Source organism: Panthera pardus, unplaced genomic scaffold (assembly GCF_024362965.1).
Source record: "Panthera pardus isolate Hobbes unplaced genomic scaffold, ASM2436296v1 HiC_scaffold_3, whole genome shotgun sequence".
In the NCBI taxonomy this organism is placed as follows: Eukaryota; Metazoa; Chordata; class Mammalia; order Carnivora; family Felidae; genus Panthera; species Panthera pardus.
Window position 1 is genome coordinate 58,934,891 of NW_026526876.1, and position 280,564 is coordinate 59,215,454.

Sequence of the window (280,564 nt, forward strand, 5' to 3'; positions counted from 1 at the left end):
TAGAATAAGGAAGGAACTTGGGTGTCCTGGGGGACCCAGCCACTTGGCTCTTGGTTTTGGCTCAGGGGATGATCTCACAGCTTTGTGGGTTCAAGCCCCACATCGGGCTCTGCGCTGGCAGCACGGAGCCTGCTTGAAGTTCTCTCTCTCTCTCTCTCTCTGCCCCTCTCGACTTGCTCTCAAAAAATAAACTTAAAAAATAAGGAAGGAACTTAGCCAGGGGCCGAGGGGTGTGGGAAAATCCAGCTCCCAGCTTGGATTTGGCCTTTGCTTCATTGGTTCCTGGGCTCACTTCTCCCCTCCCCCTACTCAGATGGGGTGAGAATGGGACAAAAGGGCACCCCAGCCCCCAGTGTCCCAGCAACGCACCTGAGCAACGTGGTCGAGAATGTGGTCACCTAGACCAGTGCCTGTCCCCTCGGAGATGCACGCAAACCACCGGTGTCTTGTCACAACACAGACTGATTCTGGAAGTCTGCGGCGGGCCTGGGTTCTGCCTTCCTAATAAGCTCCCGGCTGCCGCCGGTGCTGCTGGTCTGAGGCCGATGCTCTGAGCCCCAGCCCGGTTCCAGAAGCACTGGATTCTTGATGGAGTCAGCAGGCTAAGTTGGCATCATGTGGGCACAGAACCGGCCTTCCTGCGCCGGCCCAGTGGCTGGTAGGGAGCCCCCCCCCCACACTGAGCCACTCTCCCCACTGTACCCTAACCCCTAACGCTGGGACCCACAGTGGAACGACACAGACAGGTGTCCACTTGAGTCAGCTTCTCCTGAGACCACACCCGCCACCTCCTCCCACTGGGACACAGGGGGCTGATAAGCCATCTGGCCTTCTGGCCCAGCCCTTGCAGTGTGAGTTTGTTTGCGGGGTTGGCCTGTTACCAAGCTTCCTGCATCACAGATTCCTGCCCAGGAGGCCTGAGCCCAACCTGTTTCGTCCCACCCACGTGGGGTGTGTGCGGGACCCACTGGGAGCAGGTGTGGATGTCAGGACCCACCCCATCAGTGAACCCATGCTGTCTCCTCCCGTTGCCCTTGCCCAGAACTTCCCCAACTCCAGAGACCCCAGAATGTCTCAGACACGTTCAATAACCACAGTGAGCCCATGCACAGGTGCCCATAAGCATTTGTCTTTCTTTGAAGGAGGCTGGGAAAGGACCTGCTGGCTGGTGGAGATCAGGGGAGCGTCCTCAGGGTATCTTTCCAGGAGCAGGGAGGGTGGGAGCTGGGTGCAAGGCAAGGTCAAAGGTAGGAGAAAGGGGAGGGGCCCAGGACACAGCTTCCCACTAGAATGAACGGCTTGGGGCTGAGGCGGAGTTGACCGGGGGGGGGGGGGGGGGGGGGGGGGGGGGGGGGGGGGGGTAGGGAGTGTGACGGAGGGGCAGATGGGGTGCAGGCCTGGTTTGGGATCTTGGGCTCTCCCTTTCTGCCAAGGGGACTGAACATAGGGCTTAACCTGTGGGGACCACCCCCCTCTCCTCAGACGGCAGGACTGGGGCGGCTGCTGGAGCCCCAGGTACTGCTCTGAGGAAGGCGCCCCCTCCCCCCTGACCCGCGGCCAGCTGCCCTCCTCCCCTCCAGGCTGGCTGCAGCCGGAAGCAGAGCCAGACAAGGACACAGTCTCTCCAGAAAAGTCCCAGATCGTCAGGTAGCTGGAAAGGCCCGGGCAGGGACAGGGAAGGTGGAGGTGAGGAGCAGATCCGAACAGCAGCACGCCCCTTCCCTTACCCCCAGGGCCAGGGAGCCCGCCTATGTCTGCACATGGGTCAGCTGGATGTCACCCGCCACCTCCAGGCTGTTGATGGCAGGCAGGTTCTTTAGGCGGTGGCAGTATTCAAGCAGGTGCTGACCGTCCACGGACACCTTGAGGCAGTGGCCTTCACACATGATCCACACCTGCATGGAAGCCATGTTATTTGCACTCCCCTTGGAAAGTCCTCAACCCTAAATGCAGGCTCGTGTCTCCCACCACCTACCTGCCTTCCTCAAACATGAAGCAAGTGTCACGCCTGCCTTCAGCCCACCTGGGGGAGCCCACCGTTCCCTCCACACACCTCCTGTTCTTCCCCTTGTGCCTTTACATACCCTGCTCCCCCTTCCTCTGTGCTCGCCGCGCTGCCCCCCTGCCCCCCTGCACCCATACAGGTGGCTTGTCCCCAACCAGCAAGCCTCCCCTGCCTTCCCCCACCTGGTCAGATGACCCTCAGGCCGTGTCGCCCACCCTACCCCCACTCTCCCACTGACCCCGAGTCTCTAGGAGTAGGAACACTGGCCTGTGCCATCCATGTCCCTAGTGGCCGGCACCCAGCCAGCCTCCATGCCTGCACCCCCGCAGTGCAGCCTCCTGACTTGTGCTTCCCACCCCACATGTGCTCCCGGAGGCAGCGAGACCACGTCTGTGAAAATGCCACCAGGACAGCTGACACTTCCGGCACACTTACTGTGCCCTGGGCACTGTCCTAAGCCTGTCACAGACATTATTTCATTTCATTCTAACATCTCTATGAGACTGATATTATTAGCCCCGTTAAAAACATTTTTCTGGTAATGTTTTTGAGAGAGTGCACACGCGCAAGCAGGGGAGGGGCAGAGAGAGAAGAAGACGCGGAATCTGAAGCAGGCTCCAGGCTCTGAGCTGTCAACACAACTGGGGCTTGAACTCACAAGCCACGAGATCATGACCTGAGCCAAAGTTGGACGCTGAACCCACACGCTGAACCCACTGAGCCACCCAGGCGCTCCATATTAGCCCCATTTTTTAGATGAGAAAACTGAGGCCCGGAGCAGTGAAGTCACTTGCTCAAAGTCACACAGCTATCTAGGAATCCATGCATACTGCTCTCTGGCTTGAAACATAACAGCACGCTGCACTGAAATCCAAACTTCTTCCCACGGCTCTCAAGGCCCTATGTCAGTCACCTCCAAGCCTGAGTGAGGAGTATTATGGCATATTTTAAGACACAGATGTCTAGGCTGGGATGGGGCCAGGTGAACCGAATGCGTAGGTGGGGCCGAGAACACCTGCCCTGTGTGATCGGGCCTCCAGCCTCACCACCCACACCTTTCTGTTGTCACTTTAGCCAGAAGACCCTGGCCTCCCTGTCCCTAGACAGACCATGCCCCTGACTCTACCTTTGTGGGAATAGCTGCCCCCTCTGCCGCCCACCAGGAATGCCCCCTCAGATCTTTGTGAGGCGGGCTTCTTCTGAGGTCTCAGCTGCACTAGGGCCCCCTCTGACAGCTGTCCCCATCAGGGGCAGCGTGGCCCCTGCCCCAGGGCTCACTCGATCCCATTAGTCTGTTTTGCTTTCTGCACAGACCAGTTGTTATTTCCAATGACCTGTCCAGGATTGTTGAATGAGTGAGAGGTAAATGAATGACCCATGCTTGGGCCCCACCTGGCACTTACTGGCTGTGTGACCTCAGGCGAGTAACCTGCCCCTGTGAGCCTGTCCCTTCACTGGCGAGCAGAGGCACCACCACCCACCCTATGTGGGACAGTACGAGGAAAACAATAATAGCAGCCACCTGTGGGGCACGTTCTGTTCTTCTAGGCCCAGGTTTCACCCCAGAGGCCTCAGCTCCCACATCTTTCAAGGTGCCCCCAGACGCCCTCCACGCCCTGCTTTGTTTGCCCGTTGACCCCCTCTGTGCTCCGGCCGCGGCATCTTACCGAGAAGCTCTGGCCTCGGACAAAAGGCATTTTTCGGGGCAGGCTTCGCTCCTCAGACCCCCAAGAGCCGTTGACCTGTGTGTTGCGGACCACGGTGTTCTCGTTGAAACGGGGGTTCAGGTGGAAGGCGATGTCATTCCCACAGCGCAGGTTGATGTGGAACCTGGGCATGGGCAGCTCCCATGAACCTCTTCTGCCCACTGAGCTCTGAGTCCCTACCCCTCCCAGCCTGCCCAGAGCCAGCGGGGGGATGACCAGAGGACCTTGAGAGCCTTCTTGAGGGCCCTGGCTTACCTCTGGGCACTGGGCAGGACGGTGCCAGACACAATGATGCTCTTGGAGGGGTACAGCCCACCCGGGATGGAGGTGAAGAAAGGCATCGACTATCAGGAGGAGAGGGGGCAGGTCAGTCGCAGGGGGGGCTTTGTGCCAATTTCCATGAATATGGACTGTCAGCTGAGTTTGATGGCCGCTTCTGAGAGTAATATATTTTCGAGAAAGAACTCCGTAACATCCTTACTTGGTTCAGTAAATGCCAACGGAAAACTTTCCAGCATTGCTTAAAGTAACGGGCTCAAGTTGTCATGAAAAGAGCTTTGGCCGGATGCCATAGGATGCTTGGGCTGAGGGGAAGGCCCTAGCCTATGCTCATGTCGAAGGGACAGTTCTAAAAGTGACATCTCCTTTCAACAGCCTTTTAATTCACTTGGATGTTTTCAAACGTTAGCTTACTAAAGGGTTGCCTTAATTTTGTAAGCCGCCCCTCACCCTGCCCTACTTGAACAAGGCGTCCGCCCCTCCCAGAGAAACCACTTACGTAGGTTGAGTTGGGGTACGCCATAGGTGGGATGACGGGGTTCTGTTGAAAGAGAGCAGGAAGTTTGGTTTGGGAGTGCACACCCACATGGGACCCCCACATTCCAGAGGCCCCTGGCCTCTTGGCTTCGCCTTCCTTCTCAAGTCAGCCTTGGTGAAACTTCTTGCCATGTTCCCTGACATCATGGCCGCCTGCCTGCAGGTAGCCGCACTAACTCCAGGCCTCCCATCTGATTTGTGCCCGTGGCGGGAGAAGCAGCAGCAGCTTAAGCCTGTGGCCCGCGGTGACATGCCAGGGGCTCGTCCTCAGGACGCAGAGTCTCATACCCACATGCTGGGACCGCTGCACTCCCCTCTCAGTGACAGCAGGATCAGTTTTTTTGCTGGTCCCTGAGAAACCCGCTCCAGAATCTTTGTCGTCCCCAGGGGCATTTTACTCATGTGCCTCCTGAGCAGAAGGCCCAACCCCCCAAAACTCTATCCTCTTTGCTGCACTTCCTTCCTGCCTCTGGGACTAGAGAATTCAGTCCTTGGTGAAGGGGCACACGGTGGGGCTGTGATCTGACCCGAGCTTTCAAACTTACAGGGAACATCTGTCCGGGGGCGCTCTGCATGGTGTGGATGACAGTTTGAGTCTGGAAGAAAGAAATCCAGATTTGAACCGGCTCTCTGCGGCGTCAAGACCACCACCAGCTGCCACCAGAGGGCATCACTTAACCCCCTATGAGGTGACTCCATCTTGAGCGTGTAAGCAGCCCAACGGCCCCCGCCAGATCCCCCGAAACTGGCGGATGGAGGGGTATCTTCTCTCAAGGTGGTGAGGTAGGGGCAAAGGTTTCTTCTACTTGGAGAAGAAATACGGCTGCGCTTGTGGCCTGTGGCTCGTCTTTCTCCTCAGGGGACTTTATGTGGCACAGCCTCGCTTTACGAGAGGAACGAGTGGATGTGTGGCCTCGGTCTCCTGTGGCCGCTCACAGAAAAGGGCAGGGGCTTGAGCAGACAGGGGGCAATTCAAGGTGTTTCCCAATTCACGAGGGCCAGCCAACCCCCTTGCCCTGCTTCCACCCTCCCCCCCCACCCCCCACGACAGCCAGGCAGACGGCCCGGGGTGGCCTCCCCGTGGGAGAGGCCCGGTGCCCAGCCTGCCTCCTCCTTTGAACCCACCGGAAGAAGCAAAATTAAGAGGATGGGAGAAACCAGAGACTTACAATGGGAGCCGTGTTGGCCTGCCAAATGCCTGGAGACTGAAGGAGAGGAGAAAAATCAAACAGTAGTTGACGTTGGTGTTTCACGAGGGTGAGACACTGGCGGAAAGTGGAGTGAGAAATACCTCCCCAGACTCACGCTCACCTCCTTCCTGCTCCCTAGCAAGCCTTCCAGAGCGAGCCTCCCCCACCATCCCAGGCCCATCGGGGTTTGGGGGTACAGTCAGGGTTGGGGGTACGGTCAGGTTGGGGAACATCTGCATTGGCTCCTCCAGAGGGAGAAGAGGATGGGTCGCAGAGAGACCGTACAGCTTCCCTTCCCTCCCAGAGGCAAAACCACTACTTCCGGTGCCCTATTTGATCCGTAAGGTCAACCATTTAGTGAAGGCCATCTGTGTGCCAGGCTCTGACTTTGGCACTTTTACAAGGGAGGCACCCTCGGCTCCTGTTTCGCTAGCGAGGCAGCTGAGTCAGAAAGGTTAAGCAACTTGCCCAAGCTCCTCCCAGTAGTAAGTGATAAAATCCAAACTGCTACTCGGTTTTGGCTGACTGTATCTACCACACTCCGTCGTCCCCAGGCCAGAGCCAAAGTCGGGCTGCCCTGCAAGACTCCCTGAAGCTTGCCCGGTCCTGAAGCCAGCAGGGTGCGAGGCGCATGCCCTGTCTGTACCGCGATGGACCACAGAAAGCCTGAGGCACCCCTTCCTCAACCCCCGCTGCTCCAGTGCTCGAAGGAGGGGCCAGGCCATGCTTCCCTTCCTGTCCTAGACCCTGTCCCCACCCAGCAGACCGTTCTTGCCCTGGCTGGTCTCCCCTTCTTCTGGCTGTGCAAACCACACTCCACATGCACCGAGCCCCTACTGCTTGCCCAGATGCTAGGCTAAGTGCTGGGGATACACAAATGAATGACCCACAGTCCCAGCCCACAAGGGGCTTGTGGGTGTAGGGAAGGAGGGGGTGGAGGGACAGGGACAGATACGTAGGCACAGTTACAACAGGACATGGTAATTGGCATAGCACAGATATATACATAGTCCATGGGGACACTGGGGTGGGGGGGGACATCCAACGATGTTCCAAACAGCAAAGATGCCCTTGAAGAGTGACATTTAAGCAGAGCAGTGAAGGGCTGTTAGAGGTCGGCTGGGGCTGAGGTGGCCCAGGGTGTTTTCAGCACCAGGATTGCAGGTGCAAAAAGCATGCGGCCCCAGAGAGCCTCAAGTGAGCAGTGGAGGCTGCCTAAGCTTCATGGGGGAAGGGGCGTGGCCGGGAGGTGGGCTGGGGCAGGACTGGGGTGGGAGCAGGGTGGTTTCTGCACATCCTGCCGGGAATTTAAGGCTTTATTTAGAAGGGTTTGCAGCCTTTAGGATTTTTAAGCAGGGAGAGGACGCAGTCGCATTTGGGTGTAGGGAGGTCACTGCCGCAGTGGGCGGGGTGAGTGGGGAACTAGAGCCCAGTCCTTGTAGTCAAGGGTCAGACGGCCTGGCCCAAGAAAGAGAGTGGCTTCGGGAGGGAGAGGTGTGGGTGCAATGCAGGCATACTAAGGAGGGGAAGGAAGGCCGACTCCCAGGTCCCCAGCTCTGGGTCAGGTGGTGTGGTGGAGACAGGGAAGCTTTGGGTAGGCATCATGGGGCCCGCCTGCTGGAACCAGCCTCTCAGAGCCTCTGTCCTTCCTGATGAGCGCTCGCTCGGCCTCCAAGGCCTCCACATTGAACTCACTTTTGGCTTTCGCCCTTTGGGCCTGGGTGGGAAACAGGCAGTCTGGGAGAACTGCACCGTGGAGAAGGCAGGCTGCATAGGGGTTGCTCGCATGTTCTGTTAAAACAAAAGGCACCAAGGCATGAAGAGAAGCATTCATGGAGCCAAGGAAGCTCAGACAGGCAGGGGCCTGGGCCAGAGGGAGGAAGCCAGGCAGGCCGGGGAGGGTGTTCAGGATCATGCAGAGAGGCAGAGGGAGGATTCGGCTCCAGTGAGGGGCAGCAGGCCACTGAGCTCCTGCCCCACCCTCCCCCACCCTCCTCCATCTTTCTCCTTCACCCTCCCTTCCCTTCCCCTGCTCTCTTCCCCAGGCCCGTGGGGAAAGAGTTGGGTAGGGAGGGAATGTGAGAGATTAGGACAAGAGAGAGAGGAGCTTGGACCCATGGAGGGCCTGCTGTGTGCTCTTCTCATCTCAGGGAGCACCAGGACCAAAAATGGTGACAGCAGTCCCCCTCAGCCTCCTGGGGCCCTGAGGGAACGTGCGCCCAGCATACCCCCTCCTCCCAGTTTTCAAAAAAGCCAGAAATCCTGGCTTTTTTTTCCTCACCTTTTTTTCCCGCCTTTAATTGTGGTGACACACGTGTGAATTTACCATCTCAACCAATTTTAAGTGTATGGTTCCAGCGGCATTAAGTACATTGGCACTGCCATACATCCGTCACCACCACCCACTTCCAGAATGCAAAACTTCTTCTCCTGGCCTTTTAGATGCTGGCAACACGTTCGAAAATGTTGACACACGGAGAGGGGCCAATAGACCCTGGCGTGGGCCCAGGCAGGCCGTCTTGTGAGCTCACTGAATTCACCCAATAACTCATGGGGCAGCAGTGGCTACGCCCCTTCCACAGATGGGGAAACTGAGGCTGGGAGAGGCAAAGTTGCTTGTCTAAGATCTCACAGCTGGTGATAATGGCAGAGCTAGGCATCTGAGCTAGATTCAGTTGGATTCCCAAGCCTGGGTTCTTTCTAGAGCCACGTGGCCTCCTAAGCATGGTGGAAATAGAGAGTGACAGAGAGCGGTGGCCAGAGTGTCTGGGAGACTGAGACAAGGGTTCTGGACAAAGACAGTAAGTAACACAGAAGGACAGGACAGGGGAGCTGGAGGTGTGTTCCCAGAGTCACCTGGGTAGGACATTGGCTGCTACCATTGGGCCCTCCCAGCAGGGCCTACGTGCAGCTAGACTGGGCCCTGCACTCAGCCCTGAGACAGGTGCCAAAGGGACATTCTGACCTGGAAGCCAATGTAGGACAGGTGCACAGCACCGCTGATGGAGAGGGTGTCCACGTGGTGGAAGGGCACGCGGTGTGGGTACTGCACAAAATGGCTCCCGTTCACTGTCACCTGTGAAGACAAGTGCATATTCCAGAACAGTGGTCTCAGGCCAGGGCGGGGGACCTGAACCCCTGCTCCCAGGAATTAAGACCTGTGTTTGGTTTTCACATCTGTCCCCCAGGGGTCAGGGACACCAGCCTTCAGAGCTGTGCCAGTTGTAAGAACATGGCCTATGATCCAAAGTGCATCAGAACCCAGTCCCTACTGGGCTCTACTGGGCTTTTTAGTTCTTAGTCATTTGTTTATTGCAATCAGTTTACCTTTCTTTTTTTTTTTTTTTTTTAATTTCTTTTAATGTTTATTTTTGAGAGAGAGAGCATGCACGGGTGGGGGAGGGGCAGAGAGAGAAAGAGAGAGAGAGAGAGGGAGACACAGAATCTGAAGCAGGTTCCAGGCTCCGAGCTATCAGCACAGAGCCCAACGTGGGGCTCGAACTCACGAACCATGAGATCATGACCTGGGCTGAAGTCGGATGCTTAACCAACCGAGCCACCCAGGTGCCTCAATCAGTTTATCTTTCTAATGTTAGCTCATGGAGGTGTTGTTTAAATATGCATAAGCATGTTCATGGGGAGCAGGGGAGAGGCAGGTTGTACACTGAGGGGACGGGAACATCCATGCTCGCACAGAGAAGGACAGACACGGGGACACTCACCCCCCACCTGTCTCCCAAGCCCAGAGACGCTACTCTGCTTACGTAATTTGCAACACCATGTAAAACTAAGCCATTGGCGGAACCCGGACAAAGGCTGCAACAATATTAGCAAAAACCAAACGTTAGCAGGGACCTGCAGGGGAGGAAAGCCTACAGCAAAGGGATGGAATGAACTAGAACTTTAAAGACCCGCAAGGCCCAAAAGCGCTACGGTGATTTACCTAGTTCCTATTTCCTGAGTAAAAGCAGCAACAGGTGTCCCTGTAGATGTGCAGGTGAAGGTGTGTGAGCAGACTGTGGCCATCACTAACGTTCTTACAAGGCAAACGTCCTGCCATCTGTATAATGGCATTGCTCACGTGACCATTTAAAAGCTCACGTGACTTCTGATGGCTGCTTACCGCACCTGATAGGGCCGGGAGGGAGGGGAAGGAGGCGGTGGGAAGGCGGGCGAGGGGGGCTGCTTCTCACCTTGAAATTGTAGCTGTCCACCAGGAAGCAGAGCTCAAATGGGTTCCCCATCTGGAAAGGCATATGCATCTTCCTGTCCTCTGGCCCCCAGCATCCGTTCTGCTTTGTGTTGCAGACCACATACCCGCCCTCTTCGAACCGTGGGTTGAAGTGGAAGGCAATGTCATTGTCGCTGGGGCCAGAATGAAAGTTCACAGCAAACCTAGGCAGAAAGAGATTCCGCAGCCTGGTTTATTGCCAGGTGGGGGGAGGGGGGCTCACGCCCTTGACTTGGTCTGTCTGCGAACTTGCATACAACCTGCATGGCAGGTTTGGACCCATCCTTAGTTTGTTGCCATCCTTTCTGTTCACCTAGCTTGGACTTCGTGTGTGTTTGTGCAATTGTTGCATGCTGCCCTTACGGTATGCTTTTCTAAAAATACATAGAACATGGGTAAACAAAAATAGTGGATGCTTTCACGCCAAGTGGATACTCCGAGGCCAGCCCCCATCAGCTCAGTTGGGAAAGAAGAAAACCAATTCAAAGGCGATGCAGAATTGAGGGAATAGGCCTCCAGAGCTGGTTTCTAAGGTACAGAGTAAGTAGTAGCTGTCTCTCACTGGAGGTTGGCGTGCGTCCCACACATGACGTGCGGAGTGGTGGCCCCGAAGTCAGCAGGTCTGGACCCAGACCCCAGCTCTACACTGCTCATCATTTGTGACGGTTCTGAACCACACTACCCTCAAGTCACCATCACCAGGGAGGTGAGGTACTTCCTTTGGGGATGCTTAATGAGGCGGTGTTCTAGAAAGCCCCACCCAAATCCATTTCCATTCCTGCCTCTCTCCTCGGAAGCAGCCTCTCACTGTCAAAACTGCCTTTGGGTACAGCCTATGGCTCCGAACGAAGAACCTTCCGAGGAGCCTGGCTCCCAGAAGGGGCACGGTAAACATTTGTTCTGTCTCTTCGCAGACAGAGCTCCCTCAGGTCCTACAACCAAGTTCCAGCCTGAGGCTCCTCCTCCGAGGCGTCTCTGTCCGCAGCCTTCCCTGAGCTCAGCGCACCAGCGTGGTCCGCCACCTGCTTCTCGGGGTCACTCCAGTCTCCCCAGCTAACGCACAGTGCTCTTCTGTCACCCACATCCCCCACAGTGCCGGGCTCTGCACCAAGCCCAGAAGCGGCCCTTGAGAGTCATTCTATTAAATTCCTGCAGAGTCTGCTTGATTTCTTGCTGGAGGAGCTCTTAGAAAATTTCTGCCTCGGGGCCCCTGGCTGGCTCAGTCAGGTAAGCGTCTGACTTCGGCTCAGGTCACCACGTTACAGTTCATGGGTACGAGCCCCATGTCGGGCTCTGTGCTGACAGCCCAGAGCCTGGAGCCTGCTTCAGATTCTATGCCTCCCTCTCTCTCTGCCCCTTCCCACTCATGCTCTGTCTCTCAAAAATAAATAAATGTAAAAAAAAGAAAAGAAAACGAAAGCGAAAACTCCTGCGTGCAGAAGCTTTGCAGGAAGAAGTCGGGACAGTCTCTGTTAGACAGGATGGGAGTAGAAAGCCATCATGGTGCCAGGGGAGGGGTAGGCAGAGGGAGAGGGAGAGAGAAAGAAGGGAAGTTCAGAGGTGAGGTCCCGAAGTTCCCTGCTGGCAGGGTTTAGGGGGATCCTGGTGCCTCCCTTCCCTCAGGGTCTCCTGGGGGCGCTCAGGGCTCTGGGACAAGTCCCATGGTCAGCGCGACCATGTCCACCTGGCAGGGAAACGGTGGTGGAGGAAGTCATCTAGAGTCTAGATGCCGAGCTGAGGTAGGGCCCGGCCTGGGAGCGACGTGAAGGTGGGTCCAGGAGGTCCCAGAACCCATGCCAGGTGGTGAGAGAGAGGACCACAGTGAGCAAGAGACATTGGGGATTGAGGCAGAAAGTCTTCCGAGAGAGGCCGCGGGTCCAGACGGGCTCCCGTGGGCACTGTGGACCTCAGGAAACAGCCCCCATGTACACAGGCCCCGTGCAAAGTGGGCGAGAAGCTGGACCGCGGCAGAGGCCAGGCAGGGCCGCCTGAGCTTCCGAAGGGCCTTCAGCCTCTGAGGAGTCCTCGAGTGCCTCCCCGCCTCCCTGTTCCCAGAAATCCCTCCTTGGGGAGGAGGGGGGTGGTGGGAAACAGCACTTAAATGGTGTTTGTGTTTTGGATTGACTTAGTATTTTCCAGAAAAGACCTTGAAACTGAAAGCGACTTGCATTTGATGGCAATTTTCAATATTTCTGCATCAGCCAGATGAGGGCTCCAAAGTACTGAAGGGCAAGTTCAGGAAATAAAGGAAGTGATATTTTTGCCACTCTGAGTTATGGTGTAGAAAGTTCGATCCCAGAACAAAATCATCTGCTTCTGGGCTGGCCTGCCTCCCTCCTTAGACTATGAGCTCCTGTCACCCCGATGTCTATGGGGAATCTCTGTTAATGGTGCCCGGACGCTACGGGCAGATGACAGTGGTGTCACGCAGGTCACCCGGGATCCCCCGAGCCAGGCGCAAGCGGCTCCGAGGGTGTAGGGCGAACCCACCTGAGCTGACAGGGGCCACGGTTTGCCAAGGGGTGAGGCTAGAGAGAAAAAAAACCAGTTCCAGGTACCTGGTTCCATTGTAGTAAAGAACGGTCCCAGTGAGAGTGATTTTAAGTCCATCCTGGAGACCCCCCTGGATTTTCCCAGAGAAGGGGATGATCTGTAGGAAGAAGAGGCAGGTCAGTCAGTGGGCCCACCTCCGTCTGGTCCCCCCAGCACTTGCTAGAGGCGCCTGGGTGTGTCAGCCTCATGGATCCTCCGGGCCCGTGAGGGAGCAGATCTGAGTCCAGATAGTTCCACACACATTCTAAGATTGTGACAGGGAGGCTCTGGGGCTCTGAGACGACGTGATGGGGTGCTGGCCTCCCTTGAGAGTCTGAAAGTGACAACTTCTAAGAGGAAGTAACATGTACATGGCCCTGAGATGGGAAGGAGCCAGTGATGGGAGGAAGGAGTGATGGGAGCGCTGGACCCCAGGTCAAGCTCCTAGCAAAGGCCCCAGAGCCCTGGCTGGGGACTCAGGAGGCCCAAAGGACCAAAAGAGACCACCCATTCTAGAGGATAAGCCTTCCAGTTGCCTGACAGGGCCAGGAAGAACGCATCCTCCCCTGCTCCTGCCCTCCCCACCCATAGAACCATGGTGACCATGACCTTTGCCCTTCCAGCCACCTCAGGTAGCGCCTCTCCTCAGATGCTCTCTGCAGCCATGGGGCAGCCCCCTCTTCTACTTCTGCTTTTTGGCTCCCCGTTCCTTTCCTCAGGCCCTTGGCAGCCTCCGAAGCCCTCCTCCTAGGGCCCCTCAGCACCAGCTTTGTCAAATTCTCATTCCTGGGCCACTTTAAAGGACCAACGGTTATGGTGAGGCACGCCTCCTTTCAGAGCCAGACATACTCCAGGTCTGAATGCTAATTCTTTGGCTCATTACCTGAGTGGCCTTGGGAAGCTTATTGAACCTCTCTTTGCCTCAGTTTCCTCATCTGTAAACAGAGGGATAAATCCCCCTCTTCTGTGTCAGTTTGATGATTAAGAAAAAGTCTGCAGAAGAAGCTGGCACCTAGCAGGTGTCTCTCTACCGCCCCCCTTCTTTGATGTTGGGCTCTCTGAGCGAAACCCCAAACTGGTTATTTCTCAACTGTCAAAGCCTAACTCCAGAATCCCTCTTAACTAATGTGGTTGTATAACCTGCATTAGACTGGGAGAGACATCTAGCTCCCCGTCAGTTTTCACACTTGTTAAGTTGTTCACACCTTCTCTAACTTCTCCCCTAGGTCAGTTCCTTGCAAAAATGAAATGCTTACAGGAGCCAGGCCGGTGATATGTGTGAGTGAGATGTCCAGGTAAGGCGATAGGTGAGAGGGACTGGAGGGGAGTATTACAAACTAGATGTCGCCTCCCTCATCTAACAGGGCAGCGTGCATTCAGCTCTAACCAGTGATCACCACCCATGCCCTGTGCCAGCAGAGCTCCCAAATTTTTAGAAGACAGAAATCTGGATTTTCTTTTCTGTAAAACTTTCTAATTTCTGGGGGGAGAATTCTTTAAAAAGGATTTTGGGGGCACCTGGGTGGCTCAGTTGGTTAAGCGTCTGGGGCTCTTGGTTTCGGCTCAGGTCAGGGTCGTGCAGTTCATGAGATCGAGCCCCAGTCGGGCTCTGTGCTGGCCTCGTGAAGCCTGCTTGGGATTCTCTCTTTCACCCTCTCTCTCTGCCTTTCCCCGCTTGTGCTCTCTCCCTCTCTCAAAAATAAATAAGCATTAAAAAAAAAAAAGAGAGAGAGAGGGGGGTGCCTGGGTGGCTCAATCAGTTAAGCATCTGACTTCTGCTCAGGTTATGATCTTGCGGTTTGTGAGTCTGAGCCCCATGTCAGGCTCTGTGCTGACAGCTCAGAGCCTGGAGCCTGCTTCGGATTCTGTGTCTCCCTCTCTTTCTGTCCCTCCCCTGCTCGTGCTCTTTCTCTCTCTCTCAAAAACAAATACACATTAAAAAAAGAGATAGAAAAGAAAAAAATACTCCTGGCAAGCATGCGTCCTTCACTTAAGCACATCCACGCTAAAGTGTGAAGAACTAAAAGCAGAGTGTGGTTAGGTGGGTTTATCAGCGCACAGAAGGGAGGGTGAGATCGTGGGGACGGGGCAGCACAGGTTAATCCTAAGCAACGATTTCCCCAGAAAGGTTTTGAGCTTTCAATGTGTCTTAAATGGTGTCCCCAAATTCTGAAAACCAAGATTATTTTAAATTGAGTACAACTTTGCAGACAAGGCTATTCACCGCAGCATTGTAACAGCAGAGGATTGGAAAGAAAAGTTCAGCAAGAGGATGATGGTGAAGTAAATGGGTTCGATGTAGCCTCCACAAAAAAAGGAAGAGGAAGAAGGGAATTCTTTGAGAACTGATACGAAATGACCCCATTTGTAGAAAAAACATGGGTGGGAGGCCATATACATGCATTTACTTATTGATGAGGGAGCAGAAGGCAAGCTGGCAGGTCTCAAACACTGCCCTCCCCCCCACCCGCCCCCACCCCGTGGGATATGTGGGATATTCCTCAGGGACTCCTGGCTGCCTAAGAACAAAGGAAAAGGAAAAAACTAATGATTAACTGATAGAGATCATAGTCACCCTCCATCACCCTCCACAGTGATGTAGGGAACACAGGCAGAAGGAAATGGCAGATAAAACTAAATTTCCTTATAACCTGCAGCCCATTGACGAATACTTGAGGCTGGCGGAGTGAAATGTTTCTCCAGAGACTCCCTACTGTCTTGCTAGAGGGAAGAACAACCTTAGCTGGACAATACGTAGGCCTCCGGTATCCCATGAGTCTCTAGCATTTGAAAATCTCAGTGGAAACTTCCCCTGGACTCTACCTCCCCCAACCCCATAGTATATAACAGGTGTCTCTTCATAGTCCTGGGGCAACAACTCCTGCCCGCAGATCCTGTCCCCGTGCTGCAATAAAATCACCTTTCTGCACCAAAGACGTCTTTGGGAATTCTTTCTTGGCCGTCGGCTCCGGACCCCACGAACCCCACTGTCTCCCCCAAAACCTCATCTCCTATTATGCATAGAATATCTGTGGATGGATTCAAAGAAACTGACAATACTGGCTGACTCCGACGAGGTCCGGTGGGTTGAATAATTACTACGCCTTCCCCGCTGCCCCAAACGTCTACGTTCCAATCCCTGGACTTTGTGGCTCCCGTATGTCACCTTATGAAGCAAATGGGGATTTGAAAGATGTGATTCAGTTACAGATCTTGAGATGGGGAGTTTATCCTAGATTATCTGGGTGGACCCAATGTCATCACAGGGACCTCAAAGAGAGAGGCAGGAGAACAGAGTTAGTGGTAGGAGGTGTGACAACAGAAGCAAGAAGCTGCTGGCCGTGAAGATGGAGGGAACCCCAGCCGCGGTAGGCGGGCAGCTTCCAGAAGCTGGAGAAGGCGAGGAGAGCTTCTCCCCTGAAGCCTATATGTTTGGATTTCTGCCCTCCAGAACTGTAAGAGAACAAATCTGTATCGTTTTAGGCCTGGTGGGCCAAGTCTGTTGTGGAATTCGGACCTGTGCACGTGCATGAGAGAGAGAGAGAGAGAGAGAGAGAGAGAGAGAGAGAGAGAACTCTTGGATTTATGGTCCCAAAGACGTGCCTCCTTGTGGTAACAGCTCTCCTACTGGGCAAGTCACTTGATCTGTCTGTGCCCCAGGTCCCTCCTCAGGACAGTGGGACAACAGCACCAACCTGACCGTGCTCGTGAGAGGATTCGATGAGATGCCACACACTGCCACACACGAAAGCCCCTTGGTTCACAGGCCTTTGACAATGGCAGCTGTTTGCATCAGAATGTGACTCTGCTGGGTCAGAACTTGCTCTCGGCTCCTGGCTGTGCCTGGAGGCTGAGGACTTTCTCCTCCTCTTCTGATCTGGAAGAACCAGGCTCTACCCGCCGGCCTCAGCAGCCCCTTCTGGAGGAGGCCCAGGGTCACCAGAGGGCTCACTGGCAGGAGGCGGCGGGAGACTTTCGGCCAAAGGGAGCCATTGCCCTACAGGTTCTGAGGCCCCTCTGGTGGCTGACCTTCCTTCCCTGTTACCTCATTATCCACTCTGAGTGCCACTTTTACAGAGGAAAGTGAGGCACAAAAGATTTGGCAGTTTGCCCAAGGCCACTCAGCTGGTGATAGCATGGGGTCTGAATCCCAGCACAAGGCTGGTCAGGTGAGGCGTGTGGGGAGTGGGCAGGAGACGGGGGGCCAGGTTCCCAAGGCGGCCCTCATGGCGTTTGGCTCCTCAGAACAGCTGGGCCGCGGGACCTTCCTGCCACCCTTGGGAGGAAGCAACGTTTCTACGGCTGGACATCAGCGGGCCACTTGGGAGAGGGCACCCTTGTGGGACGGGCAGGTTTTCCTGGTGCTTGTGGGGACTGCACCCATCCTCTTTCTCGTTCGGACTCCAAGGCCCTGTTTTAACTCACTGTTGCCCACAGGAAGATTCTCCTTCTCATCTGAAACCCTCGAATGCAAGGATTGGCAAGTAAAAACTAGCCACCAGAATCATGAAATGTCGGGGCCTATGAGGATCTCTGGGATCTCTCATCTGATGGAGAATGAGCCTGAAGTGACACATTTTGACGCTGAGAGCCCCATGGAGGGCCAGCTAACTGGAGCCAGGCCCAGCTTCCTCCAGCGACACCTCCCCTCCCCCCACCCCTGCCCTGCAGCCTCTGTCAGGCTATCAGCCCAGCCCCTCCGGAAGCTCTTGGCCAAGGCCCAGAGGGGCTCCTACGAAGCCTCCTGGGCCCTGCTGATTGCCTGCCTTCCCCTGTTAACTGCTCTCTCTCTGTGGGCACCTCTCTCTTCTGGGGGTAAGTCAAACCTCCCTTAGTTGCCACTTATCATCTGGGGACATTGGCAAGTGGCCTCAGCTCCTCTGTTTCCCGCGTCTGATGTGGGGGTCGTAAGACTCACAGGGTTTAAACAAGGCCACGGGCAGACGGAGTCTACTCACATGTGGCCAAAGGTTGGAGGCAGCCCCCTGGGCCCCGCTCTGCAGGGACAGCCCCACTCCCCTCTCGTTCCCAAGATGGCCCCTCTGCACACACCCTTGGCCTGCCTCTGCCTTGCTAACTCACCCCTCAGGGAGCAGACACCTCCCCCGGAAAGCCTCCCCTGCTGCCTCCAGACTCCTAATAATACAAAACACTTCCAAAGCCCCCTCCCTACAGTGTGCCAGGCACTGTGGCCACACTTTGGATATGCTACCTCCCTAATCCTTACCCAACCCTGGGAGGTGAGCCCGAAGATGATCCCCTTTTACAGATGTGGAAATTGAGGCCTAGAGAGGTAAAAGTAACTTGCCTGAGGCCCCCCAGCTAGTAAACTGGCTGGACCCAGGGAGGCCATCTCCAAAGTAAGCGCCCTTAACCACCGCGCTGGGCTGTTTTCCTCCCTGGAAGCCCTGGTCGCTGCCCCGTGAACATACAAACCATCACTCTTCTCGTTATTATGCCTGCCTCCCCCCTCTTCCCCCTACCTGCACTTCCCGCACCTAGGACATTTGTCGAAGAGGCATGAATCCCTAGGACGGGCTCCCAGGGGAGCTCCGTGAACCTTTGTCAGAGGCATGAATCCTGGTGGTTATCAGCCCGCCAGTCCAGTCCGGAGATGCAAGGGAGACCGGCATGGGGTGTGCTGGGACTGCCCCTCCTGGCTTTCTGCTCTTTGCCTTGTGTCCTCTTCGGGACACCTGCCCTCCGCCTGCTGCAACCCACGGGTCATTTCCCCACAGACCCAGCGCTGTTTCCTCCTGGCGGAGGCAGCCGGCTCAGCGGGGGCCATCCCATGCCAGCACCAGCCATGCCCTCAGCCCCAGAACTCACCGGGTTCAGGTAGGGAGGCTGGGAGCTGCTTAAGGCCATCTCTCCACTGCCCGTGTGGCCTTTGCTGCTCTCTGCGGCCAGCCAGGCAGTCAGTTCTCTGCACTGGGAGGAGATAACCAGGAAATAGAAACTGAAGCAAACCTACAGTTACTCAGTAGGGAGGAGCCAGAGGCAAGAGGAAGTGGTCTGGAGAAAAAGAGAAAGGGAGGGTGTTGAGGGAGGGCTGGGGGTACACTGAGGGAGGAGGGAGCAGACACTCCTCACTTCAGTGACCTTTGCCCTTCCTCTCTCCTGTGCTCCACTCCAACAAAGCACTTGTGTTTGGTTCAGACAGATTCAAAGAGCCTGACCTCACCGACATAGCAAGTTTCTAGAGGACACTGTCCACGAGCGTGGGGCCGTGTCTCCTGCGTATGCCTGCCCACAGGGCCCAGAAAACAGTGGGGCTGTGCCGGGCATCGCCTGTGCACGGGGCGGTGGGGGAAGGCCTGCTTCTACCCACTTGCACACAGAGAAACTGACGCTCAGAGTCTAAAGGACACGCCCACAATCACACAGCTCACCAGCGGCCACCTGAGCTATAGGACACCTGGGTTCTCAAAAAAGTATTTCTCCCTTTCAAAATTCTATTCCTGGAACGCCTGGGTGCTCGACTGGTTAAGCGCTGGACTCTTGGCCTCAGCTCGGGTCATGATCTCTCAGTCGTGAGATCGAGCCCGTGTTGGCTCTGTGATGAGCGTGGAGCCTGCTTGGGATTCTCTCTCTCTCTCTCTCTCTCTCTCTCTCCCTCTCTCTCTCTCTGCCCCTCCCCCACTTGTACTCTCTCTCTCTCTCTCTCTCAAAATAAAATAAAATAAATATATAAATAAATACAAATTCCACTCCTCATATTAAAACACAATCACATAGAAAGAAATGTTTTTCTGAGCCTGAGTGGCTCAGTCGGTTATGCATCCGACTTAGGTTCAGGTCATGATCTTACGGTTTGGGAGTTCGAGCCCCGCACCGGGCTCTGTGCTGACCCCTCGGAGTCTGGAGCCTGCTTTGGACCTTGTGTCTCCTTCTCTCTCTGCCCCAACCCCCCAGTCAAAAACAAATAAAACATTTTTAAAAATTAGAAAGAAATGTTCTTCAAATAGAGGACATGATAATGGAAATTGTTACCCTAGACTGTACTGGTGCCCCGGGAGCTTCAGATCTCCTCTCTTTATTTCTTTCATCTCTTCTCCCCTCCCCTTTTCCCCCTGGGCTTTACAATGGAAAGAGGACAAGTCTTCGACATAATAGAACATTCCAAGTGACAAGACGGTTGGAGACATATGAAATAAACTGCATTCGAGTGGCTTTAGTACCTAGTGAAGGGAAATGACTGACTGAAGCAGAGACCAGCAGGATAGGCTGTCAGAGGATGGGGTGGGGGGAGGTGACAATAAACTTACCTGGAGCCATGTGGGTCCCTGCACTGTGCTAGGGAGAGGGGCCACGGTCAAGCCTGGAAGAGTGGTTAAGGGTCATCCGGGCACCGGCTGGGTAGAGGTTGCCCTGGGGCCGTGTGCAGCTCTGGGCCTGTCTTCCTCTTGCACCTTGCCTAGATGCTCCAGAATTTGCAAAGGCTGACTTCTCTGAGATGCTCCCAGAGACTGAGCCCACATGTCCCCCCTGCCTACCCTCCGTCCCCATTATATTCCCGGATCAATCAGAATATGACCAAATATAAGGGGCAGACAATAGTTGGAGCAGAAAGGAGGGGCAGGAAAGGAAGGGAAGGTCTTTGGGATCCTTTCGGGGACACCAGGGACACCAGGAGAATTTCCTCATTGATTGGCTATGGAACAACTGGATGTTAGATTGGAATATTCACTGCAGATTGGAATATGAAAGAATACAACTTTGGAAAACTCCTTGATGGACTGTAATAAAGTCAAATATCTGCCTCTCCTGTGTCCCGGTTAGTCTACTCCTAGATATTTACCTGAAAGAAATGAAAGCACATGCATGTGTTCATGAAGGCTTTGCTCCTCCCAGCCCCAAACTGGAAACCACACAATGGTTCACCAACAGCAAAAAGGAAAAATGCATTCATACAATGGACTAGCCTACTGCCAAAAAAAAAAGGGGAACTACGTCAGCGAACCTCGTGGTTGAATGCAAGAAATCAGATATGCTGTGGGGCGCCTGGGTGGCTCGGTCGGTTGAGGGTCCGACTTGGGCTCAGGTCACGATCTCGCGGTCCGTGACTTCGAGCCCCGCGTCGGGCTCTGTGCTGACAGCTTGGAGCCTGGAGCTGCTTCGGATTTTGTGTCTCCCTCATCTCTCTGTCCCTCCCCCACTTGTTCTCTGTCTCTCTCTCTCAAAACTAAATAAACATTAAAAAAAAAAATTAAGACCGTGCCAGGGCCCAGTCGACCTTGGCAGCTCCACGTCGCCGCGCGGTGCCTGCCACCCATTCCCAGGTGGCGAGAGGTAGCCCTTGGGAACGTTCCTTCAGAGCTCTGTTGTTCAAGGTCCTGGATGCTCGTCCGAGGCTCTCCGTTCCCTGCGCTGTAGACCAAAGGATCTGTTCAAAATAGGCGTCCGCCATCTCCCACCCATGAGGATGGCCACTATCAAAGCACCAGGAGGTGACAGGTGCTGAGGCAGATGAGGAGGAAGGAGCCTGGGGCCCGGCTGGCAAGCATGTGAAATGGTGAGGCCGCTAAGGAAAAGTGCCTGACCTTAAGCGTCTGACTGCCGAGGCGTCCATTTCAAAGACGTCCGCCTCGAGTAAAGGCATCGACAGCTATGGGACAGCTTCTAGCTTCTAGCACCCAGGTGGCCCGCATTCATGAAGTTCCCCTTTTAGAAAGCCTTGGGGAAACCTCGACAACCCCTGAGCGAGCCTGCTTTTCCATACTGCACCCCCATTCCCTTCCAACAACCCCCCATTAGATCCCAATAAAGGCAGGACTCCACATCTGTGCTCATGCTCGCTCGCTTTCTCTCCCTACAGCCTCCCCGAGTGGCCCTCGTGTGCCGTGGACCCTCCAGGACTTGTGAGTCAGAGACCTTGGGTTTTCTAAGTTCCCTGAGGGTTGGTGCTGAGGTGCATCTTGCAGTCATTTAAGAAGCAGAAAGGCTGGTTCAGCCACCACAACCACTCTAATGGGGAAACATCTGGGGGATGCTCACCCAAGCGGTATGGGGTCAGGTGAGCGGCCAGCCATTTCTAGCCCACAGCATCACTCTATCAATAGGTTGAGACCCACGTGACACAACAGTTTGGTGGTTCCTTAAAAGCTAACCACAGGGGCGTCTGAGTGGCTCAGTCGGTTAAGAGTCTGACTTCGGCTCAGGTCACGATCTCGTGGTTTGTGGGGTTCAAGCTCCGTGTTGGGCTCTGTGCTGACAGCTTGGAGCCTGAAGCCCGCTTCGGATTCTGTGTCTCCCCCTCTCTCTGTCTCTCAAAAATAAATAAACAAACAAACAAAAAAACGAACCATAGAATTACCCCATGACCCAACATTAGCTTATAGCAGCATTATTTATCACAGCCAAGAAATGGGAGCAACCCAAGTGTCTATCGGTGGATAAAGGGATTAAAAATGTGTGTAAATAGGGATACCGGGTGGCTCAGTAGGTTAAGGCATCCGACTGGCTCAAGTCATGATTTCATGCTTTGTGGGTTCCAGCCCCGCGTTGGGCTCTGTGCCGACAGCTCAGAGTCTGGAGCCTGCTTCCGATTCTGTGTCTCCCTCTCTCTGCCCCTCCCCCACTCAGGCTCCATGTCTCTCCCTCTCTCTCTCTCTCTCAAAAATAAACAAACATTTAAAAAAAAAAAAAAAAAAGCAAGACCTAGGGTCACCTGGGTGGTTCAGCCGGTTAAATGTTTGACCCTTGATTTTGGCTCCGGTCGTGATCACAAGGCACGGGGAATAGAGCCCCGCACTGGGCTCTGTGCTGACAGCCCCTCCCCCACTCATGCACGGGCTTGTGCACACTTTCTCTCAAAACAAATAAATTAAAAAAAAAAAAAAGCAAGACCTGGAGTAGTGTATTTTTTTTTTAATTCCAGTATAATTAACATACAGTGTTCTATTAGTTTCAGGCGTACAATATAGTGATTCAACAACCCTATACATTTCTGGGTGCTCGTTACGGTAAATGCACTCTTAAGAAAAATTTTTTAAGTGTATTTATTTTGAGAAAGACAAAGAGAGTGAGCAGGGGAGGGGCCGAGAGGGGGACAGAGGATCCGAAGAGGGCTCTGTGCCGACAGCTGACAGTGGAGAGCCCGACACGGGGCTCGAACTCCCGAGCTGTGGGATCATGACCTGAGCCGAAGACAGATGCTCAACTGACTGAGCCACCCGGACACCCCACAGTAAATGTACTCTTAATTCCCTTCATGGAGTGGAATATTTTTATTGGGACCTCTTAGTTAAGCTGGGACTATGTTTCCCTGAATTCCCCCACCCACCCACCCCCCCCCCCTTTTTTTTTTTTTTTTTGCAAGTTCTGGATGTGAAGGGGCCACAAAAGGAGTTTTACACGCAGTTTGGAAGGAAGAACTGAAATCTCACCCATACCCCTTTCCACGCCCGGAAGGCTCACGCGTGTTGTTACTCACCTGCTCGCTGTCCTGCTGGTGTGGGGCTGGCGGCTGGGCCTGTGTTCAGCACCGCTGTATCTCCTCCTTCAGCTGCTCCTAATTCTGTTCCCGGGGCACGTTTAGATGTGTGACTGGAGGGCTCATGTGTCTCTTGCCGGACGCGCTCATCAACAACGATAGAGGCGTGGACGCAGTGAGAGAATGGTGCGGGCTGTATCCTCATGGGTTCCACCCATTCTCTCGTGTGACAGTTCGTTCTGGCTCCACACGCACCCCTTCACGTCCCCGTCCCCATCCTGACTGCCCGCTTTGGTGACTTCAGACTGTGCCAGCAGACAGAGAAGACCGCTTTGCAAGCTCCCCCAATTATGGGTTCCTAGTAAAAACACACCCTAGTCAAATTCCTGTAAGCCACATTGGAAATTGTTCTGGCAGTTTCTCACAAAGTGAAACATACCTCTTTTGCGGCCTCGAAATTCCACTCCTCGGGATTTACTCACAGTAAATAAAATCGTACGTCTGCACCGTGACCCGTGTACGGATCTTATAGCCCAAGCAGCCCTCAAAAGGCAAACAGATGAACACGTTGTCGTCACACAACAGAATACAGTAATAAAATGGAACTACTGATAAACACATTTTAGGTAAGTCTCCAATATATGATGCCGAGGAAAAGAAGCCGGACACAAAACGTACACACCGAATGCTTCCGTTTCCAGGAAGTTCTGGACGAGACCCAACTAACCTACGAGGAAAGAGATCAAACAGTGGCTGCCACTGGGAAGGGGCAGGAGGGATCTTTCTGGGGTGATAGAAATGCTCTCTGTCTCAAGAGGATACGGACTCCTCGGGTGTGTGTGCCTGTCAAAACTCACCAAGCTACGCGCTTCACCTTCTACACTCTCTGCTTGTGTGCAAAGTATACCTCGATTTCTAAAACACAGCTTGAGAGAGGCCCGGGGAACTCAACTCCCTGTGCAGTTCAAAATTTTAAAAAAAATTTTAAAAAGCAAACAACAGGTTTGTTGTCTGTCAGCCAGAAAGATATATATCACACTGTATGTTAACTGGCTTGGATCTAAATAAATAAAACAAGTAATTTTTTTTAAAAGGAAAGATATCCTATACAGTATGCCCCCCTTTTCGCCATGGGATATGTCCCAGGACCCCAAAGATATGGTTGAGGTCTTAGGCATATCAACGCCTGTATATATAGTACTTTTTTTCCTGTACGTATGTACGCATAAAGCTGAATCGATACATTCGGCACAGTGAAAGATTACAGTAATAATAAAATAGAATTACAATATACTATAATAAAAGGTGAATGTGGGTCCTCTCTCTCTCTCAAAATATTTTACTGTACTCGCCCTTCTCCTTGTGACTCCAGAGGATGAAATGCCTGCGAGGGAGCTGAAGGGAGGCAAGGGACATGGCCTTAGGCTATGCCTGACCTCCTGACAACATGCCAGAATGAGGATCCTACGCTTCTGGCCCACAGTTGCCCGCGGGTAACCGAAACTGCGGATAAGGGGGCGCTACTGCATCCCCGAGAAGAGACCATGCAATACGAAGTCCCCCTCCGATGATCTTACAGCCTGGTTGAGATCACCTCCAGGGCTGGCTGCCTCTCCCACTGCCTGGGCATTTCATGCTGTGTGGACCACACCCTCCATCCACAGGTCCCCCCATTGCCTTGGGGGAGTCCCTCCCTCCTCCAGCTCCCCTTTTTTCCTTAGTCTCTTCTCGGTGAAGGCTCAGAGGCGCCAATGGGCTCTCGTGTCGGGGTTACTACAGGGCAAATGAAAGGGTGCCAGCCTTCCTTGGAGCGTCTGTAGGGCACCCAGTGTGAGTTCCACCTTCACCCCAGGCCTGACCTTCCTCCACAGGGGCTGCTGACCGAGTCACTCCTTCCCAGGGCAGGAATCAAAGTCGAACACTTATTTAGAAGGAATGGTGGGGAGGCGAGCGTGTAGGCTTAGCTTGGAAGGGGAAGGAGAGAGGACCCCTTCATGAGGCAGGGGAGGGACGGTGTCAGGACAGGGTTGCAGGCTTCCCCCCCACCCCACTGCCGGCTTGGCCTCCTTCACCTCTGCCCCAGCTGAACTCTCACTGGCAGAGCCAAGGTCTTTGTCCTGATAAGAAGGAATCGAAACTATTGCACTTCCACTTACTGGAATTCACAGCTTTCTAAAAAACACAGGAGGGTATGGCCACTCCAGAACAATGACTCTCCTGGGAGCCCTAAAGTAAATACAGCCAGCAAGGAAGTTGGGGGCGGGGGGGGGGGGGGGGGGGGGGGGTCAGGAAACATCTAGCATAGTGATACTCGGACTTTGGTGAGCCTGGAATCTCTCCCAGGGCCTGGGCTTGGGGAGTTTGGAGGTAAGTCTGGAAATCTGCATTTTCAACAGGCACCTCATGCAGATCTTGTGGGATCCGAATTACAAATCTGGGGGGCATCTTTAAGAAAATGGATACCTACAGGGCGCCTGGGTGGCTCGGTCAGTTAAGCGGCGGACACAATCTTGCGGTCCGGTCTGTGAGTCCGGTCTGTGAGTTCGAGCAGCCCCCCCATCGAGCAGCCCCCCATCGGGCTCTGTGCTGACAGCTCAGAGCCTGGAGCCTGCTTCCGATTCTGTCCCCCTCGCTCTCTGCCCCTCCCCCACCCATGCTCTGCCTCTGTCTCTGAAAAATGAATAAACCTAGGGGAAGGGGATGGAGGGGAAGGAGGGGAAGGAAGGGAAGGAGGGGAAGGAGGGGAAGGAGGGGAGGGAGGGGAAGGAGGGGAGGGAGGAGGAGGGGAGGGAGGGAGGGGAGGGAGGAGAAGGAGGGGAAGGAGGGGGGGGAGGGGAGGGAGGAGAAGGAGGGGAAGGAGGGAAGAAGGGGAAGGAGAAGGAGGGGGAGGGAGGGGAAGGGAGGGGAGGGAGGGAGGGGAGGAAGGGGGAAGGGGAAGGAAAGGAAAACCTACTTAACCAAAACAGATGACCAAACACACACATGGCTAGGGCCCTGCCCCCGGTCCACGCACGTGAGGGGCCCTGCTGGTGAGTCTACCTCTGGGCCCAGAGAGGAAAGTGAAACCCCCTTGAAGAAGTGTAGATGAGCACTTCATTTACGAGCATTTACTGAGCACTTGCTGCATGCCCAGCCCTGAACTTGGCTCTGGGGACCACAGACCGAGAGGACCTCGTCCTTTCCTTCCAGTGCTTCATAGATCCTTAGGGTTGGTGGGGGGTACCAGTTATTAAGCGCACTGCTGTGCTGTGAAAGAAGCGTGTATGGCTTTCAGTGGGGGCACAGCAGCTGAGTGAGGCCAGGCAGGTCACCTGAGCTCTGTGAGCCTCAGTTTCCTCACCTGTAAGGTGGGGCGAATCACGGGCCTTCTTTCATTAGGCCGTCGGGAGGGGCCGAATGAGCTAATGCTTGGAAGGCACTTAGGCCAGCGCCTGGCACAGAGCAAGCGCTCCCTACGTCATATCTATTTGTTCACATTATCTTACTTGTGGGTGGTGAGGCCAGAGAGGAAGTGGCCGCGGGGCTGAGCTTGCAGAGTGCTGACATCCTTTCCACGGGCGGCAGGGCTGAGGAGTGGAACCAAGCACACTCAGAGTCCCTTGCTCACACTTCCTCAGTGGGGAACCCAGGTGAGCCACCAGACTGACGTCCCATCAGTTCATTATCAGATTCACCGCCGCCTCTGCCTTTAGTCCTTGCGTGATTAGCCTGGGACTAGTCTTAGCTCCCGATTTCCTTTAAATAAACTTAGGCTTTTCTTCTCTCTCCTTTTTAAAGTTTACTTATTTATTTCGAGAGAGAGAGAGAGAGAGAGAACAAGAGTGTGAGTGGGGGAGAGAGAGAATCCCAAGCCAGCTCCACCATGACGTGGGGCTTGAACTCATGAACCGTGAGATCGTGACCCGAGCCGAAATCAAGAGTCGAATGCTCAACCGACTGAGCCACCCGGGCGCCCCTGGATGCTTTTATTTTAAAAGCAAATTTCAGGGGTGCCTGGGTGGCTCAGTGGGTTGAACGGCCGACTTCGGCTCAGGTCACGATCTCGCGGTCCGTGAGTTCGAGCCCCGCGTCAGGCTCTGTGCTGACAGCTCAGAGCCTGGAGCCTGTTTCGGATTCTGTGTCTCTCTCTCTCTGACCCTCCCCCGTTCATGCTCTGTCTCTCTCTGTCTCAAAAATAAACGTTAATAAAAAAAATTAAAAAATAAATAAATAAAAGCAAATTTCACATCATCACCATAAATGGCAACTACCACCACTTCCATAAATAAAAAGTCTCGGTGGGCAAAGCACCGAGGTCATGCAAGACCGAGACCATGAAGGTGGTCATGCAAATTTTGGGGGGACACAAACATTTGAATCATTGCAATGAATATCCCAAACATCATAAAATCCAGAAAAATAATATTTTTATTACTTTCCTGGCACTATAACGCCTTCTACTTTTTTGGCCGCATATTCTTTGCTTCTTTGTGTGAAGATTTGACATATTTTCCATAAAGGAAGTAGAAAGATCATTCTGTCTTTCCAACGGCCTGTTTTTTCTCCACTGCCTGTGTCCTCTGGGTACCAGGTAACATGGGACACGTTCCTTTGGCCCTCTGGCCCTGCATCTTTGTACCTGGACCCAGGGGAGTTGGCACAACAGACAGGAGGAGGGTTCCAGAAGCCATTCCTAAACTGGGACAGTCGGGAATAACTGAATCATTAATGGAAGTGGCTGTGACCCACATAAATATATCCCACTAAACCTAGAGTGAACATATGCCCAACTCAACGACTCTCTCTTAGCCAGACCCCCGAATTGGCTTCTCCAATACCACCTGACTCAAGAGGCAGTATGACAGAGGGGACGCCGGAGGGGAAGGAGACAGTAGTGTTAATCAGTTCGCTTCATACATCTTAGCTCTCATGGGGCGACTGGATGGCTCAGGAGGTTAAGTGACCTACTCTGGGTTTCGGCGCAGGTCATGATCTCGCAGTTCGTGGGATCAAGTCTCACGCTTTGCTGTCAGCACAGAGCCTGCTTGGGACTCTCTCTCTGCCCCTCCCCTGCTCATGCTCTGTCACGCTCAAGAAGAAGTCAACGTTTTTTTTTAAAAAATACATCTTAGGTCTCTCAAATGTTGCAAATACCTGTAGTCACGGAAACCCATTGCCTAGGCAGAGAAGAGCCTTCAAGTTCAAGATTCTCGGGGACCCCACCTCCGGATTTGGTTCCTAAACCAGCTGGGAAGACAGATAACGGCTGGGGTGCCAGCCAGGGACGCTTGCCAAAGGAAGATGAAGCCTGGTTATACCCTTCCTCTGGAAGGCTTCCCTCTGCCTCCTTCCTTCTCTCCTCTCCTTTCAGGAGCAGAGTCCCTCTTCCTCGACCGTGAACGCTCCCCAGGAAAGGAACCAGTGTTTACCGACGCCGAATTGCCATCTGCCTGGCACGGGGCCAGGGATTTTACGTCTGTCATCTCTGGCCAAGCTCCCGGCAGCCCTTGCTGTGCTGAATAATCGATGAAGAATCAGAGAAGCGCCCAACACCACACATGACACGAACAGCCAAAGACAGGGCAGCCGGGTTCCTTGGTCTACGAACTACCCACCCCCCCCCCCACCCCCCAGCGGCCCCTCCCTCCACTCTGGTGTCTGTTGAAGGGATGACCTGGGTAGCTGGCCACCAGCTCCGGGCCTGCTGAGCGGATGCCGCCAGGTTCATCTAGCCCGTGTTCCGCTTACCTACGGCTGCATAAAATTACCCGAAAACTTAGCAGCTTAAAAGAATGACAGCATTGCCCCGGCTCACAAAGCTGAACTCGAGCAGGGCCAGGTGGGGGCAGCTCATCTCTGCCCCAGAGCGGGGACAGGTGGAAGCTGTGTCCTTTTATAACCTAGCCTCAGAGGTCAGGCTGCACCATTTCTTCCACATTCTGTTGTTGAGGCAGGTTCAAGGAGAGGGACGAGTCCTCACCTCCTGATGGGGAGCAGCGATTCTGGAAGAGCTTGGGGACCAGAAATGCTTGGAAGATACAATGACTGCCATAGTCAAGAAACAAGTGCTGGGTCCCTCCTGGGACCTGGGGTGCAGGGAGCACTTGATGGGCACAGAGGAGGGAGTACTCAGAGATTTTTTTTTAAGTTTATTTATTTATTTATTTAGATAGATAGAGAGAGAGAGAGAGAGAGAGAGAGAGAGAGAGAGAGAACGCCTGTGCACATAAAGGGGCAAAGGGAGAGGGAGAAAGAGAATCCCAAGTCGGCTCTGTGCTGTCAGCGCCGAGCCCAGCGCCGGGGCTTGTCAACCATGAGATCATGACCTGAGCCGAAACCAAGAGTCAGATGCTTAACCCACTGAGACACCCAGGCGCCCCAAGATTCTTTTTCAGTTAACACTTGTTATAGCGTTGATTACATGCTAAGCAACCATTCTGGGTGCCTTACATTTACTTCTCCATCAGCTTTACAAAGTAGGTGCAATTGACTATGTCTAGTCTATGTGGGAAGAAACGAAGGCACAGAGAGGCGTAGCCACTTGCTCAAGGTCACACAGCCAGAAAGTATCACAGCGGGGATTCAGCCCAGGCAGTGCTGCACCGAAGCCTGTGCCGCTAACCACCGCACCACCCGCCTCACTTCTCACATGCCTCTTCCTAGGGCTTCCGTTCATGGGACCCAACCCCTGCTGCAGGGAACATCGGCCCATGTGACTGCGTTTTGTGCCCCCAGGGGCAAGGAGAGCTCTGCCACAACCTGTCTCCTGGTTTCATTTCTGATCAGTATTTTTCTGTGCCTGGGGAGTCAGAAGCCCAGAGCCTCAGGTGCTGCTATGCGTCCTGTCAACACCTTCTCACCCAGGGCTCATTCCAGAGGGGTGGCAGGGACCCGGGGCTGGAGGCTGCTCTGCTGAACAGAGAGGAACAATGAATCTGTTCTCTTTTGTAGCCGGACACCTCTGGGGAAGAATGCAATGTGGAATGAAATGGTACTTTCCATGGAGTGGAACATCATCTTATAGGGGACCCCAGGTGTCGAAGCAAGAGCCAGAGACTTTAAGAATCAGCCAGATGTGGGGGCACCTGGGTGGCTCAGTTGGCTAAGCACCTGACTTCGGCTGAGGTCATGATCTCATAGTTTGTGAGTTTGAGTCCCACGTCGGGCTCTGTGCTGACAGCTCAGAGCCTGGCGCCTGCTTCGGATTCTGTGTCTCCCTCTCTCTCTGCCCCTCCCCTGCTCACGTGCTGTTTCTTTCTCTCAAAAATAAATAAACATTAAAAAAAAAATTTCAGTGAAGTAACTTGTTTTTTGAACATTGTTTTACTCATCACAAAACGCTGATTTACATGAAAACACGTAAAGTCTTCATGATCCTGTGGTATGAACCTGTAGGCTTATATCAAATAAAGGTATATTCACTGAGGACTTGGCAGACAAAGTTAATAACATCAATTCAAGTTAATAAAAATCTCCCAATGTGACTTGGAGGAAAAAAAGGACAAATGTGGCTTGTGGAGAAAGATTTAAAAAACCCAGCAGCTAAGGAAAACATGCCGGATAGGGCAGTTAGAAACAAGCCCCCCAACCAAGTCTCCAGAACTGGGGACCCTCAGCTTTACCACCGGATCTTCCAGAACAAAGTCACATTTTTAATTTTCCTTGTTCCCACCCTTACCCATTCATTTCTACAGCAAATTCTTCTTGAAGGCATGCTGCCAGGCAAGGTCTCCCTGCCCATGCGGTGCTCACCTGGATGCCCCCAAGCATGACCCTCTCCCCCCTCCTCATCTACAGGCTCACCTTCTCAGCGAACAACCCCATCAGTAGGAGGGCAGACGTTTGGGGAGTTACCCTGGACGCTCACCTCTCCGCCACATCCAATCAAAGCTCAGGTCATGATCCCCTGGCCTCTAGTTTTAGGCCCGCTCCAGTCCGTGCTATGTATCTAAGACATAAATCTAATTATAGCCCTCCCTTGCTCAAGAATCTTCAATGGCTCCCCAGGGCTGCCATGTTAAAGTCTAAACTCTTTGGCTTGGCACCTACAGGATCCCTCCAGCTCCAAACTACTCCCCTGGTTCCACTTTACAACAGCTGGAACACTTGTGATTTCCCAAGCCCACCCTGTGTTCCCAGACCTCTGAGCCTTTGCAGATGCTGTTCCTACAGGGCAGAATGACCTGTTCTTGTTTGTATGCACCAGGCACATTACTCACCCTACGAGTCGGCTCCAAGGCCACTTCCTCCATGAAGCCTGCCGGGCAGACTGAGGGACCTCTTAACGCAAGGGCACTACCCCCTTTTTATCTGTGTTCCAGCACTCGGCACCATCTTCCGGGCACAGGTGCTCAGCAAATGTCTGACTTGGGACGTTCCTCGGCTTTTGCGGAGAGGAAACTCTGGAGTCAAAGCCGCTGGCTGAGTCCTGGACGAGCCACCTTCCAGCTGTGTCATCTTGGGTGAGTAGTTTAACCTCTCAGGGCCTCAGTTTCCTCGGCTGAACCACCACAATTCCCGCCTCGTGGTGGTGTTGTGAGGGCTAGATTAAGGGAAGAGGATATATGAAGAGTACCTCCCTGGCTCAGAGAGGCCTCACGAATGCTGGCTCCTCTTAAAAAAAATTTTTTTTTAAATGTTTATTCACTTTTGAGAGAGAGAGAGAGAGAGAGAGAGAACGAGCAAGGGAGGGGCAGAGAGGGAGTCACAGAATCCAAAGCAGGCTCCAGGCACTGAGCTGGCAGCACAGAGACTGACGCGGGGCTCAAACTCACAGACCGCGAGACCATGACCGGAGCTGAAGCCGGACGCTCAACCCACTGAGTCGCCCAGGCGCCTCACGCTGGCTCCTTTTTTCCTCCGCCTGTTCTTACTCCAACCTCCAAACACCTCTCTCCATGACCGGCCAAGAGAGGCTCCTAGAAATAAGATTCAGGTAAGAGATCACTCCGCCCCCCACCCCCCATGGCTTCCAGGAGGCACAGGCACCCTCAGCCCAGGAGACACTGAGCGGCTCTGGGTCTGCTCACGAGCTGTGACTATTGCCGGCTGGATGACTGTCCTCTGGGCATCGTGGGCTCTGACGCCATTTCGTCTCCACTCCGTCTGTCTTCAAAGTCCGTGGGTAACTTCTTTCTTCGGAAGGGGCTCCCAGAGGGGGTCCAACCATCCCGAACCCCCCCTCCATTCCTATTCCCCCTCGCCCTCATCTGGAGCTGACCCAAGTAGACACGAGCCCCAGACACCTTGGTACAATTTTATTCACAAACTCCAGACACCCAGGCCTGGCCTGGCACAAAGGATGTGTTCTTGCCAGCGGCAAAAAACTGATAACAGCACGTTCATGAATACTAACCGTTTTAATTTAAATTAATAGCATTTCTGGAAGACAAATGCGGTTGATAGAAAATATAAAAACTTTTACTGTACAAATTTTACATCACATTCAAAAAAAAGCAGGCGTGTGCCTGTGGCCACGGAAGACGCTGGCTTTACACACACTGATGAAATCCTGGCTAACACTGCAGCATCGTACGAGCTCCCTAAATGGCTTCACATTTGTGTTTCCACCCCGCCCCCCACCCCAAATCAACACAGAACCACGGCAATACAGGCTTACAGGGCGCACAGCTGCCCCCTGTGATCACAAGAAGAAAGGCCACGACGGGGCAGGATTCCAGCGCCCTGCGCGGATTTGGTGACGCGACAGAGGTCAACATCGCTACACTGCCCTCGACTAACGGGGAGCTTGCTAGGATTCGGGATCTCGAGTTGGATGGAGACCCGGGGACTGCGGCTTGGGGGAATAAAGGCAGCGGGGACATGGGCCCTAGGGTTTGGGAGGGGACGTTGGGGACTGGGGGCCTGCTGTAAAGAAGGACCAAAGCTTGGGCTCCACTCTCAGACCCTGCTGGGGACTCCGCAGCCCCCAGAGCTCGCGCCAAGGAGGCCCTCCCAGCTTCTCCGTCCCCTTCGCGGCTGGCCGTGAGGGCTGAATTCACAGTATCTGCAGTCCTTCGTGTGTTTCCATGGCAGACGGGGAGAGCACACAGAAGGGCAAGCACGTGTTCCCAACCTCAATTCACAGTCACTTAAAGAGACGGAAGGAGAAGGGGACCACGTTTTTTTTTTTGTTTTTTTTTTTTTTAAATGACAGGCAGCACAGAGGCTAGGCCAAGAGCTGGGGGGGCGTCCAGGGCCGTGAAGACGAAGGGGGTGTCCCCCAGGCCTTCGGCTCTCCTTCAGGGTTCCTGGCAAAGTGTCAATTCCTTAAGGGCAGGGACTGTGACGGTTCCCATCGCGGGTCCCTGAACTTGCATAAGACACCGTAGGTGTTCGACAAAAGCTTCTTGAACTGACCTACGGGCGTGACGCCCACGGGGGGGAGGCCAAGGGATGACAGGATGAGACCAGCAGTCTCACGGAGGAGGGAAGAGCCATCCGGGGCTGACTCTAGCTGGGTGTCAGCTCCTGTCTTCCCCGACCAGGAAGGGAAAGGAGCTCGGGTCTGGGGCGCTCATGGGGGGCGGGAGCCTGGATACCTTGCCCGGCTGCACAGCTGCGCTCTCCAAGCGAGTGTGGGTTGGGCCGGGGGGGTGGGGGGGGGGGGGGCATCTGACCCAGAGACAGGAAGGTGGCCCTACGACTTCGAGGCCGCAGCCCACTTTCCCAGGACATTGTGGCCAGACTCCAGGGAAGGCTCTGAAGATTGGGAGCTTTGCTCGGGGAGTCTAAACGAAAGGGATGGGTGGCCCACACACCTCCCCATCTTGGCTCAGAGCATGGACACAGGTTCTGGGTCTGAATCCAACCACGTCTCCACCCTCGTCACCCTTGTTCAGTTCTGGTTTGGGGCCTAACATGGCGTAACGTCCACTGAAGGCTTCTCTCCCGTTTGGAACTTTTCTCTTTAGGTGACGGCTTCTGACGCAGACAGACAGGATGCTCTCACGTCACCGACTTTCCCCAGTCAAGCCCCTCCTTCTGGCGCAAATGTACGCAAGTAGCCCGGACTCGGTTCACAGAAGGCTCTGAAGACGGGGGGCCGGGTGGGTCCAGATGAAAGGCGTGGGGGGCACGGGCCTCCCGTCCCAGCTGAGAACTCAGACGCGGGCGGTGGAAGAGTCAGGGGTGGCAAGGACTTCGAAAAGGGCTGGGGGAGAAGAGGTGGGCAGTTCCGGAACCTTGGCATGACTGCTGACGGGCTCCCAAAGAGCCAGGTCACCCTGTGGCTGGGAGGGCGGGCTCAGGGACCCTACTGCCTGCCACTTCTCTCTCCCCCTACCTTCTTTCTTCTCACCAATCAAGCCTTCATGGTGTCCACAGCTGTGGCGCTGGGCCTTCGCTCTTAGCCTCTTAGCTCAGATGTGAGCCAGGGACACGGATGAGTCCCAGCTCCTTAGCGTCTGCCTTCCTGGAAGCCGTGAGAAGAAAAGCTCTCTACAGGCCGTACAGACCCTGGCTACCAACCACTGGGTCAGTCCAGATGTTATTTGGGTCTCAGCTGTCTCTACTTTTCTGGCAGGTAGGGGCTGGATCCCTGGGGCCGAATGAGAACCCCAGCTCGCTGGGAACCCCTGACCCTCATAATCCAGCTTGGTTCCTAGCCAGGGTTTCCTCTGCCAGAGGAAAAAGGGACAGTGTCCTTCTGGTAGGACGGGGGAGAACCCTACAGAGGGAGATTCCCCACGGATGGGGTTTAGGGCCAAAGCAGAGTCCAGGTCGAACCTTGTGGTCCCCATCCTACCCCGAGAACAGCCACAGTCACCGTGCTTTTCTTCCTTCTCACTGCCGACAGGGGCCTCCGGGGGGGGGTGGGTCGCTTCCACCAGCCTGGCAGGTGGTGCCAGCCCACTTCTGCAGAGCACTTTTTCTTAGTACCTGTTGTAAAACAGCGAGTTCACTCCACAGAGACGTATATGTAAACGTTTGCTGCCTGTCAGGGCGGGTCTGGTTGTTGGTGATGTCACTTTAAGACAAACAGCAGGTGCAGCTCCATTGCCAGCCCGGGTGTTTCCGTGGACGAAAGGTCTGAATCGATGAGTCGCGTTCCTGGTTTGCGGCACTTGGGAGGGTGGACCGATGTCTCGGAGAGGGTTTTCGTTTTTGTCGTGGCGGTTGTTGGGATGTTTCAGGACCGCGTTTGAGAGAGAAAGAAATCGGCAGAAAAAGTGCACAAGTTGGCTACATCTTTGGATTACTGGGCTCCAGGACGCCCAAGCCAAACCTTTCGAACCGGGGTACAACTTTGCTGTTAATGCTGCAAAGAGGAACAAAAAGAAGGGTTACGGCCACGCCGGTCTCCATTAGAAGTAGGGCGGGTGTTAGCTAGGTCAGTCTCAGAAGCTCCGCGGAGGACCCGGCCCCAGCAAGAAGCGAGAGTGACTGCATGCCAACAGCCTCCGCTGAGCTGCTCCTGGCCACACGTGGCCGGGGGTGCTAAGACTTGGCCACACACCCTCCCCGGGTGGGGGTGGGGGTGGGGCAGTGGGCTCGTTAGTCTCCGAGTCCTCAGCACCAGTCACTGCCATGGCCTTGTCCGAACTACTTTCTCACCTGCAGCCCAGCAGAGCTCTGCTCCGAGCACAAGCGGGAGGAGAGAGAAACCTGTCCCCAAGTACCGAGAGGGACATCCCACACTCCTTTCGGACAAGGTCCCCAGGCATCAGAGACCACGTGGGAAGCAAGCTGAAATGCAGATTCTCAGGGCCCACCTCCAGAGACCTGGGCTCAGTTGTGGGAGGGACCCCAGGAATGTGAATTTGGTAAGCGGCACAGCGAGTGTGTGTGGCCTCTCAGCCACACTCTTGATGAACGCTGACCTGGGGTCTGGTACTTTCTGTCCGCACTGGGCGGATGTAAAGGGAGTTAGCATCGTGGGGACCGGGGGCAAAAGCTTTGTTCTCACCGGCGAAATCGTCTGGCGACAGCCCTCCCCCACCCCCCCGCTTTGTTTTAGGACAACTTTCCTAAGCGCGCCGCTGAGGACGAAGCCCTCGCAGGCTAGTGTTTTTCACGGCAACAGGACTTTTGGGGTCCACCACCCCCCCGGCCCTCCAGGGGGGCCTGGCCTTCGGCAGCTCTGAAATCCTCCCGCTCCTTGCCGGACAAGATCTCTGCGGCTCGGCAGCCAAGCCAAACCTCTCCGCCGCGCTGTGGGAGCAGTACAGCCGGCGGGAGGCCGAGGTGCTCAGGGGGGCACGAATCTCGCCGGGGTGTTAGTAGGGAGACAGCACCACCCGAACACAAACAGTGCGGCCCCACAGAAGAAGAGTTAGACAATGAAGTCCCATCCGGGAGGCAATGCTGTTAGGGGATCCTCGTGGGCAGCGGTTACTCAGGCACACATAGGCCATGGAGGGGGGTGGGGGTCAGTTTCAAAAACAAAGCGAGAGAAGAAGTCTCGGGAGAGACGCTCGGAGCAGCAGAGATCGCGTCCCCTGGGTTAGTGCCCGCATCTCAGCTTGCGCTTGAGCAGAAGTCACGGTGCCACGGGTCGATTAGGAGGAAGAAAGCCCCGAGTGCATGCAAGGCAGCCAGGCCTACAACCTACGGGAAGAAAGAGAAGAGGGGAGAGCCGAGTCAGAGGCCGAGCCCACGGAGGGGCAGGGGGAGCGGCAGAGGCCTGGCCAGGGCGGGGGGGCAGGGGACCCTCTTTCCCCGCAGAGGGGGAAAAAGGCATCCCCACTCCCTTCCCAGCTGGGCAGCCCAGAGAGCTGGGAAGGGACCTGGCACGAAGCACCTGTCCAGAGCTCCGCCGGGACAGTCACAGAATGTTTAGACAGAGGTTGGCCAATGGGCCCACTGCCCCTCAGCCCCGGACTATCCAAAGTGACTTCCTAAAAGTTCACTGTTTTTGCTTACTGCTTTCCCTTCTTTGAAGCTCTGGCCAAAGGGCACCCTGGACTTGGGCCACTGATCTGAGATCGCTCCCACCCAGGGACGGGCCATCATCCGCCACAGCGGGTAGACGGAGGCCCTGCCACATGCTGTGGGTCTTCTCGGCCCAGCGAGAGACACACAGGCCTGCGGGACCCTTGCCAGTGGCCGTTTTAGCGACAGGAGTATCACTTCGGTTTATGCGAACAAAACACACAAAAACGGGGAAGCCGGACGCAGAGACAGAGCAGGAAGCAGGGTGCAAACAGGCAGAAAGACACACTGTTCCTCCAGAACTGGAAAGGAGTTCTTAAAGTCCAGGTGGCCGTAACGTCCTTTCCCGTAGTAGCGGCTCCGCCAGCGCCTGGGGGGGGCCCCGCGGCCATTTTGCCAAGTGTGGGAACAGCGCAGTCCAGTGGGTGACGGGAGTCGGGCACCCGGTGCAGACGGGTGGAGGAGGAGCCCCAGGAATCAGGACGGCAGGGAGGGGAGGGACGACAGGAGGGGCCAGCGCATCCGCCACCCCCCGAAAATAAACAAAGCAGCAAGACGGATGGAAAAGAAAAGAGAAGATGAGAATTAGACACTGAATGTGTTGAAGAACAGATCCTGGGCGGGAAGCTCAGACTGAGACTCAGGCGGGGCTGCTGGCATTCTTTCCTCCCAGGGGCTAAAACGGATGGCTTTGGGCACGGAACGACGCCCATGTGGGACTCCCGTTTCCCACCTGTGAAATGAGAAGTGGGGCTATGTGGTCTTTAGGGAATCTGGAAGTATCTCCGGAATGCCAGACCCACCTGCTGCGACCTTCTCTTCTGTGGCTGAGAAAACCAGCGTCCAAGATATTAAACAAGTCGCCCAAGGTCTGACAAACCAGATCCTTGAACGTTTTGCAAGTCCAGGGGAACCCCAGTCTCTTGGCCTCTGCCAGGAGAGCTCCTGCTCAAAACCCAGTTCCAGTGACCCCCCCCCCACCCCCCCGCTTCTGGAGACCCTTTCTCAAGCCCCCTGGGTGGGCAGAGAGGCCCCCGCGTGTGTTCCCACAAAGGCTGTTCTCTGTCACAGCCCTTAGCATGTTATAACCATTCCCTTCTTTATCCAATTACACTATAAACTCCTTGCTGGCCGAAACCTGGCCTTGGCCTTCAGTCTCCCCAGGTGTGTTGCAGGTACCCAGCAAAGGCTGGCTACAACCCACACCTTTAATGGCCACATTAGGTTATGGAGTCTGACTCATCTTAAGAGCAAAATATCGAAACTACTGTGTCATTCTAACAGACGGTATTCCCAGCCCTAAACTGTCATTCCTCTAGACTGTCCCTACCAACGACCTAAATCAGCAGTTCACCGCATTTCTTCATGGACTTCTGCCTGCAACCTCTGGTAGGTCGGGCGACCCTGCCAGGCCTCCCCTCCCCTGCAGCTTGAGACCCCGGTTGGCTTGTTTTCAGATGGGAGAGGCTGGCAAACTATATTGATGCCAAATCCAGCCACTAAAAGATGTGGACCACTTTGAAGCTTTGTCCAAAACAAAAACAGAAAAACCAAGAACGTATGACAGAGATCACATGACCCACAAGCCTAAAATATTTACCAGCCGCCCTTTCTAGAACCATGGACAGTACAGCTGCCACCAAACACCTGGGCAGCAGACATGGGATCAGGTGCAGCTTCTCCAGGGGCTCAGCGACGTGGCCGCAGGTGCCCCACGAGCCCCTTGGGGGTGCGGACAGGCTTCTGCCCCACAACTAGCAAGGGCAGCTCTACTTTATCTGTTATCATCAATGGGGACTTGGTGGGAGATCGCACTTTTAGGAAGTGCCCTTGGCCTTCAAAAAGTTTAAAACCGTTCCTGTCACTCAGGGGTCTAGTCACATAGGGCCTGCCCAACCCGTTTCTGTATAATCCATAAACTAAGAATGGTTTTTACCTTTCTAAATGGGTTGGGGGGGGGGGGAATCAAAAGAAGATTTCATGATATGGGAAAGCTGCATGAAGTTCAAGGGTGAGCGTCCCTAAATAAAGCTGTCTTAGAGCACAGCCATCCCCTGATGTAGCTGCTTGGGCTGCTCTTGCATCAGAAGGCAGAGCTGAGTCCTCGCGGTGGGGACTGTATATGGTGCTGTCACGGCCTCACACTGCTGCTGGGTGCGCTACAAATCCTGGGGGCCTGCAAAGCCTAACACAGCTCCCTAACAAAGCCTAACACAGCTAGAAGCCCGTCCCCCTTCACAAGTCGGCCAGCCTCGCTCTGGCCCAACCCCTGCTTGCTAAATCCGTGGAAACCGAGGCCCGGAACAAGGAAGGACTTTCCTGGATTCTCACAAAGGGCTCGCAGCAGGGCAGAGGTCTGTTTCTGAGTGTTCTGGCAGAGAGGGCCAGAGGGGCAGAGCACGAAGGGAACGAGACAGAATGGAGGAGTAAAGACCACCCTGTACCAAGGGGGTACAAAGGACGGTGTGATTAAACAGAAGGGAGCTGGACTTCTCGTGTCAGAGGAGCACACAAACTCAGGCCATGCCGTCCCCCTAACAGGTGGCTGATCTGGGGGCTAGAAACCGGTCTCGAGTCTGCACCCTTTTAAGTAACAGTCACTTTGCCGATTTTGGTGGTGCTGTAACACCCACGCTGCTCTGGCTTCCTGTCTGGCCCCTTCTATGGTAGAATCTTCCCCAGGCCTAGCCTGGGCCCAGTGTCAGCCCTGTTCTGATAACAGCGATGCTGGGTTTTCACAACAGAGTACCAGAGACGCTCATCTCGCAAAAGGAGTCTCTGAAACAAACAAGACCCTAGTATCACTTGGACAAGGGGACTAGTCGCCTCTGGTGAATCTGCTGTGTATATTCCCCAGATCGAAGTCGTAGGCAGACAGAGCCGACAGGGCCCTTTAAGACACCAGGTCAGGCTGCAAAAGGCCTGCTTGGCGGGTGTGGCCCACGGAGGGGGGGACTTACTCAGCGGACTTCCAGAAGTGGCCGGGGTGGGAGAGCCGCCGGTTCAGCTTGGGCAGTTTCTCCAGCATGTCCATCAGCAAGGTGAAGCTGGGCCTCTCCTGCAGGTCAAAAGCCCAGCAAGCAGACAGGATCTCCTACAAGCAGAGCCGACGTTAGCGGCATGAGAGCTGGCAGGGAGCGAGGAAGGCACAGCTGGGCTACGCGGCATAGGACCCCTTTGATGCTCTCAAGCACCACCCCCCCTTCTGTCCGTGTCCCCTGAACATCCTGCCGATAGGAAGAAGACTGGCCATTTCTGGAGTAGTTATTTCAGAGAAATAATTGAATCTCAGAAGAGCTCGTGCTTCTAGTTGAAAACAAAGGGCACGAGCTTGTCTCCCCTCTTTTCTTCTTAGACCATCCTGGAATAACAGGAATAAAGCTGAATAAACAGGTAATAGGAAAGAGATCAGAAATGGGATTGTAGGGGCGCCTGGGTGGCTCAGTCGGTTAAGCGTCCGACTCTTGGTTTTGGCTCAGGTCATGCTCTCACGGTTTCGTGAGTTTGAGACCTGCATCAGGCTCTGTGCTGATCGTGCAGGGCCTGCTTGGGATTCTCTCTCTCCCCACTGCCCCTCCCCTACTTATGCTGTCTCGGTCTCTCTCAACATAAACAAACTTAAAAAAAAAAAAAGAAAAGAAAGAAAGAAACGGGGTTGTAGATTTTTCGAATGGAAAACAGAAGAAACACAAGATGCTCAGAATAATTGTGGGGTGGGACCGCAATGGAGGCAGGAGCGACCGCAGCGTTCCAGGAATGGAGGCTGGGAGCGACCAGGATAAAACAGAGGGCAGAACCTGAGAGTTAGCAGAGCACCCTTCCCAAATGCCCCCTAAGAGTGAAGGCCCTCTGACATGGGTAGTTTGCTGCCTACTCTCAGGATCTGCACATTTACAGAACACCCTGCAGCCTTTCAGTTCAGCAGAGCTCCTGTGAGAAAACAGGCCTGCACACACGACCAGGCAGGAAACGCTCGCTGACTTAGGCAGCTTGGGCTTCTGTTCTCAAGTACAATTGAGTGTGTGTGTGTGTGTGTGTGTGTGTGTGTGTGTAGAAGCTACTCTATCCATAAAACAAGACCAAGGTGCAATAAAAAAAAAAAACACACCAAAAATAAGGGAGTGCTTGAAATTAATAATACAACTTTTGAAATGAAACATTAGGAGTACTGGAAGATAAAATCCAGGAAATTCCCCAGATTGTGTACTCAATTTTAGGTACGGAGTAGAAAACATTCAAGAAGGTCAAAGAGGATCGCCTGGGTGGCTCAGTCAGGTGAGTGTCCGACTCTTGATTTTGGCTCAGGTCATGATCCCAGGGTCATGGGATCGAGACTCACGTCAGGCTCTGTGCTGAACGTGCAGCCTGCTTAAGAGTCTCCCTCTCTCTCTCTCTCCCTCCCTCTCTAAAATAAAAGAAAGAAGGTAAAAGACACAGAAGCTCACCAAGGATCAAATTCTGTCTAATGGGAGTTTCCACAAGAGAAAACAAAGAAACGATAGGGCAGGAAACTATATAAAAAAGAAAAAAAAAAACATAATAAAAGTAAATTTCCCAGCAACTTTCAAGGGAAATTGGAATCTTACTCTGAAAAGGCTCAGTGAAGAGACCCAACTGAAAAAAGAAAATCAAACCAAGAAATAAACTTATTCTAAGGTATATTTTAATAAAATTTCAATGTAACAAGGATAAAGAGAAGATCCCAAGAGGTTCCCAGAAAGAATAAAACAGGGCATCTATAAAAGATTGAGAATTAAGATTAATATCAGATTGCTCAGCAATGCACTGGACACTTAGTAGATAGCAGAGCAAAAATGTCACATTCTTAGGCAAGGTTATGTGAACCTCTGGTGTGAAAGTGAAGCAAGGACTTGTTTAGGCAAGTACGGGTTCAAAGACTCTTATGCATCTACTGGGAAGGAGATCCTTTAGGTTTCACTCTCATTTTGCTGGGGTGCAAATAAAGAAATGGGAAGACATGAGATACAAGAAATTCTAGTATTCACCCAGGAATGAATGAAAAGAAATGAAAAAATGACAACACTACAGTAAGCCTAAAATTCCATCATGCAAATTATAAGAAATCAGTGGGCCCTGAAAAGAATGAAACAAATTCCATTCCAAAAGCAGTGTGTAGGAGATGCAAGACCTTAGGAATACGGTAAAGGTGTTTATCACCTCTCTCAATGAGGAAGAAAAGAAAGGCCATTAGAAACTACAGGAAAAACATAAAACCACACAAGAAAACCATGGTCCACACGTGAAGCCAACAAAATCATGGTGAGCCTTTGAGTAACTGATAGAATGGAAGAAAAGAGATGGACCCACAAAGAAGAAAATGTAATCCCCGTGAACAACTTAACCGGTATCTAATAGCAATTACAATCTATTATAATAGTGCACACATTGTTTATTGTCTTGTCACTTTTAGCCTCTATCTATAGATACAGGATGGAAGATTTAATCATGGCAACACAAAATTAGTCCTGATAAAAGCATAAGGAGAAAGCGATGCAAGTTGAGCAGAGAAGGGGCAGAGGGTCCTGGAATGAAGACCTGATGGAACAAGAAGTCAGTCTTTTGGAGAGTGACCAGAGGAAAGGGACTGCTGGTTTTCATTAAGAATCCTCTGGCCTTTTGATGTCATCCTGTGCACACTAACTCACCATGGCTGCCTTAACACAGAAAGTAGTGCCTGGTGATACACTTACAGTAGTGTGGCTGGAGGGACAGAGATAAGGTGCCCCTCCGAGGGTACTTACTACTTTTGACTATGAGTCAAAAATCACTTTTTATTGCCATTGACCAACACCCCCTCTACCCTCCAATGGCAACGTATTTAAAAAAAAGAAAAGAAAAGATCAAACAGGAAAGTCAACTTTCATGAGCCAGAAGCTGACTGCTGGAACGTTTGCTCTCTGCCCCCATTTCCCGCCCCCCCCCCCCCCCCCCGTGCCTAATCTATTCTTAAGAAGCTTCAAAGGTCACATAACCCCACGCTGCTAGAAATCCTTCCAAAACACAACTCTGGCTGTGCACTAGGAGGAGCTTTATTTAAAAATAAAAACAACTAATTGTGATCTTAGCCCCAACCCAGGCCAATTAAATCTTTCTGTCTGGTGGAGGCCCTAGACCTGATATTTTTAAGAGCTCGCCGGCTCAGTTGGTTAAGCACCCAACTCTTGATTTCAGCTCAGGTCATGATCTCACAGTCGTGAGATCAAGCCCTGTGGCAGGCTCAGCGCTGGGCATGGAGCCTAACTGAGGCTGATTCTCTCTCTCCCTCTCTCTGCCCTTACCCTGCACATGTGTGCACATCTGTGCATGTACTCTCTCTCTCTCCCTCAAAATAAACAAACATTAAAGTAAATAAATAAAAGCTCCCAGATGCTTTGACTTGTAGCCAGCATTGAATCCTGACTCCCTTGTAGTCCTCTGATGGGCTCTATACTCTGTTCCAGGCCCTCACCCACCACTCTGCTCTAAGACTCTAAGTGTGTAGAAATATAATTGTGATTGTTGCTAAGAAAGCAACTAAGGCTATTTTTTCTTTCCGATAAAACATACATGCATGCATACTCTGGCTTATACAAAGTGTCCTTAATAACTTTATTGTAAAGTTATTAGAAATTGGAAATAACCTAAATGTCCAACAACAGAGAAGTAGGTACATTATGGCGTAAGCCGTGGGACAGGAGGGTAGACAGACTTAAAAGGATTTGTCAATGACTTAAAAATAATAAGCACAATAAAAGGTCGTGTGGAAAAAAGATCATGATTAAGAAAAAATTAGCTATGTGTTAGGAGCTTGATCTTGCTAAAGGTATGTATTTAAAAAAAATTGGGGGGAGATGGGCACCGGGGTGGTTCAGTAGGTTGTGCATCCGGCTTGGGCTCAGGTCATGATCTCGTGGTTTATGAGTTCAAGCCCCACATCCGGATCGCTGCTGTCAGCCTGTCAGCGCAGAGCCCATTTCGGATTCTCTGTCCCTCTCTCTCTGCCCCTCCCCTGCTTGCACTCTCCTCCAAATAACTAAATATCTTTAAAAAAAGAACTTAAAAGAATTTTTTTAAGACTGTAGGGTAGTAGCTGCTTTAGCTGCTCTCTGAACTACCCAACAGCCAGGAGCCTGGACCCCTCCTACCACCACCCTGCGAAGGTGTCCAAGGCCATGTCATGGGAAAGGTGGTTCTACCTGAGGAGGTGGCCAAGAGCATCGGGGAGGCACTCGTCACCCACTCGCCTTGCCTGACACCCCAGCGAGGTGGTATCAGTTGGCCAAAGAGGAGCCTGGTGTCCGTGCTATAGATTAGCATTTTGGTGTCATTCCTTTTTTTTTTTTTTTTTTTTTTAATGTGTATTTATTTTTGAGAGAGAAAGAAACAGAGGGCGAGTGGGGGAGGGGCAGAGAGACAGAGACAGAAAAGGTGGGGGGGGGGGGAGAGAGGGAGGGAGGGAGGGAGACACAGAATCCTCCAGGATCCGAGCTGTCAGCACACAGCCTGACGCGGGGTTTGAACCCACGAACTGTGAGATCATGACCTGAGCCGAAGTCGGACGCTTAACCAACTGCGCCCCCATTTTGGTGTCATTCTTGGAGGGGCGTCCCTGTACAAACAGTTTGCACTTCAACCAGATGGCATGTACTCCTGAGGAAATAAAGTACACCAAGCACAATGTCAAGCGAGTATTCTAAAGATGCCCTACCAACTTGCTACCAGTCCAAGGAGGAAAATACTAAGATCTGTTAAGATCTTGAAAGAAGGGGCACCTGGGTGGCTCCGTCAGTTAAGCATCCGACTTCGGCTCAGGTCACGATCCCACGGTTCGTGGGTTTGAGCCCCGCGTCGGGCTCTGTGCTGACAGCTCGGAGCCTGGATGGAGCCTGCTTCAGATTCTGTGTCTCCCTCTCTCTCTGCCCCTCCCCTGCTCACACTCTGTCTCTGCCTCTCTCTCAAAAACAAACATTAAACAAAAATTTTTTTTAAAGATCTTCAGGGAAGATTAGGTTGCATTTCTCACTCTGCCTGTCCCAGTTTGCAGATGGGGATTCTGCCAACACTGTCCAGGACTTCAACAAGAAGGTCACAGCCTAGTTAGATCTCAACCCAGACCAGCATGAGGTGGTCCTCCAATGTTATGCCACCCAGATACCTACTGGAGCTTATTAACATACAGGCTGGCACCTATCTGCTCAAAACGTTGAGCCCTGGGTTCCTTTATGTGTCATTATGCCAGGGCGAGGAAACTTACAAAATGCAACGCAGAAAAACCTTTAGAGGTATTCAGAAACACGAGATCAGCACCTGATTTGGCACTGTGGCAACCCAAATACGCTGTGGAAACTTCGATTTGTTCTTTAACAGGTGAGAAGAACACTTTAGAGAAAGATCCGATACCATGGTAACCCCCCATCCATTTGTGCTCTGTGCATCGATCACCTTCTTTCATGTAAGTAACAGACGGGGTTTTACTATCTTTTCAACTCACAATTCAGTTAAAAGCATTACCTTTATTTTTATTTCTTTCCAGTCTTTTTTTTTTTTTAACGTTTATTTTTGAGTGACAGAGGGAGACAGAGTGCAAGCCAGGGAGGGGCAGAGAGAGAGGGAGACACAGAATCCGAAGCAGGCTCCAGGCTCCGAGCTGTCAGTCCAGAGCCCGACACGGGGCTCGAATCCACGAACCGTGAGATCCTGACCTGAGCTGAAGTCTGATGCTTAACTGACTGAGCCACCCAGATGCCTCCCACCACCCCCTCCCCCCCCGCCGCCACCCACTATTTTTTTTTAAAGACCATGGTTTTGTATAAAGAAAAACAGTTGGATAATAAAGGACACAGACCTTTTAGCCAGCAGCAAAGAGGCCTGCCCAGCATACTTCTGCCTCCTGGTGGGTCCCCTTTCTCAGGTGAGTAAATGAAGAAGGGTACACCTGCTGTGTGCCCAGCCTCCCTCCCTCTAGCCCTCCGTCCCTCTCTAAGAACAGGGGGCTACTCACAGTGACTTCCTTCCCCAGGCTGACAGAGGCCAGGACGCGCTTCATTCCCTCTCCGCTTCCAATCTGCCAGATCAAGGCCTCTGCAGCTTGGTTCTTAAAGGGCCAGTCTCTTGCTTGAAGTTCATACCAAACAGTCCTGTGGGGACCACCCATGCAGCGTGAGCTCCTGAACTGCTCGGCCCAGCTCATGCCCGGGGCGGGGGGGCTCCTGCTGCCACAGTGCGAGGAACCCAGCCAGAGCATCCGGGATCCTCCCCCAGCTTTCCCCACCCACCAGGCTCCCAGAGATACCATGATGGCATCCCAGCAGCTCCTTCCAGTCACAAGGGGACCCGTGGCCCTACACATCTGTTGTGATGGAAAGTCTGAGGCTGCACAGGCTCCGAACAGATATCCTGCTACAAATGTCTAGCCTCTGTTGGGCTGATGCCTACGTCCAAGGTTGTCTGAGGAGTAACAAAGGCCAAGCCCAGCGCCTGGCACGCACACAGATGCTCAGGAAGTAAGAGTTCAAGGTAAGGAGAGGAAGAAACTACCCTCAGGGGAAAGGACACCCAGAGATGACAGGGTGAGGCCCTCACTCAGCCTCTCCAAGCTCCCTCACCTTTCCTGACTCATCTTGACCTTCTCCGTTAGACCCCCACTGTTCAGTGCAGGGGCCACTAGCCACGGGGGGCTATCGAGCAACTGAAATGTGGAGAGTGGACCTGAGATGTGCTGCGGGTGCAAAGTACTCTCCAAAGTTTGGAAACTTCGTTGGGTAAAATAGCTCCTTAATTTTTAAATTTTGATTACATGTTGAAATGATAATATTTTGGATATATTGAGCTAAACACATTATCAAAACAGGTTTTATCTATTTTTCTTTTTTTTTTTAGTATGGCTAAGAGAAAACTTTAAATTCTGTATCTGGCTCACGTTATGTGTCTATATTTTTATTTTTCTCTTGGTTAGCTTCATGGGGGCACTAGAGGCCGGCTGGCAGGACCCCCTGGTTCTCCCAGAGGGACAATTCTTAGCTCTGGTCAGCATCTCCACGGGGCACTGGGTGAGACAGACACCCAGAAATTACCTTAGTCCTCATGAAACCTTAGAGGAGGTACCATTATTCTTCCCATTTTATAGCTGGGGAAAGAGAAGGTCAAGGATGTGGTTCCTTAGCCAACAAGCGGCAGAATCAGGACTTGAAGCACGACATCACCCCCGCCCTGCCCCCAAGGTCAGCCATGCCCTTTCTTTCGGTCACTCTTGGCCTCAGAGCCCCAAAAGAGGGGGACGCGTGGGTCCTCCTCACCCAAATGCATAGACATCAGCAGCTTTGGAGAACGGCAGCTGGTCCTCGTCCTTCCCGGGGGTCATCTCGCGGACAATCTCCGGGGCCAAGTAGCACAGCCAGTCATGTGACAGCTTCAGCTGGTTCTCACGCCTGGAGGCCAAGAAGCCAGAACAAGGACATGGGGGCCTTTCAGCCAGCAGCAAAGAGGCAGCCCGGCACACGGGTGCCCCAGGGCCAGCACCCCACCCATGCGTGGCCCCGAAAACAGCACACTGATCCTGCACTTGGCCAAGGCACCGGTGCTTTGGGGGGACGTTACAGAAGAGGGATAACCCGGTTTTTCTAGGAAAGCAGGTATTAGCAGGGGGCTGATTGATTCTCCAGCCTGGGAGAGTGGAGTGTCTACAAGAAAGGAAATCAGTCTGCCTGTGTATCTTACAACCTGGCCTGGGGCTCGATCTCCAGCCTGACTGCCACTCTCCCTCCTGGAGGTCCCCCAGATTCTTGGAGAAGAGCCTTTCTCCCCACCCCCACCTTTCAAGATTTGGGGAAATAAAACCTGATGCTCTTCCTCATACTGGGGACATGAACCCTCATCCCCTGTCCAAGTCAGTGAGCAAATAGGTCACATGTGAGCAAGGGGACCCAGCCTCCACGGGGTCAGCCTGAGAATGAAGCGCCACGTATGAGGGACCCAAACATGACCCATGCCTGACTCGGGACCAGAACCCTAAGGACAGGACCTAAGCAAACCTGGCCTTTCCTGTAGGGAGGGCAGCTCCTCAGCAACAGATAGCAGGTGCCCAGACCTCAGCTGCACCTCAGAGCCTGGCCGGCACCACCCAGTTCCTCCCCGTTCCGTCCAGACGCCCAAGGCCAACTCACCGTCCCTCTCGGACCACACCCGAGATCCCAAACAGCCCGAAGTCTGTGATGACCACTTTGCCGTTGTCATAGAAGACGTTCTTGGATTTGAGATCTTTGTGCACAATGCCCTTGGCATGTAGATATCCCATGCCCTGGAAAACAGCGAGCCTCACGTCGGCGGGGCGGGAAGACGAGTGACAAGGATTCACCTTGGGCTGCCCACCTGGGCTGGGCAGTGAGCTGGACACCCTCCCCACGTCCCCTCATGGGATCTTCAAAATCCTATGCGGTCGAATTATCTCCATTTTACAGATGAGGAAACCGAGCCTCAGAGAGGGGAAGTCACTTGCCCCAGGCCACACAGCAGTTAAACAGCATTGCTGAGGCCTGGTTCAGGCTAGTCCGTGGCACTGTGCTGTCCAAAGGGCACTGTATGCTTAGCTAAGGTGTGGAGAGGGTGACGGGTGGGGAGCTGGGGGGTCAGGAAGTGTATAAAGAGCCGTGATACTCCCCACGTTAAGTCATACAGCAATCGGGTGATCTACAGGGTCTCTATCAGGCTTCACACCAACTGGCCTCTACCTGTAAGCTGGCAAGGGCTCAGGCTGGGGAACAGAGATGAATTCCCAGAGAGGGGGCCCCCAAATTCAGGTGGTCCCAGTGTCTGTATGGGACACAGGCCACCTGACGCAGGCACGCTCTCACCCAAGGTCCAACTGTCTTCTGACACGAAACTCAGGACTCCCACGTACTCCCCAGATGCCCTCCAGAACGGGGGCAGCTGCCACCGCTGAAGTGGCCATCCCGCCAGCTCAGAAAGAGGCGCACGTAAGGCCACCTCTCAACCGCCCACGTGGAGGACGCCTCCCACATTACGAGAGTCCTTCTGGCTTTAAAGCTACTTGGGGTGAGAAGTGGACAAGTAAACAGACCACGTTTAGGGAACAGAAAGAACGAGCCGCGACACAGAAGCCAGCTGAGGCCAGAGCTCGGTCCGAGGGGGTCTGGAGAGCATCAGAGAAGAATTTACACGAGGCCGGAGATGGGAAGGGCGTGGGGTCTGTGGTAGCACCCCCCCACCACCTCCCAAGGCTTTCAGGAGAGCTCTCACCCACGCTGTGCAGAGAGCCCCGGGAAAGACTGACTTGCTCCTTCCCCAAAGTCCATCCTGAATGCAAGAGGGTCATTCCTAGACTATCTGCCCCTTTCCCAAACCCAACCAAGGCACAAGCCTTCCTCAGGGACAAAAGACACCACCCGGGGCCAAACAGGGACCAGCTACATGACCGAGGACGAGTGGCTGTGCCACTCTGAGCCTTGTGTACAGAAGAGGTACCACGGGCTTGAAAGGCCAGCTTCAAGAGATGCGATTTAAGTGCCCAGGTCTACAGGGCCCCCCGGGTGGCTCAGTCAGTTAAGCGTCCAACTTTGGCTCAGGTCACAATCTCGTGGTTTGTGGGTTTGAGCCCCGTGTCGGGCTCTGTGTGGACAGCTCGGAACCTGGAGCCTGCTTCAGATTCTGTGTCTCCCTCTCTCTCTGCCTCTCCCCCACTCGCACACTCTCTCGAAACTAAATAAACATTAAAAAAATTTTTTTTCAAATAAAATAAAAAATAAATGCTCAGGTCTGGAGCACAAATCCCCTCCCTTCTCACGGTATCTCGGGGTCTCCAGAGTAGCTCCCCAATCACAAACCTAGCCAAAGGACAGGACCCTGTTCTCGTATTTTGAACCTCAAGACGCCAAAGATGAGAACAAAAGAAAGTGGCTTAGGGAGGACAGCGTTTCAGCAGGTGGAAAACCAAACGAGCCAGCAGAGAGGCGGCTTCCGGCTCTATGGCTCCAAAATCTTTGAGTAACTTCTCTCGTCTGCCCCTAGAATCTTCCAGATGGCTCCTTCATCTGACCTCAGCTGGTCAGCAACCATACAGACGCCCCAGAGTATGGACCGTAAGGAGAGGAAAACAGTTTGGTGCGGGGGAGGGAGGCAGGGCAGGGGAGACAGTGGGGAGCAGGGGAGACAGTGGGGAGCAGGGCCCAGCAAGTCAGGGGACAACATGAAGTAGGTGTAACACCCAGCGGCTCCCTCCACCTCCTCCAAATGGAGACATGCTGCAAACGAAGGCATAAATGTGGGGTTTTAACGGAGAGGCTTTGAAATTTAATTCATTAATTTAGCCACATGGACATGTCATATCACGTGGAAATCTTGATTCGCGCATAGAAGTCACTGATGACTTGTGTCTCTTCCTTGCTAAAGACCCGCACGCATGCTCACATGCACGGTGGATGGCGGGAGGGAGGGAGAAAAAGGAAAGGTGGGAGCGGAGGCGGGAGACAGGGAGCTGCAGGGGGGTCCTACGAGCAAGCTTTTCAACAAAAACAAGAAAAGAGGAGCTCCTCCCCAGCAGCAGTCTGGCTTTTATCCAAGCCTGCAAGGTTGCTGAATGAAGCAACTTATAAATAAGCTTTTCTTTCATTTGTGTTTAATTACAATAAATAAATAAATAAATAAATAAATAAATAAATAAATAAATAAATAGAATTTAAAGCCACCAATAAACAAAAAACTTAATAAACAAAACAAGGAAGGGAGGAAGGAAGGGAGGGAGGGAGGGAGGCAGGCTGCCTGAGGGCCGGTCCTCACGAAACTTGGATTTGGAAACCTGAAGGCAGAAAAGCGTGGGTGCTTTCACACTGCCCTCAATCAGTTCAAAGACGCTCATCAAGCGCCATGCCCTGTGCCCAGTGGGCCCTCAGCGGATTATTCCATTCTGCTCCAGCACTAATCCAATGGGGGAGGCTATATTGGAAGCCCCATCTTACTGGCTTACTGAAGAGGAAGTCAAGGCTCAGAGAGGCTCATTGACCCGCCCAAAGTCACACAGCTGGTGCGACCAGGATTCAAACCCTTAAAGCCTGCCGTGCTCCAATTCGTCCGTCATCACAGACTGGGCGTCTAGCTCCTGGCTCTGAGTGGATGAGACACGGACAGAGGGAAGGAGACGGGGGCCCACCCTTGAGGTGCTCCAGCTACAGGAAGAGACGGAGCAGGAGGAAGGCCAGGAACCCCGGGACCAGCCGGCTCATCCTTTACCTTGATGATCTCCTGAGCAATCTGTCTGGTCTTGTTGATGTCCAGAGACGTCTTGGGGTCCCTCACAAATGAGTGCAATGTCCGCCCCTTGCAGAAGCTGTGGAGAGTGGTGGGGTCAGACAGAGGTGTGGGGCCAGTGCACCTCGACCCCAGCCCTTGCGGCCAGAGTGGAGGACCCTCTCCATCCCCTGGACTGGTGAGCACCGGAATCCTTGCTCTTACCCAAGCCTGACGCCCATTCCTTCCTGGCCAGGCCTGAGCGTGCAAAATCACACACACATGCACCTTGTTTCCTGAGGCCCAGGCCCTGCCCACCCCAGAACAGGAAACCCAGTGCACCAAGGCTCGTGGCAACCCAGAGAGCAGCCCAGCCTCAGGGGATTCAAGGCGGGAACGTGCCCCCTCAAACTCAGGGAAGAATCTGGCCTTTTAGGACTACAACTGGACGACATTTGGGGCTCTCCATGATAATGTGCACGATCTTTTTGCTGTTTTCTGATCACAGACATTTTATTACCATATAGGAGTGTGCAGGAGGAGGGTGGCATCATCAGGGGTGTCAGAGTGATTATTGGAAAATGGGCTCACATTTTCAGGCCTCCTCCTGCATTGACTCCTAAAACCTGGGCTAAGCAAGGACCCGGAGAGAATGTATAGCTCACTCCCCTGTTCCTGGGAAAAGTTCAGTTAAGGCATCTCATGAAGAAGCTAGTTTTAGGAAACTTCTCCAAGGAGATAGGATTCTTAGAGCCTCGGAGACCTGGAGAACCGGCCGAGGGGTCTGGGATAGTAACTGACGGTTCCTCGTCTGTGTTCTAACGCCCTCAGCATAATCTGGTAATGGATGTTTTGTTATGTGTAGTCCCTTTAAGCAGACTCAGATTCTCATGGCGTTGCAGGGGTGAATGGAGGGATGGTGCTGAAGGTTCTTTCAAAGCACCGGGTCTGGCTACAGGGAACATCATCAGAATGTTAATGAGTGGGCTCTTGGTTGATAGGATTAAAGTGATTTCTAGTTTCTTCTTGAAACCTCCATGTATATATTCCAAAATGCCTTCACTAACCTCTTGTTACCGCTTCTGGTTTTTTATCTTTCATTTATTTTTATTATTTTTTAATATTTATACATTTATTTATATATTTATATATATTTATTCATTTATTCATTCATTTATAGGCTTCACACCCAGAGCCCAATGTGGGACCTGAACTCACGACCCTGAGGATCAAGACCTGAGCTGAAATCTCAAGACCTGGGTGCTTAACCACCCAGGTGCCCCTTGCAGTTCCTGATGTTAAAAGTAAATGCCCCGGGCGCCGGGGTGGCCCAGTCAGTTAAGCATCCGACTTTAGCTCAGGTCATGATCCCATGGATTGTAGGTTCGAGCCCCACATTGGGCTCTGTGCTGACAGCTCAGAAATGGGAACCTGCTTCGGATTCTATGTCTCCCTCTGTCTCTGCCCCCCCCCCACCCCCCAGCTTGTGCTCTTTCAAAAATGAATAAATGTAAAAAAAAAAAAAAAAAAAAAAAAGTGAACACCCAACAACAACTGTTTGAATGTCAAAACGTTTCAGCCTCCCACGCTCAGTGCTGGGGGAATGGACAGTCATGCACCGAAGGCTGGGGGGGACGGGTGAGCACTTTCTGGAGTAGAAACAGAAATGCCCATCAGACCACCACATTCGTACACTCTTGCCCAGCACAAGTACTCACAGAAGTTCACCAACATACGGAAACAAAGATGTTCATTACGGCAAAGTGCCCAGCAAAAGAGGGTGGGCTGAATATACTGGGGGCAACCAGGGATCCGTCAGAGCCCAGCCCACTTTCAGTGAAGTCACGGTGGCAGCTTGAAATCAGCTGTGGGGAGAGTATTTGCACCACAGGAATTGACCCATGCACAAACAAGGGCTTCCTTCCCCACCACCCAGGAATCGAAGGTTCAATGTTTACGAGCACACCACTGGGTTCAACTATGTGCCAGGAATGTGGGGTGAGCGTTAAAGATTGCACTCAAGTGGAGAAAGCAGGTGCGAACCAGTGGGACCTGTATTTTTTTTTTTTAATATTTATTTATTTAGAGAGAGGGCACAGGCGGGAGAGGAGCAGAGAGGGAGACACAGAATCCGAAGCAGGCTCCAGGCTCTGAGCTGTCGGCACAGAGCCCCGACGTGGGGCTCGAACCCACAAACCGTGAGATCATGACTTGAGCCGAAGTCAGAGGATTAACTGACTGAGCCACCCAGGCGTCCCGGACCTGTGCTATCTTTACAAAGGAATGGATACTTGAAAAACCTGAGTGTATACAAATTTCTTTATTTTAACAGAAGGCGTGATAAGCATCTGTTTACAGTATATCCACCTTCGGGGAGAAGCACCCCGGGAGAAGCACCCAGGTGGGGTGGGAGGAGACTAGCTTTCATCTTGTACCTTTCTGGAACACCTGATATTCTCTGTCCTTAGGCATCATTTTGTTTCTTTTGTTTTTTAATGTCAATGCGGTTATGTGGTGGGGAAATCAGACCCCGTTTTGCTTCTCCCCGTTGTACCTCTCCACATTAAGACCGCCACACAAATAACAGGGCCCCGGGGCGAGGTTACCTGGTGATGATGGCCAGATGGGGTGGGTTCATGCAGGCCCCCATGAAGAGCACCACGTTCTCATGCCGCGTCTGCCGGTAGTTCATCACCTCTTTCTTGAACAGCTTCAGGTGGTCCTGGTTGTGGCCGTCCATCTCCAGCAGGCGGATAGCCACCTCGCCATGCCAGCGGCCTCGGTGCACGCGGCCCCAGCGGCCCTGCCCGATGGGCTCGCCCAGCTCCACCTGCTCAAAGGGGATGTCCCACTCCTGCAGGTACACGCTAGTCTGGCTGGCCTTGCGAGAGATGGGGCCCCGCCAGGGCCGGCGGGAGCTCGGCAAGTCGTCCACCTCGTCCTCGTCGTCCTCGGCCTCTGACTTGCCGGCCTCTGTCTCCTCGGCCTGGAAGGAGGGGGAAGGGAAGGGAGGGCCGGCAGAGCTGGGCTCAGCCAACTCGCCCTGCCCAGAGCCCCAACCAGGTAAGGGAAGAAAGAGGCAGGGGCTCTAGCCGCAGCTCTGCTCCGGCTTGCTGTGGCCAGGGGGCAGGTCACTTGGCACCACAGGGCCTCAGTGTCCTCATCCACAAACTGTGGCGCCTGGCCCAGGTGGGCCCCGAGGCCCTTCTCGCGAATCTCCAAGATCGACTGATGAACGACATCTAACCGCTAGGAAAGCAAATTAGCGTCCGCTGGCATAGACGAGTCCACCCCCGTTTATCCTTTCTGGGCATTTCTTTGTTTAAACAGAGTTTCCGACTGTCCTCCGGGCAGGAGCAAATCGGTCTAAACCCCAGTGCGTTGCTGGGAGCCAGGCTCGGTTCACACTTTGGTTCAAGGATGTAGACGGTGGTTTCTCGGCCCTGGCTCCAATCAGAATCACTTGGGGGGCTTTGACATCGTGGAGATGCCTGGCCCCAAGCCAGACTCACTGAACTAGAGTCTCCCAGGCCGGGCCCCAGGCCTCTGGGCTAGGGGTGGGAATCATAGGGATGAAGGGCTTACTTTAACCTCAAAAAAACAAAACAGAACAAAACAAAACAAAGAAGGTCTGTGCTCATCACTCTTTTAGGCTGTGCACCTGCTGCAGCGGGCTCCTGACGGGGCCCTTCCCAGGGCCCGGCGCCCACGCGCTCCCCACACCCCTATGTGCGCAGAGACGAGGAGGAGGGGAGAGAGAAGGGACCATCTCCGGGCTGCGCGTCACCCGCACTCACCTCCCCTTCACGATCCTCCAACACGTCTGCTTTTGGCTGGTTGTCGAGCCTGAGAGCAAAACACGGTTTGTCAAGGAGACCCTGGCGGCAGGTCAGTCTGCTCTCAACTGGGCAGGGTCCCATCGTGAGGCCCGAGAAAGGGCCACCAGGCCTGCATCCGTACTGTGACCCACTTGGCTGTGGGAAAGGCAGTCTGGAGGTCATGGAAGCAGACAGGAGGCCAAAGACCAAACCCCATCTCCCTTCTTCGGCCTCAGCCTTCTTTAGACTAACCTGAGGGTGGTGGGGGACAAGGGGTGGGCAGGAACCACTGAGACCCTTTCAAACCTGGTGCCCAGTCATGGGTTCTGAGCACAACGCGGGACTTGAAATCATACTTGAGAACCGGCTCTGTCACCTCCCGTGGGACTTCGTGCAATTTTTTTTTTTGACAGATTATTTCTTTTGAGGGTGAGAGAGAGAAAACGAGTGGGAGAGGGGCAGAGGGAGAGGGAGAATCCCAAGCAGGACCCTGTCACAGACTGTGAGCTCATGACCTGAGGTGAAATCAAGAGTCAGATGCTTAACCGACTGAGCCACTCAGACGCCCCTCTTCTTCTTCTTTTTTTTTAATGTTTATTTATTTTGAGAGACAGAACATGCACATGAGTAGGAGAGTAGGAGAGGGGCAGAGAGAAAGGGAGAGAGAGAATCCCAAGCAGGTTCCTCACTGTCAGCGAGGAGCCCAACGGGGGGCTCGATCCCACGAACAGAGAGATCATGGCCTGAACCCAAATCAAGACTCAGATGCTCAATTGCCAGAGCCACCCAGGCACCCCTGATGTCTTAACCCCTCCGTGGGGGCTTTCTCCTCTGTACAAGGATGACAACTACTTTAACACCTACCTCCACCAGGCTGAGCAGAGGGCTCAGCAGAGCCGGACGTGGAGAAAGGGCTCCATAAACAGGAGCGATTTTTAGTAGGCACCTCTAACTCTGAGTGGCCTCTGCCCACCTGTCTTGGGTCACAAGACTGCTCCAGGTTCACCTATGTCCCTACCCAATGTTGACTACACCAACAGGAGACAGACAAAACCCTCTGGCCAAGGTCGGTGGTCTGGGGAGTGGGTGAGCCCAAGGAGTGCCCCCCGCTGGCTGGCCCAGAGCAGGAGCTCAGAGACTTAAAGGTGGAGTGGGAGGTGGTCGGGGATGTGGGTCCCGCTTTAACAGGTCCCCGTGGGAAAGAAAGCGAACGCAGGGTGGGGATGCCTACCGGGTACTGTCTGCTGCATCAGGGGACGGGGCCGCCTGTGGAAATGCGGAAATGTCTGTAGGAAACAAAAAGCAAACACAAAGCATGAGACCCCCTCCCTGCTGCCTCACGGACACGGTGCTTACCAAGTGCACGCAGCAGAACAGTGCCTCCCCGAGCAGCCAGCCCCTCCCAGCGCTGCACCTAAACCGGGCACTTCTCCTAAACCGGAACATGGACACAACCTCCACGGCACGTGGTTTTGCTCCCACAGCTCTGTGCAGGTACACGATTGGGATTCCCCAGTCAACCCCAATTCCTTGTGGCCAAATGACCCCATATAAGCAAGCGGTAAAAGCAAACTGCGTATTATTTACATGGGGGTCAGACTCTCCATCTTGGCTCAAAGGCAGTAGCTGGTGCAACAATCCTCTGAAGGCAGTGAGACCCCTTCAGGGAGGCCAGCGGAGGCCCAGGGCAGGGCTTGCAGATGGCTCATTAGTGACACCTCGTGTCTGGCTCAGCTGCTGGAAATTTCTGGCAGGAGCCAGAGGCCCTGCCTCCCCTTGACTTCCGGGTTTGGGCAGCTCTCAGGGGAGAGGAAGAAACGCACAGTCCACACCTCCTGGAACCCAAAGGTTGGGTAGGTGGGGCTGACCCTGAGCCTGGGGCTTTCCCAGTTTTAGCACTGAAAGTCCCACATCCGGGGGACACCAGACAGACGGTCACCCCAGTGTGGAACGCCAAAACCGTGGCTACTTCTGTGACCCTTCACTCCCTCCTCTTTTGTCAACAAAAGAAGGTGGCTGTGGCTGAGTTGTCAGCACCCTCTCCCTGCCTTCCAGGACAAAGAGCCCCCCAACTCAGCCATCAACGCCTCCCCCCACTTCAAGCTTTCTCTAAAGCTTTATCCAAGGCTACCTCTGAGGTCATCTGAATCGCCACATTCTGGGAGCTCACAGACCTGGAGAATCTGATAGAGGCTGTGGGCCTTCCTACCAGGGAAACGCACACATGCACCACTCCTGGGGGATCTGGGTCCTGGAAGCCTCGGCCAAGGCCCCCCCAAGATAACACTACCCTGTGTCCACAGACTACCCTCCTTCCCAGCCTGACCTTCCCACCCCTCCAACACAGCTCAAATATTTCCACAGAAGATAACACGTGCATAGGGGATATCTCCACACCGCACCCCAAGTGGGAGGGAACAGCGTCTCTGAGGCCTCATGCTTTTCCTTAAACATTTAGAGTGTATTTTGTGTTCTGCTCCAAAATGTGTCCATGTTTGTTTTTAACAGGTATATAGTCCCTCTCCTTCCCCAACATATCTTCAAGGCAAGATGGATCCTTCTGGAAAAAGAGCCATGTCTTCCCAATGCTTTTGAGTACTCCCCTGCACACTGGGCCTTGAGCTGGTAACCAGGGAGGCTCTTAGACGGGAGCCACAACAAAAATGGGTGTGAAACCACAGGGGCAGCTTGGAGAGCCTCCTGGGGCCAGTCCCAGGGCCCTGACCCCTGCCAGCCTGCTCACGCCCAGGCAAAGCCACACTAATAGTTCTGTAAGAACTTCACAAACGCTCCAAATCACTCCCCTAATGGAGCCGGGCTGGCAAACAGAAAAGCCTGGACTAACCAAAAGACCATGACGCCAAGAAGGGCCTGTTTAACCTATGAGAAAAACAGCTACAGTCTTTGTCTAAACACAGAGAGACTTCATATGGCTAAATTAAGAATTAAAGTTGCAGATTACTTATATGAATGCTTGTCACCCTCAACTGGAGAAATAAGTACTAACCACAAAAACTCCTTGGGGGCATGAATATGGCCAAATGCGAAGGTTGGCACATAGTAGGTGTACAAAACAGTTTCTGTTGGAAGGAAATCAATCAGAAGAGATTGAAAGTTGTCGCCTTGAAAATTTCTAAAATAAAGCTGCATTCTACTTGATCGCCAGCAGATGGCGCCACGCAGCAACACTCAGGCAGGTGAAGCCCCAGCAAGTGAAGGCTGCAGACTTTCCCCAAATTGTCTTCCCTTTCTGTAAGTAGTTTCCTCCTCACGGTGTAGGAGAAGATGTTTTAACAGGTGCCCATAAGGCGTCAGCAAGAAGGTCTGTCCCTCCCTCCTGCAAACTGGATTTCCGCCACCTGTCAGTTGTGTGACCCCAGATAAGTTGCCTATAGTCTTTGTGCAACAGGCTGGACAGGATGGAGGCCAAGGTCCCTCCGGGCAAGTCACTGCCCCTGTGAAGGGCCCACCTCAAGCCTACCCACCCCGCTCCCTTTTCCCAGCTGTGATACACAGTCAGCTCTCAAAATAGGTGCATGTGAGGCTCAGGCACCATGGAGGTACCCAGGGGAAGGTATGCCCAGGTGGGCTGAACACAGGGGCCACAGCAAGGGCCAGTTAGTGGAACCATGCAAAGGACTCACCTGGAAAGATAAACTGTTGTCTATGATGAATGAAGTAGGCAGCTTTAAACAGAAGAGGAGGTGAGTCACACACACAGAACAGCAAATGCAGCGAAGGAGGAGGGGGGCCAGGCACGGGCTGCTTATGGGGTGGGGTGGGGCAGAACAGGGTGATCCATGCAGGAAGGAGAAAAAGAACTGAAAGGAAATGGGTGCTGGCAGGAGACCCCAGGAAGGGGCTTTCCCGGGAGGACTGGGGTTGGGAGCTCGTGGCCCCACTGCTGCAGAGACCTGGCTGACGGCATTCACCTCCCAGGCTCACTTCTCTGTGAAACGTGCGGGAGCCCAGAAGGGTGAAATACTGAAAAGGGAATTGTGCCGAGTGCAGAGGAATGGTCTCCACCCCCTTGGCCCCACATTCACCTCCAGAGGTGATGAGGCTTTAGCAAACTTTCTCACCATCCAAAACAGAACAAAAACCCACCTGTCTTCAGGGTCCCCCTGAAGGCGACGCGCTGGGGGTCTGGACTCTGACACAGCTGTCGTGTTGTAAAACAGGGGTACCGGGCAGCCTTTCCCCATAAACTGATTCGCTCCCCCACAGTGAAAGCTGAGAGGCTCTGACTGACCTCACAAAACGGGCTTTTTCTGTGGCTATTGTTTTTCAAACAGGCCCTTCCTTTTAGAAAAACCCAAACTAGGCGCTTAGCAAAAGACCCAGTTTCAGAGCATAATGACGGAGCAGAATGGGAGAGGAGGTCATTCCAATGGGCCATCGCTCCAGTCCTGGGGAGGGCGGGGTGGAGAGGGGTGTGCGCAGGATGATGCAGGACAGAGCCAGCCAGCCAGGTGTGTGTTAAGGCGAAGGCACAGGCAAAAGAGAAGATTCTTACAAAATCTCGGTCTCCCAGCACCCCTAGAAGAAACCCCTGGTGAAACGGGCCCAGAGAGGCTGTCCGGCCTCCTGCAGGCTGCATGAGGGTCCCCCGGCACAGGAAAAGCTGTGCTTCTGTCCCCCCGGGCCTGGAGCCCCAAGGGCCAGGCCTGACCTGACCAGGCCCAGAGCAAACTGGAGTGTCCCAGTGGCTGCTCCCTCCTCTGGGCCTCTGCCATCCGAAATACGCGGAGGGCCAAGGCCAACTGCAAGGAGCTGCCAGGGTGGCCGAGGCCTAGGCTCATCCTGAAACAGGCGAGTGGGCCCCACTCTGCTTCTTGGAGATATGGGACACCCCAGACCTGGCCGAGAGGAGGAAGACCCCGGCCCTACAGAGCCCGGGGCGGTGGCGGAGTCAGAGGTCAGCTCTAGCATCCACCTCCCCTGAGACTCAGTGTCCTCATCTGCACAGTGGGCATAACCTAACCCCAACTTCACAGGGTCTCTTACTTTATGGAAAAGGGAACAAAAGCTTCCCATTAAGTAGCTTATTCAGATCACGGAGCAGGTAAGCAGCAGAGTCTGGGGCCTTCTGGGCCTGCCTCCGCTCCCTGGGCTGCCTGCCATGCTTCCTGGGAGCTCAGCAGCCCTGAGTGAACAGTGCCCACGAGAGGCCACCCCACACACGGGACGGCAGCGTGGGCTTGTGTCAAGACCCCAGGCCTTGTGCCAGACAGACTTCGCTTTGATCCTGGCTCTCTCTCTCACGTGGGCAAGCCACTTCCTCTGAGCCTCAGTGTCCCCATCTGTAACACGGGTACGGAAGCAGCACGTACATCAGAGCGCTCATCAGGTTTAAATACCGGAACGCACTTGAGTTTGGCACAGTGCCTGGCTCCCAGCAAATGCTCTTAGTGGCAGCAGCGTTTGACCTTGAGCCTGCTAGGGCGTGCCGAGAAGGGGTATCCCACCCCATCGTGAACGCACGCAAAGACCTGAGGGTATGGTACCTGGGAAGTTGAATCTGCTGTCCCGCTGGCCGGGAGACGGGTTGGGGGGCGTCGTGGCACTGGATGGATTGGACGATGTCGGGAAGGGTGCCGGCGAGGAGGGCGTGGAGGACGTGGTGGAGGACGGGTTGCTGCTGGAGTCCAGGTGGTTCATGGCTGGAGGGTGCTCCTGCAGGACCAGAGACGCCAGAAGTGGGCAGGGACTGTCACTGCCCTACCCAGCCTGCTTCCCATCCCCCACGCTGGGGCCTTCCCCTCCCTGCCTAAAAACGAGGAGGTGCGCTCGGGGCATCCTGACGTTTTTACCTAATATTTGAGGGATGATGGCACAGAGAGTCCCTCACCTCAGTGCCCATCCCCTAGGCGACCCCTGCTCATGCTTCTTCAGCTCAAACATACTTTCCTCCCAGGAGCTTTTCCTGAGCCCAGCGAGGACCACACTCCTCCTCATGCTCCCATAAAAGTTAGCACTTTTCATCAGGGCACTTGAACTACAGTCAAGGGAAGATATCTGGGGTGGTTTTCTGCAGAATGTCCTTGTGTGTCCTGTGAAGGCAGGGACCCTATTCATCATACCCCCCAGTGCCTGGCTCTGAGCCAAGCACATAGCAGGGTTTTTTAAATGAATTAAATTCAGCCTCCGGTAAGTGTTTATTTAGTGTGTGGTGCACAGTGGGGTCTGATAAATGCTCCCCTCACTCTTCTACAGACCTACTGGCTAGGACTGCCCAGTGGTTTGGGCCCTAGCAAGGTCAAAGGACCAGCTGAGAGAGGGCTACGGGGGAGTCAGCATTAGGTGGGACCCTGGCCCCGACCCCTTTCCCAGACCCAAACTCCAATCCCTTGGTGGACAGGGTTGGAATTCCTTGGTCAAAAACATTGGGGCCAGGGTCACCCGGCTGGCTCAGCCAGGAGAACCTGTGACTCTTGATCTCAAAGTTCTAAGTTCAAGCCTCATGTTGGAGGTAGAGATTACTTAAAAATAAATCTTAAAAAAAAAAAAAAAAAAAGTTGGGGCCAAGTTAGGTTAAATGCTCGGTTCATCAGGTTTTTCTTCTGTAGGCCCAAAGCGTCTGGGGTGTCCAGAGCACTCCAGAAGCTTCCAAAGCTATGCAGGGGGCCTCACAGTCCAGGGACAGCCTCCACCACTTGGTGCCATACGCGGGATGGGAAAGGAGCTGGGTCCACCGAGGTCCCATCCTATTCCTCAGGGCCAGGCCGGCCAGGGCAGGGGGAGGGACTATGAGGCAGACTGAATCCCAGCTCCCCCACTCAGCACCTGTGTGACTTCGTTCAAATCCCCCCACCTTTCCGAGCCACAGCGGTTCTCCATAAAATGGGGTATCAGCTGCTGCTTCACACGGTTTTTCACGTGTTCAGTGTTTGATATGAAGTTTTCCTCATGCCCACCGTGTGCCAGGCCCAGTGCAGGCATCAGGGAGCGGACAGGAGCAAGATGATGGCCCTGCCCTCCAGAGCACCCCTCCGCTGGGGAGACAGGCCGTCAGCCAGGGGTCCCGGGCAAGCCCTCCCTGAGGGTTGAGTGCTGTAAATGCCGAGGAGGGGGTCTTGGGCAGAGGGAACGGTGGGCACTGAAGCCCCGCGGTGGGAATGGGCTGAGCCGGTGTGAGCCAGGGCGGCTGGAGAAGAGGGTGGAAAGACAGGCTGGCCCCTGAGAGATACACAGGCCAAACGCACGGCCCTCAGCACAGTGCCTCGGCACTCAGTAACAGTTAGCTCGTGTTATGGCCACAAACAGGGAAGGATGAGAGGCGGTCAGTGCCCTTGGTGACGTAAGAGAAGGCACCACCCAGAACTCTATGGGGCCGGAGCCGAGCAGGTGCGTGCAGGAGGGCTTCATGCAGGAGGAGGGGCCCTGAGTGGGTTCCGGAAGAACTGACAGGGGGAGAGCGAGGGGGTACGGGGACACGGTGCAAACAGGGGTGCACCAGGTATTGCCGGAGAGCGCAGGGCAGACAAGAAAACAATGCTGGGGCCCGGCATCCCTCCCGAGGAAATGCGCCTAATCTGTGACAGGCTGGACAACACACGCTGCTCCTGACAAACGAGTTCATTGTCCCGTTACCCTCACAACACCCTGTGAACGAAGCATTATCATCCCCACTTTACAAACCAGGAAACTGAGGCTTAGAGAGGTACGGGAATTTGCCCAAGGTCACAGAAGCAAGGAAGGGGACTCATCGGGACTGGAGCTCAGGTCTGTGGTCCTTCACCCCCACACCCCTATTCCTAGAGGGAATGTCACGGGCGGGGAAAATGCAATGACAGGTGGAGGGAGGCAGGAGACAAGGACAGGCAAATAAGAGAGGTCACCCCTGAGGCAGTGGCCTCCCTTGTTGGACAAGGAGATGTGGCCACGGTCCCTCCAGAACAGCCCACCCGCCCCCCCCCCCCCCCCCCCCGCCATCCCAAGCTGCATCATCAGCCATGCCACCTGCTTCTCTTCTTTTTGTCCAAACCTCTACCTAGGCCGGCCCAAGCCACAGAAGGCAACCGTGGCCCTGGAGAAGCCAGTCGTGTGACCCTCAGTCACATGAGGCAAGGCTTAGCTTAGCATGCTAAGCCCTGGTATGGGGCTGGGACACAACACACTTGAAAACCCACAGCCACACCCACAGCAGCCTGGGGGGAGGCCACCGGCTGCACGGTCACCAGGGGGCTGCCGTCAGAAGCCATCATTAGCGCGGGCATCTTGCCGACACCACATACATCTGTGCCTGGACCGTGACAGGTCTGTTAGACTCTCGACAGTCTGTATGGCTGCAGAGGGCACCTGTCTGTATTAGCAGAGAAGCCCAAGCCCAGGCTCTGAAAAACACAATCCACCTTCACATATTACTCCTGAAGGTATGTTCGCTGTACCCTGACTAAGGCCAGGCTTTGGGGCCGGGCGGCCACTGAGACTTCTGCTCTGGGCCTGCCCCTTGCTCACGGGGGGGCCCTGTGCTCAGTTTCGTCATCTGAAATGGAGCGAAAATCAGTATGTGATTTTTAGAACCATTGTGAGGGCCAAAAGAAATACCAGTGGAAAAAGTTCCCAACTCATAGTAAGTGCTCAGGAAATGTTAGGTCAAAATAGAGGAAGCAGGTCGTGGGCACATAACTACGATCTGGACATAAACGTGAAGTCTAGGACATGGCGAAAGATAGGATCCCTGAAGGCCACCCTCTGGTCCTGGACCCCAGATTTCATGCCCCCCTCCCGGCCGGATCTCTGCATTACAGGGAGGAGTCCAGGGCGAGAGGGGGGGTTCTCCTGCCGCCCAGCATACCTTCTTTGTCAGTGCTTTGGGGAGGGTTCCGAAATGGGGCTCAGCTGCTCTGTCCACCGGGTTGTTGATGTCCGAGGGGACAGATTCTGTCCTCCGAAGCCTAGGTTCTATTTAAAAAGAAAAGGGGGAACCATTAATAGAGAACAGACCGGGCTACAGAAGAGATTCCCCCCCAAATCCAGAAAGCAGAAAAGGGCAGAACACTCACGTGGAAGGAAGGATATTCTACAGGCAGGGGCTTCTTTTGTACACTTGTTGTGACACTTCAATCTGGTAAAGAAGGCAGGGTCAGTGCAGGGAGGGTCACTCGGGGCTCCCAGGGCATCCACGGGGCCCTGAGCCTTGCCGGGCAGCTCTGTGCAACACCCATTCGTGACCGCCTCGATCGCCACAAATTCCTCAGCAAACATCAGCTCAAAACTTTGGAACGTCCCACGTGGACAGTGTTAGCACGACCACGTTCCCACTGTTGTCTGCCTAATCTTCACAGCACACAGTTTAAATCACACCCATTTAAACGTTGTGGGTCCCACGTCTCTCCCTCTCCTCTCAAGAAAGGGAGACCCTCCACCCACATTCAGAAAGCTGAAGACAAATCTGAACTTACAAAACAAGAGAGAATCATAAGGAGGAGAATGTCTGCATTACCCAAGGATCCCAGAGATGCAAGGAGCAGTCCCTCCCGTTGCAGTCCAGCATGGGCCTCATGGTCAGACGGCCAGCATGGGCCAGAGTGCAAAGACCTCGACCCTCAGTTTGGTCTTACCTGCCCTACCACATCTCAGGGTTCTCAACGACTCAACGGGTTAACAGTTAGGGCCCTACCAACCTCACTCTACAATCGTAGGAGAGCGTGGGGCTGAGAGGGCACTCTGTGCTCTCCGCATGAAAAGCATTACTTAAAAGGGAGCAGGAGGTCCCCAATTTAAAACCAGGAGCCACAGGAGACCTAGGCTGGGGGAAAGCTCTGGCGTCCTCTTGGTGGTCTGGGAGTCATGGGGAAAACACAATTTATCCAACTGACATGCATGAGACCTGTCGCCTCTGGTCTGGCAGGAGCCCAAATGCTTGTACTCCACACACTAGCTCGGAATCTTGGAGCAAGCCTGGTAGACAAAGAGGCCCGGAATCATCTTCCCAGTTGTAAAAATGAGGCCCAGAGAGGGCAAGCATCTTGCCCCAGGTCACAAAGCAATGGAGGGCAGTGATCTGGGAGCAAAGACTCCAGGCCCATCCTCCGTAGGGTGAGGGTAGTTAGACAGCAGAGAACATTCTGCATCCCCCACACTGCTCCCTATCCTTGTCCTTCTGGCCTACCAGAAAGCACAATGGTACGAAACAAGAAAGTGAAATCTGTACGCAATCTCCCTTAACTCTCTTCTGTGAATACCACTAGCCATCTCTGTTTTTTCCTACTGCCTGTCCCCTTCTCCCCATCTTGTGTACTAAGGCTAAGGCTCAATTTTGTGTAAGGCTAAATTTCAGAACTCCTTCGAGTTTCCAGAACGGCCTTCCCATTCCTCGCCGATGTTGTGCAAGGTAAAAAGGCCTGGAATTCTTTCTTCCTGGGTCTACCTGGCAAACTTCTGCTCATCCTTCAAAGCCCACCTCAAATTTGCCCTTCTTCTGGGAACGTCTTGCCTGATGCTTCCTTAATCTCCCTAGAAAAGGGCTGGTCGCACCATGGTGTGCCGAACGGGGTCACAAATAGACGTACGAACTCTCAAAGGAGTCCCCTTGCATTCTGACTTAACCTCAGGCCAACAACCGAGTAGTAGCACCGTTACTAAAGCGTGGGGTTTCCACCCTCTCCCACCGCTCCCACCCTCCACCCCTCACCTGCAGTGTTTGCATTTCACTCCAAACATCATGCTCTTCTGGCACACGTGGCAGACCTGCGACAGCCAAGACTTGGTGGAGAACCTACAAGCGGTGGACACCGGAAAGTGTTCACGCGGCTGGGAGACCAGAGCCTGGACAGAACGGGGCCCCGGGGGAGACCGGGTTCCATCCCGGAGCCACCGGAACCCTCTCCCGGGGAGGGCAGGGACGCCCGGGGTCACTGCTCCCCCTGGGCATTCAGATTTCCCAGCCACAAAGTCCTCATTGGCCGACTCGTAAAGTGTGCACGCCAAGCGATTCCAAGTCTTAGGAATTTATCCAACAGACACGCCCGCTGGTGTCAAAGGATATGCAGATGAGGTTACTCCCCGCAGCGTATTTGCGGCAGTAAAAGGCTACAAACGGGGGCGCTGTGGGTGGCTCGGTTGGTTGGGTGACTGACTCTTGATTTCAGCTCAGATCATGACCTCAAAGTTCGCGGGATCGAGTCCTGCGTCGGGTTCTGCGCTGACAGCGTGGAGCCCGCTTGGGATTCTCTCTCGAGCTCCTCTCTGTCCCTCTCCCACTTGCTCTCTCTCTCAAAATAAATAATAAGCAAACTTTAAAAAAAAAAAAAAAAGGCTATAAACAACCTATGCTGTTTAGTGTATCGGCGACTGACTGTGTACAGGCCGGTCCGATCACACAATGGGACGCCATGAGGCCAGAAAATAAGAAAGCTCTTTTTTGTGCAAATATGGAATGATCTCCAAATTACATTATCAGGGGAAAAAGTACTACATGACCCCATTTATATGAAATTCAAAGACAGGGGCGCCTGAGTGGCTCAGTCAGTTGAGCGTCCGACTTCGGCTCAGGTCATGATCTCACAGTCCATGAGTTCGAGCCCCGCGTCGGGCTCTGGGCTGACAGCTCAGAGCCTGGAGCCTGTTTCGGATTCTGTGTCTCCCTCTCTCTCTGACCCTCCCCTGTTCCTACTGTCTCTCTCTGTCTCAAAAATAAATAAACGTTAAAAAATTTTAAAAACAAATTCAAATACAGAAAAAGTAACTTATGACGACAAATGAACAGTTGCCTCTGGGTGGTAGTGCTATCAAGGGCCAAAGGTCAATTCTGGGGGGGCTGGAATGCTCTGAATCTTCACCTGTGTGGTACACATGGGTGTGTCCATCTGTAAAAATTTGTGCACTCAGCACTATGGAAATGATGTCTCCGTTAAAAAAAAAATTTTTTTAATATTTATTTTTGAAAGAGAGAGATACAGCATGAACAGGGGAGGGGCAGAGAGAGAGGGAGACACAGAATCCGAAGCAGGCTCCAGGCTCCGAGCCGGCAGCCCAGAGCCTGACACAGGGCTCGAACTCACAAAACAAGATCATATACTGAACCCAAGTTGGACGTTTAACCGACTGAATCACCCAGGCGCCCCCCTTTTTTAAAAAAAATTTTAACGTTTATTTTTGTGTGTGAGAGAGAGAAAGCATGAATGGGTGGGGCAGAGAGCGAGACATAGAATCTGAAGATGCCTCCATTTTTGAAAGAAAAAAAAAGCAAAGGGTAGAACAGTGTCAATAATATACGTAGTATTTGGTGAAAACAGAAAAAGGAGGCCAAAAAATATACATATGTATTTGCTTGTATAAAAATTATCTCCAACTGCCCAGATCTGCCTACAGGGGGACCTAGAAGGCTGGGGACAGCAGGAGAGGACTGTGTGCATAGCCACCCTTGTCTACCTCTTGAATTCTGAATGTATTTCAATCCAAAGTAAATCAAAACTTAAAAAATTTAAAACCCACAAAAGACAGACTGGAAGGAGGGATGGGGGGTTGAGCGGGTGGTGTCCTCCAGAGAAAGTCTAAGGCAGTCCACAGGGTGGGGAGGCCTAAAAGGGCGGAAAGAGCTCACTTTTTTTTTTTTTTTTTTTTTTTGGAGGATTTTTCAAAGCGTAGAGTATCATAGGAGCAACAGAACAAACAGCAACAGTATTTGGGGAAGGGTTTGTAATACATCCATAAAACATGAGCTCACTCAATTCTTACAACTACCCCTGGGGAGTTAGGCGGGTCTGAGATTCTCAGTACACAGGCAAGGGAACCAGAGAGGTCAGGGGACTTTCCCGAGGCCACACACCGGGAAGCTACGCGGCAGGGTCTGGACCCCAGGGGCCTCAACATAGAGTGTGAGGGCTCCTCTGAGAGACCACTAGGGCAGAGCAGGAGAGAAAGAGCATGGGCTTTGGGGTCAGGCTGCACTGGAGAATCCTACCACCTATGGGCTGTGGGATGCCTCAGGGCCTCTGCAAATGCGGCCAACATGCGCACCTCGCAGGGACCTGGGGAGATCACATATGTGAATGCATAGTGCCCAGAGGGTTACAGTCTCCACCCAGACAAGATGGGTGCTTTCAGGGACGAGAACAAAGGCACCCATGTGCTTGAAGGGCCTTTTTTTTTTTTTTTAAGTTTTTTTTTAATTTATTTTGAGAGAGACAGAATCCCAAGCGGGCTCCATCTGCACTGCCAGCATAGAGCCCAACATGGGGCTTGAACTCACGAACTGTGAGACCATGGCCTGAGCTGAAATCAACAGTCAGATGCTTAACGGACTGAGCCACCCAGGTGCTCCCCTACCCCATGAAGTGCCTTTTAGGGAGCCTTGATCCTGCCTCCCTGGGATCCACATACTCTCTCTGGGCTTTAATCTCCTCTCATGCCAAAAGCAGGGATTAGGGAGCAGCTCAGTGGTATCTGAGATGACCTCCACCAGGGAAATCATGAAAACAGGGCAAAATAGTGGTGAGGTCCGGGCCCGAGAAGAGACAAGTGCTAGGAAGGGGTGTGAGGTGTGGGGTAAAAGCCTTCCCAGACCAGGGAAGAGCCACAGACAGCTTCCCCCTCCCCCCACAGGATTAGACCAAAACACTTTAGATCTTCTTAGAGAGGCCTGGAACACGGGTTTAAAAAAACCCAGAAGGTGGGGCAGTGACGTCACCAGGGTGGGGCAGCCTGGCAATATGAGACAAGGGGACTGCTGCTGCCCTAGCTGGAGGGCAGCTTCTGCTGCCCCAGGTGGAAGGAAGCGGCAGCCCGGGAAACACTCAGGGGCGAGCTGACACAGCCCACATCCTCTGTGAAGGCAGGTGCACCCAAGACAAAAGAAACAGCTGATCCCGGCGTGCCCCAGATCCTGGCCGACACGGGCCCCTCTCGGGCTAAGGCCTGTGCTTGTCCACCAAGTGCTCCCCGGTGCCGGACACGTGAAACCCAGGTGCACATCACCCCACTGTATCCTCATCACAGGACGGGGAGGAAGTCTTGTTTGCGGGGGCAGGGGGAAACTGAGGCTCAGAGAGATTACTGGCGTGCAACCCACGGAGGCAGAATGGGTAGGGTTCTCGTCCTGTGCTGAGCGGCTCTCTCACATCCTGGGAGCCTTGGGTACAGATGAGGGAGGCCCTGGGACCTGCACTCGAAGGGCTTGTCCCGACTGTCAGCCAGGCCCTCTCGTCGGTGGTACTCTAGCGTCTGGGGATCAGCCCTGAAGAGTCTCTGGGTGTCTGGGTGCCATCCAGGGGACACGATCCCTATCTTACTGGCAGCACGACCTCAGGCAAATTGCTCAGGCCCTTGGAGCCACAGCCGGGTCTCCACCTCTGGGCAAGAGTTCCAGGCTGGCCTCCCAGGCTGGACGGTAGCTCACACTCCCGGGGGAAATGAGAGGCTCTGCTAAGTTGCAAAGCTCTCAACAAGCGTGCCCTGCTGTGCTCACGGCAGGCTTTCGCAAGGGACGGCCAGAGCGCAGGCATCCCGAGGCACCGTTCTGCTGGTTGTCCGGGCTGGGGAGATGCCGTGCACACCTACTGTTGGTGCCACACACTAGCTCCACGAGTGTTGAGGCCAAGCCTTCCGGCCAGGCCACGTCACGGGCCCATCTCAGCCTATGCCAGCTCACACCAGCACCAGCGTGACTAGGAGTTGTGAGAAATCCAGACTGCTAAGCAGAGAACTTTAGGGATGGGGCCTGGGGTTTGGAGCTTCAAAGCTCCACGGGCTCTGATGCGTGGCCGGGTGTGGGCCCGACGCGACCCGGTGCTGGACCTGCAGGAAGCTCTCGGCTCCTCCTCCGGGAGACTGTGAGCCTGTTTCTCCTGGGACCTGTGTTCTCCCTCAGCAGGGTGAGGAAGAGACACATGGAGGGGTCGGGGAGGACCCACAAGTCTATATGACCGCTGGTGACAGCCAGGGCTTCCAGGTGGGTGCAGGGCTATGTTCACAGAGGTGATGGACAGACCAGAGGCAAAGAGTCCCCGAGAAACAGGGATCAGGACAGACCGCACCCCCCCCCCCCCCCCCCCCGCAATGAGGAGCAACCCTTAGTGGGGGCACTGGTACATGCAGGTCTCAGCCCAGCTGTGCCCCATCCCTATTCCAGACTGGCTGGACCTACCTGTGAGTCACCGACAGCCCGATGTCCCTTCGTACCATCTGTGGGGATCCGTACGGGAGATCTGCAGGGAAAGAGGCCAGGTTGAGCAGGCTGAGGAAGCTTGTGCCTGGGACCTTCTAGATCAGAGATCACAGGCCGGGTGGGTGCGGGGACTCACTGAATAGTAGATAAATGTTTTCCTGAACGTTCAAAACAAGGACAGGCCAGGTAGACCAGGGCAGCGTGGTTACCCTCATGCCCGGCCTTCTTCTCCTACGAACGTTGCTGCCTGGCCCCCACAGATGGTTCAGAAACCACCGCCGTGTGGCTTCGGGCTGCAGTGGAAGGCAGGCTTGAAGAGAGGGCTGCAGGCAGAGCAAAGCTGAGGACAGAAGTCTCCGCCTACACCCCGTCCCACAAGAATCTACAGGTCACTGGCTTGCAAGGGCTTACTTCTGGTCACTTCCTACTTAGTGGGTAGGAGCTGTGCGGCCCTTGGCAGAGGATTTGAGACTGGTTAGCTATACAGCACATCTGGTACCCTTCCAGCCAGAAGCACCTGGAGACTTCTGCTCTGAGGACCACCAGTGCCTGATCTTGGCGGGTAGAGCAAGGACGACGTGGAGTTTTACCATGCTCCCAGGTGGCCCAGCCCCACCAGCCGCTGGGGAAGTCTCAGGCAACGAGCCCTGAGATGAGCATTCTGTCTGCCTTCCCACGGGGCACCCTGGGCTCTCCCTGTCCTAATCCTGGGCTTCCCCATCAGAATAGCATCCTTCCAGTGTTTACAGCATTACAGGTTGGGCATCAAGGAGCAGCAAGAAGCAACCACTCCATCCACAGGCAGCCCATGTGTCCCACTGCCCTTCTGCCCCTCCTCCACCAGTGCACCCCCTCTCCTCCCCTCCCCCACTCCCTCCCGCTTCTGCCCCCCTCCACCTGTGCACCCCCTCCCCCACCTGTGCACCCCCTCCCCTCCCCCACCCCCTCCTGCTTCTGTCCCCCCTCCACCTGTGCACCCCTTCCCCTCCCCCCTCCCGCTCTGCCCCTCCTAAGCGCTGCCTATCTCCTCCTGGGGGTGGTTCTCAGAGACCATGGATGGGCTTCAGGGGTTCTGGGAATCCTCTGGACTGGTAAGCAGAACTTTGTGGGCTTTTCCCTGGAAAGAAGGTCTAAACTTTTATCCAGTTATCAACAGGAACCATACCCCAGAAAGGTCAGGAACATGGTGCTTGAGGGATCTCTAGCTGTCTCCTGTCCTTAGAGTCAGCAACATCCCTGCATCCCCTGTCCCCATGTGCTGGCCCGGCACACACCTCCTCCTCCCACACCAAGGGGAGTTTGATCAGGACCAAAAAGCCCTTTCCTGCTCCCTGATGATTCAAGAACCCACCATCACACCCCTCAGGGCTCTCTCTGGCACACCTGCCCTGAGGCTGACTTGTCCCAACTCCCTTCTGGGACCCCCTTCACTGTGAGCAGCCAAGGCCATCAAAGCATATGGGTCTAACAGGGGTTAGGCCGCCAACCTAAGAGAAACAGACTATGGAAAAATGAGATTTCAACCATGTATGTCTGAACACAACCCATGACCGACTTGTAATGAGCTGCGGTCGTAGGATAGGAGGGAGGGGAGACAGCACACGAGCTAGGCATCGACCGCCCCTGATCCAGACAAAATACTCACCCTGAAGACCCTGCTCTGCCTCTGGCAAGCTGGGCAGGCAGTCTCCCTGCCGCAGTCCCTGCACTACAACAGCAGCCAGGAGGATGACAGGACCAGGCTGCCCTAGGGATGCAGGGGCTGGATTCTCCTCCAAGGTTCCGGGAGGGGCCCTGAAGTCTGCACCCGTGCCCTGGGGAAGGGGCCTCACTCCTTGCTCACCCCATGCCTCCCTGGTGGTCCCGCGGCCAGCTTCATCTTGGTGTAGCTGTGGCCTGCTACCACTGCCTCATCACTAAGGCCCTGCTGACAGCTTCATCACTCTGCTTCGCCAGCTCAGGACGAAAGTAAGCTGCTATTTTGCTCAGGCAAGACCCAGACGTCTCTGCATTTCCACTGCGCCAATTAAAAGACTCCGGAGGCATGGCTGGTGCCCTCTGCTCTGACTCAGGAGAGAAGCCCTACAGCACAGCCATGTGCAAGGACCTGCTCCCACCCTGCTGGTGGAGGGGCAGGAAAAATGATCTGGGGCTGCCCGGGCTTCTTCCTCCCCTCCCAAAGGGGCATTTCTATCCGCACCCCCCAATCTCTCGGGGCTGCATTCAGAGCCAAGCCACATTATTGCCCCTGGGGTTATTCCTCTCCCAAAGTGGGGGGTCCCCTGACATCAGCTGGGTTCTGAGGACGGCTAACATCCACTTGCTACCAGACAGATGGAGTGTCCCTCTGGGCTACCAAAGCGGCTCAGCAGACAAGGCTCCCTGCCAGAGGTCACCTGTGGGGATGGCAGGGTGCAGATGGGGCCTGAGGAGGAACTGCCCACAGCCCATGGCAACGTCAAGGTCCCTGCTTCGCAGAGAGCAGCTCCTGGCTGGGCTGAGACCACCTTGCGACATCCTAAGGCCACCTGTCCTAGAGCTATTTCCTGGGGTGGTTCCCAGCACCTCTGCTTCTGGGTGGTGGAAAGGCTGACTGGACTGAGAGAGGGTCAAAGAAATCCACCCCTGACGGAGACAGCAGCACAAACACGACTCCCGGGTGGCAGAGGGGACGAAAATGAATCACTCTTACCAAACCTGCAGGAGACAAAAAAGAGAAAAAGTGGGATGATGTCACCGTGCTGGCTCAGTGTGTTCCCCAGAACGTCACTCACCGGGAGGGAGCGGGCAACGTCCTCAGGTAAGGACATTGAGCCCCTGGGGCATGGGGTCAGACTATGGGCACGGTTCCTCGATGGGAAGGGCTAGAAGTGCCCTCCCTGGGCCCCCCTGTGGGCACAGAAGTCACTCCTGGGCTCCCACGCTGCACGCTCTTGTCTATCAGCTTATCTACGCCTCGCCAGCCCCGCAGCACCGTATGGTGTGCTCCGTTTCACAACTGAGGAAACAGGCTCACGGTCTCTGAGATCACCTCCCGCAAGCGGGGACACCCCGGGTGTCCAGAGCCCTGCAGGGAGGGGTGCTCAGGGTCAAGGCAGGAGAAGGGGAAGTGGCTGGAGTAGGAGGGCGAGGAGAACAGAAAGGGGTCCCCAAGGAGGGCCAGGTGGAACGTGTCCTGAGCAAGCTCGTCCCGGGGGCTGCCGCTGGCCCAGCGACAAAGAAAGCTGGGGAAGACGCAGGCCACCCGGGCCGCCCTCTGGGCTTCGCTGAGCGTCCACAGTGCTAGTTCTAGTGGCCCTGTGTGGACTCGACTCAGAATCCCAGGGTGACGCCCAGCTCACCGGCTATGGGATGTGAGTGGCGCCATCTGCCTGAGGCTCCGTTCTGTGCCCAGAGCCCTCCGGATGCTCCTCTCGGGGGAAAATGAGACACAGATGCACTGGGTTTACCCACCGAGATGCCCTCTGATGACCCACTTCCGTGTGTCCGCATGGTAATCATACTGGGCTCTTTGGGAGAAGAGGATCCAGAAGGGGCGGAAGGCTGCAGTCCCTTCTGGGGAGGGGGCAGGGGACCAGGCCCCAGCAGGATGGGCTGACCGGGGGTGTCTGGGTGGGTCACAGCATGCATTCTTCTCCTTGGGTGACATACTCAAAACCATCAGAGATGTCCGGGGCCCATCCCATTAAGGGACCCAAGACAGCCTTCACTGGACAGGGGGAGCCGGCCCACCCAAGACCAGAAAAGGAGAGCACATGTCAGGAAAAAAAGCCTGGACTCAGAGGTACGGGAAGGTAGGAGGCACCCAGAGAAAGCTCCCTCCTTCCCCTCTGCCCCGCCCACAAGGGTACACTGACAAGGGCAATTTTTGTAATAGCCAAACTGACAATGACCTGAAGGTCGTCCTTCAGGAGGGGAGGAGTTAAACTATACAATGAAATGATACGAAAAAGTTAAAAAGATGAGGTAGCTTGAATAACTATAGGTATACACAAAAGCGATAACCTGGTTAGCTCTGAAAGGGGAATGGGGGTGGCCAAGGAAAAATGGTGGGGTAACTTCACACTGTCTACCCTACAGTGACAAACAACATGTGCTACAAAGTGTCTGCATCTTGGACCACGTGACACTTAGTACCTATTTAAGCATATAAATTAAGAAAATGTTTTACAGAAAGAGTAAAGTACTTTAAGATGTGGGAACATGACATTCTCAAAGATAACAAGTTAAAAAAAAACTAGGTTATAGAACAGAGCACATAGTATTTGATAATCATCAGAGATTTCAGCCAGATATTCTAGTTCTCTCCATCTGGGCACATGGGAGAATTGACATTGCTTGGTTGCTTTGTTTGAGTAGGGTCACAAATGGTGAGTGGAACTTGTAGGAAAAGAGCATTTAACTGTTAGTGTTTAACGTGTAAAATTCTTTCTTCCTCTGCCCTAGTGGAACGTTCCTGACAATGACCCAGAAAGTGGCTGTTCTGTCAGCCTGGGATCTAGAATGAGGCCAACCCATGATGGACAGGTAGCATAAGCAAGAAAGAAATCTTTGTTGTTTTAAGATGTACAGAGCTAGGGGCTATTTGTTACTGCAGCATAACCCGGTCTATCCTGACTGATACATGGCACCGTGTGTGTGTGTGTGTGTGTGTGTGTCCGTCCATATCCAGAAGGAACCTAGCAGGATTCAGTCCCCACTGTTAACGTAGCCCGGAGAGTGGACTTTGCACGCTTCCATGTTGACTTTATTTGTCCTTTTAAAATAAAGCCTGTGTTACCTTTGTAACAAGAAAGCCGTAGGCAGAACTGGCAAACTGAGCCCCAGCCTGGCAGGAACACTCACCTCATTGGGGAGACCTCGTCAATGCGGTTCCCCAGCTGAGACTCATGGGACTTGCTCCGGGTGAGCGTGGGGAAGCTGGGCAGCAGCTGAAAGACCTTGCGGCTGGGCGGGGGCGGCGTCCGCGGTGGCTTCAGCTTGGTGTGCCTTCGCAGCTGGGGCGTGGTCGGCGGGGTGATGAAGCTGTGCAGGGCGCGGGGGGTCAGCCGGCCGCTGGCGTGCAGGGGGATACAGGTGTCCGCGAGGCCCTCGCAGGGGCCTGGGGTCGGGGAGTCCGAGGTGGGCAGAGCCGACACGGAGACGGAGCGTGGGCCCTGGGCACCGCTGCCCATTCTGCCCAGCTGGGTGCTCCCTGGGGGCCAGGGCGGGCCGGCTGGCGGGAGGGCGTCCGCGGAAGGCCCCGAGCCACTTTCCCGCCGGGCGTCCAATGAACTCCAGCCTGAGTCATCTTTGTGCTCCCCTCCTGTGGGCCAAGAAGTCGAGTCACAGATGACTGGAGCTAGAGAGATTTACAGGTGAGGTGGCCGGGGCCCAGAGAGAGTAACACCTTGTCCAATGCTGCACAGTTCCTTACCAGAAGGCTTCAGCTACCAGCCTTCGTAAAGGCCTTCTCATGCACACGTGTCATTGCCCGTGTTATCTGTGACTCAAGGGCACCAGCACAGATGTCACTGTCCCCATTTTATAGAGGGGAAATGAGGCCCAGAGAGAGAATGGCTTGTCCAGGGTTCTTGCTGGCCAGTCTGTGGGGAGTAAGCCAGGACACCCAACCCAAAAATGGGTGACCTCAGAGAGGGAAGTGGTAACTGATCTTTAAGAGTCAGGAAGGGGAAGCTGGGATGTGGGAAAGGGATAACTCCATGTCAAGTAAATTCAGGGGCGCCTGGGTGGCTTAGTTGATTAAGCGTCCAATTTCGGCTCAGGTCATGATGTCACAGTCCGTGAGTTCGAGCCCTGAGTTGGGCCCTGTGCTGACAGCTCAGAACCCGGAGTCTGGTTCACATTCTGTGTCTCCCTCTCTCTCTGCCCCTCCATAGCTCACACTCTGTCTCTCTCTCAAAAATAAAATACTAAACATCAAAAAATTTTTTAAAGAAAAAAAAATTCCAACATCAGGAAAGGGGTGTCCCAACCTTCAATAGTAATCTTCCCTGGGAATTTGCTGGGAAAGAGATCCAATGAGGAAAGGGTCAATAGCCACTTCTTTCTGAGAGGCTGTCCTTTTGGCCGCCCACACAGTTGGCCCCGGAGACCTTGGGGCTCTGTGCAGTTCCAGCTCAATGGCACAGTCTGTCTGTTCGTTCAAGCACATGCTGGACGTCAAGGCATGAAAAAGACATTCACTGTGCTTGAGGGGTCCAAAGAGGGGGACAGCAGTGTGCTGAGACAGAGCTGTCTGGGCACTGAGGGAATATGAGGAGGAGAACCCTAAACAGCCCGGAGGGCTTCCCAGAGGAGGAGGAGGAGCCTGGGCTGAGCCAGCTAGAGAAGAAGGTGAAGCAGGTGTACTGGGCAGAGGGAACAGCACGTGCAAAGGCAGGGAACACACGGCACCTTCTGGGAACTACAGAGTTCCCTGTGCCTTGAGAGGTCAGGACAAGCCAGGGAGAAGCAAGAGATGAGGTCGGAGGGTCAGTCCCCCCCCGGGGCCAGCTCAGGAGGGGTCTCGGAGGGCTCGCTAAGGACTCTAAGTTTGTGCTTACAGGGGATGAGGAGACTCCAGAGGGTTGGGGGCAGAGAGAAAGGAGCCCATGAAATCAGACACCCTGCTGCGGGGAAGGAAAAGACACCTGCCTCCAGTGAGTGGAAAGTACAGGAAGGCAGATTTTGACTCCAGACAAAATGAACTTCCACACTGGAGTTATTCTACTTTGTGCTTTGTACCCTGACTCAGGCAGGGCCACGTGAGGCCGCGGAGATTCAGAGAGGCCACACGCACTGCCGAGGTCAGGCAGCCCTCGGTCCCGACCGCAGCACTAGGCCTCCTCCCACGAGGCCGTCCATTCTGAATAACCTACAAATCCGGCCCAGCCTTGTGAGGTAAAGAGCTCTCGGTCATCAGAGGTGCCCAAGCCCACGCGGCCATTTATCTGTGGAGGGAAGTGACCTTCGAGACTCTCAGGGTTTCTTATACATTCCCTTCGTCTTCAAGGACCCTTCCTCCTACCTCACTACATGGTGACTTTCTCTTCATGAATCAACTCGGCAGAGTGAGATACTCGGCCTGTGTGCTCCTTGTGTTTGCTCCCGGAGAACCGTAGTCAGGACTTACACTGTAACTTACACAGTGGCCTATGGGAGGCGCTGGCATGCCTGTCACTGAAGGGATGAAAAAAATGGCCAAGTCCGCCACCCAAGGAAACAAGCCCCAAATTCTTCAGTTTGCCATTTTTTAAATAATTTTTTTTTAACTTTTTAACTTATTTTTTGAGAGAGAGCGGGAGCGGGGTAGGGGCAGAGAGAGGGAGACAGAGGATCCGAAGTGGGCCCTGCACAGACTGGCTGAGAACAGCAAGCCTGATGCGGGGCTGGAACTCAGAGACCGCAAGATCATGACCGGAGCCAAAGTCTGATGTTCAACTGACTGAGCCACCCAGACATCACCGCCCTTTTTCTTTTTTTTAATGTGAAAGAGAGAGGGGGTGGGGGGAGAGGAACAGAGGAAAAGAAAGAGAGAATCTTAAGCAGGCTGCATGCTCGGCATGGAGCCCGACATGGGGCTTGATCCCATGACCCTGGGATCATGACCTGAGCCGCAAGTAGGAGTTGGATGCTCAACTGACTAAGCCATCCAGGTGGTCCTAATTTACCCATTTTTAATCACCGCTGCTTTGGGCCAGCTCAGGGATGGCAAATGGGTCTTGATATGCATGCCAACGCCAGTTAACCAGCAGCGGCTCTTGAGAAGGACTCTCTGGCACAGAGAACCATCCTTCACTCACCTTTCTTAAGACCAGTGACCACAAGGCAAGTGGCTTCAACATTTTCTAGGACTCCTCAAGCCTAATACTGAAAAGAACACTAATATATGCCAGGCTCTGGTCTAAGCACTCGACCTTAACTCAGTTCCTCCTCACAACGCTATGAGAGAATGTTGTTATTACCTCCATTGTACAGATGAGGAAACTGAGGCACGGTGGGGTTAAGAAACAGACCAAGGTCCCACGGATTCTAAGAGTGCTGAGCCCAGGCAGGCAGAATCCACAGTCCACCTTTATGGCAGCTAGACTGCTCTAGGTGCAATCAAGACTGATCGCATGATCTGAGACACTGGGCAATTGTGGTATCCACCTAGGCCCCAGAAGATTCCCTGGAGGTTTGGCCACCACTGGGCAGACCCACTGGGGTGAGGTGTGGCCAGGACCCTCTTGGGGACGTAGGGGTACCACAGCTGAAACCAGACGAGAAGGACACGGAAAAGACCCCCTCCTCCCCATAGGCCTCCTCCAGGGCATGGTAGAAAAAGCACCCTCTGAGGAAGAAACCCGAGTTCGAAGCCCAGCCCTGCCGCGTGCCAGCTGTGGGACCCTGGACAATTCACCCAATGCTTCCGAGGGTCTAGCTACAATAGGCACTTACCACCACCGCTGAGAAGGGTGTCGCCACACACACGTCAAGTGCCTGACTTAATAAATTTAGTGCCTGATGAGTCAGTGGTCTCCCTATCTTGGCACCCAGGACGGGCAGACAGGAACCTTCCTAATACAAATGGGTCACCATCCCTCAACGGTTGGCGCCTCCACAGTTCTTTACCATTTGGGCACAGGGAGGGAAGGCTGACGAGTCACCCCACGGTCCCAGCTTAGGTACCAAGTTGTTCTACATTTCCGCAACGCGGAAACAACCCTGCTGCCAACAAAGACTGAGGCTGGAATTCTGGCTCTGCCACCGACTGCTGTGTGTCCGTGGCTAAGCTTTTGCCTTCTCTGGGCTCAGTCCCCTCTGTGAGTGGGGACGCGAACGCAGGCTACGTCTCTCTCACGTTTATTCTTTGGCACGTGCTGGGAGGCCTGGTACGTGGAGGTCTTCTGAACCGAGCGAAGCTCTCCACGCTAGGCTCTGTGTCAGAGGAGGACTCGGTATAATGGGGCCGAGACAGAAATCAAGCCCAATCCCCTCTGGGGGGAAAAGAAAAATCAAGCAGAATATAAACTTCAGTACCTTCCTTGAGCCTCAGGGAGCCAGAAATAAGACAGGTGGCTCCGACAATTAGAAACGGGGCTAATTCCATTCATTAGGCTCACTTTAAAGCCTTACTGGTGTGGTAGTGAGCATGTTAAGTCACAGTGTTTGAAGTTGTTTCCAAGGCAAGATTTAGAAAGCCCGCAAATAACTCTCAAGGAACTCATCGTAATACCAGGATTACCCACTTTGCCTGGAGTGGCCACGTCTACACTCACAGCTGAAACACCATAGTTTCTCTCATCTGAGCACACAGCCCCTCAGCCAATGGGGGCAGGAGAAGGCAGGGGGCAGGCTGGGGGTGAGCTCGGGGTGCCGAGGGGGCTGGAATGCAGGGAGCCACTGGGGGTTCCGAGCCCAACAGACGTGCTCAGAAGAGGGAAAATCGCACAGGGCTCACCCAGTGGACCAGTGTGGGGTCTCTAACGATGTGCAAAAGCTTCCCTGGTTCATACTAGGCTGAGCAGGAGGGATGCAAACCCTCTATCTCAGGTCAGGCCAAGCACACACTCTCTGTCTGGCCTTTCCAAGTTGCCTCAGAAACCCTGGGCCACGCTTGCCCCACCCCCATCACTGGCCTCAGCAAAGGCAGGGGCCCCAGGGAACCAGGACAGGCCTGGGGAGGGAAGGCTGGCGTTCAAGCCCAGGCAGAGGGACAGGGAGCCGACGGGGCTGGCCTTAGCACCGGGGAGGCCGGTCCTACCTACCCAGACCTGTCACTTTCCGCAGGCAGGCGAGGGCGTACTGCAGGCGGCCACACTCCTCGGCGTTGGCCCCGTAGCGCCGCAGCGTCTCCTTCACCTTGACCTCGTTCATGTCCAGCAGGGCATCCAGTGTGAGCTCGTTGAGGATCTCCTGAGAAAGCACAGAAAAGACCGGCAGAGAGCCGGTGAGCAGTCAGGCCAGCCCTGGAGCCCTCTTCATCCTCCCCGTGGCCAGGGCTGGGCTCCCCTGCTGAGTGGCAGGGGCCAGGTGCTGGCGGGTCCGCCTCCCAGAAGCCTCCACTTGTCAGAGGACACGGGCAGCCAGCTCTTACCCCCACCCCCAGTGCTACCAGAGACAGCAGCTGAGGTAGACCAAAAGCTTCAGGGCCAGGGTGGGGGAGGAAGAAAAAAACCCAGAAAAGTTACGATGAGGGCATGGTGCCTGCCTGTTTCTTTTTATTTCTCTGCACAGAAGAATGATGAATCATGACAACTTTTTAGAATGATAAGAACTTCAGATAAAGAAGGCCCTTTACAATTCTGCTAATCTGAATTAGACAAGACAGATTTCAAATGAAATTGGCTTAACAAGAGAAGGATGAAAAAGAATTAACCCTCACCAAGCACTGTGTAGGCACTTACTACCCTTGCCTTATTTCTCAGTCAAAACCTTTCAAGGGTTCAAGGTGGCAGAGAGGAAGGGACAGGCCCAAGTGTGAAAAGGGCTCCATGCAGACTTTGACGATGGATGGCCAGGTGACAAGGGACGCAGGGGGCCTCTGGGACAGAGAGTAGCCCCTGGCCGACCAGCAAGGAAAAGGGAGCCTCAGACCTATAGCTGTTAAGGAACTGGCTTCTGCCAGTAACCTGAATGCACGTGGACGTGGCTTCTTACTGAAGCTTCCAGGTAAGAGGCCAGCCTTGCTAACACCTTGACTTTCTCGGCCCGGTGACCCCAAGCAGGAAAGCTAGCTGAGCCCGCCTGAACACAGCCATCCAGTCTTCCTCCTACACAACTGTGAGCTAATAAATTGGGGATGCTTGTGGTTATTTGCTCTGCGGCAACAGAAAACTAATACAGAGAGTGAATATTTGAATCAAGGCCTGACTTCAAAGCTTGTGCTCTTTCTCCTCATCAAGGAGGAAGGAACCCCCTCCGGCACTGATTGCTTTGAGCCAGATGTGATACCAAGCCTGGAGCAGACACACAGAAGGATGGGACAGATCTCTGGCCTCAAATGGTTCGCAGGTGACCGACATAAAAACAAGTCACTACAATGGCCTAGCATAGAGAAAGCTCAAAGAGCTACCGAACGGGGTGGGGGGAAGGGAGCTCGCAGCTCTTCCCCTTTCCCTTCCCCTTCTTCTTCTTTGGCCCCTTTCTACAGTTTCCAGATTTTCTATGTATCAGGGAAGGCCAGACATCCCACATCAAATGATTCATATAAAACCCACAGCTCTTGAGAACCTAAGATGATTATCACTGATTTTGGCAAGCTGTGTAATTTTCTTTTAAAAGAGTAATGGTTATTGGGGCACCTGGGTGGCTCAATTGGTTAAGTGTCCAACTCTTGATTTCGGCTCAGGTCTCATGGCTCATGAACTATGAGATCAAACCCCAGGTCAGGCTCTGTGCTGACAGCACAGAGCCTGCTTGGGATTCTCGCTCTCTCTAAATAAATAAATAAACTTAAATAAACTTAAATAAGTAAATAAATAAATAAGTAAATAAATAAATAAAAGAGTAAGGTTATTGTCAATTCATGCTGCTGTAAATCTTAGACTTAGGTGTCAAAACTGAATCTGATGGGGGCGCCTGGGTGGCTCAGTCGGGTGAGTGACCGACTTCGGCTCAGGTCATGATCTCAAGGTTTGTGAGTTCGAACCCCGTGTCGGGCTCTGTGCTGACAGCTCAGAGCCTGGAGCCTGCTTCTGATTCTGTCTCCCTCTCTCTCTGCCCCTCCCCCACTCATACTCTGTCTGTGTCTCAGAAATAAACATTAAAAAAAATTTTTTTTTAAAAACGGACTCTGACGAAGGTACAGTCTGTGAGTCGTTACAGCAATGGTTTGGGGGCTTTGTAATGCTGGTGGTGGGGGCCACAGCTGAGGCCTGGGGTCTGGCCATATCCTCCCCATCCCCACCGTTGTGTCTTGTCTGCATATTCTTCAATCTCCACGGTTGTAGACAAGACTTTGACAGCTGTTTAGAATGATTCACATCAAAATTTAGAAAAACAGACATACACGAAAAAGCACCAAACCGCTCGTCATCGGCTGGGCAAACCCTTGCTTGTCAGAAATCCTTCCAGATGATAAAACTAGAGCCTCACAGGAAACTGCTGATAAGAACAGCACAGACAGCAGGCTGGGGAGATAAAGGGCCCCCGGAGAAGCAGCTTTTGTTCAATCGTGTCTCCCTCCTCCGGCCTCAGGGACACTCTTCAACAAAATGCAGTTTTGACCTCTTTTCCCCTCATTTTACCACGAAAAGCAATTTGGCAATATTGTCAAGAATGAATCAAAGTGACGTGGACATTTACACAACCGCACAAAACAACGCAAGGTCTTTCCCTGGAGCGTCCTCAGTTCTCACGAAACGCGCATCTTCCCAAGGCTGTGATGACTCAGCAGTTCTCAAGTGGGATTCCTAAACAAGCCTAGAAGCCCAATCCCAGACCTAACTGTCCCGCAAATGAGGATTTCCTTCATTTCTTTCTTTCTTTCTACTCCTCTCCTCCCCCCACACACCAAGTTTCCAGTTCCCAAACACAGTAAGTGCATTTATTATTACGGACCATCTACCAGTACGATGCGCCCAGTGCTTTGTGTAGGATCTCCAGTCTGGACAAATCAACAAGGGTCATGCTGTCAAGTGCACCTTCCCTGAGCCTCAGAGACCATTAATGAGTGGCCGGCCAGAACTGAAACCTACATGGCTGGATCCCAGGGCTCCCTCAACTCTTCCCTGCTGTCATTCCCGAACCTGGCAAAGCCTTGGGATGCCACGACTACCTCGACGGGGTGGGGGTGGGGAGGGGGGGGGATTAATAATTTTTTTCAAAGTAAATTAAAGGAATTAATTTCTACCTGTTTTCTGAAAAGCAAACTACACGGTGAAATGGAAACTCTTTGTTTTCTATCAAGTGAAGTAACCCCCTAGAAAAGAGAAAAGAATATGTTCAAATCCATTCCCTTAAGAAAAAAAAAAAAATGGGTGGGGGTACTGGGATAGAAGGGTCGGTCCAGGATCGTACTTAAATTGGAGCTGCCCCTGCCTTCCCAGTGATGAGGGGGCATAAGGCAGGCTGAGGGCCAGATACAAGCTAGCACAGACTCCCTCCAAGGTGGGATGTGTGAGATACTCCTCAGGTACTGCTGGCTGCCCAAGGGCGAATGAAAGGAGACAAACGGTTAACTGATAGAGACTACAGTCATGTGGGCCAGGAGTCTCCATCAGTGTGCAAATATCTTAGTAAATTACAAGAAAAAGGCGACCTTATCAGTAGCCTTATCTCCAGAAACCCGTAGACTCAGTTTCCTGGAGCCCCAACATCCCCCTTCCATAGTGATGCGGGGAACACAGGCGAGAAGGAAATAGCAGGTAAAATTAAATTTCCTAACCTGCTGCCCATTGACAAACACTTGAGGCAAATACAGGGTAGAACATTTCTCCAGGAACACCCTGACCGTCCTAACGTTAATGTCTTACTACAGGGAAAACAACCTTAGCTAGACAACAGCAAGGCCTCAGGCATCTTAGGAGTCCTTTTTAGTGTACCCAAGTCCCTCTGGAGATCTCCCTTTTGATGTTACTTTCCCCAACTTCATACTATATAAGGAGCCACTCTTTACAACCCCAGAGCAGCTCCTTCCTGCCCACGGGTCCTGTCCCCGTGCTTTATTTAATAAAATCACCTTTTTGCACCAAAGAGGTCTTCAAAAAATTCTTTCTTGGCCGTTGGCTCCGGACCCCACGAACCCCCCACCACCCCAAAACTTCATCACCAGGACAAGCATGGCTTTCCAGAGGTGTGAACTATGTACGTCCTTCCGCGAAATGAGAATGCCAGCATGCATCAGCGTCATTTCTGACCGCTCCTTCCATTCCCCCTAATGATGAGGGAGCGTGGGGCAAGCTGAGGGCAAAATACAGGCTGGCGTGCATGCACACACGCACACACACTCCAGGTGGAATGTTCCTTGGACACTCCTGGCTACCCAAGAACAAAGCAAAGGGGTTTCAGTGCTTGCGCGGTAATGTGGGCAACTAAGGCAAATGAAAATTAAATTCCCCTACTGCCTACAGCCCACTGACAAGTCCTTGAAAATGGTAACCACCCTCTAGGAGCTCAGCTGCCTCGATGATGACACTTTGCTGGGGGCCAAAGGGAAATTGAGTTTAACATTATCCCAACTTCAAGGATCCTGTAAGTCTGCTTCCTTTATCTCAACTGCCCCAAGATCTATGCTGGCAATCATGCTCCCAGCTTACTGGCCCCAATATCCATCTGAAGGATCTCATGACTGAGGCTTTATTAAACTGTGATAAATGGTGTTTCCCTAGCAACAGCTAGCCCCTCAGGGTCCTAGAAACCTTGCTTCCAAAATTCCTTGGAGACTTACTCTATCCCCGACCCCTTCCCAACCTGAAGGTATATAATGAGGACCCCAGCGCAACTCTTTTTGCCCATGGGTCCAGTCCCCGTGCTTTAATAAAGTCAGCTTTTTGCACCAAGACATCTTCAAGAATTCTTTCTTGGCCATCGGCTCCGGACCACCCCATCATCACCCCAAAATTTCACCTAACCCCTCCTCCCTGCAGGGCTGGATCACTGGAGAGAGGGACCACGCCGCTCTACCTAAAAGCTGCCGTTAACGAAGCGAGCCACCAGTCAGCAAATCACCTGGCAGAGTAAGGGTCTCAAATACACAAGCCTCAGGGCCAGGCTTTGGGAAGAAATGAGACCAGTGTGGCTGTGGCCCTTTTGATCTATCTTTTAACGGAGACAGAAGTAGTAGAAACACTTCTCTCCTTTACTGGACAACAAGAAATCCGACAGCAGCAAGGTCCAAGCTAACTGGAAACCTACCCTCTGCTTTCACTCAGTGCAGGGGTGTGAGGGGAGGCTAGGGGAGGGTTGCCAGATCTTACTCTGAAGAAATCTGGAGTTTTTTCTTTTTTTATTAAAAAAAAAATTTTTTTTAACATGTATTTATTTTTGAGACACAGAGACAGAATGTGAGTTGGGGAGGGACAGAGAGAGAGGGAGACACAAAATCCGAAGCAGGCTCCAGGCTCTGAGCTGTCAGCACAGAGTGCGATGCGGGGCTCAAACCCACAAACCATGAGATCATAACCTGAGCCGAAGTCAAACGCTCAACCGACTGAGTCACCCAGGCGCCCCTAGAGTTTTACTTTATTTTTACGTGGTGGCAATTTTTACGTAATGCAAGGCTGTGCAGACCAAACAATCACATCCAGTAGTTACACGTGCCTCCAGACCCCAGCAAGGAGGCCCTGTGCAAAGAACCTGACGCCTCCCAAAGTTCTGATCAGCAACTTCTAAAGCTTTATTTCTGTAGGCAAATGAGGAGGGAGGGAGGCAGCCCAGCAGCAAATGCCCTTAGCTACGTAGCCCAGGGCGGGGTGGGGGGGGGGGCAGGCCTTCTTAGTGAGGCATCCACCCCAGCTCTGGGACCCCACCACGAAAACAAAGTACCCCGGTCTTTCAACACCTACAAATGATTTCAGACCTGAAGTTCATTCAGTCAAGATGGGAAAGTGCACGAAGCAAGCGGGCCGGAACCAGGGGAACCAGTTATACAAAGAGAACGCATCCGCCCAGCTCTCAGCTGGACTTCCAGTTAGACAAGTCAGGCCAGGGGAGCCTAGGTGCAGGCCCTGGGAGTGGCCCTAAGCAACTGGCACCCCCAAACCTCACCCACAGGTGTGATGTGCCCACCCACAGTGACAGGCACAGCCAAGTGTGTTAGGAAGTTATTCCGGAACGTGTACAACTTCTCTGGATTATCTCTACACTGAAAGCGAATTAGGGAATCAGGTTCACCACTACTGCAACTGAACTTCTACACCTGCCGACAACCCGGTGGGCAAAGCTGCTTGGAAACCCCTCAGGTGTGAGAGGCCCCAAGGTCCCAGGAGGGCCTCCCACCTGCCTGGAGGCCAGAAGCCATACCCTAGAGTCGGGGTGAGGGTAGAGAATCTGTCTGCTGCGGGGAGAATTCTTGCCCACCTCACCCCAGCTTCTGTCTAGGAAGAAAATATGGAACAGGAGGGGCGCCTGGCTGGCTCAGTTGGAAGAGCAGGTGACTCTTGATCTTGGGGTCCTGAGTTCGAGCCCCATGTTGGGTATAGAGATTACCAAAAATAAATAAATAAATAAACTTAAAAAAAAAAAAAAAGGTGGGGGGATATGAACTAGAAACCGAGCAGGGAAGACACGGCCGCCCAGGCATTGCCGGGGATGCAAAGCCTTGTCTCCGGGAAGCCTCCGGTGAGCACGTGAGCACAGAAGTGGGGCAGCAAGGACACGGGTCAGAGAAAGAGCTCCAGAGAACACTGGCTTCCTGCCTCTCACTGTTCCCTCAAGTCACGGTTTATGTTCTCCAGTAGGTGACGTGAAGTTATTCTTTCTGGTAACAATTAGAGAGGAGGGTTGGCTGAATGCTGAGGTCGCTCCCAGTCTACGGTAATTAAGCTGCTGGTTCTGTTCTCTAGAGCGGCAGGCAGGGCCGGGCTAGGCGGAACACAGCTGTCCCCTCCCCTCAGCAGCTGACAGCAGCTAGTGTCAGAGGCCAGGCTGAGTATCAGATGGTATCCTGGGACTTACCAGCAGCCACGGGGCTGCCTGGGGTCTATACTTAGAAGCCTGTGCCGGCCGACACGGAGAGCCGTCCACACTCGCCGCGGTCAGTCAGGACTAGAAATGCCAGGGGCTTCGATGCCTGTTTGTGGGCCACGTACAGAAGCTGGGGCAGCTCAAGGCAGAATTCCAGTGAAGTCCTGGATTAAAGGAAGCCCAAGAAGCAAACCCACACTTTGTGTTTCTATTTAGCTTTCTGGGCCAAGAGCACAGGAGGGGTCAGTAAAGGCAGTGACTACGTCATCGGTGGGGCTAGCTCTCCAGGTCCATTTGCAGAACCCGGATTTCTGGTGTGGGGGCACAGGGACATCCCCCAGCTTCCCGGAAAGGGCCAGGATCCTTCACTGCAGACGCTTCCCTGGGACTGGTCACACCGGAGGGGCCAGGGGTAGACCCCCAGAGCCCTGTGCATGGTGATTCAGACCCCTGTACACCCCTCTGAGGCCAGCGGGGCAGGCCGGGGAAAGAGAGGGAGAAGAGCAAGGCAGTTTCTATGGCAGTCCAGGCTAGGAGCCCACGTGCCTCCAGTTGGGAAGGGAAGACCTGCCCCCGTGTTTCTCTCTGCCTTCTGCCCACGGCTGGGGCTCAGGGAGAGGGACAGTGAGGCTTGGGTAGCAATAGTTGGAAATTCTGGGAGGCATAGGCGGAGCCGAGGCAGTGAGGGCCTGGGTCAGGCAGCAAGGGCCTGGGTCAGGCAGCCTTCTGGGGTTTCCATGGAGATCAACAGTCGGCTTTGTCCAGGGGGCACTGGCTTTGACAATGGACCGGTTCTGGGCCCAGCCTCCTCCTATCCCGGGGCTGGGAAATGAGAAATAGCAGCTCCTGGGAGAAGTCAGACACTTCCTGGAAGGCTTCTCTCTACCACTCCCCAGCTGGACTAGCATCGTGAAAGAAGGACCAGACTTGGTCAGTGGAATCCCGTGACCCTGGGCCAGTCCCTATCCCTCTCTTGGGGTTTGGTTTCATCACTTATAAGATGGGTGGGTTTGGCTGGATTAGACCAGTGGCTCTCAACCTTGGCTGCACCCTAGAATTACCTGGGGGGGGGGGTGCTTTTAAAAGGGATCCTGATGCCCCTGCCCCACCTCACTCGGGGTAGGGATGGTGAGAGAAGACAGGCTACAGGGCCTTAAGTCTGGCCAAAGTAGCCCAGGGAAGAAAGTGTCTGAGAATGCCCAGTTCAGAAGGCAGGTCTGGCGGCCAGGGCAGGAAGGGCAGGGCTGTGCCCTGGGGTTGACCCCTGCCTATCTTCTCATGAGCCCCACACTCCTTCAACTCAATCCCAGCCTAGCCCAAGCCCACAGGTGTCCCATGAGAGGTCTGTGCCTGCCTCCCTCCCTCCCACCAAGGCAGGGTGGGGGCACACAGAGTGGGGGACCAGGCTGGAATCTCCAGGGAGTGGCTGTCTCTGGCCTATGCATTGGTATGTCTGGGCTTGAAAGCCTCAGAACGATGGTGCAGTGACGGCGTAAGGTGTGGACGTAGAGGAATACAGGTCAAAGGAGAAGCACTGAGGAGCAGGTCAAGAACCAAGGCAAGTGATGAGCATTTATTATGCATCTCCTGGGTGCCAGATGAACTACAGAGGTCAGTGCTGCAATCCTCCCAACATCCTGAGATGGGTGATAAGGCTCAGAGAGGGTAGGTGAATTGCTCAAGACCACACAGCCGGATTGGTAAGGCCGAGGCGTGGCCATCTCTACCTGTGCCCAGCCAGCTGGCCCTGCCTGCGCTGGTGCCCGCCTATTCGCTGTAGAAAGTGAGCTCTTTTGCCCAGGGCAGGGTTTACTTGGCATCACAGGTCACATCTGGTTTTCCTGGCTCCATGCACGGCCCTTCCCCTGGGCCCAGCTGGGTGCAGCTCTGGCTTCGGGGATAAAAGCGCACAGGAGGCCTCCCAGGGTCTTCTCCCCACATGCCCTTTCAAGGCCTTACCTTCCCCTGGTGCCCTCTGGATGCTTTCTAACTCCGCCTAGGACCAGATGTCCAAGCCGCCACCATCACCCCAGGGGCCGGCCCCACCCTCCTGGAGAACCAGTCCTGTGCCTCCCAGGCCCCATTTCTTCTTCCTATAAACCCTGAGGTACCTGGTCCAGGGATTGGCGAGCTTTTTCTCAACAGAGTGAATGATCTTCAGCCTTGCAGGCCACACCGTCTCTGTCAGAAGTACTCAGCTTAGCCATTAGACCACCAACACGGCCGTTGGTAACACGTCAACAATACGCACTCTGACACAACATTAATAACGGGCACTGAAATCTGAATTTCACGTAACCATCAGGTCACCAAACAGTCTTCCCTTTTTTACTCTCTGTCAAAACTGTGAAAACCATTCTTAGTTTACATGGCGGTACAAAAACCAGTGGCGGGCTGGGCTTGGCCCACGAGGCACAGTCTGGCAAGCCCTGATCCAGTGGGTCACTGAGCCGCTCAACAAACACACGTCAACTATGTTGGGCTCCATCTCCTCACGGCCCAAAGCCTCACTGCTCCTTCCTTTCCACCTGCCTCCCTCTGTGCTGACAGGTCTTCTCCCCAGCCAGCAACCCGCACCCCCCACCCCCCGTCCCCAGCCCCCGCCAGCATACAATCTGCAGAAGGGGACGCAGAGGAGAGGCTTCGAGGTAGGCCCACACCTGCCATCTAGGCCTCCTGCATTTTGTCACCTTTCTCTGAGTCATCAACACACACTTTGCAAACTGCTCCTCCCGGCTGCTGTCCAGAAACAGCCAGACGCGTCCGGCATTAGAGAAACACACAAACACTCACCCCAGCTTCGGGGCTGCAGGCTTACCCCTCAAGACATGCTACTTCCAAAACGGAGACAGGAGACAGGCTCCTACAGGGGGCGGTTCTCTACACCCAGGATGTTTGCTGATTATGGAAAAAAATAAAGAAACACGCTATTGTCCACCAGACGCCACGGTAAAACGCAAGTCAGGACTGGAATACTGTCAAAGAATCAGACGGAAGAGAGAACGCTCAAAGATAAGACTGGGGTCAGAGTGGGAAAGGGGGAGGGTTTGCCAGCAGCTGAAGAGCTACGCGAACCCTCAGGTGACAGGCTTGACTTCTGGGGAACTGGCAAACAGGAAAGTCCCTCCCCTGCACAAGTAGGGCAGGATGGGGGGGGGGGGGGGGCGGGGTACAGAGCTTCCTCGGAGCTGCAGGCCCTCCCTGGTTGACAGAGCAGGTGACAGGAGGACAGGCAGGGTGGCAGTGGGTGGGGATGCGAGCCAGGCCAACGGCTGGGTGAGGAGAGGCTACTGAGTAAGGGTGGGTGTGTGATGTGCCCTCCCCACAGGGGCACCTCTGAGAGGGGAAGGGGGTGCTGGAACTGCGGAGCGGAGTCTGGTTTGAAATGTATCTCCTCATGGAAAACCCCAGCTCTCCCAGGGGCAAAGGCACTGACAGAAACCGACAGGGGCTCCGGAAGCGGCCATGCTGCGGCCATCTTTACTGCTTGTTGGTGCCCCTTCAATCTTCCCTGTCCAAACACACCATTAAAAAGAGGATTCACAAAGGGGCGCCTGGGTGGCTCAGTTGGTTAAATGGCCAACTTCGGCTCAGGTTATGACCTCACAGTCTTGTGGGCTCGAGCCCCGCGTTGGGCTCTGTGCTGACAGCTCAGAGCCTGGAGCTCCTTTGGATTCTGTCTCCCTCTCTCGCTGCCCCTCCCCCGCTCACGCTCTGTCTCCATCTCTCTAAAAAATGAATAAACATTGAAGAAGAAAAAAAAAAAGGATTCAGACAAGTCTACTAGCCTCCTGCTTCTGTCTCCTCTGTATCTGCAGGGCGGGAGCAGAGTTCAGCCAGCACAGAGAGAGGCCCACGGCACCAGAGTGCCCCCAGACTGGCACCAGGGCCTTAGGACACAGCAGCTTTGCTTAGGGCCTCGGCACATGTCTGGCCCCAGGCTTGCAATCTAGTGGGCCCCAACTTGGGGCCCCCAGCCGGATCACAGACCCCTCTACCAGAGGGGCACGCGCGAGTGTTCAGTTACGCGGCCTGTCCTTTGGGGTTGTTTGTCTGTCTGTCTGGGTGGGGGATGCGCGGGGCCACAGGAAGGGAGCCCAGGCTGGAGACCTGAAAACCAGGTTAAACAGGGGCCGCATTGTTTCCAAGCTATCCAACCAGGAGACTAAGATCTGTCAGGAGATCCTGGAGGTAAGCAGAACCTTCTCTGTAGTTTTCCAGAAACCCTGTAAACAACTCCTGCCCCACAGCAACAAAGGGCCTCAAAGTATGGGAGCCCAATGGAGCCCAATTGGGTGTCTCAGACTCAAGCCAAGGAGGCCATCACTGGTGCTACCAAGGTCTGAGGGCACGAAAGGAGCTAACGGAGATTCGTGAGGTTAAGAAGAAGAGGATAAATCCTTCTTCTGCCAAAGTCAAAGAGCAGAGTTCAAAAGGGACTTCAGAGAGAATCTACTCCAACTCTCATTTTAGGGAGGAAAAAACGGAGGACCACAGAGGGGAGGGGACCTGCTTGGGTCACCCTGAACAACAGCCCAAGACCAGGACCCAGATTTCCAGACACCCCTGCCAGTGTGCATCACCAGGCTGTGCTGGGCCCCTAGGAGGGCTCACGGTTTTTCATTATGGGCATTCCTTACCCCGATGTAAAGTTTCATGCCTGCCAGCTTTTCTGAGCTGCTCTAAGAGGTGAGCCAAGGGTAAGAGCAACCCTGAGGTCTGCCCTGAGAATCACCTCCAAGGGCGCTAGCCTGAGGAATGCCAAGCCACGTGCTTGCCTCACGGGCCCAGGGCCCTACGGAATCCAGAGGGCTGGCAAGCCCCTTCCGTCTCGGTGGCTTAAAAGACAGCAGGTGTGCAGGAAGTCTCAGCTCCATGTTCTGGCCCACCCCTCTCCACACCCACTGACGACTGTGCACACTTTTCTTCTTTTGGAAAAGAAGAAGCAGGGGCTCCTGGGGGGGGCGGGGTGCTCAGTTGGTTACGCATCCAATCCTGGATTTCGGCTTAGGTCATGATCTCGAGTTTGTGAGTTTGAGCCCCGCATCGGGCTCCACACTGACAGCGTGGAGCCTGCTTGGGGTTCTCTGTCGCTCCCTCTCTCTACCCCTCCCCTGCTTGATCTCTAAGTAAATAAACTTAAAAAAAAAAAAAAAAAAAAGCAGCAGCAGCAGAAGCAAATCCCATATCAGCAGCTACACCCCAACACCCAGGTCCTGAGATGCGGCCTAAGACCGCCCAGGGCCAAGGCATGCTGATTCTTCCTCAGCTTCTCTCCATGCTTCCTCTTCCCACAACCAGTTGCACCCAGTCTAGTCATAAACGTAACAGCTACTGGTACTGCTACTGCTCGTGAAGGGGCCTGGGCACAGCTGCTTGGTAGCTAAGGAGAGCGAGGCTCAGAGAGGTTAAGTCACTCACTTAGGCCACAGCAAGTGAGCGCCGGAACCTGGACGGGACCCCGGTCTGTGTAACCCCAAAGCCAGCACTCACAGCCTCTCCACCCTTTGGCCTTGCTGGCCTGGGTGACCAGAGGCACTGACAGGCAGGGCTGGGGCTGCCTGGACAACTTCAGTTTCTTAAGCCCCCTGCAGAAAGAGCAGCCTCAAAACAAGCACGTATCCTGTTCAAACCAAAAGCACGAACAAGCCAAAAAATCATTCATTCTCTAGGAGGATGGGGAAGATCTATTTCAGTAAGATCCTGATGGTTCCCCAGCCACTTTCCCTCAAGCAAGTCAGGGAATAAAACAGTGAAATGGAAATCACAACCTAGAACTCTGCAGACGCGTTCTATAGGCAGGAGGCATCGCAAGGACTTGGAGCCCAGCCAAACGTCCCCATTCTGGGGACTTGCGGGAGGGCCACCTGATCCCAGACCCCAACGCCTACCTTGCAACCCTCCAGCCTCGGCTGGTCCAGGCTTTGTGCTTCTCGCAAGACCACGGGTGGTGGGGTCCCTGTGCCCCTGGCAACCTTGGCCAGCACCCAGCTCCACAGGCAATGCATGGTGAGGGGCCCAAGCCCAGGGTCCCCGGCAGCCCCAGCCCCTGGTACGGTGTCTCCGAGAAGGACAAGAAAGGGAGAGGAGTTTCTGTTTTCATGACTGTAGTGAACAGTCACTGCAGCCAAAAATAGTTTGTGCCTGGGAGTCGGGGAGTCAGCACATACCTCCCGGAGCAGGTGCTGGTCGTGAGACACACAGGCTCCGGCGGGCCTCGGGGCAGGGGCCTGGGGACGCAGGCACCCAGGATACTCAGGATATCAGGCCACAGACAGAGAAGTTTTACCCACCTCGCTGCTCACCTCCAGAAAGTTTGACCTGAGTCAACAGGAGCATGATCATCTCCCTCTTCTCGGTGAATCATCTGGGGAACCCCCACCCCCACACGAATTCCAATTACCCCCCCAACCTTCCTGGAGCTCTCACACATTTGTGGCTGGGTGGTTTGGACAACCACAGGAAGAGTCCTATGAACTACAGCGGATGCCCTAGATGGCACACAGGACAACCATTAAAAATGTAGCTCAGCTGTCAAAGCTCTTAGAACGATACCCTGACAACCGTGAACTTTACGTACGTTAAAAAAAAAAAAAAAAAAATGTAAAAGAAGTTAAGGGGCTGGCTATCAGTGGCTGGTAGAGCTGTGGAGGGATTTTGTTTTCTTTTTTGAGCTACTTTTTTATTTTCAAATTTTTCTGTGATGAACATTTGTAATTCGATTTGGAAAACGTTACTTTGAAATGCAATTCTGAAAAAGGAAGAATGTTCAGGCCTCACAGAGTTCGGAACACATACGTGGTTCTATCTCTGGGAATTTTTTTTTTTCAACTTTTTATTTATTTATTTTTGAGAGTGCAAGTGGGGGTGGGGTGAGAGAGAGACAGAGACAGAGACAGAGACAGAGAGAGAGAGAGAGAGAGAGAGAATGAATCCCAAACAGGCTCAGCAATGTCAGTGCAGAGCTTGATGAGGGGCTTGAACCCATGACCGAGCCACCCAGGTATGCTTATCTCTGCGAATTTAAGGTAGGTGTGTGTGTGTGTGTGTGTGTGTGTGTGTGTGTGTATTTTGTGACTCCTGCTTTGAAACCAGATATCCTGGATATGAATCCTGGCCATACCATGTACCATCTGGGTGACCTCAGGTAAGTGACACTGTCAGTTTCTCTAGCTCTATTATACGTTGGGGATAAAAGCATTGCCTCCGGCTATAGACTAAATATTCGTGCCCCCCCCCCCCAACCCCCATCAAACCTAATCCCCAGTGTGATGGTATTAGGACATGGGGCCTCTGGGATGTGTTTAGATTAAAAGGGTGGAGCCCTCATGATGGGATTAGTGGCCTTTACAAAAAAGACCCCAGAGAGCTGCCCGGCCCCTTCCACCATGTGAAGACATTGCAGAGACAGCCATCTATGAACCAGGAAGTGGTTTCTCACCAGACACTGACTCTGCCGGGTCCTTGATCTTGGACTTCCCAGCCTCCAGAACCATGAAAGAGAAATTCTGTCGTTTATAAGTCACCCACTCCATGCTGTTTTTGTCACTGTGGCCCAAGTGCCTTAAGATATCATCTCATAAGGTTACTGGGAGGACTGAATGAGACACTCCATGTAAAGCTCACAGCTCAATCCCAGACATACTGGGAATACTCACTGAAGAATTCTAGCATAGGGGCATGCATAGAGCAAGTGACTCTTGGTCTTGGGGTTGTGGGTTCAAGCCCCATGTTGGATGAAGAGATTACTTAAAAATTAAAAAAAAATTTAAAAAATGCTTGGGGCACCTGGGTGGCTTAGTCAGTTAAGCATCCGACTCTTGATTTTGGCTCAGGTCCTGATCTCACAGTTAGGAGATGGAGCTCCAGTGTGGGGCTGTGTGCTGGGCATGGGAGCCTGCTTGGGATTCTTTCTCCCTGTGCCCATGCTGCTCATGTGTGCGGTCTTTTTTTTTTTTAATTTTTTTTTTAACGTTTTATTTATTTTTGAGACAGAGAGAGACAGAGCATGAACGGGGGAGGGGCAGAGAGAGAGGGAGACACAGAATCGGAAACAGGCTCCAGGCTCCGAGCCATCAACCCAGAGCCCGACGCGGGGCTCAAACTCACGGACCGCGAGATCGTCACCTGAGCTGAAGTCGGACATTCAACTGACTGAGCCACCCAGGCGCCCCTGTGTGTGGTCTTTCGATAGGATAGGATAGGATAGGATAGGATAGGATAGGAAAGGAAAGAAAGGGAAGGGAAAGGAAAGGAAAGGAAAGGAAAGGAAAGGAAAGGAAAGGAAAGGAAAGGAAAGGAAAGGAAAGGAAAGGAAAGGAAAGGAAAGAAAAGAAAGAAAAGACGGAAGGAAGGAAGGAAGGAAGGAAGGAAAGAAAGAAAGAAAAGAAAAAGAGAGAGAAAGAAAGAGAGAAAGGGAGAAAGGGAGAAAGGAAGAAAGGAAGAAAAGAAAAAGAATTATAGCATAAATTCATGAATAAGCTACATTTAAAAAAGAAAAAAAAAAAGGAAAGCCAACGAACAAAGGCGGCTGACTGGAAGGAAGTGCACCAAGATGTTTAAAGCATTTCCGTGGAGTAGTACAATTAAGGGGTACACCATCCACAAAGGGTATTATTGTTTTCATTTCCATGCTTTTCACATTTTAAAAATGTGAAAAATTTGTCCATCCAGGTAAATTACCTGGATATTAAAAATTACCTGGATATTAATTAAAATTACCTGGATATTAATTAAAAATTGTCCATCCAGGTAAATTACCGGATATTAAGGGGAAAAAAACCTAAAAAGCCGAGAAGCAATGAGTAGCTCTGTGAAGGATTACAGATAACTTATTTCTTTGGCTTTTCTATATGTTCCATCCAAAGTAAATATGCATCACTTCCATGGTGAACAAAATGAGAAATGCTATTAAAAAGCAAAACCTAGGGGCTAGGCTCACCGATTATATTCTAGAAATGTGATTTCTGCTGGCCCCCGCCAGGGTCTAGGCCTTATGCACCATCTCTGAGCCCGAGGCCTTCGGTCTCCCACAGAGGCACAGGAGAGTTCTGCTCACTGGTGGAAATGGGGGCACAGTGGTCACCCCTGAGACCCTCAGGGGAGAGCCAGATGACCCAGCCCCATGGAGAGCTCCCAGTGAGGGTGGAGATGGCGGGGAGGGGACTACGGTAGTGGCAGTAGCAACTGCTCTTGCCGTCTGCGGAGTGACAGCGTTTATTCATGCCTCTTCTGTCAGCAGGGCTAACTTTCCTCCAGGAATCCATTTCCCGAGTGCACGTGGCCCTGACCCTTCAGACCCCTAGACTCTCCGGCTCGCTGCTAAAGGGCTGAGCCCGTGACCCAGCGCAGACCAACAGGAGTGTTTGGTCTTCCCGGCCCTGTGACTGGTTTTGGCATAACACGTGACCAAAGCCAGGCCATTAGGGGCCTTCCCTGGGATTTTCCAGCTACGGCTCTGGGGGAAGGAGCACTCCTTCTATACAGGCAAGCGCTACGACTATGCTGGCAGAAAGAGGCCTAGCTGCTTTGATGGTGCCCTTGATGGCCTGCCCTGTGGAGTGGGCCTGGCTGAGAACTATACCCTAACAGCATCGTCTGAGTACATCCAGACCATCCTGGACTTCTATCACTTAGGCTGACAAAAGTCTTTATGCCCGTCGGTACTGGAACTTGCCATGGAAAAGTTCTAACCAGTAGTAGGAGAATATAACAGCTTGTACTCATAAGCACTTACTATGTGCCCTGGTACCACGGAATTCATCTACTTCCCCCTCCCCTTCATCCATCTCATCAACAGACAGCTACTGGATGCCAACTGTGTGCCAGGGACTCTCTTCTGCGCTAAGAATACAACAGCAAACAAAATATGCCGTCTTTCTCTTTAGGGAGCTTGCATTTTAACAGGAAACACAGAATAAAAAACAAATTAGGAAAATCACTAAAATATGTAATTGAAATTGGTGAGTAAACGCTAAAAAGGAAAGAGCATGCTGAAGTGAAGTGGCAGATATAGGAGGCATCTAATTTTAGACAGGGTGGCCTCTCTGAAGAGTGGACTTCTGAAGTTGCTAGCCCTAAAAGTATAGAAATTTCCAGGCAGAGGAAACAGAACATACAAAGGTCCTGGCCATGACAGGAAACCGGACGTGTTCTAACACAAGGTGAAGAGTGAGGAGGGGCGGGAGAAGGAGTGTGGAAGGAGGAGGCAGATGCCAAATATTTCAGAGCCTTGAAGGTAATGGTGAAGGGGCTCGGGTTCTATGCTGAGCGCAAGCCATTAAATGAAGGGCTGTATTCAGAAAAGAAGGACGATCAGAAAAGAAAGATATTTAAGAAAAATCACTCTTGGCTTATGAAAAATGAAATGAAGGAGAGGGCAAGAGTAGATACAGAGAGTGATGTAGGTGCTACTGCACAAGTCCATGCAGTAGCTCAGTAGGTGGGGGGGGGGGGGGGGGGCGGGGCAGAGGCAACAGTAATGAAAAAGAGACATGGGTGGATTTGGGATATTTTCATTTGGAAATGGAGCCAGCCAATCAAATGTGGAGATTAAGGAAGTAGAAGGAATCACAAGTGACTGAGTATCTAGCTAGGGAACTGACAGATAAGGAACCAGAGAGGCTGAGAGGTAAGGGACTTGTCCATTAGCAAGGGGCAAGGTGAAGTTTCTGTCCGCCTCCCCACACCAGGTTCTGACCTATTTCCAATCTTACTACCTGCCCAAAAACATACAGATGAGAATAGAGCCACCAAAACATGTATGTTGATTTTTTTTTTAAAAGAAGGTTAGTAAGAGAAGGGATTTTTGTTTACAATAATTAAAACAGTGTGGTGTTGACACAAGAATTTCCCAATGATATCTGGCTGGTGAGGTTTGCTCTAGAGCAATCTTGCCTTTGAGGCCAGTCCCCAGAGGAGGAGAGACGGAACACAATCTGACAGCCCAGTAGCTGAGTGGCCCCAGAGGCAAAGTCATCTCAGAGTGGGGCTACAGGCACACAGCCTTGCCGAGGCCAGCCCCTCACCAAAGAACAGAGGCAGCTCAGGAACTGGGACCTCAGCGGGCCCTCGGCAGCCTCCAGTCACCTCCCCCCAGAGACCCCTGCAATTCAATCCTCACTAGCCCACACGAGAAAGCTCCTGAGACGCCTCGGCCCAACAGACCACAACTCTTTGGATGATCTGATCGGAATTCATTCATTCAACAAGGACACCTTCGGCATGCCAGGCAGCAGGGACAGAACAGTGAACAAAAGAGCCAGATTTCTGCCCACGTGGCATTTTCAGTCTAACTGCAATCCAAAGGATCAAGGAGATGGGCTCCCCATTCAAAGATGTGAACCAGTACGGGGCTACCAGAACAGTCCTGCTCTAATCTTTTCAGATTTCTAGAAACGAGGGGCAACCTCACACTTGAAGCTTAAAAGAGGGCACCGTGGCTCAGAATCAGAAAATAAATCACGTCATCAATTGGAGAGACGGATGTATGCAAGTTCAGTGAGGACAGGAACTCAAGCGCAGCACCTAGTACAGGCCCTGGAACACAGCAGGAGCTAAATGCACACCAAACGAGTGCATGGCTGGGTGGACAGGAAAAAACACAAGGCCGCCCTGCCCTCAGCTCTGTATCATGCCCCATCTCAGTCTTTCTGCCCTTGGGGCCCATCAGTCTGCTTCCATGGTGGTTATCTGTAGACTGTTTATCTATAACAGACTGGTTATCTATAGACCACCCTATACGCCCCCAGGGAAGACTGTATTTTGTTCATCAATTAGTCCCCGGCAGTAATTAATATGGGTAAGTGATCAAAGGATGTAGAATGAATGGATATTAAGGAAAGAGGGAAGGAGGGGAGGAAGAAAAGGAGGAGGGATAGAGGGAGGGAGGGAGGGAGGGAGGAAGAGGGAGAAGGAGAGAAAGAGAAAGAGATCAATTCAATTATACAAACTACATACAGTAACTCCAGGCTGGGCTATTCTAGATAAGAAACTGAGTCAAGGAGGGAAGACCTGTATGACACCGCCAGGTCACTCAACTTCTCTGAATCTCAGTTTGCTCAGCTATGAGAGGGGGATCGAAGTGCCTCCCCCTCCCCCCCACCCCAGGTGTAAGGATTACACAGGACGGTACAGACACAAAATGCTGCCTCCCTTCACATCCCAACTCTAGCTCTTGGCTAGGTGACACCGGCACACCAGCCCACCACCCGGGGCCTCTGTCTCCCCATCCCACTGGGCGGTACTGAGACCTCAAATCCTCCAGAGCGGGGCCGCCGGGGCCCACACGCTGGCGCAGATCCCTCCACGCGGCCTGATGAGGGTGTGTGCTGCCTTCAGAGGCAGCTCCCAGCTGCCAAAGAGCAAGGCTGTTGGAACAGTGGGGCCTCTGGCTCCCCCAGGGAGAGGGTGGGGATGACGGGAAGAGGGAACAGGAGGAGAGGCCGGGCAGAAGGGCAGCAGGACTCACAAGGATTAAAGCTCAACCCAGGAGCCAAATACCAGCTCACTTTTCTGGTTTAATCTTCCACAGCCTCCTGCTTCTTACAGCCCACCCGGAGCCCACACGGAGCTATGGCCAACTCCCGGCCAGTGGGAAACCAAGATGGCGGCAGGCGGCAGGTAGCCTCTTCCCCATCCCCAAGAGAAGGCCTGACCAGACTTAATTTTTTTTTTAAGTTTATTTATTTATTCTGAGAGAGACAACACGAGTGGGGGGAGGGACAGACACACACACACACACACACACACACACACACACACACACACACACAATCTCAAGCAAGCTCTGTATTGACAATGCAGCCTAACGCAAGGCTCGAAACCACGGACCATGAGGTCATGGCCTGAGCCGAAATCAAGACTCAGGCGCTTAACCAACCGACTGAGCCACGCAGGCGTCCCGAGAAGGCCTGACTTAAACACAGGAACACGAGGGTAGTAGAGGAAAGAGAAATTTGCCCAGTGGGGGCCAGAACAAAAACCCCTTACCGAACTCGCCTCCATCTTCGCTTCAGAAAGCGCCACCAGCAAGGGCTCACTCCGGGGACCCTATGGCCCGGGACCCCGGGCCTGCGGTCTTGGCCTCTGCAGCACCCACCGCTCACGGCTGGGACTGATCCCAGCCAGCGCTCGCCACTTCCTTTAACAACTTCCAACGGGGAAATTGCTGCAGAAAAAAAATGGCTCCACGCCAGCAGGCTCTGAAATCATTTCCCCCCAGCTGCAGCCAGAACATGGAGCTGAGATTTTTAACCTGTGGAAGGTTTGGGGGTGAGGGTGGAAATAGTGTGTGGGACTGCAGGTGGCTGGGGAGGAGGAGGGGCCCCCGCCTCTGAACCCATCCACATGCTGGTCCCCAGGGCCCTGCCTCCATGCGGCGCCCCGAATTCCCACACCAGCACCGACTCACCTTTCACTGTCCTCAGGGTGAACCCAGCCTTCTCACTGGCAGGGGTTTTAATTTCCCTAAAACAATTCTAATGTCCTCTCTCGTCCTCTCTCTCCCTCTCTCTCTCACACACACACTGCAACGATCTCTAGATAAGACCCCAACCCCTACTCGCCACCTGCCAAGACCTCCATGAGCCAACCATTTCCTCAGGAGTCTCCTCCCAGGCCAAGCTCTTTGCAAACACTTCCTGCGAGTCTGCACCAGCTCTCTCAGACCTCAGGGTCTCTGCAGGTACTGTTCCCTCCATTTTGCCCTTCCAGCCAGCCTAGGTCCCGGCTCTCAGGGAAGCCCTCGCTGGTGCTGGTCCTTCTCCGAGTTTGCCCGCTTGCCCCCACAGACCCCAGGCTGCCTTCTGTCAGGACTCTAGGTGCCCGCTCTCGGCAAGTGTCACGCACCCTGTGAGCTCCTGGGGCCGAAAGTAGTGTCTCCAGCATCTCAGCTGTGAGCACAAGGTCCTGCCAGAGACGGCTCCAGACCTGCAGGCCCAGTACAGCAAGGGCCATTCGTCTCCTTACGTTATTAAAAGTCATCACAATAAAATAAAATTTTAATTTTGGTTTCTTAGTCGCCCTAACCATATTTCGAGTGGTCCATGGCCATGTGTAGTTGGCGGCTACCACGGTGGATAGGGCAGCACAGAATGCTTCTATCAACACAGAAAGTTCTATTGGGACAGCGTCGCTCTAAATGAAGCTCTGATGGTTGGGTTAGCATTCGAAAGTGTCTCCCGAGCTGTCCATCCCCGACATCCGTGGTGCAAGAGTTAGAATCAAAGGCCATGCATGTCAGAAGCACCCACAGCAGGCTCTGGCGCTCAGACTCGGGAAGGGAAGGAGGAGAGCCGAACCCCTCCATCCACCCCAGAAACTGGGAAGTGCAGCCACCACCGAGGCCACTGCCACATCCGTCCCCTCTCTTTGTCCACTATTTCCTGGGAGGGTCAAGATACACAGAGAACTCAGAAGCCAAAGCGACAAGTGCCACCAGCCAAAGGCCATGCCCAGAGGCCTCGGGGAACAGCTCTGCGAGCACCTTGAAAGTTCAGCAAAGGAAACAGCCAGACTTCATGGTTTAGATCTCTTCTCCAAAAAAACCCAACGAAACATAAAAAGGACACAGAGAGAGGAGGACCGTGTTATAAAGTCTTCATCTCCAGCCTCCATCCTATGAAGAAGACTTTCGTTCATTCCTCAGTCACTCCCTCTCCTAGCAAATACTTGCCAAGGGTTTCCACAGGCTTTTGACTGGGCACATGGGCCCTTCTGGGCACAAGCTGATGCCTTCTGTGTGTGCCTCTCTGTGCATAGATGGGCACCCCTCAGTTGTTGCTAAGATAGCTTGAAGATATCTTATCTCTTAACTAGTCTAGTGTTAGAGAGGAATGAGATGATTTGTACGACTCACACAGAGATGAGATTAAGACTAAAAAAATACCGTAGGGGCCCATTTTAGCAACCGTAAAAAATAAAAAGGAAACAAATTTGTATGTAAATGGGAACAATGTGCTACCCTGGACTGGATCCTAGAACTGGAAGGAGACACTAATGGAAAGATGGGTGAAAAATCCAAAGAGAGTCTGGCATTCGGTTAGCAGTAACGTACCAACGTTGTTTTCTTGGTTTCGACAAATGTACCGTGGTAACGTAGGATGTTAATGATGGGGCAGACTGGGTGAGGGCCACAGACGGAAACTCTGTGCAACCTCTACAAATCTAGAACTATTCCCAAATAAAACGTTTATTTAAGAAAATAAGCTGGCACAAACACAGACCCTCAGATCAATGGAACAGAATAGAGAACCCAGAAATGGACCCACAAACGTATGGCCAACTACTCTTTGACAAAGCAGGAAAGAATATCCAGTGGAATAAAGACGGTCTCTTCAGCAAGCGGAGACAGCCTCCTTCCCACTCAGCAGGGCCTGGGGTTGCTAATAGAAACGGCCCTTCTTTCTACCCTTCAGAAAACTCTTGGCCTGGGCCTAAGAGCCAATCAGAGATGTGAAGGGAAGAAACAGAACAATCGAGAAAAGGGGTCTGGAGAGCTTGGGGAAGACATACTAAAACCCAGCCAATGGTTCCTTGGGATTCTTAAAACCCATGTGGAGAGCTGCCGGCCAGGCACTCTGGGGCAGTCTGGCCCACCCTCCTCTTGCTCCCCATGCGCTCAGGCCCCACTTCCTCCACCCTCCTGGTGAGGATGCCCAGGAGTGGCCTTTGGGACCAGCAGCAGGGGGTAGGGGGGGGTGGGGAGGCTGACACTGGGGGCAGGCCCAGCTTCAGTCCCCTGCGCTGCCCTTCTTGGGCCTTGAGCTGACGCCCACTGCCTCTTGATTCAGAAAACCACCTCCAGGGGCCCCTGGGTGGCACAGGCGGTAAGCGGCCAGCTCTTGATTTCAGCTCAGGTCATGATGTCATGGTTCTGGGAGATCAAACCCCACATCAGGCTCCATGCTAGCAACACGGAGTCTGCTTGGGATGCTCTCTCTCCCTCTTTCCCCGCCCCTCCCCCGCCAGCTCTCTTGCTCTTTTTCTCTCTCAAAAACAAATAAATAAACATTAAAAACGAAAAGAAAAGAAACCTGCCTCTCATGAGCCCCTGCTCCTAGCCTTCCATTCACTCCCCCCTTCTCTTCACTCCCCGTATGGCTATCTCGAGCTACCTGTGTGCAAACCTCCAGCCGTCTCCTTGGGTCTGGCTCTCACTTGGGAATAACAGCAGCTAGGAGGAAAGGTGAGGAAGCTGCCTGAATTCTCCCTCCTCCACCCCGGCGACCACCACAGTGCCTCTTAGCACTTGCCCCTCGCACCTGCTTCGGCGAGCAAGAGGCACATCGCTCATGGCGCAGGCCCGTAACCAAGCTAGAGGCCTCGTGGCGAAGGGCTGGTCCGGCTTTTGGAGGCACAACCCCTTAGTGAGTGAAGGGTGCTGGTGTGGTCAGAAGGGCAGTGCCAAAGAGGGCCAAGGATGCCCTGGGGCACTGGCCTGTCCCGGCCTTCCTGAGGGCACTGACTCTCCAGCGCTCCTCCCAGAGGCTGACTCATGGGTAGTTGTGCAGAGCTGGGAAGGTGGATCTTTGGGGCTGTGACATCCCAAAGTGGCTTCCCCTGCAGAGCATGAAAAGCCCGACCCTGGAGTAACCTGTGTCACCACCCACTCAGGACCAAACCCTCGACTCCCGGGACATCCACCACGTAACGATGAGATCCACCCTTCCTCCCTCTTGATTGTCACATCAGGCCCAACACTCGGTGGGTTGTCCTGGAGCTTGTATTCCAGTGGGAGACAGCAGACACCCTGTACAACAAATAAGTTAGGGCCACCCCAGAAAGCGGTCAGCGTCCTTGAGAAAAATCAGCCAAGATGCACTGGTATAGAATAAAGGGTAGGAGTGATCTTTTGCTCAGATTATCAGGGAAGACTGCTCAGGGGAGGTGGCAGTGGTCCTGATGCCACAGTGATGTCCACAGGATGAGGCAAGGAGAGAGAGCACTCCAGGGAGAGAAAGAGCGAGTGCAAAGGTCAGACCAGAGGGAGCAAAGAGGAGGGTGAGAGGAGGTCGGAGAGGCCGAAGCATGTGAGGAATCTGCCGTTTATTTGGCCGGAGAGGATGACGGCCTAGACTGCGCCGCTGGTGGTGGGGATGGAGAGAGGAGGATGGGTCTGCAGATCTCGAAGCAGGGCGCACAGGGCTCGCTCAGGGCTTGCCCACGTGAGGGCGGCAAGGGAGGACTCAGGGATGTGAGTCCTGGGGCTTGAGTAACTGGGTGGATAAGGCCACCATTCTCTGAGCTGGGCAGCGTGGGAAGAAAACGTGTCTGTAACTAGATGGGGGAGAACGAGAGCTCAGCCCGAAACATGCTGGTCTCTGAGCCGCCTCGTGATCTCCAAGTCACGGGAGAGGTCACTGGCAGCCGGAGACACTCTTGCTCTCTCACCCTGGCCCCTCCATCCCCACGGAGCTCTCCGTTCCGTTCTGACTCTACCCCAGTCCCCCAGGCCAGGTAGCATCCTGGTACCCAAACCACACCTGGCTCTTGGGCTCTCCCGCCTGCCTGAGCGATCCCTACATACAAATGAGCCGGCTCCAGAGCACCTGGGTGGCTCGGTCGGTTAAGCGTCTAACTTCAGCTCAGGTCATGATCTCGCGGTCCGTGAGTTCGAGCCCCGCGTAGGGCTCTGTGCTGACCGCTCAGAGTCTGGAGCCTGTTTCAGATTCTGTGTCTCCCTCTCTCTGACCCTCCCCCATTCATGCTCTGTCTCACTCTGTCTCAAAAATAAATAAACGTTAAAAAAAAAAAAATTAAAAGAAAACAAATGAGCCGGCTCCCCGTTTACCACCAGTTCTGATGCATCGCTCACGACCCTGTGATTCAAACATCACCCAACTCGGTATCTGTCTGCCACGCCTCCAGGCTGGGCTGGAAGACGCCGTCCTGGCTGCCACCACAGGGTTCTCCGGGGGCCTATGCCCGTGCAGCCAGCCTCCATGGTACTGGCTTCTGCCCCGGGCACGCCTGGCTCCTCTCTCAGACAGACAGACACGGGCGCAACAGGGCGTCCGGTGCACTTCAGAACTGTGCAGATCCGAGGAAAATGCCTTGAGGAGCTAAGCCATCTGCCAGAGGTGGCTCAGGCCCTAGAAAGGCAGTCAGAAGGCACAGGTTGGAACCAGTAGGCCCGGGTCTGAACCTCAGGAGTGTCCCTGTTACCAGCTCTGGATCGTCACAGGGCCCCTCAGCCTCCCTGAACCGTGGTCCTTGTCTGTGAAGTAGGGGTGACACCGGGGAGACGCTGGGCAAGTCACTGCCTCTGTGGGGGGCCTGGCACCCGCCACCACAAGCTACAGACACGGGTGTGAGGAGAAGCCGCTTTCTACCTCCGAGACCGGGGAAGGGGAGGGGTAGAGGTTTGGGGCGGGCTGGGGGACGGGGGCGACTATCCAACTCTTCCTCGTTCCCAAGTCCAAGATTTTAAACACGTCGCCACAGACAGACATTACATGTTCAGATCTCCTTCCTACGTGGCAGGAAGCCGTTACACAGGTGGGTGGGCACAGAGACGTCGCTCATTACACATATGTGCGTGTGCAGGCGTTAATAACACTACTCACAGACAAGCTTCCCTAACCTTCACACAGCAGCTCCTTCCGGCCAGCTTCGTAACCGCTGGTGTGTGCCACAAATAGGAGAGTCGCCGGGGCCAGACCAAGCCAGGAGCATGTGACATGCTGAGAGCACCCCGTGGGCCCCCCATTCACCCTCACCCCTCCCTTTCCCCCGCCATGGCAGGAAACTTTTATGTTCATATCACTGCCTATCCAGGCATCTCCCCTAGGGAAAGTTCCTAAGTCTACAAATAGGTGCATAAATCCTATTAACCACTAAATTATATGGAACAGCCGATGACTGGAATGAACCACTGTCTGATAAATTGCATCACATACACTCAAACATTATGCAGCTATGTTAAAAAAGGGGGGGGAGGAGGGGCGCCTGGGTGGCTCAGTCGGCTGAGTGTCCGACTTCGGCTCAGGTCACGATCTCACGGTCTGAGTTCGAGCCCCGCGTCGGGCTCTGGGCTGATGGCTCAGAGCCTGGAGCCTGCTTCCGATTCTGTGCCTCCCTCTCTCTCTGCCCCTCCCCCGTTCATTCTCTATCTCTCCCTGTCTCAAAAATAAATAAACGTTAAAAAAAAAAAAAAAAAAAAGGGGGGGAGGGGGTTACTAAGTACGAACCTATGAAGAAAACAGGCTGGTTAGCATATCAAATGAGAAGAGCAAAACAGAGAACCGTTTATGCAGTATGATTTAAACCAGCGCTGCCCAACAGAAATATAATGCAAGCCACATACTTAAATTTTAATTTTTGAATTGCCACATTTAAAAAAGTGAACATATACGAGATTCATTTCTAAAAAATAATTTTTTTTAACGTTATTTATTTTTTAGAGACACAGAGACAGAATGCGAGCGGGTTAGGGGCAGAGAGAGAGGGAGACACAGAATCCAAAGCAGGCTCCAGGCTCTGAGCTGTCAGCACAGAGCCCGATGTGGGGCTCGACCTCACATGAGATAATGACCTGAGCCGAAGTCGGATGCTTAACTGACTGAGCCACCCAGGAGCCCCTCATTGTTTTTTTTAAAGTAGACTTCACACCGGGTGCTGAGTCTAATGCGGGGCTTGAACTCACGAACCTGAGGTAAGAGTCCGACGCTTAACGGACCAAGCCACCCAGGTGCCCCTGAAGTTCATTTTATTTATTTTTTTAAAAAATTTTTTTACACTTATTTATTTTTTGAGAGACATAGAGAGACAGAGCACAAGTTGGGAAGGGGCAGAGAGAGAAGGAGACCCAGAATCTGAAGCAGGCTCCAGGCTCCGAGCTGTCAGCACAGAGCCTAAAGTGGGGCTCGAACTCACAAACCGTGAGATCATGACCTGAGCCGAAGTCGGATGCTTAACCAACTGAGCCACCCAGGTGCCCCTGAAGTTCATTTTAATTAACATTTTATTTAGCTTAATAGATCCGAAATAGTGTCATCTCAATATATACTAAATATGAAAAGTTATTGATATTTTACTTTTTTTCTACAAGTCTTCAGAATTCAGTACAACTTTGGATTTCTCTCTTTAAAATTACAGCACACCTCAATATGGATTTGCCATGTTCCAAGTAGATAATGGCCACATTGGCTAGTAACTACCTTACTAGAGAGCATAGGTCTAACCCATTAGAAATTTAAAAAAAAAATTTTTTTTAATGTTTATTCATTTTTGAGAGACAGAGAGTGAACAGGGGAGGGGCAGAAAGAGGGAGGCACAGAATCCGAAGCAGGCTCCAGGATCTGAGCTGTCCGCACAGAGCCCAAAGCGGGGCTCAAACTCACAAACCGTGAGATTATGACCTGAGCTGAAGTCGGATGTTCAACCAACTGAGCCACTCAGGCACCCCTAACCCATTAGAAATTTTAAAAAAGACTTAGGTATTGGGGGGAAAATCTAGAAGGAAGTATCAAAATCTTCATGATTACAGATTTTTGCTGAGTAGTGGAAATAGGTATGTGATTTTTTTCCTACTCTGTTTTCCAAAGTGTCTATATGTAATCAATTCATATTGCTTTTAAAACAAGAGCAAAAGTTGGGCACCTGGGTGTCTCGGTCGAGTGTCCAACTTGGGCTCAAGTAATGATCTCGCAGTTCATGAGTTTGAGCCCCACATTGGGCTCTCTGCTGTCAGCATGGAGCCTGCTTTGGATCCTCTCTCCCCCTCTCTGCCTCTCTCTCTCTCTCAGAAAGTAAATAAACATTAAAAAAAAAATTGGGGCGCCTGGGTGGTTCAGTCGGTTAAGCGGCCGACTTTGGCTCAGGTCATGATCTCGCGGTCCGTGAGTTCGAGCCCCGCGTCGGGCTCTGTGCTGACAGCTCAGAGCCTGGAGCCTGTTTCAGATTCTGTGTCTCCCTCTCTCCCTGACCCTCCCCCGTTCATGCTCTGTCTCTCTCTGTCTCAAAAATAAATAAACGTTGAAAAAAAAAAAAAAAGAATTAAAAGAAATAGCGAAAGTCAACTTTTTAATTTTAGAATCAAAGGGATTTAAAAGACCTGACTGGGTGAATTGCACCTGCCACACACTGATTTATTGATCCCCCACAAGAGCTGTCCTGTACCCCTACGACCTGGCATAGGGTATACTCTTCATGCTCACCTGCTAATTAGTTGGCTGGTGGGTGGGTGGGTGGGGAGGTTGGAGGGAAGGGAAGAGGGCAGCAAGGAGGGAAAACAGTACCGTACAGCAGATATAAGAGAACACTAAACTCAGACCCTTGTTTCCAAACTCCAAAGCTATCACTTACTGGCTGTACGACTTAAAGCGAGTTACGTAACCATCCTGTGCTTTTAATTTCCTCAAATATAAAAAGGCAGCAACGACAGTAATTCCTTCACGGGGTTTTGCGAGAATTAAGGGAGATTATCCAGACAAAGTATTTACCACGGTGCCTGTCACGCAGCCAATGTTTCCAGACGTGTTGGCTGTTGTCCTTATGGTGAATCAAGGAACGATCCCTGGGGTCAGGCTGTGCAGCTCATACAGCAGTGGCACCCAGGACACATGCCAGAGCCACATTTACCCTGGGTCCCTCCCGCTACTGCTGTCCTCCCAAGTCCCCTTTGTGAGAGGACAGAGCATGGCTTTTCAGTCACAGTCACGGCGGAGCCAGTCCCCGGGTTTGTGTGGGGCCCCTTCGCTTGACAATCCCTCCCCTCACCCGCTGACCCGAGTTCCCGCAACCTGCTTACCTGCACCACCTCCGGCCTCACATTGAAGGTACACAGCCAGTCACTGAAGCGAGGGTAGCTGTTGAGTTCTGAGGTCCTCTCGCCAGGAGCCACACTCAGCTTGCATTGCTGCTGCTTGCAAATGTACCGAACCAGCTTCGCCTGTGGGGAGCCCAGGAAAGAAAAAGCCGGTTCATTCGGGGCTCATGCACGTGGCGGCCCCGTACACGGGAGCTCTGGCAAACACAGCAGTCGGCGGGATTCCCCAGCAGTGAAGGAGGACACGGGAAGGAGGAGGAGAGGAGAGGGGTCTGAGAAGGCCAGCGGGAAACCGGGACGACCACCCATCGGCCCCTCCTCACCCCAAAGCTGGCTGACACTGCCTCACCCTCGGGACTACGCTCCTCAGAGAGCGACGGGCAACACTGTTCAGAACAGAGAACGGGGTTAAAACAGAAGAAGGGCTTCCTGCCTGGGGAGGGGTGCGGGACTGGTTGGTAACTGAGATAGAGAAGATATGGGGGTTTGGAGAGAACGAGGAACCTTCCACTTAGGATGCTTCCAGCCTAGACTCGCACTGCGCGAGTTGAGATCCGGGGACTCGGGCGCACTTTAGCCCGGTGACCTTGGACAAGTTACTGAACCCCACCCCCAGAAAAAGCCTCCGTTTCCTCCTCCAGGAAACGGGATAATAACAGAACCTCCCTCTCAGGGAGGCTGAGAAGAAATGAGGCGCTCGGTGCGTGACACGCAAGCACACCCAGAGCAGGCCATGCCTTTGGGGACGTGGCCTTACTGGCAAAGGTCCTTGACTCGGGTTCGCCAACGGGCGGAACGTGTGCAAATTTCAGACGCGTTTTCCAGGGGAAGAGGGTCCACGGTTTTCAAAAGCCTCTCAAAAGGCTAAAACTTCAATGAAGTAAGCTTAAATAAGGATGGCCTGGCTGAGGTCAGCCTGGAGCTCTCTCTGACAAACGCTGGGCTCCAACAGGGTAGCCAGCACGGTCCGAGGAATGTAGGGGGGGGGGGGGCGGGATGGGGGCGGGGAGCAGGTCACAGCCTGGGGCTGATTAAAAAAAGAAGGGCTAGCTGACTGGAACAGATGGAAATGACTTCACGGCCCCCAAGAAGAGGGACCAGGGAGCTGCCCGGGCTCGGCTGAGATCCAGCGACCCAGGGACCCCATGAGGGCTGCCGTCAGGCTGACGAGACTCCAGCCGCCTCCTCTTGGTGACTTGCAAGCTTTCCTGGAAGGCATGCATCACCTTCAAAGTCCTGTGCAGGAGCCTTGCCATTTGGGGCCACCTCCCAGTTCTACCTCTCTTTGAGGGTTTATGTTGTTAATTCACATTCCTTTCTTCCCCCTCTGTAAGTACCTCAGTGTATTTCTCTAAAGGGTATGCACTGTTTTTGGCAACACAGTCACTATACTAAGAAGTAATACTAATTAATGACAACATTTCAAATATCTAGAAAGGATCCTAAATTCCAAACAGGAGCTCTTGACCATTTTGGGACCACGGGCAGCTCTGGCCTTCTAGGGAGGTAGCCCTGGTCCCTTCCTAAGAATAAAGCTTCAGACAAAGCACTTGGGATTATAAAGGGGATCAGTTAGATCTAAAGACATTTCTCAAAACGTTATTTAGAATGGTGGTAGAGTACTAAAAGCCCTTCTTCATTAAAGCACCAAATGAAAGCTGCCAGTGGATCTCACAACTATGATAGCTTTGAAGCTGCGACGTGTCAACTACTTTTTTAGATATGGCCACAACTGTAACGTGATATGCACACAGCTGTGCTTTTCGCTGGCGACTGAGTCACACGTATTTGCTAAGATGATTGGGCCTTGTTGCCTACATCCAAACTGAGTAACGTATTAAATTTCAGTTAAGGTTAATGAAAATAAAGGCTCCATGTATTCCCCCTCCAAATTCACAGACGCCCTGAATTCTATGCACAGACCCCAGGTAAAGAATCCTTGTGGTCAGTGGGATGTGGGGCATGAAATGAGACCCATAATGACAAGAAAACCATTGCTTCTCCATCAGCCTCTCTGAAATGTCCCCCCAGCAACTTGTTTGGCCCCAGGCTCACAATCTGCTAGACTCAAGGGCACTGCCCACCCCCTCCCCCCCCATGTGACCCTGAGCACCGTGAAGTCCTGCTGTCTTCAGAGGGCTCCACGGCCACCAGGCACAAGTGTTCGGGAGGGAACAGTGAGGCAGGACAAAAACAATGCTACTCGATTTACAGTTTCAATGTTGAGTGAAACCTACAGAGAGGCAAACCCCTGGCCCCTCTGTACCACGTGCCCCTCAGGTACCCAAAGCAGACACTGTTAATCGAACATTCTCTCCAGAGGCCGGCAACCCCAACAAGAAGCACATTTGCTGTCCTATTATGGAGCCTAAGTCCCCTGGGGAACATCTTCAGAGCACGGTTAACAAGAAGGTGTGAGTGCCCCTTTCATCCTGCAGGGTTCAGTAGAGGCACTCACGTGCCCAGCCTCACCCTACAATGATCTATCCCTCCCAGTGTGACCAGAGGCTGATTCCAAAATCAGGGCCCTCTATGTTCCTTCCCAGGCTCATCTCCACTCCGCTCCCTGCCCCCGACCCTGTCCCGCAGGCATACACTCACCTAGGAGGTATTCCTCAAATATTTCTTGTACTTTCCTACCCCTGGGCCTTTGCTCAAACTGCCTGCAGTGGCTAATTGTGCCTCCCTCCCCCAGCACCACGGGGCTGGGCAGACTTCCCAGGCCTAGTTACAAATCCTGTCTCCCCGTCTACACCTCTTACAGCAGGCTGGGCAGACTTCCCAGGCCTAGTTACAATCCTGTCTCCCCGTCTGCACCTCTTACAGCAGCCCCTGATCACGGCAGCTTCACGTTCGAGCTTTGGCCCCAGTTGCCCCCGACACAGGTGAGTTCCCAGGGCAGCAGACAGCACAGGCTTCGGGGTTGAACTGAAATCTGGATTCAAATGCAGGTTTGCCGTTTTAAGAGTTATGTGACCTTGGGGAAGTTTGTTCATTTTTCTGAGTTTTGGTTCTCTCACCTATACAGTAGGCATGACGTTATCTAGCCCACGGTCCGTTAGGGGGATTGAACGATAGTACGGAAACCCCCCCAAGGCTACGTAAGTCCCCCTATTATTACATGTCAGGGCAGGGACCGTGTCCGCCTCATTCGTGACTGTCCCCACACACCTATTACTGCACCTGGCACATAACATGTGCTCAAACGGCCTGAAAAAGGAAGGTGGGAAGGAAACCCACAGGCCTCATCCCCGCGTTAGGGCACTTCTTACAGCCGCTTCTTCCGTCCATCCAAGCTGCTCTCCAACCACAGCTTCGAAGAGCTGACCGAAGAGAGGGCCAGACATCAAGTTAACTGTACAGAGTCAAAACCATTCTTTTCCACGGTTGGGCCACAGGCGCTCAGAGCAGCAGCAGGAAGGGCCATCCACCACTGGCATTGGGAACTGAGGACCAGACCCCTGGGAGCCAGTTAAGAACATGTCCACCCTACGTACAACTTTGGCCATCCCAGGTCAACTTCAAGACTGGCCAACCTGGCCTCAGCGATGAGCCAGGGGCTTTCTCGACCTCAGCCCCCAACATATCTGGCCCCTTTCAGCCTCGAGGACCTCTGCCCAGAAGGCTCTTCCCCATGACCCCTGAGCCACAACTCAGCTTAGATACCCTGCCCAACCCCTTCAGCCCTGTTCCTTAGCCCGCTGTCCTTCTCCCCCACCAGATCTCACATCCAAGTTCTGATTCTAACATTTTACTTGTCTGCTTCTTTTCTGAGGCTGTACACTCCATAAGGTCAGGTGCCTGGTCTGGGTTCTGGGTCCCCACCGGGAACCGGCATCGCTCCTGGGACGCACAGTTTGCTACCGTAAAACCTTTGCTGGATGAATGGGCGAATGAACACGCAATCCATCTTGGAGCCCTGACAGGCACACGTTTACCAGAGCGACAGTAAAAATACCAACCGCATAAGTGTTAGCTCAGGAGCTTGAGAGTCTCAAAAACCAAGGCAAATTCCCAGAAGAGGAATGAGCAGCTTTTCTTAAAGGCTGCGAGAGATCCCCACTAGACAGCACAAAGCAGGGCCGTGGGTAGGATGGTGCAGAACTTGAAGTGACTCCTCACTGCACCCCATTAACAACCCATATGCCTGGCCAGCTGCGGGCAAGGAAAGCGGGAGACACGCAGTGCGTCGTGACCCGTTTGCGGGCAGGTCTGGTGTCCTGGAGGCTTCTAGCCCCCCAGAGCTTGCAAAGAAACAGCATCTGTGGGGCTTGGCTTCTGCTGAAGTAGCAAAGCTAGCCTCATTCACAAAGGATGGAGGTCCCTGGCCTGCAGCAGCCTCCCTCCATCTGAGCAAAACAAGCCTGCTCTCACTTTTTGGAAAGCTGGTCACAGTCACAGAAGCACCCAAAGGGCTATTTTCCCAGACAAACCACAGCGGGGCCTGCCAGCCCGGCCCCGGGGGCCTACAAGGGTACCGTTCATAGGGAGTATCATTTTTTCTCAACCACAAAACCACGAGACATAAATTTTCCGGAATAGAAAAAGCACCTGGGGTTTCAGCAAAGGGACCGACAGCAGGAGGGAAAGAGTCATTGGCCCTCTGGCCACCAGGGAGGGCCCTGGGCTGGAACTGAAGTCTCAAACCCCGCCCCCAATATTCTTTTGCTTCACTGCGTGTGTGCCCCACCCCTGTCCTGACACTCAGCCTGCCTTACAGAAAGTACAGAAGACCTTCAAGGGAGCCACAAACAGCTGGCAGGGAGTACCAGACGCGAGGCACACAGCAGGCACTAAGTGTCTTAGGCCGAAAGATCTAGGCCCTGGTCCCGGCCCTCACATTCAGATCAAGGATCTTGGGGAAAGTCCCCCTTAGCTTGGCTCCAATCTCACCACCTATAAAAAGGGTCTCATGTTATGGAAGTTGGGGCCAGAGGAGTCACCGTATACAAAATGGCCTGGAATGAGGGGAAAAAGAAAAACAAAAATGACAGGTCTTCATCTTACTACATTACTCTTGGTTGCTCCAACCATAGCCAAGAGGCAGCACTCTGGCTCCAGACAGATGGACCTGTCCCCTAACCCCCTTGCCACCACTCTCCCTCTGCAAGTGGATGCAGATTTAGCCTGTCAGACTCAGTTTCCCTGGCTGTAAAATGGGGTTGATCTACCTCAAAAGGCTGCTGTGAAGATTTACATGAGAAAACATGGATGTAAGATGTTCAGCAAAGTGACTGGGATGAGGAAAACGTGTGCGCAGGGAGCAGCGACCTCACCTAGCCAAGCCTTCAGGTGCTCTTACAGCCTCCCTGGGCAACAGGGCCGATGTGGGTGAGATCGTACCCATTTCAGAGATGGGGTAAAGATGACCCTGAAGGCTGGCATTGGTCGTCCTCAGGGCAATGCTGGTGGAACTCACAGATTAGGTCCATTTCTCTTTTTGCATACATTTTTTTTTTTAATGTTTATTTTTGAGACAGAGGGCATAAGCTTGAGCACGGAAAGGGCAGAGAGAGAGGATCCGAAGCAGGCTCTGCTCTGACAGCAGAGGGCCTGACACGGGGCTCAAACTCACGAACCATGAGATCACGCTCTGAACCGAAGTCAGACGCTCAACTGACTGAGCCACCCAAGCGCCCTCAGGCATGAGGGCCAAGACCTGGCTTACACACTGTGAGCAGGAGCCCTCCTGCTCACATAGCCCCCCTGGCAACACCAGCGGGCACAGAGGGAGCGCAGTGGCATCCCCTCCAGATCACCTCCTGCAGCTCTAGCGGGACTCCAAAGCAGGCCTCCCCAGTGGAGGCTGCCCTGGGCACGGCTCCCGTGGAGGGGAGGCTGATCACACATCCCTGAAGAGCAGACACCTGTCGAGCTCCCAAAGCACGTGCCACCGAGAGAAAGAAGCTTCCACAGGGGCAGGAAGCAGCTCCCAGAATGGCAAGGGGCCCAGGAACCCGAGAGGCCTCTCGTGTCTGCTCTGCTCAAAGCTTGTCCAAACCTCCCTCCGTGTAGGTGTCCACGGCTCCCAAATCCACCCTTCAGAGAGCATCACAGCTGTCACGGGCGACCCACGGACCCAGTCATCTGGGACACGTGCTCCCCTGCGGCCACGCTACCAACATCCATCGGAGGCGGCCGCGGTGGGGGGCAGCGGTCACGGCCGTGCCTCCAGAAGAGAGAGAGGGCGACACTGGCTGGAATGGTCTCCCAGCAGTGACCTCCCGGAGGCTTCCCCAGGGCGGTGGGACGGGGCCAGCCATTGTGCCTGACTGGCGGGCGGTGCGGTGGTAATGACCCGGGAAACATTCCAGTGGGGATCACACGTGTGCCCACGCCTGCCGTGTACCACCGCCACCTGTTCCAGCTGGCCGGGGGCCACGCCTCCCATTGTTAACTGTTCCATCACCGGGAGAGGGAAGCACAGGCTTAGCAGTCACCCAGAACTTAAGTTCCACCCCCTGGTATGCCTCACTTACCAGAGGCGCGGCCGTGGTTAGTTTACTTCATCTCAGTCTCCCTGCCTGTAAAGTGGAGAAAATGACACACGCCCCCTAGCACCGCTGAAAATTTACTGTGGGATTCACGGACGCAAAGCGCCGAGTCCGATGTCCAAAATACAGGAAGCATTCGCTAAACAGGATGCTCTCGGTATTAGCCCTGCTCAGCCTGCAAGCATGGCCTTGAGGAAGAGTGTGAAGACTGTTGACCAGTGCCACCTGGATTATACGTTATGCAGGCTTTTGCACCTTTGCGGAAAACACGCAAATCAACTGGCTTTGCAAAAAAAAGTCAGCCACATCCTAACACCGCAGGGCCCGGGATGGGGAGGTCCCCATTTGGTGACCCCCAAGTCTGTGATCCAGGCTATGCAAGTGGCCAGATGCCAAGACATCTGTAACCCTAACTCTGACTCAGACATGGGCTGCTCAAGCAGATAGATGCTTGCCCTTCCCAGTATCCCGGGTCTTCATGTCTCAAGCAGGGCAGGCTGTTTGGTCTATGGGAGAGATAGGACAGATGCTGAAATATAAACGGACAAATGAACCCCACGCAAAGACAGAGATGGACACCAGATTCCTGAGAACAACAACACGCTCTCTCAATTATGCATATCGTGTCAGTATTCAATTATCAGACCTAGTAGTTATAACGTCTCTTCTACTTATGTGGCGACTTATCACTTTCTCTCCCTCTTCACGGATTCTCAATGAAAATTCCAGGAGGAAGGAACTGCAGTGGACCCCTGGAGCGCACAGGAGTGATGTCCCAACCTCCACATAACCCCAAAGCTGGCAGCGTCCCCATGCATATCATTCTCCCCACAAAACACAGTCGAGCCTAAATGAAAACACCACGGACCTTTCTGGACCCTTGGTGGGAGGTACCATGCGTGCAACATCAAGTCAAGAGAGAGAGAGTGTGTGTTGAGATGCGGACGCTGTTCAGCCTGCTGGGATCGCTCGCTAGCTAAAGGATGTCCACTCACCCTGCAGACAGCATCGTGCAATTCTAAGCCCAGCCTCAGCACAATGGTAAGGGTGGCTCCCCACTGAGGGTCACTCACAAAGAGTCAAACCACATATGCCAAACCCATGCGACTTAAAGATGTGTTTTAGGATTCCTGTCTTACAAATGAGGAAACAGGGGCACTGAGAGCTTTCTAACTTTCCCGAACCACGTAATTAAGGAAGGTATTCAGACCTTGACCCAATGCTCTGTTTCTTACCATATCCTCTCCCAAAATAATGGGTCCTGCTACCCACCCACTTAGCTCACCAAGCGGTCCTAACCAGCACAAGCAAGATGCCAGTGGGTAGGTAACTCTCTCTCGGTCAGAAGCCCCAAATCCGGCAACGCCCAGATTGTTGCAGAGGGTGAATCCTCTGAATAAAAGCCATAGACTTTCCCACTCTCCAAATGTGTCCAGTCACCCAAGTGGGCCACCGCTTCTGATCCAGATTTGCAAAACCCATCATCTGGGCTACACCAGATCCCTGGCTCCAAACCAGCTCTGAATTCATTACAACTAGCCACCACCCGCCTACTACCTGGAGCCACCCCTGTCAAGGAAGTCCTAGCATGCTTTGCAGAGCGAAGTGAGGCACTTGGATGGCCACTCCCTCCCACCTCCACCCCCTTCCCCAGGCTCACTCAGTCCTCCAGCCAGCAGACTCCCTCCTCCGAGGTGGGCAACACTGTACTTTAAGACGACACGGACAGCAGTCTTTGCTAATGCCAAGCCCCTGCCTATCCCATCCCAAACTTCAGGGAGTTATGAAAGCTCTTGAGGCTTACTCTGGCCTTCCCTAGACGGTTCCTGACACTGTGGCTCCTTCCCAGGTACCTCCAGCCCTGCCCAGGCCTTCACGCTGTTCCTCTTACTTTTCCTACCCCTTCCCCACAGCTAGAGAACACTTCTGGGGACTTCCTGCCAGCCCAAGCCAGCTAAGCTGTCTGCTCTGGCTGCCATGGCCAACGTATTGCAAAATGATTTCTGAGAACATAAGAAGGCCTCTGAAGGTCGTGACGCAGCTGACGGCTCTCCACAGAGGCACGGGCCGACCACAGCACTCTGCTCCAAGAATACCAGAGGCAGCAGCGCTTGGCCCCCAGCACTGCTGAGCCTCCCAGAGCCCTCAAGGGGACCCAGAGGCTCCAGGGGACCAAGTCGGGGCTGTTCTTGGCGAGCAAGGGGCAGAGAAAGCAAGAGTGCCAAGCAAGTGGGGCAAGGAGAAGAGAAAGTGACCTCAATCCCCAAGCCGGTCATTTTGCAATCAGTCATCCTTCGCCCAGCTCTGTCCCGCGACAGTGCTCTCCTGGGGAAGCTGCCAGCCATGTGCATTTGTGCGGAGACAATCTCCCCGCCAAGCCTCCCACTAGCAACCCCGTCCTGACGTCAAACTCAAAGTCGGGGAACTTCAAATACAAACAAACAAGTCTGCCCCAGACCACAAGTGGAGCCATTCCCAAGGAGGCCAGGGGTGACAGGGCCACAGCTGGGAACTCAGGGCTTTCTGCCCTTCCTGGACTCCCCTGGAGATATGGACTCCGAGGTCTCACAACAGGCTGCAGATGTGAGTCCCAAGGCCAGGCTGAGACAAACTGGGATCCATCTTTGGCCTCCATGATGGGTGTGAATGCCCACCTGGGGCCCAGCACAGCAGTGGTGACCCCGTCCAGAAGCACAGGACCCCATTAGATAACATCACCTGTTGTAACTGCCCCGGAGGTAAGTATGAGCAGGCAGGGTAAGGAGAGACTGAGGTGATTTAGAAACACTTACAAAGCTTCCTGGGAAAGACGGAGCTGGAGCCGGGGCCAGGATGGATGGCCACGGGCTGGAGTTTTCTCGCCAACCCCCGCTCTCCCATCTCAGGCTCCACTGTGGTCATGAGACTTGATGGGAAAGATTTTCAAGAGTAAGGCATTTATTTCCCTGACCTAAATATCCTAAGATAGCTTCCACCTGAGAAGCCACGGGTGAGTCAAAGAAATGTGCTCATCAGAAAGCAATCTTTAGCTTGAAAAGCTAGTGAATAAATGATCTCGGGGCCACGTTTCCAGTTTCACTTTGTGCCTCAATTCAAAACTATAAACCGGCCCCACCCTCCCCACCCCAGTACTCTGTGTGTTTTTTAGAACCAGAAGTCCCCGGGGGGAGTGGGATGGCAGTGGGATGAACTGGACTAAAGCATGAGAAATCAAGATACCTGCTTCACCCCCTAACTGCCCTGGGCCTCAGGTGATTGCCAGATTCCTAACTGACGCAGCCTTGGTCTCAGTTCTAACACACCCCATAGGCCTGTCTGAAGTTCACCAGGCCCACAGAGGCTGGCTTAGCCCGTAACCCCTCAAGTACAAGAGGTAATCCCAGAGAAGTCCGGACACTGCGGGCTGCAGCAGACCTGGGTGCGAATTACTGAGCGGGGGGCGGGGGGTGGGGTACCTAGAAAGAAAGGCAGAGGGCATATCTAATGCAAAGGTGGAGTCCTGCCAATGGGACCACGCCCTTAACTATCCCTGAAGACCTGGTCCCCTGGAAGCTTCTAGAAGGGATGGGGGTAGGGGAGGCACTTCAAATTCTGATCTGAAAGCACCTGCCATGTGTAGATTGTGCCGGATGCTGGGGATATACTGTTTGCCTAGCAACTCGGGTCGCCACAGAAAAGGATAAAGGGTTATGCAGGGGGCAAGGGGCAAGGGTCAAGAGCAGGTGAGTGGCTCAGGTACCAGAGATGACCTAACGTGATGGCAAACTCCCCCAAAGTGATAACAGCCATCGCATCAGGCGTTGCTCCTTACTTACCCAACGTCCATTCCTGATTCGCTCCTCACTCACAGACCGATTTTGTCTTGTCACAGTGCCCAGTGATGAACCGGTCAGAGTCAGCGGTGCTCTACCCTGACTTCGTATCACAGGAACATGAGCCCCAGCCTAGATTCCCATGGGAGGGGGTCCCAGCATGGCTGTCGTGATGAGCCCGTCCCCACTTCTGGCCTCCGTTGTAGCTGTGTGTGACATGTGGCACTTCTGGTCCATGAGACAGGAAGACCCGTCTGCTGGACCTGCTGGGAAGTGTTTTCTTTCCTTACAGGTCGGGCAGGCTCTGGGGCTGTCCCCCGCCTCCTTCCTGCTTTCAAGACCTCAAGTGCCAAGAGTTGTCCGGAGAATCAGACACACTGGCACTGCTGAGCTGCAGCAACACGTAAGCCAGCTGACTGCAAACTTCTCACTGTAGGAGGAGCCTAACAGCCTATTTGTTGAAGTCACATTCTCTGTCACTTGCAAAGGAAAGCTGTCCTTTTGGCTAACACTTTTTTTTAAGTTTTATTTATTTTTGAGAGAGAGTATGTGTGCACACGAGTGGGGGGGGGGGGGTGCGCAGAGGATCCCAGGTGAGCTCTGCCCTGACAGCAGTGAGCCCAATGTGGGACTCAAACTCACAAACCACGAGATCCTGACCTGAGCCGAAAGTCAGATGCTCAACGGACTGAGCCCCCAGGTGCCCCTCTGCTAACACTTTTTAAGCCCATACTATTTCAAACCTCCTTCTAAACCTTCTAAGGCTAATGTTTCTAAGCCTAAGGCTTCCTGTTGGCTTCCAGAAAACCTACAAAAGGGAAAAGTATCCCTTCATCCTTCTTGGGACCACATGGTGTCCAAAAACATTCCTTCAAAAGTCCTTTCAAATTTCAAAGGGCAGATATATTTTCATGAAGACCAATTTGTCAATGTTTTTCTTTTTTGGTTTGTGCTTTTCATTTCCTAAAAAAATGTTTGCCAAACCCACATTCACAAAGATGTACTCGTGTGCTCTATAAGTTTTGCAGTTTTATCTTTTTTGTTTAGGTGAGTCTATGATCTACAGAATTTGAAGTAATTTTTGTATTCCAACACTGTTTTTGAGTTGGATGTTTTAAAACTGGATCTTCCTTTGTGCCCGGCACTGTGCTATGCACATTTTGTGTACTATCCCGTCCAACAGCCACAAGAAACCTCTGATTGGTGCTATAATCAGCTCTGCCACAACATAGGTTTATGTACTTGCTGTGGGATCCCAAGGGGACTGGGTCTAACTATGGGGTGAGGTGCTAAGATCCTTGGGAAGGCATCAGCAAGCTGGGGTAGGCCATGCGGTATGGCCCACAGACACAGGGTGAGGGGCTGAACCTGCACTTCAGGTTGGGGGCACAGCATGAGCAAAAGACCAGAGTAATGACAGAGCCTTAAAAAAAAAAAAAAAAAAAAAAAGACACAGCAAATAGCCAAAGAGTACAGAGGAGGGGGAAAAAAGAGGAGACCAAAGTCAGCCCACTCATGCAGGTCCAGGAAGGTTCTGGAAGGTTCCAGAAGGCCACACTAAAACATCTGCATGCAATCTCACAGGCATGGAGAGGGAAGCAAAGGAAAAAAACGTGATCAGATTTGCATTTTTGAACGATCATCATTCTGGAAACCATGTGGAGGACAGATTGAAGTGGGTGTGGAGCAACCAGAGAGACAGGAGAATCAATTAAAAAGCCACCGCAATTCAGCAAATGACGAGAACAAAAGGTAATTTAGTTAGTGGCAATGTGGGTGTAAGGGAAGGAGCAGATTCTGGAGAGGTTTTATTAGCATTTTTACTATAAAGAGAAGACTTCCCTGTTTGTCCAGGGAATTTCTGGCACGCCAACACCCTGGAATGCAGGAAGCTGAAGGGCTGAGTTTCTCCAGCAAAAAAGCTAACAGAGCGGAGAGCCCATGTGTCTGATTTACTGGGACTTGGCGCTTCATATGGGGGAGGGGGCCTGCTACCTGTTGGCAAAGCCACCTGTCCACGGGCAGCTCCCAGCCCAGGTATCTCCCCACCCCTGAGCACTACCCCTTCCCCTCGTCCTGGGCAGAGGAGAACCCCGTACCTGCCGAGAGCAAAAGCCACTCCTCCAACAGTTCCATCTCCAAAGTCCCTGCGGCCAGAGAGGTGGGTCAGACAGACAGAGGCTACACAGGGGCAGCATTTGCCCGGGGCGGGGGCAGACCTAAGAGAAGCTTTCTCCAGCCAGCCTAGGGCTACTGGTTCTGTCTGGCCCTCCCCAACCCATACATGCAGGAAACATGCTACCCTATTAAGGGCAGTGGATCCAGCTGGTCATGGGGATTAGCACCAGATAGATCCAAGTTCAAATCTCACCCCCACCCCCTGGGTGGCTCAGTTGGTTGAGCCTCCGATTTCGGCTCAGGTCATGATCTCACGGTTCGTGGGTTCAAGTCCCACATCAGGCTCTGTGCTGACAGCTCACAGCTTGGGGCCACTTCAGATTCTGTGTCTCCCTTGCTCTCTGCCCCTCTCCCGCTAGCGTGCTCCCTCTCTCCCTCTCTCTCTGAAAAGTGAATACACATTAAAAACTAATAATAAAAAAATCTCACCCCCATGCTAAGCTAAGGGACCATGGGCAATTGACAGAATGTCTCTGAGCCTTTATTTCCTCTTTTGTAAAGGATGGGGCGGGAGGCTCAAAAGGTGGCTGTGAAGACAAAAATGATATAATACATGCCCAGCAGCTGGACTCTGCTATAAGTGCCCAGCACATATCTGTCCCCATCGACCTTCTCTGCGGCCTCATTCGTGGGAAAGCCTGGGATCTGACAGCTGACGGGCAGACTGGGATCGGAGGTTGGGGGGGAAGCCTCAAAAGGCAAGTGTCCCAATGCACGTGTCGATGATTGATCTGTTGACACACGTGCAGTCTCCCCGCGGGAAAAGGGAGCACCGAGCGACAGAAACAAACAGCTCAGAGCGCGAGGTATTCTCCTCCAACCGCAACCCGGGAGGGGACAGCATGATTTTCAGTCAGTAGATTAAAACCAAGCACTCCTAAACCACGGAGTCTCACTAGGGCCACTGCAGAGGAAGGTGTAAAATGTATGTATATATATGGGGTTTGAGATGGAAATGCAGTGGGGCTGATGTGACGTCAGCTCTGGGAGACAAGGAGCAGTGGAAGACCACCCTCTCTAACGACTGGCCAAAGACCACCGGATTTCTCCGCCGAGCCCTGTGTGCCACAGCTGACAGGGCGCGAAGTGGGCTCACATCCTCCACAAGACCACTAGCGGAGAGCAAGAACGGGCTCAGATAACAGAAAGCCACTGACGAACCAGCCCGGGAATGCCAGCCAGCGGCAGTATGGCGAGGGATGGCCGGGCGCTCGGGCTTAGAGCCTAACAGACCCGAGTTCCAATCCCAGCCCTACCTGCTGTCCAGTTGCCTTAACATGAGCAGCTGAAGTGAACCTTTGTATGCCTCATTTTTTTTTTTTTAATTCTTTTTAATGTTTATTTATTTTTGAGACAGAGAGAGACAGGGCATGAATGGGGGAGGGTCAGAGAGAGGGAGACACAGAATCTGAAGCAGGCTCCAGGCTCTGAGCTGTCAGCACAGAGTCCGACACAGGGCTCAAACTCACGGACTGTGAGATCATGACCTGAGCCGAAGTCAGATGCTTAATCAACTGAGCCACCCAGGTGCCCCTGTACGCCTCCATTTTCTTGTCTCTAACATGGGGTAATAACAGTACTGCCTTCACAGGAGGGAAATGTAAAGTGCTTGGCCCTAGGCCTGGAAGACTGTTAACACTCATCACCAGCCACATTTACAATAAAAATTCGAGTTCCGTGTTATCGTTGAAAGCAGCTAAACTGACATGTTTATTGCTTTAAGATTCTCAGACATGTTCCTGGGGCGCCTGGGGTGGCTTGGCATCTGGCTCTTGACTTTGGCTCAGGTCATGATCTCACGGTTTGCTTGGGATCCTGTCTCTCCCTCTCTCTCTGCCCCTCCTCCGTCTGCTCTCTCTTGTCTCTGTCTCAAAACAAATGAAAATAAACTTTAAAAAGCTTCCTTAAACGCGTTCCTGAAGGACTCCATTTACACGGCAAATCCCAAGCTACTCCCATGTGTTCCTTGAAAGGGGGCAAATGAAGACAAGGCCAGGTGAGGCAAGAGCACGCCAAAGGGCAGGGCCTTCCTGACCCTCTCTTTATTTCCAGGAAGTCAAGAGCAGGTCAACAACCGTACTACATGAGCCCCTGCGAGGGGCCGGAGCAGAAGAGCGAGGCAAACCAGGACCACCGTTAAGATGCACACAACTGGGGGCACCCGGCTGGCTCAGTCGGTAGAGCAGGAGGCTCTTGATCTCGGGGTCGTGAGTTTGAGCCCCTCACTGCAGGTAGAGATTACTTAAAAAAATTAAAAAATAAACTTTTTTTTTTTTAAAGACGCACACAACTTGAGGAAGCAAGGCAAGGAGAGCAGGGGAGGGGCGGGCAGAGCAACCACCGGGGCCTGGCACACAGGCTGTTAACGGGCGCTATTCTTTGACACAGCTTAAAGACACATGCTCGTGCACACCTGCCACCCTGGACGAGCTCCAGCTGGGCAGAGAGGACCCATTTCCAAACAAACAGAGCAGGTGGCCTGCCAACCTCCCAGGAAATCAACTGACCGCAACTTATTGCAGAAATTAGGTAAATCACACCGACAAGACGTTTAACATGCGCCAGACACCCTTTAAGTGCTTCGTATATACTGTCACTTACTCCTCAGAACAAACCTGTGAGGCAGGCCCTAACACCAACCCCATGTCACAGTGGGGTAAACTGAGGCCAAGGAGCAGTCCCAAGTCACATAGCTAATAAATGGCAGAGGGAAAATCTGAACCCAGGCAGTTTACCTGCTGAGTCCATGCTCTAAGCACAGGCTCTATGACATCCTTGATTGACTGACGTGTTTGGGGCACCGACTGGGAGCCAGGCCAGCACAGAACATCTTTGTATGAGGATCCTCATTTATAAACAAGGACTCAGAGAACCCAGAGTCTTGGGTTGAGAGCCAACTTAAACCCAGGAGGACCTAATGCCCCACCGCTGCCCCTCCTGACTCAACGCACTGGGTTTCATCTTATCCTAGGCCGCCCTACACCAAGCTCTACCCACTGTGCTCTACCGGCATTGGCATAGGTAGGCACATCACTTGTGCTGCGCCCAAACCCAGGTGAGACTCTGCCACCTGGCCAGTAGGAGGCCAGAACCTTCTAGAAGGCCTAGAGGACCAGAGGAACCTGGAAGAAAATCTCCCAGCCTTAACCCTCTTCCTCCACAAACAGTCCTTCCCTCCTCAGCGGCCTACTCCTTCCTACCTGTCCACAGAGAGACACAAAGCAAGACCCTACTGCTGGGTCTCCGACTGCAAGAGCTGTGCATATTTAGCCGTCTGACGTAATAGCTCGAGGTAGAGAGATGCACCCAGGCTCTTGCATCAGACCCTATTTCACTCACACACAGACCTCAGGGCAAGCAGTGAGCCCTGTGGGCAGAGCTGGCCACACCTCAGCCCCACTCTGCCGTGCAAGACGGCACCTGCCTCACATCCCCAAGGAGGCCAGTTCTCTGAAAGTCCCTTTCCCGGTGACCCAAATACTTGAATCGCCCTCCAGATGCAGAGAAAACTCCAGACAAACCCTGAAGGGCTCCGGGTCTCCTGCCTGCCAGTCTTTGCAGTCACCCCTGGCCGAGGACCGTGCCAACCAGGAGGAGCTGTTGGCAGGATTCGACCCTTCTTGACATCTCTGAAATATCTTTAAACCACAAAATCCTACAGTGTTCTAAAATTAGAAGAGCCTTTAAGGTCACTTCACATATGTAATGAACGAGGAAACTAAGGCCCAGGGCAGGACAGAGACTTAGTCACACAGAAAGTCAAAAGGCAGTGCCAGGACAGACTCCCCGGTCTCCTGGCTCCCGTCCAGCACTCTTCCCTCACTGCTGGATGGCCGAAGGCCTGGGTTCAACCTGCTGCATGAACAAGAAGCTTAGCTGGGCCTCTGGTTCCCTATTCTTACTTAGCAAATTCGGGACTATTTACAGAAGTGTATAAATGCTAACTCATGTCATTGGAGGAGGTGTTATTATACCCACATGGGGACGAAAGTATGACACTGAGACAAACAACTGTCCAGGGCAGGGTGTGAGCCCAGGCAGTGTGCCTCCATAGCCCAAGCCCTGGACTTTCGGGGCCTTTGTAACTGCGGCCCCTCAAGCGGGATCTTGGCGTCAGGACCTCAATGGCATGCCCCGAGCAGCTCTTCAGAGCAGTGGGGATGAAGACAATTCGAGAACTGCTCCCATCCTGGCAGCTCTATAGGACTAATCCAGGACTGATCTGCCACACAGGACCCAAGTCTGGGACCAGCCAGGAAATGGACCCGGGTGTTCACGACAAACTCCTACGGGGACCTAAGAGAGAGACCTGAGCTTACTACCGGGGAGAGCAGCTCTGCCAGGTCTGAGGCCTGTAGCCCCTGCAAAGGCTAAGCCTTTCCTCCCCTGCGTCCTCTGCACCCCGGCACCTAGGAGGGCAGGAGGGACTGGCCAGGCAACACTGAGGTCCCAACGCCCACAGGCCATGATTCTGCACTCCTGTGCGGCCTCCTCAAGGTGAGCATATGAGTTTTCCTCCTACGAAGGAAGCCATTTCTCAACACGTTGCTACACACGGATACTAAGAAACATGAACCAAGAGGCAAATGGGGCACCAGCCACAAAGGGAACAGAACGAAACAGAACGAGGGGAAGGGCTGGTACAGCTCTCTTACGCTGGGAGCGCAGCTTAGAGAAGCTAGAGAAACACTGTGCACGACCTGTACATCCCCGTTCACAAGAGTGACACAGTGGGAACAACCCACAGACCTGGGAAAGCAGCGCCGAGTGGGTTACGGCAAAACCACTTATGGTACCATTAAACCGTTGAACAAGTTTACAAAAACACAGGGAGCTTTTCTGTGTTATTCTACTGAGTGACGAAGGCGGGCCCAAAGAATCGCAGGAGAGATGCTTACAACACGTTGGCCTCGAAACTGCAGCTAAAAGAAAACATGGCAGAATGTCAGCCACGAGCAAGACGCGTCTCAGTGGGAGGGCTACAGGTAATCGTTTTCTTCCTTCTACTTCTCTGTTTTCCAAATGTTCTAGAATGACCACATACTGATTTGGTAAGGTGATTAGCGGTAATTCTACAGTTTAAATTGTCAAACGAGGAAAATGGAGGGTGATGGTGATTCTGTTCCAGGAAGGGGGACAAAAGTCTGGGCAGGCAGCCAGCCTACCTGATGCAGAGCTGTGCTGGGGCCATCACGGCCAGCCTTCCCACAAAAGCCCTGAAAGGATCAGATGGAGCAAAACCTCACTGATTCAGAAGGGAAAGAGGAAGAAAGGAAGAAAACGATGTGACAAGATGACATTAGATTCATTTTTGCTGATTTTTTTTTTTTTAAGAACCATGTGTATCCATCCATCCATATCGAGCACCGGCTAGTCACCCAGCACTGTGCCAGGCCCTCCAGGTAATACAGAAACGCGTAAGACCCAGGGCGCCTGGGTGGCTCAGCTGGTTAAGCGTCCGACTTCAGCTCAGGTCATGATTTCAGGGTTCATGAGTTCGAGCCCCACATCGGGCTCTGCGCTGACAGCTCAGAGCCTGGAGCCTGCTTCGGATTTTATGTCTCCTTCCCTCTCTGTCCCTCCCCTGCTCACTCTCTGTATCTCTCTCTCAAAACCAAACTAAATTAAAACAAACTTCCAGCTTCAGAGAAATGGCAGGTAGCAGGAAAGGGGTCATGAAAAAGGCGGGCTCTCGAATGGGTCTTCAAGAACGAGGCAGAGCCCACAACAGGGTCTGTAAAATAGCCAAGGAAACATACTCACTCATCTCAAAGGGAAGTTCTAGACCCGGGCGATCCTAACAAACCCTTCCACCATAATCACGAGCAAGGAAACACGAGATGAAAACAAACGGGAGTTGTGGCAATGCCGTAGAGCCAGTCCAAATGGTCCCCGGCAGGCGTGGGTGGCGGGAGAGCAGAGCTGGACAGTCAGCCTTCCGGGAAGAGAGCGGAGAAGCAGGCAGTGGCCTTACAAAGTGGCGCTGATTCCGCTTCTAGGAATATGTCCTAAAGAAACAATTAAGCATGCGCGCAGGGCTATTCACAGAAGTGGATCTTAAAATAGCCACCCATGGGGAAGTGGGGAACTACATTTTGGTGTGTTTCTATAGCAGAAAACTGCAGCAACTTAAAATTCCCATTTTTTAAAGAACATTTGGGGCACCTGGGTGGCTCAGTCAGTTAAGCGTCCGACTTCAGCTCAGGTCATGATCTCACAGCTCGTGAGTTCGAGCCCCACGTCGGGCTCTGTGCTGACAGCTCAGAGCCTGGAGCCTGCTTCGGATTCTGTGACTTTCTCTCTCTCTCTCTCCCTCCCCTGCTCATGCTCTGTCTCTCTCAGTCTCTCCAAAAATAAATAAACGTTAAAAAAAAAACATTTTTTTAATTAAAAAAAAATATTTAATGATATGGGCGATGCCTGTGGTATTACAGCCAGGTAACAACTCAAGGGAAGAAAACTACATTTACGCTACAATCCCAATCTATCCTTAAGCCATTTTAAAAGCATTCATTTTTCTTTTTTCAGCTTTGCTGAGGTCAATTTAGTTTCTAGCAAAATAAATGTATCAAAATTTAAACACTGGAAATACAGAATCTTATTTTGAGATTTTTTTTTTGCATTTTCTCTAAGAACATGTGTTCTTTTCATAAACACGTAACGTTATTCAAAAATGAAAGAATGATAGAAGGGATTTTAGTGGGAGGAGAAGGGGGCATTGCAGACAGAAAACAGCAGAAGTCAGAAGTAAAGACCAGGCCTATCTGTGGAGGAGAAAGGACCAAACTTTGGGGCCAGACAGAGCTGGGCTCAAATTCTGGATCCATTATTTTCTGGCCATGTGAGGGGGGTGAGGGGGGTGAGGGGAGATGAGAGGAGGTGAGGGGGGGTGAGGGGGGGTGAGGGGGGTGAGGGGGGTGAGGGGGGGTGAGGGGGGGTGAGGGGGGGTGAGGGGGGGTGAGGGGGGGTGAGGGGGGTATCAACTCTCTCTCAGAAGTCAACAAAGTCAGATCCCTTTCTACTGACCAAACAAAATTCACTCTGGATGCACACAGGGGAGGGAGGAATACTCATTTATGAAACACACCATGGATATTAAGAAGGGAATTTGGGGAAAACAAAAAGTGTCCCATTAAGCCAGTGTACAATGCACCCCCATTTCAGAAACATCACACTCTGAAAAGGTATCTGTCCTAAAATCTAGAAAACATGAACGTTTCTTCTAAGGATGGTGACAACCAGGATTAGACCTGGTCTAATGTTGTTCTTATGTTTCTTGGGTGGTCTGACTTGTGTCCAAAACGAGGAAATGGGCGAGAAGTCAGTTTCTAGTTCCTAAGCAGACCTGTTATGCTATAGGGGTGAGGCCCCACCTTCCACAGTTCTGGATTAGAGAGTACGGCTCTCATTCTCCCTGGAACTCATCTTTCTTTCTTTCTCTCTCTCTCTCTCTCTTTCTTCTTCTTCTTCTTCTTCTTCTTCTTCTTCTTCTTCTTCTCTCTCTCTCTCTCTCTCTCTCTCTCTAGTCTTACATTTAGGAAGAGAATTTAGGCAAAATTCTCAACAGCAAGTTTTGCCAGCATACCTGGGGTGTCCTTGGCCCTGACCACTCCATCATCTTTTCAGATGAAGAAAGCACCAGAAATGCCAAGGTCAGCTGCCTTAAGAGCAAGCAGACACGCTCCGGGAAAGCTTAAGATTTGGAAGGGATCCTCAGAAAGAAATGGCAAACTATAAGCAATCAAGAGCCCCATCCCCCCCCCCCAAAATGCCATGCTTTGGCAAACCCAACAAGATAAATCTTCAGAAGAGGAGACGGAAGCTCAGATCAGTCCCCAATTAAATTTAATCACAGCGGCTAATCCTTCTACGGTGCCTACCATGTGCCAAGCACAGGTCTGAGTACTTAACATGTGATAACTCACTTATCCTCACAACAGAAGAAGAAATATGCACAGAGAGGTTACATAACTTGCCTAAGGTCAGGGCCAGAACTAGTCCTTTATCTCAGTCGAAAGAGGGTGCCTCTGCCTTTAGGGAGACACAGCACAGCTGCGCACAGGGCACATGCCTGGCAAAAGGGGGAGGCCTGGATTTCAGCATCTCTCAGCCCCTTGTGCAGTACACAACCTGGTTGACTATAGCCTGCCCCATCCAAAGTAGTAAGTGGATACAGTTTACTATTAAATAAGTGGTATGCAAATTAACGAAAGCCAGGATTTTTGAAGCACTGATTTGGGTGACTGAGAGCATTCAATTCTGTGTTATCTAGAATGATCAGATTTTCAGCCGTGCTAGGAATGCCCCGACATTTACAGCTTCATGGGCCGAGACTTTAACTCTTTCATCATTTCTAACGAGCATATTCTAAAATATATCCCATCTATCTCTGCAGCTTAGGAAAGAGCACCAAATACAATTTAGCCTTGTCTGAACTCCACTATCACCCCTGCCCAGGACCCCACAGCCCCTGCCTTTTCCTGACACCCAGCCTGTGCCTCCTGATCTCGGATAACCAATCTTTCTCTGCTTCATTAATTGCTCTTGGAGAAAACTAAACGTGCAAGTGGGTTGAATCTCCTCAAAGTTTTGGGTTTGAACCTCCTTCCCGTGGCTTAGTTTTTTTATTTGCTTCTACCTAACTGCTTGTCCTTGATCCTGGGGTCTCGCTGCTTCCCGCTGTATGAGACCCTACACAGAGAAGTTTGCCTCTCTGCATCCCTTGGAATTCATCATCTCCCATGGTCACCTCCTTCCTTCTGAAGGCAGCTGGGGGTAGGAGAAGTGGGATCTAGCTGTCCTTCGGCCTCTCAACCCTCATTCAAGTCTTTCTGACTTTAAGAAAACACGTTCCCAGTTAAGTGTCCGACTTCAGCTCAGGTCATGATCTGGCTGTTTGTGGGTTCGAGCCACACGTCGGGCTCTGTGCGGACGGCTCAGAGCCTAGAGCCTGGAGCCTGCTTCAGGTTCCATGTCTCCCTCTCTCTCTGCCCCTCCCCGATTCACACTGTCTCACTCTCAAAAAATGAATAAACATTTTAAAAAGTTTAAACAAAACACAACACCTTCCCTCCTCTTCCTTCAGGCCCAAAGGTCCTGACACCATCCCTCAGCTGTTCGTTTCTTAGTATTCCATCTGTCTCGGGCTCTCCACCTCACCTGCTCTTGCAGATGCCCCCAGCCTTCGTCTTACTTCCACGTGCATCTTCTTGACCTCACTAGGGCATCTGGCACAGGGAGCCCCTCCTCCTCCACGACATGCCTGCCCCCTGGCTTCCTGGTTGTCCTTCTCCTCTGATGGCTCAGCAGGCTCCTTCCCAGGACGCCCACCACCACCTGTATACCGACGCCGCCTTAACCCTTAACCGGAAACTCTGGACCCCACCCCCCTCCACGAGCTCCAGGCCCATCTGTGTAACTCGTGAATGGACAGCTTGCCTGCGTGGCCCAGAGGCACCTCACACTCGGCAGGTCTGAGCCACCCTCATTCTCTCTTGCCTTTCATCATCTAGTTGCCTCCCACTTCCCACTCTCCACTCTTCCTACCAGAACGCTGATCATTTGTTGGCCCGTTTCCAGCCTCTCGTGCAGGTAGGCGCAGCTGTATGACTAACGTCTGGCCAATGACATCTAAATGGAAGCGTCATATGGTAATTGCAAAAAGAATAGTTAAAGAACACATCCTTCCCCACTTCACCCACCCACTCCCTGGAAAGACGATGTGATAGCTGGAGCTCCAGCAGCTATCTTGGGACATGAGGACAAGGAATGGCAGAGGGGGTGAGCTGGAAGGAATGTGACTTCCCGATGTCTTTGCAGATCCACTACACCAACCCAGGGCTACCTACCTCCAGACCTCTTTTATGTGTAAGAAAATTAATCTGTTTGAATCACTGTGGTTTTACTTTGCTGATGTCACTGTGAATAAAGCTGAATATAATTTTACTAATATTCCATCCAAAGTGGTCTTCTTTTGCATTCCTTGTCTTGGTCAATAACATCAACATTCATATCTGGGGGCTCCTGGCTATTGATTTGCAAATTTTCCCTACTAGGTTATAAGCAACTAACTGACAGGGAAGGTCTCTCATTTTTTAAATAAAATACTTCAAACATCCAAAAAAAGAGAGGGATATAATATATATTCACCACTAGATTTAACAAATGTTAACATTTTATCATATTTGCTTCAGGCATTTTTAATAAGAAATGAAACATTACAGGGGCCCCTGGGTGGCTCAGTTAAGAGTCCGACTTCGGCTCAGGTCATGATCTCACAGTTCGTGGGTCGTGTCAGGCTCGTGCTGACAGCTTAGAGCCTGAAGCGTGCTTCAGATTCTGTCTCCCTCTCTCTCTGCCCCTCCCCTGCTTGCTCGCGCACTCTCTCTCAAAAATAAATAAAAACATTAAAAAAAAATTTTTTTAAAGAAATGAAACATTACAGTAAGGTTAAAATTCCCCTTACGGTCCTCCCAGAACCTTCTACTTCCTCTCCCTCCCCACAGGCAGCCACAACAGTGAAACTGGTGGGTATCTTGCCTCTCTAGGATTTTATATTTTTTTGCTACATTGTCTTGATTGTTTTAACTTTACAGAAACGGTTATCATTACTACACAGATTCTGCAACTTGACTTTCTACCAATCTTCTCTTAAACTAGCTGGGGATGGCTGATTCACGTACGTTGATCTCTGAACAGCTCTACATTATGTAAATACGCCATCATTGATTGACCTATTTCCCTGCTGATAGGCATTTAGTTGTTCCCAGCTATTCATAATCAAAAGCACTGTGATGTGCATCTTTGAGCGCCTGCTTAGTTTTTCTAACACAGACACTAGAGTCGCGAAATTTCTGGCTCCCGGGCACGTGCATCCCCTAACTTTATGAAATATAGTCAACTTCCTTTTTAGAGTAGCTGTGCCCACTTGCAGGCCCGGTGTGAGAGAGGGGCCTTTCCCCCCAGCCATACCACACTTATTTCTGAACCACCAGTTCCTACCTAACATGATGGTGGCGGGAAATACTCCCATTTGCCTCCATATCCACCCTCCCCACCAGGAACATGCCCCTGAATACTCTGAATTAGCTACAGCAGACACCCAGGAATACCCTCAGCCCGTGCTCCTCTCCCCAAAAGGCTGCCTGGCTGCTATGTGGGGATAGACCCCTTTACAGACAGCAACCGGGCTGGGCAGCCAACATTCATAATGGGTGTCTACATTATTCTCCCCGTATCAGATCTCCCTGCAAGGTGGATACAGACTCTTTTCCTTCCTGCAGCATTTGGTGCAAAAAAAGTCCTCTGTATCCACTCCCCCACAATCACTTCGTATGAAACCCACGCCCTCAAGGCCTTCCCCCCAAGCCAATGTGAGTACAGAAAAGGACAGTTTGGGGGTGTCTGACCCACCGCGAGCCCTCCGTGTCTTCCCCAGAGTTCTCCAACCGCTGGAAAGAAGCAATCGCATCTTGGGTGGTGGCTTGTGAGTATCTCCTGATAAAGGAAAGTCCCAGGCAGAGAGAGGGGCCAACTTGTTTATTTCCAAACACAAGCCAGAGATTCCAGCTGCGACAAGTATCCTGGATCTTTGCCCCTGCCAAAGGGAGCTGAGTGGGAGGGCCAGAGGGAGGGAGGGCTGGGGCTGCACAGGAGGAGCTGTGGTCGTCACTTTAGGTAAGCCAGTCTTCCTGAGACCAAGGACACAGCCCCTTCCCAGTCTTGTTTGTCCTGACTCTGCCTGGCCATGCGTTTTTCATCTGGACTCGCTTCAGATGCAGAAGGGTAGATGGGAGGACGACAGAACCCCACTGGACAGGCATCCACCCCCCCACGCCACCAACATTTACTGAACGCCTGCTCTGTCCAGGCACTGGTTTATAACAATGGCTATAACCCCAGGAAGCTCACAGCCTAGAAAATAAATAACTGCGCTATGTGAAAGGATGCAATGTAAACAATGTGCAAGATAAAGAGAGCGCGGAGAACAACGGGAAGACTAAACACTAATTGGGAGCTGCTGGCAAGCCTTCCGGGACAAAGCGACGCTAAGCTTGGTCTCCCTACCAGCATGGGTGACAAGCAGACAATTTATTAGCAACATCATCCCAAACAACCGTGCTCCTTTCCCACAACCACGAACACAAGGAGTAACAAGGCAGCAGTTGGTGCTTGGGGGAAAGGCTGAGTCCCACAACGGAGTCCTGGTTCTAACCCAGTCTGCCCCTACCAGGGTAGCCCGGGCCACCTCGTCATCCTCCTTGTAGGCAAACCCAAGGGCGGGACAAGTGACTGGAACAGTCTTCTCGGCTCTGGTGTTGTAACGATGTTCTCGTCCCTAATCACGTATAGGATCACCGGGTGAGGGTACCGACATAGCGGTGCCCGGGACCCACCCCAGAGGTGTGAAGTCAATCTGTCCGCGGCTGTGCCCCCAACCGCAGGTTTTAAAAGCATCCCAGGTGGGGCGCCTGGGTGGTTCAGTCAGTCAAGTGTCCGACTCTTGATTTCAGCTCAGGTCATGATTTCACGGTTCCTGCGTCAGGCTCTGCGCCAAGGTCACGGAGCCTGCTTGGGATTCTCTCTCTCCCTCTCTCTCTGACCCTCCCCCATTCATGCTCTGTCTCTCTCTGTCTCAAAAATAAATAAATGTTAAAAAAAAAAAAAAATTAAATGTGCAGACAAGGTTAAGAGCCACTGTGGCAAACAATGTTCTGGGAGGGTAGCGGCCACCAGTGCTGGAAGGCTGAGAAGCCCATTTCACAAGACTGACTTGTCCACGGCACTTCCCGCATCAGAAAGCTGACAGAGGCCACCGGCACCTCGGTCCTGGTGCCGTTCTCACAAGGATGTAATGATTTAAGGTCCAATCCTCCAAGAGTCCAGTTAGGAAGACAGGCAAATGGAAAATACTACACCGTCTCCAAAGCTCACCTGCCCTCTACCTGCTCTCGGCCGGCTAGATACCCTCTCGTGGGGGTGGGTCTCCCCCTCTCCTTTCGTCTCCTGGGGAAAGGTAACCACAGGCTAAAGGCAGCCTTCCCTGCTGTCCGCGGAGCAGAGGGTCCCCTCCCTGTCAGGGAGCCCCTGGGGGAACACAGAAGGAGTTGCAGGCGGCTGGGGGTCGGGTGAAGGCTGGGAATCTCGGGCAAGCACAGCCTGGCCTCCTGCCTCTGAGTCAGCAGGCCTCTTTCAGACAAAGGGGCAGAAGAACAAAGCTCTATTGTGCTCGGCATGGAGAAGCCAAGGAGACAAGGAGACTTCAGGGCCAACAGGGGCGTTATTAGCATTTTATTTATTTATCTATCTATCTATCTGCATTTTATGTATCTGTGACACTTAGTGGACACAGCACCCTGCGTGTGTCGGGCACAGTCCAAAGCCCTTCCACAATATATGAACTCGTTCAGTTTCTGGCCACACGTTCGGAGGTTTATGCTTTCCAAGGTCCCTGCCCAGGGAAGGGAGGAAGGTAACCCTCCCTCGTGCACAGGCGCCCGAACCATCACCGAGGGGTGCCGTCTACCTCCCGTGCTCGGCTACCGTCCGGCCTGCGGCAAGGTCCACGCGCCACCCGGATCTAGGGGCGCACCCCAGATGGGAACGGGCACTTTGTCACGGCAAGGGAGAAAGAATCTGGGCGCCACACTCCACTCGCTACATGAACGTGGGCAAGTTCTGGCCTCAGTCAAGTGCCTAAGGAAAGGCTATATAGTGAAGGGAGGCGTCACTCCAGACACAGCTGGAGCCCTGCGACCTTCAGTGTGCCACAGACTAGCCATCACCAACTGGCTCCTCGTTCCCGGCACCATGCCACTTCGGGCCAGGAAGTCAGAGAGGAAACCGTGCTGACACCCCAGAGGCACCCGATGCTTTGCGTTACTGAGACTCAGTTTCCTCAGCTGTAAAATGGGTATGAGGAAGATTGTGGCTGAGCTAAACACCCGTGAAGGGACTTCCTGTCCTTCCGCCTCTGGGAGCCCTAAGAGAGTGGTTGATTGAACTGCAACAGTGCCCCACGCTTGAGCCCCAGGGCAGGCCTGGACCTGTGTTTGGACAGTGGAAAACTAGAAGGGCAGAGGCACCCAGATGCGCACATCTGAGGACTGCAGACTCACTGGGGGATGTTAAGGGGTGGGGCCGCTCACGTAATTTACTACGCTCATTAGTCAAAAGCCTCATTTCCAAATCATCAGGACTGCCCCCTCTGCGGGGGAACCACAGCCGGGGTTTCAATTTGCTGACCACCACAAGCCACTGTCTGTGGAGGCCTCTGGTCAGGCATGACCCCGCCCACCCCACCCCTCACCAGCAGCAGCCTGCAAGGCCCAGAAGGGAGTTCTGCAGCCCAAAGTGGCTTCAGGGCCAAGCCCTGCCACCTCGGGGCAACGTGACCCGGACAGATCACCCAGTATCTGAGCCACAATATCCTCGCTCAGGGTTACTGATAGATACGTGTATTCTACCACAGTGTCCAACCAGGGCAGGCCGCGTGAACGTCCGTTCCCTTGAAGGCTCTTTCCAGTCTTTTAGCCACTGAAGCACAACTGAGGGATGTGGAACCTTCCCGTGCTGAGATCACGTCCTTTGTCGGGGTAGGGGGTGCTGCTGCACCTTCTCTCCCCTTTTACCATCACAGCGTTCAGCTCTCCCCACTCTTGCCAAAAGCTTCCTGCTCCCACTTGCGTTTTCCCACAGGACTCATCAGCACAGAACATCGGTGGTTAACGCGCACGTCCACCCCCCTCAACACACTCTGAGGGCCCGGCAAGGACAGGCTCTGGGTCCCCGGCGGTCCCCTGGTAGGGAGTAGGCGCTCAGATGACAGACGGACAGGTGGGTGGACGAGGATGACCAGAAACTGGGGAACGTCTACGCTTCCCAGAGAAAGTATGGAAAGAAAACCTTCAGAGTACCTTCGGCCTTTTCTTTTCCCTTTAAGAATATTAAAGCTCGTGCCAAATTTCACAAGTGCAGCTTCCCCGCCCAGCATGAAATGCTTTAGAAATGAAAAGGCAGAGTTATTGCTTCACCTTGCTGCTAACCTAATCCATCCAAGCGGTTCCACACCTCCAGAGCCTTGCTAAGCAGGCCCCCCTCCTTCCCCCTCCAAAGCCTTTGATGTGGTGGCACCTCGCAGGTCCTCAGTAATGACTCAATGAATACGTGCTTTGAATTGTCTGACTGCTTTAGCTCACAATGGTCCCTCCGCCTTAAATACGCACCTGCCTGCGTCTGAAATCGTTCCAGGCCCCCAATCTTCTACTCACGATCCCAGCTTACAATTATCCGCGGTTATAGCTCCTAGGAACCCAACCACAATGCACTCAGTCACGCAACTGGACAAAAGCAGCATTTACAATACGGGAGCGGGCCGAGGGAATTTTCCCGAAGATCACCCAGGAAAGCCAGTCAGTCTGGATTCTCAGTGGTCTCTTCCAACTCTGGGTAAAAAAAACCACCACAAGGAACATCCCCTCATGGTTCACGGTGCCATGAAAATGGGAGGTGACAGAGCAAAAAACACAGAATGGACCCAGCTTTCCAAAGTGTTTTCTCTCTCCCCTCCACCCCACACACATGCACACACACAGGTAGAGGGGTTTTGTTGTTTTTTTTTAAATTAAAATTATTTTAAGTTTCTTTATTTATTTTGAGAGAGACAGAGACAGAGCAAGTGGGGAGAGGGGCAGAGAGAGAGGCAGACACAGAATCCCAAGCAGGCTGCGCACTGTCAGCTCAGAGCCCGATGCGGGTCGAACTCATGAAACTGAGATCATGACCTGAGCCAAAATCAAGAGTCGAATGCTTAACCAACTGAGCCACCCAGGTACCCCCACAGGTGTTTTTTAAAAGTGATTTTAAATTTCTCTTTGGGGAGGGGAGAGGAGAGGGGGGAGGAGAAGAGGGGAAGAGAAAAGGAATGGAAGGAAGGGGAGGGAAGGAACTCGGGGCACCTAGGTGGCTCAGTCAGGTTAAGCCTCCAGCTCTTGATTTCAGCTCAAGTCATGATCAAGCCCCACGTCGGGCTCCATGCTCGGAGCCTGCTTGAGATACTCTCACTCTGCCCCTGCCCCTCCCCCTCTCATGCTCGCTCTATTTCTCAAAATAAATAAACTTTAAAAAGAAACCCTCCACTCTGCACGGTCATAGGAAGGGAACAAGGGCAAAGACACACTAAGACATCTGTTCTTGGTTCCCCAGTGTTGTCCAAACAATAGATTTATCTCTGTCATCCGGTAAATATGCTCAGATTGGCATCTGTCCAAATACTTTCCCAAGCAGCCCAGTCCCACACTCAACACACCCTATCTATAATAACGATGACAATATTAATAGCTTTTATTGTGCACTTACTATGTGCTAGGCACTATTCCGTTTTTAACTCATTCTTACTTACTTCTTTAAATGACTCCAAAGCAATGAATGTTACCCTCCTTTTATAGATAAGGAAATAGACCCAGAGGGATTGGGTAACTGAAGTCACACAGCTAACTTTTCTTGATTTTCTTTGTTTACTGCCTGAGTGTGATAGGTCTCTCAATCAGAAAGAAAACAGGTTTTATTAGATGTTGTGCTTATAAAATGGGGTTTTACATTCTCAGGGAAAGATGAAGCAAGGAGGAAGTTATATGACTGGTGATGGGAAAATGAGCATTAAGTTAGCCACGTGAAACAGATTATCTAGCATCACCTTGATATGACTGGAAACTGCCCTTGGTTTTTTTGTTTTTCTTTTTTAAGTTTGTTTACTTATTTTGAGAGCGAGAGTGTGCACGCGAGGAGAGGGGCAGAGGGAGAGAGAATCCCAAGCAGGCTCTGCACCCTCAGTGGGCAGCCTGATGGGGGGAGGCGCTCAAACTCACTGTAAGATCATGACCCGAGCTGCCATCAAAAGTTGGATGCTCAACAGACCGAGCCACCCAGGCGCCCCACTGCCCTTGGTTTTTGTTTTTGTCTGGAAGCTCGTGCAGGCAGGCTCTGCCTAACCTGGAGTCCATGCTGTCCCCAGAGCCGCCGCCTCCATCCGTGCGTGCTTCTGTCACATTTGGTACCCGGGGGGGGGCCCCCCATCCACGGAATTGAGGAAGCAGAAAACGTGAAGGTGGGAAGGACCACGGCATCTAGACGCAGGTGCACAGAGACCACATGATGGGGCAGCAGTGATGGAACAAGTGAGAGAAACTACAGAGTGGGCGGGCCCAAGATTCACAAAGCCTGCTTTCCTCGGACCTTGTACGAGGGGCAAAGCAGCCCTTCAGACACCTCAACGGAAGTACTGAGGCTCCCAGCCACAGCGAAGGGAACAGATATCATTAGATGGTTTCAAAAAACGTGTCTGATGTCTGCGCCTTGGTGAGCTTTTTAAAATTATTAAAGTAGAGGTGACCGGGTGGTGCAGTCCTTAAGCAACTGACTTTGGCTCAGTCCATGATCTCATGTTTTGTGGGTTCGAGTCCCACATTGGGCTCTGTGCTGACAGCTCAGAGTCTGGAGCCTGCTTCAGATTCTGTGTCTTCCTCTCTCTCTGCCCCTCCCCCACTCGCTCTTGGTCTCTCTCTCTCTCAAAACTAAATAAGCATTAAAAAAAATTTTTTTTAATTAAAATACATTTTGATGCTCACAGGAATAAGTCTGTTCCCAAGGAAATTGACTTTATGTAACATGACTTGCTCCCTAGCTATCTAGCAAATCATGCCACCTGCTGTTAGCTGCCTTCCCATACCCTTCTCCCCTCTTCCTGAACTTTGGGGACGCTTGACTTTGTTCACAGTAACAGAGTGCTTGGCTCCCAGGCTCCCTTGCAACCAGTGGTTGCCACGTGACCCAGTCTGACCAGTGAAATGTAAAGGGAAGCCTACTGCTTGGTGCTTCCAGGAAGTTAGCTTTCCTCCTTAAAATGGGGAAGAGTCAGTTGGCCAAAACCAGCTTCCAGCTTCCCTCTCCCCTTCGTCGCGCCTGGAATGCAGCTGTGAAGCCAAGAGATAGAGCAGCCATTTTGAGGGTGAGGGGAAAGGGGACAGGCTAAGGATGATACAACAGAGAGATACAAGGGGTCAACAGAAACCCTCAGGACTCGCTGCCTTTGGACTTCTTGTTTCATGAGAAAAATGACTCCTTTACTTGTTTACCCAGTGTTATTTGGGCTTTCTAAACATGGATCCAAGTGAACCCTCACGGACACATTACCATTGAGTCGTAATTCCAGGACGATAAAAACGACTTCTAAATATCTTACTGCCTTCCTCCAAGCAGCCTGCGGAGGATTTTTGTGTCTCTGGGGGCCTCCCTAAAACAGGCTGGCCGACCATCATTTACTAGGAGCTTGCCTAGCTACTGCCAGTGGCAAATGGCCATTCATTGGTACTGTGCCTTTGCTAAGCTGACTTGCTTCTGCAACGTGGAATTTTGTCAGGGAACAAAAAGCGCTTTATGGCAAAGGCGTTAGTGCCACAATGGGACCTTTCTGCTTTGATTGTGAAAACACATTAAGGGCTTAGCTGCACCACAAGCAGAGGCCAGGAGACTCGGTTGAGGCCGGGGCCTCCCTGACCATTCTCCACGCAGCAGGCTGGAGGGGCGCCAAAGCCACTCAGGAGGCAACACTGCGGGCAGACACCACAGCTCGAAGGGGCCGGGCACTGGGGCCCACCCGGAGGGCTGTGACAAACAGGCTGCACCCCCAAAACTGCCTATCCACCCTCCTGACCAGCCTGCCACACGCCATTCACCCAGCCCACCTGCAGTGGGACCCAGGCTCAGAACACAAGCCTTACAAGTGTTAACTCCCAACACCCTGAAAGGTGTTTGTGGCCCCACGGGGACCTCACAGACAACCCGAGGGGTACAGAGACAGGACAGGAGCCAAGTTCCTCACTGGCTGAGCTGTCCCCACCTGCTGACATGGCTGATCAAGATGGCATGATTCCACCACCAGAAAGCAACAGAGAGCAGGGCGACTCACGCCCGGGCACGCACACACACAGGCGTGTCCAAAAGATAGGTCCCACGATGATCACAGCAGTTTGGGGAAACATCTCTAAACCGTAAACAAACCAAATGTCTATCAACAGGAGAATGGACCCACAACCTGTGCTAATCATTCAGTGGAATAATACACTGCAATGAAAATGAGTATAGGAGCTACACACAATAAAAACGCATACATTTCACAAATATAACGAGCAAAGGAAGCCAAATGCTGAGGAACACGTGCAGGATTCTTATAGGAAGTCCAAAGAACAGGCCAAACTCAATTACAGTGCTTAGGAATGCAGATTAGTGGTGAACTAATTGTTTTTTGTTTAATTTTTTTTTAACGTTCATTTATTTTTGAGAGACAGAGCCCAAGTGGGGGAGGAGCAGACAGAGAGGGAGGGAGACACAGAATCAGAAGCAGGCTCCAGGTCTGAGCTGTCAGCACGGAGCCCGACGCGGGGCTCGAACCCACGAACTGGGACGTCATGACCTGAGCCGAAGTCGGACACTTAGCCAACTGAGCCACCCAAGAGCCCCATTTTCAAAAGTTTTGTTAATATTTATTTATTTTTTAGAGAGCGGTAAAATAATTGTTTTAAGCAGCAAGGAAGTGACTACTGTAAAAGCCGGGCCAATGTTACTTTTGGTAGTTAAGGGAAGGGGTTACGATGAGGGAGACCTCTGGGGTACTGGCAAGGTTCCACTTCTTGATTTGGGCAGCACTTATAAGGGTGATTTGTGATCATTCATGGAGTTGCACCTTTAGGTTTCCGTACTTTTCTGTTATAGTCCACAATATAAACAGCTAAAAAGAAAAATGAAGGGGCGCCTAGATGGCTCACTTGGTTAAAAGTCCAACTCTTGATTGCAGTTCAGGCCACGATCCCAGCATTGTGGGACCGAGCCCCACATCGGGCTCCGCACTGGGCCCGGGGCCTGCTTGGGATTCTCTCTCTCCCCCTCTGCCCCTCTGCCCAGCTTGTGCGCTCTCTAAAAAAAATAAATAATAGAAATTTAAAAAACCAAGATGAAGAATGCTGTCTGGATAACAAACCCAGCCCACGTGGGTACTCAATTCATCCTACTTGAACCCGAACCTCCTGCTACCATATTACCGCCCCACCCCCACCCAGCCAGGGCGCCTCCCCCACTTCTCTTCAGAGAAAGAGGGGTCCTCACATTCGTGTTCAGCCAGAAACTGGCAGAGGTGGTGCGTTTCACTCTTCCCTGGACGCTCCCAGTATATTCACCGCTATCTCCCAAAACCAGAATCGTGAGCTCCGTGGAGAAAGCAAACAGTTTGGGACGTTACCCATTTACTCCACAGATTAAGTGACGAAGGCCCCAAAACAGGAGAGGCTCAGAAAGCACTAGAAAAGTCAGCACGGCAGGAGGAGGTGGAGGTTTTGCTGAGCCATCAGAGCAAAAGCTAGAGTGCGGTCCATAGCCAGGACCCCTCAGAGGAGACAGCGGGTCCAGCGTCTAGCCCACTCCCAGCCCTGAGGATGGGCCCAAGCTACGTGAACACACACAACATGGCCAGAGACCCTGCAAAGCCGCTTGTTTTTTTTTTTTACGGTGAAAAATTGCTGTCTCCGGTTCTGCTACCCTGCAAAGTCTGTGTGAATCAGTATATTCCCGCCTGGTGAGCTGGTCTACACTGAAGCAGACGTTTGCTTGGCGAGTTTGTCCATACCCAACACCTAGTTTGAAAACTGCCAGGTTTGGTAGCATGGAGAAAAAAACAAAAACAAAAACAAAAAAACCTGGACGCTTGCAGCTAACCACAATGACGGAACGCACAGAGGTCTAATGGCTGGGCTGCCCTCTCCCCTAGGCAACCTTCCTAGGGCACTGCCAATGCTCCCTGAGGGCCCCCCCCCTCCCTAAGCTTTCATGGCTGACCAAGCCCACCTTTAAAGCACACATTCTCGGGGTACCTGAGTGGCTCTGTCGGTTAAGTGTTTGACTCTTGGTTTTGCCTCAGGTCATGATCTCCTAGTTCATGACAGGGAGCCCCGTGTCGGGGCTCTGCACCGACAGCACAGAGCCTGCTTGGGATTCTCTCTCTCTGCCCCTCCCCTGCTCGTGCTCTCTCTCAAAATACATAAACTTAAAAAAACAAAACAAAACTGGGGGGCACCTGGGTGGCTCAGTCAGTTAAGAGTCCGACTCAGTTTTGGCTCAGGTCATGATCTCATGATTCAGGAGATGGAGCCCTGTGTTGGGCTCTGTGCTGACAGTGTGGAGCCTGCCTGAGATTCTCTCTCCCTGTCCTTCTGCCCCTCCCCTGCTCATGTTCTTGCTCTCTCAAAAATAATAAACATTTAAAACACACACACACACACACACACACACACACACACACCTTTAAATCACATTTTCTCCATAGAGATGCTCAACCAAGCCACAGCCAATCCCTGCAGCCCCAGCGCTCTGCCACGGTCCTTCAGGGAACTGCCCAATCGCCCACAGGCCCATCCCCAGTAGAATCTGACGGATCCAGGCTCTGTCTTCCTTCCTTTCTGAGTTCTAGTCCCCAAGTGCCCACTGATGCCCCCACCCATTTCTGGGTGTTAAACTCCTTCCCCGCAGGGTACAGGCAGCCTGCACACCAGACCCCCTCACTCCCAGACACTCGCTTTACCACCCCGGAACCCCCAAAACAGACTAGCAGGGAGACAAAAGCAGAGACCCTTCCTGGCTCTAAGTGATCGTGACGCTGCCAACACCCAACAGTCAGCTCCCTACAGGTGCCAAAGGGTTTCTCAAAGGCCACTTTCCAGCCCCGGCCACCCGTCCCCACAACAGGCTTTCTGTCCACCTCTTCACAGGCACCCACTCTGCAAGACCAACGTGCACTACAAGTCTCTACCCCACCCTTTGAACTTTTCTTCTAACAAAGTGAAGGGCAAAGAACCTGAAAACGAGGGTTTCTTTTAGAACTTCTGGATTGTTCTTCCAAGTGTGCACAGATATGCTCGCCCCGCCTCCTGAGACCCTGTCTTCTAAGATGGGACAGTGGCGGTGCAGCCCATGCTCGCCCCACCTCCTGAGACCCCGTCTTCTAAGATGGGAGAGTGGCGGTGTAGCCCATGCTCGCCCCGCCTCCTGAGACCCCGTCTTCTAAGATGGGACAGTGGTGGTCCAGCCCGGGCTGCAGGGAGAAGTGTGAGGATGGGCGACGTGAAGGCACTCCGTGCCACGTGGTTACTGGAGCAGAGCAGCTGGCGGTACTGACAGAACGCCGGCCCAGAGGTGCCCCTGCGAGGCCGTGGCACGCCCCGAGGATTCAAACTCAGCCACTGCAGAGAACTAAGCCAGAAGTGGTATCTGTACACTTTCAAAAGGAGCTAGACAAGCACTCCCCCGACAGCCTTCAGCTCAGCAGACCATAGCTCTTTGCCCGAGTATTCGGGAAAAGAGGGGCGACTATGCATCTGTTCTGCACAAGCCAGGCACACGACATCTCATTTAAACCCTCTTCGGCGACCCCACTTTAGAGACCAGGACATGGAGGCTTGGGAGGGTATGTTAGCTAGGTGACCCTAAGCTAAGGCCACTCAGCTATTCAGTGTTAGGGTTCAGATTTCTCTAGCTCTGGTGTTCTTTCCAGGTCTTTCGTGTCCGAAGAATATCCATCAAACTACACAAATGACCAGACGTTGTGGTACCACGTGCTTACCAAGCCTTCTCACGTGTTCTAAACACTTACATCTCTCTTCAAGGTGTGTCTTGTGACCAACATTCCCCTTTTACAGATGAGGAAATGGAGGTTGGGGGAGGCAAGGTGACTTCCTTCCATAAGGTCGCTGAGACCAAGGACAGCAGCGGTGGAGGACAACCCCTGGACCATCCCTCCCACCTTCACCGGCTGGTCATGAATACGAATGGCATTTCCCAGCTCAGTTCTTTTTTAATTTTTTTTTTAATGTTTATTTATTTTTGAGACAGAGACAGAGCATGAACGGGGGGAGGGTCAGAGAGAGGGAGACACAGAATCTGAAACAGGCTCCAGGCTCTGAGCTGTCAGCACAGAGCCCGACGCAGGGCTTGAACTCACTGACCGCGAGATCATGACCTGGGCCGAAGTCGGCCGCTTAACCGACTGAGCCACCCAGGCGCCCCTTTAATTTTTTTTTTTAATGTTTATTTATTTTTGACCGAGTGTGAGTGGGGGAGGAACAGAGAGACAGGGAGACACAGAATGGGAAGCAGGCTCCTGGCTCCCAGCTGTCAGCACGGGGCCCGATGCGGGTCTCAAACTCACGAACCGTGAGATCATGACCTGAGCTAAAGTCGGGCGCTTACTGACTGAGCCACCCAGGCACCCCTCCCAGCTCAGTTCTGCCACGGCTCACAGCCCTCAGGAGGAAGGAACGGGAGTCCATGGAAAAAGAGAAAACCACAGTGTTATCTCAGGTCAGGGTGGAGTAAGCAGGAGGAAGTGGCCCAGGTGGATTTGGGTGGAGGTAGGGATTGCCCAATTCCCTGGACACTTGGCGGGGCGGGCGGGGGGGGGGGGGGGGGGGGGGGGGCTGCACGTCAGGCTCCCAAGCTAGGATTAGACAGTAACCCCCACTACCTGTGAGCAAAATCTGCCCCACCCCTGGCCCAGAGGGTTGAAGCCAAGGCCTCCTCAGCACACACCTAGGAGAGGGCTCTGGCCTCTTTAACCAATATTTATTCAGTGTTTAAAAGGCACTTAGGAAGCAGGGTAGTACGCAAATGCCAGAAACACAGAAACCCACGCTTCCCCGCCCCCCCACCCCAGCTCTGCAGAGGATCCGTTAGGGCATCAGGACTGGCTACCCAGCCTCCGGGCACCTGGGTTCTAGGACGGGTCTGTTCAAAATTCAGGCCAAAACTCGGTTCACACAAGAAAGAAGAGCCCAGTGAAGACACATGCACGTGTTCTCTCTCCAGGACGGGCACCCTGATCTAAAGCCTGCATTCAATCCCTGCCCCTCCTGTGCACAAGCGGCCAGCCCACCTTGCTTTCATCAGGCCCCTGAGAGTCAGACGGAAAAGAGGGACTGAGCCTGGAGAGGAGAGGTGTGGAGCAAAGAGCCTGAGTCAGACAGACAGGTTTCACCGTAAGCTCTGGCACTTACCAAACAGCGGGACTTTGGGCCAATACTTAGGCCCTACCTAGGCCCTGGGATTCTCATCTGCAAAATGGGCATCATGGAACCTCCCCACCAGGTGGAGGATTCAGGGGGACGATGCAGTGCCCGGCACAGGGCTTGAGTTGTCACAGGCACCCAATCGATAGTAGCCATTATTCTAACTGCCCTGTGTCAGGACTCCAGCTCGTGAAATTGTGTCTAGCAGGACACCCTTGACGCCCACACCCTCAGAGTCCACCCTAAGCCAGCCACTCCACCCCACAAGAAGTTCGAGAAGTTCCCTCAAGGAGCTGACTTCCTGTGCCCAAGACCCCAGAGATACTACCAGAGTGGCTGCCAAACGGGGCACTCGCTCCTTCTTTACCCAGCCGGCAGGTCTGGGAGCAGGTGGCACTGGGGCCCACAGAGGGACTGGGGGTGCCCAGGTGGGTTTCACCTCTCCCCTCTCCAGGGCGTCAGCCCTTCATGGGGCAGGACAGCAGCTGTCAGTCTACACCCTAGGACAGTGTTGTCCAGCAAAGGTATAACGTTAGCTCCCGTGGAAATTCATATTGTCTAATAGCCACGTTAGAAAAAGAAACAGATGATACCAGTTGCAATATCTATTCAACCAACAATATCCCAAAACATCATTTCAACGTGTCGTATAAAGTACACAAAATATTCAAAAGAAACAAGATCTTTTAGATTCTTTGGTTCACACGGTCTCCTAAATCTGCATGCATTTTTATAGTGAGAGCACATCCTCGGATGGACTAGCCACGTTTTTAGGGGCTCAACAGCCAGAAGTGGCTAATGGCTACCATACTGGAAAGAGCAGAATAAACGCTTCCAGTATTGCATAAAGTTCTATTGGACAGTGCAGACATCTGCGTTCATTACATTCTGGGAGTTTCTGACCCTGGGCCAGTAGGGAGTGGCATGGGTGGGGCTCCTCTTCTGAATTACCAAGGGGGCTGAGCCCTCTGCCAGCTGGGGGCTGACAGGAAATACCTGTTTGTCCGCTCTGAAAAAGTTTTCCCCTTCTTGGTCTTCAGGCCTGGGCAGGGCTGGGGGGTTTCCATGCCACCTGTAGGACCTAAAGCACCGTCCCCCAGGGAGTTAAACCTACACCCAGACCACAGTAGAGAAAAATCCAGCCTGGGGGCACACAGGGGTGGGGGGACCGAACAGATTAAAAAAAAAAAAAAAAAAATGACCCTCAGCAGGACTCCCCAGGGAAGGCTCTCAGCTGAGCAAACCCCTAAAACACCAAGGGTAAAGTTTGACTCCAGGGGCTCCCAGCTGCCAGCCCCTAAGACTGCTGCTTCCAGAAATACGATCAAAAAGGAATAATGTCCAATGTCACACGCAGGTTGGAAAAATCTGGCTATATGCATACAACCAAATATCAGACAGCCACTAAAAACTCTACCGTGAACATGAACAGCTTTTCTAATAAAAAGTATGCTTTGTCAAACAGCCACACTAAGCTAGAATTTTTACCTATACTACCTCTGTTTATTATTACAAAGTCAGGAGTTAGGACAGTATTATTCCACAAAGTCCAATTAACTCGCCCAAGATGGCCCAGCCAGCAAGGGCTAAGGCCACACTGAGCCAAAGCCTACCAGACCCCAGGCCCCAAATTTACTACTAGTCTATTGCCTTCCAGTGTGTTTTATTTGGGGGCGGTGGGGGGAGATAACATTGTCCAAACATGTGTCTTTGTTCTTTAATTATAAGATGTCTATCTGCCTGCAGACAAGGACAGGGAGATACAAAAGGTTAAGTTAGGTCAGGGGCAGTAAGCCAATATTTTTAACCTTATTATGCTGTTTATGCAATGCCTTTTTTTTTTTTTTTTTAAAGGCGGCTATCTTCTGGGAAGAGAAAAAAATGAGAGAAATACCAAGAAAACCAAGCATACACAAAGCTGACCCCAGGGCTGGAGTCCCAGAGCCCCCACAGCAGGGCGGGGCTGAGACCTCAACTATGGATGTGTGCATGGTGCTCCCGGTAAGAATGAGAACACACTGTTTACATGAAAGAACTGGGAAGGGGCATGGCTGATGGCAACCTGGTGGTGACACCACTACCTGGCACAAAATGAAGGAAACAGCAATAAAAACATGAACAGAGGCCACGTTTCCGGAGGACTGGCACTGTTGTAAGCATCTTGCCCGTACCACACACACAACTGCCCTACTCAGGTAGGTACTATTGTCATTCGCACTTTGCTGATGAGGCAACTGAGTCACAGGCAGATCAATAACTTGCTCAAGATCACACAGGTAGGGAATGGCAAGGCTGGGATTCAAACCCAGGCAGTCTGGCTCCAGAGCGGGGCTCTTGGCCTCTACGTCGCCTCTCCTAACAATAAAGCCCCACTGCCTGAGTCTGAATGAATCACCCAGCTGAGGTGGAGGCCGCTGGCACCTTCCTGGGTTAAGAACTAATCTCTCCTGGATTAATGAAGGCAGTGCGAAGGGGGAGGAGCCCATAGGAAGCCCACCCAGGCACCTGCAGGCCCACAGGCATTGTGGGAAAGGCAGGCTTGCTGGGCAGGTGGGGTGCACTGTGGAGCCCACACGGTGAAGACCAACTCTGAGGCTAGGAGCATCTAGAATGGGGAGGCCAGGGCTGCAGGGGGGACAACAGACCCCTCTAGCCAGCAACCTGAGGATTTAAACAGTCCCACTGACGAGTGTTCCCAGCTCAGTCCCTGTCCACAGCCAGCAGGCCCCATTCAGCGGTACTGTCTGAGCTGTCCCAAGGCTCCCGTCCTGTCCCCTCCAAGCCAAGAGTTCCTTGAAGATGTGAAAAGAGTGGCAAGAGATGAACAGGCCATTCCTCCCTTTCTGACTTGTAAGGGCATTTGTCCCTGGCTTTATAGGACTACTTCGGCGAAAGGCAGGCAGGGTAGGCTCTCCCGATTATGCCCCTTTGGTCGATGGGAACACTGAGACACTTGGGAACGTGAGTCAAGCTAACTCTGTTCTGTGCTGCTGGGAAGGGTGCTGGCTCTGTGCCAGGACAGGCCTGCTCCTGGCACCAAATGATCATTCCCCGAGCCTCTGAGGGAGATGAGCACAATTTATGAGCCTCGGGAGCAATTCCTGTACAGTGACACCCCCTCCAAGGGCATGTGCTGTTCACGTCAGGCAGTACCTGCTCGGGCAGGGCCAGGGAGGTCAGAGGTCCTCTCCGGGGCCAACTACAGGAGGGCACCCCACCTTACAGGACTGCTTCTTCCCGGAGACCCTGGGATGGGGGACTTCCCACACTACTGAAACCCAGAGAAAGGGAGAAACGCTCAGCCCCTCCTTCCTCCCTGCCCAGGCCCCACCCCTGAAAGCAGGCTGGTCACCTCTTCCCGCAGAACCCTCAAAGCCCTCCAGCTGCACACCATCTGGCATTGCCCACTTTCTATCCTGTCCCCCCACCACCCTCCCACTCACTTAACAAGGAATATCGTGCCAGATGCTGCAAGAGGCCCTAGGCAGGTAGAGGTGGACTTTGCCCTCGGAGCATTCCCACACCAGTAAACTGATTTAAGATCATTCACTGGGTGGGGGTGAGCATCCCAGACAGGGACTCACAGACGGTTGGGTAAGTCACTTAACCTCTTTCGACCTCAGAGAGGTCTGGATGGGCCTGACAAATCTTCCGAACTCCCATTTCTCCTATGAAGCCATCTGCCAGCATCCCTAAACCTCCCATGGGTTGAGCACAGTATCTTCAGAGTATACAATCCTCAAATCCTGGATACCTGAGCCTTCATCCACAGTATCCAGATGGATCTAAAACACAGATCGCCTGCCCAATCCAAATCCTAGCTTATTTCTGTTCTACTTAGAATACACCAGTCAGGATCGGATTGGTTACGCCGTAACAAACCACCTTGAAGTCTCAGTGTTGTCAATAACACAGGCTAGCGCTCATTCATACGATATGCGCGCAAGAGTTGACCGGTAGCTCTGCCTCGGGCCTCCTTACGCCAGGACACAGGCTGGCTCCACCATCCGGGAGCTCTGGCGGTTGCCATAGTGAGGAGAAAGCAATGTGGCAATTGCACCTGAGCTCTTGAAGGTTTCCATGTGGGTCACGTTGCTTCCTGCTTGCACGTCATTGGCCCACACAAGCCACATCTCCACCCACCTCTAGGAAGGCAGCAGGTGCAATCCCACCACGTGTTCAGGGGGAGGACCAGAAGTAGACGGTGAACTGCACGAGTGACCACAGCGGGGTTTGAGCAGAAGTTAAGGATATCAAACTGGGTGAAAGGCTGAATACGGTTTCTTGTTCTCTTTAGATCAGTTTCCCAGGCTCCCACGATTGACATCTGGGTTGGCTAATTCGTGTCTGAGGGGCTGTCCTGTGCGTTGCAGGATGTTTAGTGGCATCCCTGGCCTCTACCCACAAGAGGAGAGTAGCAAACCCAAACCGTGGCAACCAAAGCTATCTGCCAACATTGCCAACGTCCCCTGGAAGGCAAGATGGCCCCCGGCTGAGAACCTCTGCTTTAGACTTCCAGGAAAGCATAACCTCTCCTAAACAGAAAACAATAGCATCCTCCTCCCTCAAGATATCCTTAAACCAGCAAACGCTCATGAAGCACCCAGCCCGGGGCCTGGCACACAGGGAGGGTGGGCCGGCGGGACGGTGCTTGCACGTAATAAGGGACTCGCTGTGTTACTGTCCCTGCAGGAGCTGCTGCTAGCACCACAGTCCCAGAGAAGACACAGGAAGGGCCAGGCACAGATTCTTCCCGGACACAGCTGCACGGCCACTCACTCAGCCCAAGGTCACCCCTGCCTGCCCTGCCCCCCCCGCACCCGGCCCCCAACCAAGTCCAAGGTTGGGAGACTACTGCACAATTCTTGCCATTTGCTCTCCAGCTCCCAAGGCCTGAAGTCAGACATCTCGGCCACGATAATGCCGACTGTCGAGGTAAAATGTGCTGATGCTCAAGTGTGGGCAAGTGAAGGATGATAACTGAGCGTCTGCCCAGAAAGGGGCCCTGACCAGCGATGTGGTCACCCACCGGCTACAACGACCATCTGCTGAGGCCTCACAAGGCTGGAGGCCAGCCACCCCTTCCAGCATCCACACCCCTGCCCCATGAGTCAAGTAGCCCTTTCTCCGTGGCTGGAGGGCAGGGGAGGGGAGCAGAAGGTGCAGCTGACTTTAAATGAACAAAGGGAAAAGGAAAGGAATGTGGAGAAGAAATGTCAGATTCTAAGACAGTTAAGTTTTCCCAGATGCCTCAGTTGGGTCACAGGCTCTCAGAATACGCAGAGAGGCCCGTCTCATAGTACCCCTTCCCAGGGCCAGCCCTGGGATGGTCCAGTCCACACTGGAAGGCTCCCATGGGCCTATGGTTCTCTCACTTGGGTGCTGGTTAGCAACACCAGCTCCAGAATCGGCAGACTAGCCTCAGAATTCCGGCTCGGCCATTTCCCTGCTCTGTGGCTTTGACAAGCTCCTCAACCTCGCTCATCTTCAGGGCCGTGTAGTCTGGGCCCCGCCCTAAGGTACCAGGCCAGAAAGCAGGCATGGTGGCAGGAATCCAGCCCACACCATCCTCACTAAAGCCGGTACCCTGGACCAGTCCAACCCCGGAGACACCCTTTACGCATCTGCATGAAATTCTCATGCATAGTGACATCTGTAAGAATGACTACAATCAACACAAGAAACAGCAGGTATTGGCAAGGACGTAGACAGAAAGGAACACTCATGCACTATTGGTGGGAGGGCGAACTCGTGTGCCACTATAGAAAATAGTATGGAGGTTCCTCAAAAAGTTAGTGTATGTGCTGCTGAAGCGAGCACGAGGTTCCTCAAAAAGTTAAAAATACAACTATCCTAGGGGCACCGGCGTGGCTCAGTTGGTTAAGCATGGACTCTTGACTTCAGCTCAGGTCATGATTGTGGGATCGAGCCCGCAATGGGCTGACAGCTCAGAACCTGCTTGGGATTCATTCTCTCTCCTCTCGGAGCCACCCCCCCCCCCCCCCGCAACTGTGTGCACGCACACGCATGCACGCTCTCTCAAAAACTAAAAAGAACTATCCTACGATCCAGCAATCACACTACCAGGTATTTACCTAAAGAATACAAAAACACTAATTCAAAGGGATATATGCACCCTATTTTATAGGAACATTATCTACAAGAGCCAAACTATGGAAGTAGTCCAAGTGTCCATCAACTGATGAACGGATAAAGAGCGTGTGGTATATATACAATGGAATATCATTCAGCCATTAAAAAAGAATGAAATCTTGCCATTTGCAATGACATGGGAGCTAGGGAGTGTAATGTTAAGCAAAGTCAGTTAGAGGAAGACAAATACCGTATGATTTCACTCATATGTGGAATTTAAGAAACAAAACCAATGAGCCAAGGGGGGAAAAAAAAGAGAGAGAGAAGCAAACCAAGAAACAGACGCTTAACTCTAGAGAACTGATGGTTGCCAGAGGGGAGGTGTGTGGGGGGGATGGATGAAATAGGGGATAGGGATTAAGGAGTACGCTTGTGATGAGCACTGAGTGATGTATGAAGTGTTGAATCACTATAGTGTATACCTGAAACTAATATAACACTGTATGTTAACTGGAATTAAAATAAAAACTTAAAAAAAAATTTGCACGCATAAGCCACAGTGGCCTGGCTGATCTTCAGTTCCTCCACCTCTAAATAAGGAAAATAATCCCCGAATCTCCATAAGGTTATTATGAGGGATTAATGGCAATGCACGCAAAGTCCTTAGCGGTGGCTGGCATACAGGAAGTGCTCGGTGATCGCTGTGATGAAAATTTTGATAAATCCCAATGATGAGGATGACGACGACAATTTATAGCCTTGGTCAATGTCCTGTCTCCAAAGCGACCAGGACAAACCTAAATGCTGCCTTGTGGAGCGGCCAGGAGGATTCAATGAGATAACATAAGGAAGGGCTCAATAAACGCCAGCATTTAGGGGTGCCTGGGGGGCTCAGCCGGTTAAGTGTCCAATTCTTCATTTCGTCTCAGGTCATGATCTCAAGGTTCATGAGTTTGAGGCCCAAATCGGGTCTGTGCTGACAGTGCAGAGCCTGCTTGGGATTCTCTCTCTGACCCTCCCCTGCTCGCTCGTTCGCGCTCTCAAAAAAGATAAATAAACTACAAAACAAAAATTTTTTTTTAAATAAGCGTCAACAATTATCATTATAGACTTGCACAGCCTTTGGTCTGAACTCTGCATCCTGGAGCTTCGCCCGAGTGTGATCTCCTGGTAAGGCTGCGCCAAGGATTCAGAGTTAACACTCGTGAAGGGGCTGGTGCCAGGCCTGGCGGGGTCTGACCCAGGCAGGCCTCCTTGCCCTCCCCTCTCCTTGGAAGGCCTCCAGATCCCTTCAGGTGGAGATCATCATCTGCCCTCTACAGGCTCCCCTTTCTGCTTCTCTGTACCCTAATCGCAAGTTGGTCAACATCCTTCTAGAATGCAACCCCCAATTTTCCCTAAATTTTCAGGTGTTGCCATATTACTTTTAGAACAAAGGCTTCTAATTTAAGTTAAAAATGAAACGTGGTACCGAGAACATGAACATCCGGGTGAGGTCCAGGGGGATGGAACACCAAACCTCCGCTTTGCTGCCAGGCACACCTCCTCTCCGGAGCACCAGTGTGGGTGAAGTCAGAGTCCTTTCCACACTGTCAAACCTAGACTGTTCCATGTATACTTTCATAGCCGCCACTTACTGGCTGGGTGGCCTTGGGAATGTCACTGCACCTGTCCAGCCTCAGCTCTCCATCACCTAAGATCACCATGGCCACTTCTAACTCTAATGCTACAGGGCAAGCTTCAAGAGTGTCCCTTCTGGGAGCCTTCTGACCAGGTGCACAGCTTTGCTTATGTGGTAACGGGAAATTGCCTATGCAGGTCAGCCCAGAGACCCTATACTCTAGAAGCTCAGACGTTGCCCATCCTGGCCCAATCTCCCCAGCCTTGGGCTTTTGGAAGCACGTGCTGCGGGGATACAGAATGGGGAAAGGCCAAACATGCCTTTCTGTAGACGGGCATAGATCCACACTGTGGAGGTGAGGGTAGAGGGGGTACAGACATGGCAGACAGCTTCGGCCCCTCTGATCTCTGCCAGTCCCCCCGGGCTCCCCTCGAACAACAGGTAACTTCGACAAACTGTCTGCTCACCACACTGTCACATCCCCTTTGCCCCCCTTCCAAGCAGAAAGTCTCACCAGACCCCTTCTACATCAAATTTCAGGGGCCCCTCTGCTTTGGTAGGGGAGCTGATGAATTTGCTCCAAAGCCACACAGCTGTATCCCACCCAGTCCCCATTTCTGAATCTTTGCCTGAGGATTTTCACAGGTGCATTGCCAAGTGCCCACCTGAGCCAGATCTGGCTTCGCTCTGGGGCAGGGGGCATGAAGACGATGTCACAAGGGCTCTTGCCAAATACTTTGCTGAGAGGCCTGAGGCACTCCCCAATCTGGCGGTGTGGGCTACCTACCACAATAGGAAAGGTTACCCTAACATGCTTTGTTCTGAGAAAAGAAAGTGGTCATCACCCTGGCCCACACTGAACCCACACCTGCTCCGTAACACTTTCTGGGAGCTTCTTAGAGATGGAGTCCCAGCTCACCAGACTAAGGTTTCACTTCTAACTTCTTAAAAGCTGGGACAACTTCTGCAGCCCTCCCGTGTCCAGGAGACTGGCTCTCCCTTCGTAGCTCCATGACCTGATCGGTTAACGATGGAATGGCCTCGTTCCCACATGCCCAGAAAATCCCTCCCGTGGGTGAGACAAGGAGGCCTCACTGAGAAGGTAGGGTGCCCCCCCCCCCCAGCTATCTCTGTCTCGGTTCCCTCCTCCTGGTCGGCTTACCCTGCTGCCCAGGGGCCTAAAAGAGAACAGAGCAGTCCCATAGCTGCCCTTCACTTCTGTCCTCCTGCCGGGGGTTCCCCTCGCACTGCCCTGGGTGGGCTGCGGGCTTACTGCGACCTTATTCTCCCTCCCAACAAATCTGCAAGAGCCATTTTGATGACCTTAGTGTTCCTGCAAGCTGTTAACCCTCCTGACCCTGGTCTAATGGGTCAGCGCCCCTCTCACCCTGGGCTACTTGCCTGTCTCCATTTTCCCACGGAAGTCCTCCAGAACCTGAACTCGGACCTAAGGTTTCCTCTGCAGCCACACTAGTTTTTTTTAAACACCTCATGGGTCCCTCTGCTTCATGGTGAGCACTCCCAGGTGTGAGTCGTTTCTCCAGGAGCCTCTATCAAGGCCAAGGGGTCTCCACATGCCCGCACAACGAATCACCTGACAGTTTTTAAGTACCAGTGCCAGGCCCCACCCCACAGATCCTAGCGGGGCTGGCTTCTCCGGGGTGGGGTTCGGGCCTCAAAACCCTCCACTGCTCTCTCTCCGGGTGGTTCTCATGGGCAGCCAGAGCTGGGACCCACAGCCTAGCCCACGAGCTCACTGCTGTGTATCGGGATCACCTGGGGCACACAGAGGCCCTGCTGGATGGCGTAGGGCACGTCCCAAGCCTTTGTCCCCCAGGAAGGTCCCCAGGCAATTCTGGGAACGACTCAAATTTGAGAGCCACCACACTGTCTGGAAAACAGGACATCAGACACAGTTTAAGAAAGAGATATGGCTGGGTCATCTGGGTGGCTCAGTCGGTTAAGCGTCCAACTTCGGCTCAGGTCATGATCTCACAGTTTGTGGGTTCGAGCCCCACATCAGGCTCTGTGCGCACAGCTCAGAGCCTGGAGCCTGCTTCAGATTCTGCGTCTCCCTCTCTCTCTGCCCTTCCCCCATTCATGCTCTGTCTCTGTCTTTTAAAAATAAATAAACCTTAAAAAAAAAATTTAAAAAAAAACCAAAAAACAAAAAAACCACCTCAACGGAATCATCACAGCAAGCTAGGTAGAAGTAGAGCCAGTCAGTCATGAGGTAACACTACGGGCAAAGCACCACTTTTGCTGAAGGGGGAAAAAAACAAAACAAAACAAAAAAACACGCGCATACACACTTGCAAGCAAGTGCATGCGTGCACGTTCATACCACACGTGTGCACGTGCACAAGTACCCACACGTACACATGACCATATGTACACACTCTCCCAATCTTTGCAGCAAAACCTGTTCAAGCGTGTCTGCCCATCCGGGAAGGAAACTACGGCCCTGACAGTCTCTTGCGCGCGCGCACATGCACCGACCTTCCCAGACTTCCCAGGACTATGTAACTCTCGCTGGGTCGCTTGCTGAGCTTCCTTGTGGCATGCATGTTCCTGTGGCCAAGCAGTGTCACGAATGGTGATGGTTCACTTTGGGCGTAGGTCACCAGGGCTATTATTTATTGCTTTTTCTTAAATCTCCCCACTTTTTAAAAAAGTAACATCATTGCTGCGAAGGGGACATTTATCTGTGGCCAGACAGAGAAGATTTCCAGAAAAACAAGTATAACTGAAACAAAACAATGTTATTAAATCGGCCGACCCCGTTCCCTGCAGAAGCCTGGATCCTGAAGCCCATTTCCTCCTGGTCCTGTGCTCCTTGCTTTTTTTTTTTTTTTTTTTTTTTTTTTAAAGGGAGATGGCCCTCAGACCTTCTCCTCAAGGCCACAGAAGGGCTGGCAGGGGGCAGGAGGGAGATGGCTTCTCATGGGACTTCAGGTAAGTAACACCACATCTGGGCATTCACCTAAAATTGTCTGGGGTGCCCGCCCTGCCTGCATTTTGTCCCCGGCCGAGTTTTCTAGAAAGGACAGCAATACTAAGAAGTGAAAGATGCTGGGATTGCTCATCCCATGATGGAAAGGGGACAAATCCCACCCACGGCCACAGCGGCCCACCGCCCACCCCTGTGCAGGTTACTCAACCTACCCCAGATTCGGAGCCTGCCGGCCCCTCCGGCGGGTGTCAAGGGGTGGGGTGGGACCATGGAGAATGCACACAACAAGCCCGGATGCGTGGCCGCCGTCCCCCATGTAAAACCAAAGGTGCGACTGAGAGCAGACCGAACATCTGTCCACCCGCTGACCTCAGTGAGCAGCCCCGCAGCCCCTTCTCCCAAGGGGGAGGGAGGAAAAGACCACTTACTGCTAACCCCCCTTGAAAATACCTGATGGACCTAATGCTTCCTGTTTACAGAACAATGAAAACAAATACGGACTTTTAAAATGATCTGAACTGAAGAACTTGCAGGGTAGGTCTGGGAGGGCCACGGGGGGACTCAGGCATCCTCACCCTGCATGTTCCCACCTTCACCTCGGGAAGATGACGTGGCCTGGCCGTGGCTCCGGCAAATTCACTCACCCTACAGCCACGTTCCCGACCTCCACCCTGCTAGCCCCTCCAAGATATTTTTCATCCTCACTCCGTTGGAAAGACTAACATGAGGAAAAGGCACCCACATTTGGCTGGGGGTTGGGAATCCTGAGGGCCACGAAGTCCTCTCAAAAGCATGAAGGACTTAATCATTAACTTGAGGACCCCAGGCCTCCTGTGCTGGTTACCACGGCACCCAGGAAGTTTCGATCTGGATTCTTTCGGGCCCTGTCAACCGTGCCAGCGGCACGCCAGGGCCTCCCTCTGGTCCAGCGGCGCGAGGAAAGACGACCAGGAAATCTGGCTGTGACAGATTTCAAAGACTTAGGATCAGCCACAGGCTGGACAAAACAGAGAAAAGAGGGCAGCAAATTATGTGGGTTTTTCTGTTCAACTCATAGGTTTTGGGGTTTCTAATTTTAAGGGAAATTGGGATTTCATTAACTAGAAGGTTTTCTCATATACACCCTTCTCCTTCCACCCATCTTATTAAGCATAATTGGAGACAAACAAAAGAGGCAGCAAGGCTGTCTCCTTCTGGTCACATTTGGGTGGTTGGAGGCAAGACGTCCCCTCAGGCCAACATTAACCACCATCTGTGGGCCTCAATCTCTTACCCAGGATAAGACCTGTTCACACTGTGGTTGAAGGAGAGACAGGCCTATCCTTGGAGCTTGGCCAAAGTAGATTCAAAATGTCAAGCCTGACCACTGGCCCCATGAGGTCCCAACAAGCCAAAGGCTGGCGGTCCTCATGGGGCGGTGGGCAGGGCCCAGAAGGTTCCAGAAACATTTACTATCTGTTCACATAAGACCCAGCCATAAATCAGGCTTACAGGCAGTAGTATCCCATCCCCAAAAAGGATGCATTTTCCAAACTGCTCCCTCTGGGCTCCCAGGAGCAACAATGGGAAACAAAATTTTACAAACCGTTAACAGGCAAATATAATCTCCCCTAAAACAAAACAAAAAGCACCATTTTAGGCTTTGAAGAGAATGTCTGTGCCTGATGGGGGACTCACTACAGACCCACCATCAACTCTGGTTCCGTGGGGACTGCAGGATGGACATGGCAATGAACCCCCTTGTGAGAACCAGCTCTGGCATTCTGAAATTGCAGCGATTAAAAATACCCACTTAGCAGTCAGGTGTTACCTGGTAGACAGTCTTACTGTCGTTCAGAAAGAGAGAATCGTTCAGAGAATTTCAGAGCTGGAGGGGGCATCAGAAATGATCGCCAAGCCTCTCTCATTACCCGTCTCCACCCCTGGGGCCAGATGAGGGGGCTGTGTCCCAGGGAGATACAGGAAACAGGCCTAAGTCATCATCCAGGCAGATGTCGCGACCCTGTCCTCGAGCTCAGGCTCAGGCTGTGCTCTGCGCCTCACCCCCCTGTGCTGAGGGGGCCCTTGGTCTCTTCTTGGGTTAGCACAGACACAAACACAGGCACATACAGCCACACGGGGACAAACGCACACACTACTTTTCTGCCAAGACACTGGATGAGGCCAAGGGCATGAGATACACCCCCCAGGCCCTCTGCCTCTAAGACTCTCATTCTCAAACACCTCCAAGCTCCTGCCCTGCTGAGACCAAGCTCCCCACAGTCACCTTCTCCAAAACCGAGCTCAGCTTTTCCAGCTGCCTCCCCCGCCCAACAGATAAAGGTGACGGCCAGAAAACCACCCCAGCCTCCTGCTCTGAGCAAAATTCACACCCGGTCTGCACGCCCGAAGCCTCCACCCCCAGGAAGCCCTCCCTCACTTCACTCCCCGCCTCATCACCATCCTCACTGGCTGTACCCACCTGGGATCTGTGTTACCAGAGAGCCCCTTCCCAGTGTCTCGCAGGCCACAGCGTCAAAGCTGTATCACCTGGGGCACCTGCTCATGGGCTGGGCCAAGGGACACTGCCAGGGCCACCTCCCAGGCACAGGGAGCCACCCAGCAGGCTACACTGAGTCAGAGGCCAGGGTCCAAAATCGGCTTCCTGGAGGACTTGGAAGGGACGCCGTCCAATGGTGCTCTTGGGGAAGGAGCCTCCATTATCCGCTTATCAAGACACAGGGGGCTGCCAACCCATTTATCAGAAAGCAGCTCCTGAAGAGAGCTGTTTTAGCTCCTCGGTTTTTAAATAACCCAAATGCTGGTAATCTCCTTCCTGCTCTTTACTGCTTTTAAATGTAAATTAAAAGACCTGTTCATTCACGTCTTTGGAATCCATGTCCCCTGACTGGTCTGGAAGAAAACATTAACCCTGTGGAGTCACGGCAGGCTGAACTGGCGATGAACCCGGGTCCAATTAAGGCACTGACCAGGCACGTGACCCCAGGCGCGTGACATCCAACCTTTTCGCTTGCTTTAACACCTGATAGACGCCTTCTCCTTAACCTCACTCAGAGGCGGGGCTTCCAAATTACTGCCACCTGCTGTCACCTGCCCACCTTCCCTTCCTCCCGTGGGACCCACGGTGCACACCTGCTTGGCTGGCCAGGCAAAATGCACGTCCTACATCTCATCTCGGCACACGCCTGCCTCCGCAGGGATAATCCTGTACACTCGCTGCCCAAAACAAGTTCACTCTCAAATTTCAAGTCTTTGTTTAAAGGGCCTTAAAAAAAAAAAATCTCTAGGGGTGCCTGGGTGGTTCAGTCAGTTAAGCATCGGACTTTGGCTCAAGTCGTGATCTCACGGCTCGTGAGTTCAAGCCCCGCGGTGGGCTCTAGGCTGACAGCTTGGAGCCTGGAGCCTGCTTCAGCGTCTGTGTCTCCCTCTCGCTCAGCCCCTCCCCCACTCATGCTCTGTTTCCGTCTCACAAATAAAAAATAAACATTAAAAAAAATTTTTTTTTTAAATAAATAAACTTCAAATAAAAAATAAAAAAATAAAATCTCTACTTGTTCCCGGAAGCTTGCTGTACTTCCCACCCCCACCGTCAGACAGAGGAGGGGGAAGAGGAATCCAGTTCCCAGCGACCAGCGAGCACTTCCGGGCCTCTGCTCCAAATGCTGGCGGACATCAAAGGCCGACATTGACAACAGCTGCCCAAGAACCCAAACCACCTCAGGAGCCCCAAGTTTCTCTCGGGCCAGGCGGAACAAGAGGCCGGGAGAGCCCAGCCAGCCCATCACACCACGGAATGGGAGCCTCAGGTGCCCCAGATTAAAGGGAGGCCATTCAACGGCCAAACCTCTTGGCTGAAGCAGGGGCTGTTTTGCTCTGTAACTTTTCCAGAAACAGGCACAAGCCTTCAACCCTGCTACCGAATATAAAACCAGCACAGCTTAGAATGCCCTGCCGATCGCATTATTTCCTATTCAGTGCCCCTCCCTCTCCACCCTACCCCGTAATTACCGAGACTTTAGGGTTGGGATTTTTTATGATGCTGCTTTTTAAGCGTGTGACAACACAGAAGGAAGGGCTATTTAAATCTGAACCAGAGGGGGGGAAATCGGCATTGTTAAAAGGGCAAATTAAGAACACATTTCCCTGGGTTTTAGGTAATTCAAGGTCACTTGCAATAAACAAGACCGAATCATCGGGCCTAAATGTGCCGTGGGGCTCCCCCACCCTGCAGGGTCTGGCAAGCTGTAAGCACTGTAGGGAGCTAGTCATTCATGACTCTTAGACCGTCCACCACATTAAAGAATTCAAGTGAATGATGTCCTGTCTGACTCAGGTGTTTCACTGCTTTGCTTGGTCCCCTGATACATCCCCCACCCCGTTCTGAAAAGCGTACATTGATGCCTAAGGATGGGGGCTCTAAAGAAAGATGTGTTCCAATCCTCCCTTCACCATTTACTGACCGTGTGACCTTGGGCACATCACTTAACTCCCCAGAGCCTCGATTTCTTAATTTATAAAACAAGGGCAAGAGTTCCTATTACTTCACAGGGTTTCCTGAGGAGTAAAGGAGATAAGAGTTGTCACGGGCATTACACAGTTAACGCTCCATGAATGCCAGCCTTGACGAGAACGGTGAAGGAACACACGTCGCTTTGGGAAAGGGTAGGAAGGCCCAGCGTCAATGCTTTCTATGAAGCAGCATCTCTGAAGCAACAGAATGTCCATTTCCCTCCTTACATGGCACACATTTTCCAGCTAAGACAAAAAGCAGGGTTGGGAATGCCGAATGTTAAGCATATAATGCCATTTGATGAGCACCTACCATGCGCCAGGAATTTAACCGTATATTCACAAATCTTCATCGTCCTGCATGGCAAGTGGTGTTTAGTCCCATCTCACAGGTGGGGAACTCAGGCTCAAAACACGCCCCGCCCCCTCCTGGCTCCAGGCGGGTCTCAACACAGCTGTGGTAGATCGGGATCCACACCCAGGGCCTGGCGACAAGCAGTAAAGCATGGTACCTCCATTTCTGAGCCTCTGTCTAGCTCATACTCTCTCCCTGCAAACAGCACGCACATGTGTATTATTCACCGAATGTTCTAGAGCCGAGAGACCACGGGACTCGCCTCATCCAATCCCCTGATTTAGGAGTGTTAGAAATTCAGCCCGAGGAAGGAGAAGTGGTCTGTCCAAGGTCACATGATGGTGCAGAGGCAGGGCTGGTATTCAGCCTCAGGTCTACGGACTCTGGAGAAGGATCTTGCCCAGGGACGCCCGGCAGTTCCTAGACGCGTAAGCCGGCACTGGGAACAAGCAGGTGTACCTTTGAACAGCTTTCAAAGCAACGCAAATGTGAGCTAAGCAGACCCACCTCCCTCTCCAGGCTGCTGGGAAAGCAAAGGTGCCCGGACGTGTGCTGGGCCGGCGGTCTTCAGCTTGGTCCACCCCTGAACCACAACCTCGAGATTATCAGTGCGTAAAATCACCTTCCGAGATGCTTCTTGAACTTCTATTTTGAGGCCGCCCGCCCTTGGCTGTTGCACACACCTTCCTGGTCCCGCCTCTCCTCCCAACGTGGAACTAATCTGCCTGTCAGTACCGTCCGTCTCCAGCAAGGGAGTTCCGTCAGGTGGCTGACCCCTGTAAATAATTAAAGGGTGATCCCGCCGCCTCCAGGAGGCCTCCTGAGAGCTGGGTGGCTTGTTAAATGAGACAGGCGGGGAGGCACTGCTAACAGCCTGACAACTGCTTCAACAGATGGCGAGCAGAGCGTACCGGGAACACGGCCCACGGAGCCAGCCTGCCGAGGGCACAAACAAGGCAGGAGGCAGGGGCCTCCGTTTAGCAGGCTAGCTTTAAGAACATCAGAGAGGCTGCACCCACGGCCCGGCTCTTCCCGCCAAGACCTGCGGGACCCTGGGCAAATCCACCACCCGCTGCCAAGCTGTTTTCTTAGCCGGAAGATGGTCTTTCTTAATTTGGAGGAAAACGTTCAGAACCGGAAAATAAGGGAGAGAACAGCCAGAACTTTGGCACACCTGGACGCAGGAATCGGCCAGCTTCCCAGGGATTTTAGTTCAGAGGGATAGGTGTGGGGATAAAGAAAGAGAAAGGGAAGAACAAGAAGGGAAAGGAAATAAGGAAGGAGATGAAGCCGGCCCCAAAGAACTCGTCTTTCTTGGGCAGGGAAAGCCTCCGTAAAGCAAGAAATGCCAACTTCCCCCTCCATCGCCTGAAAGTCAAGCCCTGTTAGCAGTTTGACAGGTACCCTTTCCACCTGGTTCCAATACTTAGTAAGTGATGGAGTGCTGTGTGCATCTATACACGGAGGTACGGACACATACACGTGTGCTTTTTAAAAACAGGAATAGGGGCGCCTGGGTGGCTCAGTCGGTTAAGTGTCCGACTTCAGCTCAGGTCACGATCTCACGGTCAGTGAGTTCGAGCCCCGCGTTGGGCTCTGGGCTGATGGCTCAGAGCCTGGAGCCTGCTTCCGATTCTGTGTCTCCCTCTCTCTCTGCCCCTCCCCCATTCATGCTCTGTCTCTCTCTGTCTCAAAAATAAATAAACATTAAAAAAAAAAAACTTAAAAAAAAAATAAAAACAGGAATATGCCATATATGTCCTTCTGTTTCTAATGTTTTTTACACTTTAGATCATGAAAACAATTCCAAGATAATCCATAGACCTATCTTGTCAGTTTTACAGACATAGTCTTTCATAATCGATTCAATTTTTCTTTTACTGCTGGACACTTAGGAGTCTCTACCTTTTTACTTTTTTTTTTTTTTTTTTTTTTGATTTACAACTAGAGTAACTTGTTACGATTTTTCCAATTGCCAGTGGCAGAAATTGCAACTCAACCTAGCTTGAGCACAAAATTTAATACATTGCTTTACAAATGGAAAATCTGGTAGTACACCTGACTTCAGGCATGGCTGGATCCAGATGTTCTAGTGATGTTGGGAATCTGTCTCTTAGCAACTTTTTGTTTTTCCTTTTTTAAAAATTTAATTATTTATTTATTTATTTTGAAATTTACATCCAAGTTAGCATATAGTGCAACAATGATTTCAGGAGTAGATTCCTTAATGCCCCTGACCCATTTAGCCCATCCCCCCCCCACAACCCCCTAACTTTTTACTTAGACAATGCTACAATGAACATATACCTATATGTACATACACAAGCATGGTTTCTATAGGTGTCAGATTCCCAGGAGTTGGAATGCTGAATCCTAAGGAATGAACATTTTCAGGGTTTTTTTAATGATTTTTTTTAATGTTTATTTACTTTTTTGAGAGAGAGAGAGAGAGAGAGAGACTGTGTGTGAGTGGGCCAGGGGCAGAGAGAGGGGGACACAGAATCCAACGTAGGCTCCATTGGAGCCTGACAGCACAGAGCCCAACATGGGGCTTGAACCTACGAACCGTGAGATCACGACCTGAGCTGAAGTCGGATGCCCAACTGACTGAGCCACCCAGGTTTGTTTTATTTTGAGAGAGAGAGAGTTTGAGCCGGGGAAGGGAAAAGAGGGAGAGAGCGAGAACCCCAAGCAGGCTCCACACGGTCAGTGCAGAGCCAGACGCAGGGCTAGAACATATGAACCGTGAGATCATAACCTGAGCCGAAATCAAGAGTCAGACGCTTAACTGACTGAGCCACCCAGGCGCTCCTACGTTTTCAGTTTTAATAAGAACTGTCAAAGTATGACACAAAAAAGTAGTACCAATTTGCACAACTCGATTACGTCTAAGAGTTGCAACCTGCTCTCTTAGCACAAGCAAGGGGTTCAAGGATACATCGGAAAGACCCCTGAGCCTCCGCTGCCCACACCCTACCACTCCCATCCTGCCCTTTCAACCAGTGCCACTCTCGTTTCATCCTGTTTATTGGCTTTTCACTAGGGGAGAAAAGGAGGATCGCTCTGCCTGGAATGTTTGCAAACCACCTAAAAGATATTAATAACTGCTAACACTTATACAGCATTTACTGTGTGTTTCACACTTTATAAGGTTATCTCACTTCATGCTTCAACAGCCCCATTGCACAGATGCAGAAACTGCGATGTAGTCCTTTCTATAAGGTCCCTCCGGTGTGCTGACAAGCAGTGGGGCCTGGACAGACCTAGGCGACCCGATTCTGGAGACACTGGCTAAGCACTTTACTGCCTTCTGGCGAGGGGACTGAGCACACAGGCCCATGAAGACCCACAACTATGACAATGCTTCCAGACCTAGGCCCACTGTCCTCTCTGAACCAACTCTGACAAGCTTCCAGGTCCCCACCTTTCTGGCCCAGACGTGTGAACCAAAGGAGCACTGTCACTTTGAGAAGGTACCTGCACCTCCTTTTCTCCCTGAGAACACCCCCGCCTCCCAGTCCCTCACCCTCCAAAACCCAGAGGCTATCGTCCCTATTGCTTCCTGTTCATGACCTCCTGGGCAGGTCTGTCCTCCCCACGTCACAGCCACACACCCTGAAGGAGGAAGTAAAGAGACCAGTCTCAGAAGATCCGCTCAAAAGGAGAAAGGAGAAGCAAAAGAGAGCCAAGGCCCTGATACTGCAGATTCACTGCCCTCGGACCTTAGTGCCCACCACCCCACAATTTCTTTTCCTTTTTTCTTTAACGTTTATTTATTTTTGAGAGAGAGAGAATGCAAGCAGGGGAGGGGCAGAGAGAGAGAGAGTGCAAGCAGGGGAGGGGCAGAGGACGGACAGAGGATCCAAGGCTGACTGTGCTGACAGCAGGGAGCCCAACGTAGGGCTTGGACTCTCGAACCGCAAGCTCCTGACCTGAGCCGAAGACAGACGCTTAACCAACTGAGCCACGCAGGTGCCCCCCGCCCCACAATGTCTAGGCCAGGACTGTCCATGTTCAGAACCGGAAGAGAAAGGAGGGAATAGCCAGAACTTTGGCACAGGTGGACACCAGAATCAGCCAGCTTCCCAGGGATTTTAGTTCAAAGGGGTAGGTGTGGGAGAAGAAAGAGAAAAGGAAGAACAAGAAGGGAAAGAGGAAAATGAGGAAGGAGCAGACGAAGCAGGAAAGGAAAAGAGAGCGGAGAGGCTCAAAAGCACAGTGGCCCAACCCATCCCCCTGCCTCATTCCTGTCTGCAGAAAGATGAAGAAAAGCAAAAGAGCAGATCCAGGCCCCTCATGGGGACATTGCATAATCAAAAGAAAAGGAACTTTCCTGCCTGGAGGGAAGCCTGCAGCTGTGGTCCCATCTGCGCCCACCTCACATGCCCAACTGGGGAGCCCACTCTCTTGAAGACCCAGCCCCGAGGGGCGCCCGGGAGTGGGAGGCATCAGACAGGCGACACGGGTTCCGGGAAGGTGCGAGGAGAGTGGCACAGGACATCCAAGCGTGAGGGGACCAGAGCCACGCAGCGCTTCCTGCTAGAGTGTTCCCATGTTGTTCGAGAAATGACAGGCAGGTCAGGGAGGCTGGTGCAAGAGGACCGCTTACAGCATATTTTGGTTCATATCAGTTCCTGGAAGCCAGAAAAATTATTGCAGCATTGTTGGTGACGACAAGACTGGAAACACCCTGAATGTCCAGCAAGAGGAGATTGGTACATCATCATCATCATCATCATCATCATCATCATCATCATCATAATATAATGGCACATCCATATAGAAGAAATGTTATGCAGCTGTTAAAAAGAACAAGACAGGGGGGCCTGGGTGGCTCAGTCGGTTAAACGTCCAGCTTCAACTCAGGTCATGATCTCGCAGTCTGTGAGTTCGAGCCCCATGTGCTCTGTGCCAACAGCTCAGAGCCTAGAGCCTGCTTCGGATTCTGTGTGTGTGTATGTGTGTGTGTGTGTGTCTCTCTCTCTGCTCCTCCCCTGCTCACACTCTATATCTCTCTCTCAAAAATAAACATTAATTGAAAAAAAAAAAAAAGACAGCTCAGGGTGTATGGGTGGCTCAGTCAGTTAAGGGTCCGACTTCGGCTCATGTCATGATCTTGTGTTTCAGGGGTTCAAGCCCCGCATTGGGCTCGCTGCTGTCGGCATGGAGCCAGCTTCAGATCCTCTGTCCGCCCTCCCCCTCTCTGCCCCTCCCCTACTCACGTGCACGCTCTCTCACTCTTTCCCAAAAATGAACATTGAAAAATAAAAAAATAAAAATAAAAAGAACAAGACGGCTCTACGTGCACTGATGTGAGCCAATCTCCCGGGTATAACAAGTGAGGAAGAAAGTACAGAAGAGCGTAACCAGCACACTCACGCAAGTAAACGGGATGAGGAACAGAGGGAACAGGATGATTCCCGCCTAAGGCGCTGGGCTTTGTCTATTTCTCAACCTAAGTAACAGGCACACAGGTGCTCAGTTTATGGTTCTTTAAACTGCACATGTTTTGTGCATGCTATTGTGGGTTTTTTTTAAGTTTATTTGAGAGAACACACATGCACGCATGTGCACACAAGCGAGGGAGGGGCAGAGAGGGAGAGCGAGAATCCCACCCAAGCAGGCTCCGTGCGATCAGCGCAGAGCCCCACACAGGGCTCTGTCCCACGAACTGTGAGGTCACGACCTGAGCCAAGATCAAGAGTCAGACGCTTCCCCAACGGAGCCACCCAGGTGCCCCTTGTGCATGCTTTTTGATATGTTAATATTTCATAATTCAAAATTTTTAAGGGTGGATGCATATGCATACCAAAAAATCTCTAAAAACTTCAAAGTAAAAGCCTCTGAAAATGGAAACTGGGGGGCCGTGGGGGGCAGTATGGGGGAGGTTTACTTTGACTCTATGTCCTCTTATAACTTTCAATATCTTTTACCACATGCATGAATTGCCTACTAAAAAAAAAGGAAGAAAAAAAAAAAAAAAGAAAATGGTCCCTGGCAATTCTCCAGGGTGTTTTGGCATCATAGATCGGGAAAGTACCCAAGGGGCCAGTTTCCCCATTTTGCAGCTGAAGGAAGAAGCTGCAGCCCAGAGCGTCTGAGTGTCCTATCCGCAGTCACACAGCAAGTGAGCAGCAGACTCGGGAGGAGAAGCCAAGTCTCCGGGTGAGACCACCTTCAGCAATCTCAACCAAGGGTGCCCAGGCTGCTCAAACCCCAGGACCGCAGAGAGGGCAGGGAGAATCAGGGCAGGCGCCCCCCCCCAGGTCCCAGGGTAGCAGTCACGGGGCACGGTTAAGGTTGGAGTCTCCAAATCTAGAGCCTCTGGACCCCGGGTCCCCCGGGGCCGCTGCCTCCAGCCTGTGGGAGCACAGACAGACGGAAGGACAGGCAGGCGGGTAGGTTCCAGGGTTCCCGACCCAACGCTCCAGGCGCTGTCCGCTGCACGGCCACTCCTGCGTCCTCAGCAAACCACTGCCCAGCAAACCCACTGGATGAGTTCCACATTCTGGCCACTCTGCAGTCATAACCACACGCGGGGGGTAGAAAGCACTTACTCTGGCGTCTTCATGCCAGCAACCAGGCACCAGACCTACCAGACCAACAGCCTTAGATCCCAGCCCCAAGCCAGCGGGTAGGCACCAGGAGCCAAGCCAGACTCCGGCTGTAAAATACCACCCTGCTCATTGTGTTTACATTGAAGAAAATCCTTCGGGGCTGTGCAGCAGAATCATAAAACCTCAGAGCCGGGGGAGTTTAAGAAAACTGGACGGTTTTCCCTGCAGTAAAAATCTACCATGCCTGCCTGCTTCATTTATTGGAGGCCAGAAACCACTCAATCTAAATTTTAATACTTCCTTATTTAACAAATGCTAACAAACCCGGGTTCCTATATTCTTTTCAACAAACAGCACCCCACTGTGAGCCAGGCACCCTGGGAGCATGGAAGGTAATCACGACAGCTAACACTTATTTGGAGAACGTTTACCTTGCCGCGAAGCTAAATACACACCGGGCATGCTGCTAAGCTCTTTGCACATGGGACCTGTGAGCCAGCAGTCCTATGGGAAAAGTCTGTTGCTATCCCATTGCATAGAGGGGGAAACCAAGGCTCTGGGGGTAACTTGTCCAATGCTACAGACCTAGCAAATGGCAAACCGAGGTCTGTCTGGCTCCAAAGCCCATTCCCGCCCACTGAGCAAGACGCAGCCCTGTCCACAGGAACTCGCCCTCTAGCAAGGGTCTGGACTTCCTCTAAATCTACTCTGCCCGCAAGAGGCCAATCGGGCCTGTTACTTCCCACTCCCTCCCAGACTCTGAAGCAGGGGCATTTCCTCAGGAGTTCCAAAGAAATCGAGAGCCCCAGGACCCATCCGTGATGCTGCCTTCTCGGCTTCAGCTCCAGACCAAGGGCCCCGGTAATCTACACGTTGACAACAAGCCAGGGTGCTGGCCTGGACGAGAAGGGACCTGACACACTCACCCCCACTGACAAGAGAGCTAGGTCTGCAAGGGCCCAAGGGTGGTAGCAGACCCTTTCCCCACTTACCTTGCAGGGAAGGCCAAGCCAGCCCCTCCTGCAGGCAGGGGTGGTGCTCAGGGGTGGGGAGGTGGGCTGGGCATGAGGAGGGGGCTGTAATCTAGGCTCAGCCCCTGGCCTTCGTTGGGAAGGTCCCTAAACCTCTCTGGGATGTGTCCGCATCTACAAACATGGGGATAAATCTTAGTTAAATCCCACAGGAGGGGAGTGTTAGTAAAGGGACTCAGTCACGTAAACTTCTTAAAACATCTTGAGTGAGGGGCACCTGGGTGGCTCAGTCGGTTAAGCGTCCGACTTCAGCTCAGGTCACGATCTCGCGGTCCGCGAGTTCGAGCCCCGCGTCGGGCTCTGGGCTGATGGCTCAGAGCCTGGAGCTTGCTTCCGATTCTGTGTCTCCCTCTCATTCTGCCCCTCCCCCGTTCATGCTGTGTCTCTCTCTGTCTCAAAAATAAATAAACGTTAAAAAAAATAAAAAAAAAAAAAACATCTTGAGTGAGAGACAGACGCATGTGACAGATTACCACTCCTGGTGTACCCCCACCACATTAAACAGCATGCGGCTCAGGGGAGGCCCACCCTCTGCCTGGAATATTCTCTGTGCTCTTCTGACTGGGAAGGTTCAAGGTTCAGATCAAGCACCACTTCCTCTGAGAAGTAGTCCTTGACCTCCCAACCCCTCACTCACAGGTACCCCGTGCTCTTCGGGCCCCTCCCCATCACGCTGGACAGGAATAGTGCACCTATTGGTCAGTTTTTCCGGAGGGCAGGGCTCCTCGATGTGAGGTCTTCTCTAGCACCAATTTGTGCTATCGTGTCCGGCCTCCATGAGGTGATCAGTAAATGTTTGTCACATAAAAGCGTTAGTATCGTTATTATCACCCCATGGAACTTGTGAACAGATATAATGTTCCTGGGGAGATAGCTCCCCACGGGGACCCCCAAGCACTGGGACTGACCCAGACCATCAGAACACCCCAACTTCCCTCTACTGTCTGCTTCCTGGCCAATGCTTCTCAGACCCCTTGAAGACGAAATCCCCTTCAAGAGGCAAAGTCCACCTGATCTGTACCAGGCACTGAGGAGGCAGGGGAGACACAATCCCTGACCACCCTCCTCAAGTAAGTTCTCAATTCAGGAATTCTAGTTCCGAGGCCCTCAGAGGGGGCTGCGTGAAGAAACTAGAACTCTCCTTATCACAACCTCTCAAATGCCTAGTTGTGTAGATGTAGAATTGTAATGGACGAGATAGGGGAGCACAGCAGCACGTGTATGTAATTTGAAGGTGAAAATACCCCTGTTGGGAACATATGATCAAAATCTCTTTCCGGATAGGTAGGTAAGAGCGAGTCTAGAGGTCAGAGGGCCAGCTAGGAAACGCACCACACCAACACGGGGAGGAAAGGGCAGGAGAGAAGTTTCCAGCATTCATAGGGCAGGGGGCCACAAAGGAACAAAGACAGGGGGAGTCTAGAAAACAAGAGGCTCAGGGCCCAGGGCCCCGCACGTTCCCTGCTGGGGAAGATAGGACAGGAAAGAGAAAGGAAACAGATGAGAGAGGCCCTCCAGTGATACAACGGGGGATTCCAAGCATTCCAGGGAGAGGAAGCTTGAAGGCCCAGCAGCAGGGCCCAGGGGAGATCAATGTGGCTATTCTCGAAGGCTCAAGGGAAGGGGAGAGGTAGCCAGACAGGGAGGCTCCACTTGAGAGGCAGGCAAAGTATCACACTGAAGAAGTGCAACACTGTCCTGCAGGCATGAGCAGTGGTCCCCAACCAAACGCTAAGGAGCTACTGTCCCCCAGGAGTCCAACTACTTATCAACAAAAGGCCAGGGGCGCCTGGGTGGCTCAGTCCGTCGAGCATCCAACTTTAGCTCAGGTCATGACCTCGCAGCTGGTGAGTTCGAGCCCCACATGAGGCTCTGTGCTGACAGCTCAGAGCCTGGAGCCTGCTTCGGATTCTGTGTCTCCCTCTCTCTCTCTCTCTGCCCCTCCCCCCACCTCTCAAAAATAAATAAACATTAAAAAAAATTTTTTTTTTAAACAGAAGACCACCCGGTTTGGTAACATGTTGATACCTGGAAGGGGAGCAGGCAAACCCAGTGCTTGGACAACAGAAAGCAAAAGCTTGCCACAGATTCTGGCCTCAGAATGACAGACCTGCTTGGGCACAGGTAGAGACCCTTCAGGTCCAGACCCACAAAGCCTTGGAAGGCACGGCTTGTGGCAGGCAGCCTGTCCCCAGCGGTCAGGGACAGTCTCTGGGAGCAGCCACAGGAGGTGGATAGGGGGGCAGACACAGCCGGAGAGGCAGGCAGGCCAATGTCTGCGGCCGTCGGTTTTTACTGAGGACCCCGAGAATCGAAGCCGCTTGCTCTGAATGGGTCAAGAGGGCGAGGGGCCACCAGATGGCAATCCCTGACAGCCAACCTCCCTGCTTTCGCGTCAGGAGTGCCAGAGCCTGGGAGAAGGGTTCCACTTTCTTCTCCACAATCCACTCACCGGAAGGTCCGGGTGTGAGGTAAGGTGTCCCATGATGTAGACTCTGAATGGAGGTCTGCCTGAAGGAGCAGTCCTGGCAGGGGGGCGGCTGGGCAAGGACATCGGTCTCCAGACCCATGGGGAACTCTGAGTTGGGATGGTGTCCCAAATGGAGGCCAGGGGTCAGCCTCCACACCCCATCTTTGGGTGGGGGGGTTACCAAAGGAAGTTTCCTTTAGCGGAAGGCAATCCCCAAGAAGGGGCTCAGCTATAGGCCGTGAGTAGCCAACGCTCACGGCAGCTGGGATGGGGGAGTGGACCCTGAAAGGGGTTTGGGCAGCACACCCCAGCCTTTCCGATGCACCTCAGCCTTTTCATTGTTTTGGTTTTTTCTTTTTTTTTTTTTTTTAATGTTTATTTATTTTTGAGAGAGAGAGACAGAGAGAGACACAGCTGGGGAGGAACAGAGAGAGAGGGAGACACAGAATCCGAAGCAGGCTCCAGGCTCTGAGCTGTCGGCACAGGGCCCGAGGCGGGGCTCGAACTCACGAACCGTGAGATCATGACCTGAGCTGAAGCCGGACGCTCAACCGACTGAGCCACCCAGGTGCCCCGCACCTCAGCCTTTTCAAATGGTTCCCTCAACAAGAGTTCTGTCTAGAAGAGAAGCTCGGTGTAATGATCTCAGGATGAAATGGCACGTAAAGTCACGGAGGAAAAGCAGTCGTCTGTTATTTTTATGTCATTCGTAACTGATAGGATCTAACGTTCTCTTACTGGTCTTAGATAATTTTTAAGCACACGTAATTTCACCTTAAAGAACCCATCCATGAGTTGCTCTGTGAATTTTCCATTTTATTCCTTCTCATGCTCAAGCTCCTAGTTTACACATTGGAAAAATATATATGTATATATATTTTTGGATCTGGAGACTCAAGCCAGAGCATATAAGCAGATATTCGCATTAACTTGGGGACAAGGTCTGGGTAATCGAATGGTTAAAGCATTACAGTAGGCATAAAAATAAAACATGAGACAGGCACCTGGGTGGCTCAGTCAGTTAAACATCCGACTCTTGATTTGGGCTCCGGTCATGCTCTCACGGTTCATGAGTTCAAGCCCCACATCGGACTCTGTGCTGTCAGTGTGGAGCCTGCTTGGGATTCTCTGTCTCCCCCTCTCTCTCTTCCCCTTCCCTGCTCACTCTCTCCCTCTCTCAAAAAAATAAACTAAAAAAAACTAAAAAAAATTTTTTTATGTTTATTTTTTTTTGAGAGAGAGAGAGACAGAGTGCGAGCAGGGGAGGGGCAGAGAGAGAGAGGGATACACAGATCTGAAGCAGGCTCTAGGCTCTGAGCTGTCAGCACAGAGCCTGACGTGGGGCTCAAACTCAGGAACAGTGAGATCATGACCTGAGCCGAAGTCGGATGTTCAACTGACTGAGCCACCCAGGTGCCCCTAAAATAAAACCTTTTTTAAAAAAAATAAAACAGGGGCGCCTGGGTGGCTCAGTCAGTTGAGCGTCCAGCTTCAGCTCAGGTCATGATCTTGCGGTTCGTGAGTTCGAGCCCCACGTTGGGCTCTGTGCTGACAGCTCAGAGCCTGGAGCCTGTTTCGGATTCTGTGTCTCCCTCTCTCTCTGCTCCTCCCCTACTCGTGCTCTGTCTGTCTCTCTCTCTCTCTCAAAAAATAAAAATAAACGTTAAAAAAATTTTTTTAATAAAAAAATAAAACATGAGAAATGTCTGTCATGTTTTAAAGTAGGTGAAAATCTATCCAAAATACTTTTACATTTATAACATGATTTTTTTCCCTAGTACGTGAGAAATGCATATTATTGAGGAAAAACTAGGAAAGAAAAACATGAAGAAAATAAATGATTATTCTACTATTCAGGGACAAGCCACCCACCATTAACAAGTGTATGCATAACCTCTTTTTCCTCTATGTATTTCTTTTTTTTTAAATTAATCAGTGTCATACTGTTTTAGTAGCCGATTTTTTTCTATTAATGGTATATTACGAACACTTTCTCCATTGAAGCAGTAATTCCTTAGCAAGTTTTTTGTGTTTTTTTTTTAAGTAGGTTCATGCCCAGCACAAAGCCCGATGTGGGGCTTGAACTCACGACCCTGAGATCAAGACCTGAGCCGAGATCAAGAGTCGGATGTTTAATGAACTGAGCCACACAGGTGCCCCTTGGTGTTTTTAAAGGCCAACAGACCTAAACATGCTCCAGGTTAACTTATGCAACATCCCAAGTTTGCATGTTTAGGATACTGGGTACTTAGGTTATTTGCAATTCTTTGTCAGTAGAAATAATGCTGCAATTAACATCCTTGTGACCAAATTCTTTTTAAATCCTAGTTGGTCCTTAATCCAAATTCTCAGTGCCTACACTCACATCACTTTTACTGTGCTTGCATCTCAGGAATCTAAATAAGGGGCTCCTCGTCCGTGCAGCATACAGCCACGACCTTAGTCACAGAAGCCTGGGACACACCCAGCATCCTCCTGGCAGACACCGAAGGACAAACACACACGAACACACACACACACACACACACACACTCACATATATAACTAACAGACAGTTCCCACCCAGACCCCACTGGAGGCTTGACTGCTGTTATAACAACTCCAGGTTTCCAAGATTGGAAAATTACTCGATGGGTCCCCCTGGGCTCCAACAGCCAAATCACGTTAGGCACTGGCCAGTTTATCAGTTCCTTTCTTCTGTCTTTTATTCATTTGAACTGTACTGAAGAGTCCGCTGTTTAGGTGTTGAGGATCTATGAGTGAATAAAACAGATATAGATCCATCCCCTTCTAGAGCTTCCGTTCTAGCGAGGAAAGACGGCAATCACGAGAAAAACCACACGGCACGTGTGGATGGCGGAAAGCGTGGGGGAACATGGAGCCGGTGGGGGAGAGACAGCAGCGAGGGGCTTGCTTTTACCCACGGTGGTCAGAGAAGACCTCACTCACTCAAGAGGGGAGCGGGCCCTGCAGGTGCCTGGGGGAAGAGCATTCCACGAGTGACAAAGACTCCAAGGTGCGATGTCTGGTGTGTTCAAGGAACAGGAAGGAGGTCAAGGGGGTTGGGGCCGAGTGAGAATGGAAAAGAGGAGAGAAACCCTCGCCTTGACTTTGGCTTTCACACCAAGTGGACTGGGAGTCACAGAAGGGCTCTCTCAGTAGTGAGCTGACTTCCATTTTTATTTTAATTATTTATTTTCTTAGAGAGAGGGGGATGGGGGCAGAGGGAGAGAGAGAGAGTCTCAAGCAGGCTCTATGCGAAGCACAGAGCCCCACACAGGGCTTGATCCCACAACCGTGAGATCATGACCTGAGCCGAACTCAAGAGTCGGACGCCTGACTCAGACACCCAGGTGCCCGGAGCTGACTCACATTTTTAAAGGAATTCTTCATCATTAAATCTTTCCCTCAAGCTCAACGAGATCCTATTTACATTCAGACTTCCCCACACACAGGCGTGTGCACACACACACACACACACACACACACACAAATTCTCTAGATTCCTCTCCACAACACTCCCCACCACCCTTACCGGCACAGCCAGCTGCGCTGCAGAGAGAGTATCATCGAACCCTGATGCCCCCAGCAGCACAGGTCACCCCTAATGCCAGCAGTCACCCCAACTATCAGTCTGTGTGGTGCAGCTCCCCATTGTTAGTGATCCTCATACCCCCAAGTGAGTAGGGGGTCTCACCCCACCTGTGCTTGCAGAGCCCGGGGAACAACCCTCCTTTCGACAGTTTGGATCCATGCTTGCAACTCTCTCCTGCACCCGCAGCTCTCGGCCCTCTGAAGCCCTTCCTCCTTCCGGCCAGAACCCAGCCCCACCCCCCCTGCCCCCCCCCCCCGCCCCGCCCCTGCCCAGGAAACCCAGCAGGGGAAAGAAACCCCCAGCCGAGGTGTGGGGTGACCACCTGGGAAGAGAAGCCTGAACCACGATCCAAATGTCTGCCGTTCTCACCCTGCCCTCGTGCCTGACAGGGAAAGAGGGGACTGGGGTCTGAGCAGGGAAAGCAGGGTGAAAGTCAGTGAGGCTCACAACGGCCCATCTCTGTCACCTGCACTGGGGAAGATACCCTCCTCACCTTGGTGCACCTGGTTCACACAAACAGAAGGAAGATCACAGTCGGGTGGGTGAGGAGAGGTGGCCCAGCTGCCGTGCCACAGCTGTGGCCCAGGCTCATCCTCTCCTCGTTTGCTGGTACAGGTCGTGGGGGACTCGCACAGGTGTGAGGGTGACACTCGCCCCCCAGGATGGGACAGGCAGGTCAGCTGAGTGCCTGCCATGCCCTGTCTTTTGGCATGGATCCTATTCTTGTCATCCCAGCAATGACCCCATGAAGTGGCTATGACTGTTCTCACCTCCCATGTTAGGAAACGGGTTCTCTGAAACCAAGGGGGCCTATCCAGGGTCACAGAGGGTCACTGCTAGGCCTCAGGCCTGGCTCCGCCCCAGACATATCCTGCCTCCGCCACCCCCAACGTGCATCCAGGCTTCCTGGGAAAATGACCTTCACACCCACCCCACCAGCAGAGCTCCACGACAGGTGAAGAACGGGCAGGGAGGTTGGTGGCATTCGCCGGGACATTGCCGGGACTCTGCAGCCACAGACCCACACCCGGGAGGTGGCGAGATTCCCTGGAAGTCCGGCTTTGCTCATTCTTCTGCGTAACAGCGAAGAACGACAAGTTACGTGTATCAAGCACTTGTTACGGCAAAGCTCTGTACGTGTTTACTCATTTACTCCTCGCGGCAGCCCCAACCGCGCCAGGATTGTCCCCACTGTACAGGCAGGGAAACGGACACCCAGGAAAATGATAACTTCACTAAGCTTAGATACAGCTGATGGCACAGGCACGAGGCAAACCCAGGCTGTCTGGGTCTGATTCCGGAGGCCAATTTCCCCCAGCTTCTGCACTGATTGACATTATTTCTCCGGGAATGCGGTGAGGTTCATTTCGCACCGATTATAACACAACCTCATTTAATGACTCAGCACTTACGATGTGCCAAGCACTGTACCAGGCCCTAAAGCTTCTGGATGAAGAGGTCACGCACAGTCTTTGTCCTTTAAAGAGACAGGAAACCCTTCCTTTAGCGCAAAAGGTCTCTAATCACCCTTCTTAGTGGAAAGAAGGCTGGCCCGGAAGCATGTGGTGTGCCGAGCGGAGGGGCCTCCACGGGGAGAGGCAATGGCCATCTGGGAGGGACGGACGGAAGTAGAAGTAGGAGGGAGAGAGGGGTCCACCGGTGACACCTTTCTCGGTGTAACCAAAGCGTGCTGTGACTCAGAAAATGCACCGCGTGGGGGCTCGGTAATCAGCCAGATCCTGATTTGGATCTCACCCCCGTCCCCCTCCGTGTGGCGTCAGGAGGCCAGCCCACCTGTCTGGGCCTCAGTTCCCTCCTAGGCAATGGCAGAGAGAGCTGCACCAGCCTCCCAGGGTGGCTGGAAGGACCGCGGGGTGTGGTATTCGGGGTACCAGCCAAGAGCCCAGAATCAAGAGCATTCAATACATGTTTGCTCTCGTCATAAACGTCCTCCTCATCACTTCCATCCACTGTCCAAACACCCAAAGCACTTAAAGTGTGTCTCTGAGCCAACCACCAGCCTCCCGGGACGGCGTCCCAGGCCAGGTTTACCCTGTGCGCATGTGGCACTGAGACACAGAGCCTCCTTCAGCGGTTCTCCTTTTTCTGGGACAGCTCTTCACACAGATGGCCGGGCGGTCGCAAGGACAGGGGTGCGGCCTGTCTTGGGGGGGCCTTCTCGGTGCCAAGCAGGCTCTGTTCCCGCAGGACTGCTTGCGAGGAACGGTTTCACTCCCCTCGGGAGGGGTGGCGGCTCTGGAAACTTCTCTGCCTCGCAGCCAAATCCAGGACCGGCTCAACAGAGGCCCGAACACCCCAGGGGAAAGCGGAAGGACCACGTCTCACTTTTGATTCCAGCAGGTGTGAGCTCAGCATCACACCGTGTTGCCAGCCTTCAGTCCTGGGATGCTGAGAAGGGAAGGGGGCTGAGCAAAACGGGGCCTCGGGCAGGGGTCTCTGGTCAGGTCCACGACTGTGTCTGAGCACCCAGCTCGCAAGGGTGACAAGCACTCGAACATTCATTACCTTAATAAATGAATGAATGATGAGGTGCCTGGGTGGCTCAGTGGGTTAAGGGTCTGACTCTTGGTTCTGGCTCAGGTCACCATCTCACGGTTCGTGGGTTCTAGTCCCGTGTCCGGCTCTGTGCTGAGAGCGTGGAACCTGCTTGAGATTCCCCGCCCCACCTCTGCTCCTGCCCCTGCCCTACTCTTGCACTCTCTCTCAGATAAAAAAATAAACTTACAATAAATGAATGAATGAAAATAATAATAAAGGAATTTTTCCAAGAACAGTCCTCCCCGCCCAGAATGCATCTCTCCTAGATTTTTCCACATGCAGACATATTTTTACATATTCATACAACTACAAATGCTATGCACATGCAGGTTTGCACTGTGTATGCTCTCAATGCAATAGCATAGACATGGTCCTGCTGTCACCCAGTCTTCCAAAAGCACAGACATGCACCTAATAACCCATCATAGGCCACACCACGGTATGTTTAACCATCCCCTCGCCGGTGGGCACCTGTTTCGTGGGGGGGTTCTTTTGTATTGCAGATGATGCACGTATCCTCATACGTTGTGCATCTGCTTTCTGCCAAATAACTGCCTTAGAATAAGCTCCCTTGGGGGGACCAACCAAGTCACAGAGTATCTACTGTCCTGGTGTAACAGACGAGGATAAGAGAGACACCTGCCCGCATCATCCACCTTCACAGGTGCCCCAGGAAGGCTTGTGGGACGAATACAAGCAGCCGCCGCTCGCCCAGGCCAGGACTCGGCCACCCGCCCTTGCACTCAGAAACAGGACCCACTCCCAAGTACACTTTCAGGAAGTCAACAACAGGGCTTCTGGTCGCTCCAGGCTCCCCTGAGAGGGGCACCTCCTTGGGCGTCACCCGGGGCTCCAGCCCGAGTTGCGGGAGGACTTCCCACTCACCCCCTTGGGCCTCTGCCCTTGCTAATGCTTGGCTTCCAAAGCTCTTCCCCAGATATGTCCCCATGGTATCCCTCTCCACCTTTCTGAGGTCTTTATTCAAATATTACCTTCTCTGCAAAGCCGTCCTGAGCCGTCATTTAAAATCATACCACCCCTTGCCCCTGGCGCTCTTCCCGGCTTTCATCGTTGCCCTCAGTGAGGGTGAGCACCCTCACCATTGAATTAACAACCTATTCTACCTACCCACTTACTGCCTTACCATCTCCCAACACCGAAACCCAACTTCTACAAAGCCGGTATTTTTGTCCATTTTGTTACCTGTTATTTCCCCCAGTTTGGAATAGTGCCCAGCCCACAGTGGGTACCCAACCCACTAATTAAATACTTGTTGAAAAAACAAATCTCAAAAGACTCTTACTGTGTGCCAGGCATTGTGCTTTCCATGGCTCATCTCACTTACTAGGGACACCAATCCTATTATAATCCCCATTTTACAGATGAGGAAACTGTTGTTCAGACAGGTTAAGCAACTTGCCCAAATATGCACAGCTGGCCAGGAAGGGAGTGGAGCTTGAACCTAGGCCATCGAGTGCCAGAATCTGTGCATGTACCCTCCTGACCTTTTATCCGAATACAGGAGCAGGCCATTGGCCAGCAGAGCTTTCCAGAATAAGACCAAGAATCCACCCTGTGGGGGCGCCTGGCTGGCTCAGTGGTAGAGCATGCAAGTCTTGATCTTGTGGTCATGAGTTCGAGCCCCATATTGGGAGAATTTACTTTAAAAAAAAAAAAAAAAAAAGAATCCAGTCTATGATGAAAATAGGGAAGAGAAGGCAGGAGGGGCAAACCCAGGCAGTGGACCCCAGGAACCTCTCCTGCTCCACTTCCTCAGGGGAAGAGCAAGTGTGACTTTTAGAACATAAGCCCAACCTAGTTTGGCAGCCACAGGGTGACAGAGGCCAGTTAGCTGTGACCAGTGGGATTGGGGCTTTGACAAGTAGGGTGTTAAGAAAACAAATCATGCCAGACCAGGAAACTGCTTAAACTAAACAGGGCCGGAGAGGAAGTTTGGTTTACACTGTTAGATGCCCAAGACAAGGTCTGGGCATTTGGGGCCACCTAAGTCTTTTTCTAAGGATGGTCAGGAGTCTCCTCTGGTTTAGGGACCAAAGGTGGGGGAGGGTGTGAATGAACCAGTGAATAGGGACCAGTTTCCACTAGTCACACGGCCAATCATAGCCTGCACGGCTGTCCACACACAGGTATCAGGACTAAACGAAATCTTTGGCTTTTGGTTTCTTTTTACTTTTTTTTTTTAACTACTTCCTAAAACTCTCAAAATTTTCAAAGATGCAGTTGCAAAACTGGCCCAGTGCTATGTCTCTACTGCTCACCTCTCCTCCTAAACCACCAGACCAACCACACATAAAAAGTTTCCTGTCCCCTGAAGAGGCAAGTTTCCATTTGCTGATGGATTCTTCCTTCCTCGGTTTGGTCCCCTCGGCCAGGGTGCATCAGGGCCACCAAAGGGAATCTCCCCAGGGACTTTCTTTCTCCTGAAATTTTGCCACCAACATTTAAAAAACAACTATGTCTCGAAGCCATCCCTACAAGGCCCAAGTGCTACCCGTTATGTCACCTTTCTAACCAGAGCGCTTTGAAACAGAAGCCAAGTTCTTTCAGACGGAGTCAGGTAAGAGCCTTGGCTCTGAACCCACCTGCCTCCCAACCCCCACTCCCACAGTCAAGGATGCTTCCCTCCCCTTCCCTCCCCTTCCCAAGCCTTCTCTACCGGGAGCCTTCCACCTCTCGCTGTGCCTTTCTTATGCAAATGGCACCTGCAGATCCGGACGCCAAAGCTCCGGTCATCTCATCTTTACAAACCGGAGGCAATCCCATTCAAACGGTATGGAAAAAGGAGAGATTTTCAAACCCTCTTCCACCTAGCATAGCGTTACTTCTTCCAAAATGCTGAACGTTAAGTCACCAAAGCCTTTTTCAGACCTCTCTGCTCTAGACAAGACCCAAGGTCAAAGAGATTTCTGAGGGTGCAGAGAAATGAACACAAATGTGGCCTCAGGCAATTCTAGATTTGAACCCCAGCCCTACCAATGACTGTGTGACTTTGGGCCTTACTTCCTCATCCACCAAGTGGGCTAGTGAAGTCATCATTATTGAGGAAGCAACGCAGAGAACACCTGTAAAAAGCCTGATCTATTAAAAGTGGGCAAGTCTACCTCTAGTTAGCTGTAACTGAGGGGAGAGGACAGGGGGAGCCCAAGATACCAGATTCCTAGGATCTGGCATTCCCTTCCCATTTGCCAAGAAGCTCATACTAGAAACCCAAGGAGCTTGTCAAAGCTGGCCCCCGACTCAATGGTATCAGAGCACCCTGTAGCTTATGAGTCATCTGGCCTGCTCCAAACAAAATGGCAGCCAACATCTTCCACGGGCCCAGTTCCTGGAACTGCCACGGGGTCACAGCTCATTAGGTGAACACATTCTAGGCTGCCCCAAGGTTGAGTATGTTGAACCCTCTGCTCAGACCTCACCCCCCATCTCTTTGCTCTATCTTAAGGAAAGACAACATTGAAAAGCATGGTGTCCTCTAGTCTGGGTTCCCAAAAAGACACACAAATCAGAGTCCCTGGTCGGGAAGAACGGGGCAGGGCAGGGCAGCTCAGCCAAGAAGGGGGTTTCCCGCATCTACTTCTCAGGCTCATTTCCCATAAGTGGCACCTAGATACTCGTACCTGGTAGTAGCAGCCCCACGTCTGAGCTGGCAACCTCAGTTCTCAGGGCCCCTTCCTTGCAAGAGGCCCAGGGTCCCCCCCACCACCACCCCCAACCCGGCAGACTGCAGCTGCCAGGCCTCACAGGAGAGAAGAGAGTTTCAGTTAGCATGGGGAAGGCCGGTGGCAGAGAGCACAGCTTGGTTCAAATCAAAAACCTATTTCCCAAGTCCCCGCACACCTCAGCATGTAGAGATGAGTCACTATGCGGCCTGATGGGCTTTCATTCACACCCTCGCCAGCACCTTCTAGTGGTTTACTCATCTACAAACTCCTCCGCTAAGCTGACTTGCGTATTTACTGTTCTATCCCAGAACAGGGCCCGGCACGTCACGGGGGGGGGGGGGGGGGGACATCACTACGGGGCAACACTATCTGCTGGATTGCTGCATTCATTTTTTACCACAGCCCAACCTTAGGGAAACAGCCCCAAATGCCCGCCTACATCCTTGACCTCACGGCACATGACACATGGCCAACCACGGTCCTCAAGGACCACCGCTTCCTGCTGACCTCGAGGCACACTGGCCTGCACAAGTTGGCCCTTGACCTCAAATACTCTTCACCCAGGTCTTCATAAGGCTGCTGTCTTCTCATCTGTCAACACTTGGCTCAAACATCACCTCTAAGAAGGAGGCCTTTCCTGGTCGCAGCATCTAAAGTAGCGACCTTCTCCCCACCCCCATCACTCTACCAGACTTCCAGGTTTCTTTCTCCCAGGCCACCTTCTCTGTCTGCTGGCCTTTGATCTTCCTCTTTCCACGAAAGGAACCTCTCTGTCTTCTCACTGCTCTTTTCTTAGCACCTAACACAGTGCCTGGCACGTAGTAGATATACAGTAGTCACTGAATGAATGGACAGAAGAGAGAAATATTCAGCCAAGATGGGAAAGATTTCCCCACTTTAAATATCTTACTATTTTACTTGTCAGTTATACCTATTTTAAAAAAACATAATAACAGACAGAAAGGAAGGGAATGATTTAACAAGGCCAAAAAAATAAAAAATAAAAATAAAAGAAGAGGTTGGGGAGGGGGGAGAACAGAGGCCAAGAAGACTGTAAAGAAAAGGGAAGAAATTTACCCAGGAGTACCATTTTTAAGAAAGCTATCACTCAAAAAGCATAAAATGGAGAACAGCATAGTGATCCCCATCACAAAAAAAAATATCCATGCCCTTTGACTCGATAATTCCATTCCTGGGAATTATCCCAAGGAAATGAATCCAGAATTGGAACAAAAATAAAGAGGCGTCTGTAGAAAGACAATTCCAGTCATGTTTATCACAGCAGAGACCTGGAAACAACCGAAATGTCCAGTAAGAGGGGAAATGCTTTGGCAAGTTACGGCCCGTCCACTGGATGAAATATCATGCAGCAATTAAAATGGCCAAATGGAAGAGAACAGAGAATCATGAACAGGTGTTTTAGAATAATGCTGACAGGAGGTCAAAAAGCACTGTAATCCTGGGGTGCCTAGGTGGCTCAGTCGGGTAAACTCTGACTCTTGATTTCGGCTCAGGTCATGATCATGATCTCACAGTTTATGAGCTTAAGCCCTATGTTGGGCTCTACACTGACAGCATGGAGCCTGCTTGGGATTCTCTTTCCCCCTCCCTCTCTGCCCCTCCCCTGCTTGCACATGCCCTCTCTCTCTCTCTCAAAATTAATAAACATTTGGGGTGTCTGGGTGGCTCAGTCGGTTGAGCGTCTGCCTTCAGCTCAGGTCATGATCTCACGGTCTGTGAGTTCGAGCCCCGAGTCGGGCTCTGTGCTGACAGCTCAGAGCCTGGAGCCTGCTTCAGATTCTGTGTCTCCCTCTCTCTCTGCCCCTCCCCCGCTTCATGCTTTGTCTCTCTCTGTCTCAAAAATAAATAAACGTTAAAATAAATAAATAAACATTTAAAATTTTTTTTAATTTTTTTTTTTTAACATTTATTTTTGAGAGAAAGAGAGGTGGAGCACCAGCAGGGGGAGGGGTAGACACAGAGTCTGAAGCAGGCTCCGGGCTCTGAGCTATTAGCACAGGGCCCAATGTGGGGCTCAAACCCACAAACTGCAAAATCATGACCTGAGCTGAAGTCGGATACTCAACTGACTAAGCCACCCAGGTGCCTCCCAAAAACTTTATTTTAATAAAAGTATTGAATGACCAGGCACTGCCCAACATGCCTTCCACATCTCTGCAACACCTCACAAGAGTCCAAAAGAAACCTATGCCTATTTCCTTTTAGCGAACGAGAAAACTGAGGTTCCGAAAGCCAAAGAAGTTGCCCAAAGTCGCAGAGCAAGCAGGGAGTAGAGTCCTGCTGTGCATGTGACCTCCCCACAGAACCCATGTGCAACCCAAGGTCCTCACTGGCCTCCTTGTGCTCAAGGCCGTCCTTCTCCATGATGCCACCATGACTGTGTGCAGAAGGCCACTACAGATAGGAAGCAGCTAGCAAAAAGTGACGGACGCCTGTGGGAATTCAGCAAAAAGCAAAGAAAACAAGACAAAACAACAAAGGAAACCACCTTTGTTGAGGGCAAGAAACCACAGAGAAAAGAAGCCGGAGGGCGGTCGGCAAGACCAGGTGTCAGAAGGGACAGAGCAGAGCATGAGACAAGACACACGCAGGGCCGGGAGCTCCTGGAGAACGGGGTCTGCGTGCCCTCACCCACTATCCCCCCAGGGTCCAGACGCGGTAGCGCTCAATAAACGTCAGCTGACATCTGACATCTCGTGGGGTGCGGAAAAAGCAAGAAGCAAGAGAAAAGGCAGAAGAGGGGACACAGAACCAGGGAAATGAGTGGACTGGGAATCAGGACTGCCGTAACGTGACCATGGGCTCGGGGGGCCCACAGCGGGACAGGAGACTCAGGGAGGCGATGCACCGGCCCTCAGGCTCTGAGAACAGGACCCAGGTGCAGCGGGAGATCTGAGTTAGCCAGTGGGACAGGCTCCCTGCAATGGATGGGCGCCCAGCAGCCAGGGCAAGCTTCTGGAGAAATCGAGACCGTCATTTCATGGGAAAAGGCATAGAGATTCCTCCCGCCTGCTAGGATAGGTATGGCTCTGCCTAGAGGCAGAGGACTGGACTAGAAGACCTTCTCAGGTCACTCTGCTCCCTTAAGACCAACCGCCTAGCCCCACGATTCTCCAAACCAGGCTTACTCAGAGGGGAATGGCAATAGATGGCATCTATGGCAATAGATGACCCAAGACTGGTAGACCTAGTTACCCCTGAAGCTGGGGGATCACTACGTGGGGGCTCATCAGACCATTCTCTCTACTCTCGCACTTTTGAACATTTCCATAATAGAGTGTTCGAAACATGTAAACTCAGGCCCAGACAATCTACCTAAAAATCACCAGGGCCTGGCCCAGGCTGGGGGCTGCCCTCTGGATCCCAGACAAAACCCACCAGAATCAAACAATGATTCTACGCTAACAGAGTTTTCGGGTGGAAGAGAGGGGAGTTTGCAAAGGCAAGTCAGGCAGTACAGGCGGGTCATTAAGACTGTCCGTGTTTACGGCACGGCTTGGTCTCTCCTTAGCTGTGTGTCCCTGGGCAAGTCGCTTAACCTCTCTGCACCTCGGTTTCTTTCTCTGTAAAATGGGGATCGCGATGGGACCTTCCTCACAAGGTTGCTGGGAGGAGTAAATGCCACATAAAACTCCTAATGGGGGGGGAGGGGAGGCATGGAATAAGCTTGCAGTAAAAATCAGCTAGTAGGATACATTCCATTTTGTAATGTGTACAGATAGTTATTTCGGAAACCATGCACCCATCTGATCAGTCATCTGGAGAAAATGAAAAAGAGTGAATCCGGTCCATTTCTGAGAGCTCAGGCAGTGGTGTGGGGTCAGCACATCCAGCACACCTAGAGTGGCCCCACAGACCCAGGCCCCCATTGGCCAAGGGGCTACAGAGAGCTCCTCCCTTCGAAAAGCCAGAAACAGGAAGCAGCTTCCTTTCCTTTCCATTCTGAGCCAGCATTTCCTTTTTTGTTTTAAAAAGCATTCCTTGTCTGCAGCCCAGCCCTTCCCCTGCCCTCAGCAGCCCCAGGCTCAAACACACCCGCAGCCATCTGCATTTCTCTTGGACTGTTCTCTGTCCCCCAGCTGGGTCATGGGGTTCCCGGTAAACTCTGAGTGAGCGTGCCCTTGACACGAGGCTAACTGGCACGCAGAGACAGGAGGAGCAGGAGCAGGGACCCCAGGCACCCGGAGTCTCCGGGCAAGCCTTGCTTCGCCTAGTTGGAAGGATTAAGTGAAACGGGTCACTCTCTGCCTCCCTTTGTTTAGCACCTCCCTTGACAACAGGCAACCTCACACGGCTTGGTCAGTCTATGGACTCACCAGCCTCTCCTCAACCCACCCGATTCAAATTGGAATCTTAAATGGCACCCCAGCATCATAAAAACATAAAGCTTGGCTGACGCTAAGCCTACAATTTCTTGTTTCTCCCATTCATGGCTTAAGGTGGTATTTCCCCCAACTATGTTCAGTGGAAGAAAGATCCCTGCATCAATAAGTTTGGGAACACGTGCTGCAGGGCATCTCAGAGCCTTAAAGACACTTAAAGATCTTCAGGAATCTCCAGAGGGGGAGAGGGCTGATGTGGCACATTCTCAACCACCAGAAGGCCTCTTTCGCAGATACAGTAGAGGAAAGGCAGCGCTAAGCCCTTTCGAGGGCCCCACGCCGGGGGGAGGGGGCTCTCAAGACAGTGCCCAATGATGGAGAACTCCCAAGTCACTTTTGAAATATGCCTATAATTTTTCTCCCAGCCAGCGAAACTCTGAATGCACCACGAATAAAGCTGGTCCTGCTTTATCCATGCCAAGATCAAACCCAAATTAACTGGCTCAATTGGCACTCCAAACCTCAAGGTGTCATGCTGAAGAAAGCCTCACCTCTCCATAAGCAGCTTCTCTTGACAGATTTGCAGAAAGCAAAGCCCTCACGATCAATGTTATCGACTGGGGTCTGTAGTTTATTCTGTACAAAAAGTTATTTTTTCTCACCATAAAGGCCGAGTCCATGGACTGCTGTAAGCTTTCTTTCCCCCTCTTTTTTTAAAATTTCAAACACAAGTCTTGATTTATTCTTGCAATTATTCTGTGGGTGGAAAAATGAAAGGGGGGAAGGCGAGGAGAAAAATGGCAAACAAACAAGATACTTCAGCTCCGTTATTTTGAAAGGCAATCTGCCCAGTTAAAACACACTGCTGCCCACCAAGGCCAGAATGGCAGAAAATTACACATGCGTATAAATACATAGGTTTTATATGTGGCGGCAGCTTGAACTGAGGCTTTTTCAACGCAGGTGAGGAACAATCATGCCTAAGAACAAATGACAAAGCATTTCTGATCCCAACATCTGTCCCCAGTGGATGCACAGGTATGGGCATCTCTACCTGGGATCTGCAACAGGGGACAAAGACAAGACAAGACGGACACAAAGACGTCGGATTAAAAGGCTGTATCTTCTGGCAGTGTTAGTAAATGATTTATAACGTTCTCTTGACATTAAAACCAACAACAGCGTTTCGTGGAATATAATGCAAACTCTGCACAAATTTAAGACAAACACTAGGCCTACAGGAGTAAAGGTTCACCCACCCAGGTCCCAGGGGATCTTTCAGTGGCAGGACGAGAAGCCCTTGAAAGTATAGTCAGGTTCAAAGCCCATTGGCTAGACTGGTTTTCAAAAAAGGCCCCACCCACAGGATACCCCAAGTTGCTCCCCAAGAATCTCTCCACTGCCTGGGGTCCCCAAGCCATGGGGAGGGGGCTGGCAAGGCCAATCCATTTGCTTCCTCTTGCAGGAAACTCCTTGAGGCCGAGGACCCCACCAACACAGGAGGGTGAAATGGCAGGATGCTGTTGGCCATTAGTCTAGATAGATGGTTTCATGTCTCTCTCTTCAGGGCACCTCAGGTCTGCATCCCAGCTCAGTGCTCAGTCTCCTCCGCCCTTCGGCAATGTTAATTCTCTAACAGGCATTCCCACCAAGTCCCTTCACCGTCAGGACTTAAGTGTCCTCGCCTGCAAGATGAGAGGGCTGGACCAGATGGAAAGCCCGAAATCCTCTGAAACCCCCTACCAAGGCACCCCAAACAGCCATCTGATCAGTATCTGTGGCTGGTGAAGGAAAAGAGTCTACAGTTCAAGGGATAAAGACGTCACCGCATGGCTGTGCCCTGCCCAGAGGCAACCAGTCCCCTGGACACAGAAAGCCCTGACCCCCAGCACCCCCTCTGCTGTCTTGGAGAAGACCACGCTCTTCTAACTGATCAACCCAAGCCCCCTCCCAACTTTGCTGCAGGCAACCAAAAACCACAGCCCACAATCTTCGACACATACCCCAGAACATCAGCCTCAGGGACCCTGTCCTGTCTCCTGTTTACACTTCCCGAACTCAGGGGAGACGTGGATGCAGTGGCAGAGGAGTAAATGCATAAAGGCTGCCGTTTTAGAAATCCTGGCATTCATGCTGGGGAAGGGGGAACATATCACGCCCTAAAGATTTTAAAGAATAGGATTACGATTGCATGCTGTTGCTATACTTTGGCCTAGCAAATTCCCCTTCTAGGAAAAGACTCTGCAGCATGATTTATAATAGCAGGGCTTGGAAACAGCCTGGATGGCTAACACGGGGAGGACTGGTTCAATGAATTTATGGTATGACCACACAAAGCAGCCACCGACGGCGCTGATGTATATCCATGCGTATCAATGTAAACAGAAGACACTTACAAGGCAATGCACACAGTATGCGCCGCAAGTATCTATGTGTACATCTGTCTGCGAATGCAGAGGATAAAAACCCTGGGAGGACATACAGCAAACCGTTAAGAAGAATTAACCAGATCCGAGAGCTGGCATTGGGGGTGTGGTTTTTTTCTTTTGTTCATCAGTGTTTTCTTTCTCACACTGAACACAGATCATTACGTGTATTCGGAAATATTTTTTACAAAGTGGAAAGCTAGGGGATAGGGTGCTTCTCGGAAGGATTATTCAGAAAGAATAAGGCAGGTGTCCATTAAAAAAATTATGAGCAAGTTGATCTCTAGGCAGCTTCTCGTTTCTCAGAGGGACACCGACACAGACCTGGTTGCATCAGAGTTTGTTGACAGAGGCCTATCTTTGAGGATGTGCCGGGCTGCATGTTAGGGAAACAGCCCCAAGCTCAAGTTCGGAGGCTGCACGGCCTGGGGTGGGCCACCAGCCATCGGGAACTGAGCCACCGAATAACCACCCCCAGGCTGCCTTTTTCTGTTACTGCTGCCTCCTTGGCCTCAGCAGCCAGGATCCTGCCCCGAATTCCCACCAGGGCTGCTAGAGGCGGCTGCAAGGTTCAGGACGTAGTTCTGAAGACCAGTGCACCCCGGTTTGGTCACCTACTCATGGAGTCCTCTCCATCCCTCGGGGCCACAGGGTCTTCATTTGCAAAATGAGGATAAACCCTCCTAAGGTTCTTGTGAGAGTTAAACAGGGCGACATAGGCCGGGGGCCTACCAGCATGCAAGACACAGAATAGGTGAACACGAAGAAAGTGTGCATCCCACAACCCGCCCTCACTGTGCCTGAAGGCCATTCCCATAACCCCAAAGGAGTGCTCGCTTCGGCAGCACATATACCATAACCCCAAAGGCACCTACGCGGCTTTCTCTTCGGAACTGAATGTGAGAGAAGATTCCGAGCCATCTATTCTGAAAAGACGTATACTTTTTTTTATTTTTTAATTTTTATTTTGTAATGTTTATTTATTTTTGAGAGAGACAGCATGCAAGCAGAAAAGGGGCAGAGAGAGGGAGACGCAGAATCCGAAGCATGCTCCAGGCTCCGAGCTGTCAGCACAGAGCCCGACATGGGGCTCGAACTCATGAGCCATGAGATCATGACCTGAGACGAAGGCGGACACTTAACCGACTAAGCCACCCAGGCGCCCCAAAAGATGTATACTCTTTAAAAAGCACAGCTTACAGAGACTTGGTGGCAGGTTCTGCTACATCCCCCCACCACCACAGACACGGCCAAGGGCCAAGGCCTTCGCAGTCTCTCTCCCGGCCACAGCCAGCAGGCGGGGAGAGAATACCTGCGGTGGGGAGTGCAGCCCCCTGGACATGGGGCCAACCCAGAGGGGAAGGAGGCATTCCCGTTGTCCCCAGGCAGCATACCAGCAGCCCTCTGGCACTCACACTAACTTGGGCCGAGGCTGCGATGAGGCCTTCCTCCAGCACCACCCGCCCCTCCCCAGTGTCCTCTCCCGGGCAGGACACAGCAGCTTTCTTGGCGAGAAAGGAGTAAAGAGGAGGAGACACGCAGGACCCTCTCCAGGCCACCACGGAGGAATGCGGGTGGCAAGTTCCAGCAGGGATAAAGCTGCCAAGGTGAAAGCAGACACCAAAGGGGGCAGTGCCCCATCTCTGCATCCCCTCAGGGACGGCTGGAATTAAAACCTCCATGGAGGTTGGAGCCATGGCAATGGAGCAGAAGGAGAGATGCCCCCACTCTGAAGCGATGGCCGGTGGGGAAAGGGAAACCAGCTCGCGCTCTCAGTTCTGCCAGGGACGTAACGTGGGACACCAGGACTGTGGGAATAGTTCCCACCAAAACAGAAGGCTAGACTGGCCAACCCGTTCCGGCACATTCCCCATCCCTGAGTACTTGGCAAGCCATGCTCCTGGAGTCACTACGGTTCACCTGCCTGGTTCCCCATTAGAATTCAAGTTTCCCCAAAGACCAGGAAGGCATCCCGAGTACCTCAGAATCCTTGCCAGGGTGGCTACAGCTAGCCCAGCAGGCAAACGAATAATGATGGAAGTTGAGTGAATGGATGTTCATGCAAGCCTGGAGGGCCTGATGTTGGGGGGGTGGCGGGGGCAGATAAGGGACCATGGGGCCTGGAGCTCGGTACTCCACACAGCAGGGTTCTGACCTCCGTCACAATCAAGCTGGGCAAAAGGCAAGCCCTGCTGACCTTCCGAGTGGCACCTCCTGGCTCCAGGGCAACTCAGAGAAGTGGCCAAAGTGTGGACTGTACCTACCACAGCTCCCCAAGGTCCCCTCCTGGGCAAGTCCCATGGGCAAGGTCCACGGGGCCTTCTTTCTCCAGATCAGCTTGCATAGGAAGGAATTTCTCTCTATAAGAGCATAAGGTAGAGGGGGCGGGGCACCTGGTCAGGTTCAGGTCATGATCTCATAGTTCATGGTTCAAGCCCCGCATCAGGTTCTGTGCTGACAGCTCGGAGCCTGGAGCCTGCTTCAGATTCTGTGTCTCCCTCTCTCTCTGCCCCTCCCCGGCTCGTGCTCTGTCTGTCTGTCTGTCTCTCAAAAATTAATAAACATTACCAAAAAAAATGTTTTTTAAAAGAGCGCAAGGTGGAGACACTCGGTATGCCTTGGCCTGTTCTGGAAAGTACTAGCAGGCCGGCAGAAAAGGGCAACGTTACCATGCCACTAAATGTGAACCTGCACGAGGCACTGCTTTCTCCCCAGAGCTCAGCACAGACTCGGCCCACAAAGCATGAATAAATGAGGGAAGGACCTGGCATGGGGCTCCAGGACCAGCTGTGAGGCCAGCCAGGTGTCCCTGTGTGAGCCCATGGGGGAACGAGAACATTCCGTCCTGCCTGGGTGGAGTTCTCAGACCCCCTAGGAGGGTCTGCTGGAGGCAGGGCACGGGGCTCCTCTAGGATGAAGGAGCCTCACAACTTTGTTTACAAATTCAGGCTCTGAGTTCTAGATTCTGTCACCCTCCCTCCCCATCTAGAGAGAAAAAATTGTGTGGTGAAGGTTGGTGGATTTCTGGGAAATATGAGGAGCCTGAGAAGGTTCCGGCACACTTGCCGGCAGGTAGGAGGCAAACATTGAACCCCGGCTCCTTGCACTTTTTTGAATCCAAACTGGACCACTACACCGAGAAAAAGTCATCACAAGGGCAGCCAGACGCGTTGCGCCCGCCCCGCCCCCCCCACGACCCCACACACCATCACAACCTGTGATCTGGGGCACCAGCAGCTGCGCCCAGGTCAGGGGCTTCCGGGGGCATCCCACGTGCTGTTTCTCCCAGCGAGTGCTTATTGGATGAAGGCCAGGGGTGCCTGGATGGCTCAGTCGGTTAAGCGTCCGACTTCAGCTCAGGTCGTGAACTCGCAGTCCGTGAGTTCGAGCCCCACAACGGGCTCTGTGCTGACAGCTCAGAGCCTGGAGCTTGCTTCGGATTGTGTCTCCTTCTCTCTCTGCCCCTCCCCCACTCATGCTCTGTCTCTCTCACTCTCAAAAATGAATAAATGTTAAAAAAAATTTTTTTTAATGAAGGCCAGACTGTGCTGGGGTTCCTAAGATTCTGGGAGAAGTCTGGCGCAGTTGCATAAGCCAAGACCTCTGGGGAACCCCCTTTCTTCAAAAGCCCGGAATCCAATGTTGCAAAGCATTCTCTCTAGGGGCCCTGGCCTGGAATATGATGGGAGAGGAGCCTGCAGAACAGAAAAGAAAGCCAGAGCGGACAGCTGGACCACTGTCCTGCCTCCCTCACTACATGCTGGCGGGATGGTCTCCTGGCCCGTGTCACCCACCTCTAGGAGACAAGAGCCAGCTATAGAGAAGTATCTTCCCCTAAAGGTGGCCTGTGGCAATGAATGCCACTGGACCCCCACCAGGGAAAGTTTATAGGCAGAATCTTTCAGTGGTAGCACACAAACTTATAGGCTCACAGCACTGCAGGTTTATGCCATCTTATCCCCATTTTACAGATGGGAAAGTTGAGGTTCAGAAGTCATGGGACAGACACCCCTCCCCACCCCAGACCTGAATTCAAAGCTGTCCGCCACACTGTCCCCATCAGCAGAATTCTTTCACTAATACACTTCCCCCCTATTTTATCAGCTTCGTAAATCTGGATTTTACAACTGTTTTTTAAACAGAGGCATGTGCAACAAACGTTTGGTTCAACCCAACAGAGGCCCCTTCACCAAACCACAGAATGTAGAGCCTTGTCAAGGGCCTACAGAGATCCACCCCAACCTCCCTGTGCAGGTTAGGAGGCTGAGGCCTCCAGGGCAAAGAAATTCATTCAAATTAGCTGGAGGCAGCTTTAGGGAGCCAGTTCCTGAGGTCTCAATTCCCATTCCCAAGAAACAAACCAGGTGCTGCCTTTTCTCGGAGTAGGGTGAACCCAAATCCCACACCACAATGGAGAGAACGGGGAGCTGGGTATTGGTTCCGTTTACACCGCAAATTTCCTTTGGGTGGGTTTTCTGGCTGTCAGAGACCATCACCCAATAAACACGCAGGAGGGAGGCCACTAACACACAGCTCACAGACCTAAATAGCAATGCTCTGGGGTGTCACGATGCCGTATCTTTGTTAAAATGAATGACTCTGGAAATCAGGGTATCTAGAGGGCAAAGTACCATTTCCAGAGAATGAACAATACACACTCCTCCTGTATCTACTCCAGGAACCAGGAGATCTTCAGAGCAACATGGGAACAATCCGAGAGAGGTCAACACAGAGAACTTTCTCTCATCTCGATAACATAGCAGTCCAAGCAGACACATGCTGCAGGACGATGATCCCGCCTCCCACAACTAAGCCACACAGGCCCCCTATTGTGTCAGTTCAAACACCGAACTTTGCTGGGCAAACACATTCGGCTGTGTTCAAGAAGAGACCAGTTTCCCTCACCCCTTGGAAAACAGCAGCATGCATGCAAGAAGGGACAGCTTGGGGGCAGGGGGGTGTTGTTGTTGGTTAGTTTTTAAAGCAAAGCCCCAGTCAGTACTGCTAGACCAACTGTAATGAAAATAATAATAGCCAGCACTCACGAGATGCTTCCAACGTCCCTGGTTTTGTAGCTTTGAAGGAAACAAAACCGCAAGAGAGAAGTCACCCTCGAACATTGTGGATCAAACAGGGATTCAGGCTGCTGATTGGCCTATGACAGCTGGCAGAGGCAGTTTGCAATAAAGGGTTGGGGAGGAGGCTGTTAGGTTGAGAAATTAAGGTTCTCCCCACGACAAAACATCCCCAGATCGGCAGAAGGCCAGATGTGCCGACGCAAGGTGGAAAGAAGCCACTTCAAGTTGGGGTAGCAATTAAGTGGTCCCTGGAATTTTACGGCCTTTCCAGTGTCAGGACAAAAGCTAGTTGGGAATGCACTAGTTTCCCTCTATTGTGTATGGGGGAGGGGGAGCCCCCTTCTGAGAACCCAACCACCCTTTTGACTTGTTCTTCCAAATCCTTTTAATACTGCACATCCTGGCTATAATTTGAGGGAGGAGGGCCTGCAGATCTTATTTCTTCTTTACACTGGAGACTCTCTCCCCCAGAACCCCTTAAATAGTGTCATCTTCCTACCAAAGGCCTGGTGCCCCAGCATAATCCTTCCTAAACCAAAATCCAATGTCTGAGGAGGAGTGGGGGAGTCGGTGGGTAATTACATTTTGAGCAGTGAAATGCTGTGGCTGTGCGAAAGGAAAGCATCAAATGCCTGAGCAATAAATATGCAGTTTCAGCAAACACGTTTTGAAAAGCGGCAGACAAAAATCCTGGAGGAAAGGAAAGAAAGGAACAAGCAGGGAGTCTGGGGCGTGAGAGAAAGAGAATGGCGGGCCTGTGATCACACTTCAGGGGGACCCCCCCCCCCCCCCGCTCCCCGTCACCCCAGCCCACGGCTGCTCGCCTCAGTCACACAGGGAAAAGTCCAGCGTGTGACTCAGTGGGAGAATGAGTCCTGCGGCCCCGCAAACTGGGCGGGGGCGGAGATGGGGAGGCAGGGGATGCCCGCGCGCAGCCCACCCCGCCCACGGGCTCCTCGAGCCTCCACCCCAGTTCCCACTCCGCCCCTCCCCCCAAATCCCGCCCAAGGTGACGGGCTGGTCCTGGGTCCCCAAGCTGCCGCAACAGCGACTGGAGGAGGGAGAGGAAGCCTCAAAGGGGCGACACCGGCTCCAGGATGCATCTGGGAAGGAGTGCCCTGGGGCATCGAGGGAGGTGCCGGGGCCGCTCCCCGGGCCGCGCGGCCCCCTTACCTCCAGGGTCCGGATCTCCTGCTGGGTGAGGTCGTTGGACACGGCGCACTTGGTGCGCAGCCCGCGCAGGCTGCCGATGGAGATGTCGATGAGCTTCTGGAGCTGCCCGCACTGCTGCAGCGCCCGACTGGCCGCGGCCCCGGGGCCCCCGTCCGCGGCCGCCGCGTCCCCCCCGCCGCGGCCCTCCTTCTTCTCTCCCATCGCCGCCGCGCGCAGCGCCGCTCTATCCATGCCTCGGCATCGGGGCCGCGGGGTGGGCGAGGCGGGGAGCCCGGGGGCGCGGGCGCCTCGGGAGGGAATCCGCGCGCGGGGAGGGCCGGACGAAGAGCGCCCCTCGGTGCAGCCGGAGCCCGGACGCTAGGACTGCCGGCCGCCAAGCCCGCCGCTCCCGCCCGCCCAGCCGCGGCTGCAAAGCGAAAGCCGCGGCGACCCGACGGCTGCGGCTCCCGAAGCTTTTAAGTGGCAGCGGGGGCCGGGTCAGGGTAGCTGGGCATGCTGGGACTTGTAGTCCGCGCCGCGCACCTGCCGCTCGGCCCGCGCCCTCGGGGCCCGCGTCCGCGCCCAGCGCCCGGCGGTCCAGGCCTTCCCCTTGGCGACGGGCTCCTGCAGTGCGGGAGCGCCCCGCCTCCTCGCTCCGGGAGTGGCCGCTGCGCACCAGCTCCTCCCTCGGGCGCCCAGAGCCGGGAGGGGGGGGGGGGGGGCTCGTCTCCCCGCCCCCTCCACTCCTGCCTCCAGCCTGGGGGCTTCCCACGACCCCCGGATGGGGCGGGGCAGGGGCCGGTAGCCCCTGGGTGGGAGGAGGGTGTGCTTCCTGCAATTCTGCGGCAGAGCCTAACCCTGGAAGGTGGGGACAGCGGAGGTTCCAGAATTTCTATGTTGGTTTAGGGGCCGCCATCTAGTGGGAAGGGGCCTAAAGTACTTGTCCTCTGGCTGGTTCGCGGAGCATTGACTCTCGATTGTCTATGCCAAAGGGAATGTTCGGGCATGGAGAAAGAGGTCAGAGCTTTCTTCAGGATCGTATTTACCCATCAAAATAAGCATCCCATCCCTCCGCCACCCCTACCCAGCAGGCCAGTCCAGACGCTTCGGGTGGCACATTGATTTGTCACTTGAAGCGCTCTAGAACAGACAGCCTGGGTTCAAATTCACACTCTACCTAGCTGTGACAGCTGAGCTGTGAGCTCCCCCTCTGACCGTCTTGAGTTTTCTAATTAATAAAAATGGGGTGATAATAGTATGTATTTTCTAGGGTTCATATAAAGAAGGAGTTAATGTGTGGACCTAAATTGATTACTGACAAATGCTAGTAATTGTTACTGACCAACCTCAGATTTCCTAACCATGGCCCCAGATGCCACCAGTGGCACGGGCACAATACCGCTACAGGGCCTTTCTATCTTCTTTGCCTCTTAACTCGGCATTCAAGCGCAACCCATGCCCCCACTCTCCCCTCCCACCTCCTGCCGCTTCCCTTGCGCCCTGTTACTGGGCTAAACTGAAACGCCGGGACTCTTAATCAAAAGCACACCATCTATACTTCCAACATCTGCTAACTAGAAGAAATAGCTCTCAGAATGTAAGCGCCTTGGCTGCAGAAGTGGCTGAATAATTTATCTTTGTTTCCTCTTCCTAGAGCCAAATACAACGCAGGGCCCACAGTAGGAGCTCAATAAAGTTGTGCGACCCATTTCGTGAATTCTTTGGGCACATCCTATGCTGAGTTTCTCCTATCTTTCAGGCCATTTCAGGGAAATTGGGACTTTCTCTGTGTGTCTGTCTCTCTCCCCATCTCCCCCCCCCCCTTTTTTTATGAAGAAGGAGAATTGAACAGGAGATAGTGTCCGAGCATTGTATTCCTACCTGAAGTCTACACACAGTAGTGGGTGGCAATTTATATTAAACCTTCCTTGGGGCATCTGGGTGGCTCAGTCGGTTAAGTGTCCGACGTCAGCTCAGGTCATGATCTGGTGGATCTTGAGTTCCAGCCCTGTCTTGGGCTCTGTGCTAACAGCTCAGAGCCCGGAGCCTGCTTCGTATTCTGTCTCCCTCTCTCTCTGCTCTTCCCCCGCTCATGCTCTGTCTCTCTCTCCTTCAAAGATAAATAAACATTTAAGAAAATTTTTAAATCTTCCTTTAATGTCATTTGAAATTTCAAAACTAAAACACAAAACTATAACTCTAAAATGTGCTTTTGCAAACTAACCCCTCTTGTGAAGATTTTCTGAAACACAAGGGGCTTCCTCCCTAACTCTTGACCCTTCCCACTAAGAGTCACTACTCCATTCCTTACTTAATTTAAAACAGGACCCTCAGTTCTGTGTCTGTGAAGCCCCCAACCCTGTTACCTTAGCCCAGCCCACCGCCCCTGCAGGAATAGCTAACTGCCCCGATTGAAACTGTGTAACCGTTATTCTCAAACTGTGAATCAGAATCTCCTGCAGGGCTTGTGAACAGGCAGAGCGAGGGACCCCACATTCAGGGCTTCTGGTTCAGTGGCTGGAGAATTTGCATTTTCTAACAAGTTCTCGGTGAGGCTGATGCTGTGGGGTCTGGGAGCCTGAACTTTAAAAAAGTTGGTGTAGGAGTGCCTGGGTGGCTCAGTTGGTAAAGCTCCCTGATCTGATCGTCATGATTCGGCTTATGTCATGATCTCCTCCGTTCCTGAGTTCGAGCCTTGGGTTCGAGCCCCACATCCAGCTCTGTGCTAACAGCTCAGACCCTGCAACTTGTTCAGGTTCTGTCTCCCTCTCTCTCTGCCCCTCCCCCGTGAGCACACGCTCTCTGTCAAAAATAAGTAAACATTACAAGAAATAATAAAATAAAAAATAAAAAGGTTGGTCAGCGGGCCCAGGGAACTATCTCAAGGGACCATCCATTGTGTGTCCTTGGGTGGCTCAGAATCTCTGTCTGTTCAGCAGCTGGAGCAGGCAGGCTTGAGTGAATGACTCACTTCTAACTCAATTCACAAGAGGTTTCCTGGTAAGTGCCTATTTATGCATTTACATCAAGCTGTAATTGCCACTGGGGCCTGGTTGACACATTCCCCCCTCCCCCCCCAGGGCCATTTTATGTGGGAAGCTGTATCCTGAGAAGGGTAACTGCCAGCCTGGCAGTGGTGTGAGGGTTGGAAACTGGACAAAGCCCTGTTCCCGGGCTTCTCTCCCGCCAGGCTCCGTGTGGCCGGTCAGCCCCTCTTCTGTGGACACGGTCTGCCTTCTGACCTGTAAGCCACAGCGTTCCTCTCAGAGGCACCGCTGCCCTCTCCAGCAGGGCTCGGGCTCCTGTCAGCCACACTTTTACACCCCTGCCTCCCAGAGATGCAGAAAGCAAGGCTTTACAAATAATCCCTTCATTCATCCCTTTAACATTCAGAATTCCTCAAGTGTTGAGTCTTGTGGCAAGCCCTATTCTGGGCTCTGGGAAACAGGAGTGGGCAAAACAAAAACAAAAAAAAATCCTTACCCTCTGGGAGTTTATATTCTGGTGAGCGAAGACAGACCACAAATAATTCAGTAGAATGCCCAGCATGGCTGGTGGTTAACAGGTGCAAGGGCACAGGAAAGAGCAGGCCAAGGGACAGGGAGCGTGGCGTTTACAACCTTCCCCGGAGCTGTTTCAGGGAGTGGGGTTCTCCGTCTTGTCTCTGAACCCTGAGCAAGACTTCTCTTATCTCAGAGTCTTTCTCCTCATTTGCAAGATGGAGGGCACGCGTTGTGAGCAGGAACCGAGAACATTCTGCAAAGTGATGGTCCCAGAGTCCTTACTCTCGATGTATTTATTCATATTTATTGGTGAAATACTGCATCGCAGGCCCTGTTTCAAGCACCTTCGGTAACTCAACTAATGTTACTTAGTTTCCTTCCTCACCCTCCAGAGTGAGTCTCTCCTGGTTCCGTAAATTCATCCATTAGGTGGTGATTCTTGGGCGGAACTCCATCTCCAGACTCGAGACTTTTTCTGTGGCATCCTCAGGACAAGAGCGTTCGCTCCTTCCTTCCGCCCTCCCCTCTGCCTCGGGCACCTGCATTGCTGGCGCGTGAAGCCTTCGAAGCTTGCACAGCCCTGCGAGCATCTCGGCACCACAGCAGCCGCGCAGGAACGTTCGTGCCTAGACCCAGAAAACACGAGAAGGGCACCTGCCGTGTGCTAGCCTCTGGGATAGGCCAAGGGAAGGAAACCATGTCCTTATTCACGTGGAACAAACCTGAGCATGGAGACAAGAAGTTAAATATACACCCAGAGTAAATTCGACGAAGGATAAGTGTTGTGAAGGGAGAGAAGTTTATAGCTGATAGCAAGTCCCCAGGGTACGAGGTGCTTCTTCAGCTGAAGTGGTCAGAGAAGTACTCTATGACTGATCTTGAATTAAGATCTAAAGAAAGAGAAGGAGCAAGCCATGTGGAGCTCCGGGGAGAAGGCATTCTAGGCAGCGGGAACATCACGTGCAAATGCCCTGCGGCAGGAACAACTCAGCTTGCTCCAGGAATAGCATGAAGGCCAGTGTGGCTACAGCACAGGGAGAGAAGAGCAGGGGTTGCAGAGAACGGAAGATTTCTGGAAAGGGGCCCGATGAAGTAGACTTGGGCAGGAAGTTTGGATTTTTCTCTAAGTCTTTGTTACTCCTTAATGTAGTCCAAGATTCCCGCGTCGCCTGGGAGCTCCTTAGAAATGCAAGGTCTCCGGCCCTGCCCCGGATCAGCTGAATCACAGCCTGGATTTTTAGCAAGATCCCCATGTGACTTGAACGTATGTTGAAGTTTTAGAAGCACAGCTCTCTAAGTACATTGAAAGAAAGCCACATTCCTGACAATTTTAAGTGTCCTAAAGATCTTTCTGGCCACCACATGAAGAGTGGAGGTTAGAAAGGTGGGGCAAAAGCAGGGCCACTGGTTTTGAGACTGCTGCAGGGCCCAAGTGAGATCACAGGAGCAGGAGCAGGCACTCGGGGGTGAGGAGGAGACAGAGGAAATAGAGTGGATGCCCGACAGCCAATGGGTTGACTGTGGAAGGAGGAAAGACATGATTTGGGCCATCTTGGCCTCTGCTCCTCCAAAGAGACTGCAGGGCACGGTCAGAAGCACCCTACCCTGTGGTCAGGGGCAGCCACGCCTCCCCTCCCCACCTCCACCCCCAGCATCACCACAGGACCGACAGGTCACATGTTTCTCTTAGAACATAGGGGCAGTACAGGAGAAGCTTTGGTTTCCTGGATTTCCTCTTCAGTTAAATTATCCAGGAAATGCATGGAGTCGCCCTGGGGAGACGAACCCTATTATCTGTTACCTGTGCTCATTCATTCATCCATTCATCCATTCGTCAACTATGCACTGAGCCCCCGATATGTGCTTGGCATTGTGCTAGACTCTGGGAACAGAGCAGTAAATGATACATCACTTTATAGTTTATGAAAAGACTTTTGAAGTATGAATTCCTGAAACAAGGCCTACAAACCCTTCATTCCCAGGCCCTGCTGACTTGTCCAGGTTCATGTGCCACTCGAGGATTTTTTTCAGTCAATGTCCCAATTTTAAGAATCTGATGAAAATAAAAAGCGTGTCTCCGGGAAAGAATGGGGCTGTGGACAAGCTCAGGAACCCTGCCTAGTTGGATGATTAACCAACTGAGCCATCCAGGCGCCCTCCCCCTGCCCCAGAATCAATCTTTCTAACTCCCTCATGCCCACAGACCTTTGCACACACCACGTATTTTTGGTTCTTCCCTTGCCTGTTTCCCTGACTAGGTAATGAGCCTTCTTGGACTCAAATAGATCCTATATGACCTTGGGAAAGTGTTTCACCTCCCTGAGTTTATATTCCCTCATCTATAAAAATGAGTATAATAACCTCTCCCTCCAGGGTGGCTGAGAGGTAAAGGAAATAGATAGGCCTACGGGCGCCTGTCTGGCTCAGTCCGTTCAGCGTCCAACTCTTGATTTCGGCTCCGCTCATGATCTCAGTCATGAGATCGAGCCCCATGGAGTTGGGCATGGAGGCTGCTTAAGATCCTCTCTGTTTCTTACTCCTTCTGCCCCTCCCCCACTCACACATTCCCCATGCCTGAACTCTCTCTTTCTCTCTCTGTCCCTCAAAATAAATAAATAGGGGCGCCTGGGTGGTTCAGTCAGTGGAGCGTCTGACATCGGCTCAGGTCGTGATCTCGTGGTCTGTGAGTCTGAGCCCCTGATTGCTGCTGTCAGCCTGTCAGTGCAGAGCCAGCTTTGGATCCTCTGTCTCCCTCTCTCTGCCCCTCTCCTGCTTGCGCTCTCCCACATAAATAAACATAAAATAAATAAATTAGATACGTAAGTTAAGTTAAATGAAGTGGATAGTCCTGGTGCACAATATGTCTTTTAGTAAACAAATGACAGATTTAGTAAACAAATGACAGATTGCATTTTGGAGGCAAAGAAACCAGGGCCTCTCTCTGGAATATTGACCCCTGTGTGGCCTCAGGTGCTCCCTCTAGAAGAAATCCCCACCACCTGAGAAGTGTCCTCAGAACCCGCTCTGGGTCAGGTCACAAGAAGGAGCCAAGTTGAAAAAGGTCCTTCTCAGCCCTGAAACAGAAGTCACTCAGGTTGCCGAGTGCCTTTTCCGGCAACCCGGAAAAGAGAAACCCATCCACGGGAAGGCAGGAGGTGATGTGGGTATCATCTTCATGCCCATTTACCTCTTCCAAACCTTGAACTCTCCTCCACTTTCTTTTAATTTTTTTTTAAGCTTATTTATTTTGAGAGAGAGAGAGAGAGAGAGCAAGTAGGGGAGGGGCAGGGAGAGAGAGGGAGAGAGAGAATCCCAAGCAGGCTCTGCACTGTCAGCACAGAGCCCGATGCAGGGCTCGAACCCGTGAACTGTGAGATCGTGACCAGAGTCCAAACCAAGAGTCGGACGCTTAACCAACTGAGCCACTCAGGCGGCCCACTGCTCCCCTCCACTTTCGAATCCTTGCCCTTCCGGGGTCCCCAGGGCATGCTCCCTGTCCTCTGGGGTCTGGGACCAATCCCCTGCACACATCAACTCTTCCACTGTGGGCTCCAGCTTCCGCCCCGCTCCCTGTGCCTCATCACAACCTCCAATCTGCTTTCAGTACCACCTTTCCCACTATCCCCTGCTCGTGGCCTTCCTTCCCTCCTTACCCTACATAGATTCCATGCTCCATCTTGACTACCGCTCCCCAGCAGGCCCCCTCCATGAGCTCGTGCTCTCTTTCCCCCATAGGAACCTGGCGAAGTCCCAGCCCTTGTAAAACCAACCCTCCACATTCCCCAGGCCTGTGCCAGAGCGGCTGAGCGATATTGGAGAAAAACACAGCTCTGCTGACGGGTTGCCCTTTAAATTCAAGACCGCAAACCTCAAATTGGCACTTCTCATGCCTGGCAAGCCTACCAACCTTTCCTAGAAAGTTCCTTTTCCTATTCTCTGAGATGGCTATTTCGTGCTTTCTTCTGTCTCTACAAATTACCTTGCACTCCTCAGCTAATGTTCTTGGCTCATCCTTCATGGAGAAACTGGAAGCCGTCAGACCAAATCTACCAGCCCTCCTGCCCTGTGTCTGTGCTTCCTGACCTTCCTTCCGTAACCATAGAGGAGGTGCCTTGGGATCCACCCCCTCCAGCAGGCTTGAGGCCTCCACTCCAGCGAGTACCCTGCTTCTTTCTGCATCATCATCTTCTCCTTTAACCTGGCTGGTTATTCCCATTTGTGCACAAATGTGTATCTCTTTTGGGAAGGAAGGATGGAGGGAAGGAAGAAGGAAGGAAGGAAGGAAGGAAGGAAGGAAGGAAGGAAGGGGAGAGAGAGAAAGAAAGAGAAGAAGGAGGGAGGAAGGAGAGAAAAAGAAAGAAAGAAAGAAAGAAAGAAAGAAAGAAAGAAAGAAAGAAAGAGAAAGAAAAGAAAAGAAAAAAAGAAGGAATTGAAGAAGGAAGGGAGGAAGGAGAGAAAGAGAAAGAAAAGAAAGAAAGAAATAAAAGAAAAGAAAGAAAAGAAGGAAGGGAAAAAGGAAGGAAGGGAGGAAGGGAAGAGAAAGAAAGAAAGAAAGAAAGAAAGAAAGAAAGAAAAGAAAAGAAAGAAAAGAAGGAAGGGAAGAAGGAAGGAAGGGAGGAAGGGAAGAGAAAGAAAGAAAGAAAGAAAGAAAGAAAGAAAGAAAGAAAGATAGAAAGAAAGAAAGAAAAAGAAAGAAGGAGCACCTGGGTGGTTCAGTTGGTTGGGGGTCCGACTTCAGCTCAGGTCATGATCTCACAGTCCGTGAGTTTGAGCCCTGCATTGGGCTCTATGCTGACAGCTCAGAGCCTGGAGCCTGCTTCGGATTCTGTGTCTCCCTCTCTCTCTGCCCTTCCCTGCTCATGCTCTGTCTCTCTCTGTCTCAAAAATAAATAAAAACATTTAAAAAATTTAAGAAAGAGAAGAAGGAAGGAAGGGAGGGGGGAAGGAGAGAAAGAAAGAAAGAAGAGAAGGAGAAAGAAAGAAAGAAAGAAAGAGAAAGAAAGAAAGAAAAAAGAAGGGAGGAAGGAAGGAAGAGATAAAGGAGAAAGAAAGAAAGAAAGAAAGAAAGAAAGAAAGAAAGAAAGAGAAAGAAAGAAAGAAAGAAAGAAAGAAAGAAAGAAAGAAAGAGAAAGAAAGAAAAAATGGGGGCAGGAAAAGCACATCTCTGTACCGCACCTGGCAAGAAGCAAACTTCACTCAGATGGTTCAACTGACAGCAAAGAAGGGGCCACTTACAAAGTTAAGGGGCAAACAGGGATGTTGGGGCACCCAGAGACAAGCAATGCTAAGAAGGGGTGAGGACTCCCGTGCAGAAAGAGTGAGAGGGAGAAATAGTGCACCCTGAGGCGTGTGAGAGGGGACAGCCCAGAAGGACTTGCCAACATAGAAAGCGCGGCTCCTGCCAGGGGCAAGGTGCCCAGGGGGTGAGGCAGAGGGGAAGAACACCCGGCCTCTCTTCCTCCCAGCCTTCACCTCTGCTGCCTTTGCCTCCTCTGGGCTGAACCTGCCTGGGAGCATTCTGGCGGAGAGTTCAAGATGCAGGACAGAAGGGTCACCCTCTCAGAGCCCAGAGCGGAACACACACGGGGAAAAAAACAAATTTTAGATGGAAGGCCAGCCAGCACACCTTGCTTTTACTCCCAGATGCCCTTCCAGCTTCTGCCCTGTGTCTCTGCTTTCCAAACTCCTTGGAAGAGTTGTCTACACTCAACTTCTTTACTGCACCTGCTTTCTCCAACCTACTGGCCTAGCTTTGTCTCCATGACAAGGCCTGACAAGCTTCCTACTGGAATTCCTCATTTCCAGCTCTCCAGTGGCCCTCATGTTCCCAAATCTGAGAGACAACCCCTCAAGCAGTCACCACATCCTCCTTCTTTTTTAAACAATTAAAAAAGTTTTTTTCACGTTTATTCGTTTTTGAGAGACGGAAAGAGACAGAGCATGAGCAGGGAAGGGGCAGAGAGAGAGGGAGACACAGAATCCGAAGCAGGCTCCAGGCTCTGAGCTGTCAGCACAGAGTCCGACGTGGGGCTTGAACTCACGAACTGCAAGATCATGACCTGAGCCGAAGTCAGACGTTCAACTGACTGAGCCACCCAGGCGCCCCCTTTTTTTAAAATTTTTTTAACGTTTATTTATTTTTGAGAGACAGAGAGAGACAGAGCATGAGTGGGGAAGGGGCAGTAAACAATTTTAAATATTTTTATTTATTTTTGAGGGAGGGAGTGGCAGAGAGAGGGCACAGAGGATCTGAAGCAGGCTCCACCCTGACAGCGGAGAGCTGGACGCAGGGCTCAAACCTACAAACCCTGAGATCGTGACCTGAGCTGAAGTCAGACGCTTAACCGACTGAGCCACCCAGGCGCCCCCACATCCTCCTTGAAACAGTTCTCTTGGCTTCCTTGCCCCTAAGACCTTTGTGTTTCCTCCTACCTCTCCGAATGCTATTTTTTGGTCTTCCTTTTGCCCGCCTCTCATCCTCTACATCGGCTTGCTCCAGATCTCTGTCCAGGACCTAGGAGGACTGTCACCTTTGTGCCTGCTCTCCAGCTGTCCAGACGCATGGCGTCTCTTACCCTTAAGCTCTCAGCTCAAATGCCACCTGCCCACAGAGGCTTCCCCTGGCCACACTCTCCAGAGCCGCCCCCTCCCACCCCTTGCCACTGTGTCCCGCTGCCCTGTTTGTGTCCTTCCTTGGCCTTATCACTATTTGTCAACCTGGCTAGTTTATGGATTTGTTTCCTTCTTTATCCAGCAGTGTGCCCGTCCCTAAATCCTTAGCATTTACAACAGTACATGGTACATAGTAGGTGCTAAGTAAATCGTTGTTGCACGAATCACCAGGAACTTTGCAAACGTCACAAAACAAGGAAAGGTCAATAATTTAAGAATACTGTTTTGCTTTTGCAAGACTGAATTTCCTGATAGGTGCTTAAATACCCTATTGGATCCTTTGAAAGAAATTCCCCTTCCTATTAAATGTATACTCACGTATATTACACGTCTATGTGAAAATAACCTGAGCAGAGAATCTGGCAATGCAGATTGGGAAGTAGAGGAGGCCCCATATTATTGACATCTAGTTCCAGAAAGGGAAGACTCAGAATGAGATCATCTCTTTGACCCGAGTCTGGCTGTCGCCTGCGTGAGGCAGCATGAGGAACGGTCAAGGGCCAGGTCAAGGGACAGCACTGTGGATGAGGCTAACCTGAGTTTAAATTCCATTTCTACCCCTCATTCATAATGTGACCTTAGCCAAGTCACTTTATCTCTCTGAGTTCCTAACTTCTCCTGTGTAAATGGCCCGGGTAGGGCTGTCACAGGGATTAAGTGATCAGAGCATGTAAAGCCTTCAGCCTCTGAGTCTGGCACATGGGAGCACTCTGTATTAGTTCCAATCATTCCCACAGCTTCTCTGATACGATTTTCCAATTCCAGAATCCTCTCACCCATCGCCCCCTGCAAAAGGGAGCAATGAACATGAAATGAGGAGGCGAGGGCTGGCAGCTGTTTCTGGCAGGTTGTTTGAAAGGTGGTGGGAAATATGGGACGCCTGGGTGGCTCGGTCGGTTGAGCATCAGGCTCCGGCTCAGGTCATGATCTCGCAGTTTGTGAGTTCAAGCCCTGTATCAGGCTCTCTGCTGTCAGCTCAGAGTGTGCTTTGGGTCCCCTGTCCCCCTGTCTCTCTGCTCCTCCCCTACTCATGCTCTCTCTCTCTCTCTCAAAAAAAAAAAAAAGGTGGCAGGAAATGACTAGAAATTAAAGATAATGTAATGTCCTTTCTGGGGTCAAAGCATTGAAAGATCATGGTGCCCATGCCCACTAATATGAGCCAAAATAAAAATAAGACCCCAAAACATAAAATCTGCACATATGCTAAAATGAAAATGGCTTTTTTTCTCCTAGATATTCTTTTCTTTTTTTTTTTTAATTTTTTTTTAACGTTTATTTATTTTTGAGACAGAGAGAGACAGAGCATGAATGGGGAAGGGGCAGAGAGAGAGGGAGACACAGAATCGGAAGCAGGCCCCAGGCTCCGAGCCATCAGCCCAGAGCCCGACACGGGGCTTGAACTCACGGACCGCGAGATCGTGACCTGAGCTGAAGTTGGACGCTTAACTGACTAAGCCACCCAGGTGCCCCTATTCTTTTCTTTTTAAGTGAGAGAGAGAGAATGTGAGCAGGAGACAGAGACAGAGGGGGAGAGAGAGAGAGAGAGAGAGAGAGAGAGAGAGAGAGAGAGAGAGAGAGAACCTTAAGCACGCTCCACACTCAGCGAGGAGCTCGATCCCACGACCCTGGGATCATGACCTAAGCCGAAATCAAGCGTCTGATGCTCAACTGACTGAGCCACCCAGGCGCCCCTCCTTAGATTTTTTAATTGTGCAATTCTAGATAAATTCCATGAAGCTGAGCTCTTCATTTTCCAATGCCCTTGCTGCGTCGCCTGCCTCCAGGTAATCCAGCACAAAGCTGATGCCACGTTCAAAGATTCCTAGGACCCGAGTGCCACGAGATATCACCCACACCCGTAATAGAATTAAGGGTAATGATAATGCACTGCCTTTTCTATTGCCCCATTGTTTTTGAAGAGCCTCAGGGTCCTTTCACCTAATATTAGCTTGCTTGAAGTCCACATCTTCCAGATGGGGTTGGTAGCTTGGGTTTAAACCCAGAGAAATTGGGGCGCCTGGGTGGCTCAGTCGGTTGGGCGTCCGACTTCGGCTCAGGTCACGATCTCGCGGTTCGTGGGTTTCAGCCCCGCGTCGGGCTCTGTGCTGACAGCTCAGAGCCTGGAGCCTGTTTCAGATTCTGTGTCTCCCTCTCTCTGACCCTCCCCCGTTCATGCTCTGTCTCTCTCTCTCTCTCAAAAATGAATAAATGTTAAAAAAAATTAAAAATAAAATAAACCCAGAGAAATTAAGTGACTGTCAGGGGTCGCCCCCACAGTCACAGAATAACCAAAATGTAGCCTCGGCTCCTGGACCTACCAAATCACAAGCCAAATGATCTTCAAATGACTCTTCGCCTAGCAACCCCCCGCTCACCTTTTACTCATACAGTCCTGCTCACAACTCAGGACTCAGGACTCCGGTGTGACCTCTTACCAGAAGGCCCCCCCCCCCCCCCCTCCAGGCTGGCCCTGCTCACTTCCTCCAAGCTGCCGAAGTCCTGTGCCGGGCATCGTAGGGCATCCCGGCCTCAAAACACTGTTTCCGCATCTGTTTCCACATCTGCCTCCCGCCCTGGGCCGTGAGCAACCTGAGGGAAGCCATCTTTGCTCGTGACTCGGCGCTCCAAAAGGTTTGGGGTTCCTCACTGAACCAAATGAGCCAATTTAATTCGTATAAAGATGTGTGTTGAGCTGGATTTCATAGCCTGGGAGGACTTGTTTCATCAGAAATTGAGGCGGCGCTAACCTAGTCCCAGGCAGAAGATGGACTTGGAAAGGGTCTCTTTTGCCACCTGCACCCACCCACCCTGGTAACTGTGGTCCCTGAAATACCACAGTTTGAGAAGAATCCATTGTCTTCGACTGATATTCCCCTAGATGGATGGCTGGGTGGATAAGGGCCTAGAGGGAAGGGGGCTGCTGAGAGGTATAGTTCCCAGTTATTTACATACTTTCAACTACTCTCCCCATTCTATGGAGGCTAGCCCACACCTGTTCCCTATGGCCTTAGCATCTGAGGAGGCTTTAAGGCTCAACAGTATAAAATGAGGTCACATTTCTCAGGGCGCCTGGGTGGCTCAGTCGGTTAAGTGGCCGACTTCGGCTCAGGTCATGATCTCGTGGTCCGTGAGTTCGAGCCCCGCGTCGGGCTCTGTGCTGACCGCTCAGAGCCTGGAGCCTGTTTCAGATTCTGTGTCTCCCTCTCTCTGACCCTCCCCCGTTCATGCTCTGTCTCAAAAATAAATAAACATTAAAAAAATTTTAAAAATAAATAAAATGAGGCCACATTTCTATCAAATAACACAATTACAAGGACTTGAAACACTCACCCTCCTCAGTTTTTTTTTAATGTTTACTTGTTGGGAGAAAGAGGGAGAGAGAGAATCCCAAACAGGCTCCACGCGGTCAGCACAGAGCCCGACATAGGGCTCAGTCTCACAAACGGTGAGATCCTGACCTGAGCGGAAATCAAGAGTCAGACGCTTAACTGACTGAGCCACCCTGGTGCCCCTGCACTTACTCTCCCTACGGTTATTCTCACAGTCTTCAGCCAGGCCCTGTCCCTAAGGGTGTCTAGGCCTCCCCTTTGGGAGCTAAGCCTGTCGACAAAGCCACTGGGTCTGTGATGTATCTCCATCAGCCCCGGGTGCCAGGAGCCCAGATGACCTAGTGGAGACAGGCTCCAGACCTCCCCCCATCAATGCTCTCACCTCCTAGCTCAGACCAGTGGGTCAGGTTTAGCAATTCTTTACAAGGTTCAGAGAGAAGGTGCAGATTTTTAGCTAACCTTTACGGAGCACTCACACACACACACACACACACACACACACACAGCCCAATATGACATGAGAAAAGAAAAAATTTGACGCATTTGGCTTCTTTAAAATTCAAAAGTTTTGAGCCCCCCCCCCCAAAGACAACGTTAAGAAAAGACAAGCCCTAAACTGGGAGAAAATATTTGCATTTACTTTTACTCCCTCGCCCAAATCTGCTAGAACTACAGTAAAGGGATGTTTTTTTCCCCCTCCAGTAAAGGAGACAACAGCTATAAAATCTTGGAAGCTGGGAAGCTGATAGAGCAGTGGTAAGGGATTTAGGGAAGCTGAGAAGCAACCAGACAGAAAAAAAAATGAGGCAATAATGAACTCCAGAGAAAACAAAATGGCTCAGGAAAGGAAACGTAATCGTAATTTGTTACCATTCCGTTCAGCTATGATCAGCATGTCACCACAGTCATAACAGTGTAAGTACTGACGGTTAATCTAAGGAAAATTAGAATATAATGGGACTGGGAGGATGGAAAGAGCTGTCTTCGTGGTGGACAATGAGGGAAAGATACATGGCCAAGTCCTCATTTTGCACAGTGTAAAGTCAATAAATGATCCTAAAACTGAAAAATCATGCAGCAGTCACACAAGCTTGTTATTTTAAGCTGTAGAGGAAAAAAAATCCAAAAACTCAATTACAAAGGTAAAATATTTGCTACAGGGGACCCGGGCAATAGTTAGGAAACCTCAGTTTTTCATATTGACTCTTGTTTATTATTTGGGCAAACACGTTTATAGTCTGGGCAAACACGCCTTTTCACAATTAAAAACTCTGCAGGGGTACCTGGGTGGCTCAGTCGGTTAAACGTCCAACTCTTGATCTGGGCTCGGGTCATGATCTCATGGTTCATGGGTTTGCGTTCCGAGTTGGGCTCTGCACTGATAGCTTGGAACCTGCTTGGGATTCTTTCTCTCTCTCTCTCTCTCTCTCTCTCTCTCTCTCTCTTTCTGCCCCTCCTCAATCTGCTCTCTTTCTCTCTCAAAATAAACTTAAGAAAAACAAAAGATGCTAAATCAGAAATGTCTCTGCTTCCGTTTTTTGAGGCTAAAGTGTCCCTGAAGGACTTGTATCAGAACAAACGAATAGGCCCCCAGAGATGAACTTTAAGTCCCCTTTTGCAAAACAGGGACCCCGGCTGGCCCTGCAGTTAGTTGACTTCTTCAGCAAGATTTCTGAGTTCTTAGGTGAGATGTGGCCACAGTTGTGGCCTGATATGCTGTGTGTCCCTGAGATTAGAACAAGAGGACACAGGTTATGTCTCCAAGGTTGTCTGCCTTTGCTCCATTCATTCATTCATTCATTCGGTCAACAGATTTATATTAAGTATTTAGCACGTTTCACTCTCAGCACAGGGCTGGGCCCCCTGTGTGGAAAGGGACAGATGTGCTCCCTGCCCTCCTGGAGATAACGTTCCCGTGGGAGAAGACAGACAATAAATAAGGCAACAATAGAGCACCAGACCCACTCAGATAGAGAGAAGTGCTTTGGAGAAAAGAATACACAACGATTCGGGAGATTTACGTGGGCGTGAATTCAGACAGGACCGCCCAACAGGTGGTGTTTGATCTGAGCAGTGCGTGACAAGGGGCCACCACGTGGAAAGTATGGGGGTCGGTGGGGGGGGGGGGGGGCAGCACACGCACAGCCCCTGAGGCAGGAACCAGCTGGGCACGCGGGGACTTCTTGGAGTCCAGAAGCTAGGGCATTGCGGCAGACTGGATTTTCGAGTGCAGTGGGCAGTGTGGGAGGAGGGCTGTGAGCAGGGGTGAGGAGCCCTCCCACAGCTTGGTCCCCACAGAGGCCAGCGTTCTTGAAACAGGAAAACAGAGTCCTAAGAGCAAGAATAGAAGGCGGGGGTAGTTGGAAGGTGACTGAGAGAGAGGAGATGGTCACTTTGAGGCACCGGCTATGCTAACAGACACCGGCCGGGCAGTCTACAAAAACAGAGCTCTGACCTACAGCCTGCAGCGACCAGCCCAGGAAGGGAAACCACAACCCCTGCAGCAATCAGCCCCAAATGGCCCGGACTTGATCAGCAACTGCCAGCTTCCCTCATTCTCACCCCTGCTTCCGATTTAGGACCAAACACTGAAAGCCAGATAGCCACCCCTCACCCGTCACACGGGATGCCCCACGTCTATCAGACCCCTGCCAGCTTCCCCTGCCAACAGCTTCCCTTCTGGGCTCCCCCTTCCCACTCAAAGCCGCCCCCCCCCACCCCTGCCCCACCCCGCCCTCCCCGCCCCCACCCCCACCCCCCACCCCCTCCGGCCACTGAGGTTCTGCCGAACACGTGGGCTGGCTCCCACGTGGAAAGCTCTGAATGTGTTTGTTCTTCACTCATTTCTGAACTTCAGACAAGGGGCAGCAAGGGTCACTGGAGACAAGGAACAATCCGAGGTGGATTTTGGAGACGAAACAGGCCCACGTGGCTGAGGAACCCGAAGGGGTGGAGGGCTCCAGGGAAGGAAAGAGGGAAGTCGAGGAGACTCCCTGGGCGGCTGGGGCACCATTTACCGAGGTGAAGGCTGGAGGAGGAGCTGGAGAGTGAGGTTGGCTACAAGTCGGAAGTTGGGGTTTCAATGTGTTGAGTCCGAGATGCCCATTAGACGTTGGTGCCCGGAATTCTGCATCTGCGCCCGTGGCCCGAGGGGACCCAGCAAGAGGGAAGATGTGAGAAGGGGCCCCAGGAAGATGGTTTTTATAGCCAGGAGCGTGGATGAGATCACAGAGGGAGACAGGAAGAGACCGGAAGCAGGGCTGAGCCCCGGAGACTCCCATGGTCAGAGGTGGGTGGAGGACGGGGGTCCGTGGAGACCGGGAGGAGCTGCCAGCGTGAACCCCAGAGTGAACCCCGCACTGCTCGGCATGGTGCTGGCGCCCTGGGCCACCTGCCGCCGCCTTCCCCCGGGGCCTCATCTCATCCCGCCGGCCTCCTTTGGACCAATGTATTTCCCCAGGTGCGCCTTCTTGCTTCAGACCTTTGCATGTGCTAGTTCGTCTCTAGGATCTCAAAAATAAGGTAGATTCGTTATCAATAACTCAAACACAGTGGCCACGTACGACGTAGAAAGTAAAAGCTGCCCATCGATCCCGCGTTAATGAACTTTTGGGCTAAATCCTTCAGGATGTGTTTTCTGGGCAATCACTAGCGTCCTCTCTCTCTCGTACACACATACGGGCAATATCCCCACCACCCCCGAAAATGGGAAATGCTTGTTTAAAATGTGCTTTTTCGGGGTCCATGGGTGGCTCAGTGGGTTAAGTGTCTGACTCTTGATTTCAGCTCGGGTCACGATCTCACGGTTTGTGAGTTCAAGCCCTGCATCGGGCTCCTGTGCTAACAGTTGGGAGCCTGCTTGGGATTCTCTCTCTCTCTCTCTCTCTCTCTCTCTCTCTCTCCCTCCCTCTCTCTGCCCCTTCTCTCTCTCCCAAAATAAAGAAATTAAATAAATACACAAAACTTGCTTTTTCCTCGTAATACAGCATGACTCTTCCCACATCAGCACCTAGAGAGATGGCTCATTCCTCAAAACAGGTGTTTAGATTTCATTGTATGGATTGATCACAACTGAACCATTTCCCACGGATGAAGCCTTGCCCCCTTTCTTTTTCGAAATGACAAGGTGGCAACGCTCTACTTTGTGCATGCTGTGCAAACTCGTGCCCTTGGACAAATTCCTAGAAGTGAGACTGTGAGGTCAAAAGAGGTGAACGCTGTTAATTCAATAGATGTTACCAAACTGCTGTCCAAAGAGCTCATGACAATTCCTGCCAATAAATGTGAATGAAATTCCTGTTTATTCACATTCTTGCCGAGACTGGGTATTGCCATCATTTTAACTTGGTCAAGTCTGATAGAAAGATTATATTGTATTGTTGTTTAATTTGCATTTCCTAGAATATAAATAAGGTTTCTCATAGCTTATCATATTCTTTTGCCCGCTTCTCTGTGGGTTTTTTGTCCTTTTGATTTGTAAGCCTTCTTGGTATATTCCAAGAATCAGCCTCCTGTCTTATATAGATGTTACAAATATTCTGTATTGATTTGTTTTTCTTTGTTTATCTTTATTTTTGCTTAATAGAGGTTTAAGAATTTTAGGTGGGGGTGCCTGAGTGGCTCAGTCAGATGGGCATCTGACTCATGGTTTCAGCTCAGGTCATGATCCCAGGGTCACGGATCGAGCCTGGAGTCAGGCTCCTCGCTGAGCGTTGAGCCTGCTTGGGATTCTCTCTCTTTCTTCCTCTGCCCCTCCCCCTCCTCTAAAAAAAAAAATTAAAGGAAGAACTTTATGTGATGACGTGTAGTAACTTCTTTTTTCATCTATTGTGTGTTATGCTTTTAGCGGCCCCCAACAGTCCAAAATTATTTTCTAAAACCTCTTTTTTTCTAGAGCTTTCTTGGTTTTATTTACTTGCATGTAAACATCTTTGAAACATCTGGAATTATTTTGGTGTTGAGAAGCAGGGACCCGGTTTCTCTCAGTAAATATTTATTGAATGAATGTATGAGCAGGAGGGACATCCTTCAGCCCTAAGTAAAGTTGATGGCCTCCTAAGGGTTTAGATCAGATGGTTAATAAAGTTACTTATTCAACAAATGTTTCTAAACCATGTGCCCGTGTGGTGGCATGTGTGTGACTCTCGCAGTCCATGGAGGAAACAGACATCCGCCTGATAGCACAAGTGGATGTAAAACTTACAGAGGAGACATGCGCTCTCGGAGAGCATGTGATCAAGAAGGCTGCCCTAGCCTGGGAGGTCAAGGAAGGTGTCTCTGGTTAGGGAAGCTTCTTGGGACACTCTCGGGACCGGCACCCAAGGGTGGGTGAAAACAGCGGGACCGGGCAGAGGGAGAAAACTACGTTGCAGCCTCAGCAAAGGTCTCAGCTGCTCCCAGGGAGCTCTGGGGTGGAGATGCCTCTTCAGAGGCGCTCTGAATGAAGACAAAGTGTCTGGGACTTCATTCCCCATTCCTCCTTTCCTCCAATGCGCTAGGCAGTGAACGAAGGCTGCCCCTAGGCAGCTCCCGGAGAGACCCCTCTGTGAGTGTTGGCCTCCAGCTCTCCTGGTGGCTGGCAGAATGAGGGCCTGGGTCCTGAAAAGGACTTATGGGTGACACACCACACCACCCACTCCAGAAGTCCTCCCTAAGAAATGGGGGTGACCCTTGGATACTGACGGATGAATAGGAGTTCGCCAGGCACAGAGAATGGGGGCTTCCTCCAGGGGACACATGCTTTCTCCAGCACGGTGCCCTGCCACCAAAGAGGAGAGACCGATTAGACGGCTAGTGGGTGAACAGGGTTCGTCAAATACATTCAAATCTAGACATGCACATACAAAAAATTAGGAAGACAGAAAAGGCAAGACTAACAGCGCCAGCCAGCCCTCAGAGACAACTCCTATTAACGTTTTAACGTATATCTTCTCTGTCTTGCTCCTCTGCATAGTTTATTAAAATGCTAGGATTTTACTGTAGATGTGATTTGATTTTCTGCTTTGTTTCCTACAAAGTTTTTCCTATGCCTTTACTCTTTCTAATCACAAAAGCAGTAGCTGCCAATGACACACAACTCAGAAAGCACAACTTTTAAAAAGAAAATTAAGAATTTCCAAGGTCTCTCCTCCCCAGCTTCACCCATCCGTTGATATCATCCAGATTCTTTGTTAAGCTGTATTTGTAGCTTGCTTCTTAAAGAATGAGCCTTTAAACCATCACTTATCTGTCTCCTTTGAGATCCCTAGGCCAAGAGTCCGGGAGCCCAGGGCTCAGTTCTAGGTCAGACATTAACACTTGTTAAGTCTCTCCTCTCCCCTCCCCTTCTCCCCTGCTGAATTGTGCCTAAGGGTTAAATCTTTCCAGTCTAGACTTAACTATAATCAGCAAGGGTGGTGGCCAGCAGGCCCCAGGACTGAAGGTTGCGGGTGGGGGTGGGTGGGAGAGAAGGACCTGAAAAGAGGCCTGGCCACCCTGGGAAGGTTTTGCCTGGGGAAGGGGCAAGGCCCCAGAGCTGTTTATGTTCCCTGGAGTTTCCCATTACCTCCTTGCAATTCCCCCAGTGTCCCAGGCTGTCTTTGGCCCAACCCAGTCCTCTGCCCGGGTCTCTTCCCTTCTCCTGATCCAGCTTGGTTAACTCTTACTGATCCTCCAGAATTCAGCTCCAGGACACCTCTTCCTGGGAGCCTTCCCGGTTTGCCCAGGAGGAATTGGACTCCCCTCTGGCCTCTCAGAACCTTGCACACTTCACAGCACTTATCACAGGACACTGTGGGCGCTTCTTTGGTGACCTCCCACCTAGGCTTCCCCCGAAATGGTGGGCTCTGTGAGGGCAGGGACCCGGCCTCACTCATCGGGTATCCCAGGTGCCAGGCTGCCTTCAAAGAAGTCAGTTCACAAGGCCTCTGAGAGGGAAGTCCCTGGGTGTCCCCAAATTATTCCTCATTGGCAGAGCAACTTCTTCTAGGATGGCAGGCTCCCTCACTTTGTCCTCAGAAAAGCACCCCAACCACTTCTGGGTCCTTCCTTTGCTCGCTTCGCCTGCTTCTGTTTCCCATTTCCTGGAGCAGGGCTTCAGAGAAGCAGAGGAAGGATTCGTTTTCTCTGACTTGGGGGATGGCCTATATCTGTAGGGTGAAAGTCAAGGCCTCTTTCAAAGGATGGAGAAGCTGCATTAGACTCTGGGCTAGGCAGCTACCTCTCCCCCTGCTGTGTCTTGGAAGGACTTCGAAAAATGAGTTTAGTTGGCAATGAAGGTGAGCCAGCCACAGTAACACCCAGACAGACAGATGGCCGGAGCGGTGCTGTCCTCTCTCTTGTAAAAGCTTTGCATCCAAGACCAGCCTACAAGTATAGTAGGGAGGGAGCTCCCCCTGCCCCTCCTCCCCCCGGGAAGGGTAACAGTCACACAGAGGTTGGTGGACCCCTGTTAGGAATGCCTTTACGGGATCTCCAGAAAGAACTAGACCAGATATCCTTTGACAGTCCTCTAACTCACAGAGTTGATGATTCAGGTAGGAGGAGAGTCTGAAACAGAGGGAGGTTTAAAGAACACCAATCCTAGGGCGCCCGGGTGGTTCAGTTGGATGCGCCTCTGACCATTGATTTTGGCTCAGATCGTGATCTCATGGTAATGGAATTGAGCCCTCTCAGCTGGGAGCCTGCTTGGGATTCTCTCTCTCTCTCTCTCTCTGTCTGTCTCCTCTCTCTCTCTCTGCCCCTGCCCCACTTGTGCGTGCTCACTCTCTCTCTCACTCTCTGTCTCAAAATGAATAAATAAACACACCAATCCCTTGGGGTCTAGGGGATAAAATTAGGAGAAAACAGAGCAGAGATAAGAGGGACCTGACTGGGGCCCCAGTAAAGCCATGCAGAGTTGGGAGCAGAGGGGTCCCCTTCCACAACCTCTTGGTGAGGCCCAAGGATCCGGGGGCAGGGCAGGGGGAGGGCACAGACACCAGCAGGCCACAGCTGGCGGGGGGCGGGGACGGAGGCAGGGGCTCCCAAGGTAGAGTCCAGGGAAAACAGACAAGGGCAGAGGGCACGCTGCATCCTAACGCTCTGCTCAATGACTGCAAACAACGGACAGTTAATCAAGCTGGAAATTACAAACAAAACCTTGAAGTGCCGCTTCCTGGAAAGAGCTCCCACTTCCCACCAGAGTGCAGTCCTTGAACGATTGTAGTTCCGTCGCTCTTGAATTAAGACCACAAACCTTAGTGTAGCTTTCAGGCCCTGCGTGATCTGGCCCGTGGCCACTCCCCGTTCTAAAGTTGCTCGGGCACTCCCCGTTCTAAAGTTGCTCGGCTGAGGGCCCGGCTTCCTCCAGACCCCAAATGTTTTTAAATGACTATGTCACTTAACATCTAAGTCCCCTGCTAGACTGTAAGCTCTGTGGAGGTAGGGGATGTGTCTGTCTTGTTCAGCACCATCCCCCCAGCATCTAACCCAGAGCCCGGCATGGAAGAAAGGAAGGAAAGAAGGAATGGAGGGAAGGGGGGAGGCAGGGAGGGAGGGAGGAAGGGAGGGAAGGAGAAAAGTCCCTGAGAAACACAGCATTCTCAGCAATTGAAAAATGATGGAACACGAAACATGATTAATTAAATCAGGCACATAAATAGAGGGCCATATGTCAAGGTTCTATTTGTTCTATGACAGCGTAAAACCTGCACATTTTTCATCAGGATGGAAATAACAAACACAAAACCACACGTGCCATCTCCTAGTGAGACCTTCTGCTTTTTCCATTGGAGTCAGTCCCTCCCTGAATTCAGTCCAGGCAGGAGGAGCGGGCGGTCCCCACCTACAGCCCAACTTGGTCTGGATCCAGGAGCTGGGACCCAGAAGCCAAGCTGAAGGCCTGTAACCAAAGGCAAGATCAGGTATAGATTAATTATCTCCTCCACGCCAAGTACGGGACTTGGCAGTTGACTTGTTTAGTCCTCAAAGTCTGTGAGGTAGGAACTGTTACCCTCCTTTTACAGGTGAGAAAACTGAGCTTCCAATGGGTTGAGGAATTTGATTAATGTCACAGTTCTGGGGGTGCCTGGCTGTCTCAGTCGGTGGAGTATATGACTCTTGATCTTGGGGTTGTGAGTTCAAGCCCCACACTGGGCCAGGAGCCTACTTAAAAAATAAAAAATATTGTAAAAAAAAAAAAAAAAAAAAAAAAAAAATATATATATATATATATATATATATATATATCACACAGTTCTGTCCCTGGATCCACCTGACCCCAACAGCCACGCTCTTTTCTCCCTGTAGCTTCTCTGACCAAGAGGCAGAGGCACCGGCAGCGGCTGTGGGCACAGCAGCTAAGGCTTCAGAAGTCTAAGCTTCCATGGGCAACATTTGCTGGTTTGGTCTGTGTCGTAGCCTCCCCCTTTCTGGAACGCAGCCCTCTTTCCAGCAGGAAATTCCTTCTGTGTGCCGCTGGTGAGCTGGCCCTGCCCTTTCTTTGCCCAGCTTCCAAAGGTAGACATTCCCCAGTTAGAATACTCATTCCCACCTTCAGAACTACCAGTTCTGGAACACACACATGATCCGACAGGGCCGGTCAGAGGTCCTTCCTGAGTCTGGGGGCTGAATCTACCGGGAAAGAGCATCTTTTTCACGGAGGTGCCAAGTAAGTAGGAAAACAGAATTGGGGCTGCCCTGGGACATCTGTCTTGCCACATGAAGAGGGTCTGCTGAGGACTCCAACCAACAGAGGGAGGGAAGCAGAAAAGAGACAGACAGAGAATGCCCTGAAGACCTTGTTGGAGCTCTGGATCCAGCCACGCCTGGGCTGCCCTTCGAATTCCCAGATACATTCTTTTTCTCTTGAGCAGGTGCAAACTGGAGAAGAGTAGACACGCCAGGATGGAGAAGGTAAGAGGGTGGACCAGGAACCCAGCAAGGCCCGGAACCATCCAAACAGGACGGAAGAGTCTTCCAACCGAATGTGGCTCCATCCTTGTCACCCATGTGACAAGCCTGCCATGTGACTCTGTACCCACGCTGTCCTTCTCTGATCTCGGGCATGCCATCTGCAGAGGGATGTACCAATGAGCAGAACCACACCAGAGACTGCTTGTTCCTGGGAAAACAGAGAAATGGGAAATTTTCCAGTGAAATCAATACAAAGAGATCTTTCCTGGTCTGGAGAGGGAGGAGGGACCGAGCTTTTACTGTGTACCACGTGGGTGTCAGGCCTTACCTGCTTCACTGCAAGCTAGCGGGGCGCCTGGGTGGCTCAGTTGGTTGAGCGTCCGACTCTGGATTTCGGCTCGGGTCATGATCTCACGGTTCGTGAGATTGTGCCCCGCATTGGGCTCTGTGCTGACAGCACAGAGAATGCTTGGGATTGTCTCCCTTCCTCTCTCTCTGCCCCTCCCCGGCTCTCGTGCTCTTTCTTAAAATAAATAAACTTAAAAAAAAATGCAAGCTACTAAACTGAAGGTAGGGATTCTGTGCTTAAGACTCAATGCACATCACTCACTCAAATAGGAAATATTTACGAATGAATGAAACATATTTCCCAGTTAATTCTCAGAGTGGACCAGGATGGCCATAAAAGACTGCCTTGAATGTACAGAGAATGGTGTTATCTTTAGGAACCAGATCCCCCACCCTGCTTGGTATATAGACCTGGACTGGACTGCTTTGAAAATTGTTTGTTTGTTTTAAATGTTTATTTATTTTTTAGAGAGAGAGAGCACGCGCATGAGTGGGGGAGGGGCAGAGAGGGGGAAAGAAAGAATCCCAAGCAGGCTCCACACTGTCAGTGCAGAGCCTGATGCAGGGCTTGAACTCACAAACTGTGGGATCATGACCTGAGCCCAAGTTGGATGCTTAACCGACTGAGCCACCCAGGAGCCCCGAAAATTGTTTGTTTTGGGGGAGAAGAATCTACAGCGTATATGCGTGTGTGAGTGTGTAAGCATGTGGGCGTGGCATGCATGTGGCGCAAACAATGTGTGTCTGTGTGTGTTTACTGTCTAGGAGAGTCCCCAGGGATCAGGCCCGTATCTGCAGGTAGGAGGCTGAGGCCTATCTTCATTTCCTGTTGGTGACAAAGCCTTCAGGACTGGGTGGGGAGCGCTGAGCACCCCCTAGCCTATCGTACTGAGCCTCTCTCATACCATTCCAGAAAAAGGGAGCCATCAGGCTTTGGTCACATATGGTTACAGACACCTGGATTCCCCTACCTTATCATGGGAGGAGTAGAGCTTTGTTTCTTTTTTTCTTCTTCTTCTTCTTTTTTTAATGTTTATTCATTTTTGAGAGACAGAGCATTAGCAGAGAAGGGGCAGAAAGAAAGGGAGACACAGAATCTGAAGCAGGCTCCAGGCTCTGAGCTGTCAGCACAGAGCCTGACACGGGGCTCGAACCCACGAACCGCGAGATCTTGACCTGAGCCAAAGTCAGACACTTAACCAACCGAGTCACCCAGGCGCCCCCGAGTTTCGTTTCTTCAAGCAGCCAGGCAGCCCCTCCACTTGCCATCCTAGACAAGGGCACATCTATGGGTAGATAATGTAGACCCGGAGCAGAGAGAGGTTAGAGGTTCTACATCTCTATCTGGGGAGGAGGGAAAAGGGCAGATGCCCAAGAGGATGACAGAGGCTAACAGCAGGGCTGGGGCTGGGACTCTGGCGAGGCTCCCCCTGGAGCGGTCATTGTCAGCGTCAGGGTTTAAGTATGTTTCTCCAACCTGCAGTTCCCTCCCACTCTTGACAAGCCTCAGTAATGCTGAGTTGACCAGCCTAGTGGTTGCTGTGGGACAGTAAAGGGCAACCAGTGTCCATGGTTGGAACAGACCCCCAGGGGAGCTGATGGCCTTCCCCACACTGCCTCCTTCTTGAGGCCTGTGGGACAGCACAGCACCATTTCCAGGGACGCTAGCAGCCAAGTGAGAGAAGTCCGCGTGAAGGAGAAAGTGACCCTAGGGGGCCAGGTGTCGGTGCAGTCACAGCCTCCGGCATTGATGGATGGGAACCAGGCAGAGATCACGCCCCTTTCTCCCTAATACTTCAGGCAAACAAGCCTTGAAAGCTGGAGCCTAGATCCCATAACATAAAACCACAGATGAGTCGATCATAAGCTATTTAGCATATTGATCAGGACTCCTTCGGTTGCGGGGGACCTGATTCCCATTACCCTTAGACAAAAAAGAAACATATTGGCTCACATAACCAAGAAATTCAAGGGATTTAGGCATGGCCAGATCTGATGGTGTCATGGGACCCTATATGTCTCCCCTCTCACGTCACCTTGCCTCTGCTTGACTCCGTGCCCCAACAGGATCTTACTCAGTAGTAGAAAAATGGCTCCCAGTGGCTCCAGGTTTACAGGGTCTGAAAAGCTGCCATTCCAGAGAGAGACTCTGTTTCTGAGTCCATGATAAAACTTTCAAAAGGTATAAACTCATGGTGTTCAATATGGAGAGGGTGTGTGTGTGTCCCCCAACCACAATGAACACACTGAGGGCATAGAGCTTGGTTTATAAATGCCCTCTGCACAAAATGGACTTAGAATTCCATAGAGAAATGGCTGGTCCCAAGGCTGAGCCTGGGAAAGTACAAGAGGAACCGAAAATATCTTCTTAAACCAGAAGGCGAGGAGGCACTTAAAGAATGATGGGGACTTGTCAAAAGACCACAGACACAGGCTAGAAGGAGCTCTCACAAGCCAAAAATGGGGAAATTTTGAGCATCAGAATAAACAATGAGAATAAGAGATTATAACCCATTGGAGAAAATAAGAAGCAATGAGTCCATACCGATATAAACAAATAAGTAAACAACTTGATTTAAGGCTTAGTGATTTCGTGCTTAATGAGAGGTGGGATATTTACATGGTCACAAAAATACTTGTTAGTTACAAAGAAAGAAAGTGTAACTTTCCAGTGGACAATCCTGGCCGACATCAACTTAATCGAGTGACAATGAACATCACCAGTCACAGGACAAATCAAAATTGTACCACCTGGTAGGATGCCACAAAAGGAAAACAGCTGGGGGCGCCTGGCTGGCTCAGCCAGTAGAGGATGCGACTCTTGATCTCAGGGTTGTGAGTTCGAGCCCCACCCTAGGTGTAGAGATTACTTAAAAATAAATTAAAATCTTAAAAAAAAAAAAAAAAGGGAACAGCTGCTCTTCTGGAATTTTCCCACCAAAGATGCCTAATCTAATCCAAACATAAAGAAACATCAGGCAAGCCCTAATTGAGGAACATTCTACAAAACAAGTGGCCAGTAATCTCAAAGGGATCAAGGTTGTGATAGTCGAGGGAAGGCTAAAGAACTCTTCCGGATTGAAGGAGACTAAATAGTCATGGCAAGTAATTCAATGTGTGATGCAGTTGAAGGGCCTGACTATGCAATGGAAAACAGAGGTGTGAACAGGGGACTAATATGCTGACCACTAAGAGATACTAGCCCAGAAGACTCTCCCTGCTCCCTTTCCCGCCCTGGAGATGAACCGTAGAATACATATAACTCTCCATGAACTTTGCTGGGGAGGAGGGAGGCATGTTGATGATGTAGTGAGGGTGTAGATAAGCTAAGGGTCCCACGCATTTGACATCTGAACACATCACTTGGTTTCCTTTGACAGCACACATACCTTCCCAATCACATAGGAAATTACATTCACATGCAATTTCATGTCAAGGCCACATACTCCACGGAACTATGAGTTTAGGGCAGTGGAATGAGATCAGAGGAAGGTGCTCACCTTTTTTTAAATGTATTTATTTATCTAAAAATATTTTCTTTCAATGTTTACTTACTTTTGAGAGAGAGAGAGTGAGAGAGAGAGCGGGGGAGGGACAAAGAGGGAGACACAGAGTCCAAAGCAGGCTCCAGGCTCCGAGCTGTCAGCACAGAGGCCGACGCGGGGCTCGAACTCACAGACCGCGAGATCGTGACCTGTGCCGAAGTCAGACGCTCAACCGACTGAGCCACCCAGGCGCCCAGGAAGGTGCTCATCTGATTTAAGGCAACGCACAGGAGAATAAATGTGTGGCATGGAGTCTAAAGTGCAAGTTCCCCGGGATGGAAAATGGCAAATCACTGTGAGTGGAGTAAACGAAAGTGAGTGGACAGACCAACGCCGCTTGGCCCTTCCAGTGCTGATATTGGACCCATCTCGGTGCCTGATTTAGCTGGTAGCACCTCCCAGCTGGCCTCTTGTTACTTCCTCTTATCACCCTCTTCATCCTGAATCCCTCACCCTGACCCACCTGACCTACTCCCCAGGTTCCACTGATGACACCAATACCCTCCAGATGGAAGGCTCCACGCGTCTCTCCACCCCCACCGGACCCAGGATTGTCCTCCCAATAGTCCTATTTCAGCATGTCCAACCTGACTCAGGCTCCAGGCTTTCGCTCCCAGTGCAGATCCCGAGAAGACATCTCACATCTAATCATGGACACCCCAAAGTGGGGGGAGGACTCTGCAGTGCAATACAGGTGCAAGGTGGCCATCTTTTACTAAATCTGTAATTTTGAGCAGGAGCCATGAACCCCTCTGGGAATCTGAGAAAAGCTATGGACTCTTTGCCCAGGTAAAAGCACATTCACATACGAATTTGGGGGGTTCCTGCATCTCGTGGAGCCCATCCACAGGAACTAGATTAAGTACATCTGCTTTAAGTAGGAAAGCTTCCTATTTTTCAGAGCCTTTGTTATAGTCCTTGAAACATTCCAATGAGCTGGTGTTTTTCAACCTTAGGCTGATTGGGGGTCTATTCCCCCTTAATTACAGAGGAGTTTATGTTGGGAGAAGACAGATGTAGTGGTAAATAAAGCTTAGGACTTGTCTGGGAGAATAAAGATAAAAAGAATAGCTCAAGTCTCGTGTTTTGCCAGAAGGAGAAGGAACACGGCGTCCTCACGCTCAAGGCTTGTTCTAAACTTAGCCGGCTCCCGTGGTTCCAAAGTTGGCAAAATGAGCCCCCACCATCCTAATAAACACGTCGTGGTGCAGTGACTCACTGAGACGACAGCCGTGTGCGGGACGGGGCTGCTTCCGGTCGGCCACGCAAGGGACCGTGGTGGGCTGGGACCCCCAATGCAGCAGGGCGTCCGATGCAGGGGCGAGGATGGCCTGGGGACCAGCTGCCCTGAAGAGTCAGGCTTACCAGTGGTAGAGCCCAACTTCTCATCCCAGAGAGAAATGAAGACCCAGGGGTTAGGGATCGAGGGGAGGACACACAGCAAGGGAGGGAGCATCATCCTGGCGGCTCCCTCTGATGGCCCTTCACGCCCAGTGAGGGCATAGAAGGAGGCAAACAAGGAGGATGGCATTCCTAGATGCCAAGGGACTTCCCTGTGACCTTAGACTTCTTCTGGACACTAACAGAAAGTGGCTTCTAGAAGGAGAGGCAGGCAGTACTCCTCTGCTCTGCCTGGCCCTGCCGTGGTCAAGCCGACCTGATCAGGCTGTGCTGGAGGCGTGCGGTCAGCTCAAGGTGGCCGCGCTCCTGGAGAGGGTGGCCACTTTGGAAGAGACAGATGGACTTGGGCTTCACAGACGGGCACAGTCACCATCTCCAAAGACCCAGTGGGCTGTCCAGTGTGTCCGACTCCTTCCGCAGAGGCCAAACACCCAGCCCCGGGCTCAGTGGGGTGGGAAGGGGCCCCTGGGGGCCAGTTGGGTGCTGAAGGGGTTCTTGTAGAGGTCAGAAGAGGGTTCACAGATCAGCCAGGAGAAGTTGCATCTGGGAAGCGGAGCAGCCGAAGCGGTCACTCAGCAGCAGGTCTGACAAGTGACCGGAGGCTGGGACAGATGGCCCAGGCCAGGGAGGTGAGGGGCAGGCTGGGAGGCTGGGGATCCAATGGTGCGGGATATCGGACCCGTGTCAGGCAGGGATGTGCAAGCTTGCCCTGGGTGGGGAGTGGCCTCCTGGCACCTGGGGAGGTCAGAGGGCCCAATGAGGCGGGCTCTGCAGGGCAAGGTAGCAGAGGCATTAGTCACATTCCACGATGCCCTCGGGAGAGAACGAAGGCTAGCGGAAGGAGCTGGCAGAAGTCAGTCCAATATGAGGAAGGGCTTCTGCCAGCCACAGCCAGAGCTATTGAGCAATGAAATGGGAGGTGGTGAGCCCCTTGGCACCGGGACGCTTCTAACAGGTCGGCCTGGCGGGGAGAGTAGACGGCAGATTCAAGCGTCCAAGTCCCTTGCAGCCTTAACAATCTTCAGCCTGGATTCTTCCAGAAGTCTTGTTGGGGGAGAAGAGCAGAACTTGATTTCTCCTTTCCCAAAGTGGGAAAGCGGAAGCCCAGACAGAATGCCGCACCCAAGGTCGCACAGGAAGGCGGCAGAACTGGGAGTGAAACCCTTATCTGCTCCTTCCCAAGCCCCAGACTGTCCCATCTGCTTTCCCAACTGGTGTCCCAGCCTGTGCTATTTTGGGCTGGCTCCCCTGCCAGGACAGAGGGTGCCCATGGGACCAGCCCAGCACTGACAGCTGGCTCCCAAGCAAAGCTGGTAACCGAGCACCCCAGGGCCTGTGCTGCACACTTACCCAGCCCTGACTCTGTCCCTGTGCCACCAGGAGGGAACATAACTGTGCAGGGCATCACTCTGACCCTGGCTCTCTCGGCAAAGAAAATCACATTGACTTCCTCAAGTGGGGAAAAGTTGAAGAATCGCAAGTGAACTTTGTCCTCCAGTCCACCAGGGGGACCCAGTGGGCCTGGCTTAGATCTTTGTTTCCCAAGTAAGTTCCTTAGAACACTAGTTTTTCAAAAAGCAACTCGAGGAAAGACTTTTGTGCTTTGTTTGTGGTAATAGCTTTATTGAGGTAACACTTCTATATCATACCGTCCACACGCGTAAAGTGCGCTGTACAATTCAATGGCTTTTAGTGTGTTCAGAGAGTTGTGTGACCATCACAACTGATTCTGGAACATTTTCACCATGTCTAGAAGGAAGGCTGAGCCCTTCGGCTCTAATTCCCTATTTCTCTTAGCCCTAGGCAACCGTGATTCTACTGTCTGTCCCTATAGATTTGCCTATTCTGGGCATTTCATATACGTAGATTCGTGAAATGTGTGCTGTTTTTGTGTCCGGCTTCCTCACAGCATAGTGTTTGCAAAGCTGAGCCATGTGGATGAATGTGTCATTCCTTTTTATGGCTGAATAATAACCCATTGTGTGGATGTGCCACATTTTGATTGTGTGTTCATCCATTGATGGACATTTGAGTTATTTCTACCTTTTGGCTATCACGACTGAGGGAAGATTTTGTATTCAGATAAACTCAGAAAGTGATGCCAGCTCTGTCTCCCTCATGGAGACTCAGAACATCCCTTAGCATATTAAATGCTCTGAGAAGTCCTGCAATAAATTTGCATTTACCATTCCTTGACCTAGCACTTCCCAGCCTTCCCTCACAGTTCTCCACACAGAGAAATCCCAGGGATTTTTTGCATCAGATGTACACTTGGGGAAACAGCGACCTGACTGAGAGCATCTGCCAGCTGGGAGTCTCAACTGAAAGGAGGCCACGAAAAGTGTTCCAGCCCCTTCCTGCAGCTGCCACTGCAGGCACTGGAAATGCTATGAATCTGAGAAATCCAGCAGATTGGGAGACCTTCCCAAGCCATGGACAGTCCATTCGTTTGCTCCTTTGGTCATTAAACATACGTAGTTTGAGCACCTATGGGGCTAGAGCAGAGGCTTTCGAAATTTATGACGACGAGAAGGAATACATTTCACTTCATGATGCCGTGTTACACACACACACACACACACACACACACAGTCATGCAAGTATGCACACATACAGCTGAAAGTGTGTGAAGCAATGCTTTGCCTTCCTGTGTGCAATGCCTTCCATAAGTAACGATTCTATTCTACTTTATTCAAAAAATATACATTAATCCTGAACCACTAAATTGATTTCATGACTCATTGATGGATCATAATCTGCGGTTTATTTTTTTTTAATTTTTTTTTCTTAACGTTTTATTTATTTTTGAGACAGGGAGAGACAGAGCATGAACAGGGGAGGGTCAGAGAGAGGGAGTCACAGAATCTGAAACGGGCTCCAGGCTCTGAGATGTCAGCACAGAGCCCGACGCGGGGCTCGAACTCACGGACCGCGAGATCATGCTCTGAGCCGAAGTCGGCCTCTCAACCGACTGAGCCACCCAGGCGCCCCTAATCTGCGGTTTAAAAGCCACTTAAGGTGACAGACTGGAAGGAATATTTGCAAAACATATCTGACAAAGAGCTGTGGATATACAGATTGGTTAGGGCTTAAAGAAAGGAAACCAAAAAAAAAAAAAAAAAAAAAAAAAAAAGGAAGAAGAGGAAAAGAAAGAGGTGCCAGAGCAAGAATCCAATAAAAAATGGGAAAGGGGCATCCGGCTGGCTCAGTCAGTAGAGTGTGTGTGACTCTTGAGCTGAGGGTTGTAGGTTCGAGCCCCATGTTAGACACAGAGATTACTTAAAAAATAAAATCTTGTTTAGAAATGGGCAAAGGAGTTTAACAGGCACTCCCAAAAGAAGAGGGATGAACAGCCAATATGCACATGAGAAGGCAGTGAACATGAGTAGTCATCGGGAGGTGATATGCCATTGCACACCCACGAGAATGGCTAATGTGTAAAAGAAGTGACAATATCAAATGTCAGAGAGGATGCGGAGGAACAGCATTCGTGTGATGTTGGTGGGGATGCAAAATACTCCAGCCACTTTGGAAACAATATGACAGTGCCCTATAAAATTAAACACACACGCACCATATGGCCCAACCATTTCACGTCTAGGTATTTACCCAAGAGAAATTAGCACGTATGTCTGCACAAAGACTAGTACAGTGATGTTCATGGCACCATTATGCATATTAGCCAAAAATGATAATGCAGGGGCGCCTGGGTGGCTCAGTCGGTGAAGCGTCTGATTCTCGACTTCGGCTCAGGTCATGATTTCATGGTTCATGAGTTCGGGCCCCACGTCGGGCTCTGTGCTGACAGGTCAGAGCCTGGAGCCTGCTTCGGATTCTGTGTCTTCCCCTCTCTCGACTCCCCCCCCCCCCCCTCAAACACAAATAAACACTAAAAAATTTCAAGAAAATAAGAAACAAACATGGTAATGCCAATGTCCGCCAAAAGATGAACGGATAAACCAGTTGTAGCACATTGGCATGAAGGACTACTGCTCAGCGATAAAAAGAATGAAATATTAACACATGCAATATATATAAATCTGTTACACATTATGCTGAGTATAGTAAGTCAAACATGAGAGATTACAAACAGTAATTTCATTTATATAAAATTATGGAAAAGACAAAGCGATAGTGACATAAGGCAAATCAGTGGCTGCCTGGGGCTAGGAGAGTGACTGCAAAGGGACTCAGGGGACCTTTAGGGGAACCGCCATGTGCCTATAACTGTACATAATTATCCACATCCATCAAGCTCCACACCTAGGATGAGTGAGTTTTATTACCTATAAATTACACTTCAATGAAACTATTTTGAAAACCTGGAAGACAGACTAGATAGGGGAGAGTTGGAAGGGGTGGGAGACGGAGGGGCAGAGGAGGGCTCCATCGTGAGTCCACGGGCTAAGTAAGGGATGTGCACTGCACCAGAGAGTCATGCGGAGCTGTGCAGGGTTTCGAGCAGGTGGTGTCTTGATCCAATTTGTGTTTAAAGCCGTCACTCGGGCCACTCGGTGGAGAAAGGGTCTGGTGAGAGGAAATTAGGGCCGGAACTGAGGAGGGGTGGGGCTGCTCTGGGAGAGGGCCATTTAAGTGGTAGGAGAGGCTCCAGAGACAGGTTAGAAGGTCTTGGGAGGGAGGCTGGGAAGCCGTGGGGGGCATCTGAATGCATCGGACACTTCTGCCTTAGCAACCAGGGGGACGGGGATGCCTGGGGAGAAAGAGGATGACATCGGGCTGTGACATCTGGCGTCTGAGGAAGTGTTGGGAGGTCAGGGCTTTTATTGGTCCAAGGACTCAGAAGAGTGTTCGCTGAATGCAGTCTTGGGCGTCCTGGTTAAGTCCTGGGAGAGAAAGGGCAGCTGGGGGAGGGTGGGAAGGACGGAGAGTTGAAAGCGTGGTCTGGGAGAGTGAGTGGAGGGTGTTGGAAGGGTGAGTGGGAAGGGCTGGAGAGAATATGTCAATGAGACCAGAGGAAGACAGAGGGGGTGTTAGATAGTGGTCAGAAAGGTCAGCTGCCACAGAGCAGAGCCGTCATGGTCACACGGTCGTGGTCATGGGGGAGGAAGCCTGAGATCGGACAGTAGAGCTGGGGCAGGAGCTCGCCTGCAAGAAAGAAGGGGTAGATGGTGAGGAGACGGCAAGGGAGCAGGGGAGGAAGTGAGAGGCAGGCAGCAGAGAGGGTGAGGAGTCCCGGCTCTGGTCTCTCAGTGCGGGCTCCCCTCCCAAACTTTCATGCTGCTGGGAGCAGCAGCAGCTTCTTCTTGGCAACCGGCTCGCCCTTACTCGTGCTTGGATTAACAGCAAATTCTAGTTTCCTTGCCGACTCATTTCCCACCCTTCAGGGAGTCTGGCAGGAGGCCCTGGCTCCTTCCCTGCCCCCTCCTTCCAGGCAAGAGTGAGCTGCAGAAGGTGTGCAGCAGGCTCAGGGAGGCAGCGCCCAGGAAGCAGAGTGAGACCTGGAAGCCGTCCCTACACCACTGCACAGACCTCCGGCGGCCGACCCCCCGAAGGTTTGGGGGGGCTGCCCAGCCAGTCTTGAGGCCCCAGGGGACACCTCTGCAGCCAGCAGAAACTCCCAGCCCTGCAGCTGGAAGAACCGCCTGAGAAAAGGGGGAGCTAAGAAAAATGACTCTCTGTTAGCCTTGACTGCTTGCGTGGGGAGGGGCAGGGCCCAGCCCTGGGCCTCCGCCAGGCTCCCTGGAGGGTGGGAAAGGAGTTGGCCTGGAAATTGGAATCTACCATTATCCCAGACGCCAGTAAGGGCAAAACGCTTGCCAAGAAGAGGCTGCTTCTGCTCCAAGCATCAAGAAGGTTTGGAAGGGGAGCCCGCACCGAGAGACCGGAGCCGGGACTCTTCACCCTCTCTGCTGCTGTCTGGCGCTGTGACCTTGAACAACCTGCTTACCCAGTCAGGGCTTGGAAATTCCACCCACTGACTCCGGCAGACACACGTTCACTCATGCATTCATTCGTGTTCATTCATTCACTCATTCGCGTTCGTTCATTCATTCATTCATTCATTCGCCCAACAGGCATTTCTCCGCGTCAGCTCCCTTGGACAGAGATGTGCTCTGGGAGGAGTTAAGGCTTTGGAGCGAGAGACCTGAATTCAAATCTCCACCTGCCGCTTGCTAGCCAGGTGACTTTAGGCAAGCTATTTCATTGCTGTGTGCCTCAGTTTCCTCTTCTGCAAAATGGCGGTAAGGATGCCTACCTCAAGGAATCCCACTGTTTTCCCATCTCATGACCAGCCAAGTACATCTTCACACGTATCTCTTCAAGTTCGAGACAGGGGAGTTAACACACATACACTAGACATTAAAAAAAAAAAAAGGGGGGGCGCCTGGGTGGCTCCGTCGGTTAAGCGTCCGACTTCAGCTCAGGTCGTGATCTCGCGGTGTGTGGGTTTGAGCCCCGCGTCGGGCTCTGTGCTGACAGCTCAGAGCCTGGAGCCTGTTTCAGATTCTGTGCCTCCCTCTCTCTGACCCTCCCCCGTTCATGCTCTGTCTCTCTCTGTCTCAAAAATAAATAAAGGTTTAAAAAAAAAAAAAAAAAAGAACACCAACCTCACAAGGTAGGTATAGGGTCAGGTTAAACTAGACAAATAAGTCTTTAATAAACACCGAACGCAGCAGCTATAGGTACACAGCAAGTGTCAGCCTGATGATGACGACGACGATGATGATGATGGGGACCATGAAAACAATGATGATGATGATCTGTGAAGCCCAAGCCTGAGCCTGAAGCATGGAAGGCGTTCAAGAAATTATAGTGATACGGTAGTTACCGTTACTGTGTATCATTGTGTTCTTATGTTACTGTTATTGTGTCGTTGGGTTACTGACATTAACAATCATAACACAACAATATCATCATACATAAGGTGCTTAGGGCTTCCTGAGGTAGCAGCTACTCAAGAAGGCTTTGCTTTTAATACGCTTATTTCAGTGATGGCACCATCATGTGCCCAGCGCCTGACATCTGGTAGGAGCTCAGTGCATCTGGTAGGAGCTCAGTGAGTTTCCTCCCCATCGGCAGAGACCTCAGAGCATCCGGACCCTGGTGAGGGGTCCCTGGTCATCTAGGATGGACTTGGGCACCCCCGGATACCCAGACCAGGGTGTGTGTGAATCTCAGGGTCCTGTGGAGGTCTCTACCCCGGGGCAGCTCAGGATCTGGATCTCTCTCACAGCTGCTGTCGCTAGAGGAGATGGATCTTTCCAGAAAACCTCAGGTCTAGTTCCAGACCAGCCACTGTCCTCTCACCCCCAACTCCACGTTTCTCAGCCCGGGAGCCGGCTAGACTCTGCTCTCCCTGCCCAATATTTATATTCCCAGCTATTTATAACCCAGCCTTAGTGCAGCCATGGTGGGGCTGAATGGACAGTGAGGAATCGGGCCTCCCATCATGTGGGCAGCCCCAGAGGCCCCCGGCACCCAGCAGAACATTTCATTTCCCAAACCATCTCTGTAGCTTTCTTTCTCCTCCCCTGGCTCTGGTCCAGCATCCCTGCGGCTTGGATGACATGGTTCAGTGAGAGGACATTTCACGTGTCCCGATAACTGGTTTGGAGTCGCCTGGGCCGTGGGGTCCTGGTCTGATTGTGGCCTCAAGGTGCTGTGCTTCTCTTCCAAAGCCTCCCCAGCACTAAGGAGGAAGGCGCCCCCTGACGGCTTGCTGTGATGTGGAGGAGTCCCAGATCTGCTACTTACTAGCTGTGTGTCCTTGAACAAGTTACTTAACCTCTCTGAGTCTCCATTTCCTATCCCGTACAATACAAAGAGAGTCCCACTGCAGAGTCCCCATCAGGGCCGAGAAAGTGTTTGAGGAGCTCCTGTAGCACAGTGCCTGGCACACAATCGCTGTGTCTCTCTCTTCCTCTTACCTCTCCCCAAACGCTGAACCCTGGATCACCCCCAGCCTGGAAACTCTGAATCCGCTCACGGCTCTTCATGCTTTTCCCGGGGTCTGCCATTGAAAAGGGGATCAACGTGAGGAACAGAGCCTTGGCCTCATCTCCGGCTGTCTGGGGGCTCCCTACCTATATTGTCTGAATTGGAGCTGGTCAAGGACAGTAGCACTTCCAGCCTGAGCCTGAGTGACCACAGAAACTCAGGCCCGAGGGGAGGAGGGATGATGGACGGGGCAGAGTGTGGCTGCGTGAGGAACTCTGGAAGCTCACAGGAGAAAATGAGTTCTAAGCGGAGAGTTGGGGCCAGGCCCCATCCAAGGACCTCCTGGCCACTCTGCTGAGATGCGGCCTCCGAGTGGCTTTGTGGAGGCGCTGAGACCTGGCATCGTGAACGCGGATGGGTCTCCCACACGGGGCTCGAGCAGCACCCAAGAGCCTGAGGCTCAGCTGAGGAGCCCAGAAATCCCTGAGGGGCACGGTGAACACAGCACCTGCCATTACCAATGGGGCCGGAACCTGAGAAATCCTGCTCACAGGGCCCGGTCATGGCTGGGTGGCCTGGGAGAGAAGCTTGGCCCAGGCTAAGGGCTAGTGTGTGTTAGGTTTTTCATCACACTTGAACAGGTGGACTCTGTGTGTGTGCCGATACAGGCATGGGTGTGGGGGGGGGGGGAAGGGGGGTTGGGAGCAGGGGTACGGGACTTAAAATTTACTCCAGATCACTCTGAATCCCCTTAGAGACTCCCACTAGCCTGTGAGCTTTGGAAGGAAAGGACTGTATCTAGCCTGTTCGATGCAGTCCCCCAGGGTCCAGTACACAGCCTGGGATGCTCACGAATGAGTGAAAGGACAAAGGAATGAATAAATGATGAGAGACGAAGAGCCGGCCAGACGTGGGCAGAGGAACAAGGCTCAGGAGCCCTTGGCCTGTTGTCCCCACTCCTCCCCACCCCTGGCCAAGCCACACCTTGGGATAGTAGAGGCAGCTGGTGCAGGGCAAGGAGTTTCCCAGCCCTGCTGCCTACAAGCTGGGTGACCCCCGGCTCGTTTACCGTCCCTGAGCTTCGTGATCCTTAAGGCTGTCTGGGCAGAGAGGTTTCTTCAGGTAAATAAGTCAGATGGGTAAAAGGGCGTAACATGGCCAGCGCTCACTGCACGGGCGTTTTCCTTGGCCAGGCAGGGGTGGGTGGGCAGAAACTCACCCTCCCACCGCAGCACCCTGCCCTGCTTTCTCTTCCTGTCGCAAGGCAGCCCCAGCTCCCCAGGACGGGCCGGCAGCCGCTGAGCTGCCTGCCGCCTGCTGGCCTGCAGCCAGGCCCAGAGCAGAACTGAGGGCCGCCCCCGCCCCCCCCATCCCTGTCATCCCTGCAACAGCCACTTGCTTTCTTCCTGCCTCCCCAGCCCCCACTGCCACCCTCTCTCTGTCCCTACCCTCCTTCCTTCAGTGACTTCCCCGCCTCTCTCTGCCTTCCTTCCAGACACCGTTCCAGCCCACTGCAGAAGAACAGAACAGAAACAAACCTCCTCCTCATCCCTCTTCTATTGTGGCGGTGCTCATGGCCCCCTCCTCATGGGCTCCTGGACGCCTGTCCCCACCACCCCCACCCCCTTCGCTCACAAGGCTCAGCCTGTGAGGGGAATGGGCCTTTCACCTGAGTGAAAATACCACTGATTCAGGGAGCAGAGCTCGGGGGGGGGGGCTGGCCTGACCTCCCGGTCCTGCTCCGCATCTCAGGTAGGAGCTAACTCCTTCCAGGATTTGGCTGCCTTTTCCCACAAACATGGACCCACTCACCCATCTCTAGGCTCTGTGCCGCTCAGGCTGAGATGGCAAGAGCCCGACCAGGGAGGTCAGCAGTGGCTTCTCAGTAGTACCCTGCGCCCAGGCACCTGTTGCACTCTCTCCAGAAAATACATCACAGAGCATCCCACTGGGGCCAACCCCCTTACTTCAAAGCCGATGCAGAAAATGTGCAGACAAATAAACAAACATACAAAGAGACAATAAACAAAATCCTCTTCTTCATTTAGATAGAGTTTGTGCGAAGGGCGGGTCAGAGACTCTGGAAGGACCCAGCATCGTCGCTTGAACAGTAAGAAGTTCTGGGATTCTGGGCTGGTGGCTAGGGGAAGGAGGACAGATCAGAATAGTACAAAATACAGGCAGGGGCTGGAGCTGGTGAGGCCTGGGTTTGAATACCAGTTCTTCAATTTGCTAGCTGGGTGGCCGGGAGCTGGGGATGTTGCCTCTCTATGGTCTGGAGCGTTTTCTTCCAGTAGAATAAAGTGAGATCTTCCCGAGCTGATCCTCCCACAGAAAACAACTCTAGACAACACACACGCACCCTCAAAGTACTGAAGAATGAATTAAACCAAGTAGACACTGGAAGAAGGGAATGACAGGGAGGAAGTTACCCATTTTTTATGGCTTGGATCTCGAGAGCAGGCCGCACTTAGCACAGCACAGATTGAAAACCTGTCTCTCCGGCCTAAAGAAACAGAGGACAAATTCAGATCAACCACGGCCACTGGGAAGCAGAGGGGGCAACCCCAGAAAGAAGAGGTGCAAAGGGGGAGACCCCCAGATCCTGTGTATAACCGTGGCTCAAACCTCTGGCTGATCCCCAAACCACATATGCACGGAAGCAACTTCAGCTGGGGGAAAATGTAAACAAATAAACAAACCCCAAACTGAGCTGAGATTTGGGCTGCCATCCAAGAGCAGAGTTTGAAGGTAACGGCCTAATAAAACAAAAATTCAACACATTTTGAGAATATTACAGAACCCAGAGTCCCTTCAAAGTAACATGAACGATGTCCAGGATATAGCCTGTTCCTCTAAAGTCATGTCCTCAGGCCTCAATGGAATTAAAGTAGAAATCGATACCAGGAAGATAGCTGGAAAATTCCAAAGTATTTGGAGATGAGACAACACACTTCTAAATAACACATAAATCAAAGAAGAAGCCTTGGGAGACATTTTTTAATATTTTGAACTATATGAAAATGGTAGTTATCATTTTGGCAATTGCCAAAACTGGCAATCAGAGGTTGAATCAGCCAATGGCCAATTGCTTCGTCAATCATGACTACATAATGAAGCCTCCATAAACCCCAAAGGGACAGCGTGTTGGTCCTCTTCTTTCTTTTCAGAAAGCTTGGGGAACCAGGAAGCTTTCATGTGCAGTAACTGGGCCCCACGCTCCACAAGGACAGAAGCTCCTTTGTTCAGGACTTTGCCCCATGTATCTCTTTATCCAGTAGCCTTTGTCACCATCCTTTAATAAACTTGTAAATGAAACTGAGTGTTTCCCTGAGTTCTGTGAGTCACTCTAGCAAATGAGTCTATAGTGCAGGTGCCTGGGGCTTGTGACAGGTGTCTGAAGGGGTGAGGGGAGCCATCGTGGTGGACCGAGTCCTTAAGCTGTGGAATCTGATGTCATCTCTAGGTACACCTTGTCCGAATTGCTTGGTGTTGTGTGTGGGGACCCGACCCCCAGGTACACATTAAAATCAGGTCAAAGAACTCTAAAAGAACCCTCCCATACCAAATGTGGTGGATGTTAATTCAGCACGTGGAAGCTGAACAGACACTGTGTGGGGAGGAGACTGTTCATTCTCAGGGTGTGATGGAGGGCCGGTGGGGCCCCACAGAGCAGGCCCGGCTGCCCTAAGCACAGGGACATTGGCCCAGACAGGATCCTGATTTGTGCTTGGTCACCAGACTGTCTTGTGCTTTTCCTGTCTGCTCCGTCTGCCTTCCAGCCTATAGGAGGGACAGCAGTGCAGGCAGAGGAGGGAGCCCAGGAGGGAGGCCAGCAGCTTCCGGGCCTGTCCTGACCACTTGCACTGAACCCTGGGCTGGTCATGGCATTGCTCTGCAAGGCATTCTGGACCCCAGCTGCCACCGAATTGACCTCATCTATAAAGCAGCAACTCAGTCTAGGGCCGAAAATCCCAGCCAAGGGCTGGAAGGACTGGAAGGGAGAGGAATTTTACTTACAAGAACAAAGCTAGAGGAAGACTCCCAGGGCAAAAAGCACAGCGTTTCCTTTTACAGAGCCGTGACCAAAGCCCCGTCTGTGGAAAGAACAGCCTTACCGCCTTATGATTTAAAAGAAAGGCCTCCGAGTAGGGACTCTGGGCTCCTTCCCGTGTCTAAGCCTATCCCTGGGGCAGGACGCCTTTGTAGAAAGAGCTCCTTGAAACCAAGCAGACTGGATTTCGAGCCGTGGCTCTGCCAGGTTCCAAGAGTGTGGCCTCGGGCGTCACCTCACCCCTCTGTGTGCCTTGTGTCTACCTCTGCTGCAGAGAGACTGGTGAGCAATTGTTGTACATCTCTCTCTCCCTCCGGCTTCCCCACCCCCTTCTTACAGCAACACCCTTGATCTTCACTTGGAAGGTGTATCCCTCCCCGGCTCGCAAGTCTGTGAGGTCGAGGAAGGACCCATACCTCATTTAGGTGTTACCTTAGGATGGGGCCTGGAGCAGTTGGTAGGAGCCTCCACCCCTGTGACATTGCCCTCCTCTGGTGGAATGAGAAGCTCGGGAACAGACCAGTGACCTGAGCTGATCCTAGTGTGAATGGCTGGGCTTCTGCAAGAGCGTCCGGAAAAGAGGTTTCTGCTCTCCCACTGGCCTCAGAGCTCTAGAGAGTGAACCTGCAGCCATATGGAGACTGGGAGTGGAGACCCAGGGCTGCTGGGGCAGCTCCATGGTGCCAGCCTCAAGGAGGGAAGAGCCGAGAGACAGGGGGCCTGGGAGACATCACTGCCTCAGGATCCAGCCATGCCTGAAGCCAGATCTACCCATCTTGGACTTTTGGTCACATAACCAGTACATTTCCTCTATTGCTCAAGCCTATTTGACTTGGGTCCTGTGTCACCTGGAACAAAAATGTCCTAATCAACTCAGATTAATAATACTCGTTTCAGCAGGTTACGATAGGACTCAACAGAATTCTGTCCTTAGGTTATAAGCTTTTTGAGGACCGGCACCGTTTGATCCACATGCGTGTTCTCAGTGGCTGACCCATAGCAGGTGCTCAAATGTTTGTAGAATGAGTAAATGTGTTTAAATGCCCCTAAAGCTTATAAGATTCTTTTTACTTTATTTTGTTTTTAAGTTTTAAGTTTATTTAATTATCTTGAGAGAGAGAGACAGAGAGAGCTTGAGCAGGGAAGGGACAGAGAGAGGAGGGAGAGAGGATCCCAAGCAGGCTCCACACTGTCAGTGCAGAGCCCGATGCGGGGAATCGAACTCATGAACCATGAGATTGTGACCTGAGCAGAAATCAAGCGTCGGGTACTTAACCGACTGAGCCATTTAGATGCCCCATCTTTTTTTTTTTTAGAGAGAGAGTGAGTAGGGGAGGGACAGAGAGAGAAAGAAGGAGACAGAATGAGAATCTCAAGCAGGCTCCACATCCAGTGTGGATGGAGCCTGACACAGGGCTCGATCTCACTACCCTGGGATCTTGACCTGAATCGAAATCAAGAGTTAGGCACTTCACTTAGGACATTTTTGACTGAGCCACACAGGTGCCCCAAAGATTCTTAACAAATGTTAGCTCATATTATGATCCCATCAAAGTTAACCTTATCTTCTCTTGTTCCATATTTCCCTTCTAAATGTGGAAAATGAGTCAACAATCCCATGCCTAGGTGCCCCAATTCATTAAATGACGAAGTTAGCAGTATCTGTTGACTGCCTGGTACATTCCAGTGCTGGGCAGAAGTCCGGTGATTAACAAGAATGACCCATAAAGCTGCTCCCATATAGTCTCAGCCACTACACGTAGTGTATGATAGGGGCACCTCGGTGGCTCTGTCAGTTAAGCATCTGACTTCAGCTCAGGTCATGATCTCACGGTTCGTGAGTTCAAGCACCGCATTGGGCAGTCTGCTGTCAGCACAGAGCCCGCTTCGGATCCTCGGTCCCCCTCCCTCTGCTTCTGCCCCGCTCTCTCTCAACAATAAATAAATAAATAATAAATAAATAAATATTTGCCCCGCTCTCAACAATAAATAAATATTTGAAAATAAATAACTAGGGGTGACTGGGTAGCTCAGTCGGTTAAGCCTCTGACTTTGGCTCAGGCCATGATCTCGCGGTTCATGAGTTCAAGCCCTGTGTTGGACTCCGTGCTGACGGCTCAAAGCCTGGAGCCTGCTTCGGATTCTGTGTCTCCCTCTCTTGCTCTGCCCCTCCCCCACTCCCTCCCTCCCTCCCTCTCTCTCTCTCTCTCTCTGAATAAACATTAAAAAACCTTTTTAGGGGCGCCTGGGTGGCTCAGCCGGTTAAGCATCCGACTTCGGCTCAGGTCATGATCTCGCGGTCCGTGAGTTTGAGCCCCACATCAGGCTCTGTGCTGACAGCTCAGAGCCTGGAGCCTGTTTCAGATTCTGTGTCTCCCTCTCTCTCTGACCCTCCCCCATTCATGCTCTGTCTCTCTCTGTCTCAAAAATAAATAAACGTTAAAAAAAAGTAAATAAATAAAATAAAAAACCTTTTTTAAAAATAAATGATATAAGTAAGTAAATAAATAAATACAGAGTGTATAATAGGTGACCGTGGAGATGAACAGCAGTGCTGTGGGGACACAGAGCAGGAGCAGCTCACCCTGACCTAGACGGTTAGACAAGGTTCCTCTGAGGAAGTGCTTACAGGGGCCCAAGGCTGGGGAGTGGGGGTGGGGTGGGAGAGGGCTGCAGGAAAAGGAAGCAGCCAGTGCAGGAGCACGGAGAGAGAGAGAGGAGTGTGGCCCTGAGGAGGCCGGGAGGATGGAGGAGGAGGCCCTCTGAAGCCATGCTGAAGACTTTGGACACAGGCTTAGAGCAGAGTGTGACACATGCTCAGACTGGCACCGTTGGCCGCTCTCCGTGGCCGAAGCGTGAAGGATGGTGCTACCCACCCAGCGTTTGCGTCCCCACCCCCCAAATTCATGTGGTGAAATCCTAACCCCCGGAGGTGATGGTATCAGGAGGCGGGGCCTTACGGAGGTGATTTGGTCCAGGGCTGTGGGATCAGCGCCCTTAGAGAAGAGACCCCAGACAGCCTTTGCCTCTTTCACCACTGAGGACGCAGTGAGAATACGGTCCTCCGTGAACCGGGACGAAGGCCTCACTAGACGCAGAATCCGCCAGTGCCCCAGAAGTGTGAGAAGTACATTTCTGTTTAGAAGCTACCCAGTCCATCATATTTTGTCACAGCAGCCGGAGCGGACCGAGACAGATGATTGGGGGGGGGGGGACAGGACACCAGACACGGGGCAGTGGTCCCCAGGGAGATGCCGGGGGCCTGAGCCCAAAGGAGAGGCAAAGGGATGGAGAGAAGTGGGCTAGATCCAGGGGTGTTTCAGAGAGCAAATAGTGATGAGGACGACGTTGGGAAAGAGGGAAAGGGAGAGATCACAGGGCAGCTGGGAGGACGATGTGGCTATTCCCTGGAAAGGTCTGGACAGGGAAAGGCAAGATGGGCAGTCACATCCTCCTCCTCCTTCCACCACTTAAGGAAAGCTCAGCTCAGGGCATGTTGTTCCCGGGCTTTCGGGGCAGGCAGAACAGCTGTGACCCCAGCTGGATGTCCGAGGGCAGCACTGAAGTTGGGAGGAGGGAGGAGGAGACTGACAGCAGCTGTCCCCCACGCAAGAACAGGAGGACAGAGGCACAGAGACACAGCGAGAGAGAAGGAGAGACACTGGGGGAAGTGGACTTTTAAAAGTGTTGCTGCAGGGGTGCCTGGGTGGCTCAGTCCTTTAAGCTTCCGACTCTTGGTGTCGGCTCAGGTCACAATCTCACAGTTCGTGAGATTGAGCCCCACGTCGGGCTCTGTGCTGACAGTGTGGAGCCTGCTTGGGATTCTCTCTCTCCGTCTCTCTGCCCCTCCCGTGCTCTCTCTCTCCCTCTCAAAATAAATAAATAAACATTAAAAAAAAAAAAAGTGTTGCTGGGTTATCATTTATTCTCCGTGCTGGTTTCCTAGGGCTGCACCAAATCACCACAGACTTAATGGCTTAAGAGGATCAAAATTCATTCGCTCACAGTTCTGGAGGCCAGGAAGTCTGAAATCAGGATGTTGTCTCCACATGGCCTTCTCTTCTCCCTCTCCTCTGTGTATCTCTTATAAGGACACTTGTCATTGGATTTAGGGCCCACCTGGATAATCCAAAATGATCTGCTCTTTAGATGCTTAAAATTACAACTGCAAAGACCCTTTCTCCAAATCAGGTCACATTCATGGGTTCTGGGGCTTAGGAGGTGGACATATTTTTTGAGGGGGCCAGGGCGGGGGGTACCATGTAATCAACACATTCCCTTTTAGCATTTTCTTAAGGGATGACAGTGAAAATTTCAATCACTTAAGAAAAAAATTTTTAATGTTTATTTTTGAGAGAGAGAGAGAGAGACAGAGAGACAGAGCTCGAGTGGGGGAGGGGCAGAGAGAGGGAGGGAGACACAGAATCGGAAGTAGGCTCCAGGCTCTGAGCCGTCAGCACAGAGCCCGTCTTGGGGCTTGAACCCATGAGCTGTGAGATCATGACCTGAGCCGAAGTTGGACGCTTAACCAAACTGAGCCACCCAGGCACGCTCACTTTGTAATTATTTTCGTTATAACAGCTTTATTGGGATATAATTCACATGCCATAAAACTCAACACATTCAAGTATGCAATTTGGCGGTTTTTAGTGTATTCTGAGTTATGCGGATGTCGCCACACTTTTAGAACATTTTTATCATCCCCCAAATGGTTTTTAGTACCCATTAGCTGTCACTGTCAATCCTGCCATCTCCCACGGCCCTAGGTAACCACTGTTCTATTTTCCGTCTCTGTAAGTTTGCCAATTCTGGACGTTTCATATAAATGGAAGCACATGTGTTCTTTTGTGACTGGTTTCTTTCACTTAAGTATAATGTTTGCAAGGTGCATCCATGTGATGGCATGTTTCAGTATTTCATAAGGACAAATGATATTGCACTGTGTGGATATACCATATTTTGCTTATCCATTCATCAGTTGATGGACATTTGAGTTGTCTCTACCTTTCAGCTACAATGAATAATGCTGTTATGAACGGCCATGTACAAGTATCTGGATGGCCCTATGGTTTCATTTCTCTTGAGTGTATATACCTAGAAATGGAATTGCTGGATCAAATGGTAACCCTGTGTTTCACTTTTTGAAGAACACCCACTTTGTTTCCCAAAGTGGCTGCACCATTTTACATTCCCACTAGAAGTAGACGAGGGCTCCAATTTCTTCAAATCTTTATCAACACTTATTATCTGTCTTTTCCATTACAGCCATCCTGGTGGGTGTGAAGGAATATCTCATTGTGGTTTTGATTTGCATTCCCCTGCTGGCTAATGGTCTCCAACATCTTTTGATGTGCTTCTTGGCCGTTTGTATAGCTCCTTGGAGACATGTCTATTTAGATCCTACTTCCCATTTTTAACTGGGTTATTTGTCTTTTTATTATTGAGTTCCAAGAGTTCTTTATGTATTCTAGATACAAGCCTGTTAACTGATAAATGATTTGCAGATGTTTTCTCCCATTTGTGGGTCATTTTTTTTTTTTCTCTCATGATAGTGTCCTTTGAAAAACAAAAGTTTTTGATTGTGATGATGTCCAGGTTATCTACTGTTTTCGTTTGATTGTGCTGTCATAGTCACATCTAACCAATGACAAGTCCAAGGTCATGAATCTACCCCACGTTTTCTTCTAAGAATTTTACATTTTTAGCTCTCATATCTATTTTATAAATGTATATTTATTTATTTATGTTTTTGAGAGAAATAGAAAGGGAGCACAAGCAAGGTAGGGACAGAGAGAGGGAGACACAGAATCCCAAGCAGGCTCCAGGCACTGAGCTGTCAGCACAGAGCCCAACGCAGGGCTTGAACCCACGAACTGTGAAGTCATCACCTGAGCCAAAGTCAGAGGCTTAACCGACTGAGCCACCCAGGTGCCCCTCTAATTTTTTTAGGTAAGCTTTATGCAAATGTGGGGCTTAAACTTGTGACCCCGAGATCAAGAGTCGCATGCTCTACCGACTGAGCCAGCCAGGCGCTGTTTGATTATTTTTGATCCCTATGCAATGTTTTGAGAGTGATAACGCCTGAAAAGGTCCACAGGTGGCAGCTGAGGAAGCTGTGGTCATGAGAAGGTCTGTGTGGCCTTTGAAGAAGACCTTCCCCATGCCTTTCCTTCCCCTTCCCATTACTGGGGGTCCACACTCGATGGGATGCTGTCATCCGAGGGTGGGGTGCTCCTCATGGAAGGGAGTCCTCCAACCCAGCTGAGAGGCCCGTTACAGATCTGCAGGGGTGGACACAAGCTATAGATCAAAACTGCAGGGAGAGAGTCGAGGACCAGAGAAGCCGGTTCTCCGGAATCCTCCCCAAACTGAGGGAGCTGGAGCAGACCGCCAGTGAGACGGAACATGTGGTCAAAACAAAAGAATCCGCCCACCGGATTTATCTAGATGTGGGAAGACAGATAATGCCAAGCATCGGTGAGAATGTGAAGCAACTAGAACTCTCATACCCCGCTGGTGGGGGTGGAAACTGCCACAGCTACTTTGGAAGGTGGCAAGTCGCTGCTAAAATAGAGTACACGCCTCGCCTATGACTCAGCTTTTCCCAGACAGAGGTGTGCACACGCTCTCCACGATGTGGACCAGGAATGCTTGCGAAAGCACTAGCCTGAAAAACCCAAACCTGGAAACAACCCCAAAGTCCACCAACAGCATAATAAATGAATGAATAAATGAATAAATAAACTGTGGCACGTTATATCATGAAATTTTATATAGCAGTGAGGATGCATAAGCCACAACATGAATAAATCTCGGGAATGCAGCATTAAGGAAAAGAAGTCAGGTTCAAAGGGCATGTATTATATTATCATATTTATATAAATTAAAAGGCAGGACATTTTTTAAAAAAAATTCTTAATGTTCATTTTTGAGAGAGAGAGACAAAGAGAGAGACAGAGAGACAGAGCATGAGCAGGAGAGGGGCAGAGAGAGAGGGAGACAGAAACCAAAGCAGGCTGCAGGCTCTGAGCTGTCAGCACAGAGCCTGATGTGGGGCTTGAACTCACGAACGGTGAGATCATGGCCTGAGCCGAAGTCAGGTGCTTCACTGACTGAGCCACCCAGGTGCCCCAAAGGCAGGAAAATTAAAAAAAAAAAAAAGAAAAAAAAGAAAAAAAAAAAAGCAGGAAAACTAATGGTGATAAGAACCAGAATAATGGTCACCCTTGGGGAGAGTAGTGACTAGAAGGGGGGCTATTTTCATTTTCTTTTTTTTTTTTTAAGTTTATTTTTTTGAGAGACAGAGCAGAGGAGGAGAAGAGACAGGGGAAGAGAGAGGATCCCAAGCAGGCTCTGCACTGTCAGCACAGAGTCCCGATGTGGGACTCAGTCCCATAACCATGAGATGATGACCTGAGCCGAAATCAAGAGCCGGACGTTTAACCGACTGAGCCACCCAGGCAACCCCTGCATTTTCTTTCTTTATCTGGGTGCTCCTTGTAAGTCTTGGATGTGTTCACTTTGAAAATTCACCCAAATGTACACGGATTATTAGTCTTTTTTTGGGCATATTTGTTAAATCATAAGATTTACAGAAAAAAAAAACAGAAGGAGCAGAAGCTGGGTGTGACACAGTGGTCAGGGGTGGGGTGGGATGATTGTCATGTACAGCTGGCCCAGGGTCATGGTTCCTCTTTGATCATTGTTGTTGGGGTTCTTTTGTTTTTAATTTTTATAAGTTTTTTTTTTTTTTTTTTAAAGTAGGCTCGACACATAACATGGGGCTCAAACTCACGAGGCTGAGATCAAGAGTTGCATGCTGTACTGACTGAGCCAGCCAGGTGTCCCCCGGGGATCCTCTTACGTGTGGTCGACACACTCTCAGCAGACGGGGGCAGGTGCTCACAAGTGGCAGAGCCCTGGCACGCGGATGTGCGGAAGGTGGAGAGCAAATTAGTTAATGAATCTCTTCCTTCCTTCCTCCACTCCCTTCCTTCCTCCTTCCTTCCTTCCTTCCTTCCTTCCTTCCTTCCTTCCTTCCTTCCTTCCTCCCTCCCTCCCTCCCTCCCTCCCTCTCTCCTTCCTTCCTCCCTCCCTCCCTCCCTCCCTCCTTCCTTCCTTCCTTCCTTCCCTTATTACAGTTTCAGGACCCATTTATTGAATATTATTGAATATTCACATCAGCCAAGCGCTAAGTACACAAAGCTAAGTAATTTACAATCCCTGTCCTCTAGGAGCTCATGGTCCAGTGGGGAGAGCAGATCTAAAAAGAAATGAGTGCAGGGTGCCTGGGTGACTCAGTCTGTTAAGTGTCCAACTTTGGCTCAGGTCTTGATCTCAGGATTTGTAAGTTCAAGCCCGTATCAGGTTCTCTGCTGCCAGTGCACAGCCCACTTTGGATCCTCTGTCTCCTCTCTGCCCCTCCCCACTAACACTCACTGTCTCTCTCTCTTTCTCAAAAACAAATAAACATTTAAAAAAATAAATAAAGGTAAAAAGAAGTCAGTGCAATCTAGAGGGAAAGAGGCCCTGAGAGGAATCCATACCGACAGTATGGCCAGATTAGGCTGGTTGGGGATCAGGACAGGAATGGGCAACAGTCAGGGAAATATTCTCAAAGGAGGTGACACAGGACCGAGGACCTTAAGCAGGTGCCAGTGTGGCAGGCTGCAGAAGGATGTCCTGGTAGACAGAACAGCCAGCTTGGCTCCCCTCCTCTTGGAACTAGATAGGATCAGGAGGTGGGAATGAAAACTAGGGGAGGGGGGCAGGTCAAGAAGCAAAGAGGAGGGGCCTGGAGGTGACTCCACGGTGTTGGAGGATACAGACGACTGTGCTCTTGACTGCTGGCTAGAGAGGAATCCAAAACGATCCCAGTAGCAAGAGGCTGAGATGATTTTTGGAGTTGTGGAGTCTCACCTGTGAAGTGCACCGATGGCCCTCTCCTCAGGGGTCCAGGCCAGCAGAGCAAATGTGCAAATCCGGCCGGGTGTGAGGCAGTACGGAGTGGTGGGGTCTGTGGACCTTGACTCTCCTCAACCGCTCACAGCTGTTCAGATTTTGTTCTTTTCTTTTTTTGCCTTTGATGTTTATTTGTTTTTACGAGAGAGAGAGAGACAAATGCAACTGGGGGAGGGGCAGAGAGAGAGGGAGACACAGAATCCGAAGCAGGCTCCAGGCTCTGAGCTGTCAGCACATTTCCTGACGCAGGGCTTGAACTCACGTACCTGGAGATCACGACCTGAGCCGAAGTCAGATGCTCAACTGACTGAGCCACCCAGGCGCCCCGGGATTTTGTTGTTTTCAACATGTGGTGCAGGCCCCACAGAACAATCTGGTCGCTGAGTCCCATCCAGCACTCGGCTGCCCGTTTGCAGCCTCTGGACAAACTTATCTCCAAGGCATTTCCAGTTACAACGAGTGATTTCTGTAATCGAGGGTGTGAGTGATGAGGGCATTGCTGAACATCTGTGGTCACACAAGGTGAAGCGTCCTCCGAGTTTCCTCCTTTCCTGACAGCATCTCTCAGTGCACAGGGCTACCCTGGGAGCCCTTCGCAGCTTTCCATGTCTGTCAGGGGCAGAACTCGGAGAGGTCGGTTTTCCACTGTGGAAAAATACTGGCAACCCTAACAGGTCTGGATCCACGTTCTGGAAAATCCCGCGGCCAAGGGCCTTGGATGCACAGATGTCCTGTGACCAGGGCAGGAAGACTTCTGGAGTCTGCAGGACGAGGCGCCTTCTTCTCTGGGAAGACCTACTATGTGCCAAGTAATGGCCTGGTCCCTAAGCTCATGGCAGCCGCATAATGGTACCTTAGGATATTTATTTTGATTAACCCTCTTTCAGAGGGATGCTGTGTTTTAGAGAAGTTAAGTGACTTGCCCAAGGCCTCACCATGGCAAGCAACAGAGCCACTGAAGCTAGAACTCCAAGCCACTGGAGAATGGTCTACGACAACCATACCCTTGAGGATGAGCCCGTGTCTGGTCCTAGATTCAGAGAGGGGAGGTGAACCCTTTCAGGCCACATAGCTAGCGGGTAGTATATTAGGTATTATTCACCCTCCATTTATTTATTTATGTATAACGTTTTATTTATTTATCTTGAGAGAGAGAGTACAAGCAGGGGAGGGGCAGAGAGAGAGGGAGAGAGAGAGAATCCAAGCAGGCTCCGTGCTGTCAGCGCTGAGCCCCACTCGGGGCTCAATCCCATGAACCATGTGATCATGACCTGAGCTAAAATCAAGAGTCGGACACTTGCCCGGCTGAACCCCCCAGGTGCCCCCACCCTCCATTTATTTATTCTTTCAAAAATTGTCCTTGAGGATCTGCTCTTTATTCAGGTACTTTCTGAGCACCTGCCAGCCACTGCTCTAGGCTCTGTGGACACAGCAGTGGACAAAACAGACAACGATCCCAGGCCTCACTCGGTTCATGTTCCAAAGGCGGAAAGAGGTGGTGAACAGATAAACAACTAAGCTAGGGAATCGATGGGGAAATGGGAAGTCCCGCGGGAGAAAAGAAATGGGGGAAGACAGATGGGGTGTGTAGGGGGTGTTGCTGGGTTCAAGAGGGGGGTGAGGCAAGACCCCACCGACAAGGCGACGTTTGAGATAAAACCGGAGGAAGTGAGGAAGGGAGCCCTGGCCGTTTCTGAGGAAGTATACTAGATGAAGGGAACAGCGGAGGCGCTAAGGTGGCATGGGTCTGACGTGTGGCGGAGGCCAGTGTGGCGGGAGCAGGAGGGGGAGGGGGAGAGGGGACAGGTGAGGTCGGTGAGGGCACGAAGGTGGGGGATCTGGGGGCCAGATGATGCCGGGGCCTCGCAGGCCACTGTGCAGACTGGCTTTTACTCTGAGTCAGTGGGAGCCATTGCAGGGTTCTGAGCAGAGGAGTGATATGACCTCACCTGCTTCTCCTAGGATCACTCTGGTTGCCGGGTGGGGAGACAGACTTCACGGGGCAGGAGCCGGGCCACCGGTCGGGAGGCAATCACAGTGATCCAGGCAGGAGAGAATGGGGCGCAGGCCAGGGGGCAACAGCAGAGGTGGTGAGAAGTAGGCAGACCCCAGATCTGCTTGAAGGTAGATCGGGTGGATTCGATACAGCAAATGAGGCAAGGGGAAGAGGAATAATAATATCAGAGTTTTGGACGGAGTTATGGGAAGGATGGGGTTGCCACTTCTGCCACGAGAAAAAGCATGCGAGGAGAAGGTTTGGGGAGGTTCAGAAGTTCGGCGTTGGGCATGGTAGTTGGGGATGCCTCTTGGGTTTCCAAGTGGGGATCCTGAGGCAGTACACTGCAGGGAGTATGGGGAGAAGTCAGGACATGGGAGCCTGTCCGTGAACTTAAAGAGCTCTCTGGCTGGCTGGGAAGGGATCGCTGACACTGGATAACCTGTGGGAGTCCTTGGCACTTAGGTGCTATCTATTAAATGGGGGTGATTATTATGATGTCGCCTTGCGGCTCCAGGCTGACCGGGGCTTGGAAGGGGAAACCCCAGCACTTTCCACATCTTTCCAGTTCCCCTTGGTGAAATCGAGTGACTAATATCTATTCCTACCACCCCTTCCGGGCCGTTGGAAGAACAGAAATAGGAGTTTTGGCACGTAAATGTCTTAAAAGATGCTTCCACAAAGGAAGGGTCTCCAGTGATGACAGCTGGATGGATGGTTTGAGCTGGGACCTTCTCTTTCAATATCTTCAACCTCTTTGTGAAGAAGAACCATCTTTCATAGCCCCCAAACCTTGAATTCATGGGTGTGGCCAGAGGAAGTGGGGGCCAGAACTGGGAGGGGCAGACGTTGGCCAAGAAGTTTTCAGAAGAGTGGGAGGTATAGGAAGGGAAGGGCTTGACCTAGCTGCTCTCTCTGTATCTATGATGCGTCTATCTATTGACATATGTCTGTTTTATTTATTTATTTATTTTTTAATGTTTATTTATTTTTGAGACAGAGAGAGACAGAGCATGAACTGGGGAGGGTCAGAGTGAGAGGGAGACACAGAATCTGAAGCAGGCTCCAGGCTCTGAGCTGTCAGCACAGAGCCCGACGCGGGGCTTGAACCCACGGACCGTGAGATCATGACCTGAGCTGAAGTCGGACGCTCAACCGACTGAGCCACCCAGGCGCCCCGACATATGTCTGTTTTAATCTACCTATATTTCTAGTGAATTAGTAAACATTTATGTAGCACTCGCTATTTAACTCTCCCAGCAACCCTGCAAAGCAGCTGTCATTGTCCTTCTGAGGTGAGAAAACTGTGGCTCAGAGACTTTTCAAGGTCACAAAGTAAGCAAATAGTGGAGGAAGGATTCTGCGTTTTGGGAGATGCCAAAGGCCACTGCCTCTCACCATACTAGAAATCCAGGTGGGGCTCAGGGGTGGAAAGACTCAACTGGTTTGGACAGCTAAGCTGACATGTGACCCTCAGCATTCGTGGTTTGCAATGCTCTCCCACATCTAGGAAAGTCTGCAGAACATGCCAGCTGGAATTTGAAAATCCCTTTCCCACTTTCCTCATAGACCGGGGGTGCCTGGCTGGCTAAGTCAGTAGAGCATATGACTCTTAATCTCAGGCTTGTGAGTTCAAGTTCCACACTGGGTGTAAAGATTACTTAAAAATAAAATCTTAAAAGGGGCGCCTGGGTGGCTTGGTCGGTTGAGCGTCCGACTTCGGCTCAGGTCACGATCTCACGGTCGGTGAGTTCAAGCCCCGCGTCCGGCTCTGTGCTGACAGCTCAGAGCCTGGAGCCTGTTTCAGATTCTGTGTCTCCCTCTCTCTCTGCCCCTCCCCTGTTCATGCTCTGTCTCTCTCTGTCTCAAAAATAAATAAATGTTAAAAAAAAAATTAAAAAAAAAAATAAATAAAAAAAATAAAATCTTAAAAAATAATAATAATAATAAAAGGGAATAGACTGGAACCAGGGAAGTTAAGGGAGTTGCCCAAGATCCCATTTGACCCATTCAAAATTCTTTTCAAGAATGATCTCATCTCTCCCCAAAGGGCAAAGCCTGGCCCCTGGGCTGAAGCAAGCCAGAGAGAATGGATGTTCTTGAAGCTCCTATGCTATGTGCTAGGCATTGTGAACACATCATCTTGCAACAACTCTGAGAAGTAAATATTTTTATCTTCATTTTATAGCTGAAGAAATCGAGGTTCAGAGAAGTAAGATGATTGGCTGAGGACGTGGTGGAGGTGGGATTTGAACCCAGATATGGCTGACTCCTGACTCTGCTAGGTTCCCTCCACTGCAGTTCACTGTCTCGTCAGGCACAGCCAGGCCACTGGGTGGAAGGCAGGGTTAGGTCAAAGCTATTCTGCCCCTCAGGAGGAAGTGCAGACTAGCCAGGAATAATTCATGGCAGACTCCATTTGCCATGAGCTTCTCCTCCCAAGGCATCATGGTGGCAGAACCAGGAATAGGTGGTCTCAGAGATGCCCTGTGCTTTGTTCACTATTTCTTTCTTTTCTTTCCTTTTCTTTTTCCTTTTCTTCCTCCTTCCTTCCTCCCTCTTCCTTCCTTCCTTCCTTCCTTCCTTCCTTCCTTCCTTCCTTCCTTCCTTTCTTGTAGGTTCCATGCCCAACATAGGGCTTGAACTCACGACCCTGAGATCAAGAGTCACATGCTCTACCAACTGAGCCAGCCAGGTGCCCTTCTTTTTCACTATTTCTGCTTCAGAGCAACAACCTTGAGGTCCATCTACCTCAAGCTCTCATCCTATGGTGGACCCCCATTATGCTATCCCCTAGAGTGGTATTTGAGCCCCTGCTTGCGCACCTCCACAGACAGCAAGCCCACTCCCCACAAAGGCAGCTCTGCCATGGCTACCATTCCAAGCTGTGTTGGCCCAGGTCCTCCAAGCCTCCATCAGTCTATTGATAGAAACACAGCCCCATATACCAGTAATTGGCTTTCTCTGACTCTGTCCCCAGCATTCCTGCAGACACTCCTAGGGATGCCCTGAAGGTGTCTCACAGGTGCTCTACCTTTGGAGCTATGCTTCCCAGAATGAAACCACCTGCATTAAAAATGCTGATTTTTTATTTAAAAAAAATGTTTAACGTTTATTTATTTTTCAAGGGAAACAAATGCAAAAATGAACTATTGGGACCTCATCAAAATAAAAAGCTTCTGCACAGCGAAGGAAACCATCAGCAACACTAAAAGGCAACCGGAAGAATGGGAGAAGATATTTGCAAATGGCATATCAGATAAAGGGTTAGTATCCAAAATCTATAAAGAACTTATCAAACTCAACACCCAAAAAACAAATAACCAACTGAAGAAATGGGCAAAAGACATGAATCGACACTTCTCCAAAGAAGACATCCAGATGGCCAACCAACACATGAAAAAATGCCCAACATCATTCATCAGCAGGGAAATACAAATCAAAACCACAGTGAGATACCACCTCGCACCTGTCAGAATGGCTCACGTTAACAAGTCAGGCAACAACAGATGTTGGCGAGGATGCGGAGAAAGAGGATCTCTTTTGTATTGCTGGTGGGAATGCAAGCTGGTGCAGCCACTCTGGAAAACAGTATGGAGGTGCCTCAAAAAATTAAAACTAGAACTACCCTACAACCCAGCAATTGCACTACTAGGCATTTATCCACAGGATACAGGTGTGCTGTTTCGAAGGGACACATGCACCCCCATGTTTATAGCAGCACTATCAACAATAGCCAAAGTATGGAAAGAGCCCAAATGTCCATCGATGGATGAATGGATAAAGAAGATGTGGTGTATATATATATATATATATATATATATATATATATATATATATATATCAGAGAAATATATATATATCAGAGAAAGCCAATATATATATATATACAATGGAGTATTACTCGACAATCAAAATGAATGAAATCTTGCCATTTGCAACAACGTGGATGGAACTGGAGGGTATTATGCTAAGTGAAATTAGTCAGAGAAAGACAAAAATCCTATGACTTCACTCATATGAGGACTTTAAGACACAGAACAGATGAACATAAGGGAAGGGAAGCAAAAACAATATAAAAACAGGGAGGGGGACAAAACATATTTCTCTTAAATATGGAGAACAAACAGGGTTACTGGAGGGGTTGTGGGAAGGGGGATGGGTTAAATGGATAGGGGGCATTAGGGAATCTACTCCTGAAATCATTGTTGCACTATGTGCTAACTAATTTGGATGTAAATTAAAAAAATAAAATTAAATAAATAAACAAACATTAAAAAACATAAACAACAGAATTTTTGCAACTGGTGCTGACAAGTACAAAGGGAATTCTGAAAATTTATATTATGGATATTTTGCAGTGAAATCTCAAGAAGAACATAGAGATTAATAGGATTATTTTGCAAAGTGAAAACAGTCTGCATCTGAGGCATGTTATATATTTTAATAAAACTATGCAGTGTATGAATGTAAAAAAAAATGTTTATTTTTGAGAGAGAACGAGCAGGGGAGGGGCAGAGAGAGAGGCAGAGAGAATCTGAAGCAGACTCTGCACTGACAGCAGCAAGCCCAGTGTGGGGCTCGAACCCAAAAAGCATGAGATCATGACCTGAGCCGAAATCAGACACTCAATCAAGCCACCCAGGTGCTCCCCAACTGCTGACTTTTTAAAAAACCAATCCTCAGTGCCCATAGGAGGTATGCAGCCAAATTGTCAAGAAGCCACCGTTGATAAACCGTGCTGATGCTCCTTCTGGCATCTTCACAAAACTGTCCCCTCCTTTTTGCAGTACTCCTGGGACTCAGATGTGGGCACCAAGGATCCCCTCCCTAAATCATCCTTTTCCCCTTGCCCTGTCATCAAACCTCTTTTATCTTCTTCAACTCTCTTTCCTTAGCATGACTTTTTCCCAGGGAGCCCTCTATGGCTTGTGCAAACAGACCCTCAAGAACCTGCCACCTCCAGTCCTCCAGGCCTGTTCTGATAGACCTAAATCCTAGATTCAAATCAACCTCGGCAAAAATAATAATAGCTAACATTCTTTCATTGGACAAGTATTTATTGGGTTCCTACTTTGTTCCCAATAGCGTTCTAGGCTATAAGTTCTTACCACGCACTGGGCAGCATTATAAGGACCTTCCACATATGAGCTCATTTAATCCTACAATAGCTCCGGTGAGGAAACGCAGGCACCAAGAGGTAGGTAAGTTGCCGAGTAATAACCATAACCACCATTCATTGAGTCTTCTCTCTAGGTAAGATACCAGACCAGGCACGATGCATTCATTCCCCGGGGCCGCACAGAAGGAAGTGGAGAGGTCTGGGGTAGGCCAGGTGCGGTGTGAGCCCCAGCTCACTGGGTGGCCCTCGCTTTACTCCTTCCGTTTGTCCTAAAGGAAAACACCCTTCGATGGCTGAAATGCCCAGACTGCAGTGAGTTTCCCTGCCTCCAAGAACCTGGAGGGAAAGCAGAGGGGAGAGGACCAGGTCCAGAGGGGCCAGCACTGCGTGCAGAGGGGCAACCGGTGACAAGGTCAGTCAGCGGAGGGAATGGGGAGATCCGCCCCAAACAGTGGACTCCAATTGCTTCCCAGGAGGAGCCCAAGCTGCAGGGGGCGCCCGCGAGCCGATATCCCCCGCCCAGTTCTCGGCCACCCCTGACCGCCGGGACCCGCCGCCCAACGCTCAGACGCCGGGAGCCAGAGCCCGGCCGGCGTGGAGGGAGGGGGTCTCCTGCAGGTTCCAGGGGTGACCATGTTTCGGGGCCCACAAATAATCAGAATCGGAAATATTTCTGCCTACTTTGTACTGGAAACAGCAGTACACGACGTGGGGTGGCGAAGAGGATAAATGTAACACCTGCGGGTCTGTGGCAAACCCACGAGCCAGGGGCGGGGCGGACAGGGCTGGCTGCACAGCCTTGGTCAAGACACACCCCTGCCCCAGGTCTCAGTTTCCCCATCCGTGACTGTCAGCGTGTAGCTCCCTCGAGCCGGGCAGGTGGTGGGGAAGAGCAGGGTCAGAGGCATTCTCCGGTCCCCTCCCTCGGCGCTGGTTCCGGACGGACACGGGTGGCGGGGACGGGGGAAATCGGCTCGCAGGCGCGGTGGGGGGGAAAGCGTTGCGGGCTCTGGCGCCCCCTGCAGGTCGAGAAACGCCGCGCCGCCCGGAGCCGGCCGGGGAGGGCGGGCTCGGCTGCGCGCGCGCTTGTGTCACTGCGGGGGACGGAAATGACTCACCGCTCCTCCGGGCCAAGGGGCGGCCGGGGCGAGTGCTGAGACGCGGCCACAGGAACCCGGGACAATGGCGGGAAGCGAGAGGAATGTGGGCCTGGCTGCCGAAGCGCTGCCACTGGGTGCCCCAGACCCGGGCTCTGCGGAGGGGCGGAGCGGGGCGGGGCGGGGCGGGGCGGTCGGGCGGGGCGGGGCGGGGCGGGGACGGTGCGTGGCGGCCCATCCTGTAGAACCGTCCCGGGTCCTCTTTCCAGCGCGCTACCCCGACGCCGCGGTGGCTCTCCGTTGCCCTCACTACAGGGCTCAAACCTGACTGGACGACAGAAATATCCCAGGGTTTGTTAAAACCCACATCCCGGGCCCCCACCCCAGAGGTAGGTCAGAGCTGGGGCGACACCAACGTGCGTGTTGAACAAACTCCTAGGAGGTGCTGCGAGGCAGGGGTCCTGGGACCACTCCTTGAAGCAGCACCACGTTAGAATGAAGCTCAAACTACTCAGCTTAGAAAAAAAGTTCAGGCTCCTGTTACGGGGTTGCCCCAGCCTCACCTCTTCCCCACTTCCTGCCCCCTCCACACATGTTGTAGCACAACACGATTTAAAAATGAGCAAAGAACTTGAACAGACATTTCTCCAAAGAAGCTATATGAATGGCCAATAAGCCCATAAAAAAATGTGCCATCACCAATCATTAAAGAAATGCAACTCAAAACCACAGATACCAGCTTACCCAATTAGAATGGCTACTGTCAAAAAAACAAAAACAAAAACAAAAAACAGGGGCACATGGCTGGCTCAGGAGGAAGAGTAGGTGACTCTTGATCTCAAGGTCATGAGTTTGAGCCTCAAATTGGGTGTAGAGGTTACTTAAATAAATAAGTACTTAAAAGCAAAACAAGTGTTGATAAGGATGTGGAGAAAGTGCAACCCTTGTGCACCATTGGTGGGAATGTAAAAGAGTGGCTTTTGTAAAAAAAAAACCAACATGGCAGTCCCTCAAAATATTAAAAATAGAATTACCATATGATCCAGCAATATACCAGAAAGAATTGAAAGCAGAAACTCAGGGGCACCGAGGTGGCTCAGTCGGTTAAGTGTCTGACTCTTGATTTTAGCTTAGGTCATGGTCTTACTGTAGTGAGGTCTCTGTGCTGACCATGTAGAGCCTGTTTGGGATTCTCTCTCTGCCCCTCCACTTCTCTTCCTCTCTCTCTCTCTCTCTCTCTCTCTCTCTCTCTTTGTCTCTCTCTCTGTCTCTCTCAAAATAAATAAATTTTAAAAGTGAGGGGGGGGCCTACGTGGCTCATGTGGTTGAGCATCTGACTCTTGATTTTGGCTCAGATCGTGATCTCACAGTTCATGGGATCAAGCCCCACGTCAGGCTCTGTATTGAGAGCACAGAACCTGCTTGGGATTCTCTCTCTCTCCCTCTCCCTCTGCCCCTCCCCGGCTCAAGCATGTGCTCTGTCAAAATAAATAAATATTTTAAAATTTTTTAAAAAAGAAAGCAGAAACTCAAAGAGATACTTGTATGCCTGTGTTCATACCACCATTATTCACATCACCAAATAATGGAAGCAAATGTATATCAACAGATGAATGGATAACAAAATGTGGGATATACATACAATGGAACATTATTCAGCCTTAAAAAGGAAGGAAATTCAGACATAGGCTACAACACGGATGAACCTTGAAAACATTGTGCTAAGGGAAATAAATCAGTCACCAAAGGACAAATACTGTACATTTGCACTTACGTGAGGAACCTAGAGTAGTAAACTCCTCAAGACAGAAGATTTGCCAGGGTTGAAATAGGGAAGGGAGGCAGGGGAGTTATTATTCAACGGGTATTGAGTTTCAGTTTATTTTATTTAAAAAAATTTTTTTTAAGTTTCTTCTTGAGAGGGAGAGACAATGTAAGTGGGGGAATGGCAGAGAGAGAGAGAGGGAGACACAGAATCTGAAGCAGGCTCCAGGTTCTGAGCTGTCAGCACAGAGCCCGATGCAGGGCTTGAGCCCACAAACTGTGAGATCATGACCTGAGCCGAAGTCAGAGGCTTAACTGACTGAGCCACCCAGGCACCCCTGTTTGTTTCTTTTAATTCACACATTTATGCTAATGGACAGTGGGCTCCTTGAGGGTGGGACATCACTCAATTCTGTGCCCTCTGCACAAAAACAAGTAGGGTGAGTCCCCGGAAAGTTTTGGTCCATGAATGGATGGGGGGTGAGAGTCAAAGAAAGGGTGAGTGGATGTGTAGATGGGTGGATGGATGAGTTACTAAATGTGTGAGTAGATGGATGAATGTCCCCAGGGTGTAAAGGGGCCCCTGCAGTCACCTGGGCTTTTTGCCATCGAGTAGGAGCCTGTCCTAAGAGGCTGTGCCCACCGACCTGGCCCAGCATGGTGAACAGCTCGGCAGTTTTCCAAATCTGGACATGAGTTTTGGGCATGAGCCCTAGGCCAGCGGTACTGCACATACCCTTTGGCAAATGTCATGGTGAAACTGCATGAGTCTGGAGACCTGAGTTCTCTTCCCAGCTCTGCACTCATTCTGTGACCTTGGTCAAATGGCTTGCTCTTTCTGGGCCTCTATTTCCCGCCTACAAAGTAGGAAAGGGGCAAGGTGCTAAGGTTTGCCTGGCTCTAAATCTTTGTCCATTTGTTTTTCTTTAAACGATTTTTTTGTCTATTTATCTATTTTGAGAGAGACAGAGACAGAGACAACGTGGGTGGGGGAGGGGTAGAGAGCGAGAGGGACAGAGAGAATCCCAAGCAGGCTCTGCACTGTCAGCACAGAGCCCTATGTGGGGCTCAAATTCATGAAACCACGAGATCATGATCTGAGCTGAAACCAAGAGTCAGACGCTTAACCGACTGAGCCACCCAGGCACCCCTTCTTTAATCAATTTTAATCAAAGTTAATGATGAAATATTTTGAGTCAAAAAAGGTACGAGAAATACTAAAACAGACATCCATGTACTTACCTATGCAGATTTAACAAATGTTAACATTGTGCCCCATTTGCTCCATGTTTCTTTAAAAAAAAAAAAAAGAACAATTAGGGGCACCTGGGTGGCTCGGTCGGTTGAGTGTCCGACTTCAGCTCAGGTCATGATCTCGTAGTTCGTGAATTCAAGCCCCACGTTGGGCTCAGTGCTGACAGCTCAGAGCCTGGAGCTTGTTTTGGATTCTGTGTCTCCCTCTTTCTCTGCCCCTCCCCTGCTCATGCCCTGTCCCTCTCTCTGTCAAAAATAAACATTAAAAAAATTTAAAAAAAACAACAACAAATAGAAAAAAACTGAGAAATCTAAAGCTTTTCCCCTCCTTCCCTGTTTAGATAACCACTACTCTCAAGTTACTATATGCTTCCTGTCCGCCCATATGTGCTTTTATTCCATGGCTATGTATCAAAATGTACAATATTATATTAATACTATGTGATTACAAAAATACTACACACATGTAATATATACTAATATATGTTTATAAATGGTATCATACTGTGTAAATTCCTTTGAAATTTGCTTTTTCACTCCTGTTTCTGAGATTGATCCATGTTGATACATTCTGATCCATCCTTTTATTATTTTTTTTTTAACATTTATTTATTTTTGAGACAGGGAGAGACAGAGCATGAACAGGGGAGGGTCAGAGAGAGGGAGACACAGAATCGGAAGCAGGCTCCAGGCTCTGAGCTGTCAGCACAGAGCCCTATGCGGGGCTCGAACTCACGGACTGTGAGATCATGACCTGAGCTGATGTCGGACGCTTAACCGACTGAGCCACCCAGGCATCCCAATCCATTTTTAAAAAAATATTTATTTATTTTTGAGAGAGAGAGACAGAGTGTGAGCAGGGGAGGGGCAGAGAAGAGGGAGACACAATCTGAAACAGGCTCCAGGCTCTGAGCTGTCAGCACAGAGCCCGACGTGGGCCAAACCCATGAGCCACAAGGTCATGACCTGAGCCGAAGTCAGACGCTCAACTGACTGAGCCACCCAGATGCCCCTGGATCCATTCTTTTAAAATGCTATTTGTATAGTTTTGAATTGTACGAATAAACCTCAGTTTATTGATCCATTCTCTTACTGATAGACTGGTTGCTGCTTCCCTTTCTGTTATTATGCAGAGCACTGCAATGAAGATTTTTGTACATGTCCCTAGTGCAAACATGTGGGGAGGTTTCCATGCAAATAGTCGCATATCTTCTGCTCTCACAAATCCCTCAGAAACACTTGGGACCATAGCATTTCCAATTTTAGAATGGTTCTGATCTTAAAAATGTAATATGCTGAACGATTCTATTTGTTGAAAAGACAAAATTCAAGTGGATGGAAAACAGATCAATGGCTGCCAGGGGCAGGGGTGACTGGGGGGGAGAGTGTGATTATAAAGGGGAGAAATCAGGGTTGTTTGGGGTTGTTCTGTATCTTGATTGTGGTGGTAGTTGCACAAATCTACACGTGTTAAAATTCTTAAAACTGTACAAAAAGCGGGTTGCCCAGTTGGCTTAGTCAGTGAAGTGTCCGACTCTTGATTTTGGCTCAGGTCATGATCTCGTGGTTCATGAGTTCAAGCCCCACATCGGGCTCAGCACTGACAGTGCTTGGGACTTTGCTTGGGATTCTACCTCTCTCCCTCTCTCTCTGCCCTTCCCATGCTCTCTCTTTCTCTCTAAGTAAATAAATAGAGTTTAAAAAAAAAGGACTGTTGGGGCGCCTGGGTGGCTCAGTCGGTTAAGTGTCCGACTTCGGCTCAGGTCATGATCTCACTGCTCGTGAGTTCGAGCCCTGCATCGGGCTCTGTGCTGACAGTTCGGAGCCTGGAGCCTGCTTCCGAGTCTGTGTCTCTCTCTCTATGCCCCTCCCCTGCTCGTGCTCTCTCTCTCTCTCTGTCTCTCAAATATAAAATAAAACATTAAAAAATAAAGGACTGTACAAAAAAAGAAAGAAAAATCTATTCTAAATTTAAAACTATTTAAAAAATAAAAATGTTTCAATGTAATGTGGTGGATATATCACATATTACCTAAAACTCCCAGTGGGGCATCCCATAATCAAACAGTAATGTTTCTTCAGCAAAATTCCCATATGGACAATCATGTTACATGGAACTATGTACATGAAGATTATTACATGAAGACTATAAATAACTCAAATTAATTCAGTGTTTTCTTTTTTTTTATTGTGATAAAATACACGTAACAAAATTTACCATCTTACCCATTTTTTTTTTAAACGTTTATTTATTTTTGAGACAGAGAGAGACAGAGCATGAACGGGGGAGGGTCAGAGAGAGAGGGAGACACAGAATCCGAAACAGGCTCCAGGCTCTGAGCTGTCAGCACAGAGCCCGACGCGGGGCTCGAACCCACGGACCGTGAGATCATGACCTGAGCCGAAGTCAGACGCTCAATCGACTGAGCCACCCAGGCACCCCATCCATCTTACCCATTTTTAAGTGCACAGCTGGTTCATTGGTAGGAAATACAATCACAGTGTCATGCAGCCATCATTATCCTCCATCCAGAGAATGATTTTCATCTTATAAAACTGCAATTCTATACCACATCCTGTCCCCCTCCCAGCCCCCGGAGAACACCATACAATTTCCATCTTTATGATCCTGACTGCCCTAAGTACCTCATATAAGTGGAATTATATACAGTATTTGTCTCTTTGTCATTGGCTCACTTCACTTAGTACAATATCCTTAGATTCATCCATGTTGCAGCACGTGTCCAAATTTCCTTCTTTTTCCAGGCCGAATAATATTCCATTGTGTGTGTGTGTGTGTGTGTGTGTGTGTGTGTGTGTGTGCGCATCACATTTTCTTATCCATTCATCTGTGGACCCTTAGGTTGCTTCCGTGTTTTAGCTGTTATGAATAATGCTGTCATGTACGTAGGGGTACAAATTTCTCTTCGAGATCCTGCTTTCAATTCTAGATCAGGTTTTGTCCTGAAGTGCATTTAAGGCAAACTTAGGGGTGAAAAAAACTTGCAGTTTTCAGAGTTTTCTTGCATTTGGGAATTGAAGATAGGGAACTGTAGGCTTGTACCGATTCATATTCCCACCAGAAATATACGACTTCTCCTTTCCCCCATCTTCATCAACATGGTGTTATCAGGCTTTTTAATTTTGGCCAATCTGATCAGCCTGAAATAAGGTCTCATTATTTTTATTTGAATTCCCATGATTACTCGTGAGGTTGAGCATTTTTTGTTTCTCTCTGGGTTTCCTCTTCTGTGAATTCCATGCTTCTCCTAAATTCTCCTTTTTTTATTGATTTATAGGGATTTAAAAATATATCCTGGATATGAACAAGTAGCAATGGATTGCAAATATCTTGCCTTTTCTTTTTTATGGTTCCTTTTGTCATAACAGAATGTAAAAAGATTGTCAAATTCATCAATATTGTCCTTCATGATGTGGGTGGGCCCTTTGTGTCTTATTTAAGAAACTCTTATTTGCTTAACTCTGTTAAGAAACTCTTAAACTTCATGTTCATGAACTTATTCTCTTGTAGTTTTTTTTTAAGTTTTAAAGTTTGGCTTTTTATATTTAATTTTTTTTTTAATTTGAGAGAGAGAGAGGAGCGTCTGGGTGGCTCAGTCGGTTAAGCGTCTGACTTTGGCTCAGGTCACGATCTCACGGTTTGTGAGTTCCAGCCTTACATCGGGGTCTGTGCCGACAGCTCAGAGCCTGGAGCCTCTTCGGATTCTGTGTCTCCCTCTCTCTCTGTTCCTCCCCTGCTCACGCTCTATCTCTCTCTGTCTCTTAAAAATAACTAAACATTAAAAAATAATAATAATAAGTGAGAGAGAGGAGAGAGCCTGAGCAGGGGAGGGGGCAGAGGGAAGGGGAGAATTTTAAGCAGGCTCCAGGCTCAGCGCAGAGCCCGATGCAGGGCTTGATCTGACCACCCTGAGAGTACGACCTGAGCCGAAATCAAGAGTCGACCTGCTCAGCTGACTGAGCCAGCCAGGCGCCCCACCGGATATATTTTTTAAACTAAATATGGGGCGCCTGGCTGGCTCAGTTGGTAGAGCATGTGACTCTTGATCTCTGAGTTGCGAGTTCGATCCCCACCTTGGGTGTAGAGATCAGTGAAAAATAAAGTCTTGCAAAAATAAATAGAAAATATATCTGGACTCTTTGAGCAGAGTCTGAGGAAGGGATCTAATATTATATTTTGCATTTTAGCCACTTGTTCTAGTATCGTGCTCCATCAGTCTCTTCCTTACCCACTGATTCGTAGTAACCACCCCTGCGGTGGCCCGAGTTCCCATCAGCCCACGACCTGTCTTTGCGTCCTCCCTCCACTCAGTTCCATGCTGTTTGTCCACCTTTGCTAATAATAAATCTTTATACAGGCAGGACAACCCGCTCCCTCCTTATTCTTCTGCAATAGTGTCTTAACGACGCTTGACCCTTTAGTCCTTCCCTTTTTTGTTACAAAAGTTCAAGGAAAAGGTGTCCATTTCTATAGAAAAAAAAAATGTTGGATTTTGGTTAGTGTTGTCCATGGGCCACAATTTCCGTTAGTAAGGAGTGAGGAGAACATTTTCTTCCTCAGAAGAGAGAGGGCAGTTACACCTCACTCATTCCGAGGTTATTTTTCAGCAACCTCCGATGTCTAGAAAACAAGAGAAAACAAGAAGAGGGCGAAAGGTCTCTGAGAAGCTCCAGACAACCCAGAGCCTATGCACTAAATCACACCCCTTCCCACAGGAAACCTCCTCGGGCCTCCCTCAGCACCTAGTTATTCACATTTACCTTGGTCTCCACTCTAAGAAACTTGATCATCTGGTTTCCTAGCCAGATTTGGAAAAGTCCAGAAGATAAGAGGCCAGCAGAGTGCGGCCACTGACTTCTGGAACCTTGGCGACACTGCTGGGCACTCAGGTCGTGATCTCACGGCTCATGAGTTCGAGCCCCGTGTCCGCGCTCTGTGTTGACAGCTCAGAGCCTGGAGCCTGTTTTGGATTCTGTCTCTCCCTCTCTCTCTCTCTCGGCCCCTCCCCGGTTTGCACGCTCTCTCTTTCTCAAGATAAATAAACATTAAAAAAAAAAGAAAAGGCAGATCCGTCCCACGTTGTCAGTCATTCATTCAGGAGCCACCGTCACCTGGTGGCTTCCAGCTGTGGCCATTCCAGTTGGAGGTGAGAAGGGAAAGTGAAGAAACTTGAGTTCAGCAGTTCCTCTTAGGCAAGTGAGGTGGGATATGCACCGACTCCCTGCGGTCCTGTCCCACGGGGAGAGGTTGGCCCTGTGGCCCTACCGGGCTGCATAGGGACTGGGAGACAGAATCCTGAGGAGGCAGGTCACAGAGGGCCGTTGTAGAGCTTTGACTCCCAAGCTGAGTGAGACAGGGAGCCATTGGTGGGTTCGAACCTGGCAACGACTTGATCTGATCTGTGAAACCTCTCTCCAGCTGCCACGTGGAGAAACCTGAGGTGAGGAGAGCGTGGGGTCAAGGGCAAAAGCAGGGAACTCGGTTTGGATAAGCCGCCCCTCGGGCGGAGCTGACCTCTCCCTCCCTTGCTCCGTTTCCACGACATTGCTCACGCTTTCGCACTTATCCCTTGTCCATCTATCGTCTTCCGGGTCAGCGTGTCCACAGTATCTGGCTCAGAACAGGTGCTCGCCATGTCTGTTCCAAGCATGTGAGACGCACCTGAAATAACATGTAGAACCTGGCATGTTGGCTGGGCTTCTTTGCAAGCAGAACAGACCAGTTCTGGCTGTCAAAAGGGAAGGGAAGGGAAGAGAAGGGAAGGAAATTTGGGAGAAGCCCAGCACCCACAGGAAGCCTGGAGCACCAGGCTTGGAAGAAGCACCGGAAACAGAAGAGAAGGTCCTCTGCAGTCAGGTTCCCCTGTGGAGCTAAAGAAGCCACCGGATCTGGGACTCTCCAAGTCCTGGGAGGGGCTGACTTGGAAGGACTTCGGTCACGTGGTCAGGCTTTGGTCTCACTGGAGTGGAGGAAGAACTGTGGTCGAGAAAAAACCTCCAGATACCCCTTTGGCTTCCACGAGGGGAGGGTAAGTTGCCCTGATTCATTGTCTCAGCAAGGCCTCGCTCTTGAAGGCCAGGTCATGGGAAAGGAAACCAGGGAGCTGTCAGGGGAAATAAATGCTGGGTGGCCGAGAGCCAGCAAATGTCCACTATGCTTTCCTAGGGCTAGCAAAGCACAGAGGCACGACCTGTGACCTGTGGACTGCGAAGGAGAAGCATCTTCCTCACCTTGGCGTCCCTGTGGGCACCACAGGACCTAGCACTCACTAGGTGCTCACCTAATGCTCATCCAGTGACTGAACGACAGGCTGACTGGCCACGGACCCCCAAGGGCTATCTGTGTCTCCTGAAACATCAATTTTATGAAGAAAAGGGGACGGGATGAAATGGCAGCAGCCTCAATGAAAAGATTTGCAAAAAGAAAAAAAGGAATGTCTCGGGAGAAATTATAGCCCTGTTCTTTCCAGCCCTTCCCAAAGGCCCTGTCAATCTAGCTGTGAGCAGGATTAATGTTTATTTAAAGCAATTGGCCCCATGCAGCCTGGCCGATCGTGTTGGATGCAGTGGAGAGATTGGGCAGCAGGGGGTGGGCTGGTCTCCAAACCCTCTCGGAAGCCAAGGATCTGGCTCTGACACGGCATCGAGGAGTGAAACCCAGCAGCCTCAAGGGGAGAGCCAAGCTGTTGTGTGATGTGAAGTCAGTGTCTTCCAGGGAAACCCACCAGACCAGGCACCAAGAAGTGTCCCCACAGGTGCTCCTGGGCCTGGGACATCGCAGAAACGCCCTTAGATACATTGCAGGGATGAGTGTTTGGGGGGGGGGGGGGTGAGGTGGGGGCTGCACCCTGAGCCCTCAGCCCAGGCACCTGCAACCAGAGTGGAAACACACTTTCAGCTTTTCCACGGAAGACTCTGTTCGAGGAAAGGATTCTTCTGCGTAATAACAAGACCAAGTGTGGGGTCTAATTCACTAACCCAGTGCACACCCATTTTACAAAGCGGCTTGACTTTGTGTGTGGGAAGGACACTTGTTAGTTATGTGACGTCATTAAGCCTTAGTTTCCTCATCCGTAAAATGAGGGTAACATCAGGAGACTGTGGCGAGATAAAATGGGACAGGGCATGTGACTTGATACTATTTTGGTATACTCATCGACGTTCATTTCTCGCCCTGTATTTTTCATCCCCTTTCCCTCCTTCAGTGGTTTTGAGGGTTGAGGCAGGGTGGAGAGGAAGAGGGAGGGAAGCAGGAAAACCTTAGAGCTTTTTTGCCAACTACACTTCATTCAGTAGTAAGAAAAGTTTTTTTAATTAAAAATGTTTAAAAGGGACACCTGGGTGGTTCAGTCGGTTAAGCGTCTGACTTCGGCTCAGGTCAAGATCTCGTGGTTCATGAGTTTGAGCCTTGCATCAAGCTCTGTGCTGACAGCTTGGAGCCTGGAGCCTGCTTTGGATTCTGTGTCCCCTCTCTCTCTGCCCTTCCCCCACTCACACTGTTTATGTCTCTCTCTCTAAACAAATAAACTTAAAAAAGAGAGAGAGAGTCTAGCCCTCAGGAGAACTGAGATGGTTTTTGGAGGGATAAAGGGAGAAAAGAGGATGCATGCAAGGGTTCAAAGCACCTTGGCCAGAAGCAGGGGGGAGAGGAGACCCCTTTCCAGAAGCAGGAGCACAGTCCCCTGGCCTGAAGAAGAATGACAAAGGGCAAGAGACCTGTGGCTCTTAGGGAGGCAGCAGGAGTGGGGGCTAATGGTTTGAGGATGCATCTAGGCTGGGCCAGTGACCACGAACAGGGAAACATCGGACCTAGGGGGGCCCTGCGGACCACGTAAGGGCAGCCTCAGAAGTGACTTGGGGATTGTTGTATGAGGACCACAGTGCCAGCCTCCCACCACACAGCATTGCATTAAGAGCTCGGAACCACAGAAACTCCTGGAACAGGTTGTATACTTACCCCCACCACGGCCCCCCCGGCCAACGCCAGCCTGATGGAAAGAGACTGGAAGTAAAAAATGAGGCATAGTTGCAGAAGACAAAGAAGATTCTATTTCTTGCCTCCCCGAGGTGCCTGGCCACTGGGAGATGGAAGGCTGGGATCCGGAGGGGACTGCACACGCACTTTGTTCCTCCTCGGCTTTCCTCCCTGTCTCTGCATGGAATGCCGCCTCCTCCCCAGACCCCAGTTGCCTCCTCCGTTAAATCCAACTTTGGCTTCCTCTGCAGGGTGGAGCCACATTTTCTGACCGCTGTAAAACACTGGGGCTGTTTACTTCATCCTGTGGGTCCGTTAGACCCTTGTAGGAGCAGGGGAGAGGGCCGGGAGGAAAGAACGGTACAAGCTGGTCTCTCAAGGCTCCCCATGCCCCCACCCCCCTCCAACCCAGCCCTCGAGAGGGCCATGTGGCCTGATCCCAAGACTTGGCAAGACAGCCACAGACATCTGCAAAGTGACAAAAGGGGAGGCGGAGCCTAAGAAGAAAACAGCATTCACACGTGGAAATGCCTGGAAATGTTTTCCAGACACATCATTCTTCTCTGGGCTGATTTTCAAGGCCAACAGGTCCTGGGGCCCAAGGCCCCTGGAGGTGACTCAAGTGGCCTGAGCAATACGCAGCCACTTCCTCCCTGGAACGTGTGTGTGAGCATGTGCACGCATGTAGGATGTGTATGGACACATTGTATGTGAGTGAGTGTCGTCGTGCGTGGAAGCGTGGGTGTGTGTCCATCCCAGGACGGGGCCTCTCCCTGGACCTCTGGAGCCGGGTAGGGCATTTAGCAATCCCCTAGACCCAACCACTTCTTTCCAGGGATGTGGGGAAAGAAGTTTACGTCAACTTCCAAAGGGGCTTTTTAACCTGTACTTCACAGAGAATCAAACCCAGGGCCAGATGTGTTGTACCCCCCCCACGGCCAATGCTCATTTTGTTTTTGAAATCTAATTGACATATCTTTTTTTTTTTAATGTTTATTTATTTATTTTGAGAGAGAGAGTGTGCGCGTGTGCGAGTAGGGGATGGGCAGAGAGAGAGACAGAGAGAGAGAGAGGGTGCGCAGCACCCGAGGCGGGGCTCAAACTCACGACGGTGAGATGGTGACCTGGGCTGAAATCGAGAGTCAGACACTTAGCCGACTGAGCCGCCCAGGAGCCCCCTGATGGACATCTCTGGGCACATACTATGTGCCAGACAGTTCTAAACACTTCACACGTGTTAGCTCATTTTGTCCTAATGGCGGCAGGTACTATGATTAGCGTGTCAGAAAGGAGGGCCCTGAGGCACAGGGTTTAAGTAATTCACTAAGATAGGGAAAAAAAAAAAAAAAAGCAAGGGGAGGAGTCAGGGAGGAGTCAGAAAGCCGACATTCACTGAGGGAGGGGAGAAGTGAGCAGGGAAGGGAGGAAGGCCACTGAGGGCTCCATTAATAAGCCAGGTTAGCACAGTGGGCAGCTGGGTTCGTCCCCACCAGGGCCAGCTGAGAGGCTGCAGAGAACCCACATCAGGATTCAGCAGGGGAGTGAGAACGGTCCTCATTGGTTGGTCTCGCCTGGGGTCTTGGCACTTCTCAGCTGCCCCTGCGTGGGCTTCACATCCAGGGAATATCCTGGGGGTAGAGATTCAAGAAGCCACCCTCATGAGGTACTGTCCCCAGCTGGCTCCAGGTGGCCCAGGGGACACAGGCATGGCAGGATCTGTTACCTGGAATGAGGCCTAACACACGCGTGCTCAACAAATGCTCATTTTTCTTCCCTACTCTCTACAGACACTTCTCCCCCCACCCCCGACAGACATTCCTGAAAACCAGTAGAATCGGTTCCATTAAATGTCTGTCAAAATGTGATGTGCCTTTACCACACCATGGACTTTTCATATGTCAAAGACTCACAGGTTAGAAAACTTGCTTTATCAGATCACGACCCAAGTGCTACTTCACAAAAATCAGTCGCTGTGAATGTTCATAGCAGCAGAACTCGTGACAGTCGACCGGTGGAAGCAACCCAAATGTCCATCGGTGGATGAACGGATTCAAAATTGTGGTATATCCATACAGCGGGATATTATCCAGTCATAAAAGGGACCGAAGTATTGATACATGCTATAGCATGGATGAACCTCAAAACATATCGCTAAATGAAAGAAGCCAGACACAAAAGGTCATATAATATGATTCCACTTATATGACGTTCCCTGAATAGTTAAATCACAGAAAGCGTATGTGTCATTGCCAGGCTGTGGGGTGGGGTGGGGAGGAGGAATGAAGAGTGATTGCTTCATGGGTACGGGCTCTCCTTTGGGGGCAATGAAAATGCTTTGGGACTAGATAGAGCTGATGGTTGCACAACATTGTGAAGATACTAAACACCAATGAAATATTTTGCTTTAAGTGGTTAATTGTACATTATGTGAATTTCACTTCAATTTAAAACAGTATCTCACGGTCACATTGTCCATAAGGAATAGAGAGAAGAGTCAAAGGCAGATCTCAGGTGAGCCGCACAGGAAACAGGAAAGCGACCTCCCCTGCCCAGAAAGTCCTGCCAAAGGGATTCCCAGTGTCAACCACAAATTAAGAGAGAACAATAAAGCGGCATTTTTTTGTCTTTCAAATTGGGACGTGTTTTCACAAATAATACCCCACTTTGGCATGAGTATAGCAAAAAGGCATTCTCATACACTTCTGGTGGGATGAAAATGAATCTAGGGGGCACCTGGGTGGTTCAGTCGGTTAAGCATCAGACCTTGGCCTAGGTCATGATCTCATGGTTCATGGGCTTGAGCCCTGCATCGGGCTCTGTGCTGTCAGCAGAGCCTGCTTCAGATCCTCTGTTTTCCTCTCTCTTTGCTCTTTCCCCTTTCACACACACACTCTCTCTCCCAAATTAAATAAACATTAAAAACAAAAAAAAAGAAAAAAGAAGTCTTCCTTATTTAAAAAAAAATGAGTCTAGCCATTTTGGAGGTAGGTTTGGCATTTTGTACTATGAGACTTTACATGGTTCAAGCCTTTAAAAAGTATTTTTTTAATGTTTATTTATTTTAAAGAGGGACAGAGTGCAAGCAGGGGAGTGGCAGAGAGAGAGGGAGACACGGGCTCCAGGCTCTGAGCTGTCAGCACGGAGCCTGACGCGGGGCTTGAACCCACGAACAGCGAGATCATGACCTGAGCGGAAGTTGGCTGCTTGACCGACTGAGCCACCCAGGCGCCCCGGTTCAAGTCTTTTTAAATGAAACATTTCCTTTCCAGTTTTTATGTGCAGGTGTTTTACTCAAGACTGCATTTTTAGCTGGACCTTAAAGAAGGATGTGGATATGTCCTAAGTCCATGATCAGTGGTCTGATATTTTTTTTTAGAAGAAAAAGTCCCTACCCTTTGACTCAGTGTACCCTGTTAGGGTCCTGGCCAGAAACAGCCCCAAGCATTTAGTCTATAACTGAGGTGGTATTTCAAATCAGTGAGGGAATATTCCTATCAAGGAGAAAGGCTGAATGATGGAATTTGGACAGTTGGCTATTTGGAAAAAAAACAAGTTTAGATCTTTACCTCATACTTTATGTCCAAATAAATTCCAGACGGGTTTAAAAACTACATGAAGAAGGAGAGGAAGGAGGAGGAGGATGAAGAAGACGAGGGGGGCTAGAGAAAAGAAAAATAGAGTTCTAGGAGAAAATTAGGAAAATCTCTGTCTGGTACTCAAATGGGAACAGTCCTACAAGCAAAAAGCAAAAGGAAGAATATAATAAAACAACGAAAGTTTGGAAAACATAAAAATGTAAAGTGTACATGTTAAAAATCACCCAAAACGGGGGTGCCCGGCTGGCTCAGTCAGTAGAGCAGATGACCCTGGTGTCAGGGTCTGAGTTCAAGCCCCGTGTTGACCATGGAGCCTACTTAATTAAAAAAAAAAAAAAAAAAATCACCAAAAACAAAATCAAGAGGTCATTTCTAAGATTACAAGAATACTTGCAACACTCATGACAGACTAGACATTTTCAAGTGCTTCTAGAATTCAACAAGAGAGGGGCTCCTGGGTGGCTCAGTCGCTTAAACTTCGACTCCAGCTCAGGTCATGATGTCCAGTTGGGTTTGTGAGTTCCAGTCCCTCACAGGGCTCTGTGCTGACAGCTGGGAGCCCGGAGCCTGCTTCCGATTCTGTGTCTCCCTCTCTCTCTCTCTCTGCCCCTCTCCTACTCCCGCTCTGTCTCTGTCTCTCTCAAAAATAAACATTAAAAAATTTTGTTTTGGGGCGCCTGGGTGGCTCAGTCGGTTCAGCGTCCCACTTCGGCTCAGGTCATGATCTCACGGTCCGTGGGTTCCAGCCCAGCTTCGGGCTCTGTGCTGACAGCTCAGAGCCTGGAGCCTGTTTCGGATTCTGTGTCTCCCTCTCTCTCTGCCCCTCCCCCGTTCATGCTCTGTTTCTCTCTGTCTCAAAAATAAATAAACGTTAAAAAAAAATTCTTTTTTTTAAATTTTGTTTTAATCCTTAAAAAGAAATCAAGAGAAAAAAAGCTAAAAGTAGGAAAACGGACAAATAGGGGAAGGGTAGATGTTGGCATCTATTTTTAAAACGCAGCAGGCACGTGGTCAGGGGACTGCGGGGAGCAGGAACAGAAGCCAGGCTTTCCGCGGAAAGGGCATTCCCTTTTTCCAGCTAGGGACAGTGACCCGCTGGCCTCTGTGTGCGCCAGGCCTCCAGGGAGCAGGGGGCTGGGATGCCTGAGCTCGCCCTTTCCCCGGGCGGGAGGAACAATTCCATCCTTTGTTGAGGCTGCACCCGGGGCGGGCCCCCGGGGAGGCGGTGCGTCCTCTCCCAGTTTTCCGGGGCGGACGCCGGCCTGCGGGCGCTGGGAGTTGGGCGCGGGGCCGCCTCCCGCGCGCTCCACCCGGGCTCCCGGCCGGGGCGCCGGCCACCGGGGGGCAGTGCTGCCCAGCGGACGGTCGTCCTGGGCCCGCGCAGGGAGCCCACAGAGGCCCCGTTCTTCTCCGCGGGGAGATGAGTCACAGCCCAGGCAAGTGTCCGGAAGGGCCTCGGATCCGGTGCGGCTGCGGACCCCGGGAGGGGGGCGGCGGGGGCGAGCGCCGGAGTCAGCCGGCTCTCTCCGGCTCCCGGGTTCCTGGGGCTTGGCAGGCCGCGCCCGCCGCGAAACTGGGTCAGGCCGGTGGCCTAGTTTGTGGTTTAGCAACAGTGGCCAGTGGCAGGAGGTGAGTAGGCAGGGCATCTCGATTTCCTCTCTGGCTCATTCATGTGACAAACATCTCAAGAGCCCCAACTAAGTGCCGGGCAGGTCAGGGGACACTCTGACGGGCAGTTTCTAGTGAACTTCTGAAGCCTGGGCCATGTGAGTTCACAATGTGTAATCTCAGGACCCTGGAGGCTGGGCTTGCCTGGGCAGGTTCCCAGGTCACTGGGCTCCCTGTCACGTATCAAACTCAGCTGCTCAAATTGGAAAGCCTCATCCTGGCACTGGATTCCCTTGGGATCTAACCCCACCGTCTCTGCACTCCACCACGTGTCCTCACTCTGGTGTCCCATACACCTGCCCCTCCTTCCAGCTCATCTGGGCCTGGGGCCTGTGTTTTTATCCCAGCTGGCAATGGCCACCTGCCTCCTGCTACCTCCAGCCCGCCCTGTCGTCTCTCTGCTTCTGACCCTGCCCTGAGATGTCCCAGGACTGTATCTCTTTTTCTCTGGTTAAGAAACAAAATTCAGGGGTGCGTGGGTGGCTGAGTTGGTTAAGCGTCTGACTCTGGATTCTGGCTCAGGTCACAGTCTCTCGGTTGGTGAGATGGAGCCCCAAGTCTGGCTCCGTGCTGGCAGCGTGGAAACTGGTTGGGATTTGCTCTCTCCCTCTCTGCCCCTCCCCTGCTCGCGCTTGCCCTCTCTCTTCAAAGAAATAAACATTAAAAAAAAGTTCAACTGAGTAAATTTGAAAATCGAATTGGCCTTGTTAAATGAGTCATGAATCAGGCAGCACCCCCTCTAGCAAACAGAGGGGACCTCGGAGCAGTTGTACGAAATGAAGGTTTTTATAGGGTGGGGCAAGAAAGTTATTAGCCAGAAAAGAAAGAGAAAGAAAGAAAGAAAGAAAGAAAGAAAGAGGAAAGAAAGGAAGGAAGGAAAGAAAGAAAAGAAAGAAAAAGAAAGAAAGAAAGAAAAAGAAAAGAAAGGAAGGAAAGAAAGGAAGGAAAGAAAGAAAGGAAGAAAGGAAGAAAAAAGAAAAAAAAGGAATGTTCCAGGTGAGGTCTCTTTCCCTTAGGGGGAAGGGTTGGGGGTCCTATAAGCAGCTGACCTCATCTTCCTTTAGAGGATGGGGAGCCCCTGTGGCAGACTCCTTGGCCCTGGTAGGAAAATTCTTGACTGACTGGTTACGACTGCATTTCTCAGGGAGGTTGAAACTGCAGTTAGATTCCGTATTAAGCCCTTGTTTGGGGACTCAGCCGAAGTGACACCATTTGGGGCCTGTGGTTTTTATTTTTTATTTTTTTAACACTTCCCAAAATTTTCACCTATTGCAAATAAAGAGGATTCTCTTGTCACCTGGTCCTACGTTGTGAGCTCCTGGACCTCAGGGAAGATGGAAGCCACCTGTAGAGACCAGGGCTGTGAGCTGGGGCGGGGGGGGGGGGGGGGGGGGGGGGGGTGGCAGCTGGAGACTCGGAAAGGAAGGGCCTCTCTGGCCGAGGAGGAGGAAGCATAGGGGAAGGAAGAAGCAGCGAACTTGAGCAGCACAAAGACCTTATGTACCAGGAGGAAGGTCAGCGAGAGAGTCAAATGGAGGAGGGGCTGAGTCTCGAGGAAACCGGCTGTTTCTCCCCTCTTTTTCCTTCCTCTTTCCTGCAGCCCCCAGGTCCCCACTTGAGGTCGAGTCTGACACTGAAGTGACACGGCCATTGCTGCCGCTTACACTTTGTTTTGCTGACAATGGCGGCTCACCCCGCCCCCGCCCAGCCCCCCTCCCTGCTTCCAGACAGCTTCCAGAACATCAGAGTCCGCTCTGCCTGCGTTGCAGGTGGACGTACTGAGGCTCAGAAGCCCAGGAAACACTGCAGAGGGGTGGGGGGGAGGAGGTGGGGGGGGGGGAGAGGGGCAGGTAACTCCAGGCCCCAAGCTCTCCACTCTGGAGGCCGGACCAAGTGGGAAGTAGGTGCCCTGGGCCTTTGCTGGATGACTGTTCATAGCTTTGAAGGTGTCCGTTTGTCTTTAGCCTTTTTAAATTATTTTTTTAATGTCTGCTGTAGAATGTCCAAGCCATACAGAAGTGTATAAAATAGAAGCCCCATGAAAGTCTGATTCTCTTCCAGGTCACATCTCGCTGTTAACAGTTTGGTATAAATCCTTCCAAGCTTTCCAAACAGACAAACGACCAAATAAATAGATTTGAGCATACCGTTCTAGAGCTTACTCGGTTCTCTTGCTTTGTCCCTTTCTTAGAAGGCTCCTAATATCCCACCATATGGTTAACCTGGCCCTCTCAGATGGATGACTAGGGAATTTTCTGGTTTTATCTTTACAGGTACACATCCCTGGTGCCCTGGGGCAACATCTCTGGGGGAGTAACTTTCTAAAAGTCAACTTGTGAGACAAAGGAAATTCGTGTGTCTGCTAGTTTCTTTAAAAGCTTGTGACTGGTCTGGGGCGCCTGGGTGGCTCAGTCCGTTGAGCATCCGACTTTGGCTCAGGTCATGATCTCATGGGGATCATGAGTTCGAGCCCCACATCTGCCTCTCAGATGTCAGTGCAGAGACCCCTTCAAATGCTGTCTTCCTTTCTCTCTGCCCCTCCGCCTGATGGCGCTATCTCAAAAATAAATAAAATATTAAAAAAAAAAGCGCTTCTGATTTGGGGTACCTAGGTGGTTCATTCAGTCAGTTAAGCGTCCAACTCTTTAAAAAAATTTTTTTTACATTTTATTTTTTTCATAGAGAGAGACAGAGCACAAGCGGGGGAGGGGCAGAGAGAGAGGGAGACCCAGAATCCGAAGCAGGCTCCAGGCTCTGAGCTGTCAGCACAGAGCCCGACGCGGGGCTCGAACTCACAAACCGCGAGATCATAGGGTCCAACTCTTGATGTCGGCTGGGGTCATGATCTCAAGGTTCATGGCATCAAGCCCCACATCTGGCTCCACGCTGCGCATGGGTCCCGCTTGGGATTCTCTCTCTCCCTCTCCCTCTCTGCCCCTCCCTACCCGCCCCCTCTCAAAATAAATAAATAAAACATTAAAAAGAAAACATAAAATAAAAGCTCGTGATTGCAAGGGACTGTCAGGCCCTGGCAGGGCAGGCTGCATGGAGCCACCCCGCGAGCAGTTTCAGGTGTCGCCTTCCAGTGATCCCTCCCTCACCACCTGCTTCCCTGCTCCCTGGCCTGGCCCTCACCCCCAGCCAGGAAGCAGCTCAGTCTAAAGCTTCTAGAAGCCCTTGTGCACGAGTCTCTGGGGTGCTTCTCTCAACCCTGACCCATCCCCCCAACACACACACAGGGCACAACCTCCTTATTTGCCATCAACTGGGCTGATGCTGCCCAGTCAGCCATGGACTCCCAGAGTCTCCCTTTTGCAGCTTAGCAGCTCTGTGCACTAGCTTTGGTAACAAATCCTCCTCTCCCCTCCTTTTAAGGCAGTGACAAAGGCAGAGAAACTGTTTCTCTCCAAAAGCAAATCAGGCCGTCTCCACTACCTCAGAGCTGGGCCTAGATCTGCTCGTAGGGTGTCTGCTTGTCTTAATGTGGGGTCTGGGGTCCACTCTGGGGGTGTCTGGTGAGTGGTGTGGGCCAGTCGAGCAGTGGAGTTTCATGGCACCTGTCTACACACACAGCTCTGAGCCAGGCACTGGGGGGTGCCCAGTCTACCTTCTTTCCCTCAAGGAAACATTTAAAAAAAGTTTTTTTATTTTTGAGAGACAGAGACAGAGCATGAGCAGGGGAGGAGGAGAGAGAGAGAGGGAGACACAGAATCCGAAGCAGACTCCAGGCTCTGAGCTGTCAGCACAGAGCCGGACGCAGGGCTTGAACCCACAAGCCGTGAGTGAGATCGTGACCTGAGCCGAAGTCGGACATTCAACCGACTGAGCCACCCAGGCACCCCTCAAGGAAACAATTTTATATTAGGCAGCAGAAAGACTGTAACCAGCCCAGTCGAAATGCTGAAACCCCGGGACTCTGGCCTGCTTCACAGGCCTGCACAAATCCTCTGTCCTTTCCATACCTTAATAAGTCATCCACCTTTCACGAGTTTTTCCTTCATTCAGGGACTAGTTTGGAGATGGGAACCCACAGCAGCAGCAACTGCCTCTTTTACAAGCTAATGTGCTGATGTGGTTTGGAGTGTTGGGGTTTGGAGCCAATGGCCAAGAAAGAATTCTTGAAATGTCTTTGGAGCAGAGAGAGGGGGGGTTTTATTAAAGCATGGGGACAGGACCCATGGGCAGAAAGAGCTGCTCTGGGGGCACCTGGGTGAGGTGCATCTGACTTCTGTGAGTTAAGCCCCTCCCCTACTCACACTCTCTCAAAAAATGAATAAACGTTAAAAAAAAATTAAAAAAAAAAAAAAGAGCTCCACTGACTGGGGTTGTGAAGAGTGATCATATATCTTCAAGTTGGGAGGGGGTTAAGAAATAGCGGAAGTCTCTAAGGTATTTTGGAAGCAAGGTTTCCAGGACCTTGAAGGGGCTAGCTGCTGTTTGGAAAAGGTCGTTTATTACCGTTTAGTAAAAACTCGGTCATGAGACCCTTCAGATGTACATCAGGGGCCATAAGCTTGGAGGATGATTGTCAACATATATCTTTGCGGGAGGAGAGAGAAAGGAAGTTTCCAAAGGAATTTTTATATGTTAAAATAGATTTACAGGCTCCCGGGGGGGTCACGATGATGTTAAGCTAAGATTTTCTTTTGCCCCTAGCACAGTGTCATCATCGAGGCAGGAGAGTTCCTGGAGGGACCTCGCTCCACGTCTCTGTGTCTCTTAAGGACTTGACAGTGAGCTGTAAGTTATAAGGAAACTTATTTTCTTTTTCTTCTGCCTTTGTTGCTCCCATCAAGTGCCAAATCGTTTTTGGTAAGATAATACCCAGTGCTGACGAGGCTGTGGGGAACTTGTTACCCCTGCATGTGCTGCTGACTGTGGTTTAGATGGACTCTACACTTCAGGAAAGCAATCAGGCCAAGTGCACAACAGCTACAAGGTGTAACTTTTGACCCACCAACCCATCTTTGGCATTACAAAAGCTTCCTCCTTCCGGGACCTTTTTTTTTTTTTTTAACGTTTTTATTTATTTATTTTGAGAGAGAGAGAGGAAGCAGCGGAGGGGCAGAGAGAGAGAGAGAGAGAGAGAGAGAGAGAGACAGAGAATCCCAAGCAGTTTCCACACACTCAGTGCAGAGTCCTACACGGGGCTCGATCCCGTGAGATCATGACCTGAGCCAAAATCAAGAGTTGGACGCTTAAGTGACTGAGCCACCCAGGTGCCCTTGGGGAGCTATTTTTAATAGGAGAAAAGAGGGAGCAATCTTATTTAAATGTCTAACCAGCGAGAGCTTGTTCACTAGATGGAAAGCTCCTTGGATCCAGGGCCCTTTCCTTGGGCCTATGGGCTGCCAGAGGCTGCCGCCCAGAGTAGGCTAAATGTTTGCAAACCAGGGGGCCAAGAGATGCAGGGTGGTGTGGTGGTCAGAGAGCCAGCCTGCCTGATTCAAGGCCCATCTCTGCCACTAAGCTGTGTGGCCTTAAAAGTTGTATCACCTCCCTGTGCCTCAGTTTCTTCCAGTAAAATGAGGATGCGGACTAGAGCGGGACCAAGCGCATGGGATTATTATGAGCATAAAAAGGTAAACTATGTGAAGCAGAAGTGTGTAGAAATATCAGCTGTTATAATCACCGAACAAACCAAAATGGGGCGATTATGAATGGTACCTAAGGGCACGTGTGACTCCTGATCTCTGGGTCGTGAGTTTTAGCCCCACATTAGGTGTAGAGACTGCTTCAATAAATATTAAAAAAAAGAAAAAAGAAAAAAAAAAGGTAACTAATACTGTGCAGCAAAGTGGAGAAGATATGAATGATGTAATCACTCCTCTCTGTTCTCCCTGTCTCTTACCTTGCCCTCTCTAGTATGTTCTTTCTGAGCTGTCATGTAGCCGAAAAGCAAAACTAACCCTGTTCTGCAAAACAGCACACATTCCTTCCCTGCTTGTGTCCCTTCTACTGATAGCTCCCTTCTCTGGATAGCTTTCAGCCCTCATGATTGGAATAACTTCCCCTTGCATCCTAGCTAACAGAACGAATGCACAAAGGCAGGCATGAATGAATGAATGAGTGCATGAATGACAAGTGCTGGAGTAGAGGGAGGCCCCGGATGCCAAGGAAGCCAGGGTAGGCTGGCCACTGCCTGGGCAGAGGTGGGCAGGCCTGAGAGGCTGGTTATGCGTCCTGATGGGTGCACACCCAAGGGGCAGCTAAACAGTGTCCTCTGACACAGTGCCTGCACACAGCCCAGCTCAGGGAGGTGGCCCTCGTACTGGTTCCGGCAAAAACCTCTGCCCACCCTGGGCTGCAGCCTCTGTGCCTTCCCCTCCGGTGGAAGGACCCTGCGCTGCAAGGCTTGCATTTTGGGGGCAGGAAGCGGGGCTCAGTTCCATCCAGTTCTCCGCCTCCCTATTCATCCTTCCCTGATCATCTGCCTGCTCACAGGAGGCTGAGAGGGGGTGTGTCTGTTTTTAAGGCCTTTGGCATCTATTTCAGAAATTAAACACTGAAGCAATGGCTGATACACTAAAAAGTTTTTCTCTGGTTTGCCTCAAATTTGTTTGGGGTAGGGGATAATGATAAACACCCCTGTTGCTATAGAGATGTGCTCCCCTTAGGCAGAGTACTAACAGCTCCCTACTTTAGGCTAGGCCTTATGCTAAGTGCTTCTGGGGTTTGATCTCTCATTCATTCATTCATTCATTCATTTTGAGATGGCATGAACAGGGGAGGGGCGGAGAGAGAGGATCCCCAAGCAGGCTCCACGCTTTCAGCGCACAACCCCACGTGGTTATCGATCCCACGGTTCGTGAGATCATGACCTGAGCCAAGATCAAGAATCGGACGCTTAACTGCTTGAGCCACCCAGGTGCCCTGGCTTGATCTCATTTAATCCTGATAACCCTAGGCCTTACATACTAGGATGATGTCTAACTTCACAGGTGAGGAAGAAGAGTTTCTGGAGGTGAAAGGGACTCGTTCAAGATCACACAGCTACAAAGCAGAGTAAATCTTTTATGTTATTTAAAGTTTCATTTATTTAAATAATCTCTACACCCAACATGGGGCTTGAACTCATGACTGTGAGATCAAAAGTCGCACACTCCACCAACCGAGCCAGCCAGGTGCCTAAGTAGAGCAAAGATTTTAAACCAAGTATTTCTCGACTCTGAAGCTAACGGCCTTACAAGTGTGTAACTGGACTCCGCCTTGGCCTTGTCTGAGGATGTGTCTTTGGCCTCTCAGTATTTAGTGCCTAGAAAACAAGCTAGAGTGACCCAGAAGAGCTCCACAGAGGCACTCTACCTCTCTCTCTTTCCCTCTTTTCCTCCCTTTCATTTGCAAAGTAAGATATCAGAGATGGGATCGCCTATGTTGTTTCTGGGAGAAGGAATAGTATGCAGTTTTTTGTACTTTTCCTTATGGCTTGACTTTAAAAAGCCATGAGCATTTATCTTTAAAAACAATAAAATCATGAAGACATTACTTTAAAAATACATGTGGAGATTTTTATTTATTAAGCATGTGTTTACTTTTAATTATTTCTAAGATTTTATTTATTTGATGTTTATTTTTGAGAGAGAGAGAGAGAGACACAGTGCAAGCGGGGGAGGGGCAGAGAGAGAGGGAGACACAGCATCCGAAGCAGGCTCCAGGCTCCAACTGTCAGCACAGAGCCCAACACGGGGCTCAAACTCACGAACTGTGAGATCAAGACCTAAGTCAAAGTCGGACACTTAACTGACTGAGCCACCCAGGCGGCCCTAAGATTTTATTTAAGTAATCTCTACACCAACATAGGGCTCAGACTCACAACTCTGAGATCAAGAGTTGCACACTCTACCGACAGAACCAGCTGGGCGCCCCAGGCATGTATTTACTTCTAGATCCTACTTTGCTCTGCCAGCCAGGAAGCTCCAAGTCGAACTCTGCTCAACTGCAGACTGAGCAACTGTTTTGCTGGCCTGAATCCTGACTCCATCCTTTACTATCAGGTGGCTTTTGGCAAATTAGTTAAGCCCTCTATGCCTCAGTTTCCTCATCTATAAAATGGGGATAACAATACTTGGTTCATAGGGTTGTTGCAAGGATTATACAGCTTAAACACTTAGGACAGGGGCACCTGGGTGGCTCAGTCGGTTGAGCGTCCAACTTCGGCTCAGGTCATGATCTTGCGGTCTGTGAGTTCGAGCCCCGCGTCGGGCTCTGGGCTGATGGCCCAGAGCCTGGAGCCTGCTTCCGATTTTGTGTCTCCCTCTCTCTCTGCCCCTCCCCCGTTCATGCTCTGTCTTCCTGTGTCTCAAAAATAAATAAATGTTAAAAAAAAAAAACAGGACAGTGGCTACATCACAGTGTCTGTAAATGTTAGCCATTTTTCCATTGGAATAGATTTTCATTGGCTGGATTTTTACTGTCAACCCGTTTTTCAGGAAGGGCTCACAACTGTTAGACCCTTTCACCTGTGTCCTCTTACCTTGCACCCCATTCATCTGTCGCCAATGTCTTCTCTTTTTTTTTTTTATTTTAAGGTTTATTCATTTTTCAGAGGCAGAGACAAAGCGTGAGTGGGGAAGGGCAGAGAGAGGGAGACACAGAATCCGAAACAGGCTCCAGGCTCTGAGCTGATGACAGCACAGAGCCCGACGCGGGGCTCAAACTCACAGACCATGAGATCATGACCTGAGCCGAAGTCAGATGCTTCACCGACTGAGCCACCCAGGCGCCCCTAATGTCTTCTACTCTTGACGTGATCTATAACATCCCATTGAACTCTTAATTATAGATGCCACTGCTTATAATCTGTACCATGAGCGTGTACCACTTAAGAAAAAAAATTGAAAGACAGTGTTGATTCTAAAGTACATGCTAATTTCAGAGTTGTTCAAATGCGGAGGGATAAAAGTGTTAGCTTTTAATCCAGGAGTATGTTAGGGATGTTCTGGTCCTTTATTTCTGACTTGGCCCCTTCCTGCCTATGAACTGCCCCTGCTGCTTTGATGGCATCTGTATCGGTTGACCTGGAGAAGTCTCCCACCTGGCGCAGAGCCACTCTCGTGGCTGTTCCTGTTGGGTCGGCTCCAGGCAAGTGAGTCTAACCCTGGTGCTCAGCTGGTGCAAGAGGTTCAAGCTTCCTCTAGGTTTGGCACCTGGTAACCAGAACTGGTGTTGATCTCCCAAGCCAGTGGCTGTCGGGTCAGCTGACCTTGTCATCTCCAGTGACTGCTCTGCTGCTTCCTGTTTCGGCCTGTGCGTTCGATTGTTCACGTGGGTAATAAAAGTGATTCATTTGAGATAAGTTCCTAAGGAGAGCGGCGCGGAAGAAAAAACTTGACCAACGTCCAGTGTAATTTCCCCAGGCAGCACGCAAAGGGCAGAGCTCAGCAGTCATTTCCTGGTCTGTGTAGGTTTCCATCTCCAAATGAAATTTGGAGTCATTCCTTGTAAGTTCATGTCTTCTGTGATTCAGGGAAAAGTGGGGCGTGTTGGGGAAAAGTTAGGCCTGAGAGCATGCTGACCCCAGGGCTTGGAGGCATAGGCAGGGACTAGCATAGGTGTCTATGTTGACCGAATGCCTTGCCTAAAGAAGAGTGCTCATCCACGGCCCTGGAGACAGAGGAAATAGAATTCAAATCCTGGATGTCATTTCTTAGTTGTATGGCCTTGACCAGTAAGTCGGTCTCTCTGAACCTCCACAGCTCTGTAATAATACTTGAGTTGCTGGAAAGTACCAGGAATAGCATTGAGCACTTGGCCAATGCTCAAGGAATGGTAGTAACAAATGCTGAATGCCTACTGGGTACCTGACACTGTACAGACAGATACAAAATAAACACTACTTGTGTAGGGGAGGCATTATTACAGCATTTATATAGATAGATAGATCTCGAAGCTCCAAAAGTTACAAGCTGTTAAGTGGCAGGGTCTGCAATCAACCTTGGGACTACTGCAGCCTCAGCCAACACTTCTGCAAAGTCCTCTGGGCAACAGGCCCTGGGGTGAGAAAGGAGGCCAATCTGCTATATGAACACCCTCCTGATGGGCCAGATGGGGCCAAGCCTAGAAGGCTGGGTCTTTGCCAGGTGCTGAGCAGCGTGGCCTAGACATTCTGAAGGAGGTGCTCTCTCCAGGTCGCACAAGCTGGGTCAGTTGGCTCTGGGCCTCTCATCCAATTTCCCCAACACAGGGGTACTTCCATGCCTGCGACCCAAGGGCTAGTCTTTCATCTCTCCATGGTTCCAAAGAGCTGTCACTGTGACCCACAGGCCAGCCAGGGGCAGAGCCCCGAGGCTACAGGACCCCCTCGGGGGAGGCATTTGCCTTCTTAATGAGGCGGCAACACCTAAGGAGCAGTGACAGGCAACAGGGCATAGGCCAAGGAAGTGGTGTATAAATTAAGACTGATGATTTGAGAAAGAGAAAAGGGCAAGACCACTTTGTGCTGGGGCAGCATATCTGTGACCACCAAGAAGAGGCCATCGACGTAATGGTCAGAGACTCAAATATCTGCAAGAATTGGAATGTCATGAAATTCAGTAAAACCAGTGAAACAGGCTCATGTCCCAAAGCAGGTGATGGTAGAGACACCCTGATGTGGGGCTGCGGGCGCTTGGAGCACAGGCCCACAGGGGTGTTTGCTTCCTCTTCTAAGCTCAACTGGTATCATTCAAGCTTGAAACCTAGAATTTCTGCCAAATTGTCTTAGGGGCCTTAGACGTCGGGGAGACAGTTGGGGAATACAAGGAAATGGATACCTGTGTGCTCTGGCAGTTTCCATCTGTTTAAGAAACATGAAGGAAGTGGGGGGCCTGGGTGGCTCAGTTGGTTAAGTGTCCAACTCTTGGTTTCAGCTCAGGTGATGATCTCACGGTTTGTGGGATTGAGCCCATGTCAGGCTCTGCACTTGCAGCATGGAGACTGCTTGGGATTCTCCCTCTCTCTATCTCTGCCCCTGCTCACACCGTCTCTCTCAAAATAAATAAATAAACTTAAAAAAAAAAAAAGCATTTAGGAAGTATTCCTGCTGGTCCTATAGAAAGCTTTAACTGTGCTTTCTTCAAGAATAAAGGATTGAATGATGGTATGAGACAGACCCAGTGCATCACTTGACTTACTGGGTGAACTTCCCATTTTGCATTTGAGCCAATTAGGCTGAGTGCAAACATGTTTTTGTTTTTGTTTTTTAACATTCTACATATTTTTAAGTAATCTCTACACCCAATGTGGCTCAACCTCATGACCTCGAGATCAAAAGTCACATGCTCTTCTGAGCCAGCCAGGCGCCCCAAAGCTGAGTGCAAACTTAGGTCTTTATGGTTTCCATTTTATAGTAGCCTCACTCCTTGCTGTATTTCATACCATTATCTCTTTCTCAGCTATCTTTTAATATTCATCCTTATTTTTCTGTAAGAACATTCCATTATTAATCAATTGGAAGATCTACACAAAACAATTTACCGGAGTCACCGCTTCACCTGTCTTCAGAGGACAGTCCTTTGTCATCACTGTATTACACGTTTTCCTAGCCAAAGTCTAGGGTTTATTTTCAGAACAGAAGAACGACTTCCCATGGTAGTACAGGTAAAGAAAGTTCCTAGCTTTCGATCATCTCTAAAAGAGAAACCACAAGGGTCATCAGAGTTGTAGGCTCTAATAGGGAGAATAATGCCAGAGTTGGTAAAAGTGGAATTAAAATTGATCTTCTTTCCTCAATCCCAGCCTCAGTCTTTTTCTCCGACTCAACTATTAAACCCACAAAATGCCAAATCACAACCACACAAAGCTACCCAGCTACCTGTAATATAAATAAATCAATTTACACCCTGCTCAAGCCAGCTTTTTGCTTTTGGCTAAAAGCAAGCTTTACAGAGCCAAGCACAGGATGAAATTGCCTACAAATCTTCACTTCTCCTAAACATCTTATCATAAACAGAAGCTAAAGTTATGATGACCATTTCTCCAGGTTGCACTTTATTGCTGACAGCTCTTCCAAGGGGATTTAAAAACAAAAAAAACCAGTATACTCCAAATGGATGCTTTACCTGATTTTGAAACTGACATACAATTAACTATATTTAACTCTATTGTAGATATTACTTGTATATTATAATCTATACATTCTATAGTTAAAATGCATTGTTAGGCCAGAAACTGGTCAGAATTTTATCGCCCGCAAACCTTCATTCTGATAAATCTGATGGCTGGATTCACTCTCCGGTTTTTGGCTTGAGAGGCGATATTTGGCTTCTCAGTCTCTTTCTCATCCCTGTGCTGGCTGGCTGAGAGCCAAGTCCTCTGTACCCATCGGCCACTGCCTCAACCCAGAAGCATGCTCCTGCCGTAATGCTGTCTTGTTGCCCTGAGGGCAGTACAAACCAGCTGAATCCAACTTTACTTTGGCACAAGTAGGCAGAGGACATCAAGCATCATAAAGTCAAGATTTGCAGACCTAAGATCAAGTTACAGGTCTTCAAGTGTCGCTTTAAATCATTTGAAATTGTGAAAAGATAGCATGGCTGCTAACTGCGAGGCACCCCTGTGGGCACTAAGATAGGAAATCACATCTGAACATAAATGATCTCTTGCCAGTTCTCCGAATGGCATGCTTCTGGCAAATGGGAGAAAGCAGTATCATTCCGATAAAATAGCATCGCTAGAATCTGACCCAACCACATCTTCCCTACCTTCCTTGGGTCACTCAGTCTGAAGCAGTATCATCCTGTTATTATCTGTCTCCACAGATAAATGGAAAATTTAAGTCTGTTTCTACGTGACTTACATTCCGCAATCTTCCATTCACCCTGGCGCTGTGATGTTCACATGAAGAGGTAGTAAGCAATCTGGCCTTCTCAGAGAATGCATCTTCCAAAAATGCAACTTTTACTTGATCACATACGTTAGTTGGAGAGCAAATCATTTAATGTTGTCAAGAATAAGAAATGGTATCTTATCATTTTCAAATTATAAAGCAGACACATTCTGAAGTAAAAAATCACAACAGGGGGGCGCCTGGGTGGCGCAGTCGGTTAAGCGTCCGACTTCAGCCAGGTCACGATCTCGCGGTCCGTGAGTTTGAGCCCCACGTCAGGCTCTGGGCTGATGGCTCGGAGCCTGGAGCCTGTTTCCAATTCTGTGTCTCCCTCTCTCTCTGCCCCTCCCCCGTTCATGCTCTGTCTCTCTCTGT

At 51.6% G+C, this 280,564-nt stretch overlaps 2 protein-coding genes, 1 long non-coding RNA gene and 1 pseudogene across 5 annotated transcripts; 1 reads left to right on the plus strand and 3 right to left on the minus strand.

Moving 5' to 3' along the window:
* Positions 1-1,107: 1,107 nt before the first annotated feature.
* LGALS9 (galectin 9) lies at positions 1,108-18,443 on the minus strand. Of its 3 annotated transcripts, XM_019423826.2 has the most exons (11): positions 18,310-18,443; positions 12,507-12,598; positions 9,911-10,112; positions 8,683-8,793; positions 7,413-7,508; positions 5,697-5,732; positions 5,073-5,123; positions 4,490-4,531; positions 3,967-4,055; positions 3,673-3,835; positions 1,108-1,895 (listed from the first exon to the last, which is right to left on the minus strand). In XM_019423826.2, exons 1-11 carry the CDS (start codon positions 18,346-18,348, stop codon positions 1,749-1,751), a joined length of 1,068 nt encoding a protein of 355 aa, XP_019279371.2. In that variant the 5' UTR covers positions 18,349-18,443; the 3' UTR covers positions 1,108-1,748. The 3 variants fall into 3 exon arrangements, with proteins under 3 accessions (XP_019279371.2, XP_019279372.2, XP_053748744.1); XM_019423827.2 differs by lacking the exon at positions 7,413-7,508; XM_053892769.1 differs by lacking the exons at positions 3,673-3,835; positions 7,413-7,508 and having other exon boundaries at positions 1,817-1,895.
* A 13,693-nt stretch (positions 18,444-32,136) lies between these two features.
* Positions 32,137-193,905, minus strand: KSR1 (kinase suppressor of ras 1). The gene is made up of 21 exons (XM_053892770.1): positions 193,328-193,905; positions 108,276-108,416; positions 79,666-79,813; positions 74,780-75,239; positions 72,627-72,631; positions 69,914-69,974; positions 65,462-65,545; positions 63,831-63,892; positions 63,623-63,729; positions 60,330-60,498; positions 58,467-58,508; positions 56,054-56,108; positions 54,802-54,850; positions 53,611-53,990; positions 51,008-51,104; positions 47,929-48,062; positions 47,062-47,193; positions 45,768-45,903; positions 39,727-39,860; positions 37,046-37,136; positions 32,137-35,146 (listed from the first exon to the last, which is right to left on the minus strand). Exons 1-21 carry the CDS (start codon positions 193,556-193,558, stop codon positions 35,078-35,080), a joined length of 2,787 nt encoding a protein of 928 aa, XP_053748745.1. The 5' UTR covers positions 193,559-193,905; the 3' UTR covers positions 32,137-35,077.
* On the plus strand, positions 43,441-45,209 carry LOC128774266 (integral membrane protein 2B-like; annotated as a pseudogene).
* Positions 193,906-226,056: 32,151 nt separating the features above from the next.
* LOC109251881 (uncharacterized) lies at positions 226,057-244,972 on the minus strand. The gene is made up of 3 exons (XR_002073750.2): positions 244,841-244,972; positions 241,726-241,849; positions 226,057-227,083 (listed from the first exon to the last, which is right to left on the minus strand). It is a non-coding gene; the product is annotated as an uncharacterized LOC109251881 (long non-coding RNA).
* Between the last annotated feature and the right edge of the window lie 35,592 nt (positions 244,973-280,564).

Excerpts from the sequence above, each read along its gene's own strand:
- LGALS9 (XM_019423826.2), bottom strand. The coding sequence starts at position 18,348 with ATGGCCTTAAGCAGCTCCCAGCCTCCCTACCTGAACCCG. Across the intron at positions 5,733-7,412 it reads CCAAAGGGCGAAAGCCAAAA|TCTCCAGGCATTTGGCAGGC; the intron begins GTGAGTTCAATG and ends CCTCTCCTTCAG. Across the intron at positions 4,532-5,072 it reads CCCCCGGACAGATGTTCCCT|AACCCCGTCATCCCACCTAT; the intron begins GTAAGTTTGAAA and ends CTCTTTCAACAG.
- KSR1 (XM_053892770.1), bottom strand. The coding sequence starts at position 193,558 with ATGGATAGAGCGGCGCTGCGCGCGGCGGCGATGGGAGAGAAGAAGGAG. Across the intron at positions 108,417-193,327 it reads AGGAGATCCGGACCCTGGAG|GCGAAGCTGGTTCGGTACAT; the intron begins GTAAGGGGGCCG and ends GGCTCCCCACAG. Across the intron at positions 53,991-54,801 it reads TGGAGGATCGTGAAGGGGAG|GCCGAGGAGACAGAGGCCGG; the intron begins GTGAGTGCGGGT and ends CCCTCCTTCCAG.